General features: G+C 39.8%; 3 protein-coding genes across 13 annotated transcripts; 2 read left to right on the top strand and 1 right to left on the bottom strand.

The window, feature by feature from the left end:
- Positions 1 to 9052: 9052 nt before the first annotated feature.
- ZFYVE28 (zinc finger FYVE-type containing 28) lies at positions 9053 to 156882 on the bottom strand. 6 transcript variants are annotated; one of them, XM_041403026.1, is made up of 14 exons: positions 156607 to 156882; positions 90455 to 90595; positions 71852 to 71989; positions 69170 to 69372; positions 67335 to 67424; positions 64754 to 64843; positions 61678 to 61779; positions 52479 to 53843; positions 40988 to 41092; positions 26780 to 26934; positions 26109 to 26225; positions 24458 to 24562; positions 12263 to 12366; positions 9053 to 11348 (listed from the first exon to the last, which is right to left on the bottom strand). In XM_041403026.1, exons 1-14 carry the CDS (start codon positions 156643 to 156645, stop codon positions 11217 to 11219), a joined length of 2886 nt encoding a protein of 961 aa, XP_041258960.1. In that variant the 5' UTR covers positions 156646 to 156882; the 3' UTR covers positions 9053 to 11216. The 6 variants fall into 6 exon arrangements, with proteins under 6 accessions (XP_041258960.1, XP_041258961.1, XP_041258962.1 ...); XM_041403027.1 differs by having other exon boundaries at positions 26780 to 26931; XM_041403028.1 differs by lacking the exon at positions 40988 to 41092.
- Positions 156883 to 157448: 566 nt separating this feature from the next.
- Positions 157449 to 209407, top strand: CFAP99 (cilia and flagella associated protein 99). Its single transcript, XM_041402992.1, has 16 exons — positions 157449 to 157562; positions 160202 to 160329; positions 171221 to 171365; positions 173479 to 173573; positions 179608 to 179720; positions 181851 to 182031; positions 186247 to 186327; positions 189380 to 189445; positions 190385 to 190444; positions 194242 to 194330; positions 196600 to 196804; positions 198520 to 198661; positions 199443 to 199594; positions 201734 to 201939; positions 208446 to 208605; positions 209224 to 209407. The coding sequence occupies exons 1-16, from the start codon at positions 157469 to 157471 to the stop codon at positions 209389 to 209391; spliced, it is 2085 nt and encodes a 694-aa protein (XP_041258926.1). The 5' UTR covers positions 157449 to 157468; the 3' UTR covers positions 209392 to 209407.
- A 4481-nt stretch (positions 209408 to 213888) lies between these two features.
- On the top strand, positions 213889 to 230059 carry RNF4 (ring finger protein 4). Of its 6 annotated transcripts, none has more exons than XM_041402864.1 (8): positions 213889 to 213931; positions 220291 to 220454; positions 220898 to 221018; positions 221738 to 221817; positions 223076 to 223085; positions 224198 to 224363; positions 226953 to 227001; positions 227345 to 230059. In XM_041402864.1, the coding sequence occupies exons 2-8, from the start codon at positions 220446 to 220448 to the stop codon at positions 227492 to 227494; spliced, it is 585 nt and encodes a 194-aa protein (XP_041258798.1). In that variant the 5' UTR covers positions 213889 to 213931; positions 220291 to 220445; the 3' UTR covers positions 227495 to 230059. The 6 variants fall into 6 exon arrangements, with proteins under 6 accessions (XP_041258798.1, XP_041258797.1, XP_041258796.1 ...); XM_041402863.1 differs by having other exon boundaries at positions 213901 to 214025; XM_041402862.1 differs by lacking the exon at positions 213889 to 213931 and adding an exon at positions 214344 to 214573.
- The last annotated feature ends 19041 nt before the right edge of the window (positions 230060 to 249100 follow it).

Here is a 249100-nt window from a genome sequence, read left to right as displayed (position 1 = left end):
TTTTTTTTTTTTTTTTTTTTTTTTTTTTTTTGTTTTTTTTTTTTTTTTTTTTTTTTAAGTGGGCCTAGTGATTAACGGGCCCGCAGCTTTCCGGGACCGCGCTCCCTGACCGCCCCCGGGCCCGCAGGCCGCGCGGCCCGGCCCGCACTGCGCCCGGCGGCCGCACGGGGTCACACCGAGACTGCGCCGCGCCCGCCGCCCCGGCCCGCGGGCCCGGCCTGCCTGCGCCGGGGACACATCATCCGCCCCGGGAGCCGTGCCTGGCACAGGGGACGAGCGCCGCTGCCTTTTGTCCTGAGGGCTTGGGCATGAAAACACGAATTGCTGCTCTTGCCCCAGGCGGGAAAGCTGCTCGCTCCCCGCGAGGCTCGGCGGCTTCACGCTGCAGATCGCGGTCTTCTGCGGGCTCACAGCATCGAAAATCTTATTTCGCACGTGAGGCAGGAGCCTCGGTGCCATCCCGGGGGATCGGAGGCTCCGAGGCGCTGGTGCCAGCTGCCAGCACCCGGCTGGGGACAGGGTCCCCGGAGGACAGCGTGATCCCTGCCAGCGCTTGAACCGCTTACATTTGACCCAAATATTGTGCTCTACGTTGGCTTTAACGCTCCTGCGTGACAGCAGAGCAGAGGATGGAAGGACTCGGTACTCACCCCCCAAAGACAATCGGCTTCCACGCAGCTCAAGCACTTGACCTAAAAGTCTAATGAGTCGGCACAGGCAGAGCCCGGTGCTGTGACAGCAGGCAGAGCAGCCTGTGAAAGTGCTGCCTGCTCCCTGTCCCGCGCGGCTGGGACACTGAAGGTGGAAAAATTGTTATTTGGCAAGAAGAACTGGAGAAGAACAGCTTTGCTGCATTTTAAATAGGAGATGTTTGTTTTGGTGGAAGGTGACTTCAGAATGCTAGGATGGGCCTTAAAAATACTTAAAAGTCCCAGTGAAGAAAAATAACCCAACCTGCAATGGATGCAAATGCAGGAGCAGCAGTTCGTGCTCCACCAGAGCAGGGGGACAGGGGACGGTCGGTGAAGGCGGGAGGAAAGGGGGATGTTTCAGCACGTGGCAGACTTGGAAGGGCTTGTGCAGGTCAGAGAGGCAGAGCAGAGCCTCCGCACGGCCGGGACAGCCAGGGGCCGCGGTGGGAATGTCCCCGGAATGCGCTGTCCAGGCAGCAGCACAAGGTCCTGGTCCCGCGGGTGCTGTGCCAGGAGGAGCCCGCGCCGGCACCGCTGCTGCTGCTGCCAATCGCTGCACACAACACTGAGCACAGAGGGCTGGTGAAACAAGCAGATAAAATATGTGTTTGGAAAGAGCAAAACAATCAACAAGGGAGCTGGGAAAGCTGAGCGGCCAGGGATTTGGGTGATGGCTCGGATGTGCTTACTCAGCGCAGGATCCGGGGGGCAAACCTCTGATATTTCCCTGAGCAGCTGGGCAGAGACAGTCATTACCGAGTGCAATTAACTGCTTCATTACCACCTAAGCAAAACAAACCCATCAATCTCTGCTGCATTTACCAAAAGGAGAGACTGATACCAAGATACAAACACTGTGCTGCAGACTGCAGTCACGGCCCACACCCCGCAGCCCATGCAGTCCCTGGAAGCAGATTTTAGATACCCCACACTATTTCAAGTGTGCTGACACACTCCAGTGAGGCAGCACTCAGCACCCTCATGAGCTGAGCTGCCCCTCGGTGTTACAAACACCTGCTGAGATGGAGCTGTAAACCCAAGTGGGAGTAATGGATGTAGAGCAGTTTAGCCTTTTAAGGTCCACCTTAAGGCACCTGTGCTTGATGCATCCAGCAGGTTTTAACAAGCGAAATGAAGGCCAGAGACTGCTTCTAGACAAGAGCAGACTACCAAAGGGAAAGGGAACCTACAGGATACTGATCACTTTCAGAGGATCAGGAGAAGCTGTGGTTTTCAAGCTGAAGCCCAGAGCCACCCCAGGCTCAGAGCCATCCTCAGTTTACAAGGCACAACACCCTTCTTTACAGCAGCATAGACATTTCCTACAAGCTCTCTTCTTCCCACCAGACACATCTCTAAATAAGGCTCCAGGTGACAGGCAGGGAGTAAAAGGTCCCCTGGCATGCAGGAGGAACAGGGATAACTGACTCTGAGATCCAAGGTTAAGCTTCAAAGGACCACTAAAACATCAGGGTCTGGAGACTTCAGCATCTCTAAAACCCTTGGTCTACTGCGAAGATTAAGGTCTGAGTACAGTAAAAAGAACTGCACTTACCTCTGTGATGAGATACAAGTGATTTATGAAAGGGATTATTCATGGATTCTTGAGATAGCAGGCAGGATGAGCCGATCTTGTGTTCCTGAGAAATTTAATAAGCTCTTCTGTAGGGTGGAGATAACATACCTACAGCAGTGTGAGGGCACAGTAACCAGTACTGGTACCGTGGTGGGCAGGGGAAGATCAGGAGCACTGTGCCTTGTACAAGGTTAAACTGAGGAAGGAGTTACTATACAAAATCCTACACTGTGGCACAGTGTTGCAACATCCCTGCTGTGGGGAGGCCCAAACAAACACTCACAACAGCCCCTTCATCCTGAGCATCTCTGAAGGGATGGACTGGGACAGGGGCTCAGCAGAAGTGTGGGGGGCAGCAGCCACTTCTCATGCTCAGGCAGAAGAAAGACATGGCTCGCTCTTCCAGTCCCTCACAGCTGGGTGAGGATATGAATAAATCCCTGTTGTGCAAAAAAAAAAAAAAGTTTACTTCCATCTTCTATTGTACCTCATTTTAAGGTCTGTTCAGGGTTGGCCACTCTGGTTCCATGCCTGGTTCCTCAGGCAAACCTGCTGCTCTGTGTCCAGCATTTGTGAAGGAAAACTAAGCAGAAGAATCATTTTTTCTCTAGCTGCAGGCAGGGTGTGTGGAAGCAGTGATTCTGCACAGCCATGCTCAGCTCCCACACATGGCACGTTGATGGTACCCAGAGCCCAGCCTGGCCTGTGCAGGAGCGATGTGCTCAGCATGACACCAGTACTAATGAGCACTGCAGGAAATCACAGCCAGCTGACAAGGACAGGAGACTGTTCTTGGCAAACTGGGAAGTGATTCCTGTAGCTGATTAGGAATTGCACATAGGGAGGTTTCTGTGGTCAGGATTTTCCTTCTTCTCCTTTAGATAAATGGGAGCACGTTCCTCCCTGCATCCCTCTTCCTTCTTTTAGATCTGTTAACTTTCTTTTCCTGCTGCTTTTAACAGCCCAATGCCAGTGTGACTCCAGTCCTGGTGCAGGATTAGCTCTGGGGTGAAACAGGAAGATTGAGAGCACTGGGTGGCTTTGCCTGTGCCGCTGCATCCCTCCTGTACATCAGGCCAGAGAAATCCCTCCTCTTGGTAACTTCCTGGACCAATTTATAATCTGAGACCACCAGGACCCAGGACTCTGTCACAGGATAGCCCCAGTGAGTGCTTATTTCTGCCTTAGTCCCAACATTGGTGGCTGCACCACTGTGCCTGTAAGATGCACCTGATGTTGTTTGTTAAAAATACTTGTGCTCATAGCTATAGAGTTCACTGCAACAATCAGCTCACTGTTCAACAGCTGGTTATGCACAGATTTAACCTCTTCTTTCTCACCTGTGTTCCAGCTGACTCAACTTCTGGCCACTGGCTCCCATTAGACCCCAGCCAGGAGGAGCCCAGACTCACAGACCTGTGCACACAGGGGAGGCATTTACTGATGGTGTCTGCAGCCCTATCTCTGATACATTCAATAGATTGCAGCTCTGAACGTTTCCAAGCCCTTGGTCACTCCCATGGCTTTTCCCTTACAGCAAAACACACAGGAACATTTTTTGCAGGACTCTTGCTCAATACCATCCCCCAGTTCCACCCTCCTTTGTGCCAGGTGCTTAATCTGTTTTACAAATACCACAAATAAATGCAAACCCTGCAGAGCCTGATGGAGCTGAACACCAGCAGCACAAGAGCACAGAGCAGCCAAGAAGAGACGATTTGGCAGGAACAGACTCCTCTGGCAGCTAATGCTGTGACAACATCTGAACCTTGGGAAGGCACTGGAAGGGCTCCAGGAGCAGCACATGGGGCAGAGGCTTCTATCACATGGAGCTGGTGTTCTCGGCAGCTTCTGAGCTGTTTGTTCTCAGAGGAAGTGCTTTCTTAATTGCTTGATTTGGGGTTAATGATTTTTCTGTTTAAAAACAACCTAATATTATTTAATGATTGGTAGTTTGCACTCTGCAATTAGAACACACTATGACAATTATTTGTTGCATGAATGGGAATTTGAGATTTTCAAGAAGTGAACACTTTATTTTTCATTTCTTACTGCAGCAAGCAACCAGAAAATACATGCAAAAATATAATCAACAAGCAGAAAGACAACAGCCTCTCTGTCCTCTCCACCTGCCAAGGAACAGTTTCTTTAACACTGGGTAGGAATAGACAAGTAGCACTCCCAATGGGTTTTTCTCCCAGCTCACTGAAAATACCCTCAATGCAGTAGGTAAGACAACATCTTGCATTTCTCTTGGGAGTTGCTTTTAGCAAAACAGCCTGTGAAAAAAAGCTTTTGGGCAGTGTCCCTTGGGCTGTCAGCTCCTTGGCTTCTTTCTCCCTCCAGCCTGGACAGGTCCCAGGTCTCAGCTCAGGGCTGCAGCACCTGTGGCCTCGTGCCTGGCAGTGGCAGAGGCTGGCACTTGGGTTGGGTATTTTCAGTAAGCACTCAAGACACCCTTAAGCTTTCGCACTTTACACCAGCCTGAATTTTGGATTCTTTACTGCTGCTTTACTTTGGAGTCTTCGTCCTTGTTCCAGTGCTAAGTCAAAAGTTGTGTGGAGGCAGCATCTGGATGCAAGTCTGATCCTCAGGTTTTCACAAAGCACCTTTTGAGACAGACACTAGGCACAGCCATGTTTAAAATGCTCCCTACAGGAAAGAAATATGGAAACATTCCCCTGAGTCTCAGTTTAGAGTCTAACTCCAATATCATTCCTTTAAAGAGAAAAAAGCAAGAGAAAGGGCAGAAAGCAAAATGTGAGGAAGAAACATGACAGAGAACACCTGTCAGGTGTACAGGTGGGCAAGATTTGCCTGCTTTGTTCTCCAAGCAAGGCTGATGTTCTGTCCTGAAAGAAACTCTAAAAGACATGGCAATGAGAGGGCATAAAAGAAGTCACTGAATTCATTAGTGGTAGCTTTATATTTTGTTCCAAGACACTTGGACAAAGTTGAATTTTCTTCTATGAACAGAGGTTCTTTACATGGGAAGTATAACAATTTCCTTTTCTTTTTTTTTTTTTTTAATTTAATTAAGGAAGAGTTATTTCTGGACAAAGAAGTTACAATCAGTGGCTCAAACCTGTAAGTTTTGGTCCCCAAAATGTGTAGTATTCCAGCAGCTACAAGTCCTCCTAGACAAAAGCAGATGGTTCAGAGATGAACACCCAGGACTTCTGGACTACTTGGGTTCAGTTTTTACTGTAAAATTTCCCAGTGTTTGAGAGCATCATGGAGTAATTTCTTTTAAATATATTTACGAACTTGAAGTGATTATTTTTCTGTTTATATCTTCAATTATTAATCTCCAGCTTTCTGCAGAAAGTGAAATCCATTTTAAAAACCAAAACAACCTGAAACCAGCAGGCTTTACTGTTGCATAATAAATAGAAAAGCTGCTAGTGAAGCAGCAATCACAAATGATATTGACCAGAAAAAATAATTATCAAGTGCCTCAAAATTTGATCTCAGAGGCTCCCCAAACACAGAGGAAGATAGCATGGTCCTTTGTTGATAAAGCCAGGATTATCTCACTGCCCTTCACATGCCTGACAGGTGCCTTCTCATGACCAAGGATCTGACTGGGACAATCCCTGCAGAGCCATTGGCCCAGCCCTGGAATGCTGAGGGACAACTTTCTTCAAGTTGTCCAAAAAGGCTGAGGCACTTGCACATCATTTTCAGACACACCTCTTATGAAAGACAGGTATTTTAAATATATTTTACAGGACATCAGTAGAGAGGTTACCAGTACAAATGACATCCAGGACTAGCTCTTACCATCTTCAACTCTACTGACAAGCCCATTGGAACCACAGCCTAATTCTAGCTAAAAACCTGAAAGCTGGCCATTGCTGAAATATTATGTGGAAAGAAGTCACCTCAAACACCCTCCCTGCTGCTGTTTTATATAATTTTTATTAACTCAGTGAATAAAAAAGTCATGCAAGTAACACCAACATTTTACTGCCCTGTGAAGAAATATGTAAAAGTACAGAAATACATAAATAAGAATTTCTAGAGTAAGACATGAGTTTAAGTGCTTGCTTAAGTGGTGTGAGTGCCTGGCCTGGGGTTATTTTCAGAAAATAAAATCTCTGTATTATGTGAGGTAGTTACAGCTCAGTGCTTGCTGGCTCTGCCATTGCCAGGCACAGTGGTCCCTCACACCCTGGGCTGTGTCAGACACCTCATGCTCCTGAGAAAGAGCAGATGGGAGCATCACGCAGCAGCTGGACATGAGCAGCAGCCCCTCTGCAGTCACTCGTGCCCACAGGCACCTCTCACTGCTCCCCAGGGGTGGGAGGCTGAGAGGAACCCACTGTTGGCTGCTTTGGATACAGGATTTTCCCTTTTGCAGACAAGTTCAGTCAGAGCTCTAAAAGGCTGGTGGTTGTTTGCAGAGAAAAACTGAGAAAAAAAAATCAGCTTCCTACCTTAGAGTGAAACATGAGGGAAAGTCGTTCTTTACACTTCAGAACCTTCATGTTTAGTGAAAACAAGAAATGAAATGAGTTCATGAAAGACTAATTGCCCAGTTTGTTTTATGCATGAGCCCCAGCATTCCTAGCACATGCAGTTACAGCTTGTTTTCAAAGAGACCAATTACTTCATTAAAACATCATCTTCACACTTCCAGAGCTGCTTTAACAAGTCTTCTCCTCTTCATCCTTCTGGCCTACCATTTTTTGGTTTAAGAGCAAAGGAAAAAAGAGCCAAATGGCAATATCTGTAATTTACTAACAGCTATTAAAACTTGAGAATTAGGATCTATCCTTTCTCCACCACAAAGTAAATGAACACTGCAAAACTTTAAACACCCTGATGCAAGACCCATGGCATCTGTGGCAGGATGCTACTGCAGGTACAGGGATGCCAAGTGGTATGAAACAAGCCTGTTCCTGGGAACTTGAAGGGCAAGATCAGGAAACAATAAAGATGAAAGCTCTTTGAGTTGTCTTAATATTTCACTATGTGTAAGATATTCATGGAGGCCACAGAGTAAGTCTAGTTTATACACAGCAGAAACTGAAAGCTGAGTGATGGGGTGGGGTAAAGGGGGAAGAGAGGAGAAGGAAAAAGAGCTAAACGCCCCCCAAAAGAAGTCAAAAGGATGCCTACAGAGATGATTTCTTCTAGACAAGCAACATAAAGCATAATTCAGTGAAATGCTATCATTAGAAAATAGAGTTCACAGTAAGCAGAGATGATTTCTTCTAGACAAGCAACATAAAGCATAATTCAGTGAAATGCTGTAAGTTCTTGACTGCAGTGCAAACCTTGGTTCCAAATGAAGACATCTGAGCCATCACAATCCCTGTGACGAAGCAGAAAGCAGGAGTCTCCGTGCCTGCATGTGCAGGAACAGAGAGCTGCAGTCCTGGCACTGGCAGAGAGATGCTATCGGGGGTTGCCACGGAAACCGGCGGATGCAGCTCCAGCAGCCTCGACTTTGCATGAACTGAGAGTTCAGCCAGGCTCTGAGAGCTGGCTCCTGCAGCTCCAGGCAGGACTGTGATGGGGCTGTGTTTGAGGCTTTCCCAGAGCCCACCTTTCCCATCTCCCCACCCGAGCACAGGCACAGCCACACACAGCCTGTTTCCCTCCTCCTTCCTTTCAGCTCAGACAATGCACACAGAGGTCACTCCTCACCCATCACTTCCATCCAGGTTTCCTCTTACCAAGATGCTGTGTGACAGCTTTTCAGTCTGTTTGAATGTTCTGGACAGGGTATTCCCTGGAAGCAGAGGTATTTTACTGAAGTTCCTTTCACTGCAGAGGAAGCCTTGATATCCACCTGCTTTTACAAACCCAGAGAGAGCTGGAAACACTGTACAATTTGTACAGACCTAGAAAGGATCACTCCAGAGCTTACTGTAATTACTTTTTCCCCCCTGGAAACAGGTGTGATTCAGAAGGGAACTGCCATACAGGAGAGTCCAGCACCAGGTGAATTATTGCTGCCTTTGGCAATGATGCTCTTACCTTATTACCCTCTTCACTCCCATTGTGATATCCCCAACAGGAAAACTGCTGTGAAACATGTTGTATTCTGGAGAAATCCCCTTTTTGATTAAAGAGCCCCTTTGGGATAAATTTCTACTGTTCACTTATTCTTACACACCTGAAGGCAGCATTATTTGCCCATAAAACATTATGCATGTTAATTCAAATACAATCTCACGTTTGTGTGCCGGTTTCCCATCAGGTTTCCCCACTGAAGCCGAGACCCCAATGTAATGGAGCTGTAACATGTTTTCTGTTCAGTGAAATGGCATCCCAGAGCCATGCAGCATTAGGTCCTCTGGAAAAGAAAATTAATTCCCATAAAACCTTTAACAGCTGTATCTCATAGAGGGGGCAGAACAAAGCAGCACTGGGCATTTACATTTCCCAAGGACAACTGTGCACGGAGATCCAAGGATCTGTTTTTATTGCAGATTTGTATCCCCCACAGGAAAGATTATTCAGATGTGACACAGGCAGATCAAACATGCCTGATGACTGAAGTGGCCATTGACACAGGATATTTTGGGAAGGGAGATTTTCAGCTGGTGGCAAGAGATAGCACAAGGCAATGCTAAGTGACAGGCTGGTATTCCAGCTTTGATTTACCACCCATTCACTGTATGGGTGACTTCCATCTTCAAATTTAAACTAACTTCTTTCATGTTATTTGCAAAGTGAGAAAGAGTTAAGGCCAGTTTGTTTGACAGGATGGCAGCTGTCACTCCATGTAAACAGACCCCAAAATGAAAGAGCAATCCAGCACATGGAAGTAGAAAGTCCTGACACTTTAATTATCTGAAGAGATTACAAGATGAAAGTCTTTCTTGAGGCAAATGTATATTAGTATTGATATAGTCATTGTGCTTTTCAGTAAGAGAAATAGGAGTCTGTATTTACATAAGAAACTATAGTGTCTGAGATTTTAAATATCATATTTATGGAAATGATTCTGAATTACAGCATTTACAAAATAAAAACAAGCTTAAATAAATATTCAGTGCATTAAATAAGATTTTCTTCCACAGAAGCAACTTTTTGTGCATATTTATTTCACAATTGAAGTTTGTTGCCATTTTTTATCCTATAAAAGAAGCATTAAATTTCTTGTGTGTTTTTCTGTTTTTTTTTCCTAAAAATAAAACTGCAATAATCATTGCAATGTGAAGCCTGAGATTTAAGCCTGAATAAGTATCATTGCTTGCACCACATTACCCATCTCCCACCAATCACCCAACCCCATGCCTTTCCAAACTCTGGTGAATGCAGACACTCCAACCCAAGGATTTCATGAGAGGGATTTCAAGGATGTAATAATAATAAAAAATATAAATAAGTGAGGATAACACATCAGAGCTGACATTGTCTACAAACAGCATCATAAGGCTTGTGCATTACACATCAACTAAGTGAAGCTGTTTCATCTGAATCAAAATGACAATAGTGCCAAATTGCAGCACCCTTATATGGCTCATTAACACTGAACAGTAAACCACTGAGCAAAGGGAACGTCCCCAGAAAAATAAATAAAATTTAAAAAAAATTAACACTGGCCAGTTTTGCCTTATCACTTGGAGCGATGACCTTTCTGAGGCGTGATACCGCAAACAACTTCCTCACCCATTTTTGTGTTTGTCACCTTGAAACACTGTGTGTAACGCCACGAGTCAGGAAAGGGGGCACAGCAAAGAGCTCTTGATCTCGTTTCCTCTGTAACCACAGCACACACTGCCTTGCTTTTCATGTGGCCAACTCAAAGCACGTCCAAATGCCTTTGAAACCTCAGTGCTCAGGGAGCTCTTACTGTAAAATAGTTTGTGCAAGATCATAGCATGAATCCGTGTGAGTCTAATTTTTTTCCTCTCTGAGTGGAGATAGCAATTATTCCCTGGTGTTTCAAATAAATACAAATGTCTTCTGAGTTGCTAGCATGAGTGAAGTACCAGTATGCACTATTTTACATGGTTACTCTGCCAAATGTGGACAACAAGTACCCCTCTCTGGCTGACCATTCTGTGAGACCTTTTGGATATCTCATTACATGTTTGTCTTTTAAAAAACCTCAGTATCGGAGAAATAATTTTTCTTGTCTACTAAATTTTGCTGCCAAACTGTCAAAAATATCTCTTTTAATATGAATTCATTTATTTGGTAACACTTCCTCTGAAGTTTGTTAAGTTTTAAATGCTGATAGGGAAACCAAACTTCTGTGTCAGACTTTTATTAACAAGATTTCGCATAAATGATTCAGATTATAAATACTTCCAAAACTCCAAACTATGGAAGTCGGAAAAATTTTTAGAGGACAACTTGGACTTATTGCTCTGCTTGGTAAATAAAAGGCAACAGAAATATACTGTTCTAGGGCCTTAAGGGCTTCCTATGGGATTCACTGAAAATTCTGCCTTTCTAAATATTGAATATAGATTTGAAATAGATTTGCTTTTATTAGCCTAGCATATGTGGCAAAAATCTAGACATGGGGAAGTTCAGTGGCAGCAGGTGGGAGAGTGCTGATGCCCACAGCCATGCTGGGATTCCAGTGGGCACAGGAGTGTCTGAGCTTTGGGACTGATCCACTGGGGATGGACTAATTAACTGGATCCTCTGTTCCTAGCATGTAAGATAAGCAGCAATGCCTGTTCAATTCTCTGAGCCCTATTTCCTTCCACACAGTGCATTTGTTCTGCATATGGCATCGTAACATTAATGTTAGAAATTCATGGAAGACTGTACTGCAGCCTTAGAGCTACAGACGCTTCATAGTTCCCTTTAGCAGCTTAGTAAAATGCAATAAAAACTGTCTGTACAAAATTTATAATAATGGATGGCAAAGCCTACGTGCCCTCACTGGGTCCCTCTTTCAAGTTAATTCTTGGCTTAGGTCAAATATATCAGTCCATGTAAGACTCCAGAAGACACACCAGTAGTTTAATATGTCAGATACCAGCTCTGTCACTATAGAAAGGAGTGACATGGAACATGTAACAGTGAGTGCAAACACGGACAGGCTTCATCTGGCCATAACGAGGTAATGGAGCAGAGTGGGAGGAACAGCGGGAACAGAAGATCTGAAAAACAAGAGGGAAATTTCTCTTCAGTTCCTCTGAAGAACAGAAGGGGACAACAGTGATTTCAAGGGAGGGGAGAGAAGATTGTATGAGCTGGCACCAGCACCGTCCTCAGCACAGCAAGTGAAGGGCCCCAGCAGGCAATCCCCACCCAGTTCATCCAGCCAGGCTCAGTCCCTCCAGCGAGGGTGCCCAGCACTGACAGTAGCCAAGGCTGGCCTGTCCTCCTCTGCAGCTCACAGGGGAAGGCAGCTCCATCACAGGTGCAAAGAAGCATCTCTCCCTTGGTTTTAAAGAAAGGCTAGGGGAATATTTGTGAATATCTCCAAATTTCATACTCCTGCAAGTCCACTACATGGTTAAAGAAAGCAGCTTCTTCCTTTCCAACTTGTACCCCAGCCAGCAAGCAAAATGGGATTGCAGATTTCTGGCTTCCTGTGATACATGACTGCTTTTTTCTCCCTCGCTCCCTCTTCCACCCCCACAAACTTGCAAAGCAGCAGCCCTACACACCAGAGTGATGCTCCAAAGGTTTGGGAAGAAAGAAAAGGGACACCCTGTCCCTGCAGCTGAGCTGTGTGTGCACCACCCCTGGCAGTGCAGGCTGCCCTGGCTCTTTAGAGCTTACAGCAGTAGTCCAGAGTGACTCTTTTGGGGTGGGGAGTGTTCCAGGATCTCAACAGGGAATTCTGCCCTTAGCTTTATGCAGCTTATTGCTGTATAAAAGACAAACCTCTCCCCAACCCTTTGAAAACACAAGCTGAGAGTTGGCAGCCCAGGCACACAGAAGCACCTGTGAATTGAGAACCCTGGCTGACAGTGCACATTTGGCTGTGCAGCCAGGTTTCTGTGGTGCACATGAATTTGCTGCTGTCTTTGGTGGGAGCTCCTCGCAGCTCTGAGTGAGTCATTACCTTGCCACAGCTCCGACAGTGGTGCTTCCTGCGAATGACTGTGAAAGGAGCCTTGCAGGCAGTGCAGTAGCTGCAGACTTCATCTGGAACCCAGTCAGGAGGATCTGTCAGAAACACAGCAACAAAAGGGAACATAAATCAAAAGGGAATAAAACCAAACATGTGACTACCAGATCCACAAGGAAGTAGGGAGAGTAAAATACAACAGCAGCTGCTTTCATCTGCATTTCTCAGAGTGCTTTGCAAACAGTAGCTGAGTGAATTCAAGATGCCCAGGAGGGCTCAACTCCCCTCTTCTCTGCCAGGCACCCCCCTTTGGGCAGAGCAGATCAGGCATTAAAATGGCCCATGACAGCTTTGGACTCGAAATAAAATCTTTTAGTCAAATGCAAGTCTAGGGAAAACAAGATAAGCAAAATAAAGCAAGAAGACAGGAGATTATTAAAGCAGAACTGTATCACAAGTGTTTTTGTCAGTGCCATCCACCATCAAAACAAGCTTAGAGCTGAGATCATTCCCAGCCTCTTCAGCCTTCCCTCCAGAAAGGCCAATTGCTTTTCTGCAATTAGGCAAGCAACTGCACAGGTAATAAACCCAAAGCCTGATTACCATCTGTTCAATTATTAGGACTCTTCCTGGAAGTCACCAGTAACTACAGCAAAACCACAAAATCAAGTGTACACGGCTTAGCAGAGAAAGAACTTGCCCATTATCACAGACAGCATGTTTCAGTTGTTTATGTCTCCTGTGAGATCTCCAACCTCCCATGAAAGACAAGCAGGGAAATTATTTGGTTTTGGCAAGGCAGAAGAAATGGGGCTCCCTTCTGTCGAGCTGTTTCTGCTCACGAAAGGCTGACATGACCTCAAAGAGTCTGGAGATACAAGTGTAGAAATGATGAAGCTGACTGCTTAATTAAGTTGGCAAAAATCTAATGAGTGCAAAGCAAGTTCTGTCCAGAAGGAATCCATGGACACGGTGAACATGAACTGCTGGGTGTATTTATCTAAGTTCCCTGTATGCAGCTTCTTTCTGAGTATTATTTACAATTTGCAAGCCATGCAATTGCTGATTTATAAACCTGACAAGCAAGATCCCTGCCTCAAGGAGCATACTATCAAACAACAAAATATATGGTGCAGTTAATGCAGAGGTTAAGAGGACTATAGCTACAGGGAGAAAGATAATTAAATGAAAAATCCACTGTTTTGTTCCAACATAACTGACCAGTTTTCAGGTGTTTGTCACATTGCAATATTTGTCAAATTAAAAGTACAAAGGATATAGCATTCAATGTAAGAAACTGTTCAAAAAGCAGATTAGTAAAAACAAAGAGAACTAAGGATTTGACTCAGCCTTTATAGGCTTCTCTGAACTACTTTAGAGGTTAAACTAGCTTAAGGAAGCTGTCCTTCACTTAATGAGCACAGCAGTCTGATAAAGGTTACACCTACAGGGCCAGTAACCAAGCCCAGGAGTGGATGTGCAGAGAAATTACTGATGTGGTGGAAAAAAAGGAGATTGCACATAGAAGCCTTCACCTCATCCCTGAGAACAGTTCACCAGAAAATGTTCTGTGGGGACACAAGGCTACAAATCCCTGGTTCAAAGGCAGGGTTTCCTTCAGCAGCAGGGAGATGAAGGACTGCCAGCTTAAGTCAAGCATTAATAACAGCAGAACCAGGAGATTTTTCTTTCCACTTCTTTTCCTTTTCTGCAATCTCCCTAGGCACTGCATGTATCTTGCCCAGTGAAACTTACTCCTAATATCAGTTTATGATGTCGAGTTTGAAAACTTTGTCACTTTCTCTGATGTGAAACCACGGCAAGCCTGATGGAGAATCCCCATGCGCTCCATGCAGGAGGCCCCTTAGGTTATCACACATATCCAAAACAAAAAGCAAAAATATGAATCAATAACATGCTCCTGTTTAAAACTTGTCTCTACATAGATTGTTTTCAGGCATTTAACTATCCATTGATTCTCAGTCATTTTGAGCACAGAAAAATTCAGGAAATCATTCAGGCTCTGTGCTACCAGGTCTCCCTCTGCAGATCTGGTGGAAGCATTGGTAAAATGCTCCATTTGACACTGATGCTTTATAAACTGCATCGCAGGGTGGGCTACCAGGTTCACAGAGTTACTGATTTCAATATTCACAGGAAAGCCACAAAGCACAGGCCCTTTCTGTACCCCCTGCACCATCCCAACGTGATGTGCCACTTCTGCAGCAGCTGGAGCCATCATCACCCCTGCCCTCAGATCACAGGTAGGTCACACATGTTGTAAACCAACACAAGCCACCCCAAAGACTCTGGAACTCATCAGCACAAACCACCTTTCTTATCAGCTTTTTAATTTTTGGTTTGGGTTTCTTTGATGGGCTTTTTTTTTTTGTTTGCTTTGTTTTTTTTGGGGAAAGACAGAGTTATTTTTTCTATTCCCCCCCCCCCCCATATTTTTCTGTTGTTGCCCTTGAAGTGCAATGCTGAAAATGTTAAATTGATTAAAAAAAGTTAATTGATCTTGCATAGATTTGCCTCCATGTTAAATAAAAAGAATAACTGCAAAAAAAAAAAACAAACTAAAAAACCCAGCCTCCCCAAAAAAACCAAAACCAACCAAAAAAACAAACAAAAAAAAAAAAAAAAAAACTAAAAAACCCACCCTCCCCAAAAAAACCAAAACCAACCAAAAAAACAAACAAAAAAAAAAAAAAAAAAACTAAAAAACCCACCCTCCCCAAAAAAACCAAAACCAACCAAAAAAACAAACAAAAAAAAAAAAAAAAAAACTAAAAAACCCACCCTCCCCAAAAAAACCAAAACCAACCAAAAAAACAAACAAAAAAAAAAAAACCAAAATCAAAAAAACACCCAGCGAATTTTGATAAATAGTGATCTTAAACTAATAATAATCATATAATCTGTAATTCACAGTTACAGAATCACTTGACTGACAGATGAATTCATCTGAAAACTTTCTTTTTGTACCTTGGTTTTTGTAAAAAAAAAATTCACAACTTATTGGCAATGTAGAGAAAAAGCACAACCCTCTCCACAGAACGCTCCCACAGCTCTCTGCCCCCACACTGGTGTCACCTCAGCTGATTCACGGACTGTGAGTGTCAGCAGGGCGGCTGAAGGGCACGCTTCCCCTGACAGTGACTCGCCAGCAGTCACGGCCAGGCCCGTGCCCCGGTGCCTCAGGGGCTGCTGCCCTCCGGGCTGCTCGCACCAAGATCTGCTGCACTGCAGCACACCCCCAAATAGTAACACTTGGTTATGTAACGGCTTTTAACATTCAAAATGCTGTACAAACGTAATTGCTTTAATCCTCATCACCCAGCTACAGTCAGTGTGTGGGGAGAAATCGGGAGAGGGATGTCTTGCACAAAATCACAGGGTGCAGCACTGAAGTGACATTTGAAATAGGGAGCTTTGGGCCACCACCCCAAAGCCTTTCCTTCCAGCTGACTGAAAATGGCCTCACACTGACTACAGTTGTGAGACTATGCACTTAGAAATGAAATGCAGTGCTGGAGTGGAGCCAAAGTGGCAGGAAGGATGAAGTCCTGATTTGGTCTCTCTGAGCCCACAGAAGCTCCAGTGGATGCCACCCCTTGGTTCCCTGCCCCAGCCTCATCTCACTCAACCTCGGGAGTTACAGAATCACTTGACTGACAGATGAATTCATCTGAAAACTTTCTTTTTGTACCTTGGTTTTTGTAAAAAAAAAATTCACAACTTATTGGCAATGTAGAGAAAAAGCACAACCCTCTCCACAGAACGCTCCCACAGCTCTCTGCCCCCACACTGGTGTCACCTCAGCTGATGCACGGACTGTGAGTGCCAGCAGGGCGGCTGAAGGGCACGCTTCCCCTGACAGTGACTCGCCAGCAGTCACGGCCAGGCCCGTGCCCCGGTGCCTCAGGGGCTGCTGCCCTCTCGCACCAAGATCTGCTGCACTGCAGCACACCCCCAAATAGTAACACTTGGTTATGTAACGGCTTTTAACATTCAAAATGCTGTACAAACGTAATTGCTTTAATCCTCATCACCCAGCTACAGTCAGTGTGTGGGGAGAAATCGGGAGAGGGATGTCTTGCACAAAATCACAGGGTGCAGCACTGAAGTGACATTTGAAATAGGGAGCTTTGGGCCACCACCCCAAAGCCTTTCCTTCCAGCTGACTGAAAATGGCCTTACACTGACTACACACACAGTTGTGAGACTGTGCACTTAGAAATGAAATGCAGTGCTGGAGTGGAGCCAAAGTGGCAGGAAGGATGAAGTCCTGATTTGGTCTCTCTGAGCCCACAGAAGCTCCAGTGGATGCCACCCCTTGGTTCCCTGCCCCAGCCTCATCTCACTCAACCTCGGGAGCAGCCCCTGACTTACACACATCAAGGATTGAGTCACTGGGCTTTTTATAGAACAGGCTATTGAAATCCTCTCTGAAGAGCCCTCTCCTGAGGGGATAAAGCTCCCGTGTGAGGAGTGGAGAGTGCGTTACACGAATGAAACCCCGAGCACGAGCCTGAAGATGTGCTGCAAGCAGGGCAGCAGCACTGCATCCACGGGCTTTTTATGCTACACTCCTTCTCCAGGCTGAGCTGCTCCATTAGCTCCGCACGCTGCAGCAAATAGCAACATCCACTCTCTAAAGCATTATCTGCCTGTGCTTCGGGGATTTGGACAAGAAAGGGAGGGAAAACCTTGTTCCTGGGCTAATTGGCCCAGTGCTTTATCATGCAATGAGAGTTTGGAGAAGTCTGCTGGGAAATGGATGAAGTCCACAGCACAAACATCAAAGAGGAGGAGGAAGGGAAAGAAGGGATTAATGAGACAGACTACAGATATAAATTTTGGAAGAAAACATTAAAAGCATGCACAGGAAAAAAGGCAGAGAAATGAGAGAAACAAGTATTTAAATGAATAAGAAACAAGTTTAGAGAAAGAAAAAAGCACAAGATAAAATGAAATAGTGTTAAGACTGGAAAAGGCTCTTAACTATTCAAACATCTTGCCTGACAATTTCTCATAAATCATGAAATTTTACCATCTTTTTATTTATTCTGTAGCTTTTAGCATTCACTTTTACATGTCTATGTAATGTCTATCTCATTAGCTAAAAAAAAAATTCTGCTCCTAAAGTTAAAAGTCAGATAAATCCAAGATGCTGGAGCTTTAAGAAAACTATAATCATGGACAAAAAAAATCACAGACACTGTAAGCTGTCAAAAAGAACACATTAATTAATTTGGCATTAAATATGTGCATTAGACCTAATGCAGTCCCATCTAATGTTAGAAAACCAAAAAAATAATCTCTCTCAGAACACAAGAGGAAGAGAACATGGACCCAGGTCTATCAACTGTGATGACTGAAACATTAGCCCAGAAAGCTGAAGTTTTTTCTGTGGTGCTGAGATACAAGAGACCAATGCAGAGAGAGAAACAACCCCAAAAGTTGTCGGAGCTTGCAGAAGGCCTAGGCCAGCAAATCTGTACCCTGGTAGGAAACAAACCAGAAGCAAGCACACCACAACTCCCTGCTGAAAGCAGCTGCTCAACCCTAAACTTGCCGTGTTTGTGTTACAGCCAGACAATTCAGAGAAAAGATCCCTTTCCGCACCTTTTGTTTTTATCGATTATTCCTAATGCAGAACTCCAGCTGAAAGTTCCTCCTGCACAGATGTGTGTTAGATTTCAGAGCACATCATGCAAGACTGCCCAGATTCCACTCCCACCAAACGGAGCTGCGGAGCGCTGCTCCCACAGCAGCCCGTGGAACCGGCACCGCTCAGCCGGCACAGCGCGCTACCCGCACCGCTGAAAAGGCTCAGATGGGCTTGCTGCAGCTCTTCTGATCAAAGCAGGGTTGGAAACTCTCACAGTCTGAAGCACAGAAAGTTGAAAACTAAGGTGACTTGACTTTACCCCTCCACTTCAACTGTCACAGTAAAATGAACCTTTTTTTGTCCCTCATCACACCTGATTTTCCACATGTCATTCTGGGCAATCTCTGACTTTGATGTAAGATTTCTAACAGGCAATTGTACCAAAGTAATTTTTGTTCTTGTTCAGAAGACTCAGTGCTGATTACAGCCAGCTTGACATTTTTCAAAAAATAAATTTTTATGCTTAATATAATTTGATGAAAATTTTGGGGCTAAGGGAGAAAAGAGGTACAGACTGCTTAGTTTCAGCTCTAGTTAAATATCTCTCTTAGGATGTGCAAATCTAGAAAGCTTTCGTCAAGACACAGCTTTACAAACTTGGGCCCAAGCCTCTGCTCTGACTGATTCAACATCACCTTGAATGATGTCCTGTGTCCATTCTGTTCAGGTACATGATCAGCAATTCTTTCTTTGGGCAAATTAATTATTTACATAAAATGGAGCAACTCTCATAGAAAACACTGGTTTCCATTGAGATATGGGTCAAATCTTTACTTTAAATCAGATGGACCAGAGACTTGGATCTCCCATCTAACCATCAGTAGGAATATTCTCTTACCAATCTTTATAATATAAAATAATTGATAATGTAGATCTACATAAAACATATCAGAACACTCAAAACATGTATTTATTAGACAAAAAGTTTAAAACCTAATCAAAATCCCAGTTATGATGTAACAGAGTTGAATAAGCCTGTTCTTTACAGTATTTAAGGGATGTTTTCCCATAAGTACTGCACAGAAGTCTCAACAAGTTCTACATAGTGCCAACAAAGAGAGAGAGTCTTTGAGAAGAAAATAGGCTCTGAGCAAGTTCTTAAAACCTAAGTCAGACTGAATTATTGCACTACAACCTAAAACCTGTAAGAATCCTGTAATTCTACATGCATGATTAAATAGGTTCAGATGATTATAAAACATTGCCTCCATATGGAAATTTGATGCTAGACTCCTCTCTCACACGGTGTAAGCAGAGCTGCTGAAAAAGGAAAAAGTGACAAGCTATGTGGACAGAACATGTTTGGCCACTGAAGTGGCCAACTTCTTTCATTTACAAGGTGTTGTTGCTGGTCATCATAAACAAGAGAGTAACCACAGGCACACAGAGGACAAAAGAAAAGCTGAAGCATTCAGCTGGGGCTGACAGCTGAATCTAGAGCCACGGTGATGAGATTCTGCACATACAGGAGCATGGGTGGGTTTTTCTGACCAAGGGACTTCTTAATGCAACAAGAACAAGAGCCTGAGCCTGGGACTGTGAACTTCTGAGCTGTGCTTGTGCTGCTGCTTAGTGAGCAGTCAGGGCCTGTGACCAAACAGGAGTGGGTGGGATGGCAAGGGGTCAGGGAGGAACAGTGTGTGCTGTGAAGCAAACAGATGCTAACACTACTTGGCACAAACAGGTATTTGTACTGGCAGCCACAGCAAATCCATTGTGTCTGCAGTTTTTAGTAGGTGGTAGCAAGGAAGGCAGTTCTGTACAGAGGCTAGAGGGATAAGGAGTGAAGATGCATGTATGGCTGCAGAGGCAGCTGAGATGCTACAGCAAATATTTTCAAGGAGCTCCAACAGCTTCATAATGCTTGCATAATTATTTCCTTGAGAAAAAGCTTCAGATTTCTAGGTATCTCATGCTTATTCTAGGACAGGAAGTGTAACTCACTTTCTTAGCCTGCCTTTAACTTCATTAAATGGATAATTTAAAATATTCACATTTCTCTCAGTTGTAATAAATCAGTCCTCCTGAGTAATAAGTTATCCCAAAATACATGTACAGTAAAACTCAGATTTGCCTAACTTTAGTATTAAAATCATCAAACTCACAAGGATAAATGTAATGCTCCCAAATATGGTGAGCAGAGTCACACTTGTGCTTTATCCCATTAACAAACTGATAAATGGAAACATAAAAAGGCAACAATTTTCAAGTCAAAAAAGTTAAGAAGTTACTCTGTGTTTGTGCACACCTACGTACAGACATGGGAATCTGCTAGCAAATACAAAGCAAGTTTTCTGTTAGGGCTAGAAATATGATGCCAGATGCATAAACACCCAGTGTTTGGTCTTTCTAAAGCTGCACTGGATATTAAGAATGACACAGCTCTGTCTGATCGGAGATGAGTTACACTGGGTTAAATAAGAGCAATTTTCTGACCTTTTCAAAGGCAGAGGTTTCCTCCACGTTGTGTGTGACCCATGCTGCCCACTCTCAGGCAGCTCTCATCCAACAGTGGTTTGTCCAAGCTGAAGCTCAGGAATTTCCCAACAAGGTTCTTCCTGTGCTGGTTTGTAGCTCACCAGGGCACAGGGAGAAAGGCAGTCACCTGGAAGTTCCCAGCACACAGGCCCTGTCTGCTATTACTGCAATTCAGAGCAAGCACCTCTGGCAGCCAAGAGCTCAACCTTTTTGCCCAGTTGTAGCCTGCCACTACAATTTGCTTTGAGTGTATACAGAGAACTTTGTACCCCACTGGCCATCACTTCCATCATATAACCAGGACAAGAAATTTTACTATATTTCAAAATTACTTATTGAATATTGCAGAAATTAATATTCCACCATAGGAAAATAAAATTGTTTTATACTCTCTCCCCATAAATATGCATAATTTTTTAATACTTCATGAAGTATAAATGTATATACTTCCTTGACAGTAATCTTAAGAGTGTTAGGACACCAAAGATTAACATACAGACCATAGGCTCATGCTTTTGTTTTGGAATGCCAATTAATCTGTAGTTTATTGTATTTCAACCTTCAGAAGGTCACAGGATTTAACTCTTAAACCCTTGCCAATGTCAGTTGGCTCATAATAAACATTCATATTTGTTTTATGACCCAGACCAGCTGGTGGGTTTTATATACAATAAGAATGAGAAATCTGACAAAAACAAGTGATTCATCTTCATAATGTGAGTAGACGCTAAAACCTTCAGTACAATCTTAGGGCCATTTATTTGTTCAGGTTGCTGGGCTTGCTTTCCATTTTTGGGGTTTTTTTTTAATACCATTGATTGAATACAATCTAAAACATTTGCTACATTCGGTTAGAGGGATTTATTTGATTATAGGGAAGAGCTTTCCTGGCAGGTAGCTGACTGGACCTTCTCAATTTGATACATACTCTGTCACAATGGAGAAGGTAAGAGCTATGATGTGCTCCTTTGCTTTCAATTGTTTTTCCTCTCAGCTGAAATAATTGAGTGACCTGAGGTACAGAACTGACGTACAAAAAAGGAATTAATTAACTTTGATGCAATGCTCTCAGTCTTTGCGCTGAATCCCTTTACAGTGATAATTGTGGTGTATTCCTGTACTCCTATTGATGGCCCATGGCCCACATTTGGCCTGAAGGACAAACCCACCAGGCTCACTGCAAGAAACAGGGAACAATGTTCAAGCAGCAGAAGTTGCCTCATCTACCAGATATCTTCCACCTGCACCCAAACATCACCCAAAGGCAGGGGCTGTTCCTTCCACAGTGGCCAGCAAAAACAAGATACATGGGGAGGTGCTATAAGGGGGAAAAGGCACAGAGCTGCTGAGATTAAAATCTTGGTGGAAGTTTATGCCTCATGCTGGATACCTTAGGGATGGCAAAACCATGTATCCCATTAGCTGACCCTGCATACCTCAGCAGAAAAAGCCTGTAGTGTTGCCAGCAATGACAACTTGTGACCTGAAGGGACAGGGATTTGGCATGTATTGGAGGTGAGGGGTGTTTCTAAAGTTCCCATAAATTCAGCAAATTGACCCACTTCAGATGCCCTTTTTAGTAGACTTTCTGTGACTTCCTGTGTTTTGGAAGGTGGAGCTCATCTCCATACTCCTCAGCATCCTGTGTCTCTTTGGGATACATAAAATTCCTGCCCATCAGAGGCCTGGAGCCAAGTAACTGCAGACTACACTCTTCAGTTTACAGAGTCAGAAGAGCTGTGCTGGTTTGTATGAGTAGCTATTTACAGCATGACCACTTCCATGTAAGCCCAGGGAGGCTCCCAGAGAAAGCCTGCAAGGAGCAGGTCTGCCTGGTGCAGACATGGCCAAGCCTCCCAGTGAGCCTGTGTGAGCACCAAGAGCAGAGTACCTGCAGGAGCACCTGCTATTGGCTTGGTTTAGAGGGTATGTTAGCATGGGACAACAATGGCCAAGGCAGCCAAGCTCATCCTGGCATCCACATCTACTTATTTAAAAGGGACATGCTTAACCCACAAAGATTTGCCTTCTGCCATGCAGGCACACATAAAACACCTGCTATTTTGGAATAAAGGCGCAGGCAGGGGTTGTTTTGTTGAAGTTATCTGCATATGCTATAAATAGTACATATCTGGTTTTACCATTCACTTAGGGCAGGGACAGAACTGATTCACACTGCCTGGGTGTTGCAGGGCCTCTTGTACCTCCCAAGATTCCCTTTTACTGTGTTGGGCATAACATCACCTAAGTACCCAGACCATTGCCCTCTTATTTCAGTAAATAACATCCCAACTGACTTCTCCAAACATGAAACATTCCCCATGCCAACAGCAGCTGCCATGAAAGGCTGAAGAACCTTAAAAGCTGAGCAACATGCCAGGGAAATGACTTAGCTGTGACAAAATGTACATCCACTGTGAGAGGGTTATGCAGCATCCTGCAGCTCAGAATAACTGGCTTTCAAGTTCTGTAAGTCAAATTCACCGACAGCATCAGCATCGATCCAAAACAAAAGAGAATGAATTGAAGTGGTAGAGAAGGAATAATCTTGCACTCTTTTGCAATATAGCCTATACATGGTAAGGATTTTGTTTAAAGATTTGTTCCTTCCTGCACCTTCTGTGACATTCTGAATTACAGCACAATAGAAAAATCAATTAAAATGACTACTGAACAGTTCTTTATCTGCCTCCAAATCATCTTCCTCCAGAAGAGATAATATTTCTACAGTGCATTATACATGAATTAGCCCTGCTGTTCTAAACAGATTAGATTCTTTAGCCTGCAGCTTCAGAAGAAGGGTAAGCAAGCAAACCATGGGTTTTATATAAGCACCAAAGTTATAAATATGTAGTGTTACTCTAAAATCTAATCTTTAAGAGGTTAGTTTTTTTCCCCTCTGTGATTTCTGATTGTTATTACAAACGACATGAACCAGTATTTCTTTCCTGTTGGCCACCACCCTCCACATACAAGCAGAGGCACACACACTGCTTTATCACCCAGCTCTGTCATCCTGCATTCCAAACCTCTCACTGGAAGGACAGCAGTGTATGTGGACAGATACATCACAACACATCAAAGTTTTAAAGCACAAGGAAATTACTGCACACTTGAGTTTCTGGGAAGCTCAGAGACAGTTTCATAGCTGATGGTTGTCTTGTACTTCTCACTTGACCACAGACATATTATAGCTCTGGTAATTGGGCTCCTGGTGTGCTGAAACCACCACTTAGCCCTGAAGATCAAAGCTGATTGCTTTCTTGTTTGCTCCATCTCATGTATCTCTTTTCTTATTCTTTGACTGCAAGTGCTCTGATATCTTTTAATCCATTTTTTATACTGAGTTTGCCATAATAAGATTCAGCCCACAACTAACTCTGAAGAAGCTCAGATTAATAAGAGAAACAACTTGTGAGCTTTCAGAATACTTGAACCTCAACCAGAACTTTGAGACTTATGTGCATTTTTCATTCCTAGCATGTACTCAGTGAGATTGGAGCAACCTCAGCAGACTTATCTAAGACTATCATTTTCTTTGAAATAATATGGTGAAGAATGTGAAAATATTAGCCAAAATATCTTGATCAAAGACAAAAGTAAAGAAAATATGAAAGGTACTCCTACCTTGGGATAAAGCAGCACATCCACATGCAGCAAATAATATAAAAGCCCTCTCAAGATTTGACTGAGATGACCTTACTTAGGGCTTTGCATCTCACACAGCCTTCAGAAACTCAACAGATGTAACATTATACACTGTATTAAAGCCTTTACGATACAGACCCTTTCTGCACTGATACAGAGGAATTCATACTGAATATGACCATTTGTGGACAAGAGTTTCACAAGGCTCTTAGAAAAAACCTGAAAGAAATATGCTTGGTTTACCTTCTGACTTCGTCTGTAAAACAGCATGACAACATTTTATACTCACTTTCCAGAACCAAACATTAAAAGACTTTTCATTTTAATGACCACCTTTTTAATACATCAGTGTTGTCTCATTTTAATTCTTAGAAAAAAGAAAATACCTTCAAAGTCCCCATCTCTGGCTTTTGCTGCAAGTTCTGAGGATGATATACTTTCTTGACATAAAGCACAGTCTTCCAATGCTGCATTCCTTAAACCATGATTAACTGTAAAACAATTCAAAAAATACTCATATTTTTCCAATTTTCACTTAAAAAATTCATGTTAGAACTTCTGGGATTAGACCACAGTATCATCTTCTTAGACTTCTTGCTTTTTCTCTACCCTGACAGAAACAGTGATGCACAAGTCTCCTATTCTGCTTTGGGATGACAACAGAAATGAAAGAGGCTTTTATTACAGGACATGCAGTCTTCTTACTTCTGCTAGTTCAGCTGATCTACATTCTATTTCCCAATTCTCAACTTGGATCCTTTAACACAAGTACATTTTGAGAACAAGGAGAGATCCCCAAGGTGAATCACACACATCACATCAATCAAAGAGAAACTCCACCCCAAAACTCCCCTTTCTTCATTCAATGCTTACTTTTGTCAATGCCATCTTTTTTAATGCAAGAGTTCATCCATTAGAAATTACATCCATCCAAGTACTATTGATTAATATATATTTCCCAGTGATAGTTCTTTACAGCTCCTGTTTTTTATTACACTTACTTGAAGGTTCAGGAGCTCTTGTGCTCTCTTTCTAGCCATTTTGTCTAAAACCATTAATTTATTTATTTTACAATAAAAAAGCCGGTCTATTTTCATATCATGACAGGCTGCCACCATAAAACTGTTGTGGAAGTTTCAACCAAAAGTAACAGAAGACTGTCATGCACGTTGTGCATTATCCCACTGCAGAACTGGGACTGAGTGTAGGTTTTTTCTGCTGACTTGATCCAACTTTTTCACTAAGTTTTTCACATAAAAGCTCAATGCTTTTAAATGAATCTGGGAGAAAGAAAGTTTTCAGTCTGGAGGAAAGGAAGTAGGAAAATAAAAAGAGCTCTGGTCACTTTCAGATGCTGGTAGTTCTAATGATAACAAAGGACAAAGGTAATGGCAGCCTTGCTGGGATGACACTGTTTTTCTTAGCTAAGTTAGCCAACTTGCTACTTAGGAAAGAAATAATAAAAATTATCACAGAGGGAAAAAACTCTTTTGTTGGTTCATGATCTAGTTCTGGTTCCATTACTTTAATTACCTAGAAGTGAAATGTGTTATTTTTCTATCTTGAAGCCGAATTCTTCAATTTATTCAAGACATGACAGATTTCAGCATGTTACTGAGCATTCCCATCTTAGACTCTGTTCTTTGGTAACTTCATATGTACCCAGTGTGAAACAAACTGGGGGAAAAAAAAGAATCTACAAAGTCCAAACCCTGCATAAATCATGGGCTATAAACAATATGGGCTACAAACACTGTGCTGCTGTTAAATATAGGAATATGGAAACAGCAGATGAACTCTGAAGGCTTTAACTCTTTAGTATTTGACTTAAAATGACCTCCTGAAGAGGACTTCATCCTGTTTACAGTCTGTTTCCATGACTCCTTTTAAACATAGGTGAAATCCCTGCACAGTAAATCCTGTCAAAAACATAGCAATATGTTAGGGGAATTTGTGTCAAATAGTTTATGGACTCCCACTGGGAATTCTGCTACCAGCAGAAATTCATTATAGAAAACAAATGTTTAGATCTTTTACCTTTCTTCTGCTTTTCCTTGTCTTCTGTTTCAGGTTTGGTTGCCATAACTTCAAACAAGGTCTTTAAGATACTTCTCAGATCACTAGCATAGTTTGTCTGCAGCTGGTCAGCAACACCTTACAGTGTGAGAAAATGGGTAAATCAATTCTGGACTGCTACACCATCCTTAAAAAAGTATTTAAATCTGCCTGTTAGTACCAGTAATGGCCTCACTTATTTTTAAGGGCTCACTTGTTCACGTTAGGAATAAAAATTGAACAACTGATTAAACTAATTTTCCTTAATGGCCAAGATACATTCTGGTTTTTATGCTACCTGCAGCCAATACATATATTCCATATCCTTTGGCAGGAAATACTGAGAGATGAATTTTACATGAAAACAGAACTGCTAACTCAAATTTCATTGCTTGAACACAACAGGGCATCACCAGGGAAAAATCAAACCTGACAGAAGTCCAAATTCTTCAACACTACAGGTCTAAGCTGTCAGCATCTCTGATTCTGAGCTCCAAACAGGTAACAGGTCCTTCTAAACCAGACTGCAACTTAGGGCCCAAAACCAGAATTCTCCTCAAACTTCATCTCTAGTCTTTTCTACCATAACTTGATGTGCAAAAACCCTAAAAAATAAACCAAAAAACAGCTTAATAATTCAGTGATTCTCATACCTGAGATACAGACAAAAAGGCGGTGAATAAGATCGTTACTGCCATGAAATCTAGATCTGATCTTCTCTCGTGTGGCAATTTTGGCAGCCTGCAAAGCCAGCTGGATTTCTTCCTGATCGATGTCATCAGATGAACAAGAACTTGTCATTAAACTGCTGTCAGAGAAAGAAATAATGTAAAGGAAAGTAATGTAAATCTTCACTCAGTTGTTCAGGATGTTCAGCAAATCCTAAAGGATTTATGACTCAGGCAAGACTCTATAGTACCAGAACTAATTGCTGTAAATTCTTGTTGAAGTTAATCAGCACGCAACCAATCACCATCATGTTTGATTTTCACTCTGTGACAGCTGCAAAAAAAACTTGAAGCAGAAAATCACTTGTCTGTATTTCACTGCATTTTTCCTTAGCTGTTAAAAGTGCTGTACCATTTTTCACATTAGCTTCCTCTAAAAGCTCAATCCTGAGACCGTAACTCCACCAAAAAACCTGAAGGGGAATATCAACCTAAAAATGTGAAGGTCAGTTCTGAAGTCAACTTAGAAATTTACGAACATGGAAATTAGCTGAAAAAAAAGAAAGAAATTCTGAATTATGTTACCTTAATATAGCAAGAACAGAATCTAAATATAGCTTCAGAAAAAAAATTGGAAAGAGCAGCAATAAAATATGATTTACACAGCAGAGGTAGGTTAATTCCCTTATAAATGTAACATTAGAAATAGCTGAAATGTCAAACGATTGTGAAGAATGGCTCATCAGCTCTAAAGAGATTTAAATGTGCCACCAAATGTCTACTCAAACTTTAATTTTTTTTGAAAACCAGATGCCAGACATTTCCACACTTTCACCACCACCACCCCTACCACTTTTCTCTTACAGAGAAGAAGCTTGAAACAACTTGAGACAGCAGGGAAGCCTTGGAGAGAATCTTCAAATATCAGGAATTACCTTCAATATTTGTAAAGATGTTAAAAACAGGAAGTACTTTGAGGAAAAGCAGAACTTTGTCCCTAAAAGCTCTTAAATGGGACTAGAGCACAGGATGTAACTATATTGAAATCCTAAAGATTCACTGTGCTGACCAAAGGAAACAGGAGCCTTCTTACTCCATTACACTCAAGTCACAGGGAACACAAAACCATTTTTCTCCACATACTGGAAAGAAATTAATATTGCCAATTATTACAGAAAACTAGACTATTTTACTTAAAATCATACTTTTGCTGTCCAAAACTCCAACACTCTTTACAGACAAGTGCTATGTTAAAAGAAGAGTTACTAAGTGCATGTGTAAGCAGCATGTATAACAAAAAGTAATTTCTAACCCATTTTGAGTTCAATCTGCTTTTATCAGGCGCAGAAACATTCACCATCTTGCAGATCCCATCCTTATGGCAGTATGCATGAATAGTTATTTTGGGAGAAGACACATAGGTAACATTTTTATTTATAACAAGATTTTACAGGATATAGTTTTCCAATTCTACCTGTAGGCTTCACAGATAATCCTCTGAAATATAAAAGAGAAACAATTATGCCACCCGATCTTAAAAGCCCTAGGAAAAAGAGACTGAAAATAAATAAGTACTGGAGATTTGTTATTGATAAAAATAACAATGGAAGATGTGTAGCATGAGAACCTTAACTGGCCCCCATTCTTTCAAACACAGAGTAAAGACTAGGCTTGCAGGAGACACATTTTATTCATGTTATCTATTGCTACTAACAAAAGAAAATTCTTGTAAGGAGATGTTATTTCTATGTTTACAGTTCCACCAGCACCATGACTGACCGGGATTATCAAAGACACTGAGAATGCAGTGGGAATTCTCTTTCAATTTTCCTTTGCCTTTCCGTAGGGGATACAGCAGATATTAGAACAGCAAGCCTGTCAGCATGGAAAGGCCTGTGTTCAGGACAATGAAAAGGTCATGTACAAATGTGGCTCACAAAAGAATAAACTGAAAGGCAGCAAGAGCCAGGAAGAGATTCCTGACTCACAAGGGTGTGCAGGCAGAGGATGCCTGCTCACACACAGATCAAGGACTCTGCCTTGCAACATGGCCAAGCAGGCTCTAGTTTTTTGTTTTACCTAAGAACCTTCTTAGTGATACACACATATGCACCATGAATTGCTCACCAAGACAAGCACGGACCTCCTGACAAATCCAAATGCAGTCTGTGTAATCATATAACCCCAATACAAAGGTCTCTTCAAAACTCCCAATACACAGAAACTTTTGTGCAGGGGAAAACAGGGCTACTGAATCAAGGATGACTTCTCCCTCCAAATCACAGCTGAAGAAATATTTCAAAGGAAGGTGTTAAGTGGGCAGAGAGCTGTGAAGAGTGCTTTTCAAGAATATAAGCTTCTTGGTCCTTTGCTGTTTTGCAGAAAGGCTCATTCCACAATCCTGACCAATTTTAATAATAATGTTTGCCTTTCTGAGCCTCCTCCAGCTGGGATGAATGCAGTTTTACCTACTTCCTTCAGGAATGTAGTTTGACCTACTTCCATTGCAGCCTATTTTGTTAGATTTTGTGATGTGTCATTAAGACTGGCCATGTCACCACAAGACTGGCTGGGCTCTTTTCTCCCCAAAATCCCCAGCAGAGAGCACATGTGAATTGCTCCAGCACTGTGGGATGGAAGGTCGGCATGTCTGCACACTCATATTTATAACATACTTTCATAGGCACTCTCCCATGTAAACTGCAGTATACACATAGAGCAGATTCAGAAAAAAAGAATATTTTGTTCTTGGGATTGCTTGTGCTACTACAAAGCAAAAAAATGAATACTCCAGGAAAATTTGAAACTGGACCTAAGAATTGCTACAGAGTCAGAAACAATAACTCTGCCTTTACCAACACAACCAAGTCCAACTAAGACAAAAATGATTCTCAAAGAACATCTAACAACTATCAGTTCTTAACTTTAAAGTATATCTAACTGTAAAAGAATGTAGCCAAAAATACAATATTGTAGAGACAGTAAGAAATACTGTAAGAACAGAAACACTGCAATTGTTTCAGATAAACAGCAAAAGAGCCAGCTATTTTTTAATATTAGAGTATCCCAAAGAGCAATGACTGCATCCATGCAAATAGATTCTCATGATTTTATAAACTGATAATACAGAAAACAAACCTGACATGTGATCTACTGGGTGCAGCTTACTTTTTTTTCCTATAAAGAATATCTTTCCTACTTGGCTTATTGAACATGGATAATTTGGATCAGCATTTTCAGCCAACACCAAATATTTAGGAAGTATTTCATTAACATCAGACTACACTTGGATCCAGAATGTTTCACAGCCAGCATCCACAGAATCATGTCTCATTGCACAATACAAACAGCCATACTACTGCTAGAGACAAGTCCTCATTTTCTCAACTATTTGGTTGAAAGCAACCTTGAATAACCCAATGAATTAAGTTACAAAGAGCTAACACCAAAATACACATGGAACTCCCCTTGTGAAACATTTATCATACACACAATGCTTATCATGCATTAATTTTTCTGACTGTAAAACCATTGCAAAGCTAACACATCTGAAGGTGAATATAAAGAAATAAGATGTTATGTCAAAGGTTGATTCCAAACAATAAATCTGCTTTTACCTTATAAAGGAACAGACACCCTGTGGCAGATAAAATGAATTAGCTTTTTGTTTAACTTGGCTGCAGCCACCCATTTTAAAATTACACTTAATTTATTACATGAGAAGAGTTGTACGACTCTTTGAACACTTTCAAGGCGTATCTCTACACCTTGCCTGGCCTCAAGGCTTTACTGTGAAATTTAGCCAAATATGTACAAGCAAACAAAAGCCAATAATGTAATTGCACATAAAAAAAAAACTTTCACCAAGATGCAATCTGCTTGATAGCTTTTGTGTTTCAAAGGACACTCTGAGCCAGTTTAAGTAGCAGTACTCAAACATAATGGAAAAGGGAACTGTGGAACAAGAAGGTTATGACAGACATTTTCAGAAGTAGACAGGCATTTTAGGTAACCATCTGTGATACTGTGGGCTTTGGGCTGTGTTTGTTGGTCATTGACACTCATCCAAAACCAGTCAAAGCAGCAAAGTCTAAACCCAAACAACCAAAGTCAACCAATTCAACGTTGATACAAATTGTTTGTGCTCAAAACATAGCAACAGCTGTAGAAATTTGTGTCCACTCACAGATGTCTCCTTTCAAATTTGTCTGGAAATGTTTGGTTCTTTAAACCTGAAATCTGCTCTGCCTGAATACAGAATGTATGAGATTCTCTGAAAGAATTTCTCATTATTCACACACCAACCCTCAGAGTATCTTAAAAATGCATTCAATATACAGCAGTAACAGACAAAAAGAATTTAAAAGCTCTATGTTTCAAATACAATGAATACGAAAAATCAACTGAATTTTCATGTTTTCAAATCTATCACAAAAAACTTTGGTTTGGTTTCTTTATCTTTTAAATCAAAAGCAATAGTGGGTCACTTCTTGCAAAGGAGAAAGCCCAACAGACCCACTGTACCCTTTATCACAGAACCAGAGGATGGTTAAGGTTGGAAGAGAGCTTGAAGACCCATCAATCAACCCAACCACCCTTGAAGATTATCCAGCTCCAACAGAAATATGGGATGCAACGATGTCACCAAATTTAAAAGGAAATTAAGACCACACTTTAAGTCTCTGATTTCAGAAAAGGTCTTCAGTGATAACTGATTTCCAGGGGAAGATCTCAGAAGATTGTCAGTGCTGCCTGTAAACAGAGAGGGCCCAAGTTTCAGCCACACAAACTCATCCCAACTAAATCTAAGTAGAAAACTTCATAACAATAGTACAAATGTTTACCAGAAAAGTGTTAATACATAATTCAGTGACTAACCTCACCATTTATGTTGCCCAAATTCCTGTGACATCAGGGATTCCCATTCACTTTCTCTGGGAATCTTCAGTAAACTACTCAAGCAGGGGAAGAAGTAGAATGTAACTCTCCAACAAAAGAGGTAACACCTTCCTGCTGTAGTGGGAACTTAAAGCTTGTGAATCCACTTCACAGTGAATTAAAAATCCATGCAAGAATCCAATCCATTAAATGGAACCATTCTGATGCAGAGGTTCACCCAGAGATGCATTTTAAGACCAGGACGCTCTCTAGGAAAGTTTGGTAAGTGATGTACAGTAGCAGGTGAGACCCTTGACAGTAGAGAAATGCGAAAACTTTCCAAGAAGTTTTCTATGATTTCACACATTCCTAATGTTCTACACAGAAGGACATTACAGTTATAAACCTTGTTGGAAGTTTTTACAAAGGGTCAGTAGCCCATTCTTAAATATAAATTAGTGTTCATTTAAAAATTGATGAGAGACGGTCTACAAATTATAAAGCAGTGCAGTTCTTCGGACTTAAATGGTATCAATTAATTTGCACTAGTTGGCCTTAACAAATCTCTCATGTCCATTATTTAACACCACATGTACTGAATAACTAAATATAGACACATATGTAGGTGTCTCATGTATGTGAATTTCCCTGTATGCAGAGGTACATTTACAATATTCTAGTTTTTACAATATTTCTCACAACACATTATCATGAGCTCCCCAACTTTCATTTTTTGCTCATACAGAATTTACCACAATGGCCACCTTATGATCTGAGTAAAATATCAATAACATACACTTTTTATCCAATTTACAATATTGAAGATTCTCTCCCATTTGAATTTTTTCATCCTTATGGTAAATGAAAAAAAAACCAAACCAAAATATTTGCAGGCAAATCTATGTTACTGATTGCATACAATTTCTAAAACTTCAGCAAGTTGGTACATTGCTCCCACTGATATTTGTGTAGGCTGCAACTGGAAATCTCACCACTAACCTTTTATTAAAGCTATTACTCTTACTCCTCTACTTCAGAAGGCTGTAGTCAACTCTGGGGTCCAGTTTGCTAAAAAGAACAAACAGCAACTCCAAAGGCCATGTAAAGGCTCAAACACAATAATTCAGGGAAGACAAAGGTTGCATCCATGAGAAATGACAAGAAGAATATTACAGGGCTTTAGGTAAGAGATATGTAATTCCCCTATCACTAAGAAAAAAACCCCAACCTACTTCCCCATCCTGCTTTTTGCAGTACCTCTAGTGTTTCTCTTTGGACAGTCTCACCAGAAACACAATAAACAGTAGGCTAAAACCTGTTGGTTTGTAACATGTGCTGGTTTTGATGTAGTTGGAAGAGAAACTGTGAGAATCATTGATTCTTACAATTATTTTAAGTGAACTTGATGGCTACACACTCAATTTTAGAGTCACTTAAACCCAAGCCAGAATATTATATGCTGTTATTTAGGTAATAGCATATAGTTTTTTAGCTAAGGACTATGCTTTAAGGAATGACCCCAGAAGCTACATTTAAAGCTACAAAAAAAAAAAAAAAAGCTTTAATGCAGGACTTTATTTCTTGTCTTTTAAACCCTAACATTTTATTAAGTCAAGAGGGTTTTAAAATATAGCCAAATATAACCCTGTAGCTATTTCCTCTCTCTTTTAAGAGAAACAGGTCAACAGAAAAAACCCCATCAACCCAACCACCCCTAAAGCCCACCAAGGCTTCAGACCTTTGTATTGAGAAACAAAAAATGTAACTGCATGCAAATCCCTCTAGCTAGAAATCACCAAAAGAACTGGACTTGACTGGACAACAGCATTACCACAAGTGTGAGCAATGCCCAGCTCCACTGACAGGACACGTGCTAGAAGCCCCATCTGCTGTCAACTTTCTGAATTCCTCAGTGGGGGGAATTGTCCTGCGCTGCAAGATTTGTCCTTAGCTTCTCTTGCCCCTGTAGTGGTGGGCAATCTCAGGCTGGCTCAGTAAAATAAGGAATTTGGCTAATAGGATTTTCCATATGGCCTAGGTGGCATCTCCAGTCAGGAAAAAGTCCTGAGCATTGAACTCTAATGCATCTGAAATCAACAGCAAGAACTTATGCTCCAGACCCTGGCAGCTTCTGTAGCTCCCCACTCTGCTGGAAGAACATCTTGAATCTTTCCTCAGCTGTTCAGACCTCCAACTGCAGAGCATTCTCACTTGGACCTTGCAAAATCCACAGCTGGTAAAGCAGCATCTTGCTGAACAGATCCACTCTAAGAAACTCAGCCCAGAAGAACTTATGGCTTACCCAAACTCATTAACACTCTGGACTGAGTTTTCAGATGAACACAAAGATACAATATTTCAAATGGAAATGAAAATAAACAACATTGCCAGTGCAGAATTGATCAACTTTAACAGCGCTCTCTCCCAAACATCTTTTCTGATCATTATAGATGAAACTTCTGTAAGTGTGCATATGAAAATAATAACTAAAGAGAACATTAGTAATCAACAGTGGTGCTTTCTAACCATCAAATTAAATGTCAGATACTTGCAAGGTACCACACTTACTGCTTTTCCTAAATTAAACCAAAAAGGGATAAAACCTGCAAGATAAAGTTATTGTAAAATTTAAGAAAAAACAGAACAGAAAAAACAAGAAGTTAGAATATTATTTGGGTTCTACTATGACTTTTTTCAATTCCACCATGACATTTTTTCTACCACTTTCTTGTAATCAAACTTGCATTTAAAGCTCTCAATCATTCACTCACACTGCAAAAGGATAAATTAAAATGAGATTAGACAACAGAAATATTTCCACTTCAAAAATATATATTGAACTGGAAAAATCGAAAGTTTTATACAAATAGTATAGGACTTATGATGAAATGGTACGTAAAACCAGCTCTGGTGTCCAAGCCAGGGACAGAGATATATCAGTCCCAGCTTTTACACTTTCTGCAGAACTTGACAAAGGACAGGCAGAACGTGGATACCTGACAGAAATATTTCAGGGCAAAGAGTAATTTTATACAGCTCGTTAGCAATGTCCTCTGCCATAGGCAAGCCAAGTTCAGCATGGCATTGCAACAAGTGAATTAATTCATTTAGCATCCAGCTCCTGCAGATCCACCCTTGACTTGCAGCTCCTGTGTGTGGCAGAAATGAGATGGAGATGTAGCTTCAAAATCACTTCCCAACACAGGAACTCTGAGGGATATGGAAACTTGGTAGCACGACATTTTCATACTGCTTCCATCGGTTCTCTCACAAAATAATACAAAAATGAGCAGCAGAAACATTAATGCACCCGAGGGTCTAGGAGAATCCCACAGAACTTCCATATCCAGATGTAGTAGTCAAAGCTGAGAAAAGCTAATGAAAGCATTAGGTGGAACCTTAAAATTTTAACTAGAAAAGATAGCTTTCTCTTTATTTTTCACCTTCAATACAACTGTATGTATGAGGAAATCCTCTCTTTCTTCCTCCAATCTAATTGTGGTTTTACAGTGTATCTTTAGACATGGACAAAAACTCTGCAAAAACTGCAGTTACTATAGTGATTTTAATTACACATAATCTGAAAACTAACAAACATGCTATTCTAAGGGTTTTACTGAGGGAAAAAACCCTAATCTGTAAAATAAAACCTAATTTCTGAAAGCTAGTAATTTTCTTCTATTACTATCACTGGGAACACCAAGTGACATTCAACAGCAGATTTTTTACACATCACTAAAATGAAAATGATTATAATTGTGGCCAAATTACTAAAAATGAAAATTGCAACTGAGCTATGTAGAAACAAGAACACAAGCCCATTATGATCACTTTGTGTCAGTCTCCAGCCATATGGTATGTTTGATATGCCACTTGGAATACAGCCCCCAAATGGCAAATTTGGAGTGTCTACCAATTCTGCCAGAACAGTCTTATTGCCTCTGCCACTGATGCTAGTCAGCCTAGAATATTGCCCTATTTTACTTGATTTACACAGAGAGCAATATATTCTATATTTACTTGAACCACATTGAACATTTTAACACATCTAAAATATGAAGTTTATAATTTTAATAGGGAAAGATCAAAAAACTTCCAAAAACTGAATTCTCACCTTCCCACTGCAACAAGCACTTGTTAACATTAGCTGCCTGGGTTATTCCTTGGAAAAAATAAAATATGCATCTAAAGACAAAGATATGCATAAAATATAAAATACCCTGTAGAATATCCTAGAAAGGAATGCTATAACTTAGAAAACGCTACACTATTTTGAGAATTAATTTTTTTTGTCTTGCAGGGTGAAGAACAAGATAGGCATGAAACACATCAAGTAGAATCCTGGCGGTGAAAACCCAGAGACATCTGCTTCAGTCACATATGTCTCACTGACTAAAATCAGAAGCAAAAGCTGACAGACCTCATCAAGGCTGACTTTTTGTTTTGCTGGTACTGCTCAGCTGGTTGTTGGGGCAAGGGATGTAGCAGCTAAACAAAAAGACTGCATCCAGCAACCCATTTATGACTGTATTAATACTGCCCTCAACCTGCTTGAGTGACAGAGATGTGCAAAACAGCACAGACTCTCACTGCCTAAGAGACACACAGTTTGCAGCTCAAAATCATTAGGCAGGAACAGCATCTATAGTGGAAGTGATTCACATTTGCTCAAGGTATAAAACCCCTTTCTCTTCCCACAGCTCTGCTCACGGAGTCCTTTATTTCCAGGACTCCAGTACAGTACATGTAAAGCCATTACTAACAGCCTTTTTCTGGTTGTCAGCAATCTCACCATAAAGAGCAGCTCTACAGAAAAAAAGGGAGACAGAAAATCTACAGTAATGCACTGCTGAGACCAAAAATGACAGCACCAAACATTAATGCAGAACAAATCTGTCATTTTGCATAGCTTCAATGTGAGCTGACCATGTTAACAAAGGCAAAAGTGCAAGACAGAAGAACTGGAGACAGAGCTGATCAGGTAGAATGATCACTCAGTTAAAATATATTGTTAATGTATTTGTTGTACTCCATGTTATGATCTACAAAGCCCCCAGAGTAGCTGTGGTCTCTGTTAAAACCTGCAGGCATGTAATTTGTGCTGTAGCTTTGATAGCTTAAGCTCTGGACCATGAGATGAAAGAACTTAATTCTTCTGCTATAATTCACAGTCCTGGAGAATAACCAAGTTCTTTTTCCTTTTGAATCCTTTTCAAGGCACTGAGTTCTACCGATGAGAAAGCACTGTATAAAACCTGCTTCTGTAAGAAACTGTCCACCCACATGAATTTTGCTTGGTCTGAGAGATGGGCAAGAAACTGGCTCAGAGCTCTCACTCAGAGTGCTGATCAATGGTCGGTACTTGGGCTGGCAGCCTGCCACGAGTGGGAACCCCCAGGGATGGACATCGGGCCTCACTTGTTCAGCATCACCAAAACAATCTGGATGACAGGAGTGTGAGCACCACTGCCAGGTTTGCTGGTGACACCACACTGGGTGGTGAGGTGGAAGTGTCGGCAGGGAAAGCATCTCACAGAGCAGGACAGGCTGGAACAGGGAGCTGGCAAGAGGAGTGTGGAGCTGAACAGAGACAAGTGCAAGGTCCTGCAGCAGTGATGACACCAAAGAGCTGGCACAGGCTGGGATCCTTTGCTGAGGGGCACCTGGGGGTCCTGGAGCACAACAAGAGCTGAACAGGGCTCGGCAGTGAAGCTGCTGCAGCAGTGACAGCAAAGCAGATGCTGGCATGCACCCACAGGGGCACCACCAGCAGAGATGAGAGATGTGACCGTCCCAAACTGCCTGTCAGGCCACACCTGGAGTACTCCTGTGTCCAGCTGTGGTCTCCACAGTGCGAGAAAAGGAACAGATGGACTGGACAGCATCTAAAGGAGCCCCATGAAGATGATAGAGAACCAGCCCTATGAGTAGACTGGAGGAATAATATCAGTATTTTATTCCCTGGAGAAGGCTCCAGAGGACCTCATCACATAAAGAGTGGCTGTAAAGAGGATGGAGGCTGACTCTCCACAAGGAGCCACATGGAGAGGACAAGTTGTACCAGGAGAGGTTTCATCTTGATATAACAAATATTTTACATTAAGAACGATCAATGTCTGCCCACATATACACAAATACAGATATTCTAACTGAAATATCTAGATAAATATCCCAACTCTAATTGCTGGCAGAGTCTTGCTGTTTTGGCATAAACTTGAGTCACAATTCATTGCAGATACTGCTTTCTACAGACTGTAAACAATGTGCTAAAACTTCACCACCAATTTTTTAAAATGACTAAAATAGTAGAAAAATATACCAAAACCCACCAGTAGTTAAGCTGCAATGACATATCTTAAAAAAAAACCCCAACCAGTTGACTAGGGAAAGCATCAAGTGTAACACTATGGTTAGTTTTAAGAGTTATTACTTAAAGTTCTCATTTACTGGCTCCTTATAACCTTAAAATAAAGAAGCAGAGTTTACCATTTAAAGTTTAGGCAGACCAAAACTCGAATACAGATTCATCAGTATTTCTTTCTCCCTGGCACTCTTACAACCAAAACCTCCAATGAGACTCAAAATCAACTAATTGTAACTACCCTGTTCTTCTGTTGTCTCACTTACTTTTCCTCATCATTCCCAAATGAACATTTTTCTTGCATTTTTCTAGCTGCAGTCTTTCAGACAACTCAGGTCCAAACTTGGAGTATGTCATATTATTCTTTGCTGAGAAAGCTGACTGCTATTATGAGCATCTCAAGCCTGGATACTGCTTAATAAATATTTTGAAAAAAAATTATCTTCTGAACTGGGCTGAAGACTTAACTTCTTGACCACCAGACCTCTGAGACTAGAAAGAGGAATGTTTTACATAGATCAGGTACCAATGAAATCAAACTTTCCTCAGCAAAACCATTTAAGAACCCAAACCACTGGTTTGAATGGTGCTTTGGGATCCAAAGAGCTGGAATTTTCTCCCTGGTTCTCCATTTGGAAAACAATAAATGTACATTTATACAGAAATCCATATATTCAATACTTCATTGTTTCAAATCAATTCCATCTGTGCTATTTAATACACTATTAGTTCAACATTACTACTGCAGTTAAACTGGTTTTGCTATCACAGCTAAATTTTCTGAAGATATTCCCAAAACGTGCTACAATCTGACAGCATGACTGTCAGTCTGATTATTTAATAGCACAAAGGAATTGTTTATGTTTCACAGGAGGATCAAAGACCACATAAATGTATTTCAAGAAGTCTATCTTTAGCCAATTGTTTTTCAGATAAAATTGCAAATGTTACATTTAATGTCTAATTGTTGTTAAGTGTAAACATCAAGAAATTAGATACATTAAAATTGCATATTTCAGACAAAAAAGAAAAACTCCCAAATTAGGTATTATTTTGAATACGCATCATGGAAAATCTAATTATTTCAGAAAAGAACATTTTAGAGATTGTCTTTGCAAGGAACCTGTTTGTTGCAGTAAACAAATAATACAACTCTAGAGAAGCTGTTTAATGGCCAAATAAGACTCTCTAAAGAGAGAGCAGAGGAGAATGTAAAATAACACATTCTAAAAAATTATACAAATAGATGCACTGAATACTACCTTTCTGTGCACATCTAGGAACATACCACTGTGAAGCAGTTAGACTTAAGAGGTTTTTTTTTTTCTTTTATTTCATTAAAATGAGTCATTAAAAGAAGTTTTAGCTGTTTTTAAACTAAGTCTTTCAAAAGGGGAAACTCCTGTCATTACAGTCAAGCAGACACTTTGCTGGTTTGTTTTACTGGGCCACAAACTACAATAGCTAATATCCATCAGACTGCAGAAAAATAGATTTCATCAAGCCATCCAGGGATGATGCAATGCTACTTTTCAGTGGACAAGATCACAAAGGCACATGTACAAATACTGCCTTAAAAATCAAACTTCCTTTCTCCTAACTACCAATACAGTGGCAACTGCAACACTAATGTACAAAGGCAGTCCAGTAAGGCCTTCCAAAGAGATGGTGCATCTAATCAAGACTTATTCTCACTGCTCCAGCTGTTCCTGAAGAGTCACTGGGGCTACACCTACCATCCATTCAGACAGCCCTGTGTGAAATAGTCTTCAATGTATCCAGTACTTGGAACAGAGCAACTGCTGCATGCAGGTAAATTGGGTTTTGTTTGAAAAACAGTCAAAAGTAAATGTATTTCAAAACTAAAACATTGAATGACAGGTTTTTTTGTGTCTTTCTGCCCTTATTTTAAAAATACAAAACTCTAAAAAATTGAACTTGAACTTTAGGTACATACTAAAAAAACCTCAAATTGTTATTTGTAGTATTGCATCTATTACTATTAGAAAAGCCATCTTATCTCCTCCTTTTACCCCCAAACCTAGATGAAATTTCAAAATCCCGAAGTTCAAATGAAGTTCTGGGGAAAGAAAAAGATGAAAAAGAGAGGAGAAGCAGTGGAGGATGATCTACATCAGCTGAAGTAGTGGTAATTCAATCTGTCTGTACCAGAGGTGTTATTGCATAGACTGCATGCAATACATCTCATACGTGTATGTTATGCAAACAGGGGAAAATGCAAAGATCTCACTTTTATGTTTTAGTTACATTTTTCTGTTCTAACCTTAATTTCATTATCACTCTCATTAAGTGCTTTGAGTAAAACTGAAGTCAAAACTCCCATGCAGTTTCAGAAGATGAGAATATAAAATAGTATTGCTAAAAAAACCAAGGTCACGGTTTCAATCCCTGTATGGGCCACTGACTTACAAACTGAGCTCCACGACGTCTGTGGGGCCCTTCCAACCCAGAATGTTCTGTGAAGTCAGAAGCAGCTCTTCACTGTATTCTTACCAGTGTTGGCCACCAACAGGGTGTAAGTTAAACTGTTAACTGGAACATCTTTTATTTTACAAGGCAAAACAAAATGGAAAAGACATGTTTTTTAGAAAGCTGAAGGCTGACTGAGAAAAACATTTGTAACTTGTCAAGCTACAACCTGAAGTGTCTTCTGAGAACTGCTATATGGATAAATAAAAGCAAGATCATGGACATATGTAAGTGGTTCCTGCATGCATTAAAAACTTTTCCGTAAATAGTTGCCTCATTTGTCACAGCACTGAAGAAAGCTGGCAGGTTAAAAAACAAAACAAAGGAAAAACCAAAAAGTACCTGTTGTTCAAAAGGAAGAATACTCAGAAGTGTTGCTGTCACTTGATGAATTCAATGAAAAATTTTAAGCAAGCATAAGTCAATACCATTCGTCAAATCTGACTGCAAAGTGATGTTATTACCTCAGAGCGTAAATGCTGGAGAGACTACATGTAGTGACAGAAACACTCTCATAGTCACTGCTGGAGATGGAGCTGAGGGGGGAATCACGTAAGCCATCCTGAGAACTGGAAAAACATACGGAAACAAAATGAACTGCTGAAGCGAGCAAAGGCAAAAACAGAGCATTGAGATAAGTCATGGCTTCTCATGGGTTACTCAGAAATAAGAATAAACTGGCAGTTGCATTTTTTTGCTCTTCAGAAGATGATACAAACCTATTCTGTTTTCTTCCCAAAAGGACAGGCAATTCAGCAAAGTCAGTGGGCACATATCTTACAACAATCTTCAATTTAATTCATGCCATACAGTTAAAATATTCAGGAAATAACTGCAAGTCTCACATTTTCATTGGAGATAGAGGGAGTAGCTTGCCCATGCTGCTAAGTGTGGTATAACCTTAAACTGAACACATAACAAAGCTGAAAGTTCATAAAATCATCCTGGGTTTCAGGCCAAGGCACAGTAATCCATACACTTCAAAAACTTCTGAATATTGTGACAAGTCTGACCTACATTTGCTCCCCATTGGAAGGAAAAGGTCTGTTAGAAAACAGAACGTTGACACCCCTAAGTTTGCTCAATCTCCCTAAGTGCCATGTATGTACCCCAAATTTTGTGCTTTGAGCCAACAGATATCCAGGAAGGAGCAGTGCCATGGCAAACCACTGACACTTCGTTAGCAGAAATCCACTACCTACTAAGTAAAAGGACATGACTCATTTAAATGAATGGTCGACAACTTATCTCTGGCATCCCTGGACTAATGAAAAGCCTCTAAATAACACATCACTTCAGATCTTACATCACATTATCAACATGAACTAGGATTAGAGGACTAAAAACAGTTTCATAAGCACTTATAAAACTATCTTGTAAAGACCAATTTCTTGTTTGAGTAACAATGTACTGCTCAGCTACTGGAAATTTCACAAACTGAGAAAAATTGAAATTATATGAGATAAGAAAATATGTAATCTTGAGCACAGATATCAAAGTTGTATTGGCTCTAGGCGGTGCAGAAGATTCACTCAAGCCAGCTGAACTCAAATGTTCAGTCAACAAATCTTTGGACAATGCAAAGAGAAACCTAAGAAACATCTCCAGTTAAAAGAGAGGCAGTTATATATGTCAGGGTTATTTCACCTTGCTTCTCCACAATTATGAGTAGATTTTTAAATGTTCTTTTGCTTTTTAGATATATGCAACCCAGTTATGTTTCAAACTCTTTTTTTTTCTGCAGGATTTACTATTACAGCTATTTTTTCAGCTAGAAGTCTGGAAGAACACTTAAGGGGAATTCTTCAAAGCAGTGTATGGAAGGTATGTGCTCTAATCCCACTAAGAAATAATAGGATTTGTTTGCATACCTCCCACTAATCACTTGGAAAATGTACCCCTTCATGTTTCTCATTTCTGACTGCCAATCTGAAAATAAATCCCAAGTGTACCACGCTTTAGTTGAAAGGAGAGACTTCACAACCGGAAAATAATTTTATCAGACTTGAACAAAAATCTATTTAACTTTCATTCGTTTTATGTAATTTCCCTTGCTAATTCTGTTCATTATGAAGAGATATATGCATTTAAACAAAGGCTTACTCTTTTATAGCTCATCACCTTTACCCATCCAATCTTACAATATGGTCATGGTACTAAAATGTAATTTTACTGTCTGTTTTACAGCAGCTGAATGATATTAAAAAACCATTAGCACACAATTTCACACCATGATTAGGCAGGTGTGGTGATGTTCTCACCCCCCTTTTCTTTTTAAACAAAAGCAAGAAATGGCAGTCTGAACGTCTGCACCCAAATTGGACTCTGGGGAGACAGGTAACACCACAGGAGCCAAGGGCCATAAATCTTGCACAGCAGCAGAGGGCTACTTGAGCACACACCAGCCAAAGTACAATGGGTATGCAAATATGACTATAAGTCACTCATCTCAGCCCAAAAATAGTGGACAGTCCAGGTCTTGTTGAGCTCTCCTGTGTGGCAGCAGGCTGCATGCCAGGATCTCCCCTGTAGGGATGCCTCTCATGATTATTCCTCAAGGCTGAGTGATCCTTATCACACCAGATACTGAGTAAGTGAAATTGGGAATAAGCATGCTGAAATGTTGAAATATTAGCTAAGTGACAAAAAGATGGACTGCACATACATAAATAATCCTTTAGACATAAACTATTGATCAGGTCTGGACATAGTCTGGATCCAGCTCCTCTCTGCACCTCCAGACTCAGTGAAAGGGTCTCCCTGGCAGTTTGACCCTGTCCTCTATGCACTAAATACTGAAGTGTACCTTGTCAGTGAACCTTGTTCAACTGCTCTTACATTTACCATGGAATTTTGTTAACTCACTGTCTTACAGCAAATACCTCACTGCTTCTCTCTTGCAAGTGAAGCACATCACTCCTTTGCTCAGAATAAACTAATCTTTGAACAGCAGAACCAGGAAACAAGAACAAGTAGCAAACTCACCATCTTCTTTTATGCTCTCCCACCTCCACACCATTTCCAGATTTTCCAGTGTAAAAATCCTGCCAGCTTATTTGGGTAGTAATAATTTTTCTGAAACATGTCAGGTTTGTTGTCCTTCAGTGCTTTCTTTGAAGCTCTGCCTGCTATATTTGCAGCCCAATCAAAGTATCTCAGTTACCAGTATTTAAGCATTTAAATTCAATTTTCTAGGTTCTAGTTTTCTACTTTTTTGTTTTGTTTTAAAGAATTTAAGATTTTAAGTCCTTACAGAGAGCTCAAAGGACTTACATTTTCCCCAAGAACTCAAAAAGTTCACACATGTTTTTGGAGAGTTACATGCTCTAGGCTAAAACATAAACCAAACCAACCACCACCCTAAAGTACCACCTCTCTGCTAAAAGCAGTTATTATTCATTGCCAAACTTGTCCCAAAACATGAAATCACCTTCTATCATCAGCTACTTATGTGGAATGGACATTCTGAGAAAGAAGGCAAAGCAATAAAGCACCTTTCATGCTAAGTAAACCCAGTGACCATGATGAGCATAATGGCCCACTGGCATTATCAACCATCTCAGTGCTATCTTTACCTTCACAGATGTCTTCTGAGCAGGCAATAAGCCTCATCTCTTCTCTTCTCCATACTTCTTTGTCTCTCATTTCAATCTTCTCTCAGTCCATACCAGCTCCTATCAGCACAACTCCTTCTCACCAGTTCCACCATCTCACCAGTTTTTAAGCCTTGTCTTAACTCAGTTTGCCATTCTAAACTGCTTTAAAAATGCCTTCATTTTCCACTTCTCCATTTTTTTCTTGGGGCACAAACCTGACCATGCTGAACAATCTGCTGACTTCAGGATGAGATTCCATCCAGTCAATGCAAACTGCTGGAACACGCTTGACACAACACACATTCACAGACATTTGTTTGTTGTAATAAACTATGTGTAGTTCAGGCAATTACAACATGGAAACATTGTTCTCATTCTTGTGTATCCATATAGACTGAATCACTGTACTGGAAACAGTATTTATGATTAACAGTGTTTATTACTGATTCATATTCAGGCTGTAAACTCCTCACATAAGAAGTTCTGTGTGTATTTAGTACCAAGAAATGGGAATCCAATAATGGTAACTCTGTTTTATACTTTCCAAGTGTTATACTAACTAGCTTAAAAAAAGAACCAAAAACCCTTAATAATCACTGCTTCCCCTCTCAGTACACACAGTCTTAGGATAACTATAGAGTTTTCTTCTTATTAATGTCTGCCTGAAGATCCTCTCTGCTTTTCTAAGGTGCTGGTAGATCCTGAGGTGAATTGATCTGTTTTTCCCATCTCAAGATTCCCATTACCAGCTGATGATGGCTCAGCACACACATTCATTAGCACAATTATAGGAGAAAATTTGTGCATAAAGCCACATTCTGCAGCTGAGAGCTGCTAACCCTTCCTTGCCACATCAGCCCACAGGTGACCTGAGCTTCACCACATCACGCTCATTTGCTATATTGTAGTTTTGGATTGGGATTCATAGGACTGCTTAAAATGGGGAATGTGGCAAAAGTTTCTTTCATTTGTAGGTCTTAAACACCTACAGTGCTGTTTTAAAAATTGCACTCTAGCACTGGATAAAACCAGTATCCATTCTCATCAAAACATAATTCTTCAGCACTTCTGATAAAATTACAGAATAAAGATTTGAGGACATGGAGCAAAGTGACATGGGGTGATATGGCTGCCTCTTTTCATGGAATACTGGCAGACTGGACCAATGAACCCTTCACTGAAAGCTGTTGCCTTTTTTTGTAACTATTCTAAAAAGAAAAAACAAACTGAAAGCCACCTTTATTTTATCCATGCTTTTTTCTACTGGAATGTGTTTCTAGCCTCTTACATTTAATTAAACCTCTGTTTCAGGGGACAGTTTCTTCATGAATGCTACTAATTGAATACAACTACATCTCATATTACAATAGTTAATTAGCACAAGTATTGTCTGACTGGCTCACTACATAAGGGCTGACTAAAGCTTCATGTGTCACACCAAATCCACTCAAAAATTACCTTTTAAAACTTTTTAACCTGTTATTTCAGGAATCCCTACAATGAAAGCTAATATGGTTCCCTGCTTCAATTTATATTTGGACCCAGCAAAAGGGAAGCTGGCATAAAACAGTGACAGCAAAGCTTTGTAACAGCAGTTGTGTTACAGGATACTGCCCAAAATCAGAGTTCAACAGGCCAGGTAAAACTCTGCCATTTCGAATTTAAGACCTACATTATTAAAATGGGGAGGAGGGACTGAAACAATTAATTTATACTCAATCTGAATTTGTCTAGTTGCACAAAGGCAATAAACAGAATACTAGAAGGGGAACAAAGAACTTCAATCAACAGCAAGATAAAGGATTGCTTAAGGGAAGTTTTGCAGTTAAAAGGCTAATGTTTAATTCCCAATCAAGTACTATTTGCTTTTTGCTGAGAATTTTTCTTTCTCCTGAACAGCTAGTTAAAAGACTAATCAGTACAAGACAATCAACAGACATTTTTTGTTTACGTGGACTTGCACAGCTCTCCATTAATTTTTCAGGGAAAAGCCAACATTTTCATGTAAAAATATACAGAATTTTCTTAAATCTTACTGTGAAGGGAATATTATAGAAAAGCATGAGTTTAAGACATTTAATCAAGTTAATTTGAATTTCAATACGAATTAATTTAATTGTGAAAAAGGAATACTTGTAGAAAAGCTAGAAACTCAGACAAGCTAGAAAGGTACTTTGTGTGAATTTGGTTTTGGTTTTTTTAGCAAATGTTAGCCATCCTCCAAATACAAATGGCTGAATGGCTGTTTTCCATGCATTTATAAAGGTGGAATGACTTGTTTTAAAGTTGCTGCGCTGAAAATGTGCACACATCACATGTTGCTAAGGAGTGAACAAAATAAAGTACAGGCCAAAAAAATCAAAATTAGAAACCAACTGTCAGAAACAGATGTTCATTTTTAAATGAAGTTATTCTAATATGCTGAGGAAATAAGATTTTTAATATATTACAATACAGACTATTGTAATATATAAATATTGTACAAATATACAATTTAGGATTACAGAATTGAAAGACTATGAAAAGAGAACTTGAATACCAAGCCCAAGAATAAATTATTTCTCTTATTCTAGAGTTGTAATACAGATCAACAAATAGCAAAACATGCTTTTCCAAGGATGCCTCATTCTTCCTCCTTACAATGCAAAAGCATAAGGCAAAATATTCTCATTTTTAGTCCCCACAAGTAAATGCAAACAATGCCAGCATCCAAAGCTGATGGACACAGCTCGAGCTTGCAGGAAGGGTGAAGGGAAGAAATTCTCCTCACTACCAAATGCAGCTTCTTTGCCAAATGTCACATTGCAAAAGGCTTCATCAACAATACATTCAAACAGATCAAGGAAAATGCAAAAAAATATTGTAAAACTTAAGGTAGACATTTTAAATAGACCTGCAGTGGAAAAGCAAGAAATTACACTTAAAAATCCCTTTTTTTCTATCAGAACTGTTTTGATGTCAGTTCATAAACATGCAACAGAAGCAGGCATTTAAGAGTAAAACATGAAAACACCAGCGTTGTATGACTATAGCAAACAAGTTGCCAAACTTCATAAAACATGAGCAGGTTCACAAGAACTCCTCAGCTCCAGAAAGAACAGAAAGACAAATATTTACAAAACACACACACACACAAATCTTCCCTCTTGGTCGTTTTCTTTCTTCTGTGGAAGAGCAGGTAGAATTTTATGTTTAAGTGAACATTAAAAAAAATCTGTACAGTTTGCTTCCAGGTGAGAAACAAGAAATACTAGATAGACATTTAAAGCTTGGTTTTGGGGTTATGTCCCTTTTTACCCCAAAACACCAAATGGTAGTCTTTTGTAGTTTTATCACTTTATGTTCCATTCTTACAGGGCTTTTCCCCTTTAACTGTTTGTTTTGTTACATGACAGCCTTTATTTATCACCTTGTCCCTTCAGCAAGTCAGACACTGCCTCTTTACTAGTGCTTTTCTCATACTTGCATCTCATTAGCACTGCTGCCTGAGACTTATGTGCTGTTGGTGTTTTATATTTTTGAGATACAAGAAAATAACAAAGACAGACATAAAATCAGCTAACACTTAAAAACCCAAGCAGAGAGACCTGGCAATAGCCAGTGATGGTCATCTGTGACTCCATCAGCAGACAAGGGAAGGGCTGTGGGATGTCATGTATCTGCACTTCTCTAAAGCCTCTAACACAGTCCCTCAGAACATCCTTGGATGTAAATAGGGCAGAGATAGACCCAACGCATGGACTGTTACATGGATAAGAAATCGGCTGGATGGTCAGATCCAGAGGGCAGTGGGCAATGGTTCTGGACATCAGTGTCAAGTAGTGTCCCTCCAGGGTGCCTATTGGGACCAGAATTACTTAATATCTCCATTAATGACACAGGTGGAGGGATTGAGTGTTCCCTCAGCACATCTGCAGGTGATACCAAGCTGGGTGGTGCAGCTGACACACCTGAGGGACAGGGCTCCATCCACAGGGACCTGGACAAGCTCGAGAAGTGGCCCAAGGGAATCTCATGGGCTGTACCAACACCAAGTGCTGGTGCTGCACCTGGGTCAGGGCAGCTCCCAGTGAGAGCACAGGCTGGGCATGAACAGATCCAGAGCAGCCCCGAGAAGGACTTGTGGGTGAGAGGCTGGACATGACCCAGCCATGGGCACTCAGCCCACAAACCTCCCTGGCCTGGGATCATCCAGTGCACCGTGGGCAGCAGGTGAGGGATGGGATTCTGCCCCTCTGCCCTGCTCAGGTGAGACCCCACCTGCAGCTCTGCATTCAGCTCTGGGGCCCCAGCACAGGAAGGACATGGACCTGCTGGAGCAAGTCTGGAGGAGGTCACCAAGAGGGATGGAGCACCTCTCCTATGAGGAAAGGCTGAGAGAATTGGGATTCTTCAGCCTGGACAAGAGAAGGCTTCAGGGTGACCTGACTGTGGTCTTCCAGTACCAGAAGAGAGCTCACAAGAAGGATGGAGAGAGACTTTTTACAAGAGCAGGGAATGACAGGATGAGGAGGGGTGGCTTCAAACTGCAGGAGGGAAGGTTTTGATTAGATAGAAAGAAATTCTTTACTGTGAGGTTGGTGAGGTTCTGGTACAGGTTGCCCAGAGAATCTGCAAAGGTCCCATCCATTCCTGGGAGTGTTCAAGGACAGTTTGGACAGGGCTTTGAGCAATCTGGTCTAGTGGGAAATGTCCCTGTCCATGGTAGCAGTTTGGAACAAGATCTTTAAGGTTCCTTCCAACCCAAACTATTCTAGGATTCTATGAAATCTTTAGTAGAAGAGTGTTTAATCAGTATTTTAAACTCCACTGAATTTTGAGGTTAGACAGAGATGCCTGAAATACCAGCTATTTCAGATACAAGGATTAGTATGGCAAACCCATCTGGATCACAGAGATTATGCCTATAATATCATATTCTGTACTGAAATAGTTTAGACTTACTAAAACAAACTGTTTGTATCACAATATTCACATTTGAAAGCTGCTTTATTCAGAAAAGGGAAAGAAAATTTCTTCTACTTGGTGATTTACAGTAACTAGAAAGTAAATACATTTATCAACTTGATAAATGAGCCTATCCTGTAGCTATTCCATGTGTATGAGATTGCTTATTGTTCTAGCTAATGGGTCCATCATTCTGAAAATAATCTACTGTCTCCAACATTTCCCCTATGGTTAAGCTGGCATTCACAAGCATGTAACAGGGAGCAGTCACAGAAGCCTAATGTGATCTGCCAATTTAAAAATACCATCAAAAAGCAGTGATTAGTCATTGCCCAGGCAGCATGAGTAAGGAAAGGTCCACAAGTTTTGTAACTGAATTATCTCTTTTCCTGATAACATGACTAGTGATTCAGAGGCAAGACCCAAATCTTATATATATATATATACATATATAAAGGAAAAAATAGGATCTATTAAACTTGTTAATCTAGCTCTCAGCAGAACCCTAGCATCTCCATCTTTCACAGAATATACCTAAAGAGTTGGTATTACAATCCTTCCAAATAAAGTAGCAACCATCTAGTAACAAAATACCTCCATCCTACTGCTCTACTGCTGCAAAGGTGGAATACTTGACAATTAATAATCAGATGTACTGCAGTCTCAAAAATGAATACAGCTAATTAGAAGTAATCAACAAACTATCTGTGTAAAAGGCTATAGTGACAACAGAAAAATCCAACTAACTTTTGTTAACAAAATATTCAAAAACATTCACCCAAGAGTTTTAGAACTCAAGAATGAGTAAGATGAATTATTAAGCTCTCTTTTAAAACTTCCTTGCTGCCTGGAGTCCAAAGCTGGCCATCCCTAAAAAATGAAAAAGGACTCCACAGGGATTCAAACAGCTCTAGCTCTGCGAGCCTGATGATCATACCAAGCAACTTAAAATGTATCCAAAGCTAAAATAAGTAGGCAACAACATGAAGGTCTGTCTGGGAAGAGGTAAGGTGACTTCTGCAGAGGGATCCTCTTGGGAGCTCTGTGAAGGGGTCAAGAAGCTTGTGAAGAATGGTGATTCGTCTGTCAAGCCTCTGGATTTCCAAACAGGCTCTGTCAAAATACCTCACTAAAGGCTTTGAGGAAAACTCAGGAGCTACAGCGTAAGTGGGATGGGCCCAAAAATGACACATAATTCTTAATCACAAATTGGGAGAAGCTGTTAAACAATCACTTCTCAGAAAGGTGGGATTTCATGGCTGAGGGTCTTCAGCACCCTGGGAGCTTTGTTTTTGTGTATGATCTTCAAAAACAGGGAGAGCAATGAGCTCTGACAGGTTAAGACCAATGCAAAAATATTCACAGTAATAACCAGAACAGATTGCACAACTGCCCAGGATCCTCAAGTCTGAGTAACAGGTAATAAAATGGCAAGACTTAACAGGTAAACACATGCAGAAAAACTTTAGCATCAGATATAGAACAACAGCCTCTGAGACCACAAGCAACATCTTGGGGCTTTAGCAGACAACTTCAAAAAGAACCTCAGCACACCACTTAGTGAGAATTCCAACTCAAATACTGAAAACCATTAAAAAACAACTGAAAACAATTATGCCACTGTGCACATCCACAGTTTGCTCATATCTTGAGTAAGTGCAGTTCTGATTCACTTACTGTTAAGAGGAAATAATATAATTGAAAATTGTTTAGGGCAAGAGATAAGGCATGATCAAAGGTATGGACAATTTGTGGACAACTTCTGATCAAGTAGGCTCTGACTTTTCCAATCTGAAAAAGTAACCACATGGACAAAATGTGACTTAGGTCTACAAAATCACAACAGGCAGGAGAGGCCAGACAGGAATCAGGAGCAAAAAAAAAAAGCAAACAGGAAAACAGACTTACAGAACTCTCTGTAAAAGGACAATTCTCAGATAAACTTTTTAAACAATATTAGCAGAGGCTGGACAAGACAGTGGAGAAGTTGCTACATTCACAAAACAGGGGAAGCTGAAATAGCAGCTTACAGATATATATATAATTTTATTCTATTTTTCAGACCTCTTCTCAGAAATTCATTTAATATCCTACCCAAGGCAAAAACTGGTAGACAGAGTCTGAATTTTGTATCATTTATGAGTAAACTGATTAAACACAGTGATTACTTTTACATAGTATTCCATTTGAAGTGTTGCAAAATCATGGAATGTCAAAGGGATTTGTGAATTACATCTTAAAATGAAGTCCACTTAGAAACCCTGTTGTAAGGCCTTGAATATGATCATACTTGCAAGCCTAAGATAGCAAAGAATCAGAATAATGAAAAAGGTAAGTTGAGTTTTGTGCATGCTAAGTTGTGTTTAACCCACAAAAGCAATTAGGTCCAGGCCAAAGAACTCATGATTCTATTTCCACTACCAATAAAATACTTCATCATTTAATTAGTACACTTATTTCTGTAGCTTTTATATTGTGGTTATGTTTTGTGGTTCAAGCTACCTCCACTGTGTTATCCTGAACTCTATGAACATAATGAAATGAGAGAGCCTGCATCACACACACAGAAAGCCAGAAAACAAAGGTAAATTATCTCTAATGCCTTCCCTCTGCTTCATGATTTTAATACTTCAGGGAAACTGAGGACTCACTACAAAACAGGTTATCCTCTAAAGAGTAAACCAAAACAAAGTCAGATTTTCTACTGATCTGTGTGAGATCCCTTGTGTCTAATCCAAGTTGAGCTGAAGCATGGCATTTGCTTTACTACAAGTATTATCATCTTATCTCCCTGTTATCAAGTAAGTTCCTTACTGTTATCAATATGCAGAATCTTAATCCATGACCTCCACTCTTCTATCAGCTTTGGCTGAAATGGTCCAAGAGGCTTAAGAGCCATTTCTGCACTTTGTTAGGCTCCTTCAGCACACACACATTCACAGACATACTTGTGCCCAAAGGCAACATGGTCACATGAACCCTTTTCTCTCATATGAAGCAAAAAATGTGTTTAGATAACAATTTAATCCCATGCACTGATGCAAAAGTTAACTTTTTAGTATTTCCCAGACATACTTCTCCTATAAATCAGCAGAGGACAACGGAAGTAATGACCCAGGTACCATTTAGCAGCAATGCCCTCTTGGATACATTAAGCAGGTAATGTAACATTGATTTCAATGATACAGAGACACTAGATTATGAAAATTCAGATCGCCAAATCTTTTGCAGAAAGGCTGATGTCCAATAAAAAGCTATGTGCATTAAAAATATATATATGGATAAATTCCTTAATCCTGCAACACTCTATTGTTCTTAAAATCAACATTAACAATACATCAATTACTGCAGTACAAGGATACAGGAATTTATGTGCATGCAAATTACTACCAAGATGTCAAGTTGCTCTTACCTTGAACTAGATCTTGACTTTACATCTTCCTTTGCTGTCCTTTCACTACTAGCATCTTCATTGTAGTCCATTTTTTTATCACACAGCTGTTTCCTCTTCTCCCACTTCTTCTGCTGATTTGAGATGCTTTCTGCTTCTCCTTGGGAGTCACTTTCTACTCCCACCTGTGAACCTGAGGAATGTGCCAGGCACTTAGAGGAGACTGGCAGTTTTTGTTCTTCACTGCCAAAGTCTCTTTCTGCTAACAAAGCAGAAGTTTCAGGTTTTAATGTTTCCTGCTCAGGGACTGAATTGTCCAAGTTATCTACATGGTCCATTTCCTTAGACTTTACTAATGTGTATGAAGCATTTACAACACCTCCTGCAGAATGTTTACTCTTTAAACCTTCAACACCGTCCTCCCTGCTGTCTTCACAGCTGCCACAACACACACAGGAATTAATCAGACAGTTTGTGGCAGCTATACTGAGTTTATGGGATTCATCCTCCTCCTCATTTGCTAATGGATTAGCAGATCCAGGAATACAACTAATAGCTGCTTCTGGGGTTGTTACTGGGGATTCTGAGCTAGAAGGAGATTTAGGGTTGAATATTACAGTAGCAGATATTTTCATTCCCCCTGTCCTGTGCGCTATCACCTCCGCCGTTTCTGCGTCATCGGCGTACGCATCCCAGCCATTGAGGTATAACTGTGAGTCTGCCCCTTCCAGACAGCTGCATGAATTTGGAACTGAAATGCCAGGCATCTGCTTTCCATCTTCAACATTGTTATTATTGCTTAAGTCACTTTCAGCATCCTTTAAAAGCAAAGTTTCCTCTGTCTGATGGCCATTCTCATAAAGCAAAGCATCTCTATATTGCAGGTTCTGTTTTGAATTGTGGCAAGGGTTATTCACCCAAGCAAAAGTATCACTTACTGAATCCAACCCAGCCAGAGCTTCTCCTGCTCCATCTAGGTCATCCATAAAAAACACCCTGTCCTCTTCATCGGTTAAGTTGTCAAGATGGTGTCTTGTTGGTGAAGCTTCTGCGCTAGAACTGTTTCTTAGGCTAGGTCTGTGAGCTGGAGACTGACAGATGCTTGGAGGGGAAAGCAGAGAAGACATTTCGTCGCCGACTCTGTGTACCATCCTGTTCAGCTGCTCCAGCTCCTGCTCATCATACTGCATGGAACAAGCCAGCTCAGCCTCTGTGTTCTCAGCTTTTGCTGAAAGTTCCTTAGGAGGCAAAGTCGCAGTTATGCCTGGTGCAATGACAGAGGGAACTTCAGGATCTGCTCTGACAGGAAAATCCACATCTTGAGAGATGCACAGGTTACGTTCCAGTGTGTGCAGTTCATCCTCAGTCAGCGTCTGAAGGAGATCCCTGAAAATTAAGAAATACACACATCATTTGTCATTTATAATCATGAGGCATTGATGTTACAGATTTTAAAAAACCTTTTACTGTTAGTGCAGAAATCCAGAACCTGAGGGCACAGAATACTTTTTGACTGTGAATTTCAGTGCATTTGGCATTCATATCCACAGCACATGACTACTGATGCCTGAATTTGAGATTACTCATGCAAATACAGGGCATAAAATTATATACATGCTTGCAGTGAAGCCTCAAAATAAACCAAAACACACACAAAAATGGAATTTTTCCCCTCCCCATCATTTATAGTGAAAATGTTACCCACAATTAGATTTATTTCATCATTTAACTTTTTTAATTCACAAATTTGACTTTGATTAGCAAACCAATTTTCCATCCTTCAAGTTGATTCAGAAAATTATTCTGCAAAAGATTACACTGTCAGATAAAAGAATTCAATAAAACAGTAATATTGCTTATGCAACACTGGTATCTGGAAGCTGGATCACTGAAACGGTGACTGGAAGCTGGCTCTCTCCTGCCTCAAACACTGAACTCAGTCTTCTGGTTTTGTCTGGCATAAACTTAATTTTCTTCACAGTGGCTACTATGGGACTGTGGTTTGGATTTGTGCTGGAAATACTCTTGATAACCCAGGGGTGTTTTTGTTATTGCTGCCCAGGACTCTCACACAGCCAAGGCCTTTCCTGCCCTCACCCCTCCCCAGCAGCGAGGGGGCTGGGGGTGCACAGGGAGCTGGGAGGGGACACAGCTGGGGCAGCTAACCCCAACTGACCCAAGGATATTCCACACCGTATAGATGGCATCAGGCTCAGTATATAAAGCTGGGGAAAGGAGGAGGAAGGGGGGTTGTTTGGAGTGGCGGCATTTGTCTTCCCAAGTCACCCTTACGTGTGATGGAGCCCAGCTGTCCTGGGCATGGCTGAACACCTGCCTGGGGAAGTGGTGGGTTTATTCCTTGCTCTGCTTTGCTTGTCTGGGGATTTTCCTTTATCCATTAAACTGTCTTTATCTCAACCCATGAATTTTCTCCTTTCTACTCTTCTGCTTCTCTCCCCAAACCCAGTGGAGGGGTGAGCAAGGTGGCTGCGTGGGGCGGAGCTGTCAGCTGGGTGAAGCCACACACGGGGTCATTACGGACTAAAGCTCCTGCAGGATGTTAAGGACAAGGCAGGTCTGGAAGCAAACACTGAGCAATTTAGCAAACTGTGTTTTCTATAGACATGCAGCATCTCCAGCATTACCAAGTGTCCTCAGTACTGCAGTTTAGGACTACAGGCACCTGAAAACAAAGTGTAATTAAGTGTTTGATAACTCAAAACCAAATCTGCTGACACAGCACCATGTCATTGTAGGCCTGAATTTTATTTATTTATTTTATCCTTCTCAATTAGAAGCCAGGCATACAAATATCCTCTGTCAAGAGCTGCTGCCACCCTTTCTAAAGATCAGTAAGAGTATTTTAGCATAAAAGAATGGATGGGAAAAGCAAGACCTGTTCAACAGAGGTTACGAGTCCATTATTCCTCGCATTCCTCATTTAGGAATAACTTGCAAGCAGGTGACATTCAGCTGGCATAGTAATATGCACATATTAAAAGAATTCCCTTAAAGGAATAACTTTGGTATAAAAAAGAGTCCAAAAACCACCAAAGAAACATTCAACACATCTCACATCTTGATTTCCAGTAAATGGTTTACATTCTTAACTTGCTAACTCAAAGACCAAATATTTTTGTAAGTACTACCAGTTTTTTAAATAGCTCAAAAAATACATCACTAGTACAGACCTGTCAGTCTTTAAAAAAATCTTGCTTTATATGCATAATATGACCCTGAAAAAAGTTCTAAGGTTCCAGAAGTACCACTTGTAAGAACAATTGTACTATTGTATCCTCCCTTTTCAAATTCTGTAACAAAGAACTCAGAACTTCCTAGAATCATTCTATATGCATCTTCAAATCTAAGGTTTGACCATCTTTTTCAGTCATAAATAAGTAAGAAAGGAAAATTATCAATCTTTGTTAGACCCACCTGCCTAATAAGCTATAAACCAGTATTGCTATTTGGCACACTAGAACATTTTAAATACCTATACATTCCTTTCTTTTGTCTACAAAGTATGTAATGGTACCACCTTATTATTACTCAGATCTTGTATTTAACCAGTGTCAGTAAGAGATTAAGCACTTGAACATCACCGTAAAAACAAACTGAGAATGGCTTAGGTTTTAAGGGCAACATAAAAACAGTAGTATTATCAGTTATTTTGGAAATAACTATACCAACAGGATGAAAAAAAACATAGAATAAAATGATTGCTACCGTGAGGCTTTGCATTATGAATTCCCATTTTGTTAGTGAAGAAATACTGACATAGAATTTTATAAACATAAACAAAGTAATGTGAGATTTTAAAAACAGTTGGGGTTTTCATTTTAAAAAAAACAAACAACAGTAAGCACAGAAATGTAACAGTGAAGGGTTTATATCTTTGAATATGTGAAGGACAAGCTTAAAGACACAGGAAACGTTTGGGTTGGGTCAGGGTCCATCAAGTAGAGAATCCTGGCTCCTCATGGGTCCTAAGGAAGAGCAAAAGCACAGGACAGACCCACAGTGATCCCTGTGAGTGCATCCTGCTGGCTGCCAGCAGCCAGGAATCTCTGAACCAAGGCAGCATCCCTGTGTTCCAGAATCCACAGTGAGCTTTTCTTGCATGGATTAAAAGCTGTGTGTCAGGAACTGACCAACAAGAAACTGCTTAAACATCATCTACACTTCTCCATACACCGCAGACACACACACTTCTCAAAATAAGAAAAAAATGAGCAACTTCTACAAGCAGAGACCACACGAGCAACATGCAAAGGAATTTGCTTTCCATCCAAGCCAATCAGCATAATTGAGAATGATCCACTGGGCCCAGGGAAAACCTGAGATTGACTCTTCAGACTTCCAGCATCTATTCTGGGGTTTTATTCAGTACAGAACACCACATGGCAGCACCCAGGATTACTGAATGTCTGGGTGTCCAGAGCTACTCTGCTTCCTTTCCAAAGGCACAGAGAGCCTGGCTGCTCAGACCTATCCAATGCAGGTTTCACACATTCACTGTAAATTCAGTGCTGGAAACAAATATTTACTGGCTAGCTCCATGGACTTGAGTAATAAACTCTCTTTCCGCCAAGAACACCTCAAAATTTAAGAGCAATTGTATGCAGTTTTGAGGATATTAAATAAAGTCTGATTTTAAAAAAAAAATAACAAGAACAACAACAACCACCACTGAAATCAACTGACAATCCTCATGTCTTTTTAGGTGAGTCAGATCCATGCAGTCTTTGGAAGAATAACATAACCAGTTGAATTACACGTGGTAGACTACCAGCCCTGTAATTTCAGTAGAGAAATAATCCTGTTTTAAATTCAAAGGGAACATCCTCATTTTCTTAATCCAAACACTGGAAATTTTGCTATTAACAAATACAGCTTATTCTAAAAGAGGTTCAAGTAATTATTTCACTTCTCTGGTTAAAATTCCCTAGATTCACCAGTCATTTTTAAGGATGACTATGTTTGAACAACAGTTTCCTTTTGCATGCACTGTACATTAGATTATACAGGACTCACTGCCAATCTGTCATGTTGTAAAATGACTATGGAGATACTGAAAATGAATGTTAACCAATATATGGAAAGAAATGTGACATTTCACTACTAAAAACTAAACATCAGGCGTCATCAGTAGACTTTAAGCTTTAATTAAACTGTAGTTACTTCAGTGGTTCATTTTCTTTCTGCTGAAGAGCCTTTAACTCCTTGTGCTCATATGGACAAAAAGGATTTCTCCCTCTGCTTACATTATTCAGAAGCCACAGGTAAAGTCAGCTTCTGCAATCCACCCTGACGAGCAGCAGTGTGCTTTCTTGTCAGAGGGACTTCAGAACATGCTGAATTTTAAGAAGAGCATGTTGAGGTTTCACCTGCTTTTTTACTCTTTTTGGCATTGTATCACAGAAAGGCAATCTAGCTTTCAAAATACGAGGAACATTCTTCTTTCAGTGGTTACAGATACTGTCAGAAAAACAAAGCAAGTTCTTCAGATGTGCTTTGCCTGTTACAAGCAGTTGTAGAGATTTACTCTGCCTACAGCAAAACCAATGAACATATTTTACTCTACTGCCAATATCCAGGGTACAGAAGTGACAAAAAAACTTCAAAGACATGAGGACAGATGTCTTTAAAGACAAGTTCAGCTTAACAGAAGCAGGGCCACAAACCCTCTAATCCTGCACATTCCTCAAGCCTCCTTCATTAACTTTGCTCCTATTCTGACTAGAATTTTAAACTGCCTTGTTGTCAGAGAACAGCTTCATTGCTATTGCCAGCCTGTGCTTCAGTTCATGCTCCAAAGGGAGCACAACCAGCTGCCTCAATGGAGCTGCTGCTGTAGGAGCCTGGTGCAGGTACAGGGATGCCACACACATCCCCCACTCCTGCTGTGCCCTGCTCTGCTCACCGAAGGCACAGATCTGTCTGACACACCCACACTGAGAAACCAGCACTAAGATATGTAACAAACAGCACTGACATTTCTTTACTGCCACAGTTTTGGATCAACTCGAAGTTTTGAACCCAGCCACCTTGGAAAAAACAGTTTCCCCCCAACCACTGTGCACACTTAATTTAAAAGAAAACTAATTCCACACTGCTCCACCCAATTCTTTAAAACACAGAGAGTATGTACACTGCATTTAATTTCTAGTCAATGATACAGAAAGTTTTCAGTGCATTTAAAATGGTATGATCCTCTGATTCTGCACCACTTGATGGGCAATCTCCTTGATTCTGCACCACCAAAATCCATAGGGACCCTGCCAGCACTTGGAATGGTCTAGAAACAAGCACCAGGAAAGTACAGAGCTCTGAAACAGGGCAGGATTAAGGAGTAGTGCAAAACCCCAAGTTTGCTGACATTTGAAAATCCCTGTACAGCAGCCTCAAATGCATATTTAGTACAGGTAGTGTTTTATGACAGCAATGTTCAGTGTGACAGGCCCCTGTGATATATCTGTGCACAGAGCAGGTGATGTGATCTGTGCATTTCCCAAGGAAATGGCAGCACTTTGGCAGAAATGGTTCAAACACCTTCATTTCAAAGGCACAGAGATAGCACTACTATATAATTATGCTGTGGTAGATGTAATGCTAATGTTTTACACACAAAAGTCAACACAAGCACCTGGCTTAGATATTAATTAAAACATTCGAAGCCATAATTTGCTGCTCAACTTTTCCAAAAACTCAGCAAGAACCCTTACTGCTTTTTCTTAGAGTCTCAACAATCTCTATTGTTTTCAAAGTTGTCAGCCACCAGTAGGACACCAAAAATTTTCATAGCTAATAGATATTTATCTTCTCTGCTAGTTCTGATTTAATTATGTGGATAAACATAATTAAATACAGTACTTAGCTTTTGCCTTATGGATATTTTAGGATAATACAGTTTAAACATTAATTACCTGTAATCCTACAAAATAATCAGCTCTGTATATGATGATACCCCATAAGCTAAAATACTTAGTTGGGCTAAAAAGTTACAGAAATTTACAGAGAAATTCACTGGGATGTGATCACATTCTGCACTAAGATGTTCTATACTCTTACAACAGGCACACAACTGGAATACAAAATGCAGCTGTTTTTAACAGACGACTTCTGAATCTATTTTCATGCCTTAACTATGGGTGCTGGAGACTGGAGAAAGACTCCAGGGAAAAACACTCTTCCTTTGTTGGGGAGCAGAAGTATTGGTATCAAATATCATTCCATCTTCATAGGTTTCTATGAACCTTCTCACAGAGTATGGATTGCAGCCTGATGAGTTAAAAAAAAAAAAAAACTGCTAAAAAAAAAAAAAAAAAAACCCAAAAAAAACCCAAACCAACAAAAAAACCTCTACACAGCTCAGGGACTTTTGAAAGTAATTCAATTACTCTGTATGAACAGCACACTTATTTGCATCTCAGTTATTTTCATGCAATGTATTTTCCATTCAAGGATATTACTAAAGGATCTTCCTGAGCTCAGTTCTTGCCAGTATTTGAGTTCTTTCAATTCAGAGACTGCCAGGCATGGAATTTCATATTACTTCTTGCTTGAATTTTTGCTCTGATAGAAGTTATCTCAGTAAGAACACTTTGCCAACTTTGTCTTCCAGACAACTGAAGTCACATTTTTTAATGCTCCCTTTCCTTTACAGAATAAATACAAGTCTTAAAGTATATCAGAACTTTACAAAAATGGAATATGAAAGATTTTTAATTTTTAAAGTTTGCATTGAAAACTGTAGTTATTGAACAAACAAGTATTTTACAAATTTCAACCCCAGAGCTATGTTCACAGTTAAAAATGAAAATTAAATGGGCTGAGCAATACACTGACTTAACTGATTTTCATTTTTCACATTGTGAAATATGAGGATAATAAAGCAGAAAATACAGATTATGAGAAGAATATTAGCTTTTAAGTATCTTTTTGGCTTTTGACAGCAAGTGGAATGCTGGGGAAAATATCTGCAATAGCCACGTATTGGGAATAAGGTATTTTGATAACTTCATGGACTTCGTAAGCTTCAGTACCAATAAAGCTTTTTCTTCCTTCTAACTTTAGTTTTGTCCCTCAGTTCATGTTGTTATTCTTAACCCAGTGTTTTATAATACCATAATTACTCAAAAAACCCCACAAACCCAACATGTTGATTTGTCAATTTTAATTCTCAGATTTCAACATGAATATCACTAATGTACCTAAAAATAAGACTTCAAGGCAAAAATACTAGGAAGTTTTAAGGGACACACAAGGATGTGGTCTAGGTATTTATAAAGGCTAACTTCAGAAATAGCTCCCCTCTGAACCACCCCTGACAGAACTCACATGCTCCCTCGGGAGATGCCTCACCTCTAAAGGATGAGAGGAGATCAACCTGTGAAAACTCTTCTTGCATCAGACTGTCACCATGACATCCAGGGAAGGCAATAAACTGCTGAAAATTGGACATTGGAAAAAAACCCCAAACCTTTCAAATTATCTCTAGAGATTTCTAGGAACAAAAGTTGCGGCTGGTATATAAATCTGAGTTCTGAAAAAATAACAGGGCTTACGGATTAAGAAAATTTCTTAATACCCAGATAAAATACCTGAAGAGTGAACATAAAGATCCTTTAAACATACAGCTCAGTCTCTCCAAAGAGACTAGTCTTCTAAAGACCTCAGCTAAGAAAAAAATATTTTAATGTTCTTTATACTTGAGCCAAAGCCCACATCTCCGATGGTAACCAACACTGAAGCATTACAGAAAGTATAAAGTGATTCATCCTGTAAAAAACAAATTTGCAATATGAAAAACTGATAGTCATTTCTATTAGGTTAAGAATTATCTGAGTATTGCATCATAGCATAACAAGAAAATGTAATAAGCCTAGTTAAGCAGAAACATTGATGCTAATTAGAAACAGAATTTCCCAAAAATAAACTCTAGTATTTCAGGCATCATCTAACCAGAAGGAAAATGTGAAATGCTATAAAGTGATACTCAAAAAAAAAAAAAACTATCACAGAGATTAAAAGTTCAGAAAACTACCATGAAATGAAAAACTACATTTAGTTATTTCATGGCTATATCAGGCTGATGAGAGGAAAATTCAGTTTATGGTTAACATAGCAAACAGAAACACTTTTCTAAGCATTTATGAGTTTTCAGACTCTGATTTTCACTTCAGAAGAGAAGCAATTACAACTATCTTTTATTACTTGCCTTATTTTTCTTAGCAAAGTGTGAAAAGGTCTGAAGAGTTCAGACATATCTTCTGGTTTATGGTCCAAGTTTAATGGTCCCTCGGAGTAGACAACAAGGCCACTGTAATTCAAACACGCATGAACACACACAAAAATGAAAATTTTATTACACAGAGCAACCACTGAATAGTCAGAAAAGCAACTGTACATAAACATTAGAACAACATTTAACTACATCTCATTATCTTATTTTTGTCTGATTCACCCACAGCTAGAATTAGATGCTATTTAAAGTAACAGGAAAAAGATCCCCTCCACTCTGTTCCCCTTTCTAAACATGGCAGAAAAAGCAATGGGAGCATAAAGGGAAGAACACACATTTATTTCATAGCTGCAGCTGAATGAAAAAAAAAAAAAAAAACACAAAGGAAATCCCACAAAGAAAACCTATTATCAAGTACATTATGGGAGGTCCACTGATTTGAGATATTGCAGATGGCTTTTCCTTTCCAGTCCATAACTTCCAGGTAAGGTAGCTGACTCCTGAGTTCCTAGTTTTCTACTTCCAAGATAAATATAAGGTGGTATTGACATATGGTAAAAAAAGGAAAACGATTTTCTTAATCACATAAAACACATTTTGAAGAAACCACGCTTTTAAATCAACTCAGCACTTGTACAAAAATTTCCCTGGAAAGAGGTAAATTCACAATCCTGAGAGTCTCCAGGTACTTGCAGGTACCTCAATAGCTCCTCCTGACCAAATCACCACTGCCCAAATCTGTCTGTGTGCCATGGATTAAACAAAATTCACCTTCAGATCTGCTGTGCCACACCAGACTGGGTGAGAGAGTGGATTCCCAGCAGGCACCACTCTGCTTAGAACTATTTAATCCTCTGCCCACTGCAAAACCAATGTATGTTTCACAAAGGCAACCCCTTCTCACAGCTGAGATTACATCAGTTTTCTTTTTCCAAGGCCATTTTCCCCTTCCTGTCCATAGTGCCAGGGCTCTGTTACCCAAGATATTTCAAAGGCATGCTCCTTTTCTTAAACTCCAATTACATATTGCTATGAGAGCTATCCAGCACCCAGATCACCCAGAGTAACAGCAACCCTTGGCTAACAGGACTTCAAAGTCTTTTGGTCACCAGCCCCTCCCCAGCAAGCACCTGTGTGACCACCAAAGCCTCTCTGAGACACAGCAGCAAAGCTGATGTCACAAGCTATATGAACTTCCCTCAAAGGCATGCTCCTTTTCTTAAACTCCAATTACATATTGCTATGAGAGCTATCCAGCACCCAGATCACCCAGAGTAACAGCAACCCTTGGCTAACAGGACTTCAAAGTCTTTTGGTCACCAGCCCCTCCCCAGCAAGCACCTGTGTGACCACCAAAGCCTCTCTGAGACACAGCAGCAAAGCTGATGTCACAAGCTATATGAATTTCCCTGAAGTATTCAAAAAAAAATAAAAAAAAAGACCAAGGGATGAAGGTTTTGAGGGCAGTAGCAGAGAAGAGGAGATGAGAGCCAGAAAAAGTTGCTTCCTTTGCAAGTCACTTTTTTTTTGTGGCTTAAGACAAATTATCTTGTTGCCAGGGATACATCATTTTATCTTTTTCTCTATGCTTGCCAAGCTTGAACAAGCAGGCTGCCACAAAGTGAAGCAGTTATTGCTGACTCATGTCTTATGCTCTGCATAAGCAAATATTACTACTTTGCTGAATGAGAGCTCAAGGCTTCTCTCCTCAAACTTCTCCCTGATGCAAGTCACTGTTCCTTTGGCTTTCAGGCAGTTTGCTTGCCAGAGAATTTAACTCTTGGAAGAAATTTTAAAAAAGTGGGCTAGAGCACTACAGAAAAAAAAAAATAATATGAAATGGCTTCTGTACATGTGTAACATTTGAAAGAGCTCTGTGATACTTGATGAGATTGATTTCTTTTTTTATCACTGGATAATTAGGAGCACTCAAACTTCTTCTCTATCCTTTGTAATTTGGGGTAGACATGATCTATTTGCCAGAGAGCCCTGGCTTTCCAGTTAGTCATAATGTGTTCTCCTTCACTGTGAGCAGCTTCAAACTGAGTTCTTACATTCCTGTTGCCTTCCAATAATAAGATTATTACTGTTATTATTTTTAGAATGACAGTTAGAGACAATATACTATTTAACAGGAACAACAGGCCACAGGGATTTCCTGAGGAGAAGTGTATTACACTCAGGATTTGAGGGTTTTTATTTCCCTCAATTATCCTACTTATACTAGCTAACTGTAAAACATTCACAATGGTAAAATATTAAAAATATGCTGGCTTTACTCCAGAGAAACTGCTGCCTTAGTAAACCATGAAGACTCATTAGGAAAAATGTAGCTGATTTGTTCAATATTGCAAAAACTGCATGAAGCAAAACCACTGCCCATTTAGCTGCCTTGAGTGGTCAATACAGGGCACAAATACACACAAAAGTTACACTTTCCTTCAAGAGAATTGAGCCTAACTCAACAGTTACAATGCAGTTTGCCATGATAATTCCTTCTGAACCTAGAGTCATTGAGAAAACCACACAAATTTAACTGAAAATTTGTTGTTTTCAAGAATTGTATCCTTAGGTCATCCTATTTTTGAGTGTCACACAATATGTGCTTTCAAAAAATATTTCTGACAACATGACATTGCAAAGACTGATGTTCCTAATTTTTAAATTTTGATGGAGGATACCTGATCAATTGTTCCTGCCTCCTCTATTTAGAGTTCTACCATCTTTCTTTTTTTTTTTTTTGTCTTGATATTCTACATTAAACTGGTAATGATTTAGAACATAACAATCCTCCTCCTTTCGGATGCCTGATCAATTGTTCCTGCCTCCTCTATTTAGAGTTCTACCATCTTTCTTTTTTTTTTTGTCTTGATATTCCACATTAAACTGGTAATGATTCAGAACACAACAATCCTCCTCCTTTAATTCTTTTTAAAGAACGTTAAAGCAAACTCAGGTGAAAGACAGACCATCAAAATTCTAAATACTGCTTTTCAAGTCTTCAATAAACCTTTAAATGAGGCAGAGCAGAGAGTAGTTAAAAATTACTTACCATACAATGGCTAATCTTGGAATTGTAAACATTAAAGCTGGTTCATAGTCATCTATCATATCTTGAGTGAGGTATCCAAGCCTTAAGGCTCTAAGCAGAAGAATAAAATTATTTAGTAAGACATCAAAGTCTTGAAGAACACATTTCACTAAGGAAAAATTTGAAAAAATTGTTATAAACCAAACCAAACTGATAGTATTTAAGTCATGCACTGGTTTTGTACAGTCTAAACCACTACCTATATAACTGCTTGCTTAAGTCTCTGCTTTAAAGAAAAAAATAGTATCAAAATATAAATGCAAGAAACAAATCCCTTTAAGCATTTAAAGCTTTTATAGTCATTCAAAACACAATTCACTTTTATGAAATTTTCTCTATTTACTATTTTATTCAAGCTTCAGCTTGATACTGAAAACCACTGGCGCTGACAATTTTTCAAATAAAAGAAACATTTTTAAAGTAATAGTGGAAAGTACTTGGTTTCATTTTCAAATACAAACTGCTCTAATTATCAAGTTCAATCTCCCCCTTAACTAACAAAAAACCTAAGAAAATCACCCATGAACAGCCCAGTTCTACACAAGAACTTACTGAAGTCTAAGGATTTAATATTTGGGGGAGACTTCATTATCCTCAAATAACTTCTCAAATGTCTTAAGTCCCTTTTAAACTAAACTTCACTTTGCTTGGATTTTTTACTTGGCTGTATTTTCCAGGTTGCTTCACAATTTCCAAATTTCACCATATATGTTTTATAACATCCTCAAATTTCTTCTCTGACTTCTTCATCCCAGTGTTTAAGACTGCAATGAAAACTGCACACAAGTCCTGCTTTTGGTCCCCAAAAGAATGGAAAGAACATTTTCTTATTCCTTGTCAGCCAGTACTGCTGGGGGTGGACAGGACATGACCACAAAGCAAATCCTGGCTGGTGCCAAGAGTGGATGGACACACTGGTGCCCATGCTCACTCCCTGTTCCTCCCTACAGCCCAGACAGATTTCCCAAAGCTACACAAAGCAAATCCTGGCTGGTGCCAAGAGTGGATGGACACACTGGTGTGTGGCCCATGCTCACTCCCTGTTCCTTCCTACAGCCCAGACAGATCTCCCAAAGCTAGAAGTAAGAAACCATCTTTTTCCTCTTACTGGGCAAATAGAGAATCCCAGAATTGTCAGGGTTGGAATGAACCTCTGGAGATCAGCCAGTCCAACCCCCCAAGCAGAAAGGGTCATCTGCTAGAGCAGGTGACACAGGAACTTATCCAGGTGGGTTTGGAATGTCTCCAGAGCGGGAGACTGACTCCACAACCTCCATGGCAATTGTTCTGCCACCTCAATGTAGAGAAATTCTTTCCCCATGCTGGTGTGAACTTCTTGTGTTGTAATTTCTGCTGTTACACTTTGTCCTGTCCCTGGACACCATGGAAGAGAGTCTGGCACCATCCTCTTGACACACACCTTAGAGATATTTGTGTGCATGGATCAGATCCCCCCAGTCATGTCTCCTCTGAACAGGCCCAGCTTCCTCAGCCTCTCCTCCTAAAGGAGATGCTCCAGACCCTCATCACCTTTGTGCCTCTGCTGGACACGTGTATGCCACAGGTGAGTACGTGTATGTGTAGTAGCTCCCTGACTGATGGAAGGTAATTCCCCTCACTTGTTGTGACCTTTGAGTTGTAATCCTGTCTCCCAAAATGCCTGAAATACCTCTGACCTTGGTGCCATGTACAGATTGAGGCAGTGTGCTCTGTACTCCTCCATTCCTTGATGAAAGGATCGCCCACACCAGACCCAGGGTCCTGCTTCCCAAGGTCTCCTAACACGACATTTAAACCAGCACTTATCCTAAGGGCCTTTTACAGTCAACTGCCATCTAATGATTCTACACAGAATATGATTCACTAATTTTCTTTCAAGAACAGTGCTGCACTGCTCAAAACCCCTCTTAGACTGAGTATTTCACATGCTGCTCCCCTCTACTGCCCATCTCCAGGCTAGTTCATCTGTCACAAGGGGGAAGAAAAAAAAGTTGTTCAACGCATTACAAATTCGCCCTTTGCTTTGCACCTTGTACTTCTAGAACTTATGGATTGCAGAACTGATTTCTTTCTGAACATCATTCTCCCTTCATACATATAGAGCCAAACACCAGCCCTTTGAGATTTTAAAGACATTTTATGTGTTCTTTATGAAAATCACTGGAGGTTCAAAGATTATTTGAATCATCTCCCCATGTATTCTTACATGAAATATCACTAAGTCTTGATGCCTTGAACAGACTTAGCTTATTTAAATGCTTAGTCTTCATGTACACATCTGTAACTAGGCATACCAACAATACAGTTATTGTTGTATTATTAACTCTTGTGTTTTGTTTTGCATTTTTTTAATGTAGAAAACAAAAAAAACCCACAGGCTTGTGCCTGCCAAGCATGCTTAATACCTTCGAATTTGGATACTTACTGAAAAAGCAACATAGCTGGTGTTTTATGACAATTCTTCAATATTATAGTTAATGTACTTCTATAAAAACTCAGAGAGAAAGGAAACAGAGAAATTAAGATCGAGTCCTTAACTTACCTCTCCACAGTTTCACAGAACAGTACGATAACCTCCTGCTGTACATAGTATTCTTTTGGAGACTTCACAGGTACCATGGCTGACACATAACTACAAAAATTATAAAATAATGTACCGCTGTTTCACATGCTTGAACAAATAAAATTTTAAATAAAACCAAACCTAGAACAAATCATCTTAGAAACCTAAGATGACTTCCTGTTCCAATTTGTATTTATTTCAACAGCACTCACTATGAAAACTGTACTGTGTAACAATCTATGAGAAACACAGCCAAATTACTTATTGAAGAGGAATTGAGGCAACGGAAGTCAGCAGTAATTTAGAAATATTATAATTATATAGCACATTTACGTTACAATGATGTAATTATAATAGCACATTTAGCTATCAGAACCCTTTACTGTGTGGCACAGCGCCTTGGAAGGATCTTTACTGCCCCATCTTAAAGACAGAACAGTTTACTCTGCATTTCCTCAATTTAAAAAATCTGACTTAAACCAAACATTTTATCTATAATAATTTTACATGAAATTAGATTAATGAAATTAGTTACCCAGATGAGACAGTTTATGACACTTAAAATTTGGCCTCATTTCTATGTGGAATTACTAGCAAAAGCACTAATTCAACAAGGTAAGAAACACTGGTAGAAGTTTAGTGGTTTTCTGTCACTGCATTACTTAATTGGTCATTTGTAGAGTACAATTAACACAGAAAGGGAAGAAGTTGTTTGCAAAATGATGGTGAAGAAAAATGCTCATATAGAGAGTGGAACTGACAGGCCAGAAACTGCACAGACACTGCCAAGAACCAGTTACTGATGTCATTGGTGTCTGCACTCAAACCCACACTTAAAAACATGTTTTTATAGAATGTTTTCAATTGAAGTGTTTTCAATGTAACAGAATAATGATGTCTTTTCTAATCAGAAAAAAACCTGTTTACCTGAGTAAAGAACATAAGAGAGTAATAATATTGAGGAAGGGCAAGCAGTAATGTGGGACATGACAGTGTACAGATTATTCCCAAGAAATATTAAAAGACTACCCAATTCCAAGAACCATGTTCTGCTAAGGGCAGCAGTGACTGTGTCATATTAGATCCACAGATAACCCTGCCCATTATCTTGTCTGTGGCCAGCACCACAAACATCTAACACACAGGCAGGTAGCTGTCTAGACTCTGAAGCACAATGCAAGACTGGTCAATGTGACCCCTGATGCAAAAAAACATCACCCCAAAAAGCAGTTATTTTTACTTAAGCTATAAACCTCAAAGTCATTTTTCAATCACAAGTTTTGAAATCAGTGATTTCCTGTGCTTAATTATGGTTCATGTAAAAGCACTTTCTCCATCACAATTCAATTTGCCTTTCTAAATTCACTGGGTACATCTTGCTTGAATCACTAAGCACAAGAGAACAAAACCTCAGTCTCTAGAATATGCGTTATCGTTCTTTTCTTTTTAAATATCTATTTGTTGCCTTTTCTCTGACAAAGAAAACATTAAGAGATTTATGGTTTCCTTTTGTGTCTTGGAAATTCTCCCTCAAATGCCATTTGCCAGTATGCAAATGGGGGATTATAGTTTAGCTGGAGAGAGGAAACGTTGATTGCTAAAAAGCTATTTAGTTTTCATTATTGCTACACTGGAAGGAAAAATCTAACAATATACAAATTACTAAAGAATTCAAATACAATGATAAAAAATTTACATCCTTTTTCCACTCTAAGAATATAGAGTGAAACAGTCAATTTCCAAAAACCAACAAGCCAAAAACAACTGCAGTGGCTAAGACATGGCTCACAACACATTTACTTCATCTCTTTTACCTTAATTCAAACTCAGCAAAAAGCACATCAAAATGCTTGAGGGAATCTTTCATTTTTTCTGTGTAGAGGTTCAAATCCCTCAAGGCCTGGTCACGAATGATATTTCTGACTTCCTCTAGGCTTCGGGTCAGATCCTTGGCCAAGGGCCTCATAGCCATACTCTCAATTTCACGATTCATAATAATTGAACCAGCAGCCAAACACTGTGAAAGAGATGAAGAGATAAAATATTAGTTTTTACAAAGTAAAAATACTTCTATACTCAGAAATGAAGCACAAGATGTGCTATTTAATAAGATGTGCTTTTGAACAATGCCAGTACTTATCCCCAGTTGGCTGCAAATTATTAAACAAGTGAAAGATTTAAGACTAGTATAGAGTCAAAAGCTTTCACAGAAAAGGTTAGGGAGCAGCTCAGCCAGGGAGAGATGAGAAGAGGAAAAGGCTGAAGTACAAGAATGTCTTAGGGTGACCACAGTGCTGACAGAAGAACTGAAGTTATTCTCCCACCAGTTAGGCAACAAGCATTAGTAGGAGAGATCCTCTATGCACACACAGATTCCTCGCATAAAAGAGATGGGAATCCAGCAAAACTATAGTCCATGGGCTGTTTTGATTTGGACTTTGATTTGGATTTTTTATTTTATTGTAAAATAAATTTGTTCCAAGTTCTGCAACTGTGATGTCTTTTACAGCAAAACTGCTCACACTGGCTATCACACAAGAATCCAGTTAGGCCAGTATCCTGCTTCCCACAGAAATCATGATAATATACAAAAATCAGGTCACCGAGTGATTCTTCCCTTCCAGTGTCTGGAAAGCAACTATTTAAGACTCCTTGCCCCAGGCATTATACATGGACTCTATCCAGCTGACAAAGACATTAACAGTAGATTTTTACTGCAACACATTAATAAAACTTTTTTAAAATCTTGCCACTAAACACAACTGCGGGCTTTATTATTTTATGGTTACATTTGGAAGCACCAATGTAAATACTTCTGTTAACTGAGAAAATACAAGGTTGTTCTCAAAGATCAGGAGGTTTTTTTCCCCTTTTTTAAATCTCCATTTGCAGCTGTGTCACCCCCCTCTCCCGGGCATTCTGTGGATGGGAGCCACACCTGCAACTCAGTATGAGGGACCTGCAATCCCAGAAGGGATCCTTTCTCAGCAGTCTGATTTGAGGGCACAAAGAGAAGATCATGTTCTTACTTCTTATCAGCCAAAGCAGTATTTGTGGGAAGCAGGGATAGAGTAAGTGTTACCTGCTGATAGGTATTCTCAGTCTGATAACTCAGTGATTGTACTGACAAGGACAGAAGTGTGTACTCATAAAGCTCACACAGCCTTCTTGCTCCATGAATTTACAGGAGGGCAGTGCCTACAGCAGTAGGAGCTGGCATTACACCATCACTGCATGTGTTACTTTCCCTGGAACCAACAGGTCCCTCCAGCCTGAGGGTTACACAGTGAAAGTTTGATTTGGAAACGGGTTTAGCTTATATAACACAGCAGTGAATAAAACAAGACTTAGGACAGGATTACAAAGCACTTTCATACCAAATTAATTTTGTAAATTCTGAGACTTCTGACTCAGAGGAGCCTGCAATTAACAACTGTCAAAGTTTCAGAAACAGAACATATGGAGACATATTGGACTGAACAAGATGGGAAATCTTAATGGAGAATATCCACTTGAAAAAGAAAGGAGAAACTGGTAGAGAAAAAAAAAGGTTATTAACAGGAGGCCAAGGATTGCTTCAAGTACAGGAGAGGCAACACAGAAAAAAGACCACAACATGCTGTTGTGTGGTGGGATGTCTGGACTAATCCTCCCTCAAGTCTCAACAAATTCATGATGCCACCTTAAGTTACCTTCAGGCCAGTAAAGTGAAGAGTTTATCACTAACGATGCCACAATATGAAAAATACCACCAAAAAATGATTTCTTGTTTTCAGCCAAAGACACCAGTACTAAAAAATAAATACCTTGCGCATCACAGCCTTTTGTTCTGACACTTCAGGCTTCCTTTGGTTAAAATAACAGAAGCTTATTCACTACAAAAATTCCTTGTTCCTACAGGTTGGTCTAAAAGCAAGGAGACTTCTTGAGAAGAAGTCTCAAGACTTTCTCAAGTCTTTGAGAGAAACCAGGTAAGAGAAGAAAAGTGGACTTCAGTGTTCTGCACAGGAACTATTATACTGGCATACACATGAAACCAGAAAGTTTTGTGCAACATATGACAACCTGAGGTTGCATATTTAGGATGAATTATAGCATAACACAGCCATTAAAGTGACAGCATGCACTTCTATTTGTTGGAGATGAACTTTTGTCCTGATGAAACTCTCTAATACATTTTTTATTTGTTTCTACGATCTTCAAAACAAAAAAAACCCCATCAAAATATCACTCATGCTAACCCACAAAAGAAGAATTTTTCACTATAGAATATTGACAGCACACAATTATGAAAATAACCTGGTATGCTCTTAGCCCAACCAAAACCACAGTTAAAGACCCCCATTTTTCTGAGCACCCAGAGCAAGTTGTCTTGTTTATTTTGCCCTGTAATTCTTTCTTGTACCTCTTTCAGAAAAATCTGAAAAGGTTCTTGTGGCTTTACACAACAAAAAAGTGTCTGTTAATCCCAAACAACAGGAGTATGACAGACCTACCTCTGCTCCAAACCAAAGCTGTCCTGCAAGGTTGTCATGGCGTATTTCCTCTGGAAACTTAACACAGAAGTCTCTGTTGGCCCGCTCATGTGGAATGCATTCATCCATGATTTGGTTTATGATGTTCAAAACATTATCCTGAAGCAAAACACAGGATACCATATATACAGTTTGCACAGAAAACATTTTTGCTTCTAAAATAGACTTCATTAGTGAAGTACCAACCAATTAAGATAAAAAATGCAGTAGTTAACTCTCTTGGTCTTCATACACACAGTGAAAACAGAGGAGACTACTGCACAGAAACAAGAGCAGCAAACTTCACTCTTTGTAGTTTTCCTAGAAACTGTTTCTCAGATTAGTTGCACTTAACTTTGACTACTTCAATGAGACTTCTGATGAGGAGGCATGACACAAAGAGCTCGTTACCGCCAGCTCTCGGTACCTATCAGTAAATAAACTGGAAGTACAAGTGAATTATACTTATTCCATTTCTTCTCACCAGCCCCAACAATACACACTGGCCTTATTCCCACAAAGAGCACCTGAGAGGATACCTTGCAGCTGTTAGAAACTGAGTTATATTGGGGCCATTTAAGTTCATCCTGGTAATCTAAAGCAGTTTACACACCTGAATCCCAAGTGGGCAAGGGCTGGCACACTCATCAACCACCACATCCCCCAGACACCAGGAGGACAAGGGGACACCACACAAATTAGAGCTTTAATAACTGCTCTGATCTACCACTGCACCAGGACAATGACCAAAGACCTACAAGCAGTTTCTTGATATGCAGTAAATAATCTGTATTCATTTATTTGAAAAGATAATTTTCACATTCCCCTGCTGGGAACTGTACAGAATTTAATTAACATAATAAAGGTAGATTGAGAGCATGAAAAAGGCTGAGTGCTTTCATAAAGATGTTTTGTCTTATGCTTCTTCCGCTATTTACAGAATTCACATTCTATTTAAAGTATTTCTCAAACAAATACCACCACATCTGTCTGTACAAAATTGTTTAACAGACAGAATTGCTTTAAAGCTACACTTCAGTGCAGGTGAAAATAAAACATTTAAAAAACAACAAAAGACAGGAATTTTGAAGAAACCTGCCCCTCTAGTATGTTCCCCATCAAAACAGACAATAGCTACTTTAGATACAAATAATGATCCACATTTCCTGCAATTTCTCCACAGACTGCTGTACCTGCTGTTGCCACAAAATAATCTTAACATTAAGGCTGTAATTACAGCTGTCTTCATGCAAAAGAAGGGAATAAATTAATGATCAGCAATATTTATTACACACTGGTATAAGGAACTTGATGTGTTAATGATTAAAACACTTTCACTAAGTATTTTTTACAAAGCTGTCATGAGATAAGAAGTTTCATATCAATAAAGTCGTAAAAAACAAACAAAAAACCGCACCTCATACAGTTAAAACACATGAGGAAGTGTAACAACCAACCATCTTCTCTAGATGTAAGACTGAAAATCAAATGCCCTGTAGCCCCTCCAGGGCATCACAACACAGACCACAGCCAGCAGGTATGAGAAGAGACAAGAAAAGAGAACTAGAATCACAGACAAAATAGCTGATTTTAGAGATGAAACCTCCCCCCCACTCTGCTGGGCCTGTTGGACTGCCAGGATCAGTGGGGCACCAGGATCCCTCAGAATCCAAAGAGATGCCCCTTGTAGGAACTGAAGGAAAAACCAACCTTAAATATTCCCAAGGGTCATTGCAAGGAGAACTGAAGTTAAATCCTGGAAGAAGACAGAGCAAAGATGCCCACACCCTGCAGCAGCAGCACCTGAACCCCTGGCTGCAGAACATTCACCACCTCCCCTCTCCAGGACAGCAGGGACTCAGACAAGCAATCACATCCAAACTGGTCTGACTTTGGGGTCAGAAAAAACAGAATCATAGCAAGTTTCCTATTCTCCTTCCACTTCTTAATTCATGGTATTGAGTATACTTCTCTCACCAATATTTAGCTAAATCTACCTGGGAACCAAAGCATTTTGAAAGTAGGTCTCCTAAGAAAAACAACTCCTAAACTACCCAGCTCCTACCCAAAGTTACAGAGCAAAGGCTGAAAATGAGGATGAAAACATTTACATTGTAGAAAGGCATGAGTCACTCATGAAGTGCTTCACATCTGTCATTACAGATCTATTTTGAGACCAGGTGCTTTGCCTGTGTCACTTTATCACTAGTGCAATACAAGTTGGTCTTCATCACCAGGATGAAAAACCAGATTCCTGTTTTCAGAGAATTAATCAGTGTTTGCAATGGCCTTTTTGCATTGGAGAGATATACCAGTAAAAAGCAATCTTACCAGTTAAAATTTTACAAAAGTTTCATGAAATGTAGAGAAATATTAAGGCAGGAAAGTCTGAGAAGAACACTATTCAAATCTGGTTATATCAGACTTAAAGTAATCCAATTACATTTTATTTTAGGACATATGATTCCAATTTATTTTACTTGCCACCCAACTTTAATATGGGGAAATGCAATTTTTCTCTTACTTTTTTTTTCCTTAAAATGCTACACAGAATAAGAGGAAAAGCCATATTAAAAAAAAACAACTTTCCTCCCTAAATTTTATTTTACTTCAATGGATTATTTTTAAATGCAATCTTATGTGACAGCAGCTACAAGACAGATTGAATTTCCCTTACATAACCACCTATATACATATTCGAAATTCCTGATGTATCAAAGAACATTTCACACAAATAGAATAAAGAAAGAGGACTCACAGCTGGTAAGCAACTGTTCCATGGTTTTATTCTGTTTTTCTAATCCTTATACCTGTTAAAAATTCTGTCTAAATCATCTCAGGATATAATTATTACAAGCATCATGAAATTTTATACCTTAATGCACTTGAATATTGCAACTAAAGGCATGATGATGTAATGAAGATATTTCAACATTTTACAATATACTAATGTTTAAGTATATAATGTATTTGTTTCCCCCTTAAAAGACACTTAATATTCTTGCTCATTTCTTCAGCATTCCTATAATCTCTAGATGCTTCTGCTCCAGAGCACCCAAGATCTACCAAAACCTCTCCATGTATGCCAAACTTTGAGTCAGGTATTTTTTTTTTAATATGTGCAGTACTACTAAGTTAAACTACAGGTAATTAGAATTTTAATATACACTTCCCAATGGAAATAAATCACAATAGGTCCATCTCCAGTAGTAGTTGTCTGTACAGAGTTACCTGGCTTCACACAGGCAGCTGGTTATTCTGTCAGAGAGCTCAGTGAAAAAGCCAATTAAAAACAAGGCCATCTTTTCCTGCCTAGTCTAGCAGGGATACAGGAAGACTACAGAAAGAACAGTTGATGGAACTTTGATATATAATGCACGAATACTGAAAGATTTCTACAAGGTAAATTGCTTTTGCTGTTTGAAGATGTGCAATTTCCCAAATTCTCTGTTGTTCTACAGGGTTTATTTTATCATCCTACAGAAGAAAAAAAAACCAAAACAAACCAACAATTCTTCATCACTTCCCTTCCCTCTTCCATTTTTCTTATGACACCCAGAGCAGAGTCACTTACATAAAAAATCTGGAATATTTGATCCCATAATAACTTCAGATCTCAGATGCTTTAAAACTGGAAGGATGCCAGCCAATTTAGACAGACTATCCAATGCATTGTAAGCAAATTAGTCTATTCTCTAGAAGAACTTCAAGAAACATTCAATTTATTTAATTACAGTATTCTGCTTTGTAAGCTAATAACAAATGGGTTTGGATACATGGTAGCACTGAAATTTTGCTTTAATTTAAGCAACAGAAATCAATTAGTTGGAATTGAAGTAGTAAATCTTTCACTTGATCCATCTTTCTACATAAAAGCCTCCGGATTGTAATGCCTCTTTTGGTGGCTTTATCTGTTATCTTTTGGTTTCTCTGTACAGTGGGATGTGCAGTTTTGTTTCAGGTTCTCTGCTGAGGCTTTACAGCAGCACAGGCAGCCACTGCTCAGATTCTGCTTTGGGATTTACTCCAAACTCCTCACTTCCTGCAAAACATAGCTCAGAGTTTCGCATAACAGACAGCCCTTATATTTCATTTTGATAGGGAAGATAATGAGTGAGAGTGAGTCAATGCATGTAGGTAGCCACAGTAGAGGACAAATGGTTTATTTCTGGCCTATCAGTAATTAGCCATATCTTAAATAATTAGACCATAAAGCTAACATCAACTGCTGCATTAGCTTCCAGAATAGGTACCAAAAAAATGCCAAGAAATTAATCTTCCTTATAACAGAAACATATGTTTAGAGCAACAAAAGGCAAATATATCTACCCTTTTGTACATGTCACTGATAAAATTTACGGTGCTCTTGCACAACATTAAATTTAATATGACCTTTCTGAGGTCTTTTGCAAGACTTCTTCAAAGGAAGGTAACTTCCTGTGCTGTTCAGTACCTCTTTAATAGCCATGTTTTGAATTATCAGTAAAATCTAGCTAAGGCAATATGGTCTATAACAACATGACCATAAGCTGAAGAGATGCTATTTTAGCCTCTTCATTTAAGTAAGTCCATGACATTTTTTGTTACCCTTTCTAGCTTGGTAAGTTCCAGAACCCCTTCAACATCACGTGGCAATCAGAAGTCACAGATGAACACAAATCAATGCCAAAAATAAAGGAATATTTTATTGTAATTAAAGCAATTAGCGAGTATTTAGGGTTTTATGGGCTGCTTTAACAGAAGAATCCAGTAACAAGGTGGTGTCCTCTCTGATGTAACTAACAGGTTTTCAATGTACACACAGAAGTCCTGGCTTCAGAACCCAGACAGTTATTTCACATTAGAGATCTCTGTGGTTTTCCCTCCAGTCCATCTTGCACAGATCCCAAAGGCTGAGCTTTCAGACTCTCTTTGCCTTATCAGCTAATTGATTATTTCCCACTGGCAATGTAGCACTATGGAATTATTGGGGTTGGAAAAGACCTTTCAGATCAAGTCCAACCACTAACCCAGCACTGCCAAGTCCACTGCTAAACCACGTGCCCAAGTACCACATCCACAAATCTTTTCATCACCTCCAGTGATGGTGACTCAGCCTCTGCCCTGGGCAGCCTGTTCCAATGCTTGACAGCCCTCTTCACGAAGGAAGTTTTCCTAATATCCCATCTAAACCTCCCCTGGCACAACTTGGGCCATTTCCTCTTATCTTATCAATTGTTACTGGGGAGAGGAGCCTGAACCCCACCTGGCTTCAACTTCAGGCAGTTATAGAGAGGAATTAGGTCTTCCCTGAGCCTCCTTTTCTCCAGGCTAAACATCTCCAGCTGACTCAGCCACTCAAAAATCTTGTGCTTGGCCTCACCACTGCTGATCCAGGCCAGGTGCCATTGGCCTTCTTGGCCACCTGGGCACACCTGGCTCCTGTTCAGCCACTCTCAACCAGCACCCCCAGGCCCTTTTCCACGGGGCCCTTTCCAGCCACTCTGCCCCAGCCTGTGGCACTGCAGGGGTTGCTGTGACCCAGGGGCAGGACCCAGCACTTGGCCTTGTTGGACCTCAGACCCTTGGGCCCACTGATCCAGCCTGTCCACATCCCTCTGTGGAGCCTTCCTGCTGTTGAAGACAGCAACTCTTCCACCCACCTTGGCATCATTGGTAAATTGAAGGTGCAACTCCTGAGACTCCACTTTCTAAAAGTAACAGAATTTTTCTTTGTATGAACTTTGGGGAGCAGCTCCTAGTTCAACTCATCCCACTAGAGAGTAATACCAAAATTCACCATGAAAAGGCAACTTGGATATCTAGCAATTTAAATTCTGTACTGCCCCAGCCTAGCAACAACAACTCTCAATAAATAAGAGGAATCCCCATTCACAGAGGGCAGAATGAAGGATATGTCATCATTAATTACTGCCATCTTCACTTTGCCTTCCCCTGCTGCAGTGAAAGCATCCTGCATCCCCAACACATTCATTGCTGAGTTGGCATGGAGCCAGCTTTCTTCCCTATGGTTCTCTGCTGCAAATTAATTCCCTGACTTGCAGTGCACAGCATTTTCACTCCACTCTGTCCACAGTCTTAGATAACAGGAGTTTCTCACAATGACCTATTTGACCCATGTGAGCAAGTGGAAACACATGAAAAAACTTGTTAATATGAGAAACTACTATTTAAGACTACAATACTAAACATTATTAGGATCCTGTTTTCAAAGAAAAATATATTTAAATATTAATCACTCCCTACATAAGATCAAATATGAAATGTAGAAAGAAAATACAATTCCTGTTAGTTGATGGAGTTGTACTGATGGCCCAAGTTACAGTCAAGCATTTTATACTTTATAGCCATTTGCTAATTATTCTGTAGTGACCAGAAGTCTCCCAAAAATGAAGAAAAGCTGTTAAAAGCCAACATTTAATTATTTCATTTACTGATAATGAAATATCTGCAGTTTAACTCTGCACATTTGTTTTTCACCCAACTACAACATTACACTGATCACCTAACATTACTGGGGGAAAAATGGCAAATTTAACATCTGTGAGCCAAACCCAACAGACAAAAAAACCCCAATTTTTCTGATACTTAGAGGTTACTTAGTGTATTTAGAACAACCATACTTCACTTGCAGTGAAGTATGGTGAAAACATATGAAAGGGTTGACAAGTGTGCCTGCTTGCAAAATGAATGTTAAGAGCTTTCACTCAATGGCAAACCCAAACAGGAAGCAGGTACCTGACACCAACTGTTCCAAGATGTCAGGCAGCACAGAGAAGACATCTGTTAGAGCAATGCAACTCACACAAGTCATCACTGCTAGGAGTAATGAAATGACAAATGTTGCCATCAGTTATCAAACAACCGAACTGGAAATGAAACTCCAAAGGAAAAACCACCCAAATTTACAAGCTCTATTATGACAGGAAAAAAGTAAAGTAGGTATCTGTATTGTCTCAGATTTAAGCTTAATCTTGACATCATCAATTTCAAATGGCTGTTCTCAGTTTTTCTTTTTTTTTCCTAGACTGGCACTGTCCCCACAAAAATTAAATTGGAAGACACTGTACAAAAGAAAATAATTTTCTTTGAATAAGTCCTAGCTCACTCTCACATCAAACAGCCTAATCCTGGCACAAATTTCTGACTCTCCTACCTCTCCATCAAGTTTCTTAAATACAAACCTTATGAGAACTTTGTTCTAGTGTCCACCAGCTCTGTTCCCCTTCAAAAAAAAGCCTCAAACACCGATCAAATTCAGAAAACAATCATGATTCCCTCCTCACTGCAGATCAAAGAGGAACACCCAATGGGTTGGACAGAGGCTGCTTTTGGTTCTTACTTCTTCCCTCTGTTGTTAAAGGTATCTTTATCTACAGTTTCTAAACTCTGTGAACATGAAGGTTTCTTTCAGTCAACTTCCTCCCTTGATCTCAGTAACTCCCTGCTGTCTCCTTCACTGACCTCTACTAACATATCTAATATAACGTCTCCAGGGTTGCAAATTAGGCAGGCAAGAAAGACCTGGCCATTACTTCAGCTAAAAATGCTCCTGGTTCAATCCACACTGTTTAACCTCTGTATCAATGAACAAAATAACATTAGGAATAGATTCTTGCCAACTTCTGTCCAATCATTAGGTTTCAGAACCCAGCAGGGAGTTCCTTTCACTTTTGGCTAATTTGTCTCCTTTAATGAGATCTATTTCTACCTAATTCTACAAGAAAATGTTCTTCAATGGACAGATGCAATCAAACACGGAAACATCCCACCTCTGAACTGTCTCATTGTTCACAGTGATGGTACATACTCCCAGTTTGCTCCTGTCAAGAATGTTAATGACACAATTAGTATTTCATAGATAACTCACTGCCAATCCACTACAGCACTGCCCTCTGAGCTCTTCAGCAGCTCTTCACAGGTACCCTCTCCATCGAGGGATGCTCGTTGATGCTGACTTCCTTTGTGAAAACTGCTTCCCTTCAGCATGGATACAATGCCAATAAAGCACAAAATGAAAGAGCATACATCTTCCCCCGCTAGAGAGTCCTTCTTCTCATACCACTTAAACTTATCAGAGAGTAGGAGACACCTTCAGATAAGGTTTTTTTACACCTGAAAAAGAAAGCCACTTTTCATTACAGACTGGCGTCAGGCTGTTTCGCAGTGTCAGCCTTTGGCAGCCAGGCCAGCTGAGACTCTGCCCCTTATCTCACCATCCCACCTACCCTGCAGCCCCTGTCCCCATGTCTCACCAGCACTCAGTGCTCTTCTACTGGGAGCACCTGGGGAGGGTTTCAGTGCACACACCCAGAGTAACCCCCATCATTTCACTGCTCAAGTTCACAGACAGACTCGACAAATACGTGCATACAGCTGAACAAGGGTTTCCAGTGTAAAGCTGACCACAGCTTATTTAAACTAGCCTTGGATAAGGATCTAAAACTTCAAAGCTCTCTCAAAGCTGTGCTTTGAGGGGTGCCATGTATAATTGTGGGAATAAGAACAATAATATTGTAAATCTGGAATGGAAAACTTTTAAACTGATGCTGCCAACAAACCAGGGGATAATGCCTAAGGAACTATGTGTGATAACACAAATACACATTGGAACAGGGGTATTTTTATATAAAATCAAAGTTAATTTCTCTTGTTTGCCCATGCTCAACTACAGACAAGCAATAAAGTCAAGATCTTTACTGAAACTTAAATGTTTATAACATTTCTACCAAGTGCCCAAGGGCTCGCTTGAATCAAAGACTGCGCAGCCAACACACAGAGCTGCTAAAGCTATCACAGACCTCTGACCAAAACCACTCAAATTTACAGAAATATTTCCTTCTGAACCCACTCTATGCCTTTCCATTAATACAGTTATAAAGCTCACTGGTAACCCACAGCACTGGTAAACTTAAAAGCCTTTACCTGCTAGGAAAGAAAGAACACACTTAGCATTAAAAATCAATGAAAAATCTGATTTCACTGAATACAGAATTAATTGAGTTTTGCTGAAGTTGTGCAGCTGTAGACAAAAGACACAGAAAGGCCAATGTGAAATTTCACCACAAATACAGAGTTATATCCAACAACAGTTCAACTGAAAACCAAGGAGCACAAATCTTTGGAGACTTTCATTCTAAGAGTGTTCAAGCTTCAAATCATTTCTACACTCTGTGTATTTTAAATGAGTGATTTAAAGTTCTCCTAAAAATTTACATCAAGATAATGCTGCTTTCCTGGTTGAGGAATCCCCTCATAATTTTCTTTTCTCAATTATAAATTATGATATTTGCATTTCAGAATAAGCCAGACAACCACAAATGTTTTAATTAGATCTATTGAGAAAACTCATCACAGTCCAGCTACAGGGTCAAAATATTTTATAGTCAAATTTGCAAAATCCCTATGGAGGAATATTGTACAAATAACAAACAAGGCTGGCACTGAGGCCAGAGGTTTGTACAAATGTGTGAAAATGAAAAACAATTTTTCATACCAGTTATCAGGTAAGTCAAAAGGAAACATGACTCTGAAAGCCTGCTAGAATTCGTCTCTGATTATTTATGTCTGCATCAGACTCAAACAAAAAAAGTGAACAAAAAACATACCAAAAAAGACTTTTTCACAGTATCAGGACAATTCCAAAACAAAAATTACCAGAGCTTGCATCACAAAGGCAGTTTAGCCCAGAGCCTCAGTTGCACAAATCAATTGAACAAGCTTTGCAGCCTCGAGAGGATCATCATTTACCACCTCTACATGAACTGTTACACTGTTTGATTATGAGCCCTGTCCATGTGGAACAGCAACAGCTTCAGCAGCAGTTACAGACACCGCAGGGCAGGAGAGAAACCAAAGAATACAAATCTCTGCTGCTTGGTATTTGTGTAAGTAATCTTCAGGCAAAGAAACCTTGAGACCTCTAGAGAAGTGAAAATGTATTCTCAGGGCAAACCTAAGAATTTATATTGTGTACATCATAAGTTAGTATCAAGAGCACTACATTGTCTGAATTAAATTGTGAAACAATTTAATTGCTGTGAAACAAGGAACAGTAAAAACATGTAAGAAGTATCTACCTTTATCTCTTCACCTTGTGAAGAACCATGTACTTTGGGTAATGCTGCTGCTGTTCACCTCAACACTACTTTGAGAAGTGCTGAAAAAATAGCACCAGTCTAAAAAAAATGGAAATCCAGCAGGACACAGTAGGTGATATAAGCAAAAAAGGTAAGCTTCCTTAACCAAGAGCACGTTTTCTGCATAATTAATTTCACACAAGTACAGATTTCCCAAAGCCTTTAAAATGGGAAGTTTTTAGGAGTGCAGGCAGTGCATAAGCATGCAGGAACAAAGCCTACTATCTGAAGCCTGCTCTCCAACAGCAAACCCATCCTTATCACAAGCTGTTTTCATATTAATAATTTCAAACTTCTTCAAAGCAACACTAGCTTGCTAATACACGCAACACTTTCAAAAATGAATAATTTTTAAATTATTGCCTTAAAGTCTGCATTATCTGCATTATTTTTCACCAAGAACACTGTGCAGCAATGAGTTAACACAAATTCTTTCAAAAGCATAAGCTGGAGACAGAAGACAACCAGTTCATCTTTACTACAAAAGGAACTTGGGGTTATGAGTGAACTATTTAAGCTTCTCATTCTCTCTGGCTAATTATAAAGTCACAATGATTGAACAAGCCACCCTAATGGCTAACAATTTATTTTCTTCCCATCACCTTAAATTCCAGCCATTCAATTAGTAGTTTATTGTTAAATTATACATTGAAAGTAATGAAAGGGCAGTCTGAAATTAATCTGTTCTCTCAAACTCCAAAGTATTTTGTAATCCCTCCTTCCAGTATGTGGAGGTCTTTGTTGTGTCCAATATTTAACATACACAGATCTATATTTAGCACCTAAAGGCTTTCATCTCAAGGTGCAGCATGAGGATCCAGCATGAGGAGCTCGAAGCCCTTGGCCCAGTCCCAGATATTTGGCATCAGTGGCATGAGCAGAACCTGGTGGGATGAGTTCTGTGACTGGAGCGCTCTGCTGGAGGGCTCCAGGCTCTCCAGGGGCAGGTGGGGCATGGCTGGCACTGTGTGCAGTGCAGGGGCTGGAATGCATAGAGCTGGCAGTGGCACAGCTGAGAACCTCTGGGTAAGGACTAAGGACAAATGAATGGACTGGGGATGCTGTCCCAGGAGGAGCAAAGTGAGGGGAGACCTCAGTGCAGTTACAACTTGCTCTAGAGGGGAAGGGAGGGACAGACACTGATCTCTGCTCTCTGTGATAGTGACAGGACCTAAGGAATGGCCTGAAGTTGTGTTAGGGGAGGTTTAGGTTGGATATCAGGAAAAGTTTCTGCCCCCAGAGGGTGGCTAGGCACTGAACAGGCTCCCCAGGGCAGTGGTCACAGCAGCAGCCACGCAGAGGTCAAGGAGTACTTGGACAATGCTCTCAGGGATGTGGTGTGACTCTTGGGGACGGTGTTGTGTGGGGCCAAGAGTTGGACTTGTTGATCCTTGCGGATCTCATCAACTCAAGATGTTCCATTCAAGGATTTTGTTAAATGAAAACTTACTTGTAACAACCTGACACGTGAGAAAACCAGATCGCACAATATTACACAAAATATTCTTCATAATAATCTATTATTGTGAAATGAATTATTTTTATTAAAAAACAGGCTTTAACTTTCAAGTATGTTAAGGTCACAATGAAAATTAAATTCCACTGCTAAGAACTGACTTGAAAAAATTACTAACTTGCCTTCTTGTCTTCCTTATCATACTTCCCCAGCATTAAAGGAAAAAACAAATAAGTGAAAGGGATTTTTCTATATGATTAAATGAAAAGGCTTCTAGCAGAAGAAAACAGACTTAATCCCCAAGTACAAAAACATCACAGAATAAATAATTTGCACATATGGTTAATCTTGCTAACGTGGGGCTACCATGTCCATATGGAGAAAAGAAGGAAAATTGCAGCATATTTAAGTCATGAGACTACATAAACAATTCAGACTACATAAAAAATTCAGTGGCTGATACTAGAATCTATCCTTCTTTGCACCAGTAAAAAAAAATATAATTAAAATTTAGCCAATCACACTATAGCAGAGCTGACAGCAATCCTCTGATGGCACTGCTGAGGAGTGTGGAGGAACAATAAAGCCCCTGACAGTCAGACACGTCACATTACATTAATTCCTACATTACTGCATCTGGGATAGTATCTTACTTCACAAATGCTGAGAAAAGTCAGCCTTAAAATGACCTGGCTCCATTGTCCTCGTTTAGCCTTCAAGTGCTCTGGGAAAGACACCCCTGTGTCTCAGGTCCCTTGTCAATGCTCATTCAAGGTACCAACGTGGCAATTGTTAGCAATATAAAAACCATGATCAAGGGCAAATAATCATACATTAAGAAATGAAAACTCATTTTATCTTTTGAAGCTGAGTGTTGGAAGACTCCAATACCTCTGAAATTAAGAGCCTTCTATAGCTGGGTTCTCTTTCACAAAGAAGAAAATGTATTTTTAAATTTGAATAAAACTTGTGACCAAAGAAGAAACTGTTCTAATTGCAGTACAGATAAAATATTCATTTTGCTCTCCTGTTAGCACCTCATGTTTTATATGGATGACTACCTCATCCACCAAAGCCAGTGGTTTTCCACAGGAGTTTGCATGCAATGATTGTGGTCATCATGAGCAGATGGTACAGCACAACCTTGCATCACAGCTCTTTAGCAGCAACCTATGGCTACCCCAGCATGCACCATTTAACATAATATAATCACATCCCTTTTTCACTGATAAAAAATTAATAGTGTTTTGTACACAAAGATAAGTTCTCTTTTCATTATTTAGCAACTTGTCAATCCAGATTCAGTTTCACCCTTGTGCATTATTGATTACCACCTGTGTTGTCATTTCATGCTACATCAACTTTTGTTTATTTTTAAATATATATAATAAGAAAACTCAAATGTCACACACTGAAGAGCCTTTCCATTTCCCACTACAGAGAAATCAATGCATGCTCTATGACAATTCACTCAGCTCAATCATGTTTCTCTTCCACTCTGGAAATGTAACTAAGCAATTTGCAAACCCTGCAAGAGCTTCACAGTTCTGTGTGATGGTGTTGGAAGTTTTGCTTGTTTGGAGTTAGATTTTTGCTGGTCTGTTGTTTTCATTTGTTTGGTTTTGTTTCAGTTGTTTGTGGGTTTTTTTGTTTTGTTTGGGTTTTTTGTGTTACTGTTGTTGGGGTCTTGTGGGGTTTTCTTAATTAAATACAAAACCAATACAGAAATGTGCCCACATAAATGGTGTGAGCTGATGTGAAAGACAGCTGGACTGCTATCCCCATATGAGGCTGAAATTGGTAACCACCTCCTAAAGTGACCCATTATCAAACATGATCACTGCTTTGGTCAGACACAACAGTGTCAGACAAAGGGCTTCCCCACTTCTAAACTTGTTTTATCCATCCATCTCCCTCTTCAGAAAGCAAGTAACATTCCTAAGCTTTTAAGATACACAAAAAAAGTATTTCAAAGATAAAGAGCATATATTTCCTTTTTGTGTTAAAGTTTGGATTCAACAAGGCCAAGTGCAAGGTCCCTCCCCATGTTAGGGAAATCTCATGAAAGGTGTCCCCACCCATAGCAGGGGGTGGAAATGGGTGATTTAAGGTTTCTTCCAACCCCAACTATCCTATGAGTGTGATTTTAGCATGTGACAAAGCAGATTCCCCAGGTATGCTCCCAGCAGCACTGTTCCTTCACTCCTTGTTTGCCATATTCCATTTATAACACCTTTCCACACCCCACAGTAAGCCCCTTCAGCCTGGAACATATATTCCTTTATGGTGAGGGCAAGGCTTTGTTTCCACTGACTCCTGTATCTCAACTTATTTCATAGTGATGCTTTCAGTTTTTAAATCGAGCTTGAAGAAATATGGAGATAAGTGTGGTTGAAACACAGCATTTTTGATAAAATTCACCACATTTTTTATTGCTACAGAAGAGAAACTGAGACAGACAAGTGATAAAACACAACACTGAAATATGATTAGCTTTCTCTAAGGGCTCCAACTCCTCCAACATTTACTTAGGCTACAGAGGAATATGAAGTTCAGGTTCACAGGTGCCTCCTTCTCAGCACTATGTGAAGGAGTGACCAATACAGGAGGCAGTCCATTAAAGACTACATTTCAAATCCTCATGTTACAGCAAACTGGAACTGCTAAAGCTGAATTGGAAACACTGGGCTGCCAATTGTAGTAATTCAGGAGGTGCTTTCCAAGAAGACAAATAGCAGGAAAGGAGTGAACCACCAGTGTAATGTACTGCCAGTCAATGCAGTGTCCATCACTCCTACCAGCAAGCCAGAAGCAGCCAGGTCTCACAAATATCATGAATTCCCCATTTTACTGTGCTGTGGAACAGTGCAAAAGCACAGCACAGCCAGGAGAGTCTATGGCTTGCTTCAGGTCAGTGCCCTGATGGGGCAAATTCCTTCCTCATGCACTTCAGCAGATCAAGAGACACACATTCCTGCTGAGAGACAATCTGCAGGAATAATGCTGATAAAACCACGCTGGAGCTGACTCATGTGCTATTCTGAGACCTCACTACTGCACACAGAGAAATAATTCTCAGTGTACTGAAACAGCAAGCAAGGACTATGAGCCCAAAAACATTCTCACCAGTTGTGCACAGGTTTGTTACTGGTGAAGTCCAAACAAATCTCTGCTTTAGAAACAAAGGGTTTTTTTACTCTTTACTCTTAAACAAAACAAATGTTGTAATATTTAACAATAAACCCAACTCTATTTAAATAGCCAATAAATTGTTTTAAACCAGTATACCAAGGCAACTAACACAATATTAATCAATGTGAAAACAGCAATGATCAAAGCAAATTAATTTAGAGATTGATAGTGAATGCATGAGCGAATAAATGAAAAGTGTACATGAGTTACCATCACTTCTTGTAAAATTCAATACTGTGTGATGTTGTGAAAAGCATAGGAAAGGACACCTTGTTATACCACTAATATAAAAACACCGCAATGATTTGTGTTGCAGGGAAAAAACCTCAGATGAACAAGCACTGCATATTCCTGAAGACTCACTAATGCAGAGATGTTTTTCTTAAGGAAAAGAGAGTTTTTCTTCTAGAAACATCGATTTAGTTCAATAAACCAAAATTTGTCATTCTGCCTAGCTTTTGATGCATTTAAGGAAAACTTACACAGCTTTTCATCATGCACCTCAGCACACTTTAGGTATTTTTAATCTTAACAGAAACTAGTAGAGAAGTGTTTTATTCTGCTGAATAGGTATTAATCACACAATAAATGCAAGATACTGTATTGATAGATATGTTATGATTTCACAATATTTTACCACTGACATGCAAACAGCAAAGCAAAATGAGGGATGGCATTTTTATAATAAGCTACCATAACTGGAAAACAGTGTTACATCACATTATTGTGAAAATGAAAAGCTTTGGAAACCATCATCTTACTCATCTTACCACTCTTACTCATGGATTATGCTACTCACAGCATCCTGCTGTACAGTCAACCCACAGCATCTGAAAACCAAGCTGCAAGATGTTCAGAAATTTTGAAAAGTTAATTTACTGTAAAAAGTGTGATTCTTATCAGCAGACAGTATTATGACAGAGCAGAAGACAACACTCAGAGTTGCAGTTATTTACTAAGGAAGCATCAACAGTACTGAAGACTGCAGTTCTCTGCACATCCACAGGAACACCACAATGCACCTTACCTCTAACTTGCCTTGACTAATACTGCCAGTTTTGTTAAGATATAAAACTTCAAGTATGTCCACTATAAAGTATTACATGCTTTAGGCAGAGACCTTCTGGTTTGTCTGAGTCTGTTCACACACTACAGCAAACTTGGACATCTTTAACAAAACTATCAGAAATTCAAAGATCTAAAGCTTGGCTCTTTAGATATGGTTAAGATCCAACATAACACCCAACCTCTTTCCAAGAAGAATCTCCAAGAAGTTTGTGAGACTTGTTACCATTTTTTAAAAAAAATCACACTAATTTCAAGGCATTTCCTGTCTCTAATTGATAAAAATAAAATTCATAAACATCATCTGGTAATCATGGAAACACTATGAGTGAATGATATGAAAATAAGCAACCCAGGAACAATGAATTCCTTTAAAAAACAGATGCCAAGATAGAAGGACGTAGAATTTTAGAAATCTTTGTCCCTAAAAAAGTCCCACTAAAATCTGATAGAAATGCTATGCCTCTACATTTCATGAAGATAAAAACTGGGAGTAATCCAGAAATATTAAATGTAAGTTTTCCAAGGAAAAACTAGCACAAAATAGGAAAACAATCATGCAGAGACTGGGAGTCTGGCAAACTATGTTCTGGGGTCACAAAATACTTATCAAAATCATTGCTTGAAAAGTCAGAAAGTGCACATTTTTCCAAAGAAAAGGTCTCAGAACTGCATGACTGTTTTTGCAGATACCAGAGGCATTGCACAGTGCAGCTGTTACCCTCCTTTTATATGCACAACCTTCCACCACAATGTTCTGAGCCCAGGGCTGGCTGTTGGGTCTCCATCATTCTCAAAGCCCACCATACCTTAGGCTAAAACCAATTTTTCCTCCTACTGTGTGATATTTGGTCAGCAAATACCTACATTTTGAGTCCTTACTGAAACACTGTTCCTTCTCTTGTTTGGAAATTACAGGACAAATTCTTAAAAGAAACCACAAAACTGCACTTACACAAAGTACTACAAAATAACATAAGACCTAATTAAGCAAAGCTGGTTTTGACATGATATGTGACAATGATCTGACCTATTCTACAGAACCTTTAAAACAACAAATTACAAAAAGAGTTACATAAAAAAACCTTCATCTTTTCTTTCAGTTCTAGCAACAGATTGTTTTAGTAACAGCGATCTGTTTGACAAATGAAACTACCAGACATCAGAAGATATTAAGAGTCACAAGGCAGTGAATCACAACAGAAGCCAAGCAAACTGACCAAGGAGCAGTCAGAATCTGATTTTCTTGCACTCCTACAGGTGAAACACTCAAAGAAGCTATTTTTTTATAGAACAGGTCTTCAGGTCTGCCTGTACTACAGGAAACACATCAGAAAACCTGTGTGCCTGCAGGGAAAAGGAATAAATTGTCATTGCCAAGGATAAAACAACCAAGGAGCTTTGTCTTGCACAATGATAGCGTTAACCCACCCTTAATATCAGAAAACCTGCCAGTTTGGAAAGCATTTGAGTAGAAAGTCTGTGGAACATCCACTACTGGAGGTTTTGTAGAAGTCAGCTAAAAATTTGTGAAATGTGGTTTGGGTACAGCTGATCTCTCATACAGAAGACTGAAGTCTTCCTCTCAAGGCAACTTTCACATCTATTTTTTTTTTCACTCCAAGTCACAGCATTTTTAATTGTTAATAAACTTACAGCTTCCAGCTTGGTAATCCCTTAAACTCACATTTTTCTGTAGGAACAATCCAGTAGGAAATTGCAAAGATATTCAAAGTCAACAGAAGTACAAAAATTGTTTCTGACAGAAAAACACATTCACTGTCTACTCATTCTCTGTAAGCACTCTTCAAAAAACTGCACTCCTAAAATTTAGTTTTCTTGCAAGCAAACACAGAGCACTTGACTGTTTTTCTTTTCAACAGGCTCAGCTAACCTAATGTGAACACTTCCTACAATGATCAGAGCACTTCTCTTGAAACTCATCATAACATGATTAGTGATGAAATTTTTCCACATAATGAAGTTTAGTACATTTTATTACGAGTAACAGGAAGAAATTTTAGCAAGGGTGAATCAAAATTCATTCTTTACACTTAACTGCATTGGTGGAGATGTAAATGTATTTTTATTACTATGGTACTTTCACTTAAAATTGTCCTGAGGTGACAGCGAACATTTACTTTTCATACAGAAATCCTCATACCACCTGAGCATCATGTATTTTAGACTTGAACCTACTCCAGTTCAAATTGTATTTCTTGGGTATGACTGGGAAAGGAAATATCAAAACATTCATGTAAATACAAAGGGTACAAAAATGTAGATTCTTTCCATGTCTAAAAATTTCAATTACCTAATTGAATGTAGTACCTACTCTGAATGTAGTTCATTTACTCATGAAAAACTCTGAGATTCATGAGGCATGAAAGCTGAGCAGCTACAAATGACATGGCTATTTTTTGCTGCTTGAAATTTTGAAACATTTCTCATTTCTCAAGCTCTGTATCATTATTTTATATAAAGGAAACAAAGTTTATAATGTGTATTCTTATTCAGGGAAAGCATCATAAACTCTTAGATGAGATGTAAGAAATTTAATTTATGGATAGTATTTTCAAGAATATACCCTTGAAAGTAAGGAAATGCAGGTACCTAAAAAAGGTTCATTTTAAAAAGCTCTGACAGTAAAAACTTAATACAAAAAATATTAATGGAAAACACTCAATGTACATAAAAATCCTAGTGCAAGCAGGAAGTTGCCACTTTGATTACCTGACAGGAGCGAAACTGGTTGACCAGCAGTGTACATCTCTGTGGGTCTTTTCTTCCATCCAAACTGTCCAGTTCAGCTGCTACTTGATTTAGTTCCTCATCAGCATAGTAGAACTGAGCAAGGAGCTGTGGGTCTGTTCTCTGCATTGGAGACATGGACAATATGACATTACTATTGCAAAAAACCAAAACAATGCCAGAAACTAAACCAACTTCAGCTAGTTGTATTTACTGTGATTTTTTTGAACATACAAGCCAGATAAGCAGTATGGCAGCATGGAAAGAATGATAATGAGATTATTTACACACACTCAAAAATTTTTTCTACTTTGAAACAAAAAACCTCTCAAAAAACATCTCAGATAATAAATCTGAGACATTACTCAGCTACCATTACCTTCAAAGCCACCCTGGCATTCTCATTTCTTGTGGCATAATTATCTGGAGGAGTCAACAACTGAATCAGAAGGTTTGTTTATTAAACAGAAGCAGTCTTCAGCTCTAGGCAGAACAAGACAAAGCTTCTTTCCAAGTTTAAACAAACAAACGATACACCCCAAACCTATCAAGCAATGGAATAATCTATCAAGCATCATGGTAACCTTTGCAGCATCCTCCCTTTGAGCATCACAAGAATGAAGCCACAGAAGAGAAAGGTACTGAATCTACCAGGACCAAACAGATGCAAAAACTTTACAACACTAATAATGTCACTAAACAAGGCATTACAGAGAGGAAATTATGTCACAAGCCTTTCAGGTGGCAAAGAACAGAATCATCACAACGAATTTCTGGCCACACTAAAACAAAGCAGCAACTATATTAAAGACCAAACAAATAAAGGAATGCCTCCTCAAAACCACTGAGAAATATTAATAAAGTGTAAAGGTTTACACCATAAAATGATTTTTTGGAACATGAACAGCTAGGAGTTCTGGTTCCAATATCTTAATTGTAAGCTGTCAAAAATCTACACTCTTGAATAATGCCTTCACTATAGCCCTGATATAAAGGTGCCCAGGGAGAAGAATAAAGCTTGTGATATATGGTCAGGGAAACAAACAAAATTCAAAATGAATGATAATAAGAGGGAGAGCATGTAATTACTCTACTACTAAATTTTATGTTGTTTAGTTCTAAATTTCTGTATTTAGAGTCAAATTTCATAAAGCATTTCTTTAAGCATTCTCTACCCGATGATTGTATTATTTCTGATTTTTATGTTTTCCTTCAGCATTTATCCACCACCATTAAAACCCTCAAGAAAAACTTAAGAAACAAAGATGCAGGAGTCTGTGTATGGAATTGTGACAAAGCACGACTGCTGATTTTTAAGCATCTAAATTGCAATGCAGAAGCAAAATAAGGCAAGTCATTAAGACTGGTCTCAAGCAAAACAAGTATGCCAGAGACACTTCACTCCCACGTGGCTGATTTTTTCAACTGGAGGAAGAGAAGTTTTAATTGAGTTCTCTCAACTGTGTTATGTTTGGTGTGGATTAGTAGTGTGATCCTTGATTAATTGTGTCAATCATATGTGGTCCCTGGCAAGATGAAACTGCATGAAACTCTAAACCTCTCCATGGGGGGCCATTTAAAGTGAATAAAACAAAAGTTCACTAATTCAATTTACTGCACTAGGTAACTGAAAATCAGGGATAGTGCCACGTTCAATGCCAATTTTTGTTTTCAGTTTATGCAAAATATGGTTTAAATAATGTAATCCAAATTCCTTACTATTCTTTGGCAGACTAAGAATTAGCAATTCCCATCCTTGGGTACTAAAACTAATAGAAGGACTTAATTTGAAAACATCTCATGGACAACCTACCACTTACCCTGGTAGTTTGTTTCAGGAAATCATCCCATTTAACAACAAATTCATGCATCCAAGTTCTTGTTTTGATTTGCTGGACTTCACCAACACAGCTCATTTTGCCTTATTCAGCATTAGTTCTATTTGCCTATTTCTGTTTTCACTGACTGCAGTAACCCCTTTAACCATGTCACCACTGTGGAATGCACTTAAGGGTTTGGGATTTCTGGGGAGAATTTTTGTTTGGTTGCACAGGAAGTTTTTTGTCTGTGGTGATACTGCTGTAATCATCCCAATACCCTCTTCAGTATGAGCTCTCCAGTCAGGAATCTCATTCTGCAAGTACACCTTGCATTCCTTCTGCCTAATGTCTCCTTATATTCCACATATTCAGCCCAAGAAATGGCCCAGGGTATTTTCATTGCCAGCACAACATACCCCACCACTGGAGAACATTCTCCACAGATTCGAAACCATCACTTCATATATGGGTCAAAACTTGTTATCCCCATTTGTATTCTATACGCAAACTATCATTTCAGCCAGTACCAAGCCAGGAATCAGCCCACCATGAATTAAAAAAAGCCTCCAACCAAACAAAACACTCTTATTTTATGACAGATCGCTCACTGAATATTTATTTTAATGATTCTTACTTTCTAATAAATTCTACTCAACAGGTCAGATACCAAAATCAGAAGATGCCTGCCTGTCATCCACAAAGTCAGTCTAAAACTGTCCATAAGAAAAAGTTGTATTAACTACTGAACTGGTTACATTCTGCCTTTACCCATCAAGTCCAACCAATGAACAGTGACCAGGATTAGGTTAGTTCAGTTTATTGCATAAAGACTTCTCATCTGATTTTTCAAACAGGATTTAAATGGACGATAAGAGAATGTTTAAAACACCTCTAAATTAAGAGACCTGTTAGCTAGCTACAGGTTATTAGATTAATAACAGGACTGCAGAATTATTTATTGCATGTTATCAAAGGAAAAGATGTTATTCTCACATCTTGTAAACAAGCTGGTAGACCAAAACCAGAAACTGTCCCTAAAAATAGAGACAACTAACAGAGAAGAAATATTCTAGCACAGACTTCCCAATATGGGACAAAGACGAAAAAATAAACTACCAACAAGAAGCCAGGGTGCCAACAGACCAATCTCAAACCACACAGCAATTCTGGGATCTTTGAAAATCACAATTACAGACACAAGGGTGGTTCTTAGGAACACGTCCCCTTTTTGAAAGAAAATTGCAAGTACTTTCTGCATGACTTTTAACAGCAGCTTTCAAGTGTCAATACCAGCTCTTTCTGAGTAACACAAAACATGCGTCATCTCAGACCTGACTGCAGCCCATAATTTGAACATTAAAGGGAATGTTTTCCCCCAGGTTTCCGTGATCCTTTGTGGAGAAGTACAGATTTTCTTCAGGCTTTTTCTTCTACTGAGATTGCAACAGGAATGCAGCCACCACCACCACAAAAAGAAGACATGATGATCCCAAATAAGCCAAAGAACAGACAGAAGCAAGGGAACCATGCAAATGAGCAACACCCCAGTTGGTGATAGCACTATCTTCTGAAACCTCCCAGCTGTCCTCTGGAAAATAATATCCATCATTTTTTAACTGCTGATCTAAAGTCTTCAGAATAACAGCTAAAACCCAACCCTGCTTAAAATAAATTCCATGGACTTGAAAAGCTCCAGATCTCCCATTGTTCACTGGCACTCTTCCAGCACTAAGCATTTGTTTTTCTGCCACACACTCAGGAACCCTGACTTGATCCCTATGGAATGAAACTATACAGAAAAGCAATAATTATATGCCTTTGCTGATGGTAAATCCAGACTGCCTTTTGACATGGGAACAAAGTAAACCTACTGGGGTAACTTTTCAAGTAGGACTTGGTAAAAGGTACATTTTACACAAATACATCTATTTTATTACACATTGTATGAAACGCCTTCACAATCATGGGACAATTTTTGGTGACAGAACATGTGCAATATTTTAACTGCTACAGGGTCCAAATGACACAACCCTTCCTTAACCAGGAAGATTAAACATGAACTGCCTGCTCAACCATTCCTATTCTGCTACAGCTCTAACAGCTGAATTGAGCAGTTTTAGAGAGGCCACCACGTTCACATCACTGGAACTGTCTTCCATCTACGCAGATTCCTTTATTCCTCCAGTGGTAAGGGAAAGGGTTGTTCTAGAAGCCTGGACAGTAAGGAGTTAATGCATTGTATGCCTCAAACACCAATTTCTCAGTGAAGTGAGAAAGTCAGAACAGGATGTGCCTGGAAATGGGGGTTGTGCAAACATAGGGCAGCACCTTTCTGGAGCTAATTTTCCAGTTCAGGTCCACAGTGAGTGCACCAAATAAAGTGGAGAAGCATGGACATGGGGTCAAGGAGTGGACATGACCAAGAGAGAAGGCTCAAGACTACCCAAGACCTGAAAGTACCCCCCTCAGCCTTTTTGGGAATTCTCTATCAGAGCACTGTACATAGCCCATAGTGTGACATGAGACTTGGAGAATCCCCACCCAGGAAGGGATCCAGGCATTTCCATGCCAGCTTGAATGTACATAACCAGACAAACTTTTTGTTTCATGGGCCCCTACTCCCAAAGGACCACGTCTATGACCATTAGAACAGCAAAGCAGTGATTAAGCCTCACCACTGGACCCACAGGTGGTGTCATCTTTCCTCTCAACTATCTACTCTTATCCTTCTCTTTCTTTTCCTTACGTATTTTGTGATATTTTTATACTTTCATAGAAGAGAAACAAAATGCCGACATACTTTCCACAGCAATTGAATTGTTTTAAAATAAACCTGCCTCAAAAACACACAGGTCACTCAGTGTAATTTTCACTGTAATTCAGCCCAAGGATTTTATTAACAGGAACCTCAGCCTGCCTCAGAGGCAGGTCATAATAGTAGTGTGTCTCTAATAAGGAGTGTCCAGTTGTTCTCAGTCTAAATTTGATGCCTATTTTCAGAGAAAGGAAAGAGGCACAGGATCAACCTCAAACTTTCCAATCCCCAAAATAAGTACTGCCATTATCAGACAGTCCTAAATATGAACAACTACTGCATAGCACAGAAATTTTTTAAAAAGGGACTTCCCAAGAAAAAGCACATTCCCTTTAGGATGAAAACTCATGAAAGCTATAGTTTACAAACTTGCTTCTATCTGCAGTGTACAGAAAATAACGCTTCTGTATTGGAAAACAACTCCTTGCACCAGGTGGCAATATGGTCTGTGCAAAAGGCAGAATTAGGCCCTAAAAATTCAAATAAAGGCACTGATGAGCCAATTCAGCATTTTCAAAATTACAAATGATGTAGCATATAACTAGTTTTAAGCTAATTAAATTTAACTAAGACTCCCATAACACTATAAGGAAAAAATTTTTGTTCAAAAGTGACAGGAATCAGGCACAAAGTCCAAAGTTTACTTATCCCCATAATGAAAACGTAATGTACTTACAGCAACAGAAACTTAGTCAATTGACAACTTTTTACATCAGTCACAGCTGCAGTGTAGGTTTAACTGGCAGATGACAAATTGCAAAGACTGAAGGTACTTCTTCAAAAAGAGATATCAGCAAGTTGTTACATCTGCTTATTCCTCACCTCACACGTAAGCAAGTGTATTCACATCCTTCCTTTGGACAGGCACTTTGAATTTGTCATTAATTTCCAAATGCTGATAAATAGCAAGAAGAAACAATAATTCTCTAACAAGCAGGTGAGTCAAAAATTCTGGCATTTAACTATCAGAAGGTTTAGCAGCAAAAATTTTTCATCATATTAAATGAAAAAGGAACTGTATTGCAAGTACATAGTTGTATGCGGAGGGGGGTTATTTGGTTTTGGGTTTTTACTTGGTTTGTGGTATTTTGCTTTTAATCTATTATATGAAGTGCTATCTGTTGAAGAAAAAAAGGGAAAAAATTCAACAGTCATATTTTGAACAATGTCATGAAGTCTTATGCTAGTGTTGCACATGCATAAAAAGAAAAAGTATTCAAAGATGAAGACAACAATTGGTAATTGGTCACGAGGATATGTAAAAAAAAAAGCACTGTGAAAAAAGCTACAGCCTGGTTAAAGCTTTGCCAACTGCTCTGTGTTTATCTATAGAATATCATTACACAAGCAAGAAAGACAGGTGAACAGCTTGTTAACACAATAAAATGCTAGCAGCACCTTAAGCAAAAAGACAAACAAAACAAACAACCCCAGTGAGATAATGATTCATAGGACAACAAAAATCAGGTGGATAAATGTTTCCAATGTTCTCTACATTGGGTGTAATTCCAACCCCCCAAAAAGGAAAGTCTTATAAAGGTTATGCTTAACTAGAGTATCAAACATCTGAGACTGCCATGCTGTGGGTTTTCACTCATGATAAAGTCAGTGTACGTAGTTTCTATTTTTGACTGCTCATCATACTAATCTGGAAAAGCATGTGCTCAAATCCATATTTTCTGGGGGAAGCACATCAGCAAATGCTGAATACAAATTACTGAACCTTTTGGACATCTATTCTGCAGAACAGGAGTGCTCTGCAGCTGAGCCACAGCCTCGATTTCTAGGAAAGAACATGGGCCCCAGAAGAGAAAGGGGTTTTGCTGTAGGGGAGTGATGGAGCAGCCACTTCTACCAAGTGAAGAGTGGGTAACCTTCAAGGTTGCCCATTCATCCACCCTACGGTAGGCTACTCTTAATCAGCAAAAAGTCAACATTACCCATATTGCATCTGTTCTGCTCATGATGGCAACTGGTGAGTGATTTCCCTGTCTTTATCCCAACCCACTTTTATATAGCTTTTTCATCCTATTTTCTTCCCCTGGCCTGTTGTGCACAAGAGTGAGAGAATGGCCGGGTGGGCACCCAGCAGCCAGACAAGGTCAACCCACTCCTCTGAATTTGTAAAACACTTACCTAAAGCCTCCCCCAGCAGCTCATGTCTCAGAGTCTGACCTTAAGCTAATCAGATTTCATTCTCAGCTGTTGCAAGAACAATCAAGTTTAAAGAACAAATATTTACTTAGAAACAAATTCAGCTTGTCAGGATACATATTGAAATATACAAATCACTCTTAAATTTTTTTCTCTAAATGCTTTTACGCAGTTTGCTTCAGATTTGTCTAGATTTTTGTATTTAAACATTACACAAAGCATTTCTTCAAACAAAATTGATCCTGCAGTGCTTTTAGTGATTTGTTACCTATCAAGAGGAAAATAGCCAATTTAGCTCCCTGGGCTTGTTGATCAATTATGTTCAATTCCAGATGCACAGCTCCACCTTGCACAGAGCAATTGTGTGGCATTTGAAAGTGGCACCCAGCAATTTGTCCTGCAGCAATGCAAACCATCCTGCCACACTACATCTTCACAACTTACCACATGAGAGGACTTTCAACCCACTCTAGTTATGTTATACCATGTCTAATGGATGTGTCTAAATATTTATAACAACTCCTTACTATCTGGGCAAACAATGACCTCTTCTTAGACATGTCTAGCATATTAATTTCTCTCAAGTTATGATGTTGCTATAACCTTTTTTCCTTTCAGAACCAGACTTTTATTCTAAAAAAAAAACCCAACTAAACCCAATAAATGAACAAACCCAACAAGCTCAAGCAACCACTTTATGCAGTTAAAGGACTGTTTTGAAGACTCTTTTTGGCAGTCACCTTTTAGCACACACATTCCTAAATTATTTTTTCCCTCCCAGGTCTGTAGTTCCAGTATTTTGGTCATGTTTACCAGACTGATAAAACATGAACTTTGCTTTGCTGTTCAGAACTAACTTATTTTGAACAACATGCCATATACAGCCTTTTACATTTATATCATAACAAGAATATCTTAATTAGAACATCGACAAAGCTCCAAAAAGAGGGAAAACTGACCCAGCAAGTTGAAGCCTGCTGACTGTAAAAGAGTTGCTCCACAGATCTTCTCAGGTATTAACAGGCATAACACATTCCTCAGTTTTTTAATGTTCAAAGCACATCGTTAATTTTTTTGGCTCAGCAAACTCAGGGTAAGTCTAAGGTGTTCCACATCATATTTTAATAAAAGCACCATCATCTGTGTAAAGCTGCTCATAATAATCTCATTTGCCTTGTAGGACACTTTCAATAAACTGAAGCTGAACACCTTGACAGATGTTTGGGATTTAACTACCTTGGCATCCTATCAGTAGCACAATCAATCATTGCAACAAAAAGACTTTATCAAAACTTTGTTTCCAAGTGCATCTGTTCAAACCTGGTGATGAAAGAAACTGCTGGTACAGCCCTCAGCACTGAAACTTTTCCCAGCTTCTGCCTTCTGACACTAACTTCAAATGAATGTTTGCATAAGTAAATCTTTTGATCTTATTTCCACTATTTCAGCTAAATCATATAAGCAAGTAGCTTTCCAAGTGCCATCATCAGTCACACTGTTTCCTACTCAGTTTTCCAGGTAACAGCAAGCTTCAGTGGTTACTTGTCCCATGTTTAGCACAGCATCCATGTGTGCAGCTTCACCCATGTCTAACCAGGAAAACATTCCAGACACAGTCCTCAATCTCAAGGATTTAACACCATCTCTCTCTGCAGAAAGTCCCCACCTCCTTGTAGACAGAGCCTACTTAAAGTTTTAGGGAACTTTTAGGAACTTCACTGTTTTTAAGGGCTTGATACTCTGAGTATCTTTTTCCAAACACACTTGAGCATGAAGAGTGGCTTTGAAAATTACCAGAACATGAGCAAAAAGAAAGGCAGAGGAAAGACACCAGACAGACAGACCAACAGCAGGAGTACACAGGACTTTAAACCATGTTTAAAACTTTTTAAGCAGTCCAACAACAACAAAATATATTCAAGTACACAAAAAGCAGGTATTTGCTGGAGACAGGATGCTAGTGCATAGCAGAAGGCTCCCATGCATCCCTGCTCCCACTCCCTGCTGAATTGAATTTTTTTTTTTGCTCAATTAGGCATTCACAGGTCTTTTCAGACAATATCCTCAAGGTCTGTCCTTGGTCTCCTGGTCACGCAGAAAATCTCTCCTGGGAGACAAATGGGTTTGTACAGCTATTGCTGTTTTCTGTGCTAGCTCAGCATGCAGTTTGACCAGTTCTCCTCATCAGCATGCATGTTGGATGAGCTCTATCAGTCTTCAGCTACTCTCCACCCCAAGCTGCTCCTTTTAAATCAAGACACAGAATGCACAAAAACTAAGCAGAAGTTAAAGGCAACCATGAATGCTTTTCATGCTTAATATGAACAGTTCTGTATCCATTTATTGAGAGGAACAATAAAACAAAAAAATCCAAACAAAACAAAACATAAAAACACCCCAAAGCCTCTAGTCAATAAATATAAGTGATTCATACAAGGATTTAAAAATCACATATTGTTTCTTCTGGAAAGATCAAGCTCCTCTGACCTGGCTGCTGCCTGTTCAGGTACACAGAAAAACCTACATAATTATGGCATCACCTATTTAATGAATGGACACTTTTCCCACATTCTCACCAACAGCTTTCAGAGAAGCTATTACACATACACTCTCTTGCCTATTACCCTTTATTGACCAGCAATATTGCTTTCACATAACTGTTGGTTGGCCCCAAATGCATTCTGCAACTTCTGGCTGCCAGGTATTTCTATAGAATGCTAAATGGCAAAAGAGACAAAGGCATTAATTGCAGAGCTGATGTTAAAAGGAAATTCATTCTCAGTAATGCTTACTCTAATATTTACAATGCCTTGGAAAGAATATTATTTAAACTAGTTTTCCTTTACTGTATTTGATAATAGTATTGAAAAACAACATTACATGGGAGACACCACAAAAAGGAGAAATGTGATGTTTGAAAAACAAAGTTAGCTTAAATAATGCGAAAATACTAGCTCCTAAGTAAAAATTCACTTCTCTTTCAATGTAAACACCTACTGCAGGCCTGAATATCTGAATATCTTCTCTACCATCCCTGCACTATGCAGGCTCTACACCCCAGTCAGGCTCCAGAAATGAACACTAACTAGGGACCATACCAAAATCACAGAAACACTCAAGACACCTTACATCTTACAGGGCAAGTAATTCCAGTGCTTCCAAAGCCTAAAGCAAGGACTCCTGCTAGAGTAGCTTTAGCTTTTCTTTCAATCACATAACAGGTTAAACTGTTCCATTGGTTTCACTGTGAATACTGCATTTGAAACAAGGTTCAGCATAAATGCAGTCTTGGATCAAAGCTATTAATTTCTTTTCAGCTGCAAAACAGTGAATATTTTTCCCTTAGCAACATAAATTCAAGCGTCAAAGGTTGGTTTCCTGACATTTCTGAAATCCGAGCTCTTAATTATTGCCATTAATTTCAAGACTGCTCAGAAAACAGTCAGTAACAGCTGCATCCAGCCTGACTTGCACAGCTTTCTAAGCTACAGTCACACAATCACATTCCTTACCAAAACCATGCCAATTTGCTCTAAAAAATGCAAGAATAACTACAGGCATTCTCCTGTTCCTCATTTCCCATGCTCTAGCCTTCCTGTTTTGTGTAACAAACGCAAAGTGAAGGTCAGGACCTGGAAGTACTTTCCCACAGTGGTCTTGCCTACACCAAACACGAATCTCTCCAGCCCGAGCAGTATTTTCTTGTTCCATTCCAAGGTGCAAAGATGAGAGCTCCAGATCCCTCTAGATCTGCCAGGAGTATAATGGTAAAATTTCCTTCTGAAGGCAAGAGACACCAGTTAAAGCTTACTGAAATAAAAATCTCTTTTTTGCCCTTTCTTGCTACATTAGAGACAAACTGCCTTGCATCTGAATTTAGCTCCAGCTTTTTCTGTTTTGCTCCCTCCAGCAGTGCTTACACCACACCTGAGCCACAGCTCTGCTTTCATTTCCAGAATCCGGTGTGTATGACACAGGCAAGCCTGCAGACTGAAAATGCCTGCAGAGCTTCAGGGACTACCAGTGATGAGCTAAAAAAAAAAAATCTCAATGCATTATTAACCACAAACCTCCTGCTTTTAACACACATGACCCAAGGAACTGGAAAAATACTTAAAGGAGACTTGCATTTTACATTTTTGTTGCATCCTGCAAACACAGTCAAAGCAATTAATTGAAATGTCATACAGTAAAACGTTTTTGGTTATTCCTCCAAGCAGTTACTTCATCTAGTCAGGCAACCGTTTCCTCAGGTATTGAATATTTTACAATTTCTAATGCTATATTGCTTTTCCTTACCAAGTTATAGGTGAAACACAGCATTTCTTTTCAAAGAAAATGTAGTGAAGACTGATAGGGAGTTTTATTCAAACTGTATATACTCATACCAATATACCATAACTCAGATTTTTTTTTGCTATTCATTTTCTTTTATATATTTTTTACAATATTTGTAATTCTTAATGATATACATACAAAATCATTACAAGACAGGCTAAAAGAGAGCACATCCAATTAAAGGTTCTGTTCATGAAGATACATTAAATTCAGAGATGATATCACATCCCAAAATTGTGCTGTGAACACAAACACCACTCAAAAGCATGACTAATATCCATAATCAAAAGTATGTGTTGAGCGAAATTTTATTCATTTACTTTTTTGTTTATTTATTTGAAGGAAAAAAGGAAGTCCAGAATTTATCAACTGGAAATGACAGGCAAAAGAATATAACTTGGAACTCATGAAGTCTGGGGATATGCATGTATTTTCAAGGGCCATCGAAGATTATTTATATTCAGCAAAACACAATTATGATTCTGAAATGGACTGAAAATAGAAATGTAAATCAAGTTGGCAGTATATTTCTACTCTCCAAGCAGCTACTGCTTGGTTGTTTGTGTTACTACCTACACCAGCCTAAGGACTAGTCAGGACCCAACACAACCTGAGACAAAAATGAGCATTACCTATAGGGGGTGGGTGGGTCTAATAGCAGTAAGATGGTAAAAGTACTGACTGATTACAACACAATGACTCATTATGGGGACATGTATTTATATATTAATTCCACAGTCAGCAAAATAATCTGTCAAAAATCTATGGCAAAAATTCCCAGGTGTATCAATGTAGATTGTTTCAGAAAGACCAGCTTGAGACAGGCAGCTCCACATTTCAATTACACAAAACCCACGTGTGAAATACCGTGGCCACTGTTTAATGTGTAACTGAATGCTGGGAGTGCTGCAGTGAGGAAGACAAAAATCTGAGGTACAAGATACAAAACAAGAACAACCAAAAGCACTAAGACAAAGCCAAACTCAGTACTAGTGTAGAGAACAGAGCAAACGTAGGAAACAAAGATATAAACTGAAAAGATGGATTTATAAAGCCAACACAAACTTTCCTCTTTGAAAAGCATCTTGGAGTTCCAGAGTAAATCCAGCCCTTGTCACTGGTAGCTTCTGAGCATCAAAACCAAAGCTAAATTCTAAAGCTGTGATGAATGCAGGGATTCTGACAAGACAAACCCTAGAGTGCCAGACCTTTTCAGTGGTGCCCAGGGACAGGACAAGCAGTAATGGCCATAAAATAAAACACAACAAGTTTCAATCAACATCAGTCAGAACTTTACAGAGGGTGGCAGGGCAGTGGAACAGGCTGCCCAGGAAGGTCATGGAATCTCCCCCTCTCCAGACATTAAAAATCCACCTGAACACATTCCTATGTAACCTTCTCTAGATGCCCCTGCCTTAGCAGAGATGTTGGACTGGATCATCTCCAGAGATCCCTTTCAACTCTAAACTATTCTGTGATACTGTAAATGAAATCATTTGAGTTATGAAAATTACATTAATAGCCATTGTATATATATAATTGTATTAGTAAAGGAAAACTTCAAGAAAGCTATGCTAGCTATTTTATTCCATAAAGGAAAAACTAAATTACCTGTGAAGTGAGACTTGCTAAATTACCAGAAGAGCTATTACAAACATCTTTATTTCCCATGAAATAATTTCATTATGCAAAATATGAAAAATCACGAGACTGCTAGACTTCCTAATGATTATATATAATGTTCCTTTACCACAGGGTTGTTTGCACTTGTGAAGCACAGACATAGAAAACCTCCCAAACATCCCAAATTTCTGCAAATCAGCTTCCACCCCTCACACCCCACCATCATCAGGGTGCCATTTGTGGTAGCACACGAGTGACTCTGCTCCTGCCCAGCTGGACCTGCACTCAGCCCAGAATGCCAGGTGGCCCAACAGAGCCTTGTGATTCCCAAAAGAGAACAAAAGGGAGAAATTTCTCTTATACATTTAATTTCTCTCCGAACAAATAGTTACCTAAAAACATGTGCAGCACTTAGAATAAGATACACTGCAGGAAAAATATTGAAAAACCCCGAAATTTAGAATTCAAAGATAAAAGTTCATTTTCTCTTCATTCTGCTCAGGCCAGCACTGATTCAGAATTCCTCTGCACATGTTGTCCAATGCAACAGATGGGAAAACTCCCCAGCAGAGCAGTGTTATACACTTCATCAATTAATTGGAAAACATGACTCTCATACATTTCATTTTACATGCTGAGGAATTTATTCTGACTTGCAATAGATGACACCCCAATAAAGCCTTGCCTTAGAGCCTCACCACAAGCATTGCTCAGTACAGGAAATTGCAGTTTGAAAACTGACACTGCCCTTGTAACTAACCCACCCAATCATGTAAACCTCCAAAAAACCCCACTATAACAAAATATCATCACAAAAACTTACTCTTTAACAGAAACTAGAGCAAACCAGTTGAAATTACAAAAACAAGTTTTTGATTCATTCTCTGCAACACACCAAAGTTTCTTTCATGCTGCCACAAGACAGATTCACTGATTTATATAGAAGGGGAAAAGTATTTTGCTGGTTGTCATTGGGAAAGTTCACATAAAACACCAAACTGCCAAACTGAACTGATTTCTGAAAATGAACGGACAAAACAGAATGCGTGGTACAAAGTTGAAATAAACTTCTAGAAGTTGAAATAAAAGTTCTTAACTCTTTGCTTGTTCTATGTATCTCACATACACAGGTTTTCTTCAACATCTACTTTTTCAGTGGCACCTTGAAAGAGTGGCAATAAAAACTAATTGTGAACACATTTCAGGTGGACTTCAGTCACTAATATTCTTTTATATACTTTGAAGACATCTGAATATACATTCTTAGTGAGAAATTAAATATGTGTGAGGTTCCCAAGGTGGTAGGTAGTTCATTGATTCACATTCCCTTAGGACTTACTGAGTCCTTTCAGAGGTTTCTAAACCCTTACCCAGCCTAAGCATTAACTCCACCTACACTGGACTAACATGCTCTGAGGATTTTTTCCCCATTCATAAAATCAGCACAGTTCCCAGCTGGGAAGAGAGTCAAAAGTAGCAGTTTTTCAGACTATTTCTCAGGTTTGTCTGTCAGCTTGTGCCAAGAAAAATTTCATTTAGGCATAAGCAGCCACAGCACCCCAGAAACAGAGAGGAAAAAAAGCATAATGCCAAAGAGTCCAGAGGAAAACCAAAGTTTGGTAGAGTCAAATCACAGCTGAGAACTGGGCATTAAGAATCTGGTCCAGTTTTAATGAGTCCACACCTGTGCAGGAGAAAGGCCCCACATGAGACCATGAAGACAAAGTAAAAAGACCAAATCCTGCAAAGACAGAGCATAGCCTGGAACCAACATACTGCAGACACTGCCTTCAAACTTTTCAGTTCTAGGCAGCAGATGGCTCAGCTATGCCAAAATACTTCTGAAGTACAAGATGTGTTCATTCATGGAAGCTCTTGTTACTTGATTTTCCCATTTGTCCTCTAGGATCAGGCTGCTGAGGCAGCCCTCTGCCAACATGTTATTTCTCCTCAGAAAAACATTAACAGACTGAAGGGGAAAAGCTGACATCATATCTGATGGCTCCAAAATTACACATGGATTAGCAGCCTTGGCTTATCCAAAAAAAAAGAAAAAACCAAACCACCAACCCCAAACAAGAAAGAAAGAAAACAATAAAACAAAACAAAAAGAAAAAAAACAATAACCAAACAAAAAAAAACCCCAAGAAACAAACTTACCCAGGAAAACAGGTAAAATGTAAAGAATCAAGGCTAATTTTAAGAAAATACAGTAGTCATGTGCTAGGGGAGATAAGATGCAGGGGTTTAGTTGGCCATTGCCACAAGCTTGCCCTGAAAGCTTTGCACTAGGAGAGAAGCCTAGGAACTGAGATCAAACCAATCAAGATGAAAACACTGGTGGGTGTTTACAGACAGAAACGGCAGAGATAGAGAGAAGAATCTCCTCAAAACTACATCTACTACTGGGGCAAAGTTTCTGTCAATTTTTTCCCAATAACTGATGGAAAAGCCTTGGATTAAAGCCATGTTCTGCCTGTAATGCAGCTTCACTGAATATACTAAACACATTCCAAAAAAACCTAATCCTTACTTGTACATTGGCAATACCTCGTTCAAGACAACATTAATGTTCTTGCATCAAGCCAAAACCAACAACCAACAGTTCATGATTATTACTGTGAATTCATCAAGAAACCAGCAATTACAACATATGTCGTTTTGATTATAAGAAAAGCAGAAAAGTAAAAAGGACACTTCCCATTCTGAGGAGAAAAAATAATCTCATCAGTGGAATTTAATTCCTTGCTCTAAGTGTAGGTAGTTTCAGCAGTAACATATTGCAAGATGCATTCATTTGACTGTATACACTGGTGGATTTATTCTTCCTTATGCCTTGAAATCACTGAGTCTATGGACCTGATGACAAAACTTACAGTGCAGCAAAGGACTGAGAAGAAAAGAGAAACGTGAGCTCTCTAAGAGGAAAGTCTTCACATACATTCAGGTTTATTCTCTTGGTAGTTAGAAATTTTTCTCCTTAAAATCAACATCTAGTAGACTCTCATTAGGATGCACATTGCCATAAAAGCTGTATTATTTTATTATATAAATTTCTGATATGACAGCTGCAAAATCATTTAGAGAATCAGCTGACCCACTAGCCCACCACAGTTCACATCTGCACTAGTAGAAATTCAAATACAGCACTAGGGCAGCACGACATTTCTGAGAATCTTGACATCTGGTTCCTAAACCCACAAAAAGCTGTTATGGTTATTGTGGCTCAGTTTAAAAACAAACTACTGAACCTCTGTAGCATACTGGGGAAAAAATGTTTAAAGCTGGTTTATGTGCAGGAGCCCATTATAATGTAGCATTATACATAAGGTTCCCCAGTGACTGCTTCACACAGAAAAGGTTAAATTGCTTAGAGAAACTGTTTTGCAAGATGCTAGAAAATGAATCCTGTTTCTTATTGTAAGCCATTGCCATTCAGACATCGTACCACACTATCAAGATAAATATGAACTCATTTGCATATACCCAGGTGAAATTTTGCACAGAGTAATAACAAACTACAAAGAAATTTCAAAAAAATGCTAATTAGCTTCCACATCCAGCATTGCAGAACACAGTAAAATAGTTCTGTCTAAGAAATAGCTGCATTCCTGTTCTTTCAGCATTCTGCAGCATATGGATGAACAGCCAGGCTGAAGGCAGACTTTGACAGATTTACTGATTTATATACAAGGAGAAAAAAATTTTGCTGGTTGCCATTGGAAAAGTTCACATAAAGCACCAAACTGACAGATTGAACTGATTTCTGATAATGAACTAATAAAACAGAATGCATGTTACAAAGCTGAAATAAAACTTCTTAACTCTTTGCTTATTCTATGTATCTCACATACACAAAACCAGTTTTTTGCAATATCTACTTTTTCAGTGGTACCTTGAAAGAGTGGCAATAAAAACAATTCTGAACACCTTTCAGGTGAACATGACAATGAAGTCCTAATACCAAAAAAAAGTGGACATTCACAGGTTTTATACCGCTGCTCGTAACTCTTACCTTCCATCTTTTGGCTATTGGCAAAACAATTCATTTCATTCCAGCCTGGCAATAACCAAAGTAATTAGAGTTTTCAAAAAACTGCTGTGTCCTTTTCTACAGTTTAATAACCAACCCTAATGTAAAATTTATATTACTGTAGGCTTCATCATGATCTAGCTATGCTTCAGTGCTCCCAAATCATTCTGAGAAACCATCTGCAGCTTCAAGACTTAACCTTCACAGCAAGTGTTAAAGAAAAAGCCAGAAGGAAGAGCCCCAACAAAGAGAAGGCAAGAATCAGACTGGCTCAGCAGACAGGCCACCAGCTCCACACATCTCTTCCTCCCTTGCCCTTCTGCAACACTGGGTGAATTCCTTGTCTACTTGTTCAGGTGTTCAGTTGTGCTTTTTTTCTGTACGACATGTAAATGTGAAGTTTAAGAACATATTATCAGACCTATTAAGACATTTTGCTTTCAGAAGCTGCCTTCTGCTTGTAGGTACAGCCTTCACCACAATTTGCTGCAGAGCAACAATTACTTAGACTTTACTTTTTGGTCAAGTGACTACAGACATGTAACTATTTGAACATTCAACAATGAAGGACAAGGCAGAAAAGACAACCTAGAGTTGTCACCTCTGCTTTTACCCAAACTTCTCCAGAAAACAAACAAACAAAAAATACAACATCATATTCAGTAGCATTTAGCACATGCCTGGTTATCAGATCCATAGGTTCAATGATAGGCTCCTCACAGAACACAGGAAGACAACTCAGCTACTCCCCACTTTCTTTAATCAGACAGCAACTAGCATTTTTCCAATTTAAAAAGCAATGCTACCCTTTGATAAAGGAACCCATCTAGTTGATATGGGGAAGCGAGGTGACATAAGCACTTTGGATTTTAGTAAAGCTTTCAGTGCTGTCTCCCAGTAGTCTTCTGGATAAAATGTCCAACAAACAGCTGGTAAAAACATCATGTGATGGACATCTTCATTAATGACCTGGATGCAGCACTGGAAGGGAGCCTGAGCAAGTTCACAGACAACAAACACTGGGAGGAGCTGCTGACTCCCTTGAGGGCAGAGAGGTCCTGCAGAGAGACCTCCACAAACGAGAGGGCTGGGCAGTCACCAACCATGTGAAGTTCAAGAGGGGCAACTGCCGGATTCTGCACCTGGGATGGAGCAACCCTGGGTGTACGGACAGACTGGGGACTGAGGGTCTGGGGAGCAGTGCCAGGGAAAGGGACCTGGGGCTCCTGGGCCGTGGAAAGTTGAGCCTGAGCCAGCAGTGCCCTGGCAGCCAGGAGGGACATCCCTGTCCTGGGGACAGCAGGGTCAGCACGGCCAGCCGGGCAAGGGAGGGATTGTCCCGCTCTGCTCGGGGCTGGGGCGGCCTCACCTCCAGTGCTGTGTGCTTAATACTTGGCTCCCTCCAGCAAATAATGAATGAAATTAACAAAACTAAATGTCTGTTCTAATAAACCAATCTTTATTGGCATCCTCTGCTAAAAGGATATTGAAAGGATGCTGCTGCATATTGTTTACATCAGAGGCAATGTAAATTAAAAAAAAAATTTAATACACACTGAAACGCAAGACAGGTTTTTATTTGCAGACTAGAAATTAAATAAAAAAACCAAGAACTCAAGACAAATGACTGCAGCATACAAAGCAAAGAACCCATTAAGTCTTTTTTTCAAAGGACCATCACACACCAACTCTGAGATAAACCAAAGGCACACATTGTGTTTCAGCAGGGAGAAGTCTAACCCGTGACTTCACAGAGAAATGATGCCCTTTCAGCAGAACGTCCCTGAGGCCTCAGAGTGGTCAGAGGTGAACTGTCACCCCACAGAAAGACCCAGGCAAAGCCTGCGTGAACCAGCAGAAAGCACCTGACACCTTGGTTATTCCACTCCTGGAGTAGCACTTACACAATTTAGCAGCAATCATACCAAATGTTTTGCAGTGGCATTTGTTACATGCTTGAAAGCACAAAAGAAAAACCATGACTCAGGAAAATTAGGTAAGAAGCAGGCTTTCACAGTTAGCGTGTGGTAATTTAATGCACAATAATCTCAGTTCATGATCACATATTTGAATTAAAATGAACAACAAATATTCTAAGAAATTTGCATTTTTAGCACAGCAACCAATGGAACTCAGAATTGCCACTAAATTGCAGAACTGGAAAATCCCATTTTCCTCACTGCAGGTAAATGTGGATTTATTCTGAGGAATGTGACTATACAGTAGGAATTGCAGAAGAGTAAATATTTTGGGCAAAACAGTGAGAGAAGTCTTCATGTACATTGGAAAATAAGGGGTTTCAGGACAGAAAAGGAGCCAAAATCCAAACCTGAAAAAGGGAAGTCATAAACTTGTTTTCAGCTTCATCTAAAGGTGTCACTATCCAGCCAAAGTGAAAGCATGGAACCAACCAAATTCATAATTCATCTTCACAATGTTACATACAACTTTCCTCAATATTTACTCATAAAAGTAAAGAAGAAAATGGTATGCCAACTATATAAGTAACTGAATTATTCAACCTTCACAAGTAACTTTTTCCTCTTTGTAACAAAAAACCAAAACAAAACAAAAAAAAACACCAAAAAACCAAAATAAAAACAAACACAAAAAAAAAAAATCCACAAAAAAAACCCCAAACAAACAATCCAGGCTACCTAAGAAACCATGGAACCTCAGTTTTTTTTATGTCCTGCAGCATTGCCCTGTCCTTGTCTTTTCTTGAATTTTTCACTAGAGTCAATTTTATAGATGTTCACAGACACAACTGTTGATGTACAGCGTGAGGATTAGAGAAAACACAACCAACAGAACAAATACCCAAACAAGAAGTCCTCATATCTGTATTGGCTTCCCCTGTTTATACAGAGATGTTGACACGCCTCTAAGGAAAAGCAGATCCTTTCAATCAAGAATATTTCATGGAAGCTTTCTTATTCTTTACTCCTTTCATAAAAGCTTGGTTATCAACGTCTGCATTTCACAGTTCTCAGCTTTATTAAAAGACCTCTCCTTTGCTGCAACCATGTCTGCAGGAAAATTACTCGACTGATTTCCCATTGAAATAAAATTGTTATTCCACCAAAGGTTTGGGAGGGGGGGAAATGCATCATTAAAACATGGCAAATGTCAAGGTCCCTGCTTTTTACAAGTAGATTATTAAATGGCCATGTTGGGCAGGTAGGAGCAAAAACCAGTAACCCCAGCTACAGTTTCAGGCAGCTGATATGATATAGATTGTAACCTGAAGCACTGCTAGGCTGGTGACATTTTGGTAAAGAACCATGATGTACAGAAGCAGTGAGCTGAAAACTATATTGATTATATATATTTATTGTATTGATTAAATAAGACAAGGGGGGGAAAAAAGGAAACAGAAATGAGGAGGCTCCCAGGGAAACGGCAGAAACTGCATCCTCTTAACTCTTGTAGCTGAGATTTGCAGTATCATTCAATTACTTTGTTTTCTCTTACTGTGTTTCTTTTAGGTTTCTAATTTCTATTCAAGTGATTAAACACTGCAGTTCTTTGAAAGCCATTTTACAAACCTTTTCATTACTCAGAGGCTGTACAAAATAATATTTAAAAAAGAAGATGAAAAAGCCGGAAGAGCCAACAAAGGGATTAAATAAGGAATGGATATCTCTGAATTTAATCCTATTTTAACTTTCATGTCTGGTGAACAATGAGAAAACTATCAGCTTTGGGTCTGGCAACTGCTGTATCAATGTCTGCTACCAGCATTAGCACTGAATCCATCTGTGACTGGGGAACAGTTCAAGGATTTAACAATATGATTACAGCCTTTAATTTTCACCTTCAACTGCATGATTAAGTTTAATAAAACTGTGGTCTATACTGTGACTCACATTCCATGTCATCAATGAACATTTGTTGCACTAGACACATAACATGCCCATCTTGTATGTGGAAAATTAAGGTAACATTTCACTCTCACAGCACTCCCTTACTGCAAAGCATTGCAATACAGAAGAACATTCTGAGAATAAAGCGGTAAGTGTTTGTAAAGCACTTGGAGATTCTTGGATAAAAGATATTATAATTAAAAATTAAATTACTCCAAACTAGTGGGAGGCTTTTTGCACCTTTCCCTAACAGAGCTCACGCCCCCACAGACAGCACCATCACTATAATGCTCCTGCACAGATAGAATCTAAGCTAATTCCAAAGTTCAACCCTGCCTGAAGTTACAAATCTGAAACTCTTTCAGCTAAGGAAATTCAGCTCTTTCATGTAACTAAGACTGAAACACTCTAAATCTGAAGCTTTCCATCTCAGTTAGATCAGGAATCAATCTGGTAACCCTTCAGTGAGCTTAAAATGTATTGCTACCATTACTTTTTTATAATTTCAAACAAATACCTACAGAAAAAACATCATGAATAAGGAGTAAGAAAAGTTACTGAGATGTTCAAATAAAAAAAACCGTAAGCACCTGTTGACAAGATTTTTCTTATCACCTGGCACTTTTATTACTTGTGAGTCAAGTTAAAAAAGCCCAGAAAGCTTTGCTGAAATATTTTTCATGTATACAGCAATAATTTCATACTACAGAAGAGCTATATTTCACATTTTAAAGCCCACTACATCTGAAAATCTACGCACACATTGCAATGGTTTCTACACTGAAAGTAAAAGGGTTTTAAGGTGGCACTGACATCAACAATTTATTGCACAGCTACTCCGATGTTTACTTTGTTTTGCCCTATAAAGACAACTCTAAAATGAGACTCTTGGTGTTACTGAACATGGGGAGGACAGCAATAACCATAAAAATAAAAGTTAAACACACCAGCTGTTGCATAATTTGGAAGCATCAAAAGTTATCACTTATTTGCTTTCATCATCAAAAGAGACATCTGGGAAAAAAGCAACTTCAGAATCAGTTCATTGAAGACCTCACAGGCAACTGAAAGTGAATGGGGAAGTTGATCTTCCACACTTTTACTAGAATTGCAGAGTGGTTTGGGTTGGAAGAGACCTTCAAAGGTCATCTAGCCCAATCCCTTTGCAACAAGGGGGGACTATCTTCAACTAGATCAGACGGCTCAGACCCCATCCAACCTGGCCTACAGTATTTCCAGGGATGGGGGCATCCACAGCTTCCCTGGATAACCTGCTCTGCTGTTTCACCACCCTCACAGTAATTATTCCTTATATACAAGCTAAATCCAAGCTCTTTTAGCTTAGGGCCATTACCCCTTCTGCTATCCCAACAGGCCCTGTTAACAAGTCTGTCCCCATCGTTCCTTAGGCCTCCCTTCTGCACTGAAAAGCTGCCATGAGGTGTCCCTGGAGCATTCTCTTCTCCAGGCTGAACAACCCCAGCTCCCTCAGCCTGTCCCCCCATCAAAGGATGCTCCAGCCCTCTGAGCATCTTTGTGGCCTCCTCCGGACCCGCTCCAAGAGGTTCCTGTCCTCCCTGTGCTGGGGCCCCAGAGCTGCCCACAGCACTCCAGGGTGGCACCTCTCCCTCTCACAGCCAGAGCAATGACTGGCACACATCAGGATACCTGGGCAGTAATGGCTACAGATGTCACACATTTAGGTAACTCCACTGGATACCTGATTATGAAGCATCCTTCAACAGTGGCAAGTGTTCATAAATCCATGTTTGACAAGGGCAATCAAGATGCCAAAAATCAGAAAATCCACACAAGACAGAAGATAATGATTTACATCAGTCAGCTGGTAAGACTTCACCACGTAAAACTGTGGCAGCTATTACCAGCCTTTTTTCCCCCCATCCTATGTAACATTCAAAATTTGCAGAACAACCTTCAGCTTTTATGCAGCCAAGTTTCGGGCAGACCGTCTCCCTCCTTTCTTTTCTGGTTAGGCAAAACAGGAGATCTGCCTGTCTTTATAATCTCTATTGGCAAGAGAAACCTACCCTGAAAACAGCTAAAGCATCCCTTCCCAACAGCCTTCTAAATGTTGCATACAACAGGGAAAGTAAGCTGCTGTGCTGAATACAGAACTAAAAAACCCCCAACCAAACGCATATATGTCTTTTACAATTACGTAACATTACATTCTGCCTCTTCAAAAAAAAAAAAAAAAAAACACCAAACAAACCACAGAAAACAAACAAACAACCTGGCAGATTTTACAAATATTATTTATCTCCCTTTGTCATCTAAATAGGAAAGACTAGTAAAAAACAGCAACTGTTTCAAAACATGTACAATTTTGAACATATTAACACTTGACAATCTCAAAACAAGCTGGGTTGGAAGGGACCTTGAAAGGACATCTGGTCCAACCCCCCTGCTGTGGGCAGGGGCATCTTGCACTGGATCTGCTTGCTCAATAGATTTCCCTATTTTAAGCATTAAATTCTCTCCTAGCTTTGACTGGGTCTCTCATGCTTTTTCAGAGCGTATTATTGCTGCCAGTGGTTGCATAAGAGAATTACTGAGATTTTCAGAAATGCCAGCAGAAGTAAAAATCACAACCTTAGGAACAAAATAGAAATTCAATTATCTGCAACTATTCCCAGATACATTATTCTCCACAAGCAATAATCTGGAAATAGCTTTAATTTTAAGACCCACCCTCTAAAGCAAAATTCCATTTAAAAAAATGTATTATGTATTTGTACATCTTCAAGTATTTTTAAATATACAACTCACTTCCTACAACATATGGCAGACAAAAACCAGACAAGTAATATAAGGGGCCTGGTGCATTTGTAAAGTTCCTTCCATCTTGTGCTTTAAAAAAAAAAAAAAAGAAAGATCAGTTAGGCTGCAAACAGAGTTGTGCTGAGTGTGAGGCAGGCCCTCTAGCAGCGAGATTATGTGATTATTTCGGGATGCCGCAGTCATGTGGCTGCACAGCAAAGCTTTTGTGGGAAACATGACACAATCCCAGTGCACTCCAACTGCTGCCAGCAACTCGCCCGAGTGCATTTCCCTCCAACACACCCACAGGAAAGGAATTACAGATTTCAGGGATACGGCCTCTAAGCAGGCAGGTTTTATTCACCGTTGCAGTGAATCTAAAATCTCCTCTCTCATTTTTCACTGGGTATCACTTCATGATTATCTGCCCCAAAAGGCATCCACCTGGGCAATGCATTTATTCAGTGTTAGTCCTTCTGCCAGACAGGTATGTTTTTCAAACGTTGTCATATAGTCTCACACTGCACTTTTCAGAAAAACACCACACTTGCTAAAAATATTTCACTGGATTACTTCTCAAAGACGAACTTCAACTAATTCTGCCTCTCACGCTGTCCTAAACTCAGAATATTTTCACATTCAAGTGCAACAGTAAAACCATATACAAAATAGTAGCCTCTAGGTAGGACAACCTCTATAAAAACTGAGTACAAAATTAAGTATGTTATATGTTAAATAGCAAAATACTTTTATAATAGAACAGACTGTGGAAATTCACATATTTACCTCCTCTCACATGACTCATCACTAATTTGTTTTTACCTATAAATATGGCATACTCACTGCCAGGTACATGGGGTACTAGAAAACACAATGTAATTACCTGACTTCAGGGTAATAGGCATTTGACCATAAAAAAAAAATCAAACCTTGTAATTCAATACTTGCATGGGATATTTTTGCACCAGGCAGTTCTCTTTCTAAAAGCTCATACGAGTAACACTCTGCAATCAAAACCAACTCCTGTCTAACAAAAATTAGCAAAATGCTATTAAACATAAAACCTAATATTAAAAGTAACAGAAACGTACAGAAGTTCTCCAGAAGACCTAGGAAAAACTCCTATTCCCAGATTCAAATCAACTCATTTAACCACCTCAGGAGTGAGCTTGCCTGTGTCTAAGAACACATCTTACTCATTTGCAGCCACAGCCCTGATACAAGAAAATTCCTCAGTTCTGGCTGTACAGCCACCAGTGGGGCTCTAGGCTGGAAGTGGAGTCAGGAGGGATTTACATACTGGAATTCTAACACAGAACTTATATCCCAGCCTTTGCAAATTCCTGCAATAAAAGTTTGTCATATTGGCAAGATATGATCTTTGCCCTGTTTGTGTGAGCCAAACTGAAGTCCATACACTGCACCAGCTCAACTCATTCCCTGAAAACCTCCCCAAACTTTTGACAAGTTTTGTTTCTGATACTTGTTAAAACCACAAGGTGTGTGATTTCATCCCATCGCAGACACCATGCCCAGGACATCAAGGCTTTGCTGTAATACCTGGCTGAACTCAGTGCCTGTCTGTGTGCAGCAGCTCAGAATAGCACAGGGGGTGAGGCAGAGTTTAATGCACGCTCCACTACAGCTGAACACAGCAGCAGCAATTCCATTTTTTTTCCTTGGGAACACACTAAATGAGCCAAGCTGTAACATGCAACTCATTAATGACTTCAGAAGTCAAAACCTTTCAAGTTAAAAATATGCAACAAAAAGCATCTTATTATTTTGACCTGTCTGCAATAAAGCACAAACTAATAAAAATATTTTTAAAATCAGTTCATGCAGTTTGGAGAAACACTTTTTTCCCAGTAAGCTGAAATAATACTTGAGAGGGGAAGAGATAAAAACAGGTAGGATGAAAACCAAGACTTTTTGAGAGAAGAGACCACATTTATTGATGCACCATTAAATATAAAGGTTCTCTTAACATTTTTAGGATGGACTGTGCTCTTAAATATAAAATTTTTCACAGGCTTTGCAACTGATTCTCACATTATCTTAATTCTTACCCCTCCTAAGATTTTTATCCCACTATAATTACATGAGCAAACTAAAGCTTCTTTATATCACTTCCTGACTTGCTGCTAGTTACCTTCCTAAGGTGTCAAATAGGGTTTAGGTATTTAGTGAGCATTTCAAAGGCTTTCAACTTAGAGTAGAACATCCAAATCCACTGACATGACATTTTGTAAAACTCCTTCTGAAATGAAATACAAATCTGAAGATACGGCCTCTCAAAGCAGGTCACCATGGAGTCTCAGGCAGAGCTCTTTGAGAGAGGGAGAACTAAAGCTGACTGATGCCATAAATACCATTTTGAAAGGGAAACACGAAGAGCAGGTGGGACAAGCTACTGGACAATCTAAGCCATTTTTCAGGGCTGGTTATTAATATTCTTCTCAGCATCCTAAGGTGTTCTCATTACCTTGAAAACAAAATAATTACAGCATTAATAAATTTGCCAGAGATTACAGATTGAGAAGTGATTTTTTTTTCATCAATATGTAGGAGGTACCAATAGTAAACAGGTGAAACAGATGAAAAATGTTTATGTATTGTTTAGCTATTATGGACTCATTTGATGAGCAGATCAGTCCTGTGGGACTCTCAGCCCTTCCCACAGCTCATTAGAGCCTTGTAATTGCCCTGTTTGCCAACCAGTATCAAACAGCATAAAACTAAACGAAACAAGTTTATTTCAGACTTCCTTTTCTCACTTTCAGTAACTTGTCTTGAATTTGCTTCTGCCAGATTAATTCAGCTATTTAATTCCTGGACTTCATGGCTACAGAACTGCATTTACACCTTGTAAACATACAATTTTAACATCACTGAGTATCTCTAATTATGCTGATATGTAGCAATATGATACAAATCTCCCAAGTAAAAACTGATGAATCTGCATCTGGTTAATTTTACAGGGAATTTGAGCAGAACACTAAAATGCATCAAGTATCCTATCTCAGGTGTTAAGATACTGAATGAACTGCATTCTGCATTAAACCTTTATTTGATGACCCAGTAATTTTATTTACTGTTGAACCTGCTTACCAACTTTAACTTTTAATTTTTCCCATATTGAAGTAAAAGGTCTGATAGATCTGTTTATAGCTTAATGCATTTGCTTACCTATGCAGAAAAAGAGCTCTACAGTCAGATTATATCAATTTGCTCACAAGCCATAGTCTGTAATTAATAATTCCCTACTCTGACAAGTCAATACAGCAATCTTCCATTCTGTAAATACACATTACAAAGATACAGCATTCTAAAGAAACTATCTCCAAATCCTCAAGCACAGTCTCTCCAAGAGTTTGTTTACTCACTCAGCTGAATACAAAACAGTCTGACAGTCACCAAGTGACATCTGCTCACTACATAAACCCTTTCAAAAAGCAACAGCAGATACCACTAGCATCAACTTCCTCAGAAAAAACCAAAACAAACTGAAACCAAATGAATAAGCCTCACTTTTTTGTTTGCTTCCCAGAGAACTTAGTTTAAAAGCCTGTCTTACACCTTCAACACCCCCACCTGACCAGGGCTAGGGCTGGGGGGCACAAAACAAGTGATCGCCCATATTGGTTTCTATCCCATGCACCCTAACCAGCTACACTGACCCCCTTAAGCATGTTTAAACATCCTTTATCTTGCAACTCTGTTGGTAAATCCCTGCCTCTCAGCAGCAGACTACATCATCTTACTTCACAGAACAGGTCTGGCCTCATATTCATCCTCAATTTGCTTTTTGAGCCTATTCAGTGCAAGTCATCCAGTGAGGGAGTTCGAAGTGAGTTGATTCCAGAGAGTTGCTGAACACCCACCTGGCACAAACCCACCACCCTCTCCCATGGGATGAATGAAAAAGAGAAGGAAGGTAAAACGACCCATGGATTAAGATGTTTAATACCAGCAAAAAGGAATTCATTCCCTACTCTGAAGAGATGTCCAGCAGCTTCCTGGGAAGAGGAGCCCCAGTATAGCTAACACTGGACTGTGAAGACAAGTATCATAGCCAGAAACATCCTCTCCCCTTGCTCTTCTTTTCCCTGAGTTTTCACTGATGAGCACAGCATCATATGGCATGGCATACAACACCCCTTTGGTCAGCTGAGGTCAGATGTCCTGGCTGTGTCTCTTCACAACCCTGTGGCCAGCACTGTTTTAGCCATCAGTGTGAGACACAGCCCCACAACTGCTATGCAGACAGAAAACTTCATAATACCAGCCCAGCCAGACCCTGCACAGTGTTATTACTAGAGTTCTCTGAGATTCCAACTGCAAGACTTCTTTCTTCAGTCCCAGGATCCTGGCTACAAAATGACTTCCCATTACTATCCTGATAAACAAAAGAACAGGATGGGAACCTTTAAAAGGGTCTCTCCATCTTTACAGGTATTTTCAGACACTTTTTAAAATGTTCATTGTGCATAACTTTCTTAGTTAGAAGTCAGTGACAGATTCTTGAAGTCACTTCATGTCCTGCCCTCCACAGACCAGAGGACCATGAATGGCAGAGGCAGGCATGAGACAAAAAGGCTCACAGGAGGGAGCTATGACTTGCAACATGTAGGGTTTGTTTTGTTGGAGGACTTGTTGCTTATTTAGCTTAAAAAAACACCCACAAAACCATAAAGCAAATTCATCAGAAGGTACATAGGTATTACTAAGCAGAAAGTAGAAGAGAAACACATGCCTTTTTTCTCTTTTTCTTTGGATAGCAAGGGTACCCCAAATGTGTATTAATCTGGTGCTCATTGGTGCTGCACTCAAAATGCTGACAACATTTTTCACAAGCATTTCTTGTCTGGAGGAGGTAAGTATTTGACAGTCTGATATACAGGCAGTCTTACTTGGTTAAGCACAGGTTATTCAAAACCATGTTGCTATTCACATTCAGTTACCCCAAATGCAGTTACTGTCTCTAAGGACCTGCTGAATAGCAGATATTCCAAACTTGTGTTCAGTACTGAAGCCATGTGTTAATGCTTGCTTCATGAGAGAAGGAATGCAGGGAATCAACCATCTGTAATACACAAATTCAGAGTTCAGCATATATTTTAAAGAGTCACCTTATTGTGACTGTCTCCCTAAGTGAATACAAAAAAATTAAAAACAACATTTGAAGACTTTAAGCACTATCTAAGATCAGTATTGAACTGATGAACACTTTACTACAAATCTGGGAAAGATTCAATCTCAAATGAATCACAGTGTCTATTACTAATATTCAAGTTAAACCATGACATTTATATTCAGCCATATAGCTAATTCCCAGGATTTTTCATTAAAGTGGATTTGGGAAGAGAATTCTTCAATCCAAACTGACAATTATCTGCTACATGAACTAACTAACTTTAAAGTGGATTTGGGAAGAGAATTCTTCAATCCAAACTGACAACTATCTGCTACATGAACTAACCAACTTTAGGCAGGTTTCATTATGACAGACACTAAAGATGATGAACCAGCGGAGGCTCCTGCTTTTTTATAGCGTACCTTTGCATCTTTTGTTTTCTTCCACAGAACTGTGAAACCCCAAAGAAGACAAACTGTAAGATGACAGGACATCATTCTAAATCAACTTTGTCAGGATGCTTTTTCTTTGTTAAATTCTGCTTAACTAATGACAACCTATTCCCCACCATTTCTTCCTTGAGCCATTACCATAATAAAACTTGGTGACATTTAGTAGCAAGGAAACCCATCTGCTAACACATGGACAGCTAGCATCTTTGACAACCTAATTTTCATCAAGGACAGGAGAAGAAATGATCTCTTGCTAACACTACATCTATCACAAATGAGATCAGCCTGTACTTTTCATTATTCGACATGGATTACATTTGGAAAGCAAAATGTACTGCTGCATTAATACATCTCATCTCACTGTGCAAAACATCGTTTGCAATTGTACAAGTTTCAAGGCAGAAAGAAGTACATAAGGGAAAGGGATTTCTTTGGGGAAATCAGGAAATGACTGAAGGATGACTCAAACTGATGAACTCAGATTTGTAACTTTTTTCTTATGTATAAATTAGAATAGACAATTCAAATTTCAGTTGTATGTTTAAACATCTGGAAGAGATGAAGACTATGCACTGTAGTCTGTAACACCTGGTCATCACCCTAGCACTGTATGTTTACAAACTCCAAGGGTACTACAGAGGTTACAGCAAAAGAGACAAATCTCCACAGAAGTGATAGCAAAGCCCCAGAGCTGAGTCTGTATATACAAAGATAGGAGCTATGTAAATTCCATATGCTTCTATAGAGAAAACAAAAAAACATATTAAGAAGTGAAAGAAAATAGATCTATTGCACATTCTGTCATACTGCTACCACAGGAGGCCAAGCACCCCCATGCTGCTTCACCCAGCTCTGGGGCAGGGGCAATGCCAAGCTCCCCTTCACATCCACTGAGTATCCTGTGGCTCCCACAAGAACATTCCAGGCATTAAGAACAAAACAAAACAAAACCCCAAAAGAACAACAAAATAAAACCAACCAAAAAAACCCTCATAAACACCAGCAAATCTAGCAAACATAAAAGATTTCACATCTCTCTCAGCTCCATGTATAAATCCCTGAGCATATCTACGAGGAACATGTTAACTGAATAAATTTATTCATGTTACCATAGATTTTAGAATAATTATGATTTAGGAAACAGGATTTTCTTTCCCCTCATGCATCAATACCATTATTACCATACTTTAATTATAAAATTATCTGCAGCTCATTTTCAAGGTATCAGGTATTCAGTATTTGAGAATACTGATCTAATTCTTGGTTATATTGAAACAGGAACAAATAAAGTATGGTCATACAGAATCAGTGCAAGTATGTGATTAACAGCTTACTTTGTTTACAGGTTGCTGTATCCTGTGGCCTCTGCATAAGTTGCTGCTGAACTTCCAGGTCACCCTCTAATAAGTTTAACCTTGCATTTCAAAGCACTGTGCCAGGACTCACAATGAGGCAAGTAAAAATACTGTGCTGCTTTATAAATCAGTTCTTCATGGACAACAGTGGCAATAAAAGCCCACTAAGAAAACTGATGTGAGGATAAATGCATTTTAAAAAGCCCAAACACCTTTAAATCCCCCTTAAAGAGACCACAGACAACACAAATACATATTACTCAGTTTAGTTCAACTTCAGGATCATCCTTCATGTCTATTCACAAGTAAAAGCCTAAATAAAGAATGGTTAAGATCTCTTCTATCTTCTTTTCTTATTACCTCAGTAGACACTAAACAACACCAAGCACATTTACACAAAATCCCTTTACCTCTTTTCACAGAAAAAAAAATATAAGAGAAAGGGATAACTGAAGAAAATATGATGTAGTCAAGAAGCATACAGAAGGAAAAAAACCCAAACTAACTTCTGATGAAAACATTTTCTGTTCTCTTGAAGCCTCTGAACTTACAGTCACTTAAACACTCTGGTCCTTTTTCAGTCTTGACAGGAGACTTGCTTTAGTGGCTGACACTCCACAAAACACCCCCAGAATAAAGGAGATGTATCAGGATGGTAAATGTCATTAAAGTAAAATAGAAGGATGAGAGATAAAGCAGGCAAATATTTCTAGACATTTTTAGTACTAAATTATTCAAGCAAAATTTTGCATTCTTTTAGTCACTAACTGTTTTGAATTCCTCCTTAGAGGTTATCCCTTCTCTGACACAACAGTTTCTCTATATGAACAAAATACAAAATATTAAGTAGAAATTTAGTAACCTTAGTGTCCTGAAAAAAAAACTGATATAAAATTAAAAAGAAAAAAACCCAAAACATACTGTCCTACTTGGAATTTCCATTAGTCCAGTAATAATCAGAGTTCTTACTACCTATTTGAAATGATCCTTGTGCCAGTATGGTACAGAACAGCAGATCTGAGCAATTTTAAAACAAATATACTCTAGGCTTGTATTTCCAAAGTTATAATTACATGAAACACTGAAAATTTTTATAACCGGCATCACTGTCAGACTTCATTTACATTCCAAAAATCTCCTAGTAGTTATGGACATGCAAATCATTTTACTTATTCAAGTATGTACACAAACCTGCAACTATATTAATTAGGCATACAGAATTCTATGACAATCACTTGCAGGTTCAAAACAAGAATATTCAATGTTGTTGCTCTACTTTGTGATGTCTGTAAGATACATGTTCCTCACTGAAGAGTTAAATACTCTCCTGTCTCATATTCTTATATAATTACCAGATAATAATTACAAGAGTTTATTAGAATTTCAGTTTTTTTCTAAATGTACTTTTAAACTAGCAAATGCTGGCACTGATTTTTTTGTGCATGTTCTCACTGAACAGCATGTCAAATATGCCATTTAAGCTTTTAAATTTTTAGCCTTACAGTTTAAATTATTGGCCTGCAAAAGCCTCCATGTGGATTTATAAGTGCTGTCTGAAGAATTCACTTGAGCAGCTTTAAAATACTCAGAAGGAGACAGCACAACATCTGTCCCTGACAAGCTGCTGAAAACCAGGCAGGAAGCCAAGCACTCCCCAAAGTTCCAGCCCAGCAGAATCAGGCAGTCTTGAACAGCTGCAAAGCAAGAACTGCTTTTAACATTAAATCAAAGAAATCAAAGCTTGTGATAAGCATGCAGCATTTGTTCCTTGAAGTTAACCAAAGAAAGAGAGGCACAGCTTAACTCGCCCATATAAATGTATTACAGCTTATTATTATTTTACTGATGAAGTTGTTTGTGTCTTTTAAAATTACATTAGATTTAAAATACAGGGAAGGCTTCATTGCTTTGCAAAACTAAACAAATCCCCCTCTGAGGACTTTACTGTGCAAATTCAGAGGAGGAAATAGAGTGAGCAGAACAGTAGAAAAAGAAACAACACCACAAATTAGACTTAGGATGCTTCTGTTCATCAGCTTCATGTCCCAAGCCTTCCCACAGATTTCAACTGTCTTTTGGGGGTTTGTTTTGCTCTTAAGGAAACAAGAATAAAAACTGTAACAATGAAAACTACAAAATGGACAGACTGAAAAAGGCTTATAAGGTCAAATGGAGATAAGCAGAGGACCAAAGAGATAAAAGAAAGGTAATTGATAATTTCTCAAAGTGGAATTCTAAAAGGAAATTCTCAAAGATGCTTAACTCCTGGTGAATGCAGAAAGATAAAATTGCACAAACAAGAAAACCAGTCTCTTGTATTACTTAAAAGAATGTCAGAATGTTTCAAGAAGAGACTAAAAGTATCAACTCTTTCAAGATCAAAAAAGAAAACTCAAAAGCTTTTTCATAGTAATAAGCAACAAGTAACATGGGTTTGAACATGGTGCGTTAAAAAGTTAAAGCATGAATCCTTTAGCTACAAAACAAATCTTCAGCAAAATTTCACCTAAAAACACACAGTCCCATGTTTTGAGTCACTCAAAAGTGTTCATCTACACATCTTATCCTCTGTATAACAGATTTACCTACATTTTCCCTTTTTCTGCCTTCTTCAAGAAGGCTACCAAATCACGAAGGATTGAAGTTAAAGCAAAAAAACTCTAAGTCACACAACCTTCAATTGCCTTCTGGTTTTATGCATGGTATGATGCATTAGGCTGCAGGACAGTCCAGGGATGCTGCACAGGAAACATGGAGGCCAGTAAACCAGCTGGGGAGAAGCTTACCACACTCCCTGGGAGGGACAACCCTTAAGCAACAATCTTGGTGGTCATGGGGAGGAGAAAAGGCTTCCCCCAGAATGCACTGTTGCCGTATGTTGATTCTTTATATCCCACTGGCCCTTCCCCTTTGTTCCAGCCCTGTGCACTCACCTCATTTGTTCTGATGTTCTGCCCTGCCCCTTGCTAGCCCTGTATAAACAAACCCCTGCTCTCTCTGCTGGTTCTTCATCCCTGGACACCTTTGGGGAGGAGCTCAATAAAGACCCTCCATGGAACCCCACACAAAGGCTCCGTCCCCTCCTTCTGCATCACTCGAGGCTGAAGCCGCCCAAGAGCTGAAATCCCTGGGTGAGAGCGAGAGCTGCCTGCACACCCGGGACACCTTTTCAAAGAGCTTCTCTTGGAAGGTCATGGACTCTGCCACCCTGCCTGCTGTGACAGGAAAGGCTCAGGGCACTGGGATTGCTGTGAGCCTGCCCCGTGCTGCAGGCCATGCAGGGCTGGCACCACACAGCTCCCAGAGCCAGAACAGCTCCACAGCCCAGGCAAACGGGAGTGCTGCACGGAGCCACCTGAGCGAGCCTGATGTTCAACGAGCAGGACACCGCTGTCACCCCGTTCGTCTAAGACTTCTAATGTTTACATTCTTGTAACGAACTTTCTCACACACTTTATGTAAATAATTAATTGGATTACATTCTTTTCTTAAATTCTTTTCTGAGGAGGAAAAATTTGATGGACTATTGGTTTGTCCAGTGTCATTGGAGAGGTGGCACTTTCATCCTCCAATCCACTGTCACTTTTGAAAATCTAAAAATGTTGGAGTCAGAAAATAAACTTCCCTTCTTTTTACCTTGAAGGTACCAGCGTGTGAGTTGTTTTATTTATTTATTAGAGCAACACAGAGGAAGCCTGCAGATCTACAAACCTGGGTCTGTGGAAGAAGCCCACCCTGGGAAGAGCAGAGGGGGGAACTGAAGGAGATCCCTGCAAGGCAAGTGCAGTGAACAGGTCTGACAACTTTCATTACCAGAACTGTATAATAAAGTACCTTCCAGACACACATCCTGACTTCCTATTTACTTCCTGGCGCTTTCCAAGCACTGACAGAGGCCTGTCCCATTACCTGCCCATGCTGCAGTAATAGGGTGAAGTGAGGTTTTCAAACTGCTGCTTCCAAAATGCAAATACCTAGCGACAGGCAGCATGCTCAGAAGGAACCTATATGCAAAAATTACCTTTCCCATCAGTCTAAAACAAGTCAAGCATCATCCTTCAAAAATCATATAAGCCAACTTTTGTTGCTCTGTTTTGTTCTTGTTACCTTTTATTTTTTTAAGATTATGTGCTACTTCAAAGGCTGCTCCATTGTTGCTCTGAATATACCTCCTTGGTTTTACTATCATGAAAGCTGGTGATTGAAAATTTCATACCCACTCTTATCTGGGTATTTGAGTAAATGAAAACTAGCTAAATTTGACTTACACCATTTAAAATATGAAAGGAGAGGCTTGTCCGAGCTTACTGACAGCTTGAAGAAAAGTAGAATTACTAGATAATCAGAAGGACACAGGAGTGATTTCACATTAAATATAAGAATCATCTAATTTAACTTGTGGCTGCCATGCAATTATGTCCTGGAGAATAACTCTCTGAATGCCACTCACCTTTCAAGTCAAATTTTTATCTTGGAGTGCCATGGGAAACAACATAGCCTTGAAGCACCACAGTGAAAATAAAAATAGCATCCATAGCTTTCCCTCTAATATAGCAGATATTGACAAACTAATTTTTTCCATTATTCTTCACAGGTTTGCACTTAATCTATTTTTTAACGTCAGTTGCTGTAAGAACCAGGCTTATACCAATGCTGAGAAAGAACTGGAGTCACAACAGGCAGCCTTCAATCCTGCTCAGAGAAAACACAAGCTAAAATGCTCTTTAAAAAATCCCAGAATTGATAGCAGAAGCTTCTTTGGTAAAGTAAGATTTAAATGACACATTTTCCTCCAATGGCAGCTACATACAATGTGATGCTCCAGCTGTATGTAGAATGTACAAGCTATGACTTTTTTTCATTTAGCTCTAACTAAAATTACAATAAACATGATTTCGTAAGTTGCTTTAGAAAGCTGCAATTAGACTATTCAAACACCTTTACTAAAGCAACATACCTGAAACATTAAACACAAAACTAGTAAATTCCACAAATAATAACTCCTCCAAGATTAGAAAAGGGGACTCTTCCTCCAGCCTATCATGCTGCTGGTTTTAGAAGTTCTGTATTAGATTTTCAGGGACTGGTAGAAGGAGTGGCTGAGTGAGTAAACGAAAACCACAAAGAAATATTTGGAAGATATTTCTCCTGTAAAAACACAGGTGTGGCACCAGGGATAAGGACACTTGGGATCAATGGTCTGCAATGAGCAAAGAGCTCACACTCAGCTGCTGTGCTTTGCTGCCTTTAGGTCCAGGCTTTATGAGTAAAAGGCTGATGGGAACTCATGACTTGTGTATTTATCCATCAGAAGACCTAAACTCTTGTCCATGCATGAAACATGATGATTAATCATCACCATCTATCATCATCTTGATCACCTCCAAAACTTGGTACAAATCCACATATTGGTAGAACTGCAAAGCAGTCAGTGTGGTTCTTTTGAGACAGCATTAAACAAAATTAATTGGACTTGGAAAAGAGTGTGGCTTCTACAAACTCCATTATGGTGGTACCTGAAAACCAGTATTACCAGTATGATACAGGATGCTACAGAACCTTAGTGTTCCAAAGGTAAAAAAACCCACAAACATAGATCTTCATAAATATTTGTAGCTAGACCAGGGGAGATGAAAAGAGCTGAGACAAAGTACCTACCCAGACACCTGGGCTTCACAAGTGTTTTGTGTTTATTTAAGGAAATGGTAATAAGCAAAATAGGCAAGGCCCCTCTTTCTTCAAAGATCTGCCAGCAGCTGCAGCATTCCCTGTGCCCTGAGCTTCACCCAGGTGATGTTTCATAATTCTGGTTATGAAAACATGGAATAAATTCCCTCTCCCAGCCAAGAGTACGTGTTCTCATCTCTCACCGCTCCACAACGTCCTTTTCTCTCCCAGCTTACCATCCACCTCAACACTGCTGTGCATTGATCTGAACTTTCTGAATACTTGGAGAGAGAAGGAGCTTTAGGATTTTCACATATAAACTGGGGAACAAGATATGCCTAGCATGCTAATTAATCCCAGAAGCAGTTTAGCTACAGCCAAGGTTTTTATGATTACACTGCAGGAGAAAAAAAACCAACAAGGAGTTCTTGTCAGGGAGCAGCAGGGAGGAAAGCAAAGAACACAAGCTGGATATTACTGTCCAACTGCAGAGCTGACCTTTCAATATTAAACAAAACCTCCTACATATGCTGGAATTAGTTGAGGTAGGTGGCTCAGGCAGGAAAATAAAGAAAACAAAGCAAATAACTTATGCACCTGCTATATTAGGGAAGAGGGAGACAGTGGAAAGCAGCTCCATACATGGCCACAGTAATCAATCCAGGTGCTTAGAGTGACCACATGAATCTAAATGGAAAATGAAAAAAAAATATTTGAACAAGTCAATGAAATTAATGGTGAATGAATTAAGTGACAAATATGGCAGCAGTCTGCTCAATGTGTACAGGAATACTTAATCATACTGATTCTAAGGCAAAAGCAATTGGAAAAAAGGACACACAGATTAGAGTCAAAGTCTGTGCAGGGCCTGAAATGGCACAGCCAAGAGAACTGAGGGAAAAATCTGGATGGATGGTGGGACGATCCAAAAGAAACTTGGCAGGCAAGAACTAAGGTGGAAAAACACCGGGAGGTACCGGACACATATTGAACCTGAACTGAAATGCTCAAGAAGGTTTTTAGAGTAGTGAGTTTATGCACTCATCCTCTACCCAGGACAGAGAAAGCTACAGGGAACAAACAACAAAGGCAAGGACATCATCTTCCTTTCTAGGTCATCCCCTGCATTCCCATCCAGCACGGTGTCACATCCCCCAGATGTGAGCTCTTCATCTCTCTGAAGGTGGCACAGCTCTGTCACCTCTTTGTCAATGGGGCTCTCCCCTGCCAAAGCTGCCAGCAAATCCTGCATCCTCCCTGAGCCACCAGACTCTGGCAGGGGAAGGGTCTCCTCTGATGCCTCTCCCAGCAGCTCAGGGCAGGTGTGTCAGCACCACGTTCCCCTGCAAAACAGGCTCTCCCCAGCATTTCACCAGCATTTAAACATAAAACAACTTTTAACTGCATCGTTTCAGTGACTTGAACTGTTAAACAAATAGAAGAGTAAAACAAAAAAAAAAAGCTGTAAGACAGGCAGGGTTTTATAATACAGTGAAATTTCCTCTTTATAGCTCAGTGTAGTGTGCCAAGTTTATTTTTAAAATGCCTTCAGGGCTAAACTGCAGAAAATAGAGCTTTGCAGATAAGCATACCACTAGTTCCCTTAAAGGTGAATACAAGAAGCTGTGTACTATCAGGAACTACATAGAGAAAAATACAGAAGACACAAAATCATTTTATCATTAGAAAAATTGTACTGTTCAAAAAGACTTAGACTGCCTCACACTACAGAGAACCTTCCACACTATCCGCCAGCACTAAGGGAATTTCAGGAATATTTCTATTATAATATTGATGTTTTCTATTTATCACAACTCTCCAGAGCAAGCTTACAATCAATATTTTTCAAAGAGTATCACTCACAGAAACAAAATTGTTCACCCCTCCAGAAGAAAACGTTTAAACTAAAGTGATGTTAAAGCAAGTGAGAAAGAAAAAAAAAAACAAACTTTTTCTCACAAAGAAAAATCTTGAAATGTAAAACAATTACAAGCAGGTCTAGTCAGTCATAATTCTGAACTGTGAAAGATCAAGTTTGGCATGTTAATATCCACCTCTGGGAAAGCCAAGAGACAAGCAAATTGCTCCATAAACATCTCGATCTTATTGCTGGCTATGATGATTTTATGACAACTTACTGCAACTGTGTACTTCTAAAAAGCACAGAAGCTACTCTGAAGCTGTAATATTCAGAGGAACATCTGCAATATTCTGGAACTTTCATGGTCACATTGCACCTGCAAGGAAAAGCCTGCCTGGCATTTGGACTTTACCAAACTCACCACATTTCAAGGTTACTTTTAGGGTATTTTCTCTGTTAAGCATTTCAGTTTTCTTACAGACGTTTCTATGAAAATTTAAACCCCTTAAATAATAACTAGCAGAAAGTTTTTGTCACAAAATAAAAATAAATCAACATATATCAGAATCAGAATTAATTCCTCAATACTTGAACTATGTCTGATTGATAAAAGAAATTAAAGAAGTGTAAGCCTTAACATATCAAGCAAAGGTCCTCATAACTCAGGAAACCTTTACTAGTTGCAAATAAAGTCTGACATCTTTAAAAAAGGCCTTATTTCATATCAAGATCAGCACCTACATTAGAGAATGTGATCTTTAAGGGAAAGTCAGACATGCAACATTAATATACCTGGATTTTCACAATTCTTTTTAATCTCCTCACCTATTCATCAGACCAAAAGTTTTCTTTTCAGATCCTCTCACAGTTATTTATAAACAAAAGCAAAGTTAAAAGCAAGCATTCAGGAACCTTCACACTTCCTCATAAAAGTGACCATTAGAGTTTTCAGGAAAATGAGGGGGAAAAAATAGACATTCTGTATATTGTCTCAGAATCATTCAAAACGCTGTTTTATTGAATATTTGCAATGGAACCATAATTCTATTTGTCTTTACTCCTATTGTCATAGACATGTCAAGGCTTTAAAAACATACCTTGAGTCTGCCAACTTTTACCACCCTTTTTCCTAAAAGGAAGGTCAATGTTTGGTATTCATCTCCTACTCAATACTCAAAACACTGCCTGCCTTAAGAAGGTAACCATAAAAATGGGCTCAGACATAATGTAAATGATCAAAATGATCATATGTTATAACACTATTGCAAAGAGATTTCTATAACTAATTCCAAAGTGTATGTTCTACAAAAAGCCTAATGTTCTTCACAGCACTCACTGTGAGATCTGAACAAGAAATTCCAAGAAAAACAGCTTTTCTTATCAAAGAGCTTTTTCTTATCAAGCAACACACAAGATTTTAGCTGAAGAAAATTCTTCCATCAGTCAACCCACAGAGGAGGTGAGATTGTAGTCAGGGCAGAAGAGTAACTACTGTGTCAGACTGAGTTAAGGGATGCAGGTTACAATCTCGGCTCAGCCTCAGCCAGCCCTGCACCCTCCATTTCAGTTTTCCACTGGAGATTAGGTTCATCTTCACCGATAGAAATGAAAGCCTTTCAAAGGAGATACAGTATCAGTTTTAAGCAATAAGATGCAATTGAAAACTTGATTTCTCTGAAGTACATCAAGAAAGCACGAGAAAGGGGATTCAGTTCTTGAAATTTAATTGCATACATTTGTACTCCACACTCAAGTCTCAATGCACAAAATAGGATTTTCCAAAAAGACTGCAGATTTCTCTCTTACCTAACAAGCAGAGCTTACTAAATCAGAACCCTAAGGAAAGTAAAGAATAAAAAACTATTTAATTCCTTTTTGAAGCTTGCACAAAAACAATAAAAACAGCAGGCTAGCATCAATACTGAAAAGGATCATTCAGTTTCAGGTATTTTGTATTCCTCCCTATTTCTGTGGCAGACTCATCTTTTAAAATGAGAGGGTTTATATATTCATTTCTCTGGAAAAATAGCTTTTCCTTTAAAAAAAATATGTTTATAAGCAGTTACATTAATAATAAGTTTTAAATCCTCTGAATCAGCAGCCCAAGGCTTCAAGTAGTGAACATGGAAACCAAAACAAGACAGACAACCACACCTCACTTTCCTGAGACCTAAAATGTAAAGGAAAGTTTGAGATAATACCTTGCATGAGCTTCTCCCAAACATCAGAGTTCAAATGCTCCTAAGAGGAAAGGTGGAAAGTCAGAAAAATACTTGAACAAACCACTGGAAATAATCAAAGTATCTGACTTCCTCAAACAGGTTTAAATCATATTACATCTATCATGAAATCTGTATTTATTTTAGCAATTTCTCCTATGAGTCCTTATTAATAATCAGGTTAACTGTATATGAGTGCAAGTTAGGAAAAGTACAGGTATAAACATTATACCACAGTAAAAAAATTGCCATTCAGGCCATAAAATGCCTGCCCTATCATCCTACATCTCCTTAAAACCAGACAGAAGTTGCTTGATGAACTTCCTGAACAGGTCCAACAGACAGCTTCAGAAGTCTAAAAAATGTTGGTTTTATTTACTCTGTTGTGTTGTACTTTTCTTACAGCATGAAAGTTTTAGACAACTTCCCAAAATGTTCCAGGGTTGGGATTGGTTTTTTTGTCAGGCTGTGTACTTTGGTCATAGTTATATTGTCTATGAATAATAAAAAGAAAGTACACAAATAGCTTCAGAGAGAATGAATGAAAAAGAACCCTTGTGATGATGCAGTATATTGATGATCTACAAATCAGGTTATTTCCAAAACAGCTCCAGCTGATCAAGTTTTATGCTACTCATGCTATACAGAAAGCTAAGGAAAATGTGATCACTGTACCAGTCAAAGCCAACACAGAACCTGACATAAATAAGATCACAGAACATCATTTTGTACTTAAACCATAACAAAATTATAATAATCATAGAAGCACAAATTGCTTTTAACAGCTAAAGCTGGAATAAATACATGAAATTCCCAGTCACCCTGCTGCAAAGCTGCTTATTCAAGTTACTCGTGCATCATTCAAACTTCCAGCTTGGTATTTCTTCAAGCATCACATTCACTGTTTCTAAATGTAGTCTACTTGTCTGAAACTTTTCACCAAGATGCAAAAAATCAACGTTACATAAAGCACTCTTTCCTGATGATGCACAATATGAGTCACCACTTCAAAGCCTCCAACACACCACCACAAGACACATTCTTTTAAGTCACGAATAAACCCTAAAGTGGTTTCTTCTGTCTTGCTTCTAATGAACCATCCTTGGTTCCCAACAGCAAATTGAAACTCTGACAGTCAAGAGAATATGAGCTCCACAAGCAGAAATTAAAACTTCTTAACAGTACATACATCTCCTTTAAATCACTATTTGCCAGACCTGTTGTTTTTAAAGCTTTTCTAAAAAGGCTGGAGAAACACAATCACCAGTGAAATGTTAATGTTGTATCTTTGTTCATTTCTTTTCCAGGCTCTTTACAGAAGATTTGCAGTGTGGTTCCATGATCTGTTACAGAAGGGGGTGGAGGGGAAGAAAGGGTTTGAAAATTTAGTGTACATTCTTTGCCAATAGCCAGGCCATCCGAGGTGAGGATTCACTCAATACAGGGCAGTTAAGCTAAGTAACTTCACTGTTACAAGAACTGCTAGACTTTTTTTTTTTATAAGAAGCCAAGGCTGCTATAGCCCAGTTAGGTGTGGAAAAATCTCCCAGGTAGATAGTCCACCTCAAGCATGCACTGCAACTCCTAAGTACCACTTTATTATTACAAAACTCTAACAACAGACTCAACATATGGGTATAGATAAATGTGCATGCCTATACAGATGCACATGTAAATTTACAAGCAAATACACCCAAGGAAGTCACAAGAGCAAGGCAGTAATTTGGGTTATTTCCAAACAACAAAGTGAAAGGATGCCCAGATGAACTGGAACAGCCCTGCCAGTGGAAAGCACACAATGCCAGGGATCACGCCAAATCCTCAGAACCGGGTGATCCAGCATGAGAGATACTGCTCCACTGGAAGAAGTAAATCTCAACAAAATACAAAGCAATTTCCTAGGGAACTATTTTTGTTGTCTTTTGCCAACGAGAGGGGCGAGTATCCAAAAAGAACATCTCTACAAGCAATGACCCAGAACTAGTGAGGTGCTTACAACTATCTGAATTTATTCACCACCAGGAGTAATTTTAGAAGTATTCATAGCAGTACAACCACTCCATCAAAAAGATGTTCCACCACATTTTCATCTTTTTCCTTCTTTAAGGGGAATATGTCCAATTGGTGGAAGGTCACTATTTCTCTCATGATTCCCAAGATCCCAATCTAGAAAGGTCTTGCCTTTTATCACTGAAGCAAAAGCTAAAAATGTTTTGATGTACCTTAGATCATCTCAGATAAATACTGATGGTGCTTTACACTGCAAATGCAGCTTTATTCTTGTTTCTACTTAGTCTGCTTTGAAAAGGAGGCAATTGCATTTCTCAGCTGTTTTCACATGACTTCTGGTAAGGGCATCATGAATGCCATGTGAAATTTTAGGCTATGGAAAAGATTGCTTTTCCAAGAATGCAATGTTTTGTGATGGAATACAGCCTTGTATACTATTACTAATAATTATATTTTTAATTCACAAGTATAATGTGAAAATGTGGCTTTTTGGTCAAATAATAGTTTTTCACATCCAAGTTTCTAGTGCAATTTAGCCAGAACAGCAAGAACTAACACAGATCAGAGCTGAGCTCTGGCAGTATTAGCACCTTGTGAATAAAGCACACCACCAGTTCTGCAAAAGTAATTCCATCAAAAATAACAAGCTACAGATATATATACATATAAGATTTGCTGTGAATGGCAGCAAATGTAGGTACTCAAAAACTGACTGCACACAATTTTACAAGAAAATCCTCACATTTCTAGCCATGGAATAGGGTTTTGCTTGGGTTTTTTGTTTTTTTAAATTAAAAAACCTAAGCACGCTTTATAGTCTCTTATTATAACTAGAGTACAGGTGAAAGCTAGCTGAGATACTTAACATGCTTCTCTAATGCAAATTTATAATTTCAAAATCAGTAACAGGTTAAGGAACATTCCTGCTCACTCTTTTCTTGCTTGGTTTCTTCCTCTACCCTCACCCTCCTCTTTTTGCTCTGCAGCTTCAGTTCCAGCACAGTGCAACTGCAACGTCACTAGAGAGATGCAATGTGCAGGGAAAATAAAAATGCAAGAAGGTTAAACAGATGTGAATAACTCAGGACCCCAAACTGCCTTAGGAACAGAAATTCTTAATATGTTTGAAAAAACCCTCCAACACTTTTCCACATAGCAGAAAGCCCAACTCATGCCACTATCCTGAACAATTAGCCAATAAAGCATGCTGAACTGGAACTTGCTGACAAAGGAGTTCAGCTTCCTTCCACTGGGACACGGGTAAACCAAGGGGCAGCTGGCTGGGATGATGTGAGCCAGCTCCAGACTGCACTCAGTGAGACAGGCACTCCTCACTGCAGGGCAGCAATGCAGTAATGTCACCCCTGCTCCTCTAAAATGACCTCTCCTGCACAGCACTGAACTCAAGGTCCTTGGTGCACAAGCAGAAATCTGAGAGGCTGCTAACTAACAGAGCTGTAACAATATCTGCTGAAGAACCAGAGACAAGCTCTGCCAGGGGCACACCTCGCTGCAGTCCATCAGAACCTGGTACTTCTACACATGGCTTTTTTACTTCTGATTAAATAAACTACAGAGAGATATTTTTATGGATTAAAAATTCCACATTAAAACATCTGCCACCACCACACTTCCGCAAGAGTTACACTGTATCAGAAAACCCTCTGCAGAACTATGCTGTACTATTAATTTAATTTATCTTTTTTAGGTGTATATTTAAACAACAATATCTGCTGAAGAACCAGAGACAAGCTCTGCCAGGGGCACACCTCGCTGCAGTCCATCAGAACCTGGTACTTCTACACATGGCTTTTTTACTTCTGATTAAATAAACTACAGAGAGATATTTTTATGGATTAAAAATTCCACATTAAAACATCTGCTACTACCACACTTCCGCAAGAGCTACACTGCATCAGAAAACCCTCTGCAGAACTATGCTGTACTATTAATTTATCATTTTTTAGGTGTATATTTAAATTGTCACTGAATGTTGGCTGATATTGGTTCTGCCAGATAGGAAGGAAGCTTCTGGCAGCATCTCACAGAAAACACCCCTGTAGCCCCCCTGCTACCAAAACTGTGCCGTGCAAACCCAAACCAAGCCCTAAAGCCACTGCAGAATAAAGCTAAAGATTCTCTTCCCAACATGAAAATGGCAGGTAATAGTTACTGCAAATGAATGATTGTGTCTTCCTGCAAGGCTTGGGTCTAGTCGTTCATTCCCATGATTGCAGCGTGTCACTGATGACAGCTGAAAGTTAGCACTAGTGCTGTCCATAAAAGACAGAGAACACCAAAAAGAACCAAGTCAAAAAGCATAAAGAAAAATTAAAACGGGCTCGCAGATCACAACAAAGCTCATAAAAGACAGAGAACACCAAAAAGAACCAAGTCAAAGCATAAAGAAAAATTAAAACGTGCTCACAGATCACAACAAAGCTCATCCTTACTTTCTTCTGTCGAAACCTATTCTATGAAAAATGCTGATATCAGTTAGAACAGGATTTCCCTCTACTCACTAGTACCTATTTTGGAAAGGTCGATCATAACTTCTGGGGTTACATTGATATCAGATTTTTAGAAGGTAAATCCAAACAACTCACCCTGATTGAGGTTTTAGGAACCTGCCTTCAAAAATGCCTGATCATCATCCCCATGCACTAGCTAATGATTTTATGTGACTTGCCTAAAACAAGCAAAATCTGTTATGAAACCAAACACCAATGTTCAACAACTTCTGGCTTCTGGACCTGTGTAAAAATTCAGTAGTTTTAAACCCTGCCACAACATCAGCTTTAGTTCTTTGTTAAAGAAAATAAAAGAGCATCAAAGACTTGATGTTGAAGAACATATTCTCCTTTAAAAAGAAGCTACAAATCCTTTCAATCCATAAATAGCTTATTGTAAACTTATGAGGTGACTCTAACACTCCATTTTATGCAGAAAAGTTGTGTTGTTTCAGGTAGTTTTCAGGTGGATTGCCCACATGTAGGTACCAACAGCAAGTTCAGTAATAGCACAAAACAGTGCATATTTCAACAGTAGATGTTCTTTCTAAATAACACAAGAGAGTGATTCTTCCAGCAAAAAGCATGATCATTCAGTGGACAGGCTCAAGTATTAGGAGGTTTTGCACACTCCATTTACTTCACATGATGAATCTCACTGTGACTGAGTCACCTCCACTAGATTATCACCTATCATCACATTTGCTCCAAGTTCCACAGTGTCTGTGTGCTTGAGAATTCCCAGGCATACTGTTACTGAAACATGAGAAAAGGTGCAATTTCAGTCCTTTGACATCTTGCATATCTACCTGTAGTGGCAAAATTTCTTGGGCTTGGAGGCTGAGTCAGACCTATAATGAAGCTTTGAAGATCTTGGTTTGAAGACTCAGGAGGTATCAACAAACTTCAAATTTATTTCTTCAAAGAAAAACAGTGAGGAAGAAAACGGATTGCAACTAATAGGTTAAGGGCAGTGAAGTGTTGATGTTTTGGTTTCTGTAATTTAATTACAGAACTCATCAGGCAAGATGAGAAAGTAGCACAGATATACATTTGCCATAGACTGACCTTACCAACAGGTGGCCTTTAACACTGCCCATGTATCAAGACTATGATCATAGCCAGCTATGACAATATGTGCTGCTTATTGAAACAGACAGAAAAAGAAACTAGAAGACACAATTTATGAGTACTCTTTATCTCCATCTGCTGCTCAGCTAAGAATGAAGAATTCCTGGAGAAACTAGTAGAAATCAATTTCATGGGAATTTTATACATATCCAAACCTTAAATTACCCAATTCTATTGCACACTGTTTAAGCAATGCAGTACACAGATTAAAATTTGCTAGATGATGCTGTGTATTCAGTTCTTACCCATAATAACCTGTTTACCTAGAAATTAATAGTATTAAAATGTATACCAAGAAATATAATGTACCTGTTAAAAATTCAAAGGAAACAGAAGAAACCTTTACCCAATTCTCTGCAATCTCTGCTACAAGTACCAACCAGAAACAAAAACAATTTCAAGCAAAGATTTACTTATCGAGTTGCTGGAAACACTTCAAATACAACAAAACAAATAAAAAACCAACCCCCCCCAACACATCTGACTGATTTTCAGTGAGGTTATTGTTTTAAAACACTGTGTTGACTTATAATGCCTAATAAGAGACTTGTGCTACTAAAATACAGATGAGACATTCAGGTTTCTTTCTACCTGCCACATTATATTTGTTTTAAAACATATCCCTAAAACCTACTAAAATGTGCACTTAAAATGCTAAATTCTAAGATGGAAAAAAGTGATTCAAGATTACATTTTCAGCTGTTTCTACAAGTTGCCTAGTTTCCTTGCATAAGTGCATGTCTGAAGACATATAATTACTTTCAATAAAACTAACAAGTAAAAATCCACATTAAAGCTGACATGTTGCAACTAGAAAGCCTGTTTGCAATTTACATGTCAACAAACAGAACATGCAAATTATGTAACCAAATGGTTGTTAGACATTCAAATGTTTCAGTTTTACAAGTTATGAGAGTTTCTTTATAGTGAAATTTATTCAGACAATAAATTGTGATGGGGAACAGTGCTTTTCAGCTCAAACTGCATACTACAGATAGTAAGAAGACAAGAATACTTGATTAAAAGTATTGTTACTTGCTGAACTAGCTCAGACATATTTCACATTCAGTTGTCAACACACAGAGTCACCTCCACTTAAGATGCGCATTCAGTTTTTGTACTAAGTGATTTTATGAATTAATTACTGAATCTAATTTATAATTACTAATTACCTGTGGGGATTTACACGTGCAATTATCAGAAAATGCCTTTGAGAATAACTGGAGCTGTTCGATCTCACTGCCACGGCCTGAAGAATCAGTTTCTGCACACCACAGCAACTCTACCTGATGCTATGAAATTGATAAATTGCAAAATACTTCAACTGGCTGCATCAGGGATGCCACAGGGACAGAAAAGCTACCAAAAGCTCAGCTGAAGGACAGGTAGATCATACAATTTTTTAATTTATTTTTTAAATAAATAAAACATTAACTAGGCAAGCCCAGCCTCAAAGCCTTGGTCCAAGTACCTTCAAAAAGCAGAGTATGAAATTTTACCTTCAAGTAAAGTGAATGATAAGAGTTCCCTATGACTTTGAAGAGGACTAGGATATCACTCTAAATAAATACTTTTTTTTTTCAATTGTTTAGCGCAATTTACTGTTAATCTAGTGCTAAATTAGGGCAAATCTAGTCTTGCTGGAAGAAAAGAATAGGCCATGACTCCCAAGAAACTGAACTGATTAAGAAGAGCTGATCTGATCGCTTTAAAGCAGATCAGTAAAATATTAAACTCACGAACAAGGCAGATTAATGACATTCCTGAAGTATAAAGAGAACTAAATTTCCACTAAATTTGTTGATGGGAAAAGCAGAAGTAAGCAGCACCCACAGGTATTCAAATTTAGGATGATTACTCTATAATCAGATTAATTCCTACCTAAGAGGCAAACTTCTGCATCTTCCATATGACAAACAAACAGAGGGCTCTGCTTTACCTTATTGTTACTTCAAACTGTAATTCAATTGTAGTGCCCTATTCTCACAAGATGTTGAATTGAATTCAACAATTTTTTTACAAAAATCTGCTAAAAATATCAGTTGAAACTCAAACATTGGTGATGTCCAGAAGAGTGAGACAGTAGGATACAAGAGGGGCTAAATCCAGCCTTTTTGCATAATCTGAATTATTCCCCAGGGTGGTTATTTTACCCTCAAAGTTTACACATTAAATACATGAATGCAGAGAACCTTAAAATATTGAAATCAATTTCAGGTCACTCTATTTTTAGGAAAATATCTAAATTGTGCAGGAGTCTTGACCTGGACATTTCTAAAATTGTCTTTTATGTGACATTCATCTACCTAGACAAAAATCAAAAAGGTCAGTGCAACACAACCTTGCTACCTTTAGCCAAACCACCACAGGCAACGGAAATCAAGATATTGAGCACAAGAAACCCCAGGAGATGCCCAACAAAATCCTGGTAACTCTCTTAACCCTCAGCAACTCAATATTCATGCTATAATATAAGCCCTACCCAATCCCTTTCCTCTGCTGAGGGATGACAAACAAGAACATGATAAATGTGGCCTGACAACCCTAACTATCTTTCTCAAAAAAGCTATTTTGGCTAGCTCTGGTATTAAGAAGAATCTGTCACAAACATTTTTAATTCAATTTAAAATGATGAAGGGACAGGAGCACCGCTCCTGTGAGAAAAGTCAGAGAGCTGGGACTGTTCATCCTGGAGAAGAGAACAAGATCTCACCAACATCTGTAAACACATAAAGAGAGGGGGCACAAAGGATGGAGACAGGCTTTTCCAGAGGCTCCCAGTGTCAGGACCAGAGGCAATGGGCACAAACTGAAACACAGGAGGCTCCCTCTGAACATCTGGAAACACTTTTTGACTGTGAGGGTGACTGAGCCCTGGCACAGCTTGCCCAGAGACATGGTGCCATCTCCATCTTTGGAGATACTCAAAAGCTGTCTGGAGATGATCCTGGGCAGCTGGCCCTAGATGTGCCTGTTTGAGCAGTGGGGCTGGACCAGCTGACTTCCAGAGATCCCTTTCAACCTCAACCATCCTGTGATTCTGTAGTTCAGGTGAGGAAAAAAATGCTTAAAGACAGAAAACAAAAATCATAATCCTTTCTCAAATTTTCTCTGCAGACATGGCAAAATTAACAAGAAAATTATACCTACTAAAAGAATATAATCAGGCATTTAATTCTATAGTTAAGTATTATAAATATTATAAACTACAATATATTAAAATACAATATTAAAATAAAATATTGTAATCCTGGAAAGTTATTTTCTTTCAGCCATCCCAACTAAACCAAAAAGTTACCTTAAAACAGATGCAATATTTTCCAGTGCCTACACAAAAAAAATCAGCCAAAGTGTGAATTTTCTGAAACAGTAACTGGATTTCACCTTGAGGCAGTTGCTGCCATTAAAAGCATTCTGGCACCAACAAGAATACTATTAAAAAACTGTATGAAAGCACTCAAACCAAGTTTTTGTGACTCTCACTAAAAACAAATCTAGCAAATCTTTTCTTTTTATTCCTGGAAGCCATTATACCTTTAAAACAACAATTCAGGATACCTGATGTTGTTCTCATGAGGTAAAAGGACAAAGTCAGAAGAGAAAAACAGACTAAAACAACATGATCATTATTGTGAACATTCTCTAGTGTCAGGCTTACTTAAGTTTTTTCTTACAGAAGAATGGGACTCCAGGAAAGGGCAGAAAGGAGGAATCCTACACAGCCTATACACACTCTTAATTGATAGCTATGACATTTCCATTTCCTGATAACTATAAAATATGATTTTTTTTTCTTTTGCGCAAAACACGAAAGTACCTCTTCTGGAGAAAATACTACTACTCCAACTGCTGAAAGCAGATTTGCCAGCTCACTTGAGGAATTCCAAGAGGAGCATCCAGAGAAGCAAGACTTTCAGGGATGTGACTTGCCATGCTCAGCAGGCAGCAGAAAGAGTAAGAGGCAAGCTCTTCCAGGAGAAAAGTGACACTAAAATCTAGCTGCAGATGCTCCAGACTGTCTCCCGCAGAAGCGTCTTTCACTTCCTCAGTGTGGGAAGCAGACAAGCCTCACTAGGCTAAAGTTAGCCTTTGAATAGCTTGGCAGTACCTCTTCCTTAGAAAACAGAGGAGTGCTCCTCCCTCCCTGCAACTCTGGTAAGCCTACATAACTGCAAGTACTCTATCTGCAAATGGAGAAGGCAGAAAAAGTCAACGCAGCTTGATTTTAAAGCTTCATGGTTTTGGAAAATGAGGCTGCTCAAGGTGTGCCCAATGCCAGCGGCACACAGACGTGGAACAGGAGACTGGCAGAGGCAGCAGCAGCCCTGGCCCAGGCTCTCCTCACGTGCCACAATCTCCAAAGGAACCACCTGCAAAATTACTCAATTCTTCATTCTTTCATCACTTACAGGTACCTTCTGGAAACCTCTATCACAATAATGGATAAGAATAAACAGCTCCACTCTGGATTTTGGTTACTTTCATTATAGAGAGGAAGCCATAGTTGCCTCTTCAGAGAAAATCTTCTTTAGAGACTTCCCTAAAAATAGCCTAAAGCCTACCCAACCTCTCATGAAAAGGAAACCTTTCAGAATGTCTCAAAATTGCATTTTAGAAGCCAAAGCAGAACAAAACCTAAATCAGCAAATGCAGCTATATTCCAAGTATCCAGAGGCAGAGCTTCTGTGTAAAAAAGTTATTTTCCCAGATGAATTTTCCCCACCAGAACTGAAGATTCCTTATGCTCATCATAAAAAACCACCCACACCATGCACCCACACATAAACCTGCCAAGAAGACTTAGAATGAAACAGAATAAACACTTTTTCAAGGTGTATGGTCCAATAAATATCAGTCATTGAGCATGAGAAGTGACCTGCCAAGAAGACTTAGAATGAAACAGAATAAACACTTTTTCAAGGTGTATGGTCCAATAAATAAGTATCAGTCATTGAGCATGAGAAGTTAACCATCAAAACCTGTCCTTCCTCAAAAAAGGATTGGGGAAAAAAAAAAAACTGCCTTTTTGCTTTTATTTTCTGACTTTTTTAAAAAATAAAAAGAAAATATATGAACTTCATTGCCTTGTTCAGTACCTTTAGTCACATCATGTGTATTCAAGTTCTCTCTCAGATCTTTGCTCATGTTCTGTTTTGACCTAAGGCAATCTCATTCAATATGGAAGAATGTGAGGTTTTTAACTGCACTTTGTAAGAAGTTCATGAATCCACAGGCTTGGAAATGTTCACTTCCCCAATACTACAAAAGATTCAATTTTACAGATGAACTTTGTTGAGTTGCTGTTGCCAAGAGTAATCCCACTTTTCTCAATCCTCCACCCCCACCCCTGCACACCTGGCTGGCCACAACTCAGCTCTTGGATGACTACAGCTCATCTGGTCCTTCACTGTCAAACTGATTTAATCAGCAAATGTGGGGGGAGAAGCTTTCCAAGGGGCAAAACGAGGAATGGAAAAGAGTTCAGTTCTCCTTACTCTTGTCCAAACTGCTTTCTTCCAGGCTGAGTCAGCTCACAGGGGCTCCAAAAATGCCAAAGCTGGAGGAGCAGTGGGAAAGAGGCCAGAAATGGTCACAGTGCTGTCAGGCTGGTTTAGATTGGCACTGGGAGTTGAAAGAGAACCAGTTACAAATGCAGAGCAATAGGTTGTCCAAAGAGAGGGTGAAAACCACTTCTGCCACATTTGAATAGGTCAGCAACAGCACCACAGGGGTAACAGGGCATCCTGAGCACTTCTGGCAAGGAGAGGGAGGTAAGCCTGCCTTTCCAGTCAGGACTAGGGAGGCATCTGGAGTGCTGGGTGCTCTGGACCTCCTAGTAAAGGAACAGCATGGACATACTGGAGGTAGTTTATCTAAGGATGATGATTTTGGCTTAGAAACATCTGTCATGTTGGGACAGAAGTACAACAGATCAGCCTGGAGAAATCTCAGAGTGGATCTTATCAATGTATATAAATATCTGATGGGAAGATGGAAAGAATACTTAGAGACCTGTGGTGATACCTACTGAGAGCAAAAGAGGCAGTGAATACAAACTGAAACATGAGAAATTCCATCCAAACATCAGGAAATGCATTTTTACTCTAAAGGTGACTGAGCATTGCCACAGGCTGCCCAGAGAGGTTGTGGAGTCTCCATCTTTAGAGGCATTTGAAACCTGACCAGACCTGGTCCTGAAAAGCCAAGGGGCACGGACTAGACAATTTTAACAGGTCTGTTCCAATCTCACCCTCTGCCCACTTCTGTGATTGTCATAGCTACAAATCACCTATCATGTACAAAAAGCTATGATAGTATCACCCAAAGCCAGGTAATTCTTCATAGTCATAAAGAATTCCTATATGCTTCATTAGTTATCATTACAATACACTGAATGAATCCTTTAAACATATTGAAGGAACACAAAGAAGGTTGACATGATCCTGGTATAAATGCTATGATTGATTTAGTAAAAAAGTTATAGACAAAACTTGAATTGCTGTTGTACATGAAGATTCACCTATGCAAACAACTCACATGTTCCTGCTCAGCTGCGCAGTCTCATGCCTTACAACACTCTTGTGCAAACTACAGCAGCTCAAGCTAAGGAGGGTCAGACCGTTCAACAGCAAATTAGAAGACACCCAAACATTTGCAAAAAGGCCACAGCATTGGAAATAGATTTGGTCGCATGCTTTTCAGGCTGACCTGAACCAATCCCCAGCATGACCACAGCAATCAGCCTGTTGCTGAACACGGAGCTGTGACGTGACTCACAGGTTACCAAATCCTGGACACTTGAGATCACAAGTCAGCAAACTGGCAGTTCAAAAGGCAATACTTCTGAAGCTTTTCTCCTCAATTTGTTAAATAGCATTATAACTTGCCTGTCACACAGATCTAATTCTCACACCATTCCCACTTGACATTTTACTTTTCAGTCTGAACTTCAATGAAAGTTCAATGAACTTCAGCAACTGCTGAGGGTTTTCTTTTCAGGAGAGGTGCAGTAGGATAACACACACAAAAGGTCTACAACATGCTAATTAATTCTTTTCCCTACAGATCTACTATCATACTTTGATGGGCCTTTGAGAGCAGAATAAAGCACCTAGATACTTAATTTTTCTTTTTGAATATTCATTCCATTAATCTAACACCAGAAATGTACAAAGCTCATTTAAATATTATTATGAGGCTGCAGAGGGTGCTCCAACACCACTTAATAGACAGTTTCTATTCAATCCCCATACTCCTCAGCAAATCCTTCACTGAAACAATTAGGATTTGGAAATAATTCTGAAGGCTGGTTAAGAATGGACTTCCCTTAACACCTTGTTTTATCCAGAGAGAAAAGTGATATGAATCACAAAAGAAATTCTCCTCCCCCACACCAACATAAGGTGTAATCAGTGGAAATAGCATCAGGAATGCAGCCCTTCTCCACCACATTGCCTTTTTCCTGCACCTAATTGCTCCACATGGATCTCATGGGCTGGGGACCAGGGAAAGCAGGCACACAGACATGGAAACACATTATCTAATATCATTCTCCATATTGTTTTTAAGTTGCTTAAGCAAATAACCTCCCTAGAAGCAGCTTCTGCTGCTTTAAGAGTTGCTCCTCAAGAAGAGCAAAACTTTGAGCTCTTTTTGTGACCACTCATTGCCACTCCAAAGCGGTGCAGTGCCACTCAGTGCAGAATGCAGTGACTTGTGCAGGTACTGCTTGCTTTACTGGGCAGGTAAGGGGCAGGATTTTACAAAGTAAGAGTACATCTTGTGTATCCCAGATGTTACTTTTTTATTTAGCTGTGCAGAATTTTTATTTGCTAGATTTCAAAAACTAAAGTGCAAGGAAAAAAAAATGGAAGAAAACCAACTGCTTTTGGCTAAAATTAACAAGGATTTGTATTCTCCTCCTTCTTACAGTTTTCTAAATCTCATTACAGTAAGCACACAGTGGAAAATATTACAGTATCTGACAATACTGTAATTTCAATATATTAATTCTGAGCCAGCTGATGAAAATTAAATAGAGGAAATGCTTTTAAAGAATTTAATTTTTTTTAATGTTTAAATAGTGTAATTAGCCCATCTTTTACTCTACTGGTTCCAAGCCCAAAATTAACAAGTTTTAAGTTTGATAATTCACATAGGGAACTTGAAACAGAGAATGGATATGCCAAACTCACAGTAAAGCATTCACCACATATCCTCACAGCTCTTTTTAGTAAGAACAGCTAGCTCAGAGCACCATGCAGTTCAAGATGAAAACCTCATCCTCTGCATAGCTCACTGCCTTGCCACTCCTGCAGAGGTTTTCTTCCAAGACATGTTATCTGTGCCTCTAACACTGCAAGATTACTTGCATTAACATTTTACACAAAGTCTGCATCTTAATTTCACCTAAAAATAACTTTGGGTGTGCCTATGTTATGCCAGAATTGAATCAGAAGTCCAACTCTTCAGCCCCACATGACTTCACCTTGGTTTCAGACTGGCCTCTGTGTTACAGAAATTAACACCTTCCATACAACACACAGAGCAATAGAATTGTGCCATTTGGGTTGGGGTTTCATTTAACCAGTATTTATATTACAAGTAGAACATAAAACAGAAGCCCTAAAGACACTGAAGGTGCAACTCCACAGCTGGTACAAGGTAATATAAAGACCATCCTGCCACCAAAGGAGGAGTTTGTGCTGCCCCTCTCCCCAGTTAAGCTGGTAACTGAGCCTGTAAAACTATATAAACAAAGCAAGGAAGTTTCCACCTGTGCTAGAAGGATGATCCAATAATAGACACAGCTACACAATTTCCAACACCAGCTTCGGGGAGCTGAGACAGGAGCACATGGTTGCAAGCTGAAAAACCAGCTGGGCACCAGCAGCATTGCTGCATTTTCATTACAGTCCTGGTTGACTTAAAATTCACAATGGGAGTGCACAAAAATTCTTGATGAGAGTCAGGTATCCTGGACACTGGAGACAGAAAAATATGCCTCTCTATGCTCTGAAGCGATCACCATTGCATAATATATTTGACCATATCTTATTTTACAGAAGATTTCAGTCATTGCTATAGAAAAGTTGCCTAATAAGCAGTAAAAGAAGGGAGTAATAAACAGTGTATAGTAACAGGGTTCAAGTAACCAGACTGTCACCGAGTAACTAAAATCAACATCCTATCATGAGTTTGCAATGAACAGGTTCAAAGGTTAAGATTAGTCATTGCTGATAAAATTTTCATCCAACACTGTAAAGCCTGTTTACATCACAAATACCAGCACTTAGCATCTAATTCCTGTTTTACTATGCAGCATTACATCAGCAACTTGATTTCACAAAGAGCAAACAAAACATAAAATCTGAAAGTAAAAGGCCCCACCTCAGCTGAGGACTCACTCCCTCCAAATTACAGAAGCATTTCAGTGGAAGGAAACCTTTTTTTTTCTCCCCCCAAAAGTTTTGCAAGTCCATATACACCAGAGATGCTACCATGAGGGGGAGATAAGACAGAACTAACTGGAGGGATGGTTAGTGAGGCATCATTTTAACCATGACTAATTAACAGTTGAAAATCACCATTACCTATCTCCCATATGTTCTCATTTGTAAGGAGGAGTTGGACACTAAATCCAAACATATGGCAACAGTAAGTTGCACTCCAGTCTTTGAACAGCAAAGCACATACAATCTGGTCTATTGCTTCAGCTGTAAAATGATATTGCAGGGTAACCTAAAAGGAAAAATTACCTCATAAAAAACACTGGATAGTAAGAAGTGGCAAATAAGGAACAAAATGGTTGAGAAACCCCCAAATTAAGCTTTTCTGGCTGGTTTGGCTATTGAGCTACATTTAGGGCACCAAATAACCTCTTCTCACCTTCATGCCTCAGTCCCCCACTTCAGAGACAGCAAACATGACTATTTGTATTTGAAAGACGCACAGATGATACACAACTTTTGGATCACACACAACATGCAGGCACATGTGGATATATATAGACTGAGAAATAACTGTAAAAAGAGCTGGAACCGACCTCACAACATTTCACTGCTTGACCTGACTGCTAACAAATTACTCCGGGCTTAAGTAAAAATTGTCTTTATCTTTCCTACAGTAAAACTAATATTTTCAAGAGAAAGGTTGTCACCTCTCAACTCTTCAGGATTACTCATGAATTATTGTCTTACACAGTGTATGACTTCCCAGGATACACAAGTTTTGGATCACACACAACATGCAGGCACATGTGGATATATATAGACTGAGAAATAACTGTAAAAAGAGCTGGAACCGACCTCACAACATTTCACTGCTTGACCTGACTGCTAACAAATTACTCCGGGCTTAAGTAAAAATTGTCTTTATCTTTCCTACAGTAAAACTAATATTTTCAAGAGAAAGGTTGTCACCTCTCAACTCTTCAGGATTACTCATGAATTACTGTCTTCACAGTGTATGACTTCCCACTAAGTATTAATTTCTACCAGATATATTTCATTTCTAAATTAATCAAAAAGCTAATCAAGCTGATCAAATGCACTGAACAAGTCAGATGACATTATACAATAGACAACCTCTTTGTTTCACACAGGAAATAAATACAATGAGGCACCTACAATTCACCAACACTACTTTGTTAACATCAGAAGAGTAGATTATATATCCATGAAGAAAGATATACATATATTACACCAAGAAATTAACTGAGCATTTCTAATACAGAGCAAAACATGGTTTTAATGTTTTCATACTGAAAAGCATGTAATCTTTAAGATGAATTCATTTTTGAAAAAATTGCATCCCAGTTCCATATCTAAAAATACTTTAAAATTCAGAAGTAAGAGTTATTTTAACATTAACTTATTGGTTTATTGTATCAGTTATAAACAGCACTATGAAACTGCCAAATAGTAACTTTCAAATTTCAACAGAAAAAGAAATAAACTGAAAACCAGTTACAACCTAAGACTAAGGCTTCTTGAAATAAACTAACTGTCAAAAGAAATAGTGTGGCAAATTAATTGAGAAAATATAACTTCAAAAGTCACTGGACAAAAAAATTATCAAGAGAATACAGACTCTAAAATAAAGATAAATGCCTAAATGCCCAATAAGAAGCCTTGCTTCCTTGTCTCTTCTAGTGAAAGAAGTGAAGAGAAAAAGCCTACTGCCCTTCTAATTCAGTCCATGTCTTCCTACTGTCACCACTACTATCAGGTCTAGTATTTGTCAAGTATCCTGACCGAAATCAAGAAGGAAAGAAATTTATAACAGGTTTGCAATCATACACAAAACCCCACCAAAAAATCTAGGTGGAAGTAATGCTAGGGAAATGGAAGACATTGCAAGCAGTAAACAAAACGTTTGGACACAAGGATATGATATAGCCTAGGGGAAAAAAGAAACAAACAAAATTTTTTTAAAAACCAAATAACAGCAAAGCAAACAAAAACCAGATACAAAAACCAGTTTTACTGAAAATGAGAATACTTGCTGTGGATATAATATTCTCTTCAAATATACTTAGTCAGCTGCTTCAACAAAACCATTAACAAAGGAACTATCAAAGTACAATAAAACTACTGAAGATACCCTTCCACAAAACTCCAGAACTCCACCACAACAGCCGAAACCTGACTCTCCAACATAAACACATGGGTTCTCAACTACTTCAATATAAAGAAAATATCAGCCAAATTAACAATTAACAGCAGTGAGCACCTGCCAGTGCACAATTAAGCACTTTTTAACATAAGGCCTCTTCCAATTATTTCTTGCTGATCATGACATAACTTCCTTTTGCTCAACTTTTTACCAAAAAAAAGGAAGACAGCTGTGCAGTGCACAGGAAGATCATTCCTCAAAAGAACACACTGCTCCCTATGGTCTTTAAAACAAACCTCTAGATCCAGCCAAACTCTCCACCATGAACATTCATATCAAAGAGAAACGGACTTAAAGAAAAATCACTGCAATCAAAATTACATCCACACAAACAAGGCCTTTGTGTGCACTTGCAGTAAGCACCCATGGCACCACGTGTCCTTACAGGATCTCATGTAACCAGCACTCATCACCAAGGGATACAGACAAACCTAGCTGCCATTCCCACTTCATCTCTTACACCTGGGTGAGGACCTGCAAGATTCCCCAAAATACACAGCAGAATAAATCACAGGTTCCAGATGAGATCTGAAGGCCCTTTGCATTTTTGTCAATACCTTACATCATACTAAACTCTTCCTTATTCTGTAAGGGTTTCCATCCATCCTGCACCATAAAATGACATCAACACCATCAAGACATTTTTGTTAGGCTGTTGACTAGACCAGATGTCCTGGTCCAGCCTTACAAAAAAAAACTTAGGAAAAAAAAAAACAAACAAACAAAAAACATTAAATATCTAGCAATGCAGACATCCACTCTCTATACAGGCATCTTGAAAGTAAAGTAAAAAGCAGACAGTGCTTGGAGAGGATTTGGAAGGTTTTACAGGAAGAATGCTGGTATGTTCTCATTGGTATGCTAAGAGCACACAGACTTCAACAACTGGACCAACACAGAAAGGTAAAATTTCTGCCTGGAGATTGGTGCTTACAGAAGGAGAATTAGACAAAGAGACATTACTATGAGAGCCCACACCATTGGTAAGAAGTTTATTATATGACAAACATCCAAAACCCATTTCTGGACAAACACTCAAGACCCTTTTCAAGCTCAGGTGATTTCTTGGCAGGAAACAATAACCTAAAAAACCCTGTAGTTTTGACCATTTGATGAACTTCAGAATGTCAGGAAATGTTTCCTAGATTAAAAGGCTACAAAGGAAGGTGAGAATTGGAAGAATGCAAAGCAGAAATGCAGAATACCCTGAGCATCCGGTTAGTTTAGCCTCAGCCACCTATGACTCTCAAAGATCAAAGTGCCACTTGATGACAGGAATTAACACATTCCAGCATAAACATCAGCCTGACTTAAATTAACCTGTGTTCCATTGCAAAATAAAGAGCAGGCATTTTGAAAGAGCAGGAGAGTCATCCTCCCTTTTTCCTCTCTCAAACAATTTTTCTTCCATTTCTATGCCAAGTCTTTTCTTCAACCCCATCTTCTTCACCTGTCCCCTCCAGGTTTTTTTCCCCATTTGCTTTCTTTTCTTTCATTCACACAGAATGATGTACCCAGTACTGATGTGATGTCCACTCTTACGTTATTCATTCTGAATGACTATCAGGTTGAATAAAGACCCTACAAGAGAAGAAAAACAAGTTTATGGCCTACCAAGATTACGCAAAGTGGAGGCACAACTCAGCTCCTGTTTATCAGCTTTTCAGAGCATCTTATTCCTAAACAGTGTCAAAAGCAGTAAGAGCAATGGAGGAGAGGGTGGTGAATGTGTAGAGGGACCAGAGGAAAAACCACCATCGATGGGATCAGGAAGGTGAAGAGGAATTGTCAGGCTAGAATGCAAAGAAGCCACTCACTGCTGGAGTGACAAGCAGGAAAACCCTACAGGGTGCAGTGCAGAACAGACAAACAGGATGTTGTATGTCTGACCCTCGTCATCAAAACAAATAAATAAGAGCAAGACCTTACAGTCACTCCAGCAAGGCAAGCCAGGAATACATTATATTTAAGTTGTCCAAATTTCCTATCTCCCAAAAAACCCTCATTCTTTGCTCCACCCTAAATCTAGACTTCTAGAAAATGCATTACAACTTCTGTCACTGACCTGTTTTCAAGAAGCAGGCAGCTGACACTGCCCCGAAGGAAAACCATATCCTATTACACTGAGCTGTCCACCAGAGCCAGGCTAAGTGCTCTGCTTTAGCTGACTTAGGGGCAGCTCGAGTTTTTAGGATTCGAGAGCCTCAGCCAGCATGGAATGCAGCAGATCACCTCCTGAATGAGAGCAGGGGGCACATGGCCATTACACCAGTGATCCCAACTTGTCATTTGAGATACAATGAACAGCTGGAATATTGAGTGCATCCAATATGAAAACAAAGACTCAGCTGAGAACAGGTAAGACAGACTCAAATTTAGCATCATCCTCCAGTAAAAGAACCAAGCTGGAGAAACTTGCTCTTTCACATGCACGATGAAGGTGGGTCAGTCTTCAAATGTGAGCCAAATAAACATACACAGCCTTCAATTAATTTATTTTTAACACCATTATTTAAAAATAGTTTTACTGAATTAATTTAAGTCAATGTTGCCAGCACAACTGCCAGGAAAGTAGATCATCATAACTATTAAAGCAGTTAAATGCAGCACATCAACAGCATTTGCACTTTATTTTTCAGTTAGTTCAGTAAGAAAATGCTCTACTGTGGTCCGGTGTTGAGGATATTCTTAGTGGGAGTTTTTTTGTCATTTCTCTAAAATAACCTAGGACAAATGCATGGTGATTTCTAAGAAGTAATTTTTCTGTAAATTCTGTTAAGTACCATCACACTGTGGGAGAAAACAACAGAACCTAAACATCCAAATCAGGTTTCCTGCAGAAACAACAGAAGATGAGTCTGTAGGACAAGGGACACAATAGGTAACACCACTGGCTGTTTGAAAATGTTCTAAAGAAAATGTTTACTCTACTGGAATCAAACTCAGCTTTAAGCACTGAGAAACCAGCAGTCATGGAGACCAGAAATATGAATTAACTGAAAAACTGTTAGTCATTTAAAAGAAACAACTTCATGAGCTGTTGAATTATAAGAGCACAATCTGTAGCTCAACAAACTCCTATGCTGCAGACTACCACATTTTTTAAAAGAGCCCAGAGGAAACAGCAGCTTCCCATCATCTCTTCTTTGTCCCTAGGCATCTGCTGCAGGACAGAGAAAGAGATCACCACCAGACATCACACCAGGCTAGATGGACTTTGGATCTGATATATTATGATTCTGCTCACAGCAATCCACATCAAAAAATAATTTCACAAGGTACAAATACATTTCACATCAGAGTAGTTAAAAACAAACAAGCAATTCTCTTAGACAACTGCAATAGTGGCCTCATTCCCTTTTTCAGCTACAGGTAAACCAAGGCTGAGAAACAATATGACTGCAGGTAATTGTCTTGATTTAGATGCAGTGCTACAATACATCAGCAAAGAATTATTAGCTCCCACACTTGTGTTCAAACCACTAGATGGTGCTTCTAAAATGAAGCAATTCAATATGCAAAACTCTGAATAATGCATGATGATTTATAAGTTGCCTTCCTCAGGCTTGTTATCAATAACACTGATTAATGTAGTTAAATAGCTGTAGACTCTGATCAGAGAGGGGCAACAAGAATAATTACACAGATAAGTGAGATCAAAGAGCTGATCATTAAAACAGTGACTTTTCAAAAACCCAGTAACAGCTGTTTTCTCAAGTAAGAAAAACTCCTCAATCTTCTGTCTTGGAAAGTCATTAGCTGCTAATATAAATATTACACTAAATAATAAATTTTGTTCACAGACTGCTGTGCCCAAAGGTTTTGAATACTGTATGGCACCAGTCAAATGAAAGTAAGTTATAAATAGCGTTTACCTGTTCTTTCACTCTTCATTGTAAGACATTTTTCCCAAGAATAAACTCACTCTAATTCTCTTCTGTGAACAGCAAACCTTTTAAGATTTGGAAATCATAGCTAAAATAAGATTCTAGCTGCTTTCCATCTATCACTGGGAAATCATCCTTCCATTTTTATTCACTCCCCTAAACTAGTATCAATAGTTGCTTGGCAATTCCAGCAGCTTTGTCCTTTTTCATTTCTGACCATTTCCATCCATTTAAATGCTGCTCAAAATAATTCTCTCTCCTCCTGCATCTCATTCTACTGACCCAATTTTAAAAATGCTTTTTGCATCATGTTAAGCACAGTTAACTCTGTACTTTTTTACTACCTTTCATTCTTCTAACAAACTTCTATTCATATTTAAAATCCCTTTTTCTACTTACAATCTTTTCCTACAAAAAATCCTGCAAACGTGTTTCTTCTCATACTATTAAAAAAAACCAAATCAGCTATTTCCTATTATATTTCCCGTCTTTTACTTTTTGGAGTCAGCTCTGCCACTAAGCAACCCTGACAAGGTTGCTGAGAAAGATTAGTCTTTGTGAAGTTTTTGATGTTCAACATTCACCTAGGACTTTATTTTTTTTATTTTTTTTTAATATCACTTCTCCTTGTGCAAAGTAATACAGACCCTCCTAGAGGTTATTTGGCTATTTTTGAGTTTTGCAACTGGCTCTCACTTTTCTACTTTAAGTGACTGCTCTAGATTCGCTAGGCATACTCTCTTCATCTTTGCAACTGGCTCTCACTTTTCTACTTTAAGTGACTGCTCTCGCTAGGCATACTCTCTTCATGTTACTTGCTTGTTCCAAGATACTCTTTTACTATCAATTAAGCCTTTTTTTTTAATTAGCATATGTATCTACCGTTCTAAGTCCTGTGACAATATTAGTAGCAATAATTATTACTAGCTATGGCTGATTTTCATAGAAATATAGCTAAGAAGAACCTTAAGAAAGGTAAGAAAAAGGCACTATACACAGACATAGCAACAAGGCTTCTCCAAGCACCTGCCATTCCATTTATCCCTAAATGCCATTTCTGCTGACAGAGCACCACTGCAGACACACATTAACAGGCAGCAAGAACCTCTTGAAGATGTATCCAGCTGCAGAAAGTAATTATCAGATTTAAGAAACCCATGAACGGTATTTCAGAACAAACACACGGGAAGAAAGCGACGACAATTCTCAGCACCTCAAGCACTCCAGGGGGAGAAGATGCTCAGCCTCTGCAGGGTGTGAAGGAGCTGTGCTGAGTACCCACTTGCAGCCAGGAGTGAACACTTAGCGACAAGTTGGGGCCATTTCCTTAAACCCACCTTCACATCCCCATGGGAGTTAGACAGCCTTTGATTTAAAACAGGCACTGAAGGCACTTTGGTCATTCTTAGAGGAGAGGGGTGTTAAAAACCACACCAAAAAAACCTCCAGACTTCATGCATATTTTGTTAGCATCCTTTAACTGGGGCCAGGCATTCACAAAGCAGTAGCTTCACTACCAACATCTACAAATTTGGACTGAATTACAGGAACATAAATTCTTTACCTTAACTGCTAGAAGTTCACATTTACTGTGTGAAAGAAATTAGGAGCAAAAAAAATTCAGAGATATAAACACCAAATAAGCACTATTTTTAAAATAAAAATATGAAAAATAAACACACACTGAAGATGTTTCAGTCTGTTATGTTAAACAGATTAAAAAACATATTGAAGTTGTGGTTAGAGACACTTTTTTCCCCCGATCACACACAAAGCAGCTCTTTCAAAATATCAATAAACATGAGCTCAATTCAAAGCAGGTACCCCTGTGAGCTAGTTACCCACACATTTTTCAAGCTAGTCTCCAGATTTAAGCAGCAGCATTCACAGAAATTATTCTGAATTCTTTGGACATCAAATGCCTTTCAACTCTCTGCAAAACCAGCCCAGTTTTGCATTTTGGCTGGACGTTCAGATCTGCCTGGGAGCAGGTTCTGACTGGACACCTGTGGAATGCTCCAGCAGGTACAAGATAAGGAATTCCCTGAAGTGGCAGGGAACATTTCTATTCTATCTGTGCACACAGACAAATATCTTGATTTAGACAGGATCATTCTTTTGTCTCAGGAAAGTGGTGATGCCTGGGAAGCCTGCAGTGTCCTGAGGAGGTCAAACAGAATAACAATTGTTCCACCGATGCACTGCAATTCAAGAGCACTACTGCTTCAAATCACCCCTCTGCCAAAGTGCTCAGAAGCAAACACCATCCTCCCTCCAAACACTTAAAAACGCATTGAATCCACAGTCCCCAAAAGCAAAACACATATTACAGACAACATTTTAAAAATTAAACAACAATCGATGTGGCACAGAAGGCTGGAAACAAAATCTCGTCTCTGCTCTGTCTCCAATACATCAGTTAAAAAGTCTGCCTCCCAGCAGCTCTACAGATCACGTCACTGCTATTTATTTCATTCTCTGCTTACCTCCACTGCTGGCATTTGATCTGGTTTATTAGAATCTGGCAGATCAGCATACCTGAGGAACAGAGCTGGGCAGGAAGAGCACTGACTGAACAAGGATCCAGGGAAGTCGTGCTGCTCTCGTGACACGTTCACATTAGTCAAGACTCTCCACTTCCTACACCCACATTTTCTCTGCCATTCTTGGTATGTTCAAACAGAGCAGCAGTTACCAAGTAAATATCCTTGCCTGGATGCAGGTCCTGCATCTTGCAGTAACTGATGATTACCCCAAGACTTGTGTGATTTCACCTTTTACGCACTCCTCTACTCCGTTTCCCTGTCTCTACCATTTAAAAAGATTAAGCTGAATTAATTTGCATGCTTTGGGGCCGTGATTTTTCAGGGATGAATTATGAAATAGTTCCCCTAGGATTAAGCTAAACCATATATTCAGATTTCTGAGCAGGCTGTACTATGAATTTGCTGCACTCTGATGTCAACCCACCCTCACCTTCAGAAGTACCTCTGAATGGTACTGAAAAGGACCATCAAAGCTCTGGGCCAAATGTCCAGTGGTATTAAAATCTGCTGCCACGCAGAAGTCTTATTACATGACAGCAGGACCTGGAATACTTCAAAAGAAGAATTCCTCATCAATGGGAGTAGCAAAACCCACCTGATAAAATGCACCTGGAGCCCACAGTGCCTAACAGAGGGTTACAAGTAATATAAGTCCTGAGAGCTCCCACCAGAATAAAGCAAAGTCCTCTTCAAAATGCATTACATTCAAAACAGACCCACTGCTCTTTTGGGAAGGAATCCTTGCAAATTCCTTTAAATAGAAAGGCAAGCAATACAGCCAGGAAAGGTACAGTCTCTCCATGTGATATCCTCAGTCTCACCCTCTATAAAAAGTGCTATTCAAACCTCTGTGCATTTAATGACACCATCCACACCCACTCAACAGGCACACCAGGAAAAATGCCTTTTTCTGAAGCTCTTACAATTCGCCAGCAACCCGTTGTGAATACCAGAAAAATGGTGCTGTAAGCTACTGAAACTAAGAAAAGCTGTTGGCAAAGAAGGCACAAATACACAACAAAAAGCAGTGGTGCTGGTTCTAAACCAACAGCCATAGGTATTCCTGATTTATGAGGCCCAGTGCCATGCAACAGGCTTGAAAAGTTCCTTCACCCAGGGAAGTCCCACAGAACTTGAAGTATGCATTGTTTGATACTGACCCTGAGTGCCCAACACACACCTTACAACAAAGGGATAGTATATTAAAAACAAGTTTTATCACAAAAAGGTAAAATCTCCATTAGAAAGAAAAACCAGGTGAAGTCTAATGAGTTTTGTTTAAAACAACAGTGAAAAAGGTATATTCACAAAGATTAAGATTTAAGATCTTTAAGATTAAGTTTTTCTTTTTGTTAATTAACTATTCTTGCCTTAGTTTTCCCCTTGTATAAAACATATAAGACAATTCAATGAAAGTTATCTATAACTTATTACTGTATTTTTGGTTACTAAATCTCTATATTAATTTCCCTTGCAGTTATTAGCAGCAATATCTGACAATTAAGTGCTCAGCAGTACTCAAGAGTTAGGACTACATGTAAAATCCCTAAAGCCAGCATAATACGAACTTTTATTTTGCAGCATCACCTCAGCTTTTTTTTTTTTTCCCCACTGCAACACACTGGCCATAATTCAGCCCAAATAACTGAATACATGGAAGGTTTACAAACCGAGACCCAACACTGACAGTAAAGCATAGGAAAAAACGACTGACAGCGACCAACAGAAGCGACAATTAACTCAAACACTTCAGAAAGTGAATAACTATACTGACTGCTGCAATGCCTGAACAAGAAAAAGATGCTATAGATGTTCAAAAGCAGTCATGTCCTTGATTTACGAGCCGAACATCACATGCCAGACAAGATCACCCTCCAGACAGTTGTTACTTAACTCGAGCCAGAAGATGATAATTTCATTGCAAAGCAAACTGCGATTCTTGGATTCCCTCCAAGAATTTCAAAGCGAGAAGGGCACAAAATACTCACCTACAGAGCACCTTCCAATAAACCTCCTAACTTACGAAGTTTCCAGGTGCACACGCACAGCGTTAATGGCACAACGGGAGCGGCCGAACACCCCGGGCTCGGCGCAGCCCGCAGCGCACCGGGAGCCGCTCCGCTCGCCCCACACGGCGCCTCCCGGCCGCGGAGCGCCCCGCGGCTGCGCGCCCGGAGCCGCCGGGAACCGCGTCCCGACTTCCAGCCGCGGGGTGACGGTGACCCCGGGCAGCGGCGGCTCCTCGCAACTTGCCTTGGGTTTGTACAGCCACTTTCTGAACCTGTTCATCATCACCGCGGCCGCTGGCACCCCGCTGCCGCCGCCGCTGCCGCCACGGGAGCTGCCGGCTCCCCACCCGCGCCGCTCACAGGACCGAGGCGAGCCGTGCCCCTCGCTGGGAGGCTCCGCCGGGTCGCGTCCTCCTCCTGCTGCGCCGCCTCGCCCCGCGGAGCGGCCGCCGGGCGCTCCCGTCAGCGCAGGGACCGTCCGGCGGCTCCGCGCGCTCCGCGCCGCCCCGACCGCCCCCAAAACATTGCGCGGCCGGCGGCAGCGCCGCCCCACCGCGCATGCGCGACACCGCCCCCGCGCCCTCCCCTCTCCACCCAATCGGGTGCCGGCCCGGGGCGGGCCAGCGCAGTCGCCCCGCCCACCCGGCTGCTCATTTGCGTAACACGCGAAGGGGGCGGGGAGACTGCGTGCCGCGCAGGCCGCGCCCCGGCGACCGCCTTTTTGCAGTGGCTGCCGGGAGTTGTAGTTTTCCGCGGCCGCACTGCGGGCGTCCGCTCGTGACTCGCAGACTCTACCTGCGCCTGCCAATGCTGCCCGTGCCCCGGCAACCGGCCCGTTATCGACCGCTGGCAGCCCGTGAGCGGGAACGCCGGGGGGGTGAGGCGAAAGCTCCTTGGCAACGGCAGCAAACAACCGCCGCCATCTTGTTTCCCCATTCGTGTAGTTCCGGGTCCCCGGTAGTGCCGTTTCACAACACTGAGGCGGGCTCGCAGCACGACTACAGCTCCCAGCAGCCCTCGCGCTCCTTGGCAACGGCGCTGCTGCGTCTGGAGGGACCGCGGCGGGACACGGACGGCACGGGCCCGGCAGGACCGCTGGGAACGGGATGGGGAGCGCCGGGAACAGCCGGGAACAGGAGCGGCAGCGGCGGGGACAGCCGGGGACGGGAGCGGCAGCGGCGGTGCAAGGCAGATGTGGCCGTACGTGACACCTCCGGAAAGAGCCGGGTGCAATTCCCGATGCGTGCAAGTGGCCGGTGCCCCGGGCAGGCTCGTGGCTCCTTCGTCCCTTTATTTTCACACAATCAGAGAATCGCAGAATGGTTGGGGTAGGAAGGATCCTTAAGGCTCATCCGTTCCCAACGCCCCCGCCGTGGGCAGCACTGCCCGGCATGGCGCAGCCGCGGCTTCTCTGGGCAGCCTGTGCCGGGGCCTCGCCGCCTCACAGGGAACCATTCCGCCCTAACATCCCATCTAAACCTGCTCTCTGCCAGCGTTCATGTTTAATAGGTGTCCCTAAGCACAACAGAAAACATCAAGGGGGCCTGTGTTACACTGCCCCAAATCCCAGGGTTGCTGGGATTTGCTCTCTGAAATTTTGGGCAAGTAGCCAGCCTTGGTGTCCGTTTGCTAACTCACCTCGTTAACATAACACAACTTATTTGCAGGAGGTTTTGTACAATAACTATTTAATTGTGGAGTTCTGCAAATAAGAGATAAAAAATACCATGTCATATTAAGGAAAACACTTGCAGTAGGTATGCAAAACATTGAAATACATGAAAATTAAAATTAAGATCCTCAAAGTGAACATTTTCCATCTGATCTGCCTGAATTTTGCAGGGAGGCTTAGTTCAGCTCTTTTTAAGAAGGACAGCTTTCATTAGAGGAAATGCAATCACAGTCTTTCTAGGCCAGGAACGTGGCAGCAGATGTAAAACCTAAAAGAACCTTTCAGGTCATTGAAACCATTTCCTACAATTGTGGCCACTGTTATCTTATGTAATTGTTTTCAAAATATCTCCAAGCTCCACCGTAAAATAAGGTTAAGTCAGGTTCTCACCTCCTTTAATTGAAATCAAAATCAGCTGATAATGGAAGAAAATTTCTGCCATTTTATACACAGTGTAAATTTATATCATTTTTATACATAATAATTGGAGTAATTTTCTAATCGATTGTGTGAAAATAAGGGTGCATATCATACCAAAAGCATTTTATTCCTGATGTGTATGTTTTAAAACACTGACAATAATAATAGCAGCTTCTTTCATTAGAAGAGGTGTCCTTTCTATTGAGAACCCCTGTATGTTCAGAGATCCGAAGGCATTACTACACATCTTTGTTTTCACATTCCAGTTTTGGGGTTCAACGATTGTTATTTGGGGGGAGGCGTGCATATCAGAGCAGGAGAGCTCAAATTTCTTACTGGTATGCCAGAAGAAAAAGCATTTGTTACTGGCAGAGCTGTTGGAGCCTGAATTATGACTCAGTCTGAAGTACAGAGATATTTCTCCCTCGCTTATCCAAAATCCCTTGTGAGCGTAAGAACCTTGGCAGGTTCTTACCTGAGAAACAAATTACTCTCAGAGGAGTGGAGTAACAGAGATTCCCTTGCACAGTGGTGCCTCTTTCTGTATTTGCCATCCCTTGTCATGATCTCATGATCCAACCCTGTTTTCCTGGGCTTTTTTTTTTTTTTTTTTTTTTTTTTTATTTGGACATTTTGTCTTGATCATAACAGGTACCTAAATGGCTATATTGAACATAATCACAGACAAACTCTTTTTTTCAGTTCTTTGAGATTAGTAATGAAAAGTGCTACCTAGGCAATTATTGAGTAAGATGGTGCTGAAAGGCAGAGTACAATACCACTGTGTCTGGAAATGTTATCACAGTATTTAAAAGCAAGAAATGAATTATGTTTACAACAGTGGGAATGAATCATCTGGATAAGGCATTCTTTTCTGACATCAAAATATGATGATATATAAAATACAAGAATTATTTTCAAAATTACATTTTTATTGTCACCATGGAAAGTTACTTTTATTCGCTTTTTTTTCCTATTAATACACCAGCTTAATGACTTTCAGGCCTGATAATTACTGTCATTGGTCTTTCATACACAATGACATGTGTGTGTAGGAAAAAATGCATTATAGTTCTTGTCATCTGAACATTAAAATCGAGGTAAAAAGTCCTACACATTCTCAGACATATGGGTAAGGCTCCATTTGAGATAGCCAAAATCCAGTCATTTCACAAGCAAAGCATCAAACATAAATACTCCACTGCTGTGCCTTCAGAAGCCTTGGCAGTGGCCCAGACCACTGAAATGCTGTGATCATGGCCCAGCCTGCTGACCAACAGTCATTGCTTCCTTATAATTCCTCTCTGTTCCTGTTCTTTTGTTGCTTTTGAAAAACAGGCTGTTTACAGCAACATGTGATGAAATTTAAGACTAAAATTTTGCTTTCTTATGCATCTTACTGAGAAGAGCAGTGTATTAAGTAGGACCTGTATGCACACAAGCAAAAATCCTTGCTTTTTTCTTTATTATCTTTAATTGTATTTTGTCAGTTAACTTGGTACAGTAACATTTTTCCCTAAGATATTTTGAGATTTTTGCAATATATAATTTTGTCTTCTATTTTCTCAATGTTTGTACTGTATTTTCATTTCTCCTGTCAGCTGTTCTGACTAACTGTGATTTTGAAAGCTTGACCTAAATGTTCTCTTCTACATTACTGCAGTGTGACTTCTGTATGAGCCTATCACCATGCATTATGCCACAACTGAAGGAGGCACAAAAAAATAATGATTTTCTGTATTTATAGGATTCTCCATGGTGAAGATGGTCAGCCACAGAGAACTTATTGCACTAATAGTGCAACAGCTTAACAAGTTTAACCCTGAAAATCAGAGTGTGGAGGATTTCTTGAATGAATCAGCTATGATGTTGCAGGTATATTAAGTTTTGTTTGATCTTACACAGTTTACTTTGTTACTGTGTGATTTTAAATGCAAAGGTATCTGTTTTCTACCATGTTGTAACTTTCATTGATTTCCCTTACAGTGACACTTTTAGTTCATGAGTAAAGTCCAAATTTCTTATTGCCAGAAAACAAGGCAGTAAAGATCAGAGGGGTTGAAAAACTGCTTGGATAGCAACAGAAGAAAGAAAAAAAATAAGTAACAACCTTCTAAAATTGATTAGATAGTCATAGGAAAAACTTCTGTTCCACTTCTGACTAAGCTGTTTTGAAGATCCTTATTCTTTTCTTCCTTCCAAGTAGAAGTTTCTGACAGCACCACCCATTTGTATGTACAAGTGCAGTTCAGAAGCTGAGTCACAGGATCAGGTATTCTTGCTTTGAGGACATAAGTGGCCACCACAACAGTGGGATAGAAGGACAGTGACAATAAATCAGCCATCAGAATCTAATGTAATACTGCAAGTAACCAGACCATGATTTCCCATTTGTATCTGTTCTGGCTGAAGCAGTTCCCATCCCTCCCTGACCATAGTGTGTCACCTCTTCCCATCTCTCTGTCCTCAGTGTCACCCTGCCTTGTGCTGAGGCAGCTGGTGGAGTGAATCAGCTTTAGCAAACCATAAGGGAAGGCAGTAATGTTGTTTAGGCTGCTATTGTCTGTGTGTGCCATTGTTATCAAATGGCATTGTTGGAGCCCTGATTCCACACTGCCATGTGGCTCCAGTGCTCGTTTCCCCTTCTGACAATAAGGTAGGAACCACTGCTATTCCAGTCAGGTAGTCTTTTGCATTGATTTTGCATAAATACAAATGACTAAAAGAATATAAAACCGTGGAGGTGTGATAAGCTGGGGCTGAGCAGTGGCTGCACACCCATTCCTTGGGTGCTTGCCTTCTCCAGCTGTTGCCACTCAGGCCCCTTCTTTCCTGCCCTCCAGCCTTGTAGTACTGGTATAATTCTTTGTGATTCATATTCTGAATTACATCAGGGAACTGATCCAGTTTCAAAATAATTTTTCACTGGGCAGAGAGCAGGTAAATTCGGTTACCACTGCTGCCAAAATAAATGCTTATAAAAATGAGTCTTCAGATCATTTTTCTTCTCAGCCCAGGAAGAGTGGTACAAAGACAAAACTCCAGTAACTCCATTAGAAAAATATTAATATAAAGTTTCATAATAAAACCTTTCAGAAGGGGAAGGACAAAGAGGATAGCTGAGGCCAAAGTAAGGCCAAAATCTTTCTCTGGGCTAGTTTTTGGACACCTACTACACAGGATGTATCAAAGAAAGTAAGTTTATAGAAAATTCAGCTTTGTTTCAGTATCAAATGGGTGATTAAAATACATCATGAAAACTTCACTTACTTCTTTCTTTTCTATTTCTTAAAAGGCATATGATCCTAAAAATATTGTAGCATTTTTGTACACATGATTTCCAGGCTTGGTAACTTAACCAATTAGCCAATATTAACTAATCCATGCGGAAACTTCCTTCAGTTTGTATCCTGATTAAGAGCCTGGCTCCAAATCACAGACTAGATTCATAGCTGTTTGTGTCATGCCAGCAGCATAACAAACAGAAAAACTCAGGTTGTCTACTGACCAGAAAAAAAATCAGGAGAGTCAGCTTCCAAGAGACCAAATCTAAGTAATTACAAGACACAGCTCCATATTTATTTATTTGCTGATTTATGTGTGCAGTATATCACACTTTACTTTTCTACAATCTTCTGTTCTTTTAAACTCTTTTAATAGTTTTCCATCCCCCTACAGTGCATTCAGTTGTTAACACTGTAGGTTTCATTCATGGTGTATATCTTTATTGGTTTAGAGTCTTTATGTCCTTCTCATGTGGGATCTGAGGTGTCTTGTTTAGTTCTTTGATAACTTGTTGATGGCCTCCATAAAATATCCTCCTTAGCCTATTGTTCATCTGTCTGGGGATGTTCCTGGTGAAACCAACGATTTTGGACTAGATTATTTCCCTCAGAATAAAAACACAGTACACACAAGTCATTCCAGAACATGTTCAAGGGAGTTCAGCACCCCACTGGCAGGGCTGCAGTGATGCCAGTCTTGTCAAGTGCCAGATCCTCAAAATAAGAACCTCTGACAGCCACACATTGTCACCTGAACTGCCAGGAGCCAAGGACATTTTGCAGAGCAAAACCTCTGTCAGAATAAAGTAGATTTAAGAGCAATATAAGTACATGTAGGAACTGATTGAAATGAAACAAAATTACTCCTTTGGAAATCTAACAAAGGAAATTAAGAGATGGGCATCCTTGGCTGATCAGAAATGGGGAAGACATCAGTAAAGAGTAAGAAATGAAATGCAGAATGGAACTGAGTTGTGAAACATCTTGACAGGCAGCTTTAGTTTTATGTGCTAGAATCAACTGTGAGATGGTAGGTGGAGTAAGTGGGTCAAATCAATGGACTAGCAGGATGAACTTAACAGTAGCATTCCAGATGGCTGGTTTACTAAGATGAGGTTGGTTAAACCCACAACAGAGACACTTACTTCAATAAAATAGAACATTCTGAGACACTACCTTAGAATTTTAGCTAGGAAGTGATAGGAAAATACTATTTGAAATATACTGTTCAAAAAGAGTGAAGAAGATGTGCACATAACCTGGTGATGATATCCTGGGAAGTAATCTGCATGAAAAGGGACCTCTGGAGTTATGGGTCTGACTGACAGGCAGGGTGGCAATAGAACCAATAACTGAGGAAAGAAGTAGCATGAGTGTGCTGAAGCTTTGTCTTTGCACTGTTGAAATTAAACTGACAACAACAAGAAGGAAATGTCACAGAGGTCAGCATCCTAGGCTGAAGTTTAGGGTTCTGATTTGTGTGCATGATAAATGGGAATATGTTGTGAAAGGAAGTTGGATGCAGTGCTGCAGGAGGGAGTCTGGAAGGTACAATCTGTCTTGATCCAAATATGCCCGTCAGCCATTTACCAACTGCAGGAGACCATTCTTGTGGGTATCCTTGCAAATTAAAGCCATAAAAATAGCTGGTGAACTGAGGCACAGGAAAAGAAGTGAAAGTGGGCAAACAATTATATTTTAAAATGAAGGACTTTACTATATGAATGTATATAAAAAAAGAAAGAGGCAAGAAATAAATTGGGTTGAAGCCATCAGGTTGAAAATATACTTGCTTTGCAAATGACAGTAAGAAGGAATTAATAGATTTCCATATTGTATCTTTTGCTAAGTATACAGTCAGTCTTTTTTGAATATTCTGATCAAAATCCAACAGGTTTCTTTTGGTTTCACTCTGCTGCTGCAAAGCTGACAACACTTCAGAGCATAGTCAATCTTCAGCAAGATTTTATTTTTAATTTCTAGATGCACATAAGGTTGCATAAATAATTAAAACAAAAGTCAAAATACATGATCATGTGAAATAGTATATTTTGGTCTTTCATAAAAACTGTAGAAATGTTAATATTTTGACAGCGCACAATAGCTGCACTGTAGAGGCTTGGAATACTCTGCTAATAAATATTGAGTGGATGGCAGAGAAGGATAAACTGAGTTCTGTTCTATGCTCTTTTTCTATCCCTGTCCTTTCTCTTGCCCTCAAGTTTACTTGCCCAGGTCTCTTTATTTTAGCTGTTCCAGTTCCATCTCTTCAAGTGGTTGGTTCCAGTGCTGTTGTCCCTGTGCAGCAAGTCCTGCTCACCTCTTTGGTATTGTTTTGCTCACCTCAAAGTTCTTGCCCATTCAGTTCCAATCTCTACTGTACCTCAATCAAATGAGAAATCTCTCTCTCTCTTTTCAAACTGAAGCCCACAAGAGGCAGATGCCACAGAGAAGACAGGTGAGACAGGCTCTCCTCTCTCAGTTTGAGCTCCTACACTAAGCCAGCAAGGCTTGTCCCAGGCTCACCCTGTATTGTAGTGGAAGTTCTGCTAGCCCTGGACTGGGCATGGTAAGGGCACACAGAATCTTCAGGGCAATTCACTGCTGCAGTTTAAATTCACACAAAACACATACAATTGGCTATTTTTCACATGGCAAAATGTGCATGGATTTTCATCATAAAACCAAAAGGCCAAAATTTGTAAGGCACTGCTGACCCCTGTGTGCCACTTCGAAAATACATCCCCAGCTGTTTCCTTGCATTTGGTTTGAAACTACTCAATATTTCCCAATAGTTAGGTAAAAACTTGAAAAAATGACAAGTTCCTGTCAAAAATCAGTTGCATGTATGAGGCCATGTGAGCTGCTCTCAACTTGTTCCTCTCAAATAACATGGCAGGTTATCCATTAACTTCAGCAGAAGAAGAATCAACCTCTTAATTATTATTATTATTTTAACTTCTTAATCTTTATAATTTTATTAAAATGTGTGTTCCACCTGAACATATTCTCTCATGTAGGAAATCTTGTTTCAAGCTTTGGGACAGAAGTCCCTTTGGAAAACATTTGGCTGTACACTCTGCTTCTGAGTATATTCCAGAGGGGCTGCCCAAAGTTAGCAGCATTACCTGTCCATACCTTGGTGTACATGAGAAAAGCAGTTTATTTGTAGGAAATAATGGCATTAGATTCTGCTCTCTAGAGTTTTTTTCCTAGCTTTACACAGCTCATTTACAGCAGCAATGGCTGCACACCTAACCCCTGTGTGCTGCTGGAAAAAAGCACCCATCTTTCCCTACATTTTTGTAATTGAGATAGATCAAGAAGATACCACATCAAATAACCACTGGGATACATTTTTCACTCCTTGCACTTTGCAGCCACTCAGTGTTTCAATATACAAACAGGAAATCAGAAAATTAGTGCAAAAAAAAAAAAAGAGTGAGATTAAAGAAAGGTAAACTGTTACTGGGACAATAGTTCAGGTCTGTCTGAACCACTGCATGTATGAAGATAGAATGTTCTTTTGGTGTGATGAAAATGCATAAACAAATTGCTGAGTGCCAGGGAGCTTGTCAGTGCTTAAAACCAAGGTGTCAAGAGAGAACATGATCTGTACCAGGCCACTCAGGAAGCAAGAAAGACACTTCCAAATCTCAGTTCCTATCTTCCAACTCCTAGTTCAAGCTTCTGTATAAAAGTGGAGTTAGGAAAACTCACTGATTATTAGACTTTTGTTTTAGAGAAAAAGAGATAAAGTATGGAAGGATTTTTAATTATTGAATCATGGGAGATTAATAACACAGTTTCCTCTAATTAGAAGGTTATGATCAAAATCAGTCTAGAGGTGTTGAACTCCATTTATTTTATTTCTGCTACATATAAACTTTACATCATAAAAGAAATTTCTGTTCATTGTTCTCAGTGAGTGACCAGACTTATGTTCTTCCAGGAAATTTGAGTTGTAATTTAGTTATTTACAGTCTTCATGTTTATTGTACTGTAATTTACAATGTTTATTACATAATATTGGACTCATTTTTCACTGCAAATATTTTCAATAAAACCACAGATTCATTAGCAGTATGATGGATGATTCCTAATTGCAACAAATGAACCCTCACCTTCAATCACAAAGAATCATTCCCTCAAACCTCCTAAAAACAAATAAGCCCAGTTAAATGTTTTTGCTTCAATATTGTGACTTTGTTGCTATTAAAACAGAATTCAATTTGAATTATCCTGAATAACCACATTAACTTAAAATAATTCCTAAGTCTCTCTCAGATCTTTAAATTATCATATATTCACATTCAAATTTACACCTGTTTCTGTTGTTCTTCATTTGAATGGCCAGATTACTTCTTGTTTATCTTCCTAAATGCTTTTTAATGCTCCTTTTATCAGACTGATGCTGTCCAGATAATATTTTCATTCCTGTGTACTAAACCCCCTTCTTTTTATTAAGCATGCTTCACTTAAATCTATCAAAAATGATCCATATCCAAAGGAAATCTTTCATCCAGTGCATGTTGTACAAAAGGCTGTCATTTCATCAGACCTTTTATAGGAATGGACTGCATCTGTTCATTTTTGAAAGAAGATTAAATTTTGTACCTAACTGAAGTGTCCCAGGTATTGTTCTTCCTTGTGACTGTCAGAATCAAGCTTTGGCTATGATAACAAGAGACAGATTTTAACACAGGAGTTACCCTGCAATGTCTGTGCCTTTCTCTATGCACATAACTCACCTCATTTTCAGTGGAATTATCTGCTTCAATCAGAGCTGCAGGATCAGACCCATCATATTGACTTTCCTACATACATCCCAGCTACAGAAGAGCTTATTTCTGTGAAACCAGAAGTGCCACCCCAAATTCACTGTTCTGCTCCTTTATCCCTCTCATGCTGATAGCAAGATATGTTTATGAGCTTCCCATTTCACAAGAACATGGTGTGATTTGGCACAACTCTTCATAGTTCTCGTTTGTGCTGGTTCAGCTGTGTCTCACACATGCCCACTCAACTGATTTTACTCAACTGGGAGTAAAATCCTCAAATGTCAAAAGTCATAGGTTTAAATATGAAGACAATGTAATGCAAGAATGATAGATTTGGTGCAATAAAAATCCTACTAAATTATAGAAGTCTAATTTGTATTTTTAGTTACTGACATAAATGCAGATTAGGAACTTTCTAAGGAAATTATGGAATTTGAGTTTTCTGCAGTGTTCTGGGATTTAATATTAAGTACGAGGGAAAATAATGTTCCCTGTGCCTCTTAATACAGCACTGGTCAGCAGTGTCTGCTCTAGATGAAAAACACTGGCTTGTGACTGCAACATAGATGGTGAATAGTAGAAGCAGGATATTTCCTACTTACATCCAAAGATCCCAGGGGTTTTTCCTGCTGACTTCAGAGAGAAAGAATACTGGGTTCTGGTGACTGATTCAAGCCCTGGTGACGTCAGTAGGAATATTTTCTTTCATTTTTACAGCATTTTGATTAGACCCTTGGAGAGGACTAGCACTGATAACTGAAGCACTCTAAACTAATCAGGCTGTATCTGCAAAATGTGCACGTTCTTCCTAGAAGAAGACAAGTTCACTACATACTATTGCACAGTTCTCTCAGGAGGTGAAAGCTATTTTATCTTTTCATCAAATATTATCTTCTTTCTAAAATGTTTGTTCCACCTAAATTATATCCTTAGCCTGAGAAGTCTCAAACAGAGCATGGCTGATATTTATTTCCTTTTTTTCAATCCACAGAGAAGAGCTTTTCTTTCTCTCCTTTTCTGATCTCTCTGGCCCCTTCAAACAGGTCTCAGCCTTATTATGATACACCCATGATGGAAAAGCCTCCCTTTTGCAGATATTTCTCCATTTAATTCCTGCTATTTCTTGTATTAACCCATGCTGGAAGTTGTGTTCAAAGCCCTTCTTACCCGGTCTCTTCTCTCCTTGACGAAACTTGACTGATTCCCAGCTACAGCTGCGTGTCAGAGAGCAGGAAAAATACATCCATGGCAGCAGGCTACAGGTATTAGGGTTTTCCCAAAAGGGGGAGGTAACACCAATCAATCAGCTCATAATTAGACAAGAGTCACATTTTTTCACCAGGACCATTCAGGATAAATTCAGACAGAATCAGGGGTTTTTTTACAACTTAAACACTTAGTAATCAGAAAAAGCTGGATTTCGATGCCATAAAGAGAATACTGTCAGATATTTGTATCTGTTCAACATCTGTCTTCTGATATTTTTAATATTCAGTGAACAGAAGATGATCACTGCATGTGTTACTTTTACCTGTAAATTATCTGGCCCTCCTTATGGTGAAGGGCTCAGACATACTTGCAAACTTAGCTAACTGCTAGTTGTTTCAGAAAAATATGTGATTAAAATGTATTTAAAATGTAAAACTTTGTTCTGATGGACAGAATAAATGCACACAAATTAGTGTTTATTAATTCTTGTTGGCACCAATGACTTAGCATGTTGCTTGGGGCAAATCTCTTACCTGCTCCATGCCGTAGTTCCTGCATGTACAAAATTATATTAGCCAGAAGCAATCTCATTAAGTACAATCAATGCTAGTAAAGTGTTTTGAAAATCTCACACAAAAGGTGCTATAAACATACAATCTGTCATACTGTACCATTTCAGGACCACTTGACCCTCTCTGAAATACATCCCACTGACATAAAGCACAGCACAAAACCCCACAGAAAGAACGCATTTAGGAATTAGTGCTAGAAATTACCCTACCCAACACATTACTTTCCCAAAGCCATTATTTCAGATATACAGATAAACTGTAAATGTCCTTGATGAAATTTGTAGATGACACAATGCACTTTCTACTGATAGTATCCTAACTGGTTTAAAGCACTGGCTCAGGTCTTGAGTCACTAGATTATCTGCAGGGCTTAACCAACAACTGGCTCACCTTTGGGATTTCCTGTCCAAGCACTCCTCCTGCCCAGTCTTGTTTAGTTGAGTAGTGATGAGCTCACTTCCTTAGGTGACGCAGCTGCAGCCTGCTCAACTAGTCTTGGTTTTAACATGTAGAAACAGAACATTTGGTACTTTCTGTGGCTGAAAGCTGATTCAGCTGATTATGTTTCATGACAAGACGTTTTGTCCTGTGGTCCCCAGGATTGCCAGTCAGTGCTGATGTTGTGGGGCACAGCTGTCCCCAGGCTGCACTTCCTGTCACCCTGTTGCTTGTCTCAAGACCATGTAGTGTTTATGTACATTCTTGCTCAAGGTGTAAGCAAGAGCAAGAACTTCTGTGTTCATCCTAACACTTCTGACTGAGTTGTTAACTCAGAGCAGTAGAGTAAATGTAGACAGGCAGGTGCATTTTTGTGCTGTAGTCTCCACTGTATAGGAGATTATTTGGGCACAAGTGTGTCCTGTTGTTACCTGTTTGTCTACTTTTGGCCTCCTCTGCAAAGTACATTTGAAAAGCACAGGTTTGCCATAGCATTTCATATCAAATTACACAGAGCATGAATGCAGAGATTCTGATCTAATAAAGATCTTGAAAACAACTGAAATTTTAGCTTTCTAGCAGAGACAGTTGAGAGAGTTTCTGTTGGGCTTGTTTCCAACAGGCTTGACCAGTTTTATGATGGACTTTCTGTTTATTAACAGAGCTACTATTCTCTGCAGTTTCTTCATACATAACTCCATTTGCTCAAGGGAGCAATTGTTTTAGACTCAAAATGTCACAATCCTGCTTTCACTGGAACTACATCCTCTCTGACTTTGCTATTCAGTTATTTAGGTTTGCTTTTGCCTTATTTAGTAAATTCTTAGAGATCTCATATCAAATATTCTTAGAGATCTCATATCAAATTTTATATATATGTGTGTATGTATATATATATGTGTTTCATAATTTAGTGGGGGCTTAGATTTATGGGTTTTCTTTGTTAGTTTCATAAAGAACTTACATGAAACCTCATCCATAAAAGGTGTATTTGGATCAAACTGTGTGCCTCCCAAGAATCCCCCCTGCTTAGCAAGATGGAGTACATACTTTCCATTTTTTCTTTTTTTTTTTTTTTTTTTTTTTTTTTTTTTTTTTTTTTTTTTTTGGGTTTTTTTTTTTTTTTTGTATATTTTGAGATTTTTTCAGTTTCTTTCCTCATTTTTCCTGGTGACGATGCACAAATTAAAAGGAATGAAATTGGGGTTTTGAACAGGAGTAGTGAAAAAAATTATTCTTGCTCTGAACGACAAGCTGAGAAAATACACTTTGAATTCTGCATAATTTTTTACATTTAAATACTAGAATGGTAATTTTAAAGGTTTGCTTGATCTCAAAGCTCTGTATAGTGTCACTCATCAGAAAACTCGCAGAGTTCCATCCAACAGCCTCTAATAACACCCACAAACTAGAAATGAATCACATTAGGGAAATAAAGCAATCAAGAGGGTAGCAGACACCTACCAGGCAAGGTGAATATCTCATCTGATGCATTATTGCAGTTCCATTGTTCCCACACCTCTGAGCTCTGGGAGAGATCATGCATCAAACGTGGACTACACATTTTCAGAAGATGCACTCAGCCTTTTTTCTTGGCTTCTTGTCTAACCTCCTTAAATCAAAGGATCATTATTGTTTGTCATTTTGTCATAGCTCAGCTGGCCATTTTCAATTCATGTAATAACAAACTGGTCTGGGCCTCAGATTTTATTACAATGTTTAAAGGTGGTTCATCCTAGAAGTTTATCTCATATAGTAGCAGATATTGCATAGTTATTTATTGTGATTGAAACTCTCTGTAAAGTTGAGGAGCATTCAGACTTTTTAAAGGGTTTATGGGGTAGGATCCAGAAGGAAGGGACCATCCCACTCTCCTGTTCTCTTGGGATACTGCATGAAAATTACAAGTGACCAGGAGTATTAGCTGGATAAGAAACAGTCTGCATTAAAAAGAATCCTGGTACTCACTGGTTTAGTTTAAATCATTCATGTTCTCCAAAGTTGGGTTTCAGTAGCAGTTAAGAGTATTTTCCATAATCTCTGTCTGGCTTCTCCCCTCAGTTTAGTCTCCCTAAGTAGCACAGACTTCACCCACAAAGAGGTTTCCCAAGGGAAAACAAAATCTTACTGAAACCTTCTCATACTGTTGACTAAGTTAATCATAGCTCATAGCTCAGAGACTTCAGATTTTCTTTGCATCAACTGCTGACATTCACACATGAAGGTCATTTAACTCAATGCTTATGTCAGCAGGTAAAATGAACACTTGACATTGGAGAAAGTTACATTTTACTTAACAAGGGCCATTAGTTTGCTAGGACTGCCCTTATTTGATATCATTAGAAGGGCAGCAGCCCTACCTAAGGCACTGCTGTTCATTGTTCATGTTTTCCAGTTACTTCAAAATAATTGTACTTTTTGTACACAAAAATTGTTTTCTTTCCAGAATACATTAATCATTATTAAATTTGTATCTCTATAGACTCTTAATGTGACAGAAGAAAAATTTGTATTGGATACACTAGCAGGATGCACAGAATATAAATCCATATTGGATGTGGTGGTCAATGCCTTTTATGTTCAGGATGGGAGATACTGCCTCATTTCTGAGCGTAATCTCTATATAGGTAAGTTACAATACCAAATGTGTTTACCACAAAATTTCAAAAATTACAATTTTACTGGTGTAGGTCTTGGTATTAGATTACATTGGAAGCACTGTCATTGTGTCTAGTGCAGTGTGATGTACAGGATGTACATCTTCTAATGTCCTAATGAATGTGAAGTCCAAAATCTGAAATTGTTATTTAGTCTGAAATCTTTCAGTTGTTAACTGGAATTTTACCTAAGAAGGGTAAGATGCAGTTGGAAAATAGCATCAGTGGCTGGAAGAAGCATCTTGGAAGTTTAACCATTCCTTTAAAAAATGTTCTTCAGTGATTTCCCTTTATTCTCTTCTATGCAACTGAGTACCTCTGCCATTCAGACACAAAAATGTGTAACAAAGCTCTGTGTGCTGAGAAACACAGCACATCTCACAGTTTCAGACACAATTGTCTCTATCCACGAGGGTTTCTTCATTACTGACTATCACAATGACATAAGTAACTTAAGATACTACCATCTATCTCCAGGAGTGAGGTCAATTATTTTCATTTTATTAGTTACTTGGTTAGTAATGATACAGTTCTGATACAACTGTATCTGATAGTATCTACCCAGTTAATTAGGGTAGATACTACTCGCAAATTTATTTCAGGCATTGAGAAGTACATGATAAATTAATTTTTAAAATATTTTCTGCCATTTATTTAATACACATATGCTGAGGTTGATCTATCAAGTCCCCAAATAAGCTGGAATCCCAAATACTTCTGTCACTGGTTCTCTAAGTCAGATAAATTCTGAATCTTTGTGGGTATATTTAAAAGTCAATTTAATTCAAAGTGGTTGAAAAATACAAAGAAACGTAGCTAATATAAATATATCTACATTTTATGTTTTAAAAACTAGTAAATTTTTATTACAATTCTCGTCGCTTCTGTCACAACCTGGAAAAGTACAGAAATCAAAATCAAACAACAAACAAAAGGGAGCCTGAACTGTCAAGGATGAAATTATTAGTGTATCGAGTTTATTCTGAATGGTAATGCTTCATTGTCTCCATTTCTCCAGAGCCATGTTTTTCATTGTCTGGGGCACATAAATTATACCTTTAAGCTGAGTGATGCTATAATTGGATTGTCAGGACCGGTCCACTCAAAAGCTTCCATTAATCATAGGCAGAGGGTAGGAACAGAACATTTTCCTTTATCAACAAGTTGAGAGTCTAAGGTCATTGGCTTACATTTTTTTAAGCTGCTTGTGATTCCCTTTGCCAAGCTGCATTGACACTTAAATGATCAAAGCTGCTTATAAAGGCTGTTGCTATGTGTGAGCAGATTTGAATTTAATAAAGCTTGTAGGAGATAAATGTATATTCTGCTAAGACTGATTAAATACGTTGCTGAAATAAAGCACATGAGATTGAAGCCTAAAGATACACTGAGTTTGCTGCAGCACATTGGCCAGAATTTCCTGATTTTACCATTACAGGCTGGTGGCAGCTAAAACACTGCACTGTGAGTGAAGCCTGATCAAAGTGAGTGGGGACAAATGAAAGCTGATACAGGAGCCCATGAACTTTACAGGTCTACTAAAATTTCACAGTACTGACTGTGCCTCTTCCTGTATCATAGAATAGAATCATAAATCATTTAGGCTGGAAAAGACCTCTAAGATCATTGAATTGTGTACTTGCCATAGAGGGTGCAAGATTCAGGTTTGAAATTTCACAATTTAAAAACTCGATTTTATTCCAATTCAGAATAAAAACAATGGTTACAACATTTTAGGCAATATGGTCACTTGGAAAAAAAAGCAAAGTAAATACTAGAACTATTACATTTTATGTTTGATTTTTTGTTATCTATAATGTTGTTATGTGTAATAAAGTATGAATTTGTACCAGAAAAGTAAGAGCTATCCTCTCTGAAGATATTAAAACCAGAATGTGTTGAAAAATTCACTATCAAAACTGTTTAAAATTAAGGTAACAGTCTAAATCACATAGTATGGTGAGTAAAGGGTTATTGGGTATAGTATAGGTTTATTGGAATTGAGTATAGGTTTATTTAGTATATTGAGTATAGGTTTTTTAGAATTGCCTGCTGCATTTTAAATGTATGTATCTTTTGATAGTTATCTGTTATCTAGCTACTTTTCAACTAGAAGAGATTGGTCTTCAGCACTTCAGCAGAATTGTGAAATCCTTGGACACTGCAAAAATGCAACAGGTACAAAACCATTAAAAATAATTATCTCTTCATTTTGTTTGATTAATCAGATGACTTTTCTCAATTTTGAGAATAAATTAAATGGAGAAATTATTTGTATTTTCTATTAAAATTCAGAAATTAAATTAGTATTTTTTTACCAAAAAACCCTTCAATTTCTTTACTTACAGGGTGATTCTTATATTCAGTCAAATATTAATTTAAATGTATTTTATATAATCTGAGGAGGTCAAATAATCACATAATTTACAGTTTATGTCATTTACAATTGTCCCTTTAAGTTGCACACCCCCTCTTGCCTCTGCTCACATTCCTTCTTTGACTTTAGACAGGAGATATCTTTTCCATATGCAATGAATCTAGTGAAAATTGCAGTTCCTGATGTTTAGTGTTCTTTTCCTGAACAATCCACTGCCACTTTCATTATCAAGCCTATTGTGTTTCCATCACTTTTTCTCCTTCCCAAAAAAACACTGTCTGGCTTGGAGCTGTGCATGTACCAATTGCCCCAGTACAATATGCAACTGACCAAACCACTGCTGCCAAATAAAAAGTAGGACAACAAAATTCTGCTTCCCTGTCCTTTTCTGAAGTAATGAATTTGGGGTTTGCTCCACTATTTGTTTCCTATTTTTTTATTGTAACTGTAGAAATATAATTATCTTCTGCTTCTATTTCAAAATCAAAATGCTAATTATCTTAAAAGCTATGTTGTATAGAGGAGCAGAAGGATAAATTGAGCAGCAGTGCTTTCTCATAAGCCCTGTTTTCTCAGGAAAATGGGCTAAAAATTAAATCACTGGTGACAGAGCATCTGTAACCTTTGATTATCCAGATGTTTCAAAGCATAGTCCAAACGTGCTGTTTGAATAACAAAGATGGAATTAAAGAGATAGGCAAATTTTAATAATTAATACTCAAAAGGCTGAGGTTTATCCTTATAGTGATTACTTTGAATGTTCATGTGGATGCCAGTGTCTCTTTAATGAGTAGAGTTGCTTTGCAGTAGGGACAGAGTAGGTTAAGTTGTCTGGTTTTAGATGGACTTACTTATGGACTTGCTTATTATTAATTCCATTCAGAGACAAAAATTATATATTTCATTAACAGTTAAAAAGAACAGAGGAGTGGCTGGAAGAATTATCATAATCTGGTAGACAGACAAATCACTCTGTCTAAAATGCTCTCCCAGGCTCTTCTTTGGTAAACATCTTAGACACGAGCTACTGGATTGGATGCATCTTGAGCTCATTCAGCTAGCAACACAATTTTCCCACATCATGCCAATTACCTCTTGTTGATTCCATTCATCTAGCTTTATGTGGCTTAAGCATCAGTACCCTGATGTTCTGGTTTAGATAATGCCTCCTTTCTTGTCTGGAATAACTCTTTGCTGATAGGGAAGTGCTGCATATTCCAATGTTGTGCACCTGCTATCATTGTAGCAGGTGTTTCACTTGGTTTGCTTAAGTATCTTACCAGATCCTCATCACCATGGTACCTAGATTTCCTTTTCTTCTGTTAGAACAGTTTCTTTGTCTCCAAAGTGATGCTAGATTAAATTAATGCACCTGCAGCATTTTGTCCCCCCAGCAACAGAGACAAAAGAGCAGAAGGCAGATCTGCAGCCTTAGCAACAAAAGTTATCAGAAATTTGGGAACCTCCTTCAGGATGCTGACCTCTAGATTTTGCCTGATGATTATTGTGTCTGAGTTCAGTTAAGACACTGAAAAAATATTCACATATATTTATGTAGGACAGATTTGCTACAATTAAAAAATAAATTTAGCACATCACAGGATGAGTGGAATTTTCTTCATCACGCAGATAAACCTCACTCAAATGAACAGTCTTCAGGTGAATGGTGTTGACCTATGGGAGATTTAAGACCTTTCTCTTAAAGACCTGTATGATGGAATCCATTCAACTCAAAGTCACAGTGTTTCCCTGCGTTTGATGAATGTTCAAATATTTTCATTTAGGCAGAATAACAATGCTACCTCACTTACACATGTTCATCTGCTTGAACAGCAAATCACAAGCTCTCATTCTGTAATATTGAAAATACATGCAAAAATTTTTATAGTGATATAATTACAGAAGCATAGGATAAAACCCATTCTTGTAACTTTAGTGTGATTATCCTTTTAAGAAATTAGTCATGCATTGCTGGCTCAAGTGTATTTTTGTATTCTATTATTCTACATGCTATTCTTCTACATTTATTTTAAAATGTAAGGGTTTGTGTGTTAGAGAAAATACACTATTGAAATAAAAAATTGAAGTAAACAGCTTTGTAATTTCTGCATTGTCTTGTAAAAAATACAAAATACAAAGTGTTTTCTTTCTGGCAGTTAAGAACCTGGTTTTTTCTGCTTTATGTTCTGATTGCTTCTAAAGACAGATCTACAGAACTTCTGAGATAATCAAAGGAATATCACCACATAAGATGTGGGCACTGTAATAGAATTTAAGATGAGGTAGGAATAGCAGGACATGATCAGCCTCGTGGTGGATGGTGGGTAAAACCAGTCCAAGTTGGGTCAATAATGTTTTCAGGCAGTGCCTGATCTGTATGGAGAAGCAGAACATGCTGTTTCCTGCAGTTACTTCCTTAACTCAAAAGTCAAAATCCTACATTGTGAATGTAAGCATTTCAGCTCTGCAAATGCCTGCATGGATGTAAAGATAATACCAGATGAAGAAATTTCCCATTTTTTGTTTTCTAGAAATCTGTATGATCGCACTGTGTAAAAGTGTGTTAAGAATACTAAGTTCAAATTCTCAAAAGTAAGAAATGTAATGTAAAAGTGCATTACAAAACAGTCTTTAATTAGACACACTTGTGTTACTACAGGCAGAGTGTACATTGAAATATAAACATGGGTACAATTAAAATATAAACATGGGTACAATTCATTGCTGGTGTAATTCCATCACTTCCAGAAGGGAAATGGTCCTTCATTATGATGCTGTCTGAGCAGTGAAAGTTTCAGAATGTCCAAGACAGAGCAGTAAGCAAAATAATGCTGTTACCAAATTACTACCAGTGACTTTGCTGAGGAGACAGAGCCTTGTAACATCCAAACAGAAACCTGAGAGAAGCCCCATTCTGCTGCTGTAAAAGCAATGACTGTTGATATTGGGTTTTCCACCTGTGTCACATATGGCCAAAGACAAAACAGAAATATTATGAATTTTTCCTAGAAATTCAGTTCACAAAACAGAAAAGTTTCTTTTGTATTATCACCATCTGTGATAGGGATTATCCATACTAAGATTGTAGACTTTGGCTCAGGCACACTCTGGTCAGAAATGATGTCCAGTCATCCTGCATTGCCATTTGCTATCCCTGCAGTGCCTGAATGACCATTCCAGGGCTGTATTCCAAGAATTCTCTAGTGTGATGCATATTGTGGCATATCCTTATTGCAGCATTTCTCTGGGAACTGTGACTAAAACAGTACAAAAATATACATCACAGTGTTGATATCTGATTACACAGTTAACCATTCTCTGTACCTCAGGAGTACATAATAGCATTTATCAATCACATAATTACCTATTGGTTTTAATACAGGGGGAAATGTTAGTAACCAGTACAGGACTGGTGCTGCTGTAGGAAGCCTCAAGCTGCAACAGCCAGCTGTTAAATATGACTGCTAAAAATCACTGTGTGCCTTTATTATCGTATCCTCTGCCTTGAAGAGTTAGTTGAGTTGCTTTGTGAAAGATAGTTACAGCAAATATGACAGAGAGTCAGTGAGAGCTGAAATAGCAATTCAGAGGTGTAGTTTCACATGGCACTGTAGTGGACAACTGACTGAAGGCTTTGAGGAGAGACTAGGCTGTAGAAGAGGACACAGAGAGGGAGGAGTTCAGCTTAATGGAAGCTAGTGAAAAAAACCAAACCCTGGAATATTTACAAGTCACCACCTACAGTATTTCTATTTCTGTGAGCTGTCTGAGTACCTACAAATTCAAAACCAGCTCAGACCTCAGGGTCTGTCATATTTGAAGTGTATCAGCTCATGATCAATACTGTATTATAGTTCCTGCATACACACTTGTCTATTGTCTGAGTACCTACAAATTCAAAACCTCAGGGTCTGTCATATTTGAAGTATATCAGCTCATGATCAATACTGTATTATAGTTCCTGCATACACACTTGTCTATATGGGTTTTTGTAAACTTAATGTATAGCCAGGGTTTCCCATAAGATCAGTAATGTGGTAGGGGATATGTTCACTGTAATCACATTGACTGCTGGGATAACTGGATGTACAATTTTGTTACAATCACTTCTAGAAATAGTGTCTACACCATGCATCCTTTCTGGTGGAAGGTATGAATTCAGTCTAGACTTTGACATTGTATTTACACATTGCAGGAGTACAAATTACTGTTAGGTGACAAATTAAATCTACTGTGCATGTGCTAGAGTGCAAGATCCTCTGTAAGAACATTGAATGCCTTTCTAGACCAATGGGATGAAATGCATCCCTGACCATATGCTTATTAAACTCCAGGAATCTGGAAGCATCAAAAACCCCAACTCTTTACAATTCAACACTTAGTTTATAATCAAGCTTTTAGGGATAAAAGAGCTTCTTTTGGATGGTGTGATGATAAGCTGACACCTGCAAATTTAGGGAGCAGCAGGAGTTTCTATACAAGAATGGAAATCCAAGGAGGTAATATTCATTTAGTCCTGCAGTGCTGATCAGTCTTTTGACTACCAAGAGCACAATAGATTAAAATACAGCTAAATATAAAAGTTAATTTCTTAGAAATGGTCACATCAAGACTATGGATTTCAATTAGCAGGTTTTCTAGATCTGTTGAACACCTGCAGCAAACACCTTGAATCAAATCTCAGTTGTTTGTAGCTGAATTATTCACAGAGTTCCGAGGCTCCTTGGGCCTGGCACCACATCTGAATTAAGAAGCTCCCTGGTAGTTCTGCAGAACTAAAAACTCGATACAAAGAACTCTATGGCTCTGTAAAACAACTTGAGGTGTGGCTCATGCCAAGTCTAATCTAATAAACTCTACAAGTCTCCATTTGAAGCTTCTCAAAGTGACAGTGCACTGCTTCCCAGTATGTCTCATAATGTCACAATTATTTAGTGGACCTTTTTGCTTTTACTGTTATTATTTCACCATCATACTTGTACTTTAATTCCCAATAATTTTAATGGAAGAGCTAAGGTTCAAGATTGGAATTTATATTGCTGTAAATGATGCAGGCTGAATCTGAGTGCCATTTTTCAAGAGTGTTTCTAAAGGCCATTTGAATACTTCAAGACCTAAAGAAAGGCTTTTGACCTTCTGGTGAACTGGAGTGGCAAACAGAAGTTCAAATGTTAGTTGTTATTTCTACAGCATCTAGACCCCTACAATGTATAAATGTGCCAAATTTCAGTCTTTTCTTTTAATGGGAATATGCCAGTTAATTATATTTCAATAAAAGAAAAAGCCAGATTGTATAGCATTTACTATAGTTTTCACCAATTATCTCTGCCCACTTCCCAGGGAGCTGAAAAGAATTTAAATCATTCAGGTGCAGTGTCTGGCCTGACATATTTCTGGGTTTCATGGGTCTTCTAGTTCTAAATAATCAGAAGTCCACCTTGGGTATATTAGACTCTGAAACTCTACTGTAAAATTATACTAAAATCAGTGTATTCCACCAGTAATTAATTTTGAATAAAACCTTTGTTTCACAATGTTTGAAGCAAATTAAAGATGAAACAACACATCTCTATGTTGTAGCCTGTAGTTTATTTTTTGTTTTGCCACAAAAAAATTTTTAATATCTACAAGTGTCTCACAAAATAGAGCTAAAAGACATGGGACTGTCCACCAGCTAATAAGGACCTAAATATACCAAGCATCTGTGTTTGTAATTACAAGGTCAAATACCAGCAAGTTCTTCAGCAGTGTTTGTAGTAAAAGAAACTATCTTTTTGTAGTCTTATATACACCATGTCTCCAACATTAATTTTAAAAGGAACCACTTATTATTAGTTTCTTAGGTTCTTCTTCAATGACTTGTACCTGAACACATGGATAAAAGATGAATGGAGTCACTTCTATGATTCAGAGTATGTAAAAGAGAACTTGATTGATCCACTGCTAAGGTAAGTAGTGTTTAAGTAGCCTCTGGCCACCTCAAAGTTTAAAAGCTGGGGAAAGCTTCCCCTGAAAGCTCACATTTCTGTTAAAGTGTTTCTCCTACTGAAGTCATTCAGAACCCTCCTTATCTACACAAGTCTTTGGCAATCCCTTTTACTCACCCAGAGGCAAGGTTCTCTCTCAGAAAAGTCCTTTCACAGCTGTTGTACATTTGCTTCCTGATGCCCCTGAATAGATAAAACCTCATACTCTGAAAAAAAGTAAAATAGAAGGTTCAAATTATATTAGTCATGCCTCATCAGTCACTTCAACGTCTGTATGACATTAACTATTTGAAAAAATGTTTGACTTCCCTGATTTGGCTTTATCCACAGACTTGTTTATACTGGTGGTCATCAAGTCCTTTCTAAGCAAATCAGATAAGCATATAAGCAAGTATTTATTTACACAGTTGCAACATCATTTAACAGCTTAAAAGCTCTGAGGTGCATCCACTCATTGGTTAGGTGGTGATATGGTAGCAACTGTACCCTTGCCATACTGGAACATTTTTATGTGGAGAAATAGTAGCTCGTGCAGCCTACTGGGTCACCTTTTACTCTCATTTTACCCACATAAATTACACCAGTGTGGCTGCAGTCACACATCCTTCTCAATGCAGTATGGATTAACCCAGATGATGGCAAAAAATGTCGGACAAAAACAGGCTATGAACAATATCAGCTGAAAAGGAGTTTTGCATCTGGTTCTGTCATATCAAAGTCCCCAGAATAATCCTTTCACACTGTGTAGTTTATTAGCACTTTAGCAAATATGTAACATATATTTGGCTTGCACTATTCTGAATTCCACTGAGTTCTACAGGGACCACAGGGATATACCTGAAGTCAGAATTTGACTCCAAATATTCCATTGTAGTGATTCTAGTTATAACAAATGCTTAGAATAATGTAAAAACACAGATATAGGTATGGAGATACACATCCATACCCACAGAGTTCTTGCACACATACATTCATGCAGGCTGAGGCTTAGGCTCTGCTTGTTTCATTAGCACCAAGTTTATTGGAGCTGTCCTTCACAGTCAGTTACACTCAGAGTAATGAACCCATGTTTTGCCTGGAAGTGGCAAATGTAAGTTATACAAGAATGTTAAAGACCAGATTTGGTTACTGGGTTTGAAACATCCTTCAAGGGTCTGAGGATGCAGTGATGAATTTAGTGAGTTCAGTAGCTGCAATTCTTTTAAATGTGTCTTTGTGTTCCTCTTTCTACTATCAGTGAGGTAAATAGAGTCTTATTTATTTTAGTGGAGCTTCATTACTTGCATAAGTTACTTGCAAGCCTCACCCTGTAATGACAGTAACAGAGTAACAGTCACACAAACAACTTAGTGTAAGTTTTCATTGTCATCTGCCTTTAAGTTCTGGGGAAGTTTCATTGCATGTGTAATATATAAGGATGTAACATATATAGAGGAAGAATAACTGGCATGAAGCTGCCCCTGTAATTAGACTGTGATACCCTGTTTGTGTTGTACCTTTAATCTGCATATTCCTGTCAATCCTTAGAAGTCTGAACCTTGATACAAGCCCAAAGCTACAGAAATCAAAATCTTCTTGGCTGCCCCCAGGGCTCACTGAAGCCTCATGAAGGCTCATTTGATAATTCACCAAACTCCTTGGATCCTTCTATTTTTTTCTGTTAGAACTGCCTGTGCTCTAAGATTGATCTGCATATGCTCTGTTGGTACATGTGGCAGCACTCAGACACTGCTCATAGTCTCTTCATCTAAGTTTGTTAAGTGTGCAATTAGCCTATGGCAGCTCCTTTTCTGACTCCTCATCTGGTCCTGCCACAAAACCAACTGGCCAGATAGTTGCTGTAAAAACTGCAAATTCCATGAAAAACTGTGGCTATTTCACCACTAGTAATCTGAGTGGATAGCATCTATCAAGAGGTGAAATAACACAGTGTAGCTAAATCCTGAGTACAGATTCACAGGTTAATTTTAATAAAATTGAATGGCAGAAAGCATTACAGAATTTGCACCAATGCCAACCTCACCTACTCTTTGTAAGTTTGTATTAACGAGAAAAACAAAATAAAATTGAAAAATCTGGGTTTATTTGAAGGTGGCAGCCAAAAGTGCAGCAACTGATTGAAAAGCTCACAGATAAATTAAGTAATCGTACCACCACTGTCAAGACTTCAAGAGTCACTCAGCCAAAGGAATTCAATTTGACTGTACCCAAGGCACGTGCCATTCCTCCACCTTCACCAGCACCTCTGTCAGTACTGCCAAAAAGACAACCTGTAAGTTCGTTTATTTTTTGAAAGACACTAAATTTCATGTATGCTTGCGCACAAAATCTTGGTAGGAGAGTTAATAATCTAAATTTAGGGGTTTTTGTAAATGAATTTTCATTAAAATAAATGGAGGAGCAGCTTCACTGGAAATGAGATGGACTGTAGGTTTGCAGCTCCTCCTTGAAGGTGGAATTTTATTTTTATTTGTCTTAATGCTGAATCTCTAAAATTAAAGCTTTCAGTTTAAATTCATTGCTCATGTAAAAATGAGACTAGATTTGTCTTGGAAAGGCTAAGTTATTGTACTTATTGTCTCAGACTGTGATTTAGTTACACTGGTACAAATCAGAGACCCACAGCTGATGTTGTCTCACTGGGGTAAAGCAAACAGGATCTGGGATTAAGCTACTATGACTAACTTAATAAAGACTGCAAAATCATCTGTATTTAAATGCAGTGGGAAGTGAGCTTAGAAATCATAGATTTGGGCATTATCTGCCACCTTGTATTAGCACTTCAGGTTTTAAATAATACATGTGTTGAATGCTCTTAGAAACCATTTACATCTTAGGATGGCAGAGCAATTTAATGGTAGTGTGTTATACAGTTAATGGGATTTTACATTGAAACAGCTTAATACCAGGCCCTGAAAAACTGCATTTAATAACTACTTAATCAGTATAGGAATGAGTCATGTTGCTGTCACTTTAGAACTTTATGCTGTGCAGCCCCTCTTAGAATAAATTTGGTTTAATGCGGATGCGTTTAGTGAAGTTCATTTTGTTGTTTGGATTATACTATGTGTGGTTTACATTCTGGCCAGGTTTGCAAATTTAAAGCTTGTGTGAATCTAAAGCCATTAGTTAGTAGTGACATATCTTCTATTCATTTCTGTACCTTTCTCTGCAAATTAAGATTCAGTTTACTTTGCCACATTGTTGCCAGTATCACCAATTTACATCCTGAAATGAACAGAGACTGAAGCCACAGCTCACATGGCAGGAGAGGGTCAGTAGGGTGAGAGCCAGCCATAATGTGGCTCCTGTATGGTGGAGGGTTGTCTGCAATTCAGAGGAACACAAAGAAATAAAGCTCTTCCACATTACATCCCATAATCTGCTGCAGAAATGTGCTCATCTATTTTCTCACAAAAGTGTCATTTTAGGAGATACCAATTTTTTACTCATGGTTCTCATGCACCTGTCAAAGAAGTTGTGACATGGTTTATCAGCAGGGACTATTGTGAGCACGACCCACAGTTACTGCTCCAACTGGAACAGCTGTACAGAACTACATGGAGGCATCTGGAATTTCAGCAATAGGTTATTGCATCCCTGTGCTGCAATTAGTTCATTCCAATTAGAAGGATTATTATTTTAGGTACTGCTTTCTAGCATTGTTTTATGCCAGGCATTTGTTTCCAAGTGAGATGAGATGTGTCACATACATTGGGTCAGGGGCTGGGATGGCACTGCCATCCTGTGCTGAGCACACTCTGCCTTCCCAGAGGAGGGCTGGGCTCTGGGTTATTGCAGAGGGAGGGCAGTTCTCCTAGTGACCCATACTGAGATGGGATTCCCCACTGGCCTTGGAAAGTAACTGGCCTTGGGGTAACATGGCCCTAGAAGCTTAGGGTTATCATTCATCATAAATGTTCATCCAAAATGGGGGTCACTAAGTAAAAAGGAAAAACATTTTAATTTGGAGACTTAATAATGAAACAATTCACTCCAAATATTTAGTGTAAAGGTTATAAATTCATGTCTCCACTGGCCTTGGCACACAAGCACATGGATGCAGACACAAGAGTGCCCATATTCATTTACACATTCATAAATGCAATTCTACAGGGAAAAATGAATGCTTTACCTTGAGGTTTGCAAAGGAGACAAATGGAGACAGGTGCATAAACCTGATAACATGCAAAATTATTTAGACATATTCAACTTTCTTGGATATCTTGGCCTAGAGTAACAAAATCCATTATTTTAATATCAGCACTATACTAAAATGGTAATATTACGCAATTATTTTATTTTAAATTTTTATGTAAACCAATAGTATATTAAAATTTAAAAAAGGCTGCACTGGAATGTTATTGTAACACCATTCAGCTAAATGTAATGTATTTTTTAGACATTTTTTCTATTATTTCAGCTGTGCTTCATGAGTGAAGTTACTGATTGTTTAAAATCCTTAAATGGGTGAAATAATTTTGCCAATACAGAGGTTTTGTTTGCAAATATACAGACCCACCGATATATTTGTGATATTATCTATAAAAATAAAAACACATAATGCAATAGCATTTCATTAGCTTTCCCTTGTCCATTTTATGACAGTAACTTTATAGACTGGAAGAGTGATGAGCACCACAGTTCAAAGTGATTATTCATTCTTTTCTTCCTTAAGCTTCTTGTGGTAGCTGCTCCCTAAATAATCCTCTGGTTAAGGGATGTCCCACAGGCTATGTGAAGCTGACCACTGCCTGGGGAGGGAAAGCAAAGTTGGTGTCTCTTATTCCCAACCTCCTTTTTCACATTTGGATTAAGTAGGCCTTTTTTGGTCTCTCTGTTGCTGTAATTTATGATTTATTTATAGTGACTTTTTATCCTCTTCCAACAATTGGTTGTATGTCTGTCTGTCTATCTGCTTGGTACTGTCCATTTCCCCATGGGCTAAATCGCAAGGCAAAGAATGTTTTTGAAATAGCTGATGGAAAAGGCTCCTCCTTCAATTACTTGGAATAAGCATAGCAGCTTCTAAGGAGAGATTTTCAGCTACTCTGGCAGATGAGTGCAGTTTGCAGGTAAAGCACATGAGTAGGAAGAAGAGTGAAATAAACTGATACTCACTGCCTGTGGAACCCTTTGCAAATCTTCTGGGCTTTCATTTCTCCATCCATAAAAGCATAATAAAAATTCTTAGATACTTCTGGGAAATGCTTTCACTGCTACTTCACTTCAAAAGCTCACAAAAATGCTTGAGCAGTCTCACCAGTGCATTTAATTACTAGCTTCTTCTGTTTGTGCCTTTGTTTTACCTGTAGATAAAGATGTCACACAGCAAAGGCAGTGTAAAGTCCATCAGATTCATGATTTTTTGAAAGTGTAGTTCATTTTATAGTCCAATAAAGCTAGATGGGATTCCCATGTTCCCTGAACTGACCTCCAGTACAAGACAGAATATATATATTTTCCCCATTAATCCTTGCATTAATTTTGTAACTTTTAATTGATCTAGTACATTTTTAACAAGATAAATATTTAGGCAGGTGTCCAGTAAACTGTCAGACTCTCACCCACTCCTTTCAATCCAGTCTTTTTTCAGAGCTCACTCTGGGATAAATGTATTGCTCAAGCAAATACAGAAATCAGCCTGAAGTCCCTAGTGTCCTGCTGATCCAGCTGACAGCCAGTCATGTCCTGATCATTTTAGCTGACATGTGATTGCTTTCCAGATCTTTGACTAATGCTAGAAGGACCTTCTGAGTCCTTCACCTCCCAAATATTTAATCCACACCTCCAATGGTTTTCCCTTACAAGGACATGCCATGGTAAACCAAAGGCCCATTTTGCCCAGTGTATTTTTCACAGCAGTGCTTAAACACTAAAGTCTGGGAAGACCAGAGGGATGAGACATCTGCTGCTTTTCTCCAGCTTGTTTCTCAGGGTCCCACTATTTCAGCTCAAAGACCTCCTCAGTTACAATGAAGTTCCTGGGTATTTATTTAACTTCAAAGGATTTCTCTTCCCTGAACTACTTTGGAGTCTGTAACTTGTTCTTACTATCACACACAGTGCCACAGCTTAACTTTATTGAGCTGCCCTATCTGCCTGTTGTTGCTGTGAAAGTCAAGTTTATGAAATGCCAAACAGAACTGTTCCCATTCTGGAAACATTTTTCTCCCTTTGATAGGACCTATAGGATTTATTATTGCTTTAGCCTTTCTTGTACTAGTGCCAGTATTGTCTTTCTTTCTGGTCTTTTGAGCAGAGGTTATGTTATATTGAACAGAACTGAAAAGCTGGGTAGTTCCAACTAATTGGAATCTGTCCCTGTCTTCTAGAGTGGCACTAATAGAAAAGAATCAATATTTAAAAAAATTAACAGCTGCTGTTCTACGGTGAAAGTGGATGAGCTTTTTTTTTTGCCTGCAAGAATATGTCACTGGGAGTGTTTTATATCCCATATTCTAGAGATTTTTGTCTTTTAACATAGGTTCCTCCAAGCATCTATAAGCCTCCAAAGGAAAGAAAGCAACTAGAGGAAATCAAAACAAAAAATATCCAAAAAGCAAAAGTAAGTGTATTTTGTTCTTCTTCTATCCTTTCCTTTCTTCTAAATTGGTTCTTTTTTACTGTTTTATCTTCACAAATCTTAGAACTTTATCTGAAACATATCTGCTTTTGCAAATAAATAGCTCATGGCTTTTTCTCTAGAGCTATGAAGTTTGTGTCCTCTACTCTGTTTTAGTACCCTTTTCCCACTTTCTTAATTTTATTACTAATTGTCCAGGACAAGGTCCACCTTTTACTCACTATATAAGTACCATACATGAAATTTTACAAGCAGCCATGTGAAGTAGCAGAAACATGATTAATTTCTTTTCTTCACAATGGTTCTTCTAGTCCCATGAACATGTGGATATATAAGGTATTCACTTATTTATTAAGGCTTCAAATTAGAAAATAAGTTCAATATTTTTAATGGATTTTTTCTATAATAACTGAAAAATAACCATGTTATTCACTGTTTTAAAATATCAACAGATTCTGACTTCTTTTTTGTGCAGACTTCATACTCTTACGTATGCTTCATACATTCCCTTCAGCAGACTGAGAGAGTGAAGTCATCCTGGTTTGTAAAGAAACAGAGTATATGGTCTGTGTGTTAAGACAGCAGAGGAAGGGAGGGCCTGGAAAATACAAACAGAACTAGCTATTTGATCCAAACTTTGACATGAATCTTGTACAATGAGGTAGCTCATAGTTAAAGCAGATTGTTGTTGTCTTCTCCTTGGAAAGGAACTAATAAAGTGTCCATTTCCACTTTCTTTCTCCATTCACACACAGTTGTCACCACATCCAATCAAATAATAATATAAACTTGATAAAAGGTATGCCATATGACTCCTTTTTATCAGTTCTCTCCCACCCCCATTCTGAAAATGCCTGACTAGTTTTTACTAGCCAATACAAGTCTATTCATTACTGTTCTGGGCTGTCCTCATGTCCATGTGAAAGGGACATTGGATTCTGTTCCTAAACTATGGTGAAAGCTTTAATGTGTGACAGATTCTAAGGGCATAAACTTTGCATTCCTTTTGCTGGTCCATCACATTACCTGTGCTTGATATTTAATTATAAAACAATACAACATTATTTTTTATCCTTTTATAGTTTCCATATTGTGGGGAAAGCACACCTATCAGTGCTTATACCATCAAAAATTTATGACAGCTATAAAATTACTTAACAACCAACCACATTCTTCAGTAAAGAAAATGCATTAATACAAGAAACAAAGATAAACCACCACAGAAATTATAGCTACAATAACAGCAGTTTTTGTAATTTCTGGAATGCTATTAAAGGCATCCAAAGCATTCACAAAGGTCAGTTCCCTAGACTGTTTGCTAAGCAAGCTGAAATGATGGGTCCTAGCAGAAATATGTATGAAAAATGCCATTTGTTTCATAGCATTTTTGCAGTAGCTGTAACTGTAAGAACCACATCTGAGCATCTGTGAGGAATGAGAACACTGGAAGCCACCCTCTAGACAGTTATAGAAACACTGATGTTATCAGCTGCTGCCCAGAAAGCCATTAGAAAATCTAGTCTGTGTTTCACAGTGTTGATTAGAGATTTCGTTTACAACCAAAATAAATATCAAAAAAACCTAGAAATGTGGTTGCCTGTACTTCCCTATATGATGACTGGGTCATTAATGCCAGGGATTTGCCTGTTTAACCAACCCCTAGTGGAGTGATACCCTGAACATAATTCTCTAATATATCTCAAAACCAAAGCCATTGTTTGTCAGCTGTCTGGAAAGAGTTACTGCCAATGGTACTGATGTGGCATGGATAATTATGATACTTTTAAGCTGATATCTGGACAAGCAACATGTTTCATATGGGCAGGCCTATCAGGCCTGTCCTGTGCAAAGGATACAGCCAGGCAGAACTGTGTAGAAAATCAATACTTGCTTACTTCAGGTCTTTAACCAGGAGTGAAAATTTATGTAAATACTAAGTCAAGCTTTTGGAATCCATCTTGGGACCAGTGTTGTTTCACATCTCCATTAGTGACACAGGGAAGGGATTGAGTGTTCCCTCAGCACATCTGCAGGTGATACCAAGCTGGGTGGTGCAGCTGACACACCTGAGGGACAGGGCTCCATCCACAGGGACTTGGACAAGCTCGAGACGTGGCCCAAGGGAATCCCATGGGCTGTAACACCAGGTGCTGGTGCTGCATCTGGGTCAGGGCAGCTCCCAGTGAGAGCACAGGCTGGGCATGAACAGATACAGAGCAGCCCCGAGAAGGACTTGGGGGTGCTGTGGGTGAGAGGCTGGACATGACCCAGCCATGGGCACTCAGCCCACAAACCTCCCTGGCCTGGGATCATCCAGTGCACCGTGGGCAGCAGGTGAGGGAGGGGATTCTGCCCCTCTGCAGGTGAGACCCCACCTTCAGCTCTGCATTCAGCTCTGGGGCCCCAGCACAGGAAGGACATGGACCTGCTGGAGCAAGTGTGGAGGAGGCCACCAAGAGGGATGGAGCACCTCTCCTATGAGGAAAGGCTGAGAGAATTGGGATTCTTCAGCCTGGACAAGAGAAGGCTTCAGGGTGACCTGACTGTGGTCTTCCAGTACCAGAAGAGAGCTCACAAGAAGGATGGAGAGAGACTTTTTACAAGAGCAGGGAATGACAGGATGAGGAGGGGTGGCTTCAAACTGCAGGAGGGAAGGTTTGTATTAGATATTAAGAAGAAATTCTTAACTGTGAGGAGGGTGAGGCACTCACACAGGATGCTTAGAAAAGTTATGGATGCCTCATCCCTAAAAGTGTTTAAGGCCAGGTGGGATGGAACTCTGAGCAACCTGCTCTAGTGGGAGGTTTCTCTGCCTATGGCAGAGGCTTTGGAACAAGATGATCCTTAATGTCCCTTCCAACCCAAGCCATTCTATGATTCTGTGAATACATGATCCTTAATGTCCCTTCCAACCCAAGCCGTTCTATGATTCTGTGAATATAGTGGTTGTGGCTACAAGACCTTTTGAGACATAAAATTATTCTTAGAGAATTTAAATGTACCACACTCTTTAAGATAATTGTTTTAATTTTAGGATCTGCTCCTGGAAGCAAATACTAACCAGTTCAGGTGTGCAACCATCAAGCCTGAAAAGAGAGAGGTATGGTGCAAAATACACATTGAAAAATTCCCCAGTAGGGAGATGAAATATGATTGGAGTATTTAAAGATATCTTAGAGTATTTAAAAAATATGTTTATTTGGGCTTAAGAATTTTGTGCTATGATTTATAGCTATAGTGTCATTTCACATCCCTATACCAGTATTTTCCTCTTTGCATGCATAATGCACAACCCCCTTTTCTTATACTTCTGGTGCTGCTTCATAATTTTCCTAATTTTGAGACAAGCAACCTTTCTATGAAACTGCCCCAACAAATCTCCAAACTGGCAATATTTCTCTAAATCCACATATTATTTTTCCATTAACTTTGATGCCACAGAGCAGCCAAGCTGAGGGAATAATGGTCCTGTTCATAGAGAATCCTTGCTTTGGTTGATTCCCAGTTCACAGTTAAGTCACCAATCTATGTATGTAAGATATTCATTTCAGCATTTCAGTGCTGCATATTCTATTCATTGTGTTCATCCCCATGATACCAGACAGTTTCACATCAGTATCTATGCTAACATCATTAAATTAATAAGCATCAGTAGAATTCTACCACTAATTAATAATTCCATTAAGTGTGTTTGACATCCTATTTCGTCCTCTTAGTATCTATTTCAGTTGAAAGATTAATATATTCATAAATATATGTAAGTAATATTTCATAGTCAAAGAAAGAACTACTGTTACTTCTCAGCACTATTTTAGTCAATATTTGGACCTACTTTGTATGTTCATATTCCCACTAGGTTGGGTGTACATAGCAAGTTTTTATGTATATTACAATTCCAAAATATGTCAAATTTGTTACTCTCCAAAGAATATTTGATAAATATTCATATGTTAGTTTTGATAAATACCTAATATCTTTTGCTGAGTAATTTAAAATTTGTTTCTGAAATGAAATAATGTATTTTTGGTTTGGACTGCAGAACATACATGACAGTATGGAGAGTAAACCAGTGTTCAAGGCTCAAAAGATCCAGAGCAAGGTGAGTAACCTTTAAGGAACTGCTGTCAAATGTACTTGAAAATTTGACACCGGTGCAAATCTTGTCATGGAAACTCAACTGAACCTCTGTTTTTACACTAAGGTCTTTGGGCAGGAGCATGGGATGGATTGGGTCTATGGTTCATAGATTTTGTCCTATGCACCATTAATTAATCCACAAAGACATGGTCAGGGAGTGACAAGAGCAAGGCTACTCCATGATGGAAGAGAAATAGGGAGCCAAAGGTGATGAAAGCACAGGCAGTGCCCTCACCATGCAGGACATGCTGTCTGAATGTGAGGAGGTTGGTGGCAGGGATGGGTTCTGCTGATAGCAAGTCACCCCTGGAAAAAACAAGGTAATAAGCCAGGTCTGGGGTCCACCCAGAAATCCAGTCAGGAGACAAAGCTACAACAGCAACCCAGGTCCCAGGCCAGTGAGCAGATGGTGTGAGTGGAGATCCTGGGTGAGACTCGTCAGGGTGATCAAAACCTTCTGGTTCCCTGAGGTAAATTGTGTGTAATTGCACAATGTAACCATATTGCCTTAACAGTGTTTTCAGTTACAAAGGAGAAGATTTTATATAAAAATATATGAAATGTATTTATATAAAAATGTATGAACTGTATGTATGAAATGAGAATTGTCCCTAGCAAAAAACAAATTGTGAAACCTTGGTTTAAGAACTTGGCATAAGGACAGAAGAATCTTGCATCAGTACATCACTGTTTCATAAAGAGATCCTGAAGAATGCTGAGCAATCATTCCAGCTAATGACTGATACACAATATACAATCAGGCTGGATGTTTGCCTTGTTTCCTTCAGACACACACTCAGGTCATGAAATCCACTATCCTGATTGCTTCTCTTGTAGAATTTTCAAGGGTCAGAGAATTGTAAATATGAGAAAAGAGCTATTCAGCCTTAACAGTGAAACACATGAAAACCCACATTGCTGTTTCTGCAATAACTGCACTACAGATTATCTTCAGCTTTGTATCGTTCAGTCTGGCACCTTTCATTTGTTTCAAGTTCTTATGCAGAATAATTTCAGCTGTGCTTGTACTGTGGTCTCAAATATCTTGTGAACAGGTCTGCCTACTCTTTAAAACTATGTATTTAGGTACAGCTCATAAACACTGTGAAAAGATTGATCCTCTACTTGGGGGACTGGGCATCTGGCAAGTATTTCTAAAGCCTGTCTGGCATTTATCACACACTGAAGTTATCTTTAGTAACAGTATCAGCTACTCAGTCTGCTTGCTTACAATCCAGCAGCATTTAAATTACAGTAAGGTAATAAGATCCTAGTTCATTTTGCACAACAAGAAAGAGAAAAAAACCCAAAGCAGGAAACATTTACATAGTTAAAACAAACACACATGACCTGTAATTACATGGGCTCAGTTCAAAACTCTGTACATTCCATTGCCCTTTCTGATAATATAAAATAATACAACTTCAGTGCAGATAACAAGAGTCAAGCCATCTAACTAAATTTCATTAAGAAAAATATGGATGTGGCATCCTGTGGCATTGATTAGGGCCACTTCTAAAACTTGCTGGTATCTCCTCTAGATGCATAAACAGTTTTATCTTGTCTAAACACATTTGCCTTAAGGTTGGTTAGGTGATATTCAAGGTGCTGCTGTAACTTTCAAGCAGAGATAGGCATATTGTTATTGACTTTTAAAATACTTTCTATTCCTGTTGCCTTCCTGCCTGTGCCACTCTCTGAGTAGATGAATCCTAAGAGGATGGTTTATCTAAGATATATGTATAAAATTTTAATCTATCTTCAAATGAATGAAATTATATCATGTTTAACCACTAATATTGTGCTTTTCTCTTTTTAGAACACCCACAGTATATGAATTTTTTTTTCATTTTAGAGGCATATATTATGTGCAGCAGCAATTATTTTTCTTGCTGTTTCAAAGTATTTATTCATACTTTTCACTGGGAGAATGAGACAGTACAAATGCATCATCACTCTGTCTCAGTCTGCCTCTTGCTCATATCATATTTGCTCTTTACATATTTATTGGATTTGGTGAGCTATTGCATGTTAATTATGTGGCAATAGTGAATATGATATTTTTCCACAAGAATTAATGCTCTGTAGTTTTCCCACTTACTTCCATTTTCTCATCTTGAAAAAAGGGAAGATATTTCATGACAGGAAGAGAATGAGTAAAATTCAGAACTTCCTTGATACTATTAAGTTATTTTACTTATATCTGCCTGCACATGCTTTGGGAGTCCTACTTATTTCCACTATATTGCCATATTTCTGTTTCATTGTCAGTCAGATTTCTGGTCAATAAACTGTGAAACTGAAGTTTAAGGTATTCCCATAATGATTCTTAGTTCAGTTCTCTATCCAAATTATAGCTGGTAAATACAGAACATGAAATCTGTATACACAGAAAACTGTCAAAAGTATAGAAACATCTACATGTGTCTGAGAAAATGTCTAAGGAAACATTTTATACACAGTACAGGCATAGATACAAACTGTTCATACAATGCAGAAGGCTTTGAGATGTGTGGAGATGCAGATCAAAAGGTAGAACATCATTGGGCATTAAGAAGTCATAGTAAGCCAAACAAAAGAAATAAAATACATTGGTTTGGATTATTTTCATGAATTCTTCAAGTTGCCATCATTTTGTCAAGAAACTGACAGGTAATTAATTTCTTTGCATTAAAATATGCTATCTTTGTAAAAACAGTAATTTTACTTAGTGAATTCTAGGTGATGGAATGTGTTTGCTATCCTCAACCTACCTAATTAATATAATTTGTAACACATGCTTTTTCCACTTATGTATTTCAGGAGACTTCATATTTCTGCATACAATATTTGCAGTATGTAGCTTGAGTTATTCTGTGCATCTGTTTCTCAGCTACTCATTAAGTTCTTCTTTTGGAATTTAAATACATGTTTGAATCCTGAACACAGAACTTGTCTGGATTTAAGTCAAACATGTTATGATTAAGCTTTGTTTTCTGCAAGAATGATCCCAGTTCTTATTTCAGCAGCACTGCTTTGCCTTGGTTCAGATCAGGTCTCTTACATGTGTCTGCAAAGGTGACCCATTTTGTCTGAACACCCTACCTGTGCAGGGAACAATTTTAACTGGCAGAGAAATTGATCCTTTCCTCCCTCACTATTTAGAAGTTGTCTTGGAGTCAGTCTTAACACAATACTTTGAAGTGTTAACAAAGCAGCCACAGGATCTAGTCCAAATTACACCTTGAGGCCTGAAAGTCCCTAAGAACTGTTCTTCATTTCTATTGTCTAGAAAATGGATATGGCAATGGGTGATTCCAGTTGTCTTGGAAATACTTCTAGATTGTAATAGTGATTGTTTATAAAATGCTTCAAATATCTCCCTATGAAAGGTGCCACTTTTGTTTTACTTCACTGTTCTGGCTAACTGAACATCTTTCAGAGGGGCAATTTATTGTCTTTGTCCAAAACAGATCAAATCCTTTTGCACGGCGTATATGAGCACTGGAAAATATGAAAGGAAGTGAAGATATTCTATGGGATTTGACATGGTCCAAGACTGATTACAAATTTATAATCCACTTGGGAGACTTTGCTGATTTCTTAAGCAGCTTGAGTGGTTCATGAACAGCATGCAATTTCATTGTGAATGTCAGATTAATGCTAGATGAATGCTTTAAGCAAAATTTATGCTGTCTTGGGTCAATTTATTTAACCCACTGAGATTTATACTCTGTTTCATGGTTTACATTACTAACTATACATTCCCTTTCCTGACAGATTGACAATATACCCATAAAATTAAACACAGCAGCTATTTTGAGGGAGGGTGCCCTCTACCAGCGGAAATTGGAAGAAGAACTCAAAAGGTAGGACCACGCTCCACCTAAGATTGCTTTTCACATCCCTGGATTTAGGATATGAGCCACATCAAAAATAATTAAGGAAATTCCAGGTAAACTAAACTAATGGATCTGTTGTAGATAAACAGTTGACAAAGGAAGAGAGAAGTAGATTGAAGTGGACTGAAGAAAAAGTCTGCAGTAAAGTAATTCTTTTTGTGTAGATGCTGTACAGTGTTACTGTGTTCTGATTTAGCACTCTGGCTAGTGTCCACTTGCAAAGTCCAACAGGGATCACTTTTATATTTATTCCAATTCTCCAGACTAAATAATGACCTGAATATTTCTGTGTCCTTGGTACAAGATGCATCTCTATGAAGGCAAATAATTTCATATATCTCTATTTTCTTCAATGGCTGTGGTCAACTGCATGCCAAGTTGGATACTTGAACTTGTTTATATGGACATAAAAATACCTATCCATTTCTATCACAGTAAGATATAGCACACTAAGAATGTGCTGTTCCTTAAAGTAAGATAAGCCAAGAGCTGAGAGTGACATCAGGACATGTAGGGACAGTGTCCTCACTGACAGCAGCTCCATGGTCCCCTGGCAGGCAGCAGGACAGATTCAGGGACAGGCAGCAGGGTCAGCCAAGGGTGCTATGGGAGTCCAAAGGGACGAGTCTGGGCCAAGGTCCAGCCAGGAAACCAAGTCAAGAAGGCAGAGTTAGCCCTACCCCGAGCTGGGTGCAGGCTGATCTATGGAGTAACTTAGGCAAGGACCAAGGCTGTTAACCTGGGCTTAAATGTGTCTCCTGGGAAGAAACTACACACACACCAACCAGGACTTTTCATAGCTCTTCCTCACACAGCTCTTTTCACTCCAATCCCATCCTGTGTTAGACGGGCACACTGCAGCAGAGCTGTCTTTGAACACAAGCACTGAATCCAGGATGGTGGGGAAGGGGGGTAATAAGAGGTTGCAGGTCCTTTTGTGCATTTAGCACTCTAAGAAATCCTGACATAAGGATTCTTCCTTATTCAGCAACACAGGTTTTCAGAGAATGCTTACTAGAGAAAAGGTGACTCCTGGGTGGCCACTGAAGGTTGTGTTCTACAGCTAGAATCACATAACATTTTCACTAAAAAACTTCACAAAGATAAAACTTATATCATGTTATCCTGCTTTAGTATTACTTCTAATCCACCTGGCTTAGCAGGCTGAGCACTAAATATTGATAGCATTTTAAGTCCTGGAAAGACTAAATTTGGATTTGATCTTTGGACCTAACAGTATTGGTTCATGCATCAAGATTTTAGCAGGTAGATGTTAAACATCACTCAGGTTCTGTTATCAGCTATTCACATATATTGAGGTTCTTCCATATTACTATGCTACTGTTCCACTCAGCAAAGGAATAGTTTCCTGTAACTTGTAACTTGACACCATTTTATCTTAATGAGTTTTAATCGTCATCTGCATTTAAGACAAAACAGATATATATATATATATATATATATACATATATATATATATATATATATACAGAGAAAGAGAGAGAGAGAGAGAGAGAGAGATAAATATATATAGATATATATAGAGATAGATGTATCACTGTGTATGCACTGGGGAGCAGCAGGAAGAGGCAATTCACTCCATGTTTGTGTCTCTGCCCTAGTTATTGGCTCATTCCCTCCTCTGCTGCAGGACTTTCATGGGCCCACCCCAGGGCTTTGCTATGTTTTTCTCTCTCAGCTGAACACAAAAAATAAGGATGTGACTTTGCTTAAGAGCTTCTTTGCCTCTTTACAGCGATATTATTTAATTGACAAAATTCAAAACAGAAATAGTATTAAGCAGAAGATTTTTGTTCTCTGTGTTAAAGTGGGCAATAAGATTATCAAAGAGGAAAGTTATTTGTTCTTTCTACCTCTAAGCAAAGCAGTCCTCTGAGAAAATGTACATCCCTTTACCTGATTCTCTGTGCTCCTTACGAGAATCCATACATAGCTGAAGTTTGCCCTCTCTTGGGGCTTTGTTTTACTGAAAACTTTCAGGTCCATGCTCTCATGCACTTTCTTCCAGTCTGGCTTTCTCAGGCTTTACACATAGTAGCAACATCTCTTAGACTGGAATGAAAATATATCTGTCAAATGACTTTGTGATGACTTTTTGTTTCTCTGCAGAGATCAAACATTTTCTATCAAAGGCTACTGGAAATGCTTTACAAACCAAGGCAGGGCTACAAAACCAGATCCCTGAAATAGTATACTCTTTTTTTCTCTCTTGCAGAGTTGAAAATTTGCAGCAAGGGGTTGGAGACCCATCTGAATTCTTAGAATGGCAGAAACAGATGCGTGGAAAAGATCTGGAAGAACAACTGGCTGAAATAGAGTGTAGGAGGCTTCAAGGAAAACTGAGTTATGAAGAGGCAGTTCTAGCCCATCAGAATGTAACCCAAGAAAACAAGAAGAAAGCTGATCTATTAAGAGAAGAGGTAATAAATACAGGGATGCTCAAATTTTGCTGATTTCCAATCTGTGCAAATGATAGCACAGATGGTACCTGCTATTAGAGGTGTAAAATTCTGTGCAGTGTCTTTACTCACTGGAGTCTGCAAACAAAAGAAAAAGAGGGCTATAACTTCCAGATACAGCAATGCTTATACATGAAAGTACTTTTTACAAGGTTTTTTTTTTATTTGATTAACACTTATGAAGTAAATTGAATAAAAGCAGAAGGTCAAAGAATGTTCCCCTATATTCTGTCATTATGGAAATCCTTCTTGAACAGATACTGAGATACTAAGCACCATTAGCACTGAAATCAACAATATATAACTGTTGTTAAAATGAGAGACACAAATGTTTGTTTTCTTAAACTGATATAATTAAATTTTATTTATACTTCATACTATCTGACACATCTAGATTTCTCTTAGGTGAAAATTCAGACAACCCTCTTTGGATCCATCTGTATGGAAGAGTGCATATTTATGCCAAGAAATATTTTCACACTGTTTTCAATCTGGCAAATCAGTTTCTCAAAATCATTGCTAGACCTTTTTGTTATTTTCACAACTTACATTACATTTTCCCAGTGCTTTTCCTCTAAACTAAACAGGTGATCAAGAATCACCAAATACTACAGATTTCAAGCTCTTCACAGCCACCATCACATTCTTTTCTAGTTCTCCATTTGTTGCTATGCCCTGTAGGTCAGTACCTGTTTCTTGACCACCTCACAAATGTCAGTGCAGTGTCTCAGCAACATGAAATGGGACCACAAATGTACAAAATTTTCATAAAGACCATGCTACAAAAGGAAAATTTGCTCAATGAGTTCCTTTTCTGTCCTATAATACCTTTTGATCTTTTTTGGCACTGAATCTTTGTGTTTGTTTAGAAAGACTATAGCAAGAACTTAAAGTGAACCCTAGTATATAACTGAACATACTGTAATTGCTCATACTCATTTCAAAAGGATTGCATTTGTTATATTCACTTCAACTGCAGAGCATATGTGTTTTATTTGTTAGCAAAAATGTCCCAAAATGAATAGATTTGAGGGTGTGCAAATAAGACTTGCTCTAACCCAACCAATTCCACATAGATCGCTTTGCTTATCAACAAGCAGGGCATGTCATCCACAGGCAGATGTCCTCCAGACATTCTCCAATGTTCAGCTGTCGTGCTGGCCTGCTTCCTTCTTTTAAAACTCTGGTCTTCCATCTAAAACAGGAAGAGCAGCAAGGAATCTAGTCTGAGAAAATCAATTTTCCTGCTTCTTCTTCCTTTTCTCTGATAAAGAAAGGAACATGGTACCCAAAAGTGGACTTGACATTACAGAGCTGTGACCTGGGCCCAAGAAGTTCCTGCAGGCACACAACTAGCAGTATATTAGATTAGCACACTTCTTGCTATCTCACAACCAGATCCAGAAATGACTCCTTCTGTCTGCTCTTGGAAACATGTAGGAGAGAATTATGGAAAACAGCAGTACAAATGTCATGCAGGGCAGTTGAGTGTAAATAAAACACAGAGAGGGGAGCTTAAATCTGGGTCTCTTTCTTGTCCCCAGCCATTGTCCTTTACTATTTTTGTGGATGATGTAATAGTTGGAATCCAATTGTCCTTACCCTGTTTCAATGATTTGAGGCACTCAGATCACCACTTATCAGGAGGTGATCTGTTTGTTTGTGATATGATTTAGAAAGCAGAGCTGATGCACCTGTATGCAGAGAAACGTCTACAGGAACAGAAAGAAATGAAAGAGCTGGTGGAACAAGTCATGGAAGGGCACAAGAATGTAAAGCACGTAAAAACAAAGATCCAGGAATACAAACAACAGATAGGTATGTATATTGCCAGAAAAATGAGAGGTGATGCTAAATATCCCCACATTACTTCATCTTTCTTTTAGCAGGCCAATTATAATTTTTACAGATGGGAAAGTGAAATTGAGGGAAAGATCCAGGCTATACATTCCCATCAATGTATGAATATCAATTCAGGAATCAGCTGGCAATGGGCAGATCAGAAATTCTAAGCTACTGGTCATGGGAATTAGTTTAAACAGGAGATATACATCACTAATGTTCTGCAACCAGTTTCCCTTCCATCTAAAAACAGCACATGTTAATGACTCTACTTTTTTTTCAAATGAAGACTTCTCTGCTTCTGTATCTCCATACTTGTATCCATAACGATTGAGGCAGGCAAAGAGTGTTAGTCACTCCAAAATGGACTAGCAGAGCCTACCAGCCTTTGCAATTCAGTCATTTCTAGGATATACATAGCTTGGAAGACTATGAATATTTTCTATTTTATAATATCCTTTTATTAAGTAATGAAACAAAGTATGTACAAATGAGAACAGAAATTACAAAGCAGTAATTCAAAGTGTCTGTGTATGTATATAGTACATTTATGTGCTGAATAGAAGGATAGATGGTGGAGGTGGAAAGTACTCATTTGTTTCTTTCATGATTCCTCCCACCAATATCAGACTGCTCCCTCAAGTACCTTTAGATCAGTATTAGTATCATTATTCATTAATGCATATGAATTTTCCTCCAGATGGACTACTTGTTAAAACAGGCAAACAGCTAACTGAGATTAATTCTTATCTTTCAGTTCAGCAGGTTTGTGAAGAAAGTGAAGAACTTCTGCGGCAAGCTTTAGAAGAAAAGGAGGAGAACAACAGGAAAAGATATGAACTAATTCAACAAATACGAGCTATTGAGTCTGCACCTAGCATCAGACACAAGTTTGTTGATTTAACAGAGGTAAGCTCACAAGGAAAAAATACTGTTTTTACATAAATGTGTACTGTATATGTTTCACACATTCAGAGGGATTGTGTACTGCAGATGTATCAGTCTGGGTGGATGAAGTACTAAGTGACCCCATACATGTCATATTTTGTCATATTACATGACAAAAGTTAGATATTAAATGAAACATTTACAAAGTCTATAAAACGAAAATTTTATCAAGAACAATATTTTGATGGCAAGTGAAATCTTAGTCCTCTCAAACCTTCTTTGAATTTTGCCAATAGGATCTGGGTTTCCCAATATCTTACAAGAGGTTCTGTGCATCTTCACAAATTGAAGGATTTGTCAGTCAGAGTAAGGACTGGATCAACACAAAGTTTGGACTCATGTATACTTAGTTATCTTGCAGTGGTGATGGCCATGGTAATTAGCAAGATTAATTTCCTTCGCTTTCAAAACTGTCAACATTCAGGTATATGAAAGAGATTGTCAAGAGAACCCAAAACTTTCTGAGCTGTTACAATTCTGTGTAAATGACTTATGTAAGTCTATAGTTTATAATAACTGTATTAACTGCATCTCAAACTTCTTGGACTTGCTGTTGATGCACAACAACTCATATGCCTGGGATTGGGCTCTGCAATGCCCAGACTTAGGCAGCATCCAGGAATCTGTTATCTTATTTGTTAACTTAATCAGAAGCAGATTAGCAGTTTGGACATAAGAAATACATGTTTTACAATGAGTGTGATGAACCACTGGCACAGGTTGCCCAGAGAAGTTGTGGATGTCCCTTCCCTGGAAGTGTTCAAAACTCTGGTGGATGGGGCTTGAAGCAACCTGGTTAGGAGGATGTTCTTGGCCATGGCAGGGCTTTTGGACTAGCTGGTCTTTAAGGTCCCATCCAACTCAAATTGTTCTGTGATACTGTATCACAATTTCACTTTTCCATTATACTGACTATTACAGTAGCACTCTAGTGAATTAGCACACTTTTGGTGATAGATTGCCCTGGTTTTCTTTCTACAAAAGGCTTTTTCAGGCTTAGTGCAATTAAATATTTGTCCATAAAATTCCCATTCATTCTCCTAATTTTTAAAGTACCAGTTCTTCCCTTCATGGTCCTTCATCTTGAATATCAGCAGTATCTACTGCATGGGTGTAGAACTTTTCTTATTTTGGGAACTACTTCACTGGCTTCACTGAGCATTTTTGAAATGCAGACACTCAAAACATTCAGCTTCTACTACTCTATGCTTCAAGCAAATTCTCTTTACTAGACATGTTTGCTGTCTGCTTGTCATGCTCAAACACTATCACTGAGATAGACAGATAGATAGACAGATAGATAGATAGATAGAGAGATATAGAGATATAGATATATATACACCCTGTTGCAAAACATTTCCCTTTCACTTCCTGTGAACACAACTCTATGGTCATTTCAAGTTTAATGGTGGACTTGAAAGAAAGAAAAAGTATTTACAAGAGCAAGGGCCTAAAACTTAAAGCCTTCACAAAGCTGTTTGGAAATGATCCATCCTTGTTTGCAAACTGAAGTGCAGAAGTCTCTCTTTAGATCTCAGCATCTCATTAGCATTCACATTGCAAAGTGGCTATTAAAAAGCCTTCATTAAACATTCAGATTTAAAAATTTGGGCATTAGGAACTGAATTTTCTGGGTATGAAGCATTCTTTAGTCCTAATAATTTCAGATAAAAACAGTAGATACCATTATAGATCAAATACATACTTTGGAAATAGATAAATAAAAAATTGCATATTTTTAGTGTAAAGTCTGTTCTGATTTCACACATTAAGAAAAGAGGAGTTTTACACATTTTAAAAATTCAAAAGTCTAATTAAAACTAAAAGTCAAGTAGATTTTTTGAGAGCAAATATATTGTATTCAAAATTAATCTTCTATATATTTCTCAATGCTTTTTCTTTAAATATTTTATGAAAGATATGCTCTAGATTTTAAAACTAGTTTTTAAATACCAGTTAGTTTAGGACCATCCCTATATTTCTGAAAATCAGAAAATATTCAGCATGAATTGGAATACAATCAAAATATTCTGGTTTCACTCATTTACTCTCCCCTTGGTATTTACAGTGTTATTTAAACCTATATTTTGTGTTCTCTAGACTGGTGGCCATGGTTTATTTGGTGAAATGTCAATAGTGGAACTACGTGAACGCCTTGCCCTACTCAAGGAAGCACAGAAGGCAGCAGAGGAAGAGAAGAGAGATCAGATAATTCATGAAAAACAAGCTAAGGAACAACTTATTCTAGACAAACTGGACCAGATTTCCCAATTCAGAGCAGAACTTGGACGAGCAGCTGCTTTAAAGTCAGTATAAAACAGCATGTGACATTTAAGACATTGCAACTTTGTTAATATTTTGCCAGCCCTTGAGGGGAAGAACAAGTAGAGAGCAAAATACAGGCCTTCTGTATTTTGTCAAGGATTACACTGGGGCCAGGATTTCCTTTTAATTCTTGAAAATAATTTTCATCAGATTTAACAAATCTTTTTCATCATTTATGGTTGAAGACACTCCATAGGCTAGTGTTGACAGTATTGCCCCAGGATTCAGAGCCAATAATATAAATTTAGAAAGAAGCCTTGCCTTTCAGCTAATCAGAACTAATTTGATATTATTAGAATCATTCTAGCTTGACACTTAAAGTTGTTTCTCATTCTCATCTAAACCAACATTAGAGCTGTAGTTTTCTTCCTTGAATTTTGTCTGTAATGTTAAAAGGAAGGTCCTTTCTAGAAGTTAAAAATATTTTTAGGAAGAAGATTTTGTGATAGTAATAACGAGCTATAAATCCAATACATTATAACATTAGATCAAAAAGGAAGTTCTTTGCTTACAGGCTGAGCAAATTCTGCATTCATGACTAATACTTATTATTCATTGTCAAATTTATTAATCATTGTCATTGAGGATACATAACTATCATAGATGCTTCACATATGTAGAAGGTCCCTTCCACAAGGGTTTTAAAATCTAAGTTAAAGCTATTTACAAATAAAGCTGAGCAGGAAGAAAGCCTGTGTAAAAGTATACAACATGGCACACCTATTGATCTTATCTCATTTTTACTGCATCTTAAATATTTGCCATTTTTTTCTTTCAAATTGTCTTTTATCTTTTCCCTTTTGTGTCTTTGAGAGCTAAGTCCTTGTCTGCCATATTTATTTTGCAAACTGATGCTCAGGCTGACATTCAGAAGGTGTATTCTATCAGGCTACAAACACATGTTTTTAGACATGTCTTAGATTCACGTTTATTGCCAAAGGTGGCTTCTCAGAGTTCAGTTCATGTTAATCATTTATCATCCAATTCTACATCTCAGTTACAGAAGGCAGTATTGATGTATTCCTTTAGTTTTCACTCTTCTCGGCTCTAATTGGGTTTGTTGCTGATAGCCAATCTCCAAAGACTGGGGTTTTACTATGTTAGTACTTGAGAAGATAGTTTAATGTATTTAATGAATCAATAACTGCAGCTGCAGTGGATTGATTCCACAGAGCAGTGACCTTCTGTTCTACACATGTATCAAGAAAAGATTTTAAGACTTAAGAACCTGAAATGGAGTTGGAGCTGGAAATATACTCTTGTTGCTAAACACTCAGTATTGTGAAAGCCTGTGGGAATAACTCAAGCCACTGCTTTCCACTAGAGATGCAAACTAAGCATTAAGAACCTGTGTACTACATAAAACCTGTTTCACTGGTACCTGCTTAAAGAATCATCTGTTCTTCTAGATGTGCAGTCTGTGAATTTTGTATAGGGCTGGGTTCCTTTAAACTAGACTCTTTGGCTTAATTCAAAACTAAAACTGTTCTGATCCTGAAATAAGCTGTGCTTGAATGAGAAGCTTTGATTCACTTTTTGTTCTGTCATTTGAAGTGTTTTTTAGAACAGACCAACATGCCAAAGATAGTAGAATCCAAATTCAATTTCAAGCTAAATTTCACACTAAATTTCAAGCCTCTGACTCAAATCAGTCAATCTGGTCAGATTTTTGATAAGTTATACAGTAATTTTAATGGAGCCCTGTCTGCTTTCTAAATAAAGAAATATAATGTTTCATTATAGATGTTAGAAGACATTTTCCTTTCATGGTTCCTAGGTAATTTATGTATGTATACAATTTATGTTAGAAGTAATTCCTATAAAAAGGCATCATCATAGTATACCAAAAATGTTGTTCTTTGGGTGTGTATTTCATGCATTTTCACACAGAATCCAAATCTCTAGTGTTATTTTTGTTAATACAGAAATATGGCATGCTGGCCATGGCGTTTACAAATGCTAGACACTTTCATGCAGTTTTTATTTCTCCCTGTAGAAACTATGGGCTTTGTGTATTAAACCTTATTTGCAGATCTTGAATCCTGAAATACCTCTCAAACCAGTGTGAGTGATTAATTGTTTGGGTTCTATTCTTGATATGTTGCACAGGAGGTGTAAAAAGCTAATTTTTATATTTACAGAATTGATTCATCATTATAGGGATAGAATAGCAAATCTTACCAATGGTCCTCATAAGTCACCTTATGCATCAATACAAAATTATGTGTTACATCCTAAATTGCATTATCTTGAAGGCTACTACTAATCAGCTGAAGTATGGCAGCTAAACTATGCTAAACACCTGCTTTAGTGACAGCTGGAGTTTAATCGGGTCCCTACCAAGCAGGTTCCCTTCAATAACATTCACAGTCATACATCAACACAAAAGAAGCACATGGTGCAAGCATATAGTGAGCTGTATTAAACAAAATAGGAAATGGAACATGAGAAATTACAGAGACATTGGCCTTTAATAGACTGCAAGCCATGACATCTATCACAGCAGTGGCTTTGTGAGTGCATGCAGGATGGTACATGTACTGGACATCCCTTTAATTGCTAGAATTTCACACAGTTTGAAAATCAGCACTGTCATTTGAAGTGGACAAGCAATTCTACTCTCAGCTTTCAAACTCGAGCACCAGCAGATTTGTGTGTGTTTGAATAGATGCTAATGTAGTCAAGTTACATGCCTGTGTACTTGAGATACAACTCCCTTTCATTCTAGTGAGGGACATGTATTACTGCAATCAATCTAATGCCCTAAGAATCACACAACAGTTCAAACCAGTTGGTCTGAGGCTCCCTCCATCCACATTATCTGTGGTTTGGGGGGAGAGTTACTTTGTGCTGGACTCCAAGGCTGGGACTGCAAGCTCTCACTCTTCACATGGTTTAAAGCTGTCAGAGGAGAGCAGCACTAATCCTCCTTGACTTCATTTTGTGTGAGGAAGATGTACAGACTCCCATCAAGTCAAGAGTTCCCTGGATCCCCATCTCACACTGTGGTAATGCTGCAGCACACTGGGCTCTCAGCACGGCATTACAAATGATGGTGTGTTTGCCAAGATGGCAGAGCAATCCTTTCTCTCCCTGCCACTGCCAGGGCTCAAATCCCTCCCTGACAAGGGGTGCTGACACACACACTGAGAGAAAGGTAACCCCTCTCTCTTGGCCTGAGGTGGGGAAGGATGGGCATAGTGTGAAGGCAGCCAGAGCAGGTAAAGGAGAAGGAGGAGGAGGAGATAATGAGTTCTTCACTATCATTGAAACAAAAGGGAGAAATTTATCAGTAATGATGGATGAGAAATATGAAGAGAAGCTGTAAAAAAACCAAAGCCAGGCTTTTCTCAATGGTGGCCACTGAGGGGACAAGAGGAGTATCAGGAAACACTTTTTACTGTGGAGATGACCAACCATTGGCACAGATTGTCCAGAGAGGTTGTGGAATCTCCATCCTTGGAGGTGTTCAAAAGCCATCTGGACATAGACCGGGGCACGCAGCTCAAGGTGGCTCTGCTTGAGCAGATGGGGTGGTCAAGATGACCCCCAGAGGTCCCTTCCAGACTCAGCCATTCTGTGATTCAGTGACTGAACTTTGATTATGCAACTTCAAAATTTTTACTTCACATGAGGAAAACACTGTTATGAATAACAATAATTCCTCACCTAAAATTAGGTGCTCAATAAATTAATTTTTTTGGAAGGAAGCCAGATTTTGAGTGCTTAAATCACTCACATTAGTACAAAACAGTAATCAGTCTAATAGTGTAGTGTTCTTAAATGTCAAAATAGTGACTGCCTTAATAGTGAACTGTTAACAGTTAGACATTCACTTTGCTAACTGCAGTAACTTAGAATTATATGGTGTAGGACAGAAAAAGGCAAGGTACTGTGAAGTGTAGACAGCCCTACTCACTGAGGCCACGAGAAACTTTTTTTAAATATTGTTATTTTCACTATAAGCAATTCTGCTTTTTAAAAAATATTTGTGTTTTTGCAAAGACTCCATTTTGTAAGGTGAGCTTATAAATACAGTCCTAGCTGCTTGATATTTTGGTGCCTAGAATGGTCAAGTGGTGATTTTACTCAACTCCTACAAGTATTGAGTCCGTTAAGAGCTGACTATGTCTCTTATATACATATATCTCTTTATACTTTTGATGCAAAGCTGGAGTTTGAAAATGTAAATGAAGAGCCAAATATAGATTATAGGAGCAAATCTCTGTGCAAATCTTCAAATTCCCCATTTTTTAAATATAGCTGAGAAGAATTTTCATAAATTATCACAATTTTCTATTGAGCTGAAGAGGATTTTTGTGTGTACTAGCCCATTCTGACTGGCTGTTACCTTACTTCCTTAGGAAACACATGATATGAGGGGACACAGATCATAAGAGGTTTTTCTATCCTGAACCCTCAAAGTTCTCACTGGTGACAGAAAACCAGAATTTTAAAATTTCTTTTTTCATTCCTTCCTCTCTTCCTCTCTGTTATGATATGGTATGGCATCTGAAAATCTATGGGATTGGCAGCTTTTTGGAATAGTGTAGATGACTGGCACAAGACTACATTTAGAAGAGGCATGAATATTACGCTGGAAATAAGCAACTATTTACAATGTTAATATAGAAGCAGCTGCTGCTGCTTCCTGATGATAAACCTCTTGCTATATATCCTTTAATTGTATTTACAAGAATCTGGATTTGCATGTAAGGAAAGATTTTGTTGTTTATTCTCACAGACAAGATTTAATCATCAAGTATTTACTTAAAACTGTACTGTTATATTCTTCTATATCCTTTGGAATGCAATGCCTTCATACAGTGCAAATAGAAATAAACCATGTCCTCAATTAGATTAAGTGATAGCACACAATTTTTAGATTTACAATATAGTGTTAAAAATTAATCTCAGTGTAGCAGAGTATATCACAGTCTTAAAGAGGATAAGGAAACATTTTCCTAACCAGATAGCATGACACACAGAGCAAAGGGATTCAGGGAGTGTCTCAGGAAAGTAATTGGAAATGAGAAGCCAAGCTTAACTGTGTCCCTTACTTAGAGCTCACAGTCACATTTTCAGAGTGTGATACAGGTCATGTTTCCCCTTCATCCAGTTCCTAAGGATTTGAGGACCTCTAGTCTGGAATGGCTGCACTGAAGAAAACTTGTTATCACAGAGAGTTTCCTATAAGCAGAGATAAAGCTAACATGGCAGGCAAAAGCCATCTCTCCCAAGATGAAAGAAGTGTTTGGATCCTCAGATCCTTGATACAGACACTTTTTAAAGGCAAATTGGTGGGTTTAGCATAAGAAGGTACTTCTTCCTTCTTCCCCATCTGCCAGCATCTTGAGAAGTGTGTCTAGTACTGAAACCACCCAATATGTAAGGAAAGAGTTCAGTTGTAAACCATTTATTTTCAAAAGGCAACTTTGTAAAACTAGTCCTGCCACTGACAGAATGACAGCTACAGAATCAGGGGACAGTGCCCCAGTGCACTCTGCTCTGGGTCATTTGGAGTCTTTATTTGCTTTCCAATACAAGCAATTGTCATGTTGCACCACTGCAACATAAAAAGACATTTTATAAAACTATCCTTTGCCAGCTGCTCCTAGCAGATGTAACATGACTTCACAATTGTGTACATTCCTTGGAAGATCCAACACTTTAGCTCTCAATTTAGCCAGAGAATCACAACTGTTCATGACATAATATTAACTCTACAATTTGATCTTACTAAGCTAAATTCGAGGGTAATGTTGAATAAAAGAGAAAGTTGGATATCAAATGAGTTACTCTGTAACAGGGTGTAACCTACATGGAGAAGTTGTGAGTAAATTGGGCCAATTGGGTGAAAGTATGTAAAACCAGATAAAATGTAAATTCCAGGGGACAGAAAATTGGCTACAATAGAAGGGGGAGGAAAGGAAGACTATCCAATAATGTCTCTGGTATGCCTTACTTTCAGGCTGCACATGCTGCTATCAATTTATGCTCACACAGAGCAACTAACCTTAATTAATACATCACCATCCCATTGATTCTGTATCTGGGCATTGGGGATTACACAGAAAAAAAAATCTTTTATTTGCCAAGGAATACAGCAATCAAGATGAATACTAATGATCATATAAGGCAAACTCCATAGTTCACACAAGGAAAGAGCTGCAGTACTATCCCAGGTTTTGCACTTTTTTTTTTTCTAAAGAATGTCATGTCAGGCTTTAAATACTTCAGATATTGTCATCATGGCATCCTGTGGGAAAAAATTATTTGATGTGGGTTAGTAATGCTGTTCTGTAAACAAGAAGAGGCAAATTGTGAGTACCACATGGAAGTTATATGATTTAAATCTCTTTTGAGTCTAACTGGTTCTCAGAAGCAAGAGCAAATTCATTATTACCACGGTAATATGTGCTCAGATGGACTTATTCTGTGGGATGATAATACTTTACCTTCTCATTGTTTCTTTTGGATTTTTCAGGCAAGAAGAAAAGAAAAAGTCCCAGTCTGGTGAAAGGCCCATGAAAGATGAACGCATTTTAAACCTGCAGAAGAAGATTGTAGAAAAAGCAATGGAGCGTAAAAAGCAAGCAGGACTCTTGAAGATTAGCCCCCAGAAAACCAGAATCGTGTCAAGCAAGGTCTGGGTATTACATAAGGAGAAAAGATCTGCAATAGACCTGCTGTTCACAGACCTTTGCTCAACTGCCAGCACTGGCAAGGGGGCAGAAGCAGATGGTGCCATACATGGCTGGCAATAACAACACCCTGCCTCCTGCCTAGGCACCATTTCTCCAGCCGTGGCATTGACCTCACCTTCTTTTCACACATTCTGCTGTCACAGAGCAAGGCTCATCCATTCAACACCTGCCTTCCCACTCTTAGCACCACACACTCATCCCATCAGGACAGCATCTTACCCCATCTCCACCTCTTGTCTTTCCCAGCTTCCTGTCACAAACATCCCATGACACCATACTGGGATGCTCACCCCTCTCCCACCCGAGGCATGTTACAGTTTATCATTCCCATGGCTTTGTGGAGAGTTGCACCAGTGTTTAAATAATCTTAAACTGGGCAACCCACTCTGCTTACTTTTCTGTTCATCACGCCAAGTCTGATGCTAACAAGTTTCCCAATCATGTGAGCAAACAAATGGTGTAGTCAGCCAGCAGGATTATTAAATAGAAATCCGTGTATTTGCTAAAGAGAACCACTGTATCACCTGCAGTCTGATCATCTCTCTGTCTTTCCTGCAGGATTCTTTGCAATGGAACCATTGGAAAGAACTGGAAGAGAGTCGGGAAAGACAATTCAGAATCCTTCAGCATGGCTTCATGGACAGAGAGGCAGTTCAGAAAAGGGAGCTCATTGCAGCAGCAAGAAGTGGAGCCAAAGCCTGTATACTGCGTTCTGATCTAAAATAAAATACATTTGGAACAAATTCAGGCCTGCTGGAAATATCCCACTGTACCTGTTTACTACAAGGTTGAATTATAGTCTTTATTTTACCTTTACAGTGTGATTAGAAAAATGTGGGTCTTACAGGCACAATAGAATAACAATGTGTATAGGGTTTGTAGTATCATTTAATTTTTTATGTTCTTTTTATAATGATAAAATGAGTAATTATATAATGATATTTTCTGCTAGAATCAAAAGCTTTAAGAAACTGAAACTTTATCATCAGAGCTCCTACAACATAATGGCAGATATCTGTGTAAGAATGTCAAGACTTGTATTTCTGGTTTTGTGGACTATGACATGGTTTGCTACACTCATTTTTCCAAAAGAATAAAAAAGAGGGCAAACCCCAAGGAATATCTGTTTACATTGTGCAACTTTTCAGAAGGCATGGTCAGCCCAAGTTCCTAACATGTCTTCTTACATGACAGTAACTATGTAAGAGAATTGCCAGTTTCAACATTGTTTTAGAGGATGAGAGAAAAACTGTTTAGAGGGTTTAGATGATGTGAAAGCCTCCAGAAGTCAGAGTCTGAATTCAGTGACCAAGGCAGGCCATTCCTCTATTTGCAGACATACATTTCTTCAGTGTTAAAACAGTAAAAGGAGAACATAACATTGATCTCTTTAGGGAGCTGCTTCCAGAAAAAGTAAAAATTCTGTTACTCACCTGGAAGATAATTTGCCCTCTGACAATTTCTATACTGTGTAAAACAGCCTTTAAATCACAAAACTTATCCAGGCACAAAGCCAAGGAGGATATAAATCAAAATTAAAATCTGCTCAGCAGTAAGACTAAGTAATGTATTTCTATTTTAACTCAATGCCAGTTACTAAGTGTTTAATTATGGCTATTGCAAATATTTAAATTGAAGGAGACCATCACTGACATTAGAGTCAGGCAGCAGCTTCTAATGCTCTCACAACATTGCATTTCTCACTTTTTATCGAAGGAGGTCTAATGGAATTCTTTTATTGCCATCTAGCTGTGAAGATCGCTTCCACAACCCACAAGATGATAAAATGTGCTGTATTTTTCACTCCAGGTAAATGATCTAGTAGTCCACAAAGGCAATGCAGGTAGGAGTTATGCTCCATAGCAAGAGTTAAGGAACACAGGATAGTGAAAAGAAGAAAACATAGAAGTAGAACTACATAGAAAAGGGAACTGTGATACCATGTTTAGCATTGTATTGTAATATGCTATTGTATATCTTTAAATTACATGCCCTTGGTGGCAGGGAGTTTGTCTTCCTTTGTGGTCATTCAGCATTCTTTTGCACTGCATTCCAGAGTAACAAAGCTAATTGGTGACTCCAACACCTCGATTTTCCAGAAGCCAGCAATTAACAGCTGACACTCATGGTCCAAGATATTGCATGGCTGAACAGTTCTCAAACCTTTTAATAAGAATTTAAAAAAAAAAAAAAAGCATCTTTAAGCAGATATTGAGGAAATTTCAAATCCCTATCACACTGCTGGTTTCTTCCCTTGTGATTTTGGATCAAGTTTTCAAAATTTTTATTGAATTGCAATCAAGCTGATTCGGAATTATTTCCTTCTCCATATTTTCTTTGCTCTCAAATGAAAGGACTGAGGAATAAAGGAATCTCAATAATCCAGCTGTGGAATTTTTGCCTTCAGATATCACAAATAGCCTTATTGCTACTTTGGGATCTGATGCATAAAGTCATGTTCAGAATGAACATTTTGAGGAATATAAAAGAATGTGTTTTGAAGAAAATACCAATATATTCCTATATATAACCTATTGATTTTTCAGTGATGGCAGGCCTTGCAACAGAATACACAAAATACCATAAAAAATACCACCTTGCTCCTGACAAATGTGTATAACTTGATGCTGAACACAGCAGATCCTATCCAGAACCACTCTGCCCTGGCTTCTAGAGCACATTCCCTAGCATTCCTGTGTGGTATGTGGAAACCCGAGGTGAGCAATGCAGGGCTATCAAAGGTCTGGTGGGACTTGTTAGCCTCGTGTTACAAAAGCAGCTGCAATGGCACTGGAGCCAGGTGAGCTGTGAAGGCACACAGCTCATTGAGACTTGTGGCAGGGACCATCTACCACCTGCTGCAGCCTCACACAGATAGCTGAAGGAGCAAGCCTCTACACTGGCTTCACGGAAACACAGGTGGATGAATAATTCATGATTCACTCATTTACACATTTGTTACACCATTTGCAGCCAAGAAGAGGAGCCGGAGTGAACAAGGCTGACTCTGAAATCATCCATCAAAACAGAGTAATAAAATCAGAGGTTGCACCTGTCTGATTGTAGTGACAGACTCATAAGGAAACATTTACAGTGCTGGAAGCTGCACATTCCGAGATCTCTCATTTCGGCACAGCCAGACCACAGAAGCCTTCACATGCCACTGCAGTGTAAGGAGGTGTAACAGAGCCCAGATTACCTGAGGAAGACCAAGGGGTTTTGCCATGTGACAGGCACTGGACACAGGGTGCTCCCCACTCAGCTACCACAGTCACTGCTAGTGGCATTTGGCTCCCTCTTCCACATCAGCCTCAGGAACAAGGGAAAGCTCACACTCAGTGACTGCCATGCCAGGCAATCCAAACTGCCCTAGGGAACAAAGGTTTTATTATTTAAATGAACTTAAAGACACAGAGATGGTTATGTTGGGAGGGTAGGGAAAAAAAAACCTAGCACAAATCTCCAGCACTCCTCTCCCAGAGGAGGAGAAGGGAAGACAAGTCACTAGGGGAAGCTACCAGTTCATGTATAAACAGCCAAATTGCCAGGCATAGGGCAGTAAATCCAGAGAAGGACAGCTGCTTATTGTGCTAAGGTAAAACTGTTGGAGAAAACCTTTTTTGATAGTGAGATGAGAACCTTGAAACACCTCTGCAGGTGTTTATGAGTTAGACATTGGATTTGGAGTAATTATCCCATGGGTAACAGTAACTATCTCCCACACTGATGGTTCTGATGAATTTTGCACAGTCTTTTGGAAAAACACTGAGAAAAATAATTTCTTCACAGTAAGGGTGATTTGATAGTGGAATGGACTGTCCAGGGAGGTGGTGGAATCACTATCCCTGGGGGTGTTTAAGGAAAGACTGGATATGGCCATGGTCTTGTCAGTAAAAATTGAGAATAAAACTCCTTAACACCAGTACAGTGCTAAGAAGCAGGCATTACTTTATTACAACACCAGATGCACAGGGGGTAACTTGGCCTAATGTGCATGCCTGGCTGAAGATGATATGTGTTTATTAGCCAGAGATCACAGAATCCCGGAATATGCTGAGTTGGAAGGGACACACAGGGATCACTGAGCCCACTTCCTGGCCCTGCACAGCACCTTCCCCAAGAATCACAGCATGTGATTGTCCTGAGAGCATGGTCCAAACACTCCTTGAGCTCTGCCAGGCTGGTGCCGTGACCATTCCCTGGGAAGCCTGTTCAGTGCCCAACCATCCCCTGGGTGAAAAACCTTTTTCTAATATTCAACCTAAACCTCCCCTGACACAACTTCAGGCCATTCCCTGGGGTCCTGTCACTCACCACAGAGCAGAGATCAGTGCCTTTTCCTCTTCTTCCCCTCATGAGGAAGCTGTAACTGCAAGGAGGTCTCTGTCTTCTCAGGCTTCTCTTCTCCAGGCTGAACAAACCAAGCCCTCAGCTGCTCCTCACACAGCTTCCCCTCAAGGCACTTCATCATCTTTGTCACTCTCCTTTGGATGCCCTGTATTAGTTTAATATCTTCCTTATATTGTGGTGCAGATATTAATCAGAGAAGTGTTAAATAGGAAGTTGCCTGGTTTGCCCAGTGAGCCTCAGAGCGGCCTCTTGTGGGTCTTTAGGAAGCCCTGGTGGTCTGCCCAGTATGGTGTTGGTACAAAAGCTGCACAGTGTTTCTGCAGGAACTGGACTGGGGTGACCTGGCTTGTTGCAAGGGGCAGTAACCACCACACAGCTCCAGTAAGTGAACCTTCTGTAGGAGCACTTTATAACACTGCGGTTGACATGGTGGTGTTCAGTCATCAGTTGGACTTGATGGTCTCAGAGGTCTTTCCTGACTTAACTGATTCCACGATTCTGAGATTCTGTGGAACGTTTCCAGAAGATGGGGGGGGAGGTTATGGAACCCCACCCCAAAGCTCACACACACTCCACCTCCAGGTACAACAGCTCTGGAGAACTCAGCAAAAGCACAGTCTGGCTTCAGCCACCCTTTCAGGCTCTGTCAGGGCCGAACTAACCCGAGGATCAGGAGACCTTTCTAGAGAGATGACGAGAAAATTCAGCGGGCCTCAACTACCCCGCTTAGGCCTCACGCCCGTGTGGAACTACAACTCCCATCACGCCCCGCGGCAGAAGAGGAGGTGGGGCCGCCCATCTAACCGCTGTCTGATTGAGGTGCGCGTCAGCCACTCCGCGAGCGCAGGGCCCGCTCAGCCAATGGTAAGCGCGCGGGGGCGGGCGCTGCCGTGGGCCGCTGCCGGCCGGCTCTGAGGTGAGCGCGGCGGGCCGGGGGCTCGGCCGGGGTTGGGGGGGAGCGGCGCTGCTGGGTCCGTTCCTCCCGCTTGCCCGGCGGTCCTGGGCGTCAGGTGAGGGAGAGGACGGCAAGGGAAGGGGAAGCGGAAAGGGAAGCTGCCGTTCCCGGCCGCAGTGTGGGGAGCGGAGGAGATGCGGCCGTTCCTGCCGGTGCGCGGGGCTGGGCCGGCGCCGGCCCCGCTCCGGCCTGAGGACGGTGCCCGAGCCCCTTCCCCGGGGGCGGCCCTGTCCGAGGTGCTCCCCCGCAGCCCCGCCGAGAGCCGCGTGGCGGGTCCGCCCTCCCCGGCCCGGCCGGGTGCTCCGGGGCCGGCTCCGCCGCCTCTGCCCTGCCCTGCCCTGCCCGGCGGGCACGGCCGGGCTGCCGCCGGTGCTGCCCCCTCCTCCCGGGAAGGGTCTGTTTTTCTCCGGTGGAACGGCCGGGGCTCGGTGGATGTAGCTGCATGAAGTTGTCGCTCTGCCCTCCCATTTTGTGTGACAGCAGGAGTGGGGGGAATGTCCCTCGGCTACCTCAGCCCGCACCTGCACTTCATTCCAGGATGTGGAAAAACGCAACTAATTTTTTTTGTTGCTGTTGTTTATTCCGGTTTTGGGATTATTGAAAGTGAGTTGTGGCGTCTCTCGGAGAAACTTGTGCAAGTAAGAGCAATGAGCTTTACTTCTGGCCTGTATCCATTTTCTTTGCTGTGTCTGGAGTAGGACATACGGCTGATGGAAAGGTTCAGTGTGTTGTTTTGTTCTGTGGGTGGGTTTGGGGGATTTCTTGCTTGTTTTTGGAACTGTTGGGGTTTTTTTAGGTTATTCATGAACATGTCATGTTTGTCTGTAGGTGTAACTGCCTGCTTAAAGCAGGCAGACTGGTATATTTCTGTTTATAAGCTGGTTATCTCTCATCTTTACTCTTTTTATGATGCCTCTCACCAAGGTCTCTCAGTATGGGAACGTTTTACCTAATTTGAGTAACAGAGACTCAGTTTCTTTTTTCACTGAAGTTTGAGAAAATGAGAGCATCTTTAAAAGCACTGGAAATACAGGATAGAAAGGTTTAAAAGAGTGAAAAATTAGTGTTCTCCATGGTAAAAAAAAAAAACAAAAAACCCTGAGACTAGCACTTTGTGCCTGATGTGTGTGTGTATTCTGAGGACAAAAATGTCATTATGCAGATACATCTTTGATGCAGTGTTTACTGGTGTTAGGGGTGCAAAAAAACACCTGGAGTAGAAATGAGAAGCAAAGTCTTCAAGGCGTGGTGATGCCTTGGACTGGCTACCGAGAACAGAGGCTGGGCAGAGCTGGAGAATAAAGTGGGTGTTTATTGCAAGCTTTTAACAGATACACCTTGGGCAGTGCAAGAGCCTCGCAGAGGGTACAAGCCAGATGGACAAATTAGCTTTGGTCTATTTGCATATCGCGGGTTAATTGTCCAGTTACAGCTTCAGGTCATGAAGTGACATTCCCCCAGTTTACTTCCCCCCCAATTTACTTTTGTTTATACTTTTTTGGGGCTGAGGTTGTGATGATGAACTTGGTTTTCAGGAAGGATTGGTTTGTCTGACCCAGCTGTGATGAGAGCTTACTAACACTCTATATGAAAGTTCAGAGTTAAACTCTAATCCAGTACAGGATCTGAAAAATATAAATCTGAAATGTAAGGCATCATTTGGATATTCCATTTTGACAAATTCAACATGTAATGGTGTTTGTCAGCTGTGCCTTGCACATTCCCAGTGTTGGGATTGGCATTATTGGTTTCTTTAAGGAGGTACTTCAGTGTATTTGTCACGTTTAGGATAAATATGAACTTAAGTCTCTCTTGTGTTAGTGAGACAGGGAAAATGTCTATCTCTTGCTTCAGACAATTTGCCTCCATTCACGTGGGAGACCAATGTTCATTTTCAGAGTGGTGCCAGAAAAGTTTTCAGAATTCTAGAGAATCAGTTGTTTTTGAGTGGTAATTCAAACATGTTTCATTAGCTCAGCTTGAACTCGGTGAAAATGTTGACTTTTTTGTAGAGGAAAAAACAAGCGACTTAAATGACGAACAGCAGTAGTTACCACTCCTAGTGCAAACATTCTTAATTTAAATAGCTTGATCTTTTTTCTGAAGTGCAGAGAAAAGCTGGTACTTGTAGTCTTTGACATGTTACTTGTTCTGAGATCAGCACTGTTTAGGAGCAATAACTGCATGTGCACAACTCTGCATATGACAGGAAGGGGAGTGGCCTTTTCTGGTACTGTACTGTCCTGCAGTGAAGCAATAGAAAGTCTGTAAAGGTTAAAAGTATTTATTGGCTTGCTAAGTTTTTACATTAAGAAAAGTCTTTTTACTTCTTAAAAAGTCATAATTTTAGAATTTCAAACTGATGTCTGCATACATCTTGCTAGAAGTCTCACAGATAACTGCAGCTAAAGCTGTGAGTGAGGTCTCTGGATGTCGTGGATTGAGGAGGGAGGTTGCTGCAGTAATTCTTTGTATTAACAACTCCCGGGAGTCTTGGTGCTGGGTGAGTTTCATAGTGACTGCTGGAAGAAGAGTGTTACAGGCTTTATCATTAACTTGGCCTGTCCAGTCCTGTGGAACAAACTGTGCTATTAAGTTAGGTGGTCCTGCAGTTTTGAAGATTTTTAAGTTCTTCCAGATAAGTGTACCTCTTAACGTGCAGTGTGTCCACCCTGTTCCTGTACATTACTAAACTTAGTCTGTGGTGTATTTAAGAAAGTGAACTCTGCTTTGTTTTCAGAATGTTTGGGCACTTGATGCTCAGTGAGGTTTCCCAAGTAAGCCAATAACATGTGGAAATCTATAGCCCCCAGAAAAGGTTTGTTCTTAAAAACCAAAAATGCTACTGGATTGTAAGTCTCCTTCCATAGTCTTAATAAATTCCAGCAGTCTGATTTTCTTAGTAAGTAGCACTCTCCTGAGATGTTGATACTGATCAACCTACCTGTGATGATTTGATGTAGTTTTACAGTGATGAGCTTCCCTGTGGCTGTCTATTCTCAACTTAATTCTTCAGAAGCAGCTTCTGAAGGGGTATTGAGCCATTGGCAGCTGGAACATGTGTGCCTTATATGTACTCTCTGCATTAATTATAAAGAAACCCAGTTGTCAGTGTTCTAAGATTCTGAAAATTAAAGCATTTAAATAGCAGCAGTGTGCTCTGTCACTTATGTCAAGAGGTGGTTCTGTCCTCCACTGCAGTTGAGGGTTGACATGAGATCCTCTGAGACATTTCACAGTAATCCTGTGTTCACAAACATTACAGTAATCCTGTAAATAATCTGGTTTTTTGTGTCTGGATAAAGAAGCTTGTGAGTATTTAAAGTGGATAGGATGGTCTTTACACGTCTTCTATTGTGTGTTACTTCAGTTTTCACCATTACTTTAAGTTGGTTGGTTGGCTTCATTTTTTCTTCTGTTACAGCTCTTCTTTGGCATTTAAGCCACTCATAGCCAAAGGGAATCTGTGCAAGTTTTTGTTAGGAGTCATCACAGGTGTTCCCCACAATATTTTTAACCTTTCTAAATATACTTGGTTAACAACCCATTGCACTGGGTTGTGTTCAGTATTAAGTCTGAAAAGCACCAGGTCTTGTGAAACCTTCTGGGAATTTTACATTCAACCCCTTGCTGCCTGATGAATACAATAGCCTTATTTTTTGCTGTCTTGCAGCAGTGCAGATATGTCAATGTTATTGTTCTGAAAGATTCTATTTAAAAACAGTTCTGACAACTTGTAATTTAAAATAAGCTTATATAAAGTTAATTTCCTTATATTTCTTAAGTGCACCAACTAACATTTCCTGCCTTTTTAATGTCCAGGTATTTTTTCCAATTCGATATCTGAAAAGAATCGAGGAAAACTTGTCTTGGCTTTCTTGATGAAATAAAACTTACAAATTATCTAATGGCTTAACTTAGTATACCTCATGTGTTGCTCACTCTTGTTCATCGTCTTGCTGTGTGCAGAAAACTGGTTTACCTAAGTAATTTTAAATTTCATTTGTAGCTGGTCAGTGAAGATGGTAACTTGTCTTGAAGCAATTGTTTTGAAAGAGCAGATGTGTAAGGTTTAGGGATGGTTCTCTCCCTTGCCTCCATCCCTCATCCCTTGTGCTGTGTCTCCTCCTTCCCCTCTCTCTTCCCCTGGTCTCCTAAAACCTCCAGATCCATGAATAATAGTACTATTGAACTAGGAGCTTGTACAGAACCTAGAAAATGTGCTCACAGAACAGACTCGCTGTTTTTCTGGTTTTTATTTGGTTGGGTTTTTGTATGATTGAAGCATTAGTCATGGTCTGGTTTTAAAAGTTCTTGTCTCCTATCCCAGAAACTCAGTAAAGTGGGTAAAATAGAATCTTCCCAAGAATGTTGATAAGGCTCACAGAGAAGCTTTCTTTCTTAACAAGTGAAATGAAATGAAGAACTTAAGAACAGTGGGATGAGGTGTTAAAAGAGAATTCTTGTTACCTGGACACAAAATGTTACAGAAATGATTGCATAGGCAAGTCCTGCTTTGAGGAAGCAAGAGACTGAAATCAGTCTGCCTTCTCTGGTAGCCTGAGTCCTCAACACCCCAGGTGACAGCATAAGACTATTTCTTATCTACCAGAAAAGCTGAACATGCCAGTTTAGATTTCTAAAAAGAAAAAATTGGGAGAGGGTGTTACACATAATAGTTCCAAAAATTAGATCTGTTGTGCCTGTGGACTCACTAGGCTTTAAGTCTGGCATATGTGGTTTAAGGGGGGGGCGGGGGGGGACGACCAGAAAATGTGAGAAAATTGATGAGTGGTGTATTGTGTTACTTAAAACTACACATAAATAAATCTTTGGGCTTCGTAATGAGCACCAAATTGAGTGTAAGCATTTTTCTCAAGCATGTTTTGTTTTAATAATGTCACAGTTCAGTGTTAACGGGTCTCTTAAGAAAGTGATTTAAGAAATTGAGTAAGTTGAAGTGGAAAAAGATCAGTCAGGTTTCCTTTAATTGAAGGCTAGGATTGTCTACCAGTGCTGTTCCATCCCACTGTGTGTTCACGTTTCTCCATCTGGGAGTAGGCTACAGAGTGTGTGCTGGTCTTTGTGGCAAAAATCAGTCTGCTCCAGAGACAGTTCAGCAGTTCTTGTTTAACATAGTGTCCCAGTTTTGGACAAATTTAGGAAGAAACATCCAGAAAGGCTGTCTCCTCTAATAGAAGGCTGGTTTTAGCAGCCCCTCCCCCACAGGTTCCCACAGGTTCAAAAGGAATTCCCTTGGAGAATGTTAAATAAACAGGGTGTTTTTTTCACTATCAGATTGCTCACAGGCATGAAAAAAGGAGTGAATGATGTTAAATAATAAAACCTCTCACTGCTCTGAAGAGATGGGAGATTCAGAGTCCTTTCTGGAGGTGTGGCTTGGCAGCGGGGACCCCGGGTCGATGTTCTGGTGTTTCGGACTGGAGAAAAGCTGAACAGTTCCAGAAGAAGAAGCCACAGTCCCAGGAAAAAGCTTACTGCCTCAGCTAAAGAACAAGAAGCTAGCTAAAAAAAACAAGGAACAACTCCGTCTCTGTCTCTCTCTCTCTCTGGAGAAGATGAGCAGATGGCAGGGGATACCAGAGTATCCCTCAAGACACATAGTTGTGTTTTTCCTGGTCCCTCCACCGTGTCCGCTCACACCCAGCTCCGCGCTGTGTTGGACAGGTGGTAACTGTACCACAGGCAGGCTCCAAGATGGGACCTTCAGTACCCTGTCAGGTACTCACAGCTGCCTTTTTGCTCTTGACTTCTCCCCTTGGCAGGTGGCTGGGCGTGCACATGTGCAGGTAACAGCAGCTACAGGGAGCTCATATTCTCCTGCATGTCAGCAAGTATTTTGAAACTGAAACTTGTCTGCTTCACTTGCTTTAAATTCCTCTCGAGCTGTTTGGCTCCCAGTTGTTGTAATCTGGAGATGGGTTGCAGAAGAAAGCCATTCATCTGGAGTTTAGATTCTCTGAATATGGCTGTTTATGACAAAATTCCCATTGATTCCTGCCCGCAGGCATTGCCTTGAGTACCATTCAGTTGCTTTTCAGTTCAATGTCATTGGGATTTCTTAATATTCTTCTAGTTTGCTGTCAAACTCATTTTTCCAGGTTTTTAGTTCATGGGTAAGAATGACTGAGGCTTCAGGTCCAGCTGCAGGTGTCTGAGGCTCACATACTGAACTTGGGGACTTCCTTCCCCTCTGGCTTTGGCCAGAAACTGGTGGCTCAGCAATGGGAATCTGGGAGCAGGGGTATTGGAGAGTACAAGCATTGCAGACAGGTAACTTTCTCTCTTCTCTTTGATAGGTTTGGAAGAACATCATCCTCTCATCTTCAGAAACCTGGAGCTTTTATCAGTGAGCTACCTAAAAGAATCTAAGGGAATTGTAGCTGCAGCTTCCTTGCCATTACTTTTTTGGTGTTTGTACCTCTTTGTCAGTGGTTTTAGATCAAGAAACACAATGAGCACAGTAAGTATTTTGCTACTCAACACAAACCTGATTCTTGAAACGTTTTCCATTGTATTTCTGCAAGCTGTTTTAAGAGTTTGTAGCTAATACACAGGGACATAAGTATATTGAATCTTCATGTAAGTTCAGTAAAGATTTTTAATCACTCTAGGTGCTAGCAGTAGTACAGAAATGCTCAAAAGGTCAGCAAAACCCAATAAACTGTGAACTAGTTTCTGTTGGTGAGGCAGCTGGTAAGAGATCTGGATCTGGGCTGATGGTTTTTTCCTTGCTGGAATCGATGCAGGTAAGAATAACCCATGCCACCTTTTGATGACTATTACAGTCATTCCAGGACTGCTTTCTGTACCTTTGTGTGCTTTCACTGGTGTTGCAAAATTGAGGGCTATTTTGAGGGTTAATATTGCTTGCACAGAAAACGCTAAGTCTTTGTTCTCTCTTAGACTCAACGGAAGCGCCGTGGAGGAACAGTTAATTCTAGGCAAGCTCGAAAAAGAAGCAGGCTCATGGCTTCTACTGCTGAAATGGCTTCAGAAGCAGAGCCAATAGAACTTGAAGAAAGTGGTAAGCTTCTTTTGAAGTGATAAGAACAGAAAGTGCTTCTGCAGGGTTTGGGTCCAGCTGAACATGCATTTTTGCCAGTTTCTAGGCTGTTTACTGGAGAAGAAGGGAAACGTGATTTTAGGAAATGCCTAGTGGCACACACTATGGAATGACTAAATAACAAGCCTGCTGAAAACTGGTTTGGTTTGTTACTCAGCTACAATGCATTTGCCATAGATGAGTTGCACAGGAAAAGTCCTCAAGAGCTGCTCAAACATCTGCATGTCTGTCAGCTAAGATGGGAGTTAAAGCAGCTGCCACTACACAGTGGCAAACTAAATTTTGAAACTCCCAAGTTTGAAGAAGATAAGGAAAACTTTTTATCATTAATTGTGCCCAATCCCTCAAGGGAACATGCACAGCACAGTACTATTATATCCTATACGATTCATGTTATATTTCTGTGTGATGAACATTCTCCTGTCAGATGAATTGTCTGTTGCTGTTGTCATTCAGCAGAACTGTGTGAGGAGCTTAGCTGCTCTTTTGCATTTCGGCTTGCTGAAGACAGGGCTGGTGAAGCTCTCTGTGGATTGCTGAGGGCAAAGCTTGAGTGAAATGTTGTACTCATTCCTGAAGAGAAGATGGACAGGAGATAGTTGAATCTTAGGCTGTTACACACTGGCAGGCAATTTTCCTCCTCTGCAATCTTTGACCTTGATTCTAACTTTGTTTTTCAGCTGGTGAAGAAGTAGTAGACCTCACATGTGAATCTTCTGATCCTGTAGTCGTTGATCTAACTCACAATGATTCCATTGTGGTAAGTAGTGAATAGCACACTTGCCTAAATGTTGCAGTCAAATTAGTTTTCTCCTGTGTTGCCTGACTTTAAGGGTAAGTTTTAAGTTCAGATTTGGCTTGTCAGGGCCTGAAGGTCCTGTGTTACAGATAACAAAGAAGCTGCTCTGGAGGTGTACTTGCATTTAGTGATAGGGTAGTATAAAACAAGTTTTTGCTCCAGAACCTGGAGTTTATGTAGCTCAGTCATAAGTAATGTAACATAGAGATGTAGTTGATAGTTGAATTTTTTTCTAGACGTATCAAAGATAGAATCATAGAATTGTTCAGATTGGAAAGAACTTCTAAGATCATCAAGTCCAGCCATTCACCCAGCACCACCAAGTCCACAACCAAGTCATGTCCATAAGCACCACGTCTGTGTGTCCTGGAAATATCTCCAGGGGTGATTTCAAGCCAATGCCACTGTGCTGCCCTGGGCAGCCCCTTGCTGTGCTTGTCAACTCATGGTGAAGAATTTTTTCTAATACCCATATAGGCCAGTAATTTAAAGAAAAAGCCAAGGGAAAGAAGAATAAGTAAAATAAGTTCAGATTAATACTCCCAGAAGTATTTAAAACACCTTACTTTTTTTTCTTGCTCTTTTGAAAGCTAGAATAGTCTTTGATCTTTAATCCAGCTGACAGTATTGCTTATCCCCTCAGTTTTGGGATGCCGCTGCTGCTGTGCCAAGCAGAAACAAGCAACAGGAATAGCATAGGGAGTATTTCTTGCTGGGGTTATTCCTGAGCCTTTGCAAAGGAAAGGCCTCAAATTTAACAACAGAATTTGCACTTACCCTGCTCCAGTTCCACCCAGAGCGGGTTGGGGGTTGGGTTTCTTTTCTTCAGCAGCTGCTGTAAAATCGTGTTTATGGACATCAGTGCAGAACTGGCCTGTTTGAGGAGAGAGAGGGAAAGAATCACCTGAAGCCCTAAAGCATGGAACTGAAACAGGGGAGCAGGGAAGAGTGCATTCTGGTGGTTCATAAGTTGCTTCTGTTGCTACCCCATTGGAGCAGTGGGAGCAGAACCATCAGCATCCACATAGTTGTTTACAGTGAAGCATTTAATATACTATTTTTAATAGTCCTAATCAAAATAAGAGTAATAGCCTATCATTCTTAGCTTGTTTTGTTGGAACTGCTGTGCCTAGCTGGTCTTTGTATATAAGACCAGGGGTGCACAACGAAGTCTAATTGTATTTTCTTTTCTCTCCCATCACATGTGTATTGATGCAAGATTGTTGAAGGTGAGTTGACATTTTAAAATTGATAATGGAATTCTCCTAAATGTAATAATTTTTTTTTGTTTGCCTTTTGCAATTAATTTGAGCAGCATTTATTAAAACTGAAAAAAGCCAAGGACATTGCTAAAGCATCTGGCCAGTGCCTTAGAGAATGAATCCAGTCTCTGTTCGATAGTCAGTATCAAGAGCTTTTAGAAAGTATCTGAAATAAAATACATCAAAAGCTGCTCTAAATACTTTTTTTATTTTCTAAAGACAGAACTTCTTCTAGCCTTGAGTTGACAATAATTTTAATTAGCACTAGAATATTAGTTGTGAATGAAAAAAAGTCAGAAGTTTTGCTTAGCCTGTATTGCAGTAAAGGAACTAAAGAAAGTTATTTGTGCTCATAGTATGCACTAGTCTAACATGCCTCAAGTTTTGCAATGAGAAATAGTAACTTTTTTTCCTACTTCAGGTGTTAAAATAGTTACAGGTCTAAAGAAGTTCATCTTTTACATCTTTCAGACGTAGTTCTAATTACATTATTGGAGATGTACTAGTATGTAGTCATCAGCTTATCTAGAGTGTAATCTGTTCTGTGCTCTGAATGAAGCAAGAGTAAGTGAAAAATGCCTGCAATAAAAGTTGTAGCTGAACACTTAGGCAGGAAGTGGTTTTAATTTTGTGACTTTTTGTGTCATTTTTTTGTTTAGTAGCTTAATTATTTCTACATGGATACTGGAGTTGCAGAGATAAACTTGTGTTCAGTCCTCTGTCTTCCAGATCCCAGCAATTGTTACAGTTTCTCAACGTAGGATTGTAGCAGTTTCTGTTAGTAAGGATTGAGAGAATTGTCTTCCCATTATAGGGGAGATTAACTCACAGGTAGTATAATTACATGGAATGTGTGACACTGAGGATCTTTGAGATTAAGTTTTAGCTGTTTGTAGGGTGAAGAGATCAAATTATTTGTAGCAGAATATTCACAATGTCTGAACACGTTCAGCCTTAATATTTGGAAACTAGTTTAAGGTTGCTTTTAACCCAGCTGAATATGGTCTAGTCTTGCATTTCAAGGGTAGTTCCAGGGAGAGTGATAATAAAATAGCTAACTTAACAAAATGAAATTACAGAGAACCAGCGACAAAGGAGAAATCTGAGACTAAGAAGCCAGCGACAGGCAGACAGCTGTGTACTGAGTAGTGATGATGAAGATGAAACAAGAGATAACGATGTGTATGTGGCTGATAAAGCAGCTCGAGAGCTGGGACCGCTGGAAGAGGAAACTGCAAGTTCAAAGTACGTATACCTCATGAGCTACCAAAGATGGAGTTGTGCTGCTTTTGAGACAGTCAGGACTGAGTTGTGTTTGTCATCACCTGACTTCCTTTGAAGCTTCACTTTCTCAGTTTCATCTTTTAAAGAGTATGACATCCCACATTGCATGATAGTCAAATGATACCATTTTCACTTTAGGATGAAAAGCCAGCCCAAAACAGATCTGCAGCTTTGTATACAGCCTTAAAGATGAGTGTGGGGTATGGCAAGGAAGTGGGAAATAGTCGCAGGCTGGAGCTCATAATGTACTGCATTTCCTTTTCCTACAAAGCTCCAGTAGTTATGTTATATATAAAATACTTCTGTTGGTGTCCATGAGGTTTGGTATCACGAGACTGGCAGGCAGCAGACTGGCAAATTCCAGTAAAAACACTTATGCTTTCCCTGCTTTTTTTACATACTCTGCCAGTTGCTGCCTTTCTCAAAGCAGCCACTGTGCTTCCCAAGGTATACTTGCAAGGTGATCCTGGAGGTCATGCCCTTATGGTCAATTCTTGTTCTGTCCCATGGATGTCATGGAGCCCTGATATGTTTACATGTGGGATGGGAATCTTGCTGTTTGAGTCAGTAAAGACCCCATTCTGCAGAGAAAGAGTAAATCCTGCTGCAATGTGTTAGGCTGAGAAAATGAAATCTGGTGTCTGTGTGACTAGGCAAGTTGAAGTGATGCCCTAAGTTTTTAGCTTTTATATATTTCAGATTCTGTACTGCATTCTGTGTATTTCTGAGCTCTATATAGAATGCTAGTTAGCTTTCTTCCCATTTTGATCACACTAAACAATCCCTCTGGGCCTGAGAACCAAGGTCACACCATTTGCTCAGGCCCTGGAAAGTGTAAACAGAAATTAACTGGGGAGGGAAGCAAACTGGGGGAATGTGACTTCATTACCTGAAACTATAATTGGACATTTAACCTCTGATATGCAAATAGACCAGACTTATATCCAGCTGAGAATCTCGTGACTGTTGTCCATCTTGGATGTGGCCTCTGTGAGGCTTCATACTGCCCAAGGTGTATCCTTTGAAGGCCTTTTAATAAATACCCACTTTATTGTTTCAACTGTGTCTAGCCTCTCTTCTAGGTAGCCTCTCCAAGGCATCAGAAGGACATAAGAATTATAGAATAAACTTATTTTAAAGTGGGTTTTGGTTTTTTTTTTTTGTGGGGAGCAGGGGAAATACAGGGTTAAATTAAGCTGATGTGCTTTGAGCCTTTTGCATTACTGAAAGGCAGTGTAGGAGAGAACTTGAATATGTAGCTTTTGGGTGCCGGGTCATAAATATGCCACCAAAAAGTCCTATGTTATTCTAATCCATAATGTGCTTTGCCAATGGAGTTGTAAATGTTTAAATGTTGGTTGTTAAGTACTTCAAGAGAACAAATACCACTAATTGGATAATATAAAAAAGTAATAGTTAATTCCTTCAGCCTCCTCTGTTAATGATTTGCACTTTTCTGGTCTGTATAGGTAAGGCTGAAAGAACTCAGTGCTGCAGCATTTAACATTGACAAAAGGGTCCTTCCTGGTGCTGGGGGTTGCCAGAGCCATCTGTAGTGTTGGACTCTTCATCCTTCTGAGATTATCATCAGTTGGAATTTGTTACTGAAGTGTTGTAGCTGGTGCCTCAAGAATCTGAGGAGTAAAAAAAGAATTAGTGGAGTTAAATTCTGTAGGTGAAACTAGGGGTAGATGTAAGTAGTCCTTCTTGCTTGAATTGATTATAACAGGATAACAACCATCTCATGCTTTCTATGCCTGTTTGATTTATAAATTACAAACTGTGGTTCAGCATGGGCAGTGACATAAGAAAGCCAAATGTTTAGGTAAAGAGCTCTGAAGGTTTAAACTAGTTTGCAAAGAAAAGTGTCAGGAAGCTCTTGTTGTTTCTGCTAGCTGGTGTGATTCAGCCCTTGGGCTGGTTCCCTAGGAGCCAGGCTGTCTTTGCTAAGTGTGAGTGCAGTACTGCTGTCCTGGAGGCTGAAGGCAGCAGAGGCTCATCTGTAACCACAGCTCGCTAACAGACATGGCGTCAGTCCTTCTGCCTTGGAACTGGAAATTTGGGGTTGAGTATTTCCTCGTGTCAGTGTGTTCCTGACCTACATTTTATAAGGAGGAGTTCTTGGAGTGCCTATGTTACTGGGCTGTTGCTAAATTCGAGCAGGGGATTTTTGAACTTCTGACAGCCTCTTCCCTTTCTAGAATGACTCGTTTCCAAGGCACAGCTCTGTGCTTTTGTTACAGAGCTGTCATTGATGGCCTGCTAGAAATTAGTGCTGAACAGAGCAAGAGACTGCTGTGAGTTCTTGTGCTAGACCAGGGTGACTGAGTGCATCTTCCCCTTACAGAAAACATTTCCTTTAGGACAAAGAGACCCCATCTTGTTATTACATGCCACAAACTGAGGAGTTAAAGGTACACAGGAATCTTGAAAAGAAATGCATCATGGTGCACCCAGATGGTGACATGACATTTTGTATGTGGGTAACCCTTGATGTGCAGTGAAATTAATGCTGCATCTTCTTTCTTTTTCTGTTCTCTGTACCACAAGGCCATCTGGTACTGTTAGCTGTCCAATTTGCATGGATGTCTACTCAGAGGTAAGGACACACGTGCTGTCATCCTTTATATGCTGTGTGAGGGAGAAAGGGGCAGAGGGGGGAGTGTACTACTCACTTGGCTGGTGTGGGATGTTACAGAGATCTGGCTTGAAGCACAGAGCTTGCCTTGGAGCTCATAATTTGTCAGTCTAAGTCACTTCTTGGTGGTGGGGGTAGAGGGGGGAACCCTTGGCAGGATGGCACTGAAAGATGTTGAAGTTCCTTATTAGTCTAAGAGAAAAGGACAATTCCAGATATTCTAAGTCCTGTTTGTGTGATGGCAGTAGACCAGCAAAGTTGCATTCTTTACTTCTAATGCCTGTTGTGGTTTCTTTTCTTCCAGATTGTGCAAAGTGGACGACTGATTGTGTCAACAAAATGTGGCCATGTCTTCTGCAGTCAGTGCCTCCGTGATTCCCTTAGGAATGCCAACTCTTGCCCAACCTGCAGGAAGAAACTCACTCACAGACAGTATCATCCCATTTATATATGAGTACTTTTATTTCTCAGGACAGACTCAACTGGATTTTGGGGGAAATGTTATATTTTCAGTGCTCTGAAGATTTAAAGAGCAGCAGGTTGTGCACAAATCCAAATAAATCTGGTTTTTTTGAAGACCAACTTGAACGTATCTAGACAGCTTTTTTATGGTCCAAGTTGCTTCTTGTTATGTTCCTGGTTATCATGCTACATCGATGACTGTCTAAACCAGATCAGCAACCTAGACCAGGAAGGAAGCAGTTAATCCATTTCCTTCTACTTTTTTTAATGCTTAAATAAGGGAGTGTGAATATTTTGTTTTTTCTTACTCTGTTAATTATTCGTACCTTCACATACAGGTATGGAATAGTTTCCTTTCAGAAGACAGATTAGCAATTCACAATTTCATTACATCTTTCTTTCATCCTGTAAGAAGCTCATGACTCTTGCTTTCTTGCATATAATCTTTGCCTAGGTAGGGTGAATACTGTACTGAAGGGTGTTTTTTTCATAAATCAGTCTTAAATTGACAACAAGGGTTATGCAATAAAGTAACCTGCTGTTAACCAGCAGTCAAGTGTTTTGAGCAGCAGATGTGAACATGCAGGTGTTTTTATGAACTCCATGAGATCCCAAGTACATAGACACACTGCAGCATGTACAGTGTGAAAATAATTCCTTGATTGTTTCAGCTGCCAAGAATTCCTGTATTTTAATCCCAACACTGAATTTATTTTCTCGCGTGATGAGATGGTCTCTTGGGTTTGCTTGTGCTGTAACACACTCTCCTAATAGCTATCAATAATACAGTCTTCTCTAGGCTTCCTAGTGATGAAAGCAAAGAAGCAAAGTCATTTGTATGCTGAATACCAAACTGTCTACAGATCTTCTTACTGTATCAGCTGTTCCCAGTGTAATGCTTTAAGTTCAGTGTGTTTTCTTTGCTGTTCTCACTGGTTGTTACACTGACACCTGACTGTGTGTAGCCTGGTGAATAGGATTGAAAATTAAATAACTGTACTGCCATTTTTGAGTGGAGGCTTTAAAAAATATTTTGTACAATGTTCATAGTCAGTTAGAGAAAAGTTTAATCTCCCTTTGCCCTGAGGGTTGTCCAGTTTTTTTTTAAATGTAGTTTTAAAAAAGAAGTCAGATATATCTCCTAGGAAGGACAATTCCTCTAGTTGAGAAAGCAGGAATACACCAGTTTATGCACTCTTATCCAGTCCTTTTTCCCCAGGACTGAGTTCTAAATGTCTATTTTAAACTTACAGCTAAAATGTCTGAGCTGACCTGGAACCTGGGTGAGCTGATACAAAGATCGATGTAGACAAGATGATTAAAATCAGTGGTTTATGATCCACAGCTGTGGTAGGTGCATCTATGAGAACCTCCAGAATTAAACCAGGCCACTTCTCTGAAGCTGTTTGCTTATAGAAACCATTATAAGAACCTTCCTGTGCCCTGGTGCAGCACAAATGAAGGGTGTGTTTAGTTAGTGCTGGTATCACAAGTGTCTTTGCTGACCTGTCCTTATCTGTAGGAAACCTTTAATTAAAGAAATTAGCTGTCTCAAGCTGCCTTGCAACCCAAAGTTTTTTTGTTTTTTTTAATTAGGATGTTTCTGGATATAGTAATACAAATATAGTAATTTTGTTACATAAAGGCTGCCTGAAGAAATGCAGTTTCCTGGTTTGGAGTGGCTTTGGTTCAGTGCTGTTAGCAGGAATATGCAGTTTCTGTACTGTGGCAATAGGGTGACTCCTACAGAGTTACACACAGGTGGTTCCCGTGTGCTCCCATGGGTGAGATAAACTACAGGCAAGGACTATGGCTGGCTCAGGGTACTGCAGTGACTGCAGTTGTGTCCCAAAAAGCAGAGTTGATGCTTAAAGTATTAATTGTGTGAGGAGAAGCAGCCCAACGTTAAAACTGTAGAGACCCACAAGGATCACAGAAGCTACTTTGTCCCAGTAGCTTAACAAAGAATAAATAATGGTTGGTTTTCCTGGGGTGGCTGCTGTGTGAAAGGAGCAATCAGAAGAGGATTTAAGGGATTACTGCTGAGGATGAGGGTCAGTCAAGTCACTTAACCATGCATCTTTCACAGTCTACTAGCCATGGCCTAAATGATTTTGCACAACTTCCTCCATGTAAATACCACTTAAGAGTTAGTGTCTCAATAAATAGATCTAATCAAAATTTAGATATCATAAACTATAACAAAGAGTTTTTAGCTTTTGTGTACCCTGTGAAGTGCCACAAATTTTGTGCATCTCAAAAAGGATATTATGTCTCAGTACATGGGAAAAAAAATTGGAAATTCATTACATGCTTTTTTCTTCAAGGGGAAAAAAAAGTCTGATATATTTCAGTTCCAGCAATATTTCACATTGACAAGAACTCATAGAAAATGAAAAAAAATCTTTATATTAAGTAGATGTCTGTCTTGTTGTATATAGTTCAATTTTTCCTGTATTTAATTGTATTCAAGTCTGTCTGCCCATCTATGTTGAACTCTGCTGGTAGGCAGAGGGTTCTCTTAACAGGTGAAAATAAAATGATTGATCAATCACAAGTGCTTCTTCTTTTCATTGTGCTGGAGTCACTGATTTGGGGGGGAAATCATCCTGGAGGCCAAAGCCTTTCAGATGCTGGCACCAGCGTGGGTGGTGTGGGACCAAGGAGAAAGGCACCACCCGGGGCAGGAGGGATGTGGGGACGAGAGGGCGAAGTCCTGCTCGGGATGGGGACAGTGGGGCTGGGTGTGTGTGTGGGGAGCCTGGCAGGCAGTGCCAGAGAGAGCAGTGAAGAGGCTGGAGGGTGCTGGGCCACCTCCCTGGGGGTCCCTTTGCCGGCTGGACGTGAAGCAGCCGCTGCAGAGAGGGTGAGGAGAAGTGCTGAGGAGAGAACTGGGCACAGGGCAGGTTCGAAGTCACAATAAAGCTAACTTGATTTCTCCAAAGAAACTAAAGACAAGAGATGATGTTTCCTGAAGGTCTTGGCTTATCCCTCTTAGTTGCTTTTATTGTATTTTGTTGTTTTTTACTCTTTATATTGTACACATATGGAGTAGCTGCCCTTCCAAATGCTGATGAGTAATTTGCTATTTCATCACACTTTTGTTTTCATCCTAAAATAAGCTTATAACCTTTTTGCTTTCTGCTGTACTATCTTTGCCTTGTTACACCACATTCTGTAATAATGGATCTTTTTTTTTTTTTTACAAGTCAGGATTAAATTGACAACCTTGCAATAATGTAATAATGTAACCTGCTGTTCAACAGCTGTCAGGTGTTTTAGACAGAGGGCTGTGTGGACAGGAAGGCTGTTGTGGGGAGTCCTTACTGCTTCAGTTAACCCTTGATGTTTTAGACAGAGGGCTGTGTGGACAGGAAGGCTGTTGTTATGGGGAGTCCTTACTGCTTCAGTTAGCCCTTGGTCTGCTTCTGGTGGAATATTGGATCCACCAGATCTGCTCTCTGATTTGCAGCCAGATTTGGCACTTTGGGTGGATGAAGCATGCAGCAACTGCAGAAAGCTCTTCTCACTTGGGGTTTGATTCCATATTACAATTTTGGAAAGCAGAAGGGGTGGATATGAAACAAACCAGGTAGAAAACCAGGTCCAGGGCATACTAGCCCTGGTCTAAGGAGCTAGGTATGAACCATGGTCCAGTGGCTGGGCTGAACATGTAATCTGGGTAATGTTTGCAGTGCTGCAGAGTCTGAAGTGAAGGCTGAGATTGGAGGCTGTTCCTGTGGGCTGGAGAGGAGGCCATGGCTGTGGACTGGGACCAGTGCAAGAACATCAAGCACTAGAAATTGGAACTACAGAGTAAAGTGTACAGATGTGTTTGCAGCTTTTTGTGCGTGAGCAGACAGCTGGCAAAGGGGAATTGCCAAGGGTAAGGTAAAGTGTACAGATGTGTTTGCAGCTTTTTGTGCGTGAGCAGACAGCAAAGGGGAATTGCCAAGGGTAAGTGTTGGAGCATGGCAGGTGAAAGATTAGCAGGGCCATAGCTGCATTCTGGTTGCAGAGTTCAAACCTCCATTTGAATTAGGATGGTGACACAAGTCTGGGGCTATGCTGACAGGTGACATGATGCTATCTATGAAGTTTTGTTAACTGTAGAGATGTGTCCTTGCATTGTGTCTAATCTACACTTACTGGCAGTGAATGTTAATTTCATATGTTCTGTTAAAATCTATTTCCTATGTTCTGTAAGAATCTATTCTCTAGGTCAAGAGCATGCAGTTGAGCTCTTGGGCTTCTGAGGATGGTTTTACCTTCAAATATTTTGTCTTTTTTATGTCAATGTTGCTTGATAATGTCAAATCCAGCTTGGTTGTTTGTGTTTCATCTAAAGACCAAATTCATTGTGGTTTCTACAGTTGACTTAGGGCCTGCGAACAATGAGATTATTTAGAGCTGCTTCATATTCTTTCTGTAATCCTAAATCCTCCTACAGTTTTTCCTTGAGAGTTCTGGGAAGGTAAAAGGAACAGGAATATCTGGTCTGGGTCTTCCCTCCCTCTGCTGCCACCACCACATAACGAGGTTTCTATATCCAGCACACAAAAAATCAGGTTACTCAAGAACCGTTATTCCTTTTCACCCTTTTTCTCTCGATGCCATCGTGCCGTATGGTAGGCACCAAAATGTGTCTTGGTTTGAAAGACAGGCGTCTGCTCAGGAAGGCAGGAGCCTCCCTTGAATGGAAAATGTAAACCCCCTCCCTCTGAATTATTATAATTTTGAAATCAAGGGGCTCTCAGGCAAAGATTTGAGAATAGGAACAGCGGTTCTTCTCTAGTGTGTAAAATAATCAAACAAACACCAACAGCTCCGAGCAGAGCCGGGAGCGCGCTCCCGCCTCCGGCCGCAGGCGCTTCCCCTGCACTGCAGCTCCGGGCACGGCCGGCAGGGGCGCTGCTGCTCCCGGGGGGCAGGGCGCGTGCGGTGACTCCCCCGCGCCTGCAGGGGGCGCTGTGCCGCGGGCTCAGGCAATGGCGGTCCGGCCGAGAGGGGAAGGGGTGGAGGAGAGGCTTTGCTCCACAAACCCCGGGGCAGCCGATCGCGGTGCCCCAGCAGGACTCCGGAAAGCAGCAAGCTGGGCTGGCAGGACATCTCAGCAGGCGGGAGGTGCGGGACTACAGTGCAGTGAAAGCTCAGAGCAGTGCTGAAGAGACAGCGGGGGCAGGACAGCAGCGAGCCAGCTCCTCAGCAGCGCAGAGAGGCGAGCTCAGGGTCCCGAGCACCCGAGCAGGCGGGGACAGGTCCCTCTGTCAGTGAGGTGGGTGTTCATGGGGTCCCCGTTCAGTGGCACCCGAACAGGCGGGGACAGGTCCCTCTGTCAGTGAGGTGGGTGTTCATGGGCTCCCCGTTCCGTGGCACCCGAGCAGGCAGGGACAGGTCCCTCTGTCAGTGAGGTGGGTGTTCATGTTCCCCGTTCAGTGGCACCCGAGCAGGCAGGGACAGGTCCCTCTGTCAGTGAGGTGGGTGTTCATGGGGTCCCCGTTCCGTGGCTGCTCTCACGAGCAGAGCCTCACCCCACAGCAGAAGCAGCAGCTCCGGGCTGGGCTCGGGCAGCAGCAGCAGCGAATTCCCTTCCTGGGCAGCAGCTCCGACCTCCAAAGCCGAGAGAGAGCGGGAGCGAGCCTGCAGCTGCCCCAGCACCATCTTTTACCTGCGCAGTCCTCGTGGCATCTCTGCCCCTCGGAGAGAAACTCCCACGTAAGAGAAGTGCAGCCAGATGCCCTCCTCCCCTGAGCTTGGCCACGTCTTGTGTTTTTTTTTAAGTACCCAGTTGTTAGTGTTTCCTAGCAAGTTATGGGGAAAAAATCTATAAGTAAAAAAGAACAAAAGGAAAGAAACCTAACCCCAACACCAGAGGAGAGCATTGCCATCTCTGTCAAGGAGAGTTGCTGGTGCTGTGTCCAAGAGTCTGCCGTGTCCCTTCAGAGAGGGGTCCCACCCAGGTCAGGGGTGCAGGATGACTGCAGAGGTGATGTGATATGTACTGGTTTGTCAGGAATGGGATGGAGGTCTCAAAGACCTTTTCAAAAGTATTTTGATGGGTTGCCACATCTTTCACTCAGTAACGCCCTTGATTACACCAGCCATGTAAACCTGAAGGCCTTACTTCCCCTTCTAACTCTGCTACCCACAGACTGTAGATTCACACTTTGTATATTTTTATTTTCTGTAGTAGATGTTACCTTGAAGTTTTAGGTAAGCAGTTAAAAGCAGATACATTAGGAATGGAGAACTGCTTATTTGTAATCCTGTTTCCTCTCTCATATTTCATTAATAAGATATTAGCATTAGAAGTCTTACACAGAAAAAAAACCCAGGTTATGATATTGATGTAATGCAGAGGCAGTTAAAAGCAGATACATTAGGAATGGAGAACTGCTTATTTGTAATCCTGTTTGCTCTCTCATATTTAATGAAGAAGATATTAGCATTAGAAATCTTACACAGAAAAAAACAGGTTATGATATTGATTTAATGCAGGTGTAACAAAGGTCAAGGGATTAATGGTCACAGAGATGTGTCTATATGAGCATTTGCAGGTGTCAATTTTATACACATTCTAATTCTTTATGCAGGAACTTTTTTCACAGCAAGTACACCAAATGTATTCATACATAGTAAGGGATTCTTCTTGCTTCCTGGGGAAAGAGAAGGGCCTCTGCTTTCTCTAGCAGTAGTTTATCCCACTTAGTACCTTATGGGATGTAAACTTCTGTGTAGCTCTTTTTGCATATCTTGATTTGCAGCACCATCACAAGTGGGCAATTCATAATTAGTGTGATTAGAAGCACATATATTACAGTGGAAAGGAACACAAAAGTTAGTCATTAAAACTCTGCTGCAAGAAGGTGGTGTGCTATGGCTTCTTTCCTTTCTTCCTTTGCCAAAAATTCCTCCACAAATCTAATTTCAAGCCTTGCTCAGCAGAGGAATGGTATGAAACTGTGGCTATTTCCATGACCAGCATTACAACACCATTTTCCCAAATCATTTATTAGTTGCCACAAAGATTGAAGTGTATTTCTAACTAATTCAGAAATCAAAATTTTATACATGGATCATGCATATATTTGTGCCTTCCTTCTTGCTGGAGTGCAGACAAATGAATTTTAAAAATAGCCTGGGGTGAAGGTTTAAGTCATTCGTTTTACAAGGCTCTTTAAAAGCTTCTTTTCTAACCTGCCAAATTATAGGATGGCTATAATTTGTTTAATCTTTCAACATTTAAGAAAATGCCTGCTGCATAGTGCAGCATGAGCTCCCCTTAGCTGAGCAAATTGAGCGCGGGGCTGCAGGAGCAGCCAGGGCTCCGCTGGGAAGGAGCTGTCTGCTCAACACGAGGCCTCATGAATTGCAAAGAGCTAATTAGAAGAAATGCTCACAAAAGACTGATTTTCTGACACTTCTGCCTAAGAAATATTTGAAGTGCTTTGGGCATTCTGAGGGTTCTCTGTCTGTAGAGACAGTTTGTTAGGCTTGCCGTCAGTGTTCCTTTTATTTTTGTCTTCTCCCACCTCTCGTATCTGAAGGCAGAGAGCATTGCATGGAACAAAGTGCTGTTCAGCCACTGTCACCATCATTCAGAAAGAAAGGGCACTTCCAGCTGGAGGTGCTTGGACCCTAAAATTGATTTTTTATTATTAATTTTATTTGATCAGCAAAAATCAGCCAGTTCCATAAACTTCTACAGCCATCTGCAGGAGCTGCAAATTGTTCCCCAAAGCTGTTTTCGGAGGGGAGCAGAGACAAGCAATTCAAGCAATGTTGGAGGCTAGGGATTTAATAAATGCCACGAGAGTCCCAGGCATGAACTCAGGCAGAGCCCTCATTTTGGACCCTCTTTCCCTGAGAAATCAGGGTTGTTGTTTGCCATGTGTTCAGGGATGCCAAGGGAAAAGGCTGATGCTCAGTTTGCTGGATCTGCTCTGAACCTGCCACTCCCTCTGGCAGCAGTGGGGTTTCACTGAGCCACAGCAGAGCAGACCTGTTCATCTGAAGAGATGAATGAAATAATTGTGTTGTGTGCACAGCAGCTCCTTGGAAATGCAAGAGAAGTAGAAAGGGTTTGGTGTTAAAAAATGGACAGTTACACCTTCAGCATTGCTACCTAGATAGTTTATAGGATTTTATTGGTTTTAGTATTGTTTTGTATCTGTTAGGATGCCTGGAAAAAGCTTTTCGGACATTATATTGAAAACAAATGATTATGTATTTATCTATCCTATACACTGATTTTACTGGACTTGCAATGCTTGGATATCCTGGACAAGAGCAAGACTGTCAAGTCTAACCTCCTCAGTCATCCCTCTGGGCTTCCTCATCTGAAATTGCAAATATCCACAAGACTGCACCCTTAATATCTGAAACCTCCCTTGGGTGAGGTGTTGTGTTTGTAGGCTGGGAAATACCTTGTGGTCCTTTGCTTGTGTCCTGCATCCCCCATTCCCTGCCATAGTGATGCCCAGACAGAATTATGCCAAGCCAGGCCAGGTCACAAGGCAGTTCACTGGATGGAAAACACTTTGTGTCTGGTTTAGGTTAGGTCCAACACCTAGGAAGAGTTTGAGGCTGTTGCTGGGACACACCTGGTGTTTGACAGTGCAGCTTTGGCAGGAGCTCACATCCCCAAACTGAGTTATGTTGCTCCTACCTCCTGCTGCAGCCAAGATCCCATGGGAGAGACCATCCAGGGCTGACATGCCTGGAGTGACTTGGGAGGCTGCCCCCCTCTGCCAGCTTTCTTCTGGAAAAGGGTTTTGTGCCAGGTGGGAACATGTGGAAACATCCTCTGGGATGCACTGACCTCAGAGACAGGAGGAAGGGACAGTGCACGGGAGACTTGGGTTTATGCCAATCCTTTGTGTGGGGTTTTGTGCCATGTCTCCCTGATTTCTGGTTGTGGGATTAATCAAAACTTACTAACAAGCTAAAACCAAGGTGAGGAAATACAATGTTGGCTGGTACTGCACCATCTTGGTCTGGGAACTCACCCTGACAGAGGTCTGGGATAAGTGTTTCTAGCCAAGTCCAAAGCATATGTGCATGTAAGTCACCATTGTCTTTATTCCTCTTATGGTATAGTTCCAGCTTGGAAGGAACCCTGATCTGACCTTTCTTGGCAAAAGCATAGTCTAGACACAATGGCCTAGCACCCTGTCCAGCTGAATCTTAAAAATGTCGAGTGTTGGGGAGTCCCCCACATCTCTGGGGAGTTTATCCCCATGACTGACTGTTCTCTGTGTGAAAAAATTTTCCTCTTGTGTCCAATCTCACCGGGAGTAACTCATACCTGTTACCTCCCCTCTTTTCCATATGAGTCCTTGTAAAAAGGGAGTTTCATCTTTGTAGCCACCCTTTAAATACTGGGACATGGCAGTAAAGTCTCCCCTAAGCTTTCTTTTCCCAAGGCCACACAAACCCAGTTCTCCCAGCCTTTTCTGTCATGGCTGGCTTCCCAATCCTCTGATCATCTTTCTGACCTTTCTCTGGACCCTCTCCAGCCTGTCCATCGTTTTTTGTGTAGTGGGGACCAAAACTGAACATTGTATTCCAGGTGTGGTTTGACAAGTGGGATAATGACATATTTATGTTTGTTGGCGATGCCCTTGTTGATGCAACCCAGAATCCTGCTGGCTTTCTGTTTATATTGTGTTGAAATATTGTTGGAATGCTCAGTTGCAGATTTTGTTCATTAAACAACGGTAATGAAAATGATTAAAAATGAATGTCTTTCTAACTAGTCTACTTTTGCCTTATGTGTTCAGTAATTTGAAGAAATTAGTGGTGAATAGCAAATTTTGTCAGTGCTGTGAATAATTATACCTGCAATTATTAAACACTTGTTATTAAAGTTGATGAGGAAGCTGGCAGTTCCTGTTTAAACTCCATACTGTTAATACTAAAGAAGCCAAGAGAAAAACAATGGAGATGATTAGGGATCTTGGTGGGACATATTGAAGAAATCTGACTTTTATTCAGCCTAACAAGGGAACTCTTAGAGAGGATTTAACTCAAGTGTTTAGTATATTGAAATGTATTGCAGTGACAGGCCCAGTAAGAGGGAAGTGATTATTAAAGGTTAATGGCAAACATTAAAATGTGCAGTTGTGGTTCTCCCCTTCAGCACTAAGCTGGAGCCAGGCATCTCTCCAATACCTTCCCTTAGGTTTTACACGTGAGACAAGAGGGGAAACCTCTGACCAACACACAGGTGGACAGATGGACAGAAAAAGACACAGCTCACAGAAGGGCAGTTTGGATTTAGCCTTGGAGTCTGCTGGGACCCTGTCAGGAGCTTCCCAACCCTTGGAAGTGTCCAATAGTGAACCAGTAAAAAGTGAGCAATGTTTCTCCACTGCCTCTTTGAAGACTGAGGTTTGAAAGTTAAAGCTTTGAATGAGGCAGGCTGTGTGAGGTCCTTAAAAGGCCTTGCAGTTGATACTTGAGGCAAACAAGCAAGGAACGCTTTGATACATCAGGAGAACTTCACCTGGGTACCAATGAGCAGCCAATGAACTTTGAGGGAACAAAGAACTTCTCCCCTGATGTGCTGTTGCTGTGAGGGGGACATGAGAGGCAACTGATACATCAGGAGAACTTCACCAATGAGCAGCCAATGAACTTTGAGGGAACAAAGAACTTCTCCCCTGATGTGCTGTTGCTGTGAGGGGGACATGAGGTTGCCTCTCTCAAAACCCTCCCTAAGAAAGTGCCCAAGCTGCCACAGAGGTGCTGCAAAATCTACCAAGTGTCGGAGTCTTTGCTGTCTGTGCTGCTGCCCTGCCTCACCCAGCTGGTGTGGCTGCCCGGGGTCACACCAGCACAGATCTTCCCTCCTGCACTGTTAGCCTGTGCTGGGCCCATGGTGCTCGTAACCCCCTTCCTGTGCTTCTTGCAATTACTCTTGGCATTTTCCCACCTTACTATTTTCTCTCTTTCCCTACTCTTTTATGAAAAAATAAAGTTGAATTATCACTTAGAATACCAACATTTAACCTTGTTTGTGTTTTAATCTCACTCTCGGCCCTGTTTAGAAACTGATTCCTTTCTGCAGCTGTGGTTCAAGGCAAAACTTGCTTCTCCTCATCTTCAGCAGATTGGAACAAATGCAGCCTTGTGCAAACCCTGGAAGGATGTTTGGGGTAGGCAGCCTCGTAGCATAGTGGTGGTTACTTGTGCTCCTAGTGCTGTCTGTCTCACCAGTGAGGAAAAGAACTTCCTGCCTCTTGCTGAAGACAAAATCTTGAAAATATTTCTATGGGAAGTAAATAAGGCCCTTCTCAGGGTTTTCTGGGCAGCCTAGAAATTAAGAATTACAAAGAATCATCAAAACCAGAAAATATTTTTCTTCAAGAGCTAAGTATTTTCCTGAAAGACACTTTTATTTATGATTGTGGTCATAAATCAGCACACTGATACACAACATGCAGCTCTTGCTGACTTCCCCACACCAAAGTACATGGGCCTTTGTGAGCCCTTGTGCTGAGCCAAGAGAGGAATCCCTCCCCTCCTAGCTCAAATTTGTTTCAATTCATGCTGATTTTAATTCATATTAATTTTGTTGTCACAGTAATTTCTCTGTCAAGCAGCTCAGCACCCTTCTGGGTGGTGACTGGTGAGGCAGGATCTCCCTCTGGGGCTGCTCCCTCGCCATGGCGTGCCAGCAGCTTGGCCACTTGTGAGCTGATTGTGACTTTGCCAGGTGCACTTCAGTGTGCACCAGTCCAGGAGCAGGGGCCAGATGAGCCATTTTTCCCATTTTTTGGCTGGAGAAAGGAAAAGAGTCTGCCAACAGCATAAAATATTGGCACTGCTACTTGGAGAGGCAAAAACCAGACCCTATTCAGAACTGAGGACCACCTCCAATGCTATTTTTTCCAGGTACCTTGACAACTGCTAGCACATTTGGTTGGTACAAGGCCAACTGGTATTGTAAAAGGGTCAAAAAGTGGGAAGATATTGATTTGCCTGACACAAGGTGGTCAGTGGTGCTATGCTGCATGCCACCACGTCGGTCACCTGTGCGCCAGCGAGGAGTTGAGGATCCCTGAGTTATAAATTCACATCATATTTTTGCCCTGGAGGAAAGGTGCCTGATGTCCTTAAACAATGATCATCTCTGTGTGCTCCAGGGTCTGTGAGGAAAAAGAAATTATGGCTCAGATTAGAGAGGTGAACAAAGTAAACATTCATATTTTTCAAATGACTTCAGCTCCAGAGGAGAGATTAACAGGCAGCATTGGGATGTCTCCATTAAACAGATCTCCACCTAATGGCTTCAGCTAGACAGAAATATTTTTTCCTACTGCTGTAGAGCAGATGAAACTACTAGAGGAAAATAATGGATATTAACTTTCAAAAGCACGGTGATTTGGACTGAAATAAAATTCCTGTGGTTGACACTATGTACTTGAGTTATAAGATCAAGTAGTGATTTACTTATGAAATTGCTACGGGGAGGTCTTTGAAGTGGTGAATTGGGATAAAGCATGCCATAATATATTTAGAAACAGATAATGCAAATTGCAGAAGAAGAGGAGAGGAAAATAAATTAACTCTTTAAAATGTTGTTGAGTATTTATGGGGAGGTAATAGGTTTCATGTGAATCAGAACATTAATCCTGGGGTCCTGGAGAAATGCCAGATCCAGTAATTGCATTTTTTCAGCCCAAGTCACGTCCACAGCAAGGTGCTGCTGGCTTGCACCAACTCCAAGCCCCTCCACCACACAGGGAAATACTTCCACCTCTCCCATATCCTCCTCAGGGTTCCCAAGCCCCTTCTGAGGTTATCCTGATGTTTCAAGACCCTTGAAGATGAAAAGTAAGTGTCTGTATTCTCACTGGAAATATGTCCGTGTTGCTGGCAGCAGCGACAGTCAGTGCCTGTGCACAGCTGGAACCTGGGGATGGCCACAGAGGAGGTGTCAGGTTCCTGCACTGGCCTGAAGTGGACAGTCAAGTGATGGGCTGAGCAACCCCAGTGCCAACAGCTGCTCCTCACAGGACTGGTGCTCCAGACCCTTCTCCAATTTCCTTGCCCTCTGGACACGCTTTCGCACCTCAGGGTCTTTCTCGTAGTGATTGGGCCCAAAACTGAGCACAGGATTTGAGGTCTCACGCTTCCCAGTGAAACAGGGGCACCCCGCTCCTGAGTGGGCAGCCAGGTGCCCAAGGGAGACTGGCAACAGCCCCCAGGAACAGGGCAGGGCATCTTCTCATCCCAGAGCTGCTGCATGAGCACAGCCCGCAGCATTATGTGATGTACCCCAAGCTGAGACAGTAACTGCTTCCAGGCACGGGACTGCAGCCCTTGCTTGCAGCAGCATCTTTCCCTTTGCCCTTGTCTGCCTTCTTGGACCTTAATGCACCTGCAAGAACTGTAAATCAGTAACAACAAGCACCTTGCAGAAGTTCAGTATGTCAGAGGCAGATTAGAAGACCATAACTTTCATGAGCAGACGTAAGTGTTGAGAGATTTATTTCAAAACAGCTTTTGAGCTCTTTGGTGCTCCCTGTGCCAGTTAGAAGAAATGTCTATTAAGTCTATAATCTGCCAGTAACTATATGCACAGAATGCACTGAACTGATGCTTGTAGCCTAATTGAGATGCCTATTGTGCCCTCTGGATGTACCAGTGCTGCCTGGAACTCAGCACAGTAAATAGATATGCATGTTCTTACAGAGATAGAAAGCAGAGCTGCTGTATGCCAAGGATTTGCACAGCATAGGTGTCAGTGTGCTTTTGATTTTCCATGTGGGTTTCATAGTTTTCCACGGAAAATAAACTTTCACTATTTCCTTACCCCGCCCTAGCCCAATTCCTCTGGGTAATAATAACAAATACATGACCTAATGCAGTGCTGTGCTGCTGGATGTGGAGGCAGAGGATTTGCAGCATCCCATGCTGATGCTCAGGCACCATTCCACAGTTGCCAGCAGCTCTTGCATGGTTGCCATCCTGCTGCTGGGACAGCTAGGGTGGGGACAGCCCTGAGCTCAAGAGGGGCAGTCAAGCCCTCTGTGCCAGGCTAAGCAGTGCTAACAGAGTTAATCTCTGAACTGCTAAACTTGCCCCAGGATGTCTCTCTTGCAATAGAGAGCATCTTGCCTAAAAGCAGGAAAGTCCCCCTGGTTTTCTCTCTGCAAAGCAGATCCTGTTGTGGGAATGGTGGTGCCCCCATGGGATCATGCCTGAGGAGGAGGGGAATAAACCACCCATCTCACACAGACACCAATACATTTGTAGTCTATCACAATACATTTGTAGTCTATCACATTTTAACATCCAAAAAAAGTGCTTCTGTGATGGATTATTTACTTACTCCTTTTTCTTCCTGAACAATCACAGACACCAGTCCAGCCTCCAAGGTCTCCTTTTCATCAGAGGCCAGGGTTGAAAAGGCTTCCAGCTCAGTGGGTGCTTGTTTGCATGACCACAATTGTATTATGCTCTTGGTGAGAACTGGAGGGAGGAGGGGAGATGATCAGGCTCTCTTCATATCCATCCATCCTCCCCTATCCCAGTTTTCTGTATTTTGGGAGTTTCTTGGCCAGCCTGGGGCAGACCTTGCTCTTCTTCCACCACCAGCGTGTTTCAATGAGCTGACAGCAGAGATTCAAGTATCCGTGATATATTTACTGCTCACCATCTCCCTGCCTTCATTTCATAGAGTATCCTGAGTTGGAAGGGACCCACAAGGATCACCAAGTCCAGTACCTGACCCTGCACAAGACAGCCCCAAAAATCACACCATGTGCCTGAGAGCATTGCCTGTGGTCCTGGCCTGGCCACTGGCTGTGGAAGCACTGGCCTGAGGCAGCCATGCTGGCCTTAATGAGAGTCCTGTGTAGAACAGCAACTTGTTACTCTTATCTTAACTTTGATAAAGACTCTCTGTTCTCTTGGGAAAGGTGCATACCAGAGAAATGACTGCAGCCATAAACACCATGTGTGAATGTTTTTCCTTTGGTTCCCAGAACGCTGGGTGAATGGCCACTAAGGGCAGAAACATCTGCTCTAAGGAGTGCTTGGTGCTGTGGCTGTGGCTGTTTTGTCTTTCTGTGTGTTCCCAAAACTTGCTTTAAACTTACCCAGGTAGATACAGAAATGCTGGATTGTGTGTAATAAAGATGGATCCTGCTGGAAGAAGCAGTGCTCTCTGTTGTTTCTTTTCCAAGCTGTTGCATTGGCTTTATCAATTATCCTTTCAAATGTCTGGCATTGATTTCTCAGTGGCAGCCAGCAGCCGGGATGAGATGATGGTCTGGCCTTGCTGGACATCAACACTATTCTGCAAGAACAGACTTTCATGTTTTGAAGAAATGCCCATTTTACCCAAGTGTGTATGGTATACGCTTATGGTTCCCACATGGAGCTACTAGAAGGAAAACCAGAAAGGAAACAAGCATATTCTGGAGTCAGCTTTTTGTTTTCTTAGCACACTGACTGAAATGTGTCTATTGAACTACTGCTTCAAAAACCACAGGGTATTGTGAAATTTTTGAGCTAAAGGAGATCAGTAGAAAGACTCCAGGGAATCAGGCTTAAAATAATGTAATTTTTGAATTGAGGCAAAACTCTGAGAGGAAATTCCAGAAAGACATTTTAAAGTTTAAAAAGTGTTCCCCAAGATTTCAGGAGGTCCAAGGGCAGCGAGGGATGAAGTGCTGTACCCACAGCCAGCCCTTCCTCTAAGCACACCTCAGGAAGGAACATCTACATTTTGATTTATAATGTCAGTCCTCCTCAGGCAACTCAAGACTTAATACTAGGCATAAAAAACATTTGTAACCATTATCTTACAGAACAAAACTAAACTAGGATCAAATGATTGATTTTGTTGTTTACAACATAGATACAATGCTCATTCCTAGGTACAAAACTTGAACTGCATTAGAAAACATAAAATAAATGTCCTTATTTTCTTTTTTTTTCCTTACCAGTCTTTAAAAATTGGCTACTGATAGATCTTTCTGTCTTTTTCCTACCTCCTTTCAAACAATGGCCCATCCAAGGGCATCGCTCAGCTAAAGCTGCTGTTACCTGCAAGAGAATACATAACAGGCTTCACCTCCAGGCATCACCTTGGAAACGGCAGAGCGGCTTTGTGCAGTGTCCAGAGGAGAGTGGGATGCTTTGCACAGAATGAAAAAGGCATTGCCCTTCTCCAAAGAGCTCTCAATCTGTTGTTTATGGTAGCAGCAGTACCCAGGTGGAGGCAGCCTGACGTGGGCTGCTGCTGGCCATTGTCAGCCTGGACTCCAGAGCCCTGGGCACGGTGGGGCAGCGGGGTCAGAGCAGTTTGCTGCACAGCCCGTGGCACCCAGGCCTGGGATGCTGTTTCAGGACCTGTGTGAGTGTCAGTGGTGCAGGTCTGGCGAGCACATCTCTCAATGTCTCTTTTGTTATGGCAAGGAGGAGTCTTTGCACTGCGTCAAAATGTTCTGCATTGTGGAGGGAGCCTCTGGCCACTGCAGCAACATTACTCTGATTACAAGGAGTTGCATCGTGCTAAAATAAATCACATCCTCCACTGGCTGATGTCACTGTGGAAAGGAATGGCCTCACTGCCTGCAAATCTGTGGCTCTTAATAGACAAAATGCATGCATACGTAGAAAGGGTGTATTCATAAAAGACAAAGCAGAAAACCAGTAGCATTCCCTCTAGAGAAAAAACTAGGTGAGCGACACAGACCCTTACAGAGCTGCAGAATGAAGTCAGGCTGTTGTTTCTATCTTCTTTTAATCACATTTTATCCCAACAGCCCAGAACTGCCACACACCCTCACCCTGTGCACATGGAAGAGTCAGTTGTAATTTTAATCACATTTTATCCCAACAGCCCAGAACTGCCACACACCCTCACCCTGTGCACATGGAATAGCTCTGCTGGCTGCAAGAGTCAGTTGCAGTCTCTTGTGATGTTTTGGCCACCCCAGAGATCCCTTCCAACACATTGCCATAAGTAAAACAAAGTGAAGGCCTGGGAAGGCACCTGTAGCATAGGTCAGCATATGTCCTGCTACAGACAAAGGGGATCCTGCTTATTTTATCTCATTACTAGGGAATTTGGCAAGAGCTATCCTGTGCAAAAGCACGGAGTGGTGGGGGAGATGCCCTGTGCTGAGGGAGTGTTGCAGCCTGCAGTGACATGAAAGCTACATGTGCTCTGTGTTTATCATGAACTCAGCTGCTCTTTGTAATTTTTACACTGCAAAACACAGTATATTTGCAGTGTAAAATGTGGGGATTCTGGTGAGATTGAAGCTGGAAAAAAGGCAGAAGGGCAGCAGAGTGTGTGTGACCGAGGGTCAGAAGGAGCAAGCACTAATTGTCTTCAGCTTGTCAGCTAGCTGTGATGTTTGTACACACCTTTATTTCTCAAGGTGGTATGGGGGTGCTGTAAGAATAATGAGCTCTTCAGCTTGCACGCAGAAGGATGCTTTTACTAAAGGTGACACATACTGAAAAGGTTCCTGACACTGAAAAGACATTTACCTTCATGCTTGGTCTTGATGAGAGAGAAAAGTCACCTGGGTAAAAGGTGGAGAGGCTGCAACTGGAGTGGAAATCAAGCTTTTCCCTGCTCACTGCTTTCACTGTCCACCTTGGGAGCTCACATCATGCAGCCTTCAACATTCAGCACTGCCAGCTGCCCAAAGTGGGAGGCAATGCCTCCTGGTGCCAGTGGCCACACAAAACCCAATGCACAATTTTCACCATGGATGGAGGCAAACAGGACTCTGGGCACAATTTCATGGAGATAAAACCAGGAGAATCTGTCACCAGCTGATGTACCAGGGCTGTGTGTGGGGGTGGTCCTTCTGGATCTCCATCAGGCTCAGAGGAAAGATGTAGCCATGCTGAGCAATTTGGCAGACAGGCAGGATGGCTACAAACCATAAAGCAGACAGGTTAATTTACTACCTTAACTCTCAGCCTCAGGCTGAGAAAGTCAAATCTTCACAGAGAGTGAAGCAAATGAAAAAACCACAAACATCTGTCTTTGGTGCTGCTGAGAGTCTGGGAAAAGAAGCTCACCTGCATCTCAAGATGATGGAGGCACCAACAGGGCTTTGGGAAGTGATTGCTTGTCACAGTGGGAATGAAGTGAAAACCGTTAATTAGCATTGTAATTGGGGAAAACAGAACTATTATATGAACAAGGGTGAATCAGGCTTTTGTATTCACAAATGTTTAGGTTTTTCAGCTGAAGGCCTGAGCTTGAAGACGTGCAGCCATGCAAAACCTCCCTGCTGCTTTGACAAAGCCAGGACTTCCTTCCCTTACAGTGATCATGAATGGGGGGGGAAAAAGAGAAAATGGGTGTTTAGTGTTGACTGGACTTGCTGAGAAAGAACAGGAGGTTACATTAATTTCTATGTCGCCTAAGCAATAATTTTAAAGAAAATTTTAAACTTCTTTTTTTCTTTTTCTTTTTTTTTTTTTTTTTCTTTTTTTTTTTTTTAAGAAAGAGGTTTCATCCCTTGTGCTGAGGGAACATGGATGAGCTCATGTCTTGCAATGGGGCATTTCCAGATTGCCACAACACTTAACTGTAGTGCACAGACCTGCAAAGGTGCTTTGCTCATGATTTTGCACATGGGCAGGATACAGTGAAAGAAAGGGTGACTCAAAACCTCAACATTTTTCCTGGTCCCTCTGTCTTTTGCTCTTCTGTTTGAATTGCATTTTCTGTACCATCTTCTCCTGCTTTCTACTAACACACCCTCTTCCCCTCTTGGCTGCCAAAGAAGCTTGCTGGAGGCTTTTCAGGAGGCCCTCACCACAGCTGGAGCCCCAGAAACATCTCCAAAAATCCACATCTTCCTGTCTTGCCTGCAGTCACTACCTCTCTTCCTGTGACACTCATGGGACACTCACCTCCTCTCCCTGCCCAAGTCCCATCTCTTCTTGACTTGCAGGTCTGTGAGGTCAAGTGTCCTGGCCCTTTTTTTTGGGGTATGTCTTCCACAGCTGCTATGTTTCCTTCATTTACAAGGATAACAGGAGGAAAACATTGTAAAAACTCACCCATGCTAACTAGGCCAAGCTGATGAGATTCTTGCAGTTTAACAGTACCAGTAGAAGGATTTTCCAATTTTATGCAGAACTTTAAAAATGGTCAGTGATTTTTTCTATGCCCTTGTAATTGCACTGACTTTTTATATGATGTTAGTGTTATGGTTTTTAAGAGAAAATGAGGGTTTAGTTCAACTATGGCAGATTTTTTAGAGATCAATCTACTTTATATATTGGATTTATATGGTACTTGCAGTAAGGTATCGTGCCAGATAGGCTCAGAAAGAAGATTTGCACCATGAGTTTTATTTCCATTTAAAATTTGGGAAACTGACCCCAAGGAGGTTAAATAGAGGGTGGGAATCATGGAGGGCATTGGACAGAAAGGAAACTTCACCCATCCCTGTACTTGCTAAACCAGAGCATGAGCAGCATCTGTGGGTGACCCAGGTTAGATCAATTTCTGAAGGGTATCCTCAGGAGAAAGTCTCCTTCCAAGAAACCATTTCTGGCAGCGCTTCCCCACCAGCTTTCTAAGCTTTCAAGCTGCCAAAAATGAATTGCTCTCTTTGACAAAGCTTTAGAATTAATTCAGGCTGAATCTGCTGCCCCTTCTGGATTTGAGTTATTATCCATTATTTTCATCTACAATGCATTTGGCTACCACACACTTTTAAATTAAAACATTTTCCCACTTTTTTTTCCCTTTGCACTTTGAAGAAAATAAAATTGCTTGAAATGTAGAGAAGTAACCCTTCTTTGAGAAGTGCAGAATATTCAAGTAAATTTTTAGCAGGGAGTATTTCTCACAACAGCAAGTTATTTTACTGAAGCATATGATGTAGTTGTTTTATATTTCATTTATTTGCAGATATATAATGAAATATCTCTTCTTTGTACAGTCTGTTTCCAATTTAGTCACCAAGAAATAAAAGAATTAGGAAAATGCACCCATGTCTTATCTGGCACAACAGCAGTGCCATATTTTTAATTTGGAATGAGATGACTAGAAGTGCTTCATTAGCCAAAGACAGGGAGCTGTTATATGGCCTGTGGAAGCTGAAATGTGATAAAAATAAATGTAAATAAAGTTATCATAAGCAAACCCAACTATAGCCTGTATCCCTTGACTTCAGTTGGCATGAATTATCAACAGTAATCTAGACATTTTAAAAGGGGGAAGAGAAAATTTATAATTTCTCAGTCAGCCTCAACTCAATTAGCCAGGATGGGAAGAATTTATGCTTCAAAAACGATTTCTGATTATTTAAAGTTGCAGGGCTTCTCACTGTTTTTCTGAATAATTTGGGCAACATCCTGGAGAGATTTGGAACAAGTGGGGAAGGAAGGAAGGAAGGAAGGAAGGAAGGAAGGAAGGAAGGAAGGAAGGAAGGAAGGAAGGAAGGAAGGAAGGAAGGAAGGAAGGAAGGAAGGAAGGAAGGAAGGAAGGAAGGAAGGAAGGAAGGAAGGAAGGAAGGAAGGAAGGAAGGAAGGAAGGAAGGAAGGAAGGAAGGAAGGAAGGAAGGAAGGAAGGAAGGAAGGAAGGAAGGAAGGAAGGAAGGAAGGAAGGAAGGAAGGAAGGAAGGAAGGAAGGAAGGAAGGAAGGAAGGAAGGAAGGAAGGAAGGAAGGAAGGAAGGAAGGAAGGAAGGAAGGAAGGAAGGAAGGAGCTGTTGTGGCCCTGCTGTGTTTACATGCTGTCTCTTGATGTTCACTGTAACTGGTGGGGCTCTGTGAGGTGCAATGTTTGCAATGCCCAATCTTTCCTTGTTTCACCTTTTCACAAACAAATGGCACATGGTTGATGGTACAAGGCACTCTCTGAAAGTGGATGCCTTAAAAGTCCTGGTTTCTCTCTGAGATTAAAAATAATGGTATGCTCAAATATGTGTGCTAAATGTTCCTTTTTCTTTCATGTACAAGTCAGTTCACATGAAATTTCTACTACTTCTAAATAAATAAATAAATAGATCTATAGATAATCTAGAAAAAAGTCCCCTAACCCAGCAACTGTAGCCTTCTGCTAATGGTTTGTGCCCTGAAACAGTGCACATTAAAAAGCCCATTTCTGCTGAAGCTTTTGATACTCTTATACTGAAGTGGCACAGAAAATGCCTCTGCCAGCCTTGCTAATGCACAAACTGCTTCCTTGCACTTACAGAAATGCCTCTTGCAAGCACATATTGTGCAAACATGTCAGTGGCTATTAAATCTGGGGCTGAGATGTGGAACGGCCTCAGTTTCCTCTGATACCAAGGCAGATGATGTTCCACTCCCTGCAGGAACAGCTCTTAGCTGGTAAATATTGCTATATTCTCATTCTTCTTCAAGTAAATTCCCTTTCTCTAGCAATCTCACACTCTTGGAGTGATGCCAGCCTTATCCAAATGTGACTTGCCCTTTGGGGAATTTCCTTGAATAATTTCTCTTACAGGGATGAGAGAAGCTGAGAGTTATGGCACCCTCTATTCATATAAATACCATTAAATGGTTGTTTACACAGAACTGCTTATCAATCCAGCAAAAAGCCCCACAGTGCAAATGATGTGAATTGATTAG

Source organism: Onychostruthus taczanowskii, unplaced genomic scaffold, assembly GCF_017590055.1.
Source record: "Onychostruthus taczanowskii isolate IOZ18803 unplaced genomic scaffold, ASM1759005v1 scaffold2, whole genome shotgun sequence".
NCBI lineage: Eukaryota > Metazoa > Chordata > Aves > Passeriformes > Passeridae > Onychostruthus > Onychostruthus taczanowskii.
Note: the sequence above shows the minus strand (reverse complement) of the source record. Positions and strands in the feature narration are given on the sequence as shown.

Coding starts and splice junctions, on each gene's coding strand:
- ZFYVE28 (XM_041403026.1), bottom strand. CDS start 156,645: ATGATGAACAGGTTCAGAAAGTGGCTGTACAAACCCAAG. Junction 64,844..67,334: donor TTCTGTGAAACTGTGGAGAG/GTAAGTTAAGGA, acceptor TCTTCTGCTTAG/AGCCTTAAGGCTTGGATACC. Junction 26,226..26,779: donor CCTTTTTGTCTGTATCTCAG/GTATGAGAATCA, acceptor TCACACTGTAAG/GTGTTGCTGACCAGCTGCAG.
- CFAP99 (XM_041402992.1), top strand. CDS start 157,469: ATGGGGAGCGCCGGGAACAGCCGGGAACAGGAGCGGCAGCGGCGGGGA. Junction 194,331..196,599: donor TTGGAAGAAGAACTCAAAAG/GTAGGACCACGC, acceptor TCTCTCTTGCAG/AGTTGAAAATTTGCAGCAAG. Junction 208,606..209,223: donor CCAGAATCGTGTCAAGCAAG/GTCTGGGTATTA, acceptor TCTTTCCTGCAG/GATTCTTTGCAATGGAACCA.
- RNF4 (XM_041402861.1), top strand. CDS start 219,550: ATGAGCAGATGGCAGGGGATACCAGAGTATCCCTCAAGACACATAGTT. Junction 224,364..226,952: donor GAGGAAACTGCAAGTTCAAA/GTACGTATACCT, acceptor CTGTACCACAAG/GCCATCTGGTACTGTTAGCT. Junction 227,002..227,344: donor GCATGGATGTCTACTCAGAG/GTAAGGACACAC, acceptor CTTTTCTTCCAG/ATTGTGCAAAGTGGACGACT.